Source organism: Corvus hawaiiensis, chromosome Z, assembly GCF_020740725.1.
Source record: "Corvus hawaiiensis isolate bCorHaw1 chromosome Z, bCorHaw1.pri.cur, whole genome shotgun sequence".
In the NCBI taxonomy this organism is placed as follows: Eukaryota; Metazoa; Chordata; class Aves; order Passeriformes; family Corvidae; genus Corvus; species Corvus hawaiiensis.
In genome coordinates this window covers 13,792,422-14,080,779 of record NC_063255.1, presented here as the reverse complement: position 1 = coordinate 14,080,779, position 288,358 = coordinate 13,792,422, and the positions used below count along the sequence as shown (strand labels likewise).

The 288,358-nt window shown below is 41.7% G+C and overlaps 3 protein-coding genes and 1 long non-coding RNA gene across 7 annotated transcripts; 2 read left to right on the top strand and 2 right to left on the bottom strand.

Moving 5' to 3' along the window:
• The first annotated feature begins 63,298 nt into the window (after positions 1-63,298).
• TARS1 (threonyl-tRNA synthetase 1) lies at positions 63,299-91,667 on the top strand. Of its 2 annotated transcripts, none has more exons than XM_048290608.1 (19): positions 63,299-63,845; positions 77,098-77,178; positions 78,031-78,221; positions 79,254-79,377; positions 80,433-80,554; positions 80,768-80,885; positions 81,740-81,804; positions 81,886-81,964; positions 82,513-82,659; positions 83,590-83,688; positions 84,411-84,577; positions 85,078-85,240; positions 85,329-85,466; positions 86,144-86,221; positions 87,904-88,004; positions 88,108-88,212; positions 88,887-88,959; positions 89,678-89,792; positions 90,431-91,667. In XM_048290608.1, the coding sequence occupies exons 1-19, from the start codon at positions 63,390-63,392 to the stop codon at positions 90,577-90,579; spliced, it is 2,571 nt and encodes an 856-aa protein (XP_048146565.1). In that variant the 5' UTR covers positions 63,299-63,389; the 3' UTR covers positions 90,580-91,667. The 2 variants fall into 2 exon arrangements, with proteins under 2 accessions (XP_048146565.1, XP_048146566.1); XM_048290609.1 differs by lacking the exon at positions 63,299-63,845 and adding an exon at positions 76,779-76,837.
• On the bottom strand, positions 90,617-98,868 carry LOC125319439. Its single transcript, XR_007200732.1, has 2 exons — positions 95,823-98,868; positions 90,617-93,609 (listed from the first exon to the last, which is right to left on the bottom strand). It is a non-coding gene; the product is annotated as an uncharacterized LOC125319439 (long non-coding RNA).
• Positions 98,869-109,746: 10,878 nt separating this feature from the next.
• On the bottom strand, positions 109,747-268,796 carry ADAMTS12 (ADAM metallopeptidase with thrombospondin type 1 motif 12). 2 transcript variants are annotated; one of them, XM_048291834.1, is made up of 24 exons: positions 268,567-268,796; positions 263,609-263,970; positions 213,930-214,104; positions 182,699-182,895; positions 180,732-180,815; positions 178,940-179,064; positions 177,605-177,754; positions 175,039-175,182; positions 174,230-174,374; positions 170,728-170,820; positions 170,354-170,499; positions 169,353-169,522; positions 160,171-160,304; positions 152,516-152,636; positions 147,399-147,643; positions 145,982-146,123; positions 138,504-138,630; positions 131,492-131,702; positions 128,296-129,444; positions 122,175-122,327; positions 119,399-119,572; positions 117,650-117,796; positions 115,765-115,918; positions 109,747-111,166 (listed from the first exon to the last, which is right to left on the bottom strand). In XM_048291834.1, the coding sequence occupies exons 1-24, from the start codon at positions 268,694-268,696 to the stop codon at positions 111,117-111,119; spliced, it is 4,728 nt and encodes a 1,575-aa protein (XP_048147791.1). In that variant the 5' UTR covers positions 268,697-268,796; the 3' UTR covers positions 109,747-111,116. The 2 variants fall into 2 exon arrangements, with proteins under 2 accessions (XP_048147791.1, XP_048147790.1); XM_048291833.1 differs by lacking the exon at positions 109,747-111,166 and adding an exon at positions 111,195-114,973 and having other exon boundaries at positions 268,567-268,795.
• Positions 268,797-277,132: 8,336 nt separating this feature from the next.
• RXFP3 (relaxin family peptide receptor 3) lies at positions 277,133-282,496 on the top strand. 2 transcript variants are annotated; one of them, XM_048292714.1, is made up of 2 exons: positions 277,133-278,510; positions 280,414-282,496. In XM_048292714.1, the coding sequence occupies exons 1-2, from the start codon at positions 277,257-277,259 to the stop codon at positions 280,447-280,449; spliced, it is 1,290 nt and encodes a 429-aa protein (XP_048148671.1). In that variant the 5' UTR covers positions 277,133-277,256; the 3' UTR covers positions 280,450-282,496. The 2 variants fall into 2 exon arrangements, with proteins under 2 accessions (XP_048148671.1, XP_048148670.1); XM_048292713.1 differs by having other exon boundaries at positions 277,133-282,496.
• The last annotated feature ends 5,862 nt before the right edge of the window (positions 282,497-288,358 follow it).

Here is a 288,358-nt window from a genome sequence, read left to right as displayed (position 1 = left end):
AAAACAATTCTTAAAAACCACACTTTGCTAGTCAGCAGCTGCCAGCATTTAAAATGGCACCACTCATTGACTTCAGCCAGGCCCCCAACAAACAGAAGTACGCATCAAAAATCACTGCTGATACGCTAGATTAATCTACTTTTAGGGCTTTTCAGTTGAGCTTAAGGGGGATGGTACTTCCAAAGTATCCACTGGCTTCTAAGGTTAAAACCTAGCCTTGAACATGCACCCACATGGCACCTGAAGGGGTGCCCTTCCTCCACACACTGCCAGTCCAGCCCCAGTGTCCCACTCCCTGTCATAACGTCTTCCAGCCCTCACTCTTTGCTGTCTCCTCCCCTGCTCTCCTGTGCTTCACTCCACTTGTTCTTCTCACATGCCATGAGGGGACAGGGCAGTTATTTGTTGTCTCCCAAACCACTGGCAGTAAGGGAAGGTGGCAGACATTTTGTGTATAAGATGATCCATGTGTTGAGAGCCTTCCCCTAGGTCTCCATGAAAATTTTAAAAAATTACTAAATCCACAGAAGAATAGTAAATTGTGCTAACACTGACTGTGTTGTGACTTTTCAGAGAATTTCATTCAGCTGTCAGCTGAGCTAGGTAAGAAACCTGCTCTCAGCAACCTGTGGCCAGCACAGAGCCACCAGACCTGTCACCCAGCCAGTCTGTCCTTGCAAAACCTGCTGAGGATAAGGAGCAGGGATGACAGTGGAATTCCTGTGTTTACATAGGAGCTATTTAATCAAAATAAAGTTTTGCTGTCATACCTTCCTGTTTTCAGAAGTTATCCAGCTGTGAGCTTCCTAATCAAAAGAGATGTGGCAGCATGCCATGGAACAGCCTCCCTTCCAGCATGTAAGCCCAAAGTATTTCCAAATCCCAGACTGTGCCTAGAAACACATGCCTTGGGTGAAAATTTGACTTTTACTCTATGTGCATAAGAACATACATTTATTTAAAAGAAAACACAGAAATAGCAGGCACTGAGACCCACAGGCCACTTTGGAGAAAACCCCAACATGGAGTGAAGCCAACAAAAAATCCAAGGCTTCACTTGTTTATCAACAGATATCTGTCCATGAAGGCCATATCTCACCACATTGCACAGTCAAATCTTCACATATTTAAATTAATGTCTGAATTTGCTTTACAGCACACTAGAAATTCAAAGGCCTCATACATATAGCATTATAAATCTCTGCTTTACTGTATGCAGTAAAAATGAGGTAATAGTCCTCTGAGTCCTTTGGCTGGTGGCATGAGTGTTCCTAGTCCTTTCATGCTTCACCTGAGGGCAACAGGAAGCAAAATTCCAAGTACACTGGAAATCTGACTGCCTGGCATTACTTCCGAAAGGAATTTTTGATCCTATAGACTTTAGTTTGGGATTATTAATAAATAGCAATTAATACAAGGTCCAGGGGTTCCTGTCAGCAATCTAAAGATATGCTTTATTATTTTCAAGGATCTAAGTGTAATATTCCTGACTTGGAGCTAAGTGGAGGTTTCTTAGCAGCATAGTATTGTTTTTTACTGCACAGTAGGTGAGTGGCATGTTCCTGACTTGGATCGAGCTGCTCACACTGTGGAAGAGGAATGGTGAGAGGGAAGAAGGTTTGAGGCTCTTAACATGAAGTGGAGAGGGTACAGGGTAGCTGTCTTTGCTTAGAGGTGCAGAGGTTCACCCAGCCACAGCTGCTGTCCTGTGAGCTCTGGCACTCACCTCTGGCAGCAGAGATGCTTAAAGGTTCCTTCAGCATGAATACATAAACTGTGGGGTCATGGTCATTTGTTCACACCAGCAATCCATTGCCTTGATTAACTCCAGATGATGCTAGGGCTGTCCCTGGCCCAAATTCAGCTAACTATACTTGAAAATCAAGCTCTCTTATCAAGGAGGTGTATTTTCCATGAAAATTTTTCAATAAAAAGCAATAAACTGTAGTTGCTAAAAGTATATCAGCTCACTGAACTCAGTGGTACTTTTGTTTTAATGCTCCTGTAAGTCAGATGATCACAACCTCACTACCCTGTGTTATCCAGGTGTCAGGGTTGAGGCTCACAGGAATCCTTTCCTTGACACCTGTGATTTTACTATACAACTCACCACTTGTTATAATTAAATGCCATGCAGGTGTGGATTTGACTTAATCTCAGATCACACCTCTAGATACTACAGAGATTTGGTGTGTATGTGAGCTCCATTCCCAGACATACCCCAGAAACTGCAGCTGAGCTGAGTCACGGGCACAGTGCTGAGACTGGAAAGCACTTAATCCCTTCTGCCTTGCATTCAGCATGAGTCTTGGATTCCCGTGGTGCACATCCCAAGAGTCAGCTTAACATGATTTCTCTTAAGCAAATTTCACGCTGAAAAATTTCCACTCATGTCAACTACCTACAAGCCTCAATTCAAAACCCTTTTGTGAAATGCTTTATTTAGTATAGATGCAAACTGAAAATAGAAGTGGTCGTGTGAAATCTTTTACCAAATCACCAAGATTTACTTACTCTGAAGTTGAGTTGATCCTTTTTTCAAAAGCCAGCATGACCTTGACATTGAGATCATATCTGGAAATCGTTGCCACCTTATGCATGAAAATGTTTTCCTCGTAGCTAAAGATGAACAACGTGTGCTTTTTCACTTTCTTTCCTGGTGCACATATGGACATTTACATTTGCCAGCCTGGGCAGTGTTGTTTTAATAAAAATATAAGTGTGGTTTCTGGGGCCTTGTCACACTGCCATTGTGTTGTAACAAATCTCCGCTACAGAGGTTGTGGGATATTATTGCAAGAGACGTCATTGATGTGGAATCTGTGTATGAGCTGGCCTAACTCATTTTATCCCTGTATTTGTTTTTGCCCTTGAAGAAAATGACGTCGGCCTATTAACCTAAACATGAATGAACTGCTTCTTGAAAAATTTTGTTAAAAAAATGGACCTCATCTGGACATACCAAAGCTAAGACTACCTGCATTTGCTGTCTGTCACATCTCTCCACAGATAACTTACATTGAACATCAACAACACAACAGTTTTCAAAAATTAAGAGCATATTTGTAAATCTAAAAACAGAGAGAAACAGAATCTTAGATGATGACCTAAACCTTACCTCCTACTCTGACTGTATCAAGATATAGTCTGTGTAATTTATAGGAGTCTTTGAAGTACAAAGACTAAGAAATTTTTCTTCTTTCCATGTTAATGAGCAGTCTGTATCTCCTCTGGGCGCTCAAGTGAAATCAAACAGAAAGGCTGGCCTAGCCAACTGAAAAATCAATTACTTACACAGGGCAATATGGAAATATCTAGAATTGAATTTTTCACACCTGATTGTTTAGCATAATTGCATGCATTTTCAAAAGCCTATGAACCTGAGGTCCAGTTTGTGCAGTGTTTACACACATAAATTGGACAAGTAACTTCATATTAAATGCTAAGAGAAATTTTTGCCTTGTTCACGGAACTTTGACAGTGGGAACTTTCTGTCAGTATCAGTGGGCATGCCTGCATCAGACTATTTGCCACATTACTCTTTCTGCCGTTTTTCTTTGAGAATTTACTTGCCAGTTGGTGTGACCTTTTCTGACTACACTGAGAGAGGTTCCAGTTCCTTGTGTTTCACTGACTATTATTTGCTGACTAATCTTTGCAGTTTGTATCTGTCTTCCAGAACTTTTTCATTCTCCCCTGTCTTCCTGGCTGGTACTCTCTGCATCCCAATGATTCTTCTGCTCTTCTATGCATGGCTGTTCCATCATCCAGGATTGTGGAGGACAACAATAAAGAGACTAATGAGGTATGGTCTAGTTATTACTGATAAGCAGCTCCTCCTTGAAAGCCAGGACATCTTGTTGACACAGTGACTCCCCCAAATGTTTAGGACATCTGTGCAGAAACCTGAGGAGGATGAGTGAATCTTTAGCCTTCTGAAGAACCAGAGGGGTGTTGTCATTCAGTGCACAAGACAGACAGCATGGCAGAGCTATATAGCAATGACATCTAAGCAGGCATTTCCCTTCCAGCAAGATTTTAGAGGAGTTAACTTGGTTCATAATTTTTGCACATCTCTTCAATATTCTCTGTATTGGGAAGAGCCTCTTCTAATAACATTAAATCCAAAAATTAATACCCAACACTGTTAGGGCTGCCTGCAGCCTAATTACTGACCTGTCCCCACCCAATCCACTCTCCCCTTGCCTCACACTCAAGGCCGGTGGCTGCTTCATGGTTTGAGTGCTAAATGTGTCCCATTTCACATTGTAAATCCAGATGCTCTTGCCCATTGGTCCAGACCATTACTTCACACAACCAGTAGCAGTATGTGGTTCATGGTAGGAAGATTCATAATTTGGCCTGGAGAAAATTCAGCCTAAGCAAGGAAACGTTAACACCCGAGACAGGGCCTTTCCTTCTTTTAACCATTTTCTACTACCAATATAAACAAAATGCCAAGACACCGAAGGTGAGGTTTGTTACTATCTGCTAACTACTGGCCTAGTGAGATGGAGAAAAGAAGATAGGCCAGAAATCTATGAAAATTACAGAAGAAAGTGAAAAAAGGTGACATCTTATTCAGGAGGAAAGAAAGAAAGAAAGTTAAGGATCTATGTGACGGCTTTAGGCAGCAGAATTCTGATATGAGAGAGCATTTACCTGCACTACAATAGTACCCACAGGGCAGAGGCAACCAGAGGAAGCTCTTGAAGCTGATGAAGAGGCAAATGATTTTGCACAAGTGCACTTATTACTGCTGGTTTCTCAGAGAAAAATTCTCAGATTGTTTCAGGCAGTGAAACAATCCAGTCATAAACGGGAATTGTTGAGAATGCTGCCTGCTCAGAGGTGAGATTTTCTGTCACACCTTTGTCTGTGTGTCTCCAGCTCCCTTCATGGCAGGCAGAGCTGCTGCGGATGGGACATAACCTGCTTGAAAATGAGGTTTTCATTATGCTGCTGAACTCATCAAGAAACTGATAGAAAATCAGACCCTCTCCAGATCTTTATTCTTTATTTTCAGTGGGTATAGACTTTACATGTCCAATTGATGTTTGATTGGTAACAACGTTGCTGTTAACATCTGATTTGTTTCTTGTAAGGCAAAGCACCTCAGGCTGAATGCACAATGAGGGGCTGATAAAAGCACTGATCCTCACACACATCAGCAAAATACGGTGCATACAGTGGTCTCTACTGCCAAAGCAATATATTTAACACACGCTGTTCTGTGAAAAGTCATTCTATTTTCCCTAAAAGCATAATTCCCATGCATATGATGCATATGAGGAATAAAGTCACTTTATTTTGATGTTCCATCTAGGAACACAAATGCTCTCTGAATTAGTTGTCATTGCCAGTTGCCATCTGGGAACACCTTGTTCTTTGCCTCCATAAAAAACAGTCTTCTTTGTTCTCATCAACTTAGAACAAGCAAGCAGGCATTTACAAGGGAGGTAGTGTTCACAGTCAGCCACTTAAGCACTCTTTTCCTGCTCCAACTCTTAAATACACTCCCCTATCAATCTGTAGTTTCTCACGAAAGACTAATACACCTTTCTGTGCAGGACTCTTGCTTAAGGGCAAGGGGAATGGTAGGTCTTTTTTTCCAAAACAGTAGCAAAAATTTAAACACCGTGAGTATCCCCTGTGAATTTTGGAGCAATGTCTCTCTTTTGTTCAGTGGATACCATGTGGCTCTGGTGTTGGAGAAGCTGCCATACTGAGCAAGCAGGCCATCAAAACCTACAGAGAAACATCTGTTTAACCACATTTCTTTAGAATGTTTCATCTTGGCACAGCAGGCAAAGAACAGGCAGATGGGTGCCATTAAACCATTAAAATCACATGGGAAAAAGCAGTAATACCACCAGGAATCTCCCATGCCTTTTATGTCCATGCTGCTGTGCTGGTGCCCTATCTGTAAGATTGGCATGGCAGAGATCCCAAGAACAGAAATCATCACAGTTCTTGTGTTGTTATTTTCCCCACTAAGCATGACAGATCTGCAGTACAGTGCAGTTCCCCAGCATGTTCAATCGTTTACCTATGCTCAGAAAACAAATTCATTTCAGAAACAGTTTATTCCTGCTTAGTATTCTCATCTTCTTCCTGGTGCCATCACCTTGTGTGAGCTGCTATATGAGCTTGTCAGAATGGTGTGTGTTTTCTGCAGACAAATCCATTCAGTGTGGAGATGTCAACCTCTTTGTTTGAGAGGCTCTTAGGGCCATGGCAGAATGGATGGCCCTTCACGGCCACTGATGGCAACTTGAAAATGCTTTGGTTCACCAAAAGGAGATGAATCAGTGGAAGTGTGTAGTTTGACCATGAGTGCTGCAGTTCTGGCTGATTCCAGCTGGCCCTGCAGTGCAGTCACAACATGTTGCAAGAGAAGATCCAGAACACAAACAGCTAGCTCACCATCTGGAAAAAACACCACAGGACTCCTGCCCAGAAATAGGCCCCTGCTGTCTTTATGCCATTGTTATAGAAATTAAGTAGGAAACAGCTGGCCATGTGGACGCAGCTATTGCAGAATATCACTTCTGCAATAGGGTAGCAAGAAAGGTCACTGAAAATGTCCATGTGAAATGAGATTTCCATATGCACAGGACTTGGTCAGCTTGCAACATCTATTTTGGAAGTGGTGCTTGACTTCTTTTGCTGCTGTCCTTTGCCTTCCTACTAAGTTAAACCTTGGCAGCAATGCCAAGAAAGAATTTTGCAGTCCTTAAAGGGATAATAATAGAAGGTAATGATAATATGTTGAAGTTTTTGATGATTGTGCATTCAAATAGCATTGCAGAGAACTGTTGCTCAGGACAAACTAGTTCTGCATGTCTGAGAGCCTCAAGACAGAAATTAAATACAGTTAGTTATCTTGTCAAGGTAAAGTAAGTCTTAAAAAGCCCCTCTTTTTTTCTAGTGGACATTTTGGGTAAGTTTAGGGAAGGGCTTGTTTCAACTCTGTGCTTTGAAGGAAAAGTCAAAGTACAGTAGGAAGAAGAAAATACTAAACTCCTCAGAAGAATAACTTAACCCCAAAGAATGCTTAAGCATGAGGAAACTGAAACAGGCAAATATATACAGATGGCTTATTGTGTGTCTGGGTTTGGAGATCACTTGTGCTACCAGAAGTAAAGATGAATAGATTTGGATCTTTTTCAAGGCCTGTGTCTGTCTGCTTCCACCATCGTGCATCCGTGAAGACATGACCTCTAAGTCAGATTGCCCATGAAATGAAAGTTATGCAGTGAAGGGTTTTGCTCAGGCACTGGGGAGCCTGTGGCTGCTGTACTAATCACAGTGTCTAAACTCAGGGACCATGGGCTTCCAGCTCTCAGAAATGGGTTATTAAGCACCAAAATCAGAGGGAAGAACAGAATAGCCATTTTACTATTCTCAGCAACCTTAGGAATGTGCAAAAGTGGTGGATTTATGATTTTCTTGAGGACAGACACTTTGCAGAAGTCCCCTTCTGACATAGCATAAACCCCTTCAATTTTTCTCTTCAGATTTTTTAATGAAGTGGAAAGGATGCTTGCAAATATGCAAATGTGTTGTCAGGTTTGCATTGCCTGAGACAGGGAGGTTTTGGCTGCACTATAGGGTAATAGCTTTTAATCAGTACTCTGTAAATTTCTGCGTGAGAAGGAGGTAGGAGTTTTTTTTAACAATTTGATTTAGGGTTGATTTAGATCAGTACCCCTAAAAAAAGACAGGTATGCATAATTGCTGTAGATTGCATTTTAAGTATTCATGAATGAATACACAGCAGGTCTGATAAACAGCTATACACTGAAGTCTGTGTACCATAACTGGTGCCTGGATGATTTGTGTCTAGTTCCACTAAATATGAAAGCAATTAATATGCACTTGATGCATATGACATACACTTAGTATTTATACATGGAGTTAAACTAGCATTAAACTCTGCATAAGTAGGCATTAGAGAAGGTGGGAAAGAGGGAAAATACTGAGGAAAATAAATGGGGTGAGATCAGAATGAATGACAAAATGCTTTTTAAGGTAAATATGAGAGAGCAAAGAGTGATTTTGTGAAAGGGTCAGAGAGTCAGGGTTATTAAAAGGGTAGCATAGCATAATGCCCAGGGCAAGCAGCATGTGTTAGTTTTTCCATGTATGAAACTTCTTCATTTTTAAGCTGAAAGCAACACAGACATGTTTGGATTAACTTCTGAATTTTCTGTTATCTGATAGCAAAGGTTCTGTGTTGCATTTTATACAAAGCTAGCCTTCTAGACAACATAAGCTTTTTCAATTACAGCAATATACCAGCTCTCTATTAGTGCTGTGGGAATACATCCAGCAGACAGGAAATATTTTCTATGAGGAATGATTTGCACTTCAGCTTTATTAAGGACAACACCATCAGGGTCAGCCTTCTGTTGCATGGCTTGCTGTCCTGACTATCATTTTCCTTCTACCTGCATGAAAGTGAGAATCATTTAAAAACTGTCAAATTATGTGAGAAATAATCACCTCAAAAATTCCTCCTGGAATGGCTAGACAGGTTTTTTTTTTACAACACAAGGTGCTGGCAAAAATCAAGATGCATTTCCTCATGTCCATGTACTCTTGTGAAAGCTCTAAATCCGGCTGAAGACCTGCCCTGGGACAGAGTTACTGTTGTGGCTTCATGCTGTGTTTGTTGCAGTGTTCAAGTGCCTCTCTCAGGAAAGCTGTGAACGGTTTGTACAGCCTGCAATTCTCCTTTAGTTACTCTTCATGTTAGGTGTGCACTGTACTATGCAACCTTCACCTAGACCCACTGTGGTGTTTTAGCATAGAAAAAATGTCCAAAGAGCTCATTTTTTAAATTGTGTCACATCTCACTTTCACAGATTCACTATATAATGGGTTTTAATTTGCTTCTCAAAATTACCCAAGGCTCAGGAATATCTGGCAGAAATATTCTGGAAACCCATCATAGAAAATGCTATCTTTTCACAGACAGATAACTGCATTAATTCAAAGAAGGAATTGTTGCTTACATTTATATATGAATCCTTTCCTTCAGGACACAAAATAATCACTAACTTATACAGACTGGGAGAAATTCCTCCTCTGGGAAGGCTTTATGTCATGAGATTTCTTTCAGCTTTCTTTAAACCATCTGACCACTGTAGAACACAGGGTAAATGCAATGAAATTACAAGATCCATCGGAAAATTCAAGTTCTTTCTCATTATTACTTTCTCCTGAGTAATGCATACATTTCTCACTATCAAAAAAGTCATAATGTCCCTCATCAGGAAGCATCAGCCTCCCTGGTTTCTTTTTCCAGCTACAGCAAAAGAACTTTTTCTATATTAACCCATTATCCACATCCAGGCTTAAAAATGAAACCTTGTTTCAAGTCACCTTATCGACTTCACTTAATTACTACAGCCTTTCAAAAGGGAATAACTGAAACCCCAAACAAATTTATGTTCCTTAGTTTTTGTCTTTAATGCTGACTATGAGTGGTCAGAAGTTTTGCTCGCATGTTTTCTTCACCTTTAAAAATGTTAAATATCACCCTCTTTAAAAGTTTTCTTCCTCTCTCCATCTCAAGATTTCCTCAAACTAGCTGGTACAGTGAATTTTCTTCTCACTGCAAAGAAGAACACAGCTAAACAAGGGTCTTTTTGTCCAATGGTCAGAAAGTATTCAACAGAGAAATCCCAAAAGAGACCAGAGTCAACAACTGTCCAGGACAGCTGCAGAAAACTGAGGAAGCAACTGAATTTTGCAGGCCAGGTTATGCTCTCCACATCAGCAGCATAAATCCTAAAAATCATTTCAACTGGTAATACTTAGAGGTATCAAGAGCTCTATCCCTTCCAGAAGTGCTGAGTTCTTTTAGCATGCACTCCATAGGACAGGAAAGCCCATGGGGCACTTGCTTCTCCTGTGGCTGCCGTAGTACTATTTCTGAAACTAAAGATTGGTGACCAAAACCTCTCAAATCTGCAGGTTCCTAGACATGCCTTGATAAGTAAATCAAATTAAAGTGATGATTCCTCTCACGTGCCACGTTGCTTCCACTCAGCTCCATCAACTTCATGGAGAGAATGTGGATAAAAATAACATCCAGCACTGTACAAAAACCAGTTAGTAGTATCTGTAGGGGGTTTTTTCCTTATTTAAAGAAGTTAATGTAGTTAACAAATTCCAAACATTTTGCAGCATTAAATTACTTATTTCAATTCAATTTCAAAAATCTCTATTAGAAATGTCAGCTAGTATTTCTCAGTAAGAGAAGGCTCTAGCTTAACTGCAATTTAACTTGGGTAGGTGTTACTGACTTCCCTTGTGCTTATGTACTCCAGAGTGTAGTCCTGTGAGAAAATTCCCTGTTGGGTACTTTTCAAATCTTCTCTTGCATTGCTGTATCAACCCAGCTACAATGCAAGTGGAGGATTTTATGGTGACTTCCACAGAGGTGCTCCTCTGCTTTTCTTTAACATAGGTTTTGAAACTTTTCAGACCAGAAAAGAAGATCAGAAAATACCTCTTGTAAACAAGAAGTTGTGAAGTATTTTGCTTGGAGACAGAGTTCCTACATCTTTGGGAACAATGATCCTTGAAACATTTGTTATCATTTCCTCTTTTAAACAGTTAAATAAAGAGACCTTAAACCAAGGGTTCACAGCGATATTAGCAAAAGGTTAAGATAATATTTTTAGATTATTTTTTCATCAATTATTTCAAAGGGGAAAAGCAGCATAATTTAATTTTAATTGCTGCTCCTATTTCCACAGAATGGTGCATATTGATAAAACAGATGTAATCACACTGTCTCTGGACACTCTTACTCACTGTGGATGTGGACAGGGTAAATGAACCAGAGCTGAATAGGAGGAAGTATGGGTTACATGAAAACACTATAAACTAGTATGTAAATACTTTATCAGAAATGTGCTTCATACAATGCTGTTTGAATAATTTGGCAGCCAGTCCTCCAGAGGCTGATCCCAGAGTTGCTCATGGTCCCAGTGAGGCAGAGCTCCAGGTATGCTGGAGCTCTGCAGGGCTGCGAAAGCATCAGCTGCATCAGTAAATCACCATCTCCTCTCACCCTGGGCAGGCACAGAGCTGCACTGCAGGGTCTCTGCTTTCTAGTTGCAGTAGCCCAAGGGATTGTCAGAGTACAGCAAAGCTTGTACTCTAACAATGTCCCTAAACTTTTCCAAAATATCCTCTTTCTGTCATGAAATACGTCTACACTGAATGCAAGCCCCATCTCTGTGCAGAAGGATCCTGCTGGAATAGTGGGGGAAATAATTCGCAATTTACTCCTGGTATTCAGGAATCAGTCGAGATTTGATGTGTCTTTTGGAAAAACAATTGGTATCTGTGGCTTTAAGACTACAAAGAAAAGGTCCTACAGAATGGAGAGAGAAAACATGAAAGAGTAAGAGAGGAAAACTGGAAGCCACTGATGTGAAGAACAGATAAAAGATCCAGCCAAGCAAACTAAGCATACAAAGAAGCTATAATCCTGGGACAAAGTGTAAAGTAATTTACTGAGCTAAGTTTTCATACAAATGGGACTTCCTGCACAATCTCTAGTTAAAAAGAAGCTGATTCTTTTTCCCCTGAAAATTTTGGAATATTTTAACATTCAATGAAAGAGTAGGATTAAATGATCTTGTAATATACAGCCCAGTTTGTGCTTTTTCTTCATTAGTAATTAATTAAGTGATAAGAAAATATCTGCAGACAGAGAAACAGATTCAGACCAAAATTAAATGAAACCAGGTTGTTTTTCCAGCAGGGAACAAATAAAAACACCAAAATATTTCAGGTTATTGGAAGTCTACTGCTAAATATAAAATAAAATGTTTCATCTGGTGATTACTTGGTTCACTTTTTTTGCCCTTTACAGTTAGAATTGTTTTGTCCAACTGTACAGCTGATACAAGCATTTGACCTAGAGGGCAAGAAGTGCACTTAGAAATAAATCCAAGTAAAAAGTGAAGAACAAATGCTGCAATACTTTTTGGTTCTGTTTTTCTGCATCCCAGATAATAACCCCGAAGTTTTAGCAATTCCACCTTGAAATCCGGACCTGGTTCAGAAATCTTTTTTCCATGTTTCAAATCACTGTCACTGCAAGAATGACAAAGAAAAACAATCATTTGAAAATCTCTATTAAAACTCTTATAATGAAACTGTTCCCGTAAGTGAATGAATTAGGTTTAGAACTGGCCTGAAAAATTCCTTATGGGTTTACAAGTTGCAACAGGTCTCTGGGGAGTTAGATTCAGAGCTATAAACCTGCCAAAGCACACAGATCTATGCAGTGTAGACAATGTTTGGGAGCTGACAACTTTCCACAACAGAGACGCTCCTGATACTGAAAAACAGACCTCTCTGTTTTTCTGTCTCCTGTGTTAAATCACACTTTGCATAGGCTTAAACGTAAGGTAAAAATGATAAAGTTAGGAAGAAGGAAAATTCCAGATAGTAGTGGAAAAACAAAATAATAGTACTTGTTCCCAATCTAACAAACTTAGGAGGGTTTCTTCCTTGTTTCCTTTGATTTGCAAACCGCTGTAGAAATGATTTAATGCTCATTAGCGTTCTAGAAGTGTTTTGCAAAAATGTTTATCCTTGCCTTTCCTTGTCTTTTTCCTCTGTTTATTTCAATGCCAAATGAAAAATAATGACTCCAACTTACACTACCATTCAAAACTGTTATTGTGAAATCAGCCTGGGATGGCTGCTTGACCACCAGCTCAGTGCTTGGATTTGACCTGGCCAGCACCAGGACAAGAGAGATAATAAATGCTGAACCCAGCTTTGATTCCTTCCATTAATAGAGACCTTTGGCTGTTTCTCTCTGCTTCCCACTCTTACCACCTCCCTGTACTTAGTCACCATTTGCATGAAATCTCTGAATCCCAAGTATCTTTAAGACTCATCCCCTTCTATCAAACACAGTTGAAATTAAACAACTGTTTCAAATGTTCCCACTGATGGACAAACTCCTGGAGTGCATAATCCCATTCCCTTACCACTCCTTTAGTAAACCAGGTACCTGTCCTGTTAACATTAGTCTGCCAAATCAGGTACATCGTGTTCTAGCAGGACACAGCCTCCTAATGATGTTTGTTTGACAAACAATAAACTTTATTTCCAACGGGTGGTCTGTATGATCAAAATCCAATTGCTGCTATATTGCAATTGGATTTTGATCATTCTTACAATCTGATAAATCAGAGCAAAGCCAGTTATATCTAGTAAATAAAAATAAAAATATCCTAAGGAAAGTTGTGTTGTTTTTTATGAGAAAGAAATAAATCATGACACTGTCTGATATCCATGAATGGACAGGTGACAGAAGCAATGTCCCCTGAAGGAATGGAGTTTTTCATAGTTAGTTGTATTTCTGCTGTGAGCCAGAAATAAAATCAGAGCCCCACAGAAGCAGAGAAAGCTACTTTCTCCCTCAGGATCAGTCCCTGCTGCAGTTAAGGGGGTACAGCAACACTCGGAGCAGGCCAGTGACAAAAGAGCAGGATGCAGCACTCCTCAGCACAGCCTGGGGGACACAGTGGAAAGACTCCTGGGACTGAGATTTGTTGTGTCAGGCCTCCAGCTTGGCTGGCGCTTTTCCTCCAGGAGTATACAATCCAGGGGGGCTCTTTAAAGTACGTCAACAACAATTCTAAAAATGGCATTAAAGAAAGAGAAGGAAAGCACTTAGGAAAACCGGCAGGAGAAGGAAGGACATAGGTTAGATGTGGAGTAGAGGAACTGGAGAGGGTGATGGAGGAAACAGAGGGAAAAAATGGCAAAGTGAAAACAAGTAATGAAAGGAGTGGCTATAGAAACAACTGACAATGTAAAGAGGCGAAATAAAACATAATCTCTTATGCAGACATTCATGATTAGGAAAGGTTATTTCTCTTTCATTTTTATTTCCTTGGCAGAGAAGGGGGAGCTGTAGGAGGAGGAAATTAAGTGTTTGGTGCTGGTGTTGATGGAAACTTTTGTTTCAGCTGCAGCTCAAGCAGAGAAAGAATTTCCCCTAGTCAGACCCAGGTGAGGGGTTACAGAGCAGCAGTACCTGTGTCCAAGGCAGAAACCCTTAATATTGGTAATAATTTTTCAGGCCTTGATGAAGGAAAGCAAGCTAATGAGACTTTAACATACTTGCCACTGCCATGTGACATGTGTCTATAAATATTTAAGTAATGATGGGATCACTTAACCACTCTTCCTTCATTTCAGCCTCAGTTCCCATCCCAAACTGAACTGGAAAATTTTTTATGCACTTTGGCTTGTCTCAGTTAAATTAACACCCCCACCCCTCTTTCTATACCTCCTTTCCTGTCTACTTCTTCTGAATCACTCTCTCGAGCTGTGTCCAGGCTGCTTTCAGCTCTGGCATTGAACTGCAGCTTGTCACTAAAGGCACCCTGGCATGTACATAAAAGAGATTTGAAGGTGGAAATGACCACCCATTAAATCACCTCATCCTCCCTCCAGTCAGTGTGGAATTGGTCCTCCCCAGGGCCTGGGGTTTTAATACTTTGAGCAATAGAAATTCCACCTCCACCCCCTTTGGGAGGAGTGCATGAGGGCTAATAGATCACAGTCTTACACAATTTTTCCTGATGCATAGCCTGCATTTTCCTTTGTTTGATGTCTTTACTCCGTTATTCATATTTATAACTGGTGCTGGGTGAATCCCAGGTGGTTCTGAGGTTTATTTCTGTTTAAGAAGGCATGCAAAAAGGCAGAGACTACTCCGCATTCTTTAAACCTTTTGGTGCCTTCCTGACAGGCTCCGTTATTTCTTCCCTGAAACTGCCCAGGACCCAGCAGAAAGCCCCATTTCTCTCTATCCCAGGAGGGTAGGAGGTTGGATACTGGCCAATCCTCCGCTCTGGTAAATCTATCCTGAGAACAGAGACTAAAGCCCTCATCTCAATCTACAATATGCCTTTTTCTAGTCATTACCCAGTAGCCTAAGTCCTCCAGTTTAATTTCCTGTACTCATCAGGCTGTTGCTGTGCTTTTTGTACCCCCTTACTTGAGGGATTTATCAATCTGTTTTTATTGCACTGGTTCCTTTGATGTCTGAGCACAAGAGATACTTCTTTACGTATTTTTTCTTAAGAAAGAAAGGTATTTCTTAAGCTGTTATTTCAACTGATATATCCTATGCAGTAATCAAATGGGAGCAAGTGGGATCCCTTCATTTGTTCTGAAGAAATCTTGCACAGAAGGATTTAGTCAGGGGCTGTGAATTCTTCCATCCTGCACATGGAGCCAAGTACTGCAGGGGAGTCTCGGGGTACTCCACACCTTAACGCTGCCCAAGCAAAGCTCCAGCTTAATGGTTACTGGCGATCCTGTTTAGCAGGGACATATTATACATGTGTGCAAGGTCAGTGACAGACAGTGCTGCGAGGACTTTCTCACTATCTGAAATTCTTCATTATGACAGCAGGGTCCTCCCTCTTCAGGTATCAGAGACATTATTCCAGTCCTTGATTCAGGCATCTAACTTGGCCAGGACACGTTAAGTCGCACTCAGAGGGACTGCTCCTAAAACTGTCATTTTAACAAATACTAGGGCTGTAGCAAATTTTTCTTCTCTAAGGGTTGAAGAGGGATTTAAATCCATGTTGCTGTCAAAATGGCCCATGTGCTACAGTGTAGTCTGTCTTCTCACTCCTCCCCTTTGAAGGTTAAATAATGATAAAAAATTGTTTTGCTGCAGCAAGAGAAATAAAAAGTGAGAAATGTCTGCTGTAGTCTGGTAGTCTAGGTATGTACATTATGGGAAAATTATTTTTAAATGCCTTCACCTGAGGCATTCTCATTTTTTATGCAACAGTAAATTGAGTACACACTGTTCTACAAATAGCATTAATGTTTTTTCTCTTAGGAGGCAGGAAGACTGCAGTTCTACACCTCATCCAAATGCAGGATGCTGGTTTTCCTCCAATCACATCACTACTGCTCTAGGCAAGACAAGAGGAAGAGGCACAAGCACCACTTCTCCTACATGCTTTATATGGTTTAAGTGTGCTTTTAGCCTGCTAGACCCCAAAAGGGGAAGGTTGTTGGCTTACAGGCAGCACAGTAGTGGTTGTTTGTCTTTGGAAGTGTTCATGTTGTGAGCAGCTGGGGACATTGTCTGTTTTCATACTACAGAAATGCAGGTGGGAAAAAAACAGAGCTTACACAGACATGAGCTTCCTATGTCCCCTGTCCTGGACAATTATAAATCCACAGTTACAATTTTTGCCATCAGCTTATTTTTGAACTATATACACAGGTATCAAAAACTTGAAAGCAGGGATTTGTCGTCTGAATTAAATGGCAGCATCAAGAAGTAACAGACACTGATAATAAACTGTCACACTGCCAGAACAACTAACTGGGCAGAGTACTTACTTATAGCAAGGGGAATATGATTATTTTTTTCTGAGGCAGAGGACTAAAGACCATCAAACCAACCCTAAAATGACACAGGAAGACTTACCAAGAGTAGCATATGTATACAGGGAGACCCTTCCTGGCTCATATAGGCTTTACAGACTGTAAATTATGGTATTCCTAAGAGGAAAGAAAAGAGGTTCTGTCAGTTGTACAATTACTTCTTATTGGCAGTGCTCTTTCAACTCAATAAAACATTGGCTGAGGTTCAAGACCAAGATTTGGCTCAAATGCCACCACAATTTTTCAGAAATGTGATGAATGTTCCTCAAGAAATAGTTTCCTAAGGAAGCCACAAAAATGTGTCCAGCTATGTTTCAGGGTATCTAAAATGATATCCAGAAGTTTCTACCACTGAAGATCAACTGCTTTAAGTAATTTTGCCAAATGATATTTTTACCTGTCAGACTGGCTGATGGTCTCTGACAAAGGGATCCCTGACATGTTTGGATGAACAGTTTCATAAACTTTGATGTATGTATACCTGCACAAAATTCATCACACCTGTCTCAAACATTTATTTTGAAGGATAAGCTATTAAAAAAAAATCAACCTAGTGACAGTGGAAGACAGTCCTGTCACTATGAAGGTAATGATAGATTGACTGAGGGTCATACACTGAACATAAATTCAGTCACTGATCTCTCACGCCTGAGTGAAAATATTCCCAAACCTGAGTGAAAACTTCATTTTAGAAAAGCTAACGAGATTTTTTTTCCATTGCTGTCAATGAAGGCAAGATGTCAAAAGTCTGTCTTCCTGCTGTCTACCCCGAAAAGGTATCCCTACGAAGGGGTAAAGCATTAACCATTACTACTCTCAGCTCTAGAAAATTTAGAAAATTAGCAAATATTAGTACACTAATCTTTAGCTTACCCTGACCTGAATCTTAAATTGCTTGAAGAGACCGGAGATTTGTCATGTAAAATGTTCACTTTTGTTCACAAAACATCTTTAATGGTTACTGCAGTTATCTAGAACACAAAAGACTATTTGCACATTTTTTTTTTCTATGATGTTTTATACAGAAATACTGGAAAATTGATAGGTACTTCCGAAGAATTCCTGTCTGTAATGGGATGAAGACAAAAGCATAAGCATCAAGGAAAAGCAGGAGAAATAGTAATTTTTATTTGTACAACATGCATATCAGTGTATCTACGAGGAGGTAGATTTAAAATAAACTTGAGTCTGATCTACAATTCCAGGAGATTAGTATCTTTGGACTTTAATCAGCTGTACAACCTGGTTTTTTGTTTTGTTTTTTTTTTCAGTGTTGAGCTTATTAAATATAGTGAAATATTTAGAGATTTACCAGTGAAAGGCACTGCTACTAGGTATTAGTTTAACCCTCCTCTAACTGAATGGGCCTCTCCAAATCCGTGTTTTTACTCTGCTTTTTTTCTTTCTTGGGCTGTAGAGAGATCCATAGTTAACCCAGAGGATGTTTCTGTCTCTCCATCAACTCTCCAGTGAATTCTCAGTATTTGTAGTTTTGATACAAGTGTGATCAGACACTTCTTCCTCACACTCATTTCCAGTTATTTCAGCTTATAAAGGCCTGGCATACTCTCAAGCACAGATCTTAAATCTGGCAACATTGCTCCAAGAGACACATGCATACAGAAAGCAGAAGGCTAGACAAAACAGGATAATGTGAAGACTGTATTTAATAACACAGGAAAGAAACAGAATCAAATTCCCCAAATTTGATAAGATTGCTGCAAAGAAATGAACTTGTAGCTTTGTGAAATATGTAAGTTTTGCCCCTCTGCAGGCTATAAAAAATAATGCTTACTAGTTAAGGTTCCAATGTATTTAAATAATTTGGTTCATGATTATTTGTATTTCTAGACAACTGGGAATAAATACAAAAGTATTCAAAGTTCATCTGGAGTTCACTGATTAAAACCTTTCCCAGATCTTAAAATGCAACTGAGGAACTTTCTTCCCAAAGAAAGGTTAGACTGATTCCTGATTTAATCAGTTGCTAATTATCATTAAAGTCAATGGTTTATACAGTGTCTTAGATCAAGAATAACCCTCCTGTTATTAACTCCGTACCATCTGACAGTACCCGCCTATGTGAAACAGACCAAGGATGTAGTAAATAGATGACAAAAGAAACCACAGAAACAGGGATAATATATTCCTATGTCTTTAATGGAAACATTTTGTTACAATTTAGATTATGTGATATTCTTGCATTTTTAAAAAGTGTGAAAGAAAATGCACAGAATAAAAAGTCAAAGGACACCAGTGAATGTAGATATTTTAAGTGACCAAGTCATAGAAGAAATAAAATACATTACACAAATAAACAAAGGTTATATCCACAGTCATGAATACGCACTCTCCTCTACACAAAAACAACAATAAATAAAATTACATTATATGCAAATAGTTCTACTTACATCAGTACAATATACTGTGCAGCTTTCAATTTGTTTTCTGCTAGACTGGCACTAGGTTTCTCTGTTGTCCAGTTTTTTTTCCATTAATAGGGAACAGTATCACCATGAAAAAGGGGACAAAGTTCCTGTCCACGGTGTCTCTCCCAAGTCCTGTTAGTTTTTGATTGTTACACCTTATGCACAAGAAACATGGCAAATTCTACCCACTGCCTTCATCCTGCCTCTCCAAGTTTTCTCAGAACTTTCGGACCTGCACAGTAAAGACTCTCCTTTCTGAGAGAAAGAGAAGTCCAGATCATCCCCAAGTAGAAAGCAGCGGAGCTGCGCCCCTTGTGCCTGCTGCTAATGCACAACATCAGCCAAACTTCTGTTTACACTTGGGGGCTGGGGGACAGAATTGCATGCTCCCTGTGCATACCAGTTGAGATTACAAAAGAAACCCCTAAAACAAGATTTTTTTTTTTTTAAATACCCATTTGGTACATTTCTTTTGCTTGCTCAAGTGTCCTCTAAAAACATTCACGTGACAGAAACACCAAAGAACAGTTCACACAGAGTGGGTTTTAACCTTTCAAAGATTTTTCATCTAATGAATCCACCTAAGATTTCTGAATATAGCTTAAGATACAAACTAACAGTGTCAGGTTATTCAGAATAATTTGCTTTTGATGAAGAATATTAACTTAGTGGTTAGTGAGAGATTTTGGGGAACTGTAAGCCTCTCCTTTTTGCTAGTTTTCTACACTGCAAGTTTGTTGTATGTCAGTTAGGACCTTCTAAAAGGTAAATTCTGGAAGAAGTAATGGAATAATAAAAGTCTATATAGTGATACACTGGACACAATTAAACACTAGCCCAAGAAAGCCTCCAAACTGTGGCAGCCTTATCTTCTTGATCAAAACCAGCAGTAACTTCATAAAAAGTCTAACATTAGCCTTCTTCCTTTCTTCCTCTATGCCTGAGATAAAGGGGGAGCTGCATTTATGACAGACTTGAGGCTTCACTGGGGCAAACTACAGTGCTCAGGCTTTCTATTGTTATTCTTAAGAAGAGAACAGATACCATCAGTGTCTGCTGCACAGCTTGCTGACCCTGTAGACAGCCAGGCCTGAGGTCTCTCACAAACAGCTATTTGTTTTAATTTCAGCAATCATTTTTCATCAGTCTCAGAGCTCAGATGTTAAAAGGTATCTGAGAATGGAAAACAATTCAGCCCTCAAGCCATCTGATTCTGCCTCTAAGCAGGGGTATGCACAGTGCAAACTCTTCCATTCTTCCACTTGAAAGGTTTCACACACACACAAATCTTTTTGTGCTTTCAACAGCAAGAAGGAAAGGGGGGGAGGAGAGGTGACACACACACAACATATCTGAAAGCAAAACTCTTCCCAGCATGTCCTTAAAAATACATTTCAAGAAGTAACTCCTGTATTTCTTTGTTTCTAAAAAGAGCTAAAACTGACTCCTTCAAAACACACTCTTTGAAATTTGTCCCTTTATGGCTCACTGCTGTGAGGTGAGTTACTAGGTATGTTGCTAACCAACAGAAAAGGTAACGTACCATTAGAAACTTGTATATCTGTTCGCCTGTGCCATGCTGTGGGGAAGGTGGTTGCTAGATTTGACATCATTTTATAGCAACAACAGGGATAAAAAATCCCCAACAGGCAATTCTAGGTCTAGAACTCTAATAGTGGCTGGCGTGGCCATGGGCCAACATGAGGTGTGTTGACAGCTGAGCAGTGTGGCAGCAATGAACCATGTCTGAAATTACATAAAAGCCAACACCCTCAGTGAAGAAGGAGCATTTCTGACTAAATGATGGAAAATGGCTGTCCTCTTTTCAAAGTACTTCTGAACCTAGACAAAAGACCGTGAAAAAAAATGGGGAATTAAAGACTGTTCACTCTACTCTGGGAGAAAATAGGAAAAACAACCTTTACTGCTTTACTGAAAGAACCAGAATGGCTACATGGCTCCACTCTGAAGCACAGAGGAGGGCAGTGAAGGATGTGGAACTGTCTTCAGGTCCGGAAAAGGTGGACTGAATTGCCAAAGAAATTTATGACCAGGACTATTAGCTTCCTGTCTTTGATGTCTATTCTTGGCTCTCCAGGAGCATTATGGCATTCATGAGGTGAAAACATCGCTGGAGCCAAGGTCAGCTAAGGCTGATGCAGCCTGTTCTAGTGCAAAGCCGAGAAACTCTGAACTGCTTCAAGCCTGAGGACACACCAATGAGGGCCCAAGTTAACTTCCACTGAATCAGTAAGAAGGTTTTTTTGTCAGCTTAATGAGAGTGTGATTGCATTTCTAAGCCAAAAAATGAATCAGAGATCAACCTCCCAGTAAAACATGTTGTCTGGGAGAACACTTTTATTTTGTCCAGCACAAATGTTTTCAAAGCACTGGCTACACCTTTAATAACTCTCCACTAAAAAACCCAACCAAATACTTCCAATAATTCAATGGTGCATTGCTTAAGAACAAATTGAAAATAGATCAACATGATTTATTTTCAGAAATTAATGCAATTCTTTAATAAAGTAAATTCTGGCCACAATCTTCCAAGGTGCAGACCACTCCCAATCACAAGGTTTACCAAAGACGGAATGTTTTCAGAGCTGAGCTGGGTGTGGTCTTCAATGAAGCACACTAGAGCAGGAACTGGTAATTAACTGATGATAGTGGTCGTCTCAGGCAACTCAGGACACACAAAACTTCCAGAACTACCAGTGGCCCAGGACAAAGCACCTAGACATCTGGCTCTGATGGGTTTCAGGGAACTAAATCACAGATACTGTTGAAAGCTCTGCTTCATCTTTGTCACTTGCAGTGGAAACCTAGATGTTGAAGTTATGAGGGCAAAAAGGCAGGAAAATTGTCATAGAACCCTCAGGAAAAGGATTTTGAGGTGAATCAGATATTAAGCTGACCATTATTTAGTAATTTTAATAAATACTAAATTAGCAGAATTTGTCAAACTTTGACAAACAGAGTATGAAGCCACTAGTTCAATTTCAATTTAACAGGCCCAACTGTAAGATGTAGCAATAAATGTGGCCTACAGGGCCAGCCTTTCTTATATTCAAGCACATGGCAAATTTCCCTTTGGTTCAGCCACGGCCAGGATCATACCCTTTGGTCCCAAGTGAGCAAAACACTTAGAAGCTGAAGTTGAGCATATTTTAAGAGTATTCTGAAGTGTTGAGCTGAGTCAAGGGTCTCCTTGTGCTTCTCTGTAATACAGATGAATGTTTGTAATACCGACAATTTGTTGAAGCCAAAAATGTAGGTTTTGAAACCTCTTTCAAAGAGAATCAATTATTATTATTTTGATTAGACATTCCCTTACAGAGTTCAGAGCCTAAACATTGTGGCATTGAGCTAATGCAGATGAACCAGAAAGGAAAAGTGCATTAGCCAGTAAAGAATCTCTCTGCCGAATAATCTAAACTCTAGGCAGCTTCTGATCTATGGTCCATGGAAGACCTGGGAACTATTAGCATTAGGGATGTGAAAGGCAGCTAAGAAGAGCAAGTTTATTTATGCTATGAAGGAATCTACTTATGTGAAATGTCTTAAATGATCTCCACACTTCCATGGGAAAACCGCGTATGTTTGTGTGCAACAATTTGCAAACATTAAAGCCCATTGATCTAAAATGCTCTACGGTGCAAAGAAGGTTCACGTTTCTTGGGAGGTGCTGGGATGTACAGTTTTGGCTAAGCCTCTTGTGAGCATCCCACCAGCAGAGACCTCATAAAAACACTTATTGAGGTCATGATTCAAAACCCTACATAAAACCAAGGATCAGAATTACTACTTTTTAATTAGAAGTGACCTTTCACTATACTTTTTTTTTTTATAGTTATCATAAAACGACACAATAAATAAACTGTCAGAAGAATTTACTGTCCCAGCCAGATCTCCTGTCTTCTGGTGTGACTCAACTGTGCATGGCACAGGAAAAATGCACATCTACACAGCTGCCTTGATGCCAAACTAGTCACTGTTTGAGCACTAGTTCATACTGCAAAGCAAGTCACAACAAAAATAATTTCAAAGAAAGCTTATGCTTCAAATCATACCCTCTTTCGTCTACACATTTAAAAGTTTTCCCTGCCTTTTTTTCTGTGACAGAGTAATCAAGTGGGTAAAAGAAAGTCAAAATACTGAAAGGCCTATTTGCAAAACCAGAAGCAGATCAAAACCACTTTGGAAGTATCTAAAAAAACCCCCAAACCTTAAGCATGCCCAGGGGCTAGACAAACTCAACTGCCTGGGAAAACAAAAAATCCAAAAACTAATCAGGAGGTCTTTTTTCCTCCCCAAGTCCATAGCAGAAGGACTGCTGCTCTAGCCTACTTCTGGTGCCCATGAAATAAAGGGAATACCATTCTTCTCTGGTGCCCATGAAATAAGGAGAGTACTTCAGAAAACTGTCCAGTGATCAGTGCTGCTTTGGCTAAAGCACTTTTGTAGATGTCACACAGGCCCAGACTGGGAAATGGGATGATGGAAATCTACTTCCTGTACTGGAGCTGCCCTGACAGTCAGGAAGCTTTGTCCTCTGTCTGGGACATAGGACAGTATTTCACAAGGGCAGGTGACGAACCCCTCCATATGCTAAGAAAGAAGTGAAATATAAGGAAAAAAACCTGTCCCACAACAAATAAAAGGCATCAGAAAGCAGACGTGAGTTTTGGCTGTTCACTCCCAGGTACCCCAAAGTGGTTCCTCAAAATTGATACTCTGGCTTTTCAGGGCTTTGAAGTTTTGTAGACATCAGGCTTCAGAGCCAGTTTTGAGATTAACTTTCAAGTCCAACTAGAACAGCTAAGACCAGAAAGCTCTGCTTATGAAATCAGAATAGAATAAAGCAAAGTACTTCATGCACTCTTAGAACCACAGTCATAGCTCTGCTTCCCCACCAACAATACTTTCATGGGTCTTCTTCACCACATTTAAAGTAAGTACTGTTCATTTCCATTTGTTGACTAGAAAGTGCAAAGCTCTGCTTTGTCTAGTATAAAATAACCTGTCACTAGCTAATTCATCACAGATTCAGTTTTTTTCCTGGTGAAATAAATGGCAAAAGTTACAGGGATACTGAGGGCATCAGGATTAAAGTAAGCCCCAGAACACTGTTTCAACACACAGTTCCTGAAGGTAGTTCCTTGGGTGTTTTAACATGGATAGTTAAATCTTACCGACTTCTGAAGGACACTTTAACATGTGAAAAATGCATTATTTACAGCATCAGGGTGATCCTCACATAGACAATTCAATAACTGCATTTGTGTTGTTTAAATAACTATTTGAATGTTGCACATGCCTGGAGAAAAAAATGGGGCAAAAAGTCTGTTACGATCCACAAAGTCATTTCTCCTCCCCTAAATACTGGTTTTAAAATGTATTTACAGCTGTTGACTTTCCCTGCATATTACTCCTATCATAAAAAATATGTCATCAAAACATCCTCTTCCTTAATTTTTAATCCTACCAAAGCAAAAATAGATACTTTAATAGAAAAATACAAGATTAAAAATATACTAAAAAATAAAATGGTAGCATGGAATGTCATTTTTACACATACAAAAAAAATCCCCTTTTGAATTGCATCAGCTATACAAACACTTTCATATTTACAGCTACGGATGCAGTCCTGTGCTCACTGAAGTTAATGGGATTTTGCCATTGACTTCACTGGGAACAGGAGCATCCTTGACATGGACTACATCTGCCTCTCTGAAAAGTCGTGGCAGTGGACAGGAAAGAATGTGACAAAACACACATAAGACTGAGGAATTAACCAGTCCTCTGCAGAGACCTGATTGTCTTCTCTGTCACTATTTCTCGCCTGTGAAACTCCTCATCCTTCACTGGAGCTTTTCCTAAATCCCACCACCTAAGAGGGAGAAACAGTGCTTTTGGACTGTGATACCACACCAACAAGGAAAGAATGGTCTGTGCGTTTCCACCTGCCTGACTTTCTCAGTGGAGTTAATTACAACCAAGTGCCAGTTCCCTCCCAGAACTAAGGCCCGTACACCAAATTTCATATCCCCTGTTACGGCAGTGATTCAGTGATGCAGGATCATACCCCAAATGAATCCCTTTTTCCCCTTTTGACAGCAACCTGTGCCTCTGAAACCATATTTGATACCCGTGGGTGAGATGCAAATATGGAAGGAGGTGATAGAAGCTAAACAAACAAAAAAAAAGGAACAGAATGAGGCATTCCCCATCAACTGAACCGAGATCTGCTAGCCTTTATACATGCCTTAGGAAATACTGTCTTTACATATTAAGTACATCCTATAACATCAAACTGCATAATTTTCTTTTGTCATGAGATGAAAGGCCATGCGGCATAATGTGATTAGTAAATCATTCCTGAGCTTTTGAAAGAAATTAAGACAAAATTACTGCTTAAAAGAGTGATTTCCTCAAGAGCCTCTTCTTTTTACACTGATGTCTTTGGTTGTGTCCTTTTCTATGATTCTTTCTTTTCCCTAAGAAGAATGGGATTCTTTTTCATCATCTTCCTTATGCAGCAGAAAAATGAGATCTAATGGAGTCTTCACGTAACTGCCGATGTTTCCCCATGTTGCAGTCCTCCTGTCGAGTTCGTCTCTCAATAGTTATTCTGTACTTCTTTCTGCATGAAAGGAGAGGAACAGAATGAGAAATCCTTCTCCAGCTATAGGCTAACAGACTTCCCTTATAAAGAATGCCTGTAGGGGACAGCTGGGTGCCATTTGAAAAATGAAACGTGGCAGAATGTGAAACCCTGGTCAGAGATTAAAGTAGCTTGCCTCAGAACATTTTACCCAGGCTCAAGAATGCCTGTTAATTTCTACATGGCAGTCTCAAAGCACTAAGGCACGGACATTTGCTTCTTTGAAAACTTCTGATCTAAGTGATTAGGAGTTTTTGTGAAGTGTCATGTGAACTGTGTCACATCACTGCTTTATATTGATCAAAGCCAAATTTCTTTTCACTATGCTGGGTTGGGGGGAGCTTTCTGGAAAGTTCAAACAACAGATCTGACTATTCAGCTGCGTTTCTCACTGAAACTATGTATTAACTAACTAATCTTCCCATTTCCCTCTAAGAAAGCTACTATGTTTGTAATGTCAGAGGAGGTAACACGATGAATTAAGAAGAGGGATGTAGAGGACAGATAAGAAATAAACACAAATGTTCATGCATCAGACACAGCTCTTCCTGTGTGTCTTCCTGTGGGGTCGTTTGAAGAATTCTGCAATGCTACTTTGTATGTCAAACAAACCCTTTCAGCTTCCCCTTTAGCACCCAAATCTCCCCCCAAAAAATCATCAGATGATTCACATTTACATTTTATACATTTATGCTTCTACTCAGTTTCACGACAAATTTTTCACAAGGGCATTAGTCTAGCCCCATGTGCTTGTACTGCTGGTGGAGATGCATGGCAAAAACCTTGTATGCCAAGGAAAGCTCTGCTCCACCACCACGTGTAGCAGGAATCAGAGCTAGGTATGCAGCAGTGGAAGAAAAGATTTTCACAACACCAAGGTTTTGATTCAGGCAACATGCCTGGATAGAAAGTGGAGACCTAAAAGTTCTGAAAATATTCCCTAGATACTTGTATCTGTATCAATAAGCTCTAAAACAACTTGAAAATGCATACTTTCTTTATGCATTTTCAAGTCAGACCCTTCCATGGGTTCAGAGCATGCACAGCAGCAGCTCTTGCACAAAGACAGGTCCAGATTTTAGATATACAGGGGTTTAAGTTAAAATCCTGTCAAAGCTACGTATCAGAACTACTACCCAGATCTTTTACCTGGTTGCAGACACACTCAAAACTGTACTTGCATACTCATTTATGACAATTACAGCTCCAAATGAGACATAATCAGAAGGTACATTTTAAAGTACCTTTTAAGTACAGTTTAAAAGGTACAGAAGCTCCAAGTACAAATTACTTCCAGGCACACAACTGCTGAACCTACATTTTCTGAAAATCTGACTCACACATCCTTATTTGTTAGGTTTCAGATATTTATTCTAATGGTGGAATAAGGAGGTTGTCCCTGCTCCTGCTTTGAGCAACTGCAATCAGATCTCCAGAGTGAAATTCACGCACGTCTTGAGACATCTCCAACGCATAGATCCATCCATCTGACAGCACCTGCAGCTTCCTTCAGTAAACTGAGAAACAGCCACTTCTAAGAGACCTGGTTTAGCTTTTACATGAAGATGACATGAACTGCACAGAAGAAAAGAGCTCATTTCTTCCCTCCGACCATAAATGAAAAGACTGGGTGTTGAGCTCAGGTGTATTACATCTACTTTTACCGACACCCACCTTTGCTCACAGGGATTTCCAATCCAAATCTTTGTGTCAGATGACTAGGAGTTTAAGTTCCGCTGTTACAAAGATACTTTACATAGCTTTATACCAGCCGAGGATATTTGTTGTTTTATTTCTTGTCCTTACATACAAATTCCCTCCCGGTATCAGCAATGCTAAAACCCACACCTAACAACTGTCATCTCTGTTTGAGAATCTGTGTAAGATGCAAGAACCTCTGATGACATAAAAAATAAAGACCGATTTTTATTTTCTTTTTTTTTTTTAAATATACTCTTTATTCAGTCCAAGCCAACTTAATGCTATCTCAAACCCAAACAACATACTATATAAGCACTGAACACATGCAAGAATAAAATCACCCTGCAGAATTTCAGTTGTAAGCACCTGATGAATAAGCCTGGTTCTTTAAACCTGAAAGTGTCCTGGTGAGGTGAAGCAGGCTTTGCTTGTTTTATTTTGTTAACCTTTTTTATAAACAGTTGTTTTTTATTGGATAGAATTATTTGATTCCTTTATGCAGAGGTTAATTCTGTTCTCCTATCTGACTCTTCCATAGCAGGAGGATAAATGACTGTATACATAAGGTGCTGAACATGTATAACTAATTTATTCTGTAAGTGTAGGATCAATTATCAAGCAAATTTACATTTGCTGACTAGCAGTGCAAGAACTATTTTACTTAAACAAGAATAAAAAAATGATCACCCTGTACTGACCTCAGCTTATTAAGTTAAATGCACAGCTTTGGAATCCAAATGCTCTCTTACACCAAAACAGAAATCTCTTTCTGTTCTCCAGTACAATTCCATTCAATACCAGGCAAATGATATAAATCTCTTGCAGATCACAGCCTGCACAACTGTGCTGGCAAGGACCACCAAACAAAGGTGGCTTTCAAGGCCAGGGCATTTTACTAAAGCAACTGTGAATGTCTGGAACTCACTGGAATTACTTTCATGAGTAACATCACTTAGAGATGTAAGCAGTTATAGGATGAAGACCCAAGTCAATAAAATTAGTTGGATAAACACAAAAGGTCAATCAAAGTGTGTTCACTGTCTCTGGTGAAAATGTTACCACACATTATTATGTGCCTCTCTGTCTCCCATCAAGGACGTTCTGCCAGGAGCTGAGAAGTTTGGATGACAAATAAAAAGTTTACAGAACTTTCAATGAATTGGACTAACCTGAAGAAGTAAAAAGCCATTAGCAATCCTGCTCCAAGCAAGGCGCCCACAACTATTCCTGTAACTGCTGATTCTCCTAGACCACCTGCTTGAAAAGAGGAAAAATAAACAGTCAGGGTTTATACTGAGAACTACCTGCATGCATGTACTGGAAAATACACAAAACTAGGAAATTAGTGACCAACATCAGATAATAACTAAAGCCTTTCAGAGCTCAGGACTCCATGGGAACCTGTTCCAGTGTCTGCATGTTTACTTTTTGTCCTTGCTTTTCTTGGGGTTGAAAAAGCCCCAAAATCAGTGTCAGATGAAGGCAGAATTCTGGAGGTGTGATACAAGGGGACGTTATTAGGAAACTGGCCTGGACAGCTTGGTCTGAATCATAACACAGACTAGGGTTACAGTGACGCACATAATGGGAATCAGCACTGAATATGCCTTGAGTCACTGCAACAGAAACAAACTTGTTTTACCTGGTTTAGCATCAGAACCCTCTATCACCCAGGTTTATTTAAATGACTGTAATTATCCAACAGTTCCTCAATTTTTTTCTTATTTCCTGAAGGTATGTTGTTTCAAGTTAAAGCCACATGACTTTCAACTTGCTTCAAATCTCGACAGAGGCAGAACAGAGACACAGTGGCTGAAGGGAAGCCCAAGCAGGGACTGTCTCTGGGAAGTGCAGGGCTCCTGAAGAACAATGGCATTTTCATGTGCACTCAGTCTGCTCCCATTTCTATTTCCACCTGGGCTTGTGGAAAGGAACAGAGAAGGAAATTAAACTGCTCCCTTCTCTTCATTCATCCTTGACCCTTTGAGGGGATTCTGTCTGAACAGAAGGAAGCAGGTGCACAGCTACACCATGCTGACCGCTGATGGTCTGTGTACACACCAGTTTTTCAAGGATTGAAGAATTATCAGGCTGGAGTTACCTTTTCACTGCAGGACTAGCAATTTGTTTCCTGTGAAAAGTTAAGACTACCCTTTGTCACTGAGGCAGCAGCATCCTTGCAATGTCCCACTCACTACAACACGGTATGTGAAGTCAGTGTGCTGGAAAGAACAGACACCTGCCCTTTGGAGGGTAGTCCCAGCCTTCTGAATTCATGGATGTCACCCCATTCAACTTCACTTCTCCTCAGCCTACTGGGCCCCTCACAGTACCTTCTCACAACACTGAAAATCATTCTGCACTGGGAGAACGCTGCTCCCACTGGCACAGCTGCTAATTATCAGTGTGATTATTCTCTGCAGGGGTTTCAGATACATCCCTCTTTCTGGCTAAAAGGCCCCTGGAAAGTCCTAAAGCTTCCAGGGCTCCAGGCTGTGCATGATTACTGTCAAGTTTAAGTTCAGGGAAGTGATTCAGACCATGTACTACCCACAGCTGCCAGACCTTAACCTCCCAAGCAGTCAGGATAGAGAGACAGTCACCATGTCTCCGCTGGACAACTGTGCTAAACAATTTAATATGGCCTGTTATGTTTCATCAACTCAAGGATTCTTCTCTTTGGAGCTGGGACAGGAGCATTAAGTCACTTAACTTACATGATTTACACGGTGTATTGTTTGTGTGCTCTGAAACTCGGCTTTCATCTAGTCGCAGCCTGCCGTGGTTCCATGGGTATTTCACATTTGATCGAATTTCAAATCGCCCCTGCTTTCCATAGTAGTCCCCGATCACCTATGAAAAACAAGAAAAAAATGAAAAGATTTTCCTATCAACTTAAGTAAAACGAACAGGAGAGCAGCATCACTCACTTGACTCCTGTGGCATGATGTTGAATCTCAGAGAAGAGGGCTGAAGGGGTTTGTGGGAGGTTATGTAGTGCATGCCCTGCCCTAGGGCAGAATCAGAAGAACAAAAGCATTCCTGACAGATGTTTATCTAATCTGTTCATAAAAGCCTTCAGAGACAGAGACTTGACAATTTCTGTAGCAATTATTCTGAAGTCAGCTAGCCTGACTGTCAGTTGTTTTCCCTAGCACGTAACCTAAAATTCTTTTTTTGTAATTATCCATCACGTTACCAAATTGCCAGTGGTTATAGAAACCCTTCCTTTCTGAAACATTGCTTTACACAGTCACAGGCTCTTATCTGATTCTGAGCCCAGGCTTCTCTTCTATATAAATCCAGTTTACACAAGCTTTTTACCTTCTGAATATTCCTCCTCCTCTCCCTGGGCTTTTTTTTCAACTGCTCCATAGTGAGTTGAGTGCTCCAGACTGTCACCCAGCTAAGTGTATTAGTAGCTAGACATGAGTCCAGACTGGGGGTGAACAGACTGAGAAGAGCCCTGCCCAGCAGGACTTGGGGGTGCTGTGGGTGAGAGGCTGGACATGCCCCGGCCATGGCACTCACAGCCCAGAGAGCCAAATGTGTCCTGGGCTGCACCCAGAGCCCCGTGGGCAGCAGGGGAGGGAGGGGATTCTGCGCCTCTGCTCCACTCTGCTGAGACTCACCTGGAGCACTGCATCCAGCTTTGGGGTCCCAGTATAGCAGGGACATCAACCTGTTGGAGCCAGTACAGAGGAGGCCACCAAGAAGATGAGAAGGGTGGAGCTCCTCTGCTGTGAGGAAAGGCTGAGAGAGTGGGGTTGTTCAACCTTGGAAAGAGAAGGTTCTGGGGAGACCTCACTGCAGCCTTTCAGTACTTCAAGAGGGTTTACAAAATAGAGGGAGAACAACTTCATCACCGGCAGGCAGTGACAGGACAAGGGAAACAGATTTATACTAAAAGAGGAGAGATTTAGACTAGATGTTAGGCAGAAATTCTTTGCTCTGCAGGTAGTGAGGCACTGGCACAGGTTGCAGAGAGAAGCTGTGGGGGCAGTTTCCACATTCCTGGAAGTGTTCAAGGCCAGGCTGGATGGAGCTCAGAGCAATCTGCGCCAGTGGAAGGTGTCCCTGTCCTTGGCAGGGGAGTTGGAACTGGATGATCTTTAAAGCCTCTCCCAACTTAAGCCCTTCTGTGGTTCCAGGAATTCAAGCACTTTGAATGCTGAGACTCTCAACTACACACTCCAGGCTGGAGTTTTCTGTTTTGGCAGAATTCGGAGGTACTTGATCATGTTCAGTTAAAACCTTCAAATCTTATAATTCTGCAGTTTTTATATTTCTGCTGATATTTACACATGCATTATTCTGGTAGTACAGTGCTATGTTTTCATACCAATTCATAAAGGCAGTTCAGAATTTCAGTCCTGTCTTCAACAGTTTCAGGCTTTATTCAAGATAACCTACATTGAATCTACTGCAACGTTGTGGGACCATATTGTGCTAACAGTAATAGGTCATTCATCTGAGAACAGTTCTAAAAACATCTTTGTACAGCAGCAAGACCATATACTGTGACACTGAAGTAGCCAGAAGCACACCAGTAAACGTATTTGTCCTACCACGGATAAAACCCAGATATTAATACACTAGGTTTAGAATTCAAGGCTTGGGTAGCCTGTTCAAATCTTTCACCGAAATTTCATTTCAAAGCTAATGAGTTTAAAGAATGTTTGCTCTGGTTAGATACACAAAAGTAGATTTTACACTAAATAAAGAAACTTATTGATCTTGCAGTTGCAACTGGGATATAAATCCATTGAAGAACAAATGGGTTTAACATTTGTCCAAAAATCAAGGCAAATTCAGTAAACTGGAAGAAACAGTGATTGTTCACAGGCAGCAGATTATTTATTAAGAGATTGTTTAATTTATCAAACAGGACTGGGTGAGTCCTCTACCAGCAAGACTTACTAAATAAGAAAGTATGCAGAATAGTTTAAGAACAAAGAGCTGTAAGCAGCAAGCAACCAAGCAGATTCAGACCAGAAACAGGATACAGATTTTTGAAGAGCAGGAGTGGTTCATCTGTGGAACAAACAATGAGGGTACCAGCAAGGCAGTCCCTGTTCTTTCAGTGTCTCCAAACCAGAAATGAATGCTTGTTACAGTGTGAGCTTCAGTCATGTGTAAACTACAGGGCTCCTCCATGCAAGGTAAGAAACCTGTCTGTGTCCAGAGGTCAAACTAGGAAATCTAGGTTTTCTTCTAGCTTTAAACTCTGTGAATAGACCTGGGAAAACAGCTCTGCCCAAACACTCATCCATCTGGCATAGTTCAGCTGAGAAACAGTCTCATACTGATACAGAAAAAATTGTCTAGATTAATAAAACGAGTTATCAAAGAAACAATGACTTTAGAGTGAGGCATGAGGGTAGAAATTATGCATGAGGGCAGACAAAAGCAGTAAGTATTAATTGCATGTATATTTATGCATGTATATTAATTGCATGTATATTTATGTACATAATAAAGCAGAGGGAAGTTGCACAATAAGTTAAAAGAATAAATATAACATTAAAAAAAAAGGTAGTTTAAGTTGCAAGTGAAAGAGCAACAGAAGGAAGGGTAAGAGAGGGAGATGAAACTGATAAATGACATAAAAAGCTACTGGGCTGAACAAACAGAAGAAACACATGTTGTTCACACCAAAGTTATCCCAACCATTTTGTACTCCTACTGCCCCTGGGAGTGTCTGCAGTTTACTGCTGTAGTTTTTCAATCAATTTTACACACTAAAACACACTAGACATCCTCATACTTTTAAAAGGGGCCCTGGAATTTGTCTCTGCTGCAGTACCAACAAGAACTATATAACTTCACTGGACTCAAATCCACATGTTGAAATGTCCAGCTCAGATACTGCTGCTTTATGTTTGAGCTTGTTGAAATCAGGAAGACCAGCAAAGATGAGGTTGATGCTGATTTTGCAACTAACAAAAGCATTGCACTGCAGCTGGACTTAGGGTGATGCATGTAGCAGTACACTCAGTCCAGACATGCTATTCTTTATGCGCAGCTGGTGCTGTTTCTCACAGACCTTTTCACAGTCCATCACTTCCACTCCTTCTGCATCCAGTGGAATAACCTATCTGGTGTATATGGAGCCATCTGGTTAAAGTGTTTCTTAAACACTGAAAACAAGGCACTCAGGAATTGCTGCCTGACAAACAAGGCCAGGCAAAGTCTGCACTCCTGCTTGTGGTTGACCACAGTGTAAGATTTAAATACCTGTACCTGCTGTGTTAATACATCAGGATAACTTGTGCATCACTGTAAGACTGCTGTAAGATTAATCTTTCTTCCCACCAATGAATAAAAGGCCTTGCTCATTTGAACAATAATTTCTCGTATTCAAAATTAGCAGTGCTTAGCTAGCCTGTGAGAATTCACCCTTTAGTTAAAGGCTAGCATCATGTGAAGAAAGTTGTACTGTTAAAGAAAAGAAGAAAGTTTAAAAAAACTTAGTGTAACTACTTCAAAATAGCTATTTTACAGAAAGGATTTGGTCTTTAAATTGGTAAGATTAAGCCACCAAGTAAAGAGATTATACCGTTTTACTTTACACTGAATTACTAATTCAGCAGTGGCCAATTGCAATGGTGTTTGTTTCCTTACCTCCTGTGTGCCCGCCTCTGGGTCTGTCATTCCAATCACAGAGAAATCCCCATATCTGTCTCCGTTGGCATCAATGGACACCTGCCCTGCAATGCCTAAAGAATGGCATGTGAGGAATCAGAAAATTAATTAGTTAAAACACTGAGCCTTTCCAAACAAAACATGAAAACAGTGGACAGGTTTTTACAGACTGATATGACAGGAAATCTCATCAGTCTCCCAGCATTTTTGTTGGCATTCCAGAAGAAATTGTAATTTCATCTCGGTGTCTGCATTCCTGAATTCTTAACATTTCTCCTTTTTAAATATCAAATGTGTGAGACTGGAGAATACGTGAGGAAAATCTAATCCAAAAACTAGCATGTAAGAATAAAACACAAATATATTTAATGCGATTTATTTACAGAAGCCTAATCCTGAAATATTTGACAATGCCTGAATAAAGAGAGTCCAGCTCATGTGCTGCAGAGGACACAGGGGCAGAGACCTACACTGCACAGGCTGAAGGGGCTGCTGCACCCATAGAAGCAGACCAATGATGTTTCCATCTAATGGGATACTGGAGATGGCATGAACCAGGGGCACCATGTGCACTACATATGCATTAAGCTCTGCATTCATCTACGTAAGATTAATTACATAACCTGATACAGTTTGGTTTATATTCATAGAGCCCCGTTTTCACTTGTTTTGCAGTTTCTGGAAAACTTCAGGGAAACTGGGACTCATAGATTCATAGGATATGAAGGGACTTTAGGAGATCTTGAGCCCAACCTCCAGCTCAGAGCAGGGTCACCCAGGAGGAGGCTCAAGGTTTTATCTGCTCTCCAAAACCTCCAAGGATGGAAACTGCACAACCCCACTGGGGCAACTTGTTTGATCTGTTATGGGAAATAAATCCATCCTCGGATTCAATCTGAACCTCTTCTTCAAACACATGTCCCTGTGTACAAAAAGCGTGGCTTCAAATTCTCGAGGTGTAAGTCAAGCAGGTTCTTAAAATCCATCAAACAATACCAATTAACTATGGTGAAGACATGTTGAGACTGCCAATACACTTCACCACCTCAGATATTCTCAGATGTGATTCTCCAGTGCCTGACACCAAACACAGCCATTTACACTTGTGCAAGGCAAACAGGCATCACTGTACATACATGTTACACCAACTACATGCCTAGACCAGGCACAAAGCCATTGAGATTCAGGCTCTCAGTGACAGTCAAACAGAGAAGAGAGATCAGATAGTCAGGGTATAAATCTCCCCCAACGTGCCTAATGATAGTGACCGTGCAACAGACTTAACACACCTTCATTTAGTCTGTATCTGTTCAGCTTTAGTGATATCAGAAATATTTCAGCTTGCTGTGGTTTTCAAAATATGTAATGGTAATCAAAGATTATTGTCAAGCATCTGTTTCATTATAACAACACAGTAATCAAGCAGTTGTCAATTCAATTACTGCAAGGAAATAGAATGGGTGTAACAACCACTTGGCTGTGAGACACTGAAAGAAGAGGCCACTACAAGAACTGTCATGTCCCTGCTGACACATCAATTTGGATTCTCAATCTGACAGGAGGTGCTAACTGGAACAGACACTTTTATGACCTAAGAAAATCAAAACTCAGTTTTTGAAGGTAGGTACTGAAATTGAAACTTGGAGGTCCTTTTGGGTTTCTTTTTTACAGTAGGAAAAACTTAATTTTTCAACTTTTCATCTCAATCAAAAACAGGAGTTTGAAAGGCTGACATTTCCTGCAATTTCCTTAAGAAACAGAGAGAGGAAATTTTGGAACAACCTTAATGAAGAATTGCATTTGCATGAAGGTGGGATGATTTTATCTGGACTTACTTTTTGTTCTATTATGTGAGATACCTACATACAAAAAATTTTGTTCGTTTTTCAGAGGAAATGCCAATGAGTAACAAATATTCTCCACAAAATGTGCCCTGCAGTTATACCATGTTGTCTTTAACAACCCAATCAGTAAGAAGTCCTTTGATCACCTCAGCATCCACATTCTGTTGGAAGTCCTGACAGGTCAGAGCAGGCTGTAAAATGAGGCGCCAAGACAATCAGATATCTACATGTCAGCAGTTAAATTGAAGTCATAAATGAAAATGGAGTTGCCATTATCAAGGTCTGCAAAAGTCAAAGGCAATTATAAAGTTTCAGTCCTGCAGCAGAGCCTGATGTGTGGATGCATGAACCATGTATGCTCTGTGATGCTGCATCCACAGCAGAGAGGGCCTCACAGGCAGAGTAACAGGATGTGATCTTCCTTAAGGGACTGGATTGCAAGACATTGAGTTAAAGGCCTCTTTCAAAATCAGTTTTATGTCCAGCAAAGTACTGCCACAGGGAGGAAATGGCATATGACTTACAAGCATTTTGACCTTTTCAACTGCACCCTCACAGCCCAACTCAGCTACATTTTCAGAATAGGTGGAACAGGTCAGCCACCAGCAACAATCTGGTTTTCACAAGTGTGGAAAGAGAACATTTTTTCCTCCTGCCAGGTTTTACAAGCAAGGTGTGAGAATCAATCATGTAGCTCACATAGCACAGGGTACTAATGCATGGGCACACGAGCTGGTGGCTTCCTGGAGCACAGGAATAGGAGCAGAGAAAACACAGGCTGTGGTGGGGTGTCATGCACAGCACAACCAACCAGAGAGGCAAATCCTCAGACACCAGATTCGCTCCCTTAAAACAGTGTTTTGGGAAGCCATGGATGTGAAGAGAGGTAGTGGGATGCCAAGAACAACTCCCAGCTGGTGCAGGGCCGCTTAAGGGATGTCTGCAACCAGCGTAATTTAAAGCAATTCCTGTGTTCCCTTAAGCTGCCCTGAGTATTCTTTTGCCTTGTGTTCACGCCACAATTTGAGAACAAAAAATTGGTTTGCAGCTGCTGCCCTTCTTGCCTTCCTACACTATGTTCAATGTGTTCTTAGAGCTGAGAACCTGGCCACTGAGGTTTTTCTTATACATTCAAATGAATCACTGGCTTTTTATCTAGGGGAAATGTTTCCTTCTCTCAGGCATTTCCACAGGAAATCTTGCCAGTCCTACATCAAATGACTGGACTATTATACAAGATGGATGGGAACATTATAAAGAGATGGATGGAAATATTTTAAGAGATGACAGATTAAACCAATAACCCTCAGTTTCTTTATTATAATTCTTACCTGGCAAAAGCATCTGCATTGCTTTGCAACAGCAAGGTGACACAAAGTGCCAGTTGCACTGCAGAACTGCAGCCTCCAGGACTGGGCACAGAAAGGCAGAGTGCTGTTCAGCTGCTGCCTCTGAGACAACACACACAGCTTCTGAAAGGAGGCTGGGGGAAATCCTTCTAGGACCCAAAGGAATCCCGTTGAGAAACACAAAATAACCCCAACCCTGGCACCTGCTTGCTTCTATCCATTCCCAGGCTTTCAAGATAAAAAAGTGAAATGGAAAAACTGGGCAATCTCAGAGCTAATAGATGAACGTGAGCAAAGAGAGCAGCTGTAATCTTTTCAAAAACAAAGAAGGAGCCTGAGAAAATTATTGATATTTCTTCACAACATCAGCGAGGGTCAGTAAATTGTTAAGTTTTTTTAACTGAGTTAAGACCTCAACAGTTGGTGGAGAAAAAAGTCAGACTGGTGAGGTATGTGAGCCAGCGTTAAAGATGTACGTGGTTTCATACAGTTACTTTCCTCTGTCTTAGAAGTGAAATAGGCATGGGTTCTTACTTTGCACAGAACAGAGACCTGAGGTTTTTTTGACTCTGAAAGCTGCAACTCCATATTAACTCTTACCTTCATATGTTCTGTTCCGTGTTTGTTGAACAATTTTTTCCCCATCTTTCTTACTGAAACCAGTCTTCAGGACTTCCTGTAAAGCTAGAGCATAAAGAAGAATAGCATCATGGAATCCTTCCACAAACATGTTCACCTAAAAAAGAAAGAAGAAAAAAAAACAATGGCAATTGACACGTAACAAAATTTTTCTTTCCTAGGGAATTGATTAATTAGAGAGAACCCACAAATGAACCAAAGTGACTAATTTGGAGAGTTACTTTCTTAGCTGCTGGAACACAAAGGAATGTATCTCAAAAAAACCTCAGGGGGACAATGGCAGCTTCTGACCTGTTTGTAAAAACAGCCACTATCTGCTATTCTGGACACTCAAATCACACTTTAATGTTGTGTCTGAATAGCTCTGCAGATAAGGGAGAAATCTGCAGATCCCAGTTCCCATGCCCAGATGCTCAAATTCTGCACTTGACCATGCGAGGTTCTGTAAGGTGCTGAGCATCCTCATCCCACAGCAGCAAGTATAATCCCTTCCCTCTGCACAGGGGACTTAGCACCTCTCAGGACTGGGAAGTATATTCGGTCATGATTTTTTTTGGAGAGCACATCTGGTGGATTTGCTTGTTTAATGATTACCACTTCCATTTCTGGCTGTTGTTCAGCCAAGCATCTTTCCATGAGCAAATGAGCAATGGAGAAAACTACTTGCCCTCTCCAGTAATGTGTTCTCTAGAACTGCCAGGAGAACCTTTTCCTGTTCTTTATAGTTTTCTCAGTAAGTGACAAGAAATGAATGAAATAACCCTAACTCTGCTTTATAACCCTAATACAAAAGAAGGCTGCTGCCAATGAACCTTTGTAGGCAACCTACAGTTTTTGGTCTGTGAGTTACAACAACAGTTAACAGGTGAGTGCTGTAGAAACCTTACAAGTTTGCTCTCAGGAGCCTGATGTGCTTCAGTGGTGAAGCAATAATTGTTTCAGGAGTGGAGTTCAGATGGAGACCCATTAGCAGAAGCTCATGCATCATGACCTGAGCAGCACAGGTATTCCCCTTCTGTAGGCAGCAACTTACATTTCAGCAGTGCAATGCACTCTCTTGATGCACAGTAATTCAGAATGAATTATCTTTTCAGCTGCATGAAAGATGTTCCCATCCACTCAGAGTTCCACTACAGTAAAAAAACTCCTGACATCCTAGCAAAGGTGTAACCGCATTATGGGGTCTCTTACTGCCACTTCCAGTGAACAACCTCTACAAATACTCTCCTGGACAGAAGCAACATTTAGCTTATCTTCCACTTCAGTGTATCTAAACAATTAAAAATGCTAGTAAATGAAGTGCTACTCTAACTCTCACAGGTTTAGCTGGACATTAAAAATGTTAAAAGACAAAACATATGGCCAGTGAACTAAATAACTGCTCCAAAGATAAAAAGTATTACATAGTTGATTGGCTGACCTGAACTAATCAAACCCTGATAATGTAATTACATCCAAGACATTCCTTCACTATTAAAGCAGTTGCCAACAGTAAGGAGAATTTAGGAATTATTTACTGATAATATAAAAGTTAACATTGCTCTGACATTTAAAACTGGACTTTCAGTAACTCCAACCTATGCTGCAGTTGAATGCATCACATTCACCACGGGAAGACCCCACAGTGGGGAGAGCAGTGCTACAGGAGGCACAGAACAGCTCAGCTCACTCTGACAGCCAAAGACTGAAGGGCAGCTGCCTTTACTCTGAGCTATGAACAAAGCATGAAAGAAGAGGTGAAAGTCAGGCTTTTGGTGGAATAGAAAGAGCTGATGGACAGAGTGCATACTAGGACAGGCTTTGCCAGCAGGGGCTTTAACTTTTCAGAATTGAAAAAACCCAACCAAGAAACCACAAAGCTTGACAACTGCTTCATGTGCCAATGTTAGAGTCCAAGTGGCCTGTGGACGATCAAACTTCAGCTTTCTTTATGTGACACACTTTTTCTCAGGAGAGAAATTAGACTCTCCAGTAGCTTTACCTCCCCGCTGGCTGATTTACAGTTTGTGGCTGGCATTTGTTTCAAGGAAAGCTATTTGTCACTTCTTTTGTCCATGGCAAAGACCTCTCAGTGTAACACAGCAACCCTCAAAATCCCTTCTGTCAGCTAATTTGCTCAACCTGCAATCTACTCATGCCACCAGACTGAAAACCCTTCTGTAGACACTGCAGATTTGCCAGATAAGCCCTGTCAAAACTCACTTGGCAGTTTGGGAGGTTACTGCCACAGCCTCTTGCCAAAGCTCCACTTGGCCAAAATCCCTGACATTACATGTGAAAAATCACATTAGAAAATCGTCAGAATGTCATTTATGCCACTACTCAGTTGCTCACACACAGACCCCAGCATTTTATCTCATGTTGCCAAGGAAGCTGAAACTATGGGTAATTTATGCCATTTAAAATCTTCTAAAAGAGTAGCACTTACTATTTGCAGATGGGATTGCACTCTCCAGCCAAACCATATGCTGGGCACTCCTGAGACTTTTCACATTAATCCAGGAAGATGTTTAAGCAGCAGTTCTTAAAAGGGGATCTAGGATCCCATGAAGGGAATAAAGTTTTCCTGCATATCATCTCATTCAATCATTTTCAAGTTGCCCCAGTTCCACACAGACCGTGGGTTGCACAATGTGTAGGACAGAGGAATATTAAAATGTGAAGTAATGGCTGCAAAACATTTTGAAGGGTTTGATCTTTGCTGCAGGAAAAGCATTAAAAAGAGCTAAAGTTTATGTTCCAGGAATGCTTCAAATAGGAATGAGAGTAAATGTGAAGATGTCTTCACAGCCTGCTTGAAGGTGTCCATGGTAATTAATAATGTGTTAGTTCAACCTTAGATACCCTCAAAATAAAAACTGAACAGAATCTAAAATCTATTAAAGGACCACTAATCTTACAGGTAATTAAAAGTTCTTTTAGTTGAGCTCTAATAAAAGCAGAATTTTTTTATTATAGTGTTTTCCATTTTCAATTATGCTGCTTTTTAATTACAGATGTGAGTAGAGCTCCAAATGCTGTAATCACAATTTGCATGTCAGATCCACTATAATGTTGCTGTCCCTGGCCCATACTGCACAGCAGGGACACCCCTCAACGTGGCAGCAACGCCACTGGCAGCAGAGAAGCTGCCAGGTTTGCTGAAATCTTTGGAGGCTGCAGCACAAATACATGGAAATGCTCTTTCTGAGCTATCTTCTGCACTACTTTCACATTCTATTCTAACCATATACCTAAAAAGCAAGTATGCGAGCTACATAGCTGAATAAGATATATACCCCTTTTATCTTCCTGCCTTTCTACTCTTAATTAATCATCTTCTATCAGAAAAAAGAAAACAAGCAAAATCCAACAAGCCCTCTCAGTGAAAATCACATGCATAAATTTTACACAGTTCAGAGTTATAGTTCCCCAAGCAGCTATACTGTGACCACACTGTTCATATATACCAAGGTGTTAACAGCATACACAGCAACGCAAAATACTACCGATGTGGAAGACAGCCAAGCTACAGCCATGCAGGACCCATAATTTTCCATCTCCTGCCTACTGACTGTAAAATAAGATTATTCTCTTCCATCTGGAACTGCCCAGCTCTGAATCACAGCAATCACAGCAATTCGTACCACTTCCATGCTTAGTGGGGAGCAACATAACTTTTTTTCTATTGAAAAGGCAAACAACTAACATTTCCCAAGCTTGGTCTCTGCATCTACTTTCCAGTACATCCACAGTGATTTTCAAGTCATCAAACTATAGTTCCAGTCCAAATCAGTGAGGACCCTAGGGAACTGCAGAGGACTGTACCCAGACATTTTGCAAAAATCTTACCAATTTACATATTTGACATGATGCTCCTACTATCTCATACTGTTTCAATCTATCTCAATAGAAGTATTTTTCTAAGCAGCTGCAATTTAACTGTCAGTTCTCTCTTTTTAATCCTCCTTCACCAAGCCAGTTATAATTATGGTCCTTCTTTTATGAGCTTTTCTAAGAAGTCCTGACATAACTAAATTTTCTTACATGCATTCTTGACACGTATCTTTGGTTGCCTTCTGCTGACTCACTATCCAGCACTACTCCCTTAACTCTACAGCAGGGATTTCTTTCTTTAATACCATTTGTTCATGTTGCATATTCCCATTCAGGACATTGCCACAGCCCATGCTGTTCTAAGTACTTGTTTATGGTCCTGAGACAGTCAGGGGCCCTCAGCAGTTCCTTGATGAGTTGCTATTACCTTGCTCTGAGCTGCAGAGCAGAAATCTGGAACAAGGTGCTCATGATTCCCATATGGTAGATGACCAACATATAGAAATTATTTGTGTTTAATTTTTTTAAGATAAAGTATCATTATTACAAATTGATTTTGTGTTAAACTTTCAGTTTATGTAATCCCAGTGAGAAACCCTGGGTAGAACTAATATGTAGATCGAGAACATGACGCTGTGGGAGGAATATTCTTACACCGGAGCGTTACCGGAGAATAGGTGAAGTGCATTTCAAACCAGCAATGTCATGTGCAGTTTCAGCTTTGCAGTAATGTCCTACTGCTGTAACACTACCACGTATCATTCTGCATGCTACTCCATAACAGGATTATCAAAGCTTTCACTAACCCACCATCCATCTCCTTAGAACCTCACAGGATTTCTTAATGCCACTGTGCAACAGAAACTCCCAGAGCTCCTGAATATCACCCATGGATAACAGCAACTTCCATGCACTGGGACTGGGATTTCAAGGATTCCCAAGCAGAACAAATGCAAAGCCATGGGATGCACCCACAGTCAGCTGTCATAAACAGCATGTCTTGGGGTGCCTACAGACAGGGATACATCACCCGACCTGTTCCACAGTACTGTGGAACCGAAGCAGGAGCTGGAAAGGAGAATAAAGCTGGAAGACAGTTAATCAAATCTGCATGTTTAGATGCCTAAGACTAAAAGCACAGACTGCTCACTTGGGCAACCATACTGCTCCCCTACTGGACCTTGGCGCTTCAAACAAACAGTAAGAGAAAGGAAAAAATAATGAAAACACATGCTTTCTTCGGAGAAGGCCATTCCCTTAATATTTAATTCAAAACTGAAAAAGAATATATGGCATTATACCAAATTCTGGGCAACACAGCTGTAGCCAAGGACAGCCTCATGCTGTATTCACTGATATCCAGTCTCTATAAATATATAAATGGGCACCTGCTCAAGAACAGATGAGGCCAGGGCTCAAGACGTGGTTTTCTGAAGGACATATAACTATCCAAACTTACTTTATTATTTGGAGCTGGAACTCACATCTCTACCTTGGAAAAGAGGAAGAGCATAACAGTAAAACCTTGGGCGTATCTAAGAGAGATTTATTTAAGTAATGTTGCATCAATTTCATCTGTCACAGGGACTCAGTGTTTACGTGAAAATCCATAAGAGATTTTTCTTGTAGGGGAGCATGTGACTTTATTATTGGGATTCTGCAAACTGATGCTTATCCTCCGTTCTAAAATTACAGCTTAAAAATTCAGCACTGCAGATGAACAAGATGTCACTTCCCTTTAAGGAGGCTTCTTCCAACAAGGCTGCCTGCTTGTGATCATCTCCTTGCCAGTATTTGCTGGAGCAGCAGTGATGCTGGGAATAGAGGAGAAGAGGTGTTTGCTCCACCCAAGCACTCTGGACACCAGACTATGTGTCCCTGGCACAAGGAATCTGCAACTGAAGCCCACTTTTACAGAGCCTCAGGTGCAAGCACTGCTTGCAGCTCATCAGCCACCCATCTCCACCATGAAAGAGCCTGCATGCACCATTTGAGAGACAAGATGTGTAGCAAGATCCCTGCTTTTTTCTGCACTTTCTGTTTGATTTGGACACAAAGATGCTGTGCTGCAATTAAGCTCATTTCTTTGAGGGTGAGACCATGCCTCTGCCTGCCTGAACTATTCAGCTGGTACATGAGCTGATGTGCACCCCAGGCACACCAAACCACTGCTGCCTTTGCTCCACTCAGACAAGAGGACGCTTACTCCAACAGGACTGAAGCAGCACTAGTGACAAACTTCCATCCACTTTTAAGCCAATTGTGCACCAGAAGCCAGCCACTTGTTCCATGAAAAGGTCTGCTGAAATAAAATAAATTAACAAAAAGAAAATAAAAGTAAATCAACAAATTACAGCAATATCTGTGATTTACTTAAAAAATGCAGCCAAATTCAGGGAGTCAAGGGTTTTTGTCAGTGAAAGTTATTTTCTTGCTATGGAAAGAAAACTAACCACAAGGCCAGCCTTCCTCCTTGTTTTTCTTAATACCCCATTCTTGAACAACTAGTAGATTTACTCACAGTCATCTGGCTGGAGCAGCCACAAGTTGCTCCATTGTCTCAATGGTGAACTGAAGCAAAAAGCTATTCAATCCCAGACGACAGGGTAGCTGCACTGTGAAATGTCAGCTAAAACACGCCAGGCTACAGTGACAACTGAGATACAAAGGCATGGAGAAACCCTTCCACCCCACTGCCTGAAAAAGCTGCCTATTCTTTGTCTATTGCTTGCAACACTCTCCTGTGGTTATCTAAAGAAATATCTGTAAACCCCCAGTGCCTGCTGCCAACAGGCTGGGCAGAAATTTCCAGATAGTGCCAAAATGAGCTCCTTCCATTAAACACAGAAAGAAGAACTGTCACCTCGGCAGAGTTAGAAATTTACCCACAGTCAGTTCACATCAGGGGGCTCTGACTGCTGCACTCAACCCATGGCCTGACATCACTGGGTTCTCAGACTCTCCCCAGACCTCCACTGGCATGGCCAAAGCAGGGGCAGGCTGAGCTGAGAACTGCCCTGCTCCAGGAACAGGATGCTCTTCTGGACCAGACTTTTTCCCCTGAAAACCTGTCTGGGATTTATTTCTGGCTCTATCCATCACGTTCACTGATTTGTTTTGTAAGCTGGTACCAGCCACTTTACTCCTCTGTAGTTTTGGTTCCTGCATTACCTTTTAATGTTGCCCTCAAAGGAGCGCAATTGATGTATCTAAGGTACTGTTTTGTACTGGAAGTCAAGTACCTACAGAATAATCATTTAGGGGAATTTCTCCTTTATGTATGCTTTACACACATACTATTCACCTTTATAATTTAGCTCTAAAGGGCTCCAGGTCACCTATCAAGGAAAAGGATAGAATCATAGAATACATTATTGTGCTCCTGCAGTTCAGGTGAAATATCCCATGTTTATAATGCATCTCTAACATCAGACAAACAACTAATGCAAAGGATCTCTAGCACAAAGCACTATACTATGACTGCTTGAATACTGAAGGGATCTTAACCATAAAAGGTAGAGCTGTCATTTATACAATTAACCTTACTACTTTTTTTAGGATTTCTTGCCTTCTAACAAACTACATGGTCATTCATGTGATGAGTTAGAAAACTATGTCCAGAAATCATGTATCTAGTCATAGTGGTAAAACACAAGAAATATTAAAGAAATTATTCTTTTCAGCTGAACACACATACACACACAGAAACTAAATTATGCTTGAATCCCCATTGGTAGTCTGATGATAATCTGTTATACAGTTGCAATGAATGCTTACATTTTAAGTTAGCATTTAAATTGGGATATTTTAATTGCAGATAAACACTTAGAAGGAAAAAAAAACCCACCCCAGTCCTTTCATTAGATATTAAGTTTTTGATGTCAGCAGGCAAGAATATTTTACAAGCAGGAACATATCTCAGTTTTCGGGATGACAGTCACTCATCTGAAAAAATCAGTTCCACTTGCTAAAATAAGTTAAAATGATTTAAATTAATACAGAGCTAAGACAAACAGGAAGGACATTTTTTGTTAAATGTTTATCCTTGTACAATGTGCAATTGTTTTGGGCTCTGGATTTCTAACATTATCACCAAACCACAAAAATCACAGACATATTTTATTTTTTGTATTAAAAACACTCAAGATCACATCAGCTCTCACACAAAACTCAGAAAAATCACTGTATCACTGTGGAGACAACTCGTGTTCAAACTGAATTCACCTGTGCTACACTAGCTAGTGGGCTGGTAGAATCTTGGATAGTGTAAAAACCACATCTGATGAAAAGGACCATTTGATTTCTGCTTTGAAGCAGATTAGCAAAGACTATCCAGCAGAGCATTTGCTTTACAGCCTTAAGTACTTCATAAACACAAATGATTTAGACACAGCCAAAAGTGGTGCTTAGCTCAAAAGTATGCTAGGAGCTGGGATTAGTCATCTAAGATCCTTATTCAGTACCAGGCAAAAATTTAGGCACGCACAACCAGGATTCGTGAGAACCAGCACCCCACTGCACCCTTGCCAGCAGAGGAGGTAGAGAATGAGGGATGATGCGACCCTCTCACTCTCACACAGGCAGGTAACAACGCCCCACTGCATGAACTCACAGTCAAGCCTTTACAAAAACCCCATAGGGCACCAGTCCTTTTAAACTCCCTGCCCCAGGCCTACTACTGCTGTGCTGCATGAGAGACTTCAGGATCCAATCTCTGCTTTCAGAGAATCTGAATTCCACCCTTCCCCTGCCCTGTCTGCAGGGCATGCTGAGGTGGAGGCACTCCTGGAACTGAAATCCAGGTGCTGGGGGACAGGTATGACCTGCCAAGACCTGGGGGACCTCTAGGCTGGGAGCAAATCATTTGCCAGAAGAGCCCACCTGAGGCTGTGGTTGCCATGACAAACGATCCTTTTATTAAATACCAGGGTAAATGGGCATATGAACTTGTAAACTTTAATGGCATGGAACTAACGCAAACCCTCAGGCTGCTATTAAACATGCTTCCATTCCAAATAATTTAAAATTTAACTATTTGGTTTTGTTATTTTCTTTCAGATAGTGGATATCTGATGAAAGGTGTTCAGCTGGCTGATTAACCATACCTTTGCTGGCATACCTGCGATGATCCCAGCAGCACAGGAGAGGTACAGCAGCTATATCAGCAGACATTTGTGTGTACCTGTCAGCAGGCAGTAAGGTTCCAGCTTCACACCTGAAGCACCTCAGCAGCAGCATGGTAGTTAATACCTCTGCATCTGAGGATTTGCAGCCACTCCAAGAAACCAAAACCTCAATCTCGTAGCTGCTTGCATCCTTATTGGCTGTCTGATCCCTGAGATCCTCCTTAGTTTTGCTAAGATATTTTGTAGTCTGCAGGCTGGTGGGCTAACTGGATGCATTGTACACACGCATTTCCCATCAAATGTAAATGTCCTGCCTAGTGAATGTCACCTTGTTCCCAGCCACGGAGCAAAGGGTGTCCTCACCTACCCTCCTCCCATTGTCCCGTGCCCCTTTCTCATGCCCCTCTTATTCATTTGCTCTGGGACAGAGACACTCCTTGTCTTTTCAATACACTTTGATATATTAGTTCTTTTTAGAATGGGCTAGACCTTCTCATTTTTGTCCCAGACTTCTCTGCCTAATGAAAAAATCTACTAAAGGGAGAAGGAAAGTTTTGAGTATTCTCCTGTGGGTTCCTATGCCTCCTTGCATGCACAAGAACACCACTGCCTTTATTCACACAGCCCGTTCCCACAGGCTGACTACATTACCCCCTCTGCATTTGCAAAATTGCTAAATATCCCCTGAAAAAAAAATTAAAAATTGGAGCTGGCAGCATTGTACACTGACCTGCTCTTACAGCACACCCAAGCCCTGCTGCCTGTCCTTGCTCTGCCAACACTCACACACCAAGGTGACCTGACTCACCCATGGGACTGGCCTGCCCTTCTGTTAAAAGATTTGTCCCTCTGGAGAATAAGCCCTTCCCAGAGCTACGTTCACCTTAACCTCTGAGCACTCAGCCATAAGAAATGAATGTGCTGACACAGTGGGAGATCTCAGGCTTGAGGTGTTACTGATTGCCACCTATACTGGTTTTTTAGAAGACTTTTAACTTGACTATCACAAAGTTAGACCTTGCCCTGCTGCCATTCAGAACCACTTTAACCATACCAATACCCCACGAGTTCAAGAAAGCTTCCCTGGACCACCTCAGTGTGGGAGCTGCCAGTGTGGAGGCAACACCTCTTCTGCTCTGGTGCTCTCAAACAAGGAATTCACATTTCTGGCCTTGAAGAACTGTTCTTCCACTATATCCCTAAAGAAAACAAAGCATGGCATCTTCCCCACACCTCCTGCCACCCTCCTAATCAAACTCTCTGATTAAACTGCTTTGCTCAGACAGAATTCAACCAATCTGTGCTACCACAGTGTGAGGGTACCAGCACAGACAGGTGAACTCTCCACAGCACCCAAGGTCTGATGCTGGAGCATCCCATCAGCCATCTGATGCAAGTGTTCAGCAAGTGCAGAACAGCTTCCAGCTGCCTGCAACACCATCCTGACATGGGGCAGACTCACCCAAACCTCCTCTTCATGCCTTGTTGAGCTGAGTATTTTTTCAGTAAATAAGGAAACTTCGAACCCAGTGTTATTTTCACAAGATACCCAGAGAACAAGACCCACAGAAAAAGGTAGCGGCTGCTAAAAAGTCTGTTAAGCAAAGGTATTTCATTTTTCAAGTGCCGTTTTATGCAAAATGAGATACAGAGTTTATCTTTTCCTTCATTCAGACATCTCAGAGCCAAACCTGAGGACCATTCTATACCAGTATCAAAAATCCTATGAATTTACATTAAAACAAAATCTCAATGGGATAAATTAGCTTTTGGATTACTAGCAATGCAAACAGCACGGAGAAGCACTAAAAACAGAAACAGGTTATGAATTTTGCAGGAGGACATATTGTTCACACTTTATTAGTGGAAAATAAGGTGTATTTCTAGCAAGTACTTCAAAGAGTGCCTTACCCATAAATGTCTGAGTGCCTATTTAGGAAAGTGGAATCCGAATATCTGTGAAATCCAAGTAAAAACATGGGGCTATGGAAAATATACAACATATCCATGAAGATCAACTCTAAACTTTTACATTCCCAAAGAGTTCAGATATTACTATTTCCAGATATACATTCAGTTTTATACTATCTCCTCCATGGTTTAAGACAGCTTCAAAAATATGCTTAGATGGGCTAGAAAAACTAAACAAATCCACTGGAAAATAGAAGAATAATTTATTTCTTTTACTGTCTTTCATGACATCTGTTACTGGCAAATAACTTACTATTACACTGTAGTTTTGCCTAAGACCCTGACGTGAATGACACTGGTCTTTCATACCACTGAGAAAGCATTATCTTCAGAAAAAAAAAAGTGTCTGCTGTATTCACCAAATTTAGGAGTCCACAGTTCAATACTTCTCTTACAGAAAATAAAGACACTCTCATTAATTCCAACGGGTGAAGGGTTGGTCGTAAAAATCCTAAATATGTTTTACTAATAGAATTCATCTTGTTAATAAGCTGGCATGTGAAACCGTTTTTTCCGGCTGCTGAAAGCAGCTTGTGGTTTGCTTTTATTCTTTTGAACACAATTAGCAAAGCACTCCAGCAGCTGAATAGACCCATTCATTTGAACAAATTATCCCCTGGCAGGGTTTGGGGGGTTTTTCTTCCACCCCCCCCCCCCCACCCCTTCCTTAAATCCCCTCAAAACTCTCTCCCATCCTTATGCAGTCAGAAGACACAAAAGCCTGCCTGACATTAATCTTGCCCGCCTGTGCCTGAAAAAAGACAAGTGAGAAGGACACTGCTGAGTAAGTTACATTTTCAGCATCTCAGCTACAAGACTGAATTGCTCCCTTCTCCCAACCTTATCTTAGCTGGTGTGCAATCCTAATTAAAAGGCTGACGTTAAGGAATACACACAGGGAAGAGCCTGGCACAGATGTTATGGATGAGATGATAAACTTTATGAGCACAGCTACCTCCCATGTAGCTTTTGTATTTAACTATTGGAGCTAGAAAGGTTGTCTTGAGTGCACTGTTTCTCCTTGCAGAGGGATGAAAATGTTAAATATAACAGTGTTTCCCTTTCTAATAGGGAGTAGCATCTTGCTGATCTAATAAATCTTTGCAGCTCATTCTTTCACTGAGATAATTTTACTGGCAAATCAGGCTCCAGTTCCCTTCTCCTGATGCTCATTTTCAGGGTGAAAAAGGCTGTGCATAGGATAAAACCCATGCATTCACCTCGTGAACAATGCTGTCATGTAGTTAACATAGCAGAAATATTTGTTTAATTAGTTACATTTTCAGCTTTTAAATGAGAAGTAAAAACAAGCCATGGGTGGTCTGTAACCTCAGAAGAGCAAATATTCCTGGCTGTAAAATCATCTGAGCTCAGAATACTGGGTTGGACATAAAAAAAGCATTTACTGAATCCTAGGCCTGAGTCAGGAACAGAAGGTGCTTTAAGAACTTCCAAACTGCATGCTACCGCCAATTCATTAAGTGTTCAGCATTATTTAATAAAAATGGCTTATGCATATACTTTAACTGAAACACTGTTTATTCATAAACATTTTTAACTACAGCATGTGTTGGGAATTATTCACATATCAATTTAGAGACAGTTTTAAATCCTTCCTTCAAGTAATGGCATGCAATTCTCACTGCTGTCTGCCTCACCTAGGCTATAGGTCTGCAAGCAGAGCCTGCCCTGTATTTTGCAATTAAGCCGAGGATCTTAGATGGTTTATAGAGACCAGGACTCCCTGCTTTTAACGCCTTGTTAATTCATTAACATTACAAAAGTAAAAAATCTGCCATCATTTGTATAAAAGCATTAAAACGATTCTACTGCATGCCTGGAACCCCACATTTTAATAGATTTTTGTAAAGAATTCCTCCTTTTTTGCTTATTTTATCAGAGAAGTCAACCTCCACATAGGCACAAAATAAAATGGTCAGGCTTTCTACAAAACTACAGGATGTTTCTTGAAAAAACATGAGACACTGTTGAGTGCTGAAATGATGGCTGAGCAGATTTAATGCTTCAGCCCACAGTTCTTGGGGTTACATTAACATGACAGTACTGCTTTCACATTCAGAGTGGTGAACAAACAAACTAACAATATTTGCTAGTGGACTCAGGCAGCTGATGGATTCAGACAGGGAACATCATCACTGCCCCATCCTGTGCAACCCAAATATTTCTAAGATGCTTTCTCAGAACCTCTCTGCCACTCTTATTTTCAATGCTGTAGAGTTAAATGGTGCTTAAGGAAGTTTTTTACTTCACAAGAGAGATTCCTGAAGAAACTGTCTTTTCCACACTTTCCTGCTCACTAATAAGGCACAGGTTGCTCCACCTTCCCCATTTCCACAGCGTAACACCCATGCAGAAACAACAGAAACTTGTGACCTGGGAAAGACGTACCCAAAACACGTTTTTCTCTTTTCTGTGTGATTTCACAGCTGGAGATGAAGACAGCCAACAATCTTTGACCTGTTACTCCTCCAAGGGCTGTATGAGTTCTGCATCTGGCAGTGGGACAGCTGCGGCTTTAGGACTTTGCCCTTTCTGTCTCCCTTATCTTTCCTTCTGTCATCTGCTTATTTTCCATTTTTATGATATTCTTTTTTGGTAGATAATAATGCCTTTAGGATTAGTACTGGCAAGAGGCCAGGATAAAATGGCAGCACTAATGACTTTTGTTGGAGTTGGGGTCAGTGTGAGATAATATAGACCATGGGCCTGGGGCCCCATTTTCCCATGACATTGGAAAAATCCACACAGAAAAGCAGACACACTGAATGCCTCAAATCCAGACCTCCCTAAGCACCTCCTCTTGGGACACAGCTTGCAGAAAAGAATGAGGACTGTATTTCAATGCCTGTGGATAGGACTTGAGATGGGCTGTGCTATTGATTATCTTTCCACATATTTTTTGTTTTCAGAAGCAGAATCCAGCAGACCAAAATCCATCTCTGTCACTTCCCACCCACTCAGCTCAAGGACTTTTCCCTCCCAATCTTCCCTTGGAGGACACAGCCTTGCTTACTGCACACCCAGGCCACTTTTTCCCCATGTTGCCAAAAAAAGCACTCTTAATGGGTGCCCACTACCCACAAATTTTTCAAAGGGCAAGGAACTGGCCTTTAGTTTAGCTTTTTGTTTTTCCCCATTAGTTTTCAGAATGTTTTTTTTTTTCTTAATCCTGAAGGCTGCCCCAAAATGTTTCTCCTCCGAACAGGGCAGCAGGACAATCAGTTAAGGGAATATGATGCATCTCTTTCCCACTGTCCAAAGTGGAGAAATATATAATCCATCATAAACGATGCAAAGAAAACTAGAAAGTTAAGTTCACACACTGTTAAGGAAGAAACACAGCTACGGAGTTTTTTTGCTATACTCAGCCAGAGACTAACTCTCTTAGAGATATTTTACTTTACCATTGTTAGAAGGCTGTGAAAAAGCAGGTAGGGGAGGCTCTGCTGAGATCTATGTAAGTTAAGGATCCATCCAATACCAGGGTACTCTACACTTGAAACCAAACCTCCTTCCCCCATAGCCATGACCTGTTATCTCCCCTACAGAGAGCTCCAGATCTCAAAGGCTTTCACCCCGAGGCTGCCTGCGAGCCAAGGGTTCATGTTTCAGACGGCAGGAAGCTGTGGTAGGTGTACATAGATCACAAGATGATCTCTGTGACCCAGCAAGAACAGACTGGGAAGTGAGAAGAAAGCCAGCTGGAAAGGAAGAATAGGAAGAGGAGTAGGACAGGCAGGAGCAGGAGAGGGCCCATGCAACTGCCTGGCCCTAGCAAAGGCTCACAGCTTTGTGTGAAGGAGTGCCTGGCACAAGGCAAAGGACTCTGGATCACAGGTGGAAGTGGGACACAGGGGGAGGCAGCCCTCAGAGCCAGGCAGAAGAAGGTCAAGGATGAGACGGCCGGGAGCCAGCCCCCACTGCTGTCAGGAGCAGTGACAGCACACACAGCAGCCACAGGATGAGGAATGACAACAGAGGACTTCTGGCCGTGAGTGTGCAGCTGTGAGGGAGTCTCCCCAGCAAACACATTAGCCTGCAAAATCTCCCCCATGCTGGTACAGGGGAATTTGCTCTCCCCTAGATCCAGTTCTGTTTGACCAGAACAGGGCTTGTATCTGCGTAGCCCAAATCAACACTGCACAGGGTTTGCAGTGAGTCCCCATCCTAAAGAAGAGAAAAGTATCCTCTTGCCCACCTCAGAACTGCCCACAGACAGCATCCTCAGCTCTCAGCAGTATAAGACTTTTCCTATCTGGGAAGATGTCACACTGCCCAGACTAAAAAAGAAGCCACAACACCGCAGATGAATGGATCTTAAGTATTTTAAAATCACATTTCTCACCAACCACAACCAAAGGCACATAGCAGGTTTTCAAAGGACACAGCTTGCTACGTGACATCTGCTAAAGGACACATAAGAGAGAAAAGGGAGGAACAGCACAAATTAAAGTCCCATGCCTTCTTCAGAACTCATTTAGCAGGTTCTTCAGAGAGCAGCACCTTGAAACTATGAGCTGGGGTTTCTCAACTAAACCAAGACAAAACATGCCAACAAAAGACTATGACTAGATTTTGAAAGTATCACAGGACAAATATAAACCACTCTTGCGACTCAAATTTAACATTTTAGGTAAAATATTTCAATATAATAAATTCACATTCTAAGAAGCACAAGTATTCTAAAGATAGCTAAAGTTATACAATAAACTGTAGGAAGAGTTAATCATTCTTTAACACAACATTCAAGCACAAGCTGATGAACTAAAGATGGACACAATGCTTAAAGCAAAGAGATGAGATGGGAGCCTAAGTGGAACCTGGAAATGAAAGGTTTGGGTTGCTCTCTTGAGTTTCAGGCTCTCATTTCCTATAGCTAAGGACCGACCAAACCCTCTTCAAGCCTCTTTTCTTTATAAATATATTTGGAAAGTTGACACTGCACCATGGAGAAGGCTAACTGTCTGGGCAGGACTTGTTATCAGCATGCAGAAATCACTGCAGGTATGTGTTGCACATTCTTGCTTCCACAGATGACTTTTTTATGAAAATGCCAAATGAACTACCTTAGCAGTACCTCAAAAGCAATTTTCAAAGGCATTTTCCTCCTTTTGAGAGGTTAAAAAAAAGGCATACTTTCCCACATCCACCTCTGGAAGATAGTGGCATTCCCCAAGGCTTAAAGCAACTTGCAAGGACTCTGTTGATATTTTTGACAGTTCAAAATAAAAAACCAGCAACTACTTAAATATGCTTTGTTGGGAAGTAAGACCACTTTTCTCATCCACATCAGGAATGACTTCATCAGATGCAATATAGACAGTGTAACTTTCTGAGATTAGATTCTTAAAAAAAGAAAATTAATTATTGAGAGAAAACAAAAAAGAAGGCTATATTTATTTGCCCATTAAAAAAAGGGAAGCGATTAGTGGTAGGTAGAGTGAAAGAGACCTGCCCTTTCCCAACCTTTCTGCTGATGAACTAGTAGATGAGCACAGGACAACTGCATGGATGGTGGTGCACAAATACAGACCACCTCGAACAAGTCTATTCTTGTAATTTGCATTATCCACAAAAACCAACCAACCAACAACAACAAAAAAAAACCACCCAAACCCTCCCCCCCCCAACAACAAAAAAACTTTATGTGCAACAGCATGATTTTGCAACAGGTGACTCTGTCCTGATAAGGTCTCACTGCCACTTCTGCTTTAATTAGGAGCATATTTTTGAAGATGCTATGACCTGAAGACTGTCATCAAGTACTTACGTAGTCATCCTCATGAAGACCTTGCTTCTGAACAGAACTTTTCACCTCCAGGGAAAACTTCTCAAACTCAGGCTTCACAGTCCTCAGCAGAGTGACAGTTTGGAGATATGAGTATGCTTTCTTGGCTTCAAGGTCATGTTTGTCTCCTCTTCTCCAAGAGCCATTTCCTAAAGGGGGAAACAAGTGTATTTTGAAACTATTTGAATTAGGTACCGTTATGGGACTCATTTTTCCACCCAAAAGTCCCCTTTTCTGATCGCTGGGGAGATGGTAAAGTACAAAGGAGAACTGACCCTTCTTCAAGGCATGCCAGAAACTGGGCAGTGAGGAATAGCTGCTAAGAAGCAAATGTGCAAACCAAAGGACAATTTTACTCCCATGATGTGTTTGCTTATCCTACAAGGGTGGGATAAATCCTAAGCGTAAGGTGGCATCTTGGAGCAAAACACATATGCCAGATCTCAAACACAGAGATATTTAAGTTAGAAGAAGTAAGGGAGCATTCAAGCACAAAGTGTTTGTTACACATCACTCCCCTTGGACAGTCAGAAAGGCACCAGTAAAGTCAAGAGCATGAATGGGAGGCAGATGGTGCCGCTCTCCCACTGCGGTCAAGGACAAAACCATGCATGCCATGGCTGCCAGACCAGCCCTGCTTTTAATGGAAAAGGAATACACAGAAATAAAATGGAACCCTGAGCCTACGCTGCCTACACATGTTTTGTGTCACAGCAAGGGAACAATTTAACTCAGACCACCAGTAAAGAAACCACATTTTTAAGAGGCAGGATAGCTGACTGGTTGTTTATTAGCAGAGAAGTCCTTCTGACAAACAGATCCTGGCCTTAGCAGGCCCTGAGATCCTGATCCAAAGCTACAGGAGGTCAGTGGAAAGGTTCATGTTGTTATGGAGCAGGTAACAGCTATTCAATGTAAATGATAACTAAAAAGCCTAGAGGGAACAGTGGTAGCCCTAAGCAGTGACCCTTTAAATGCTTACAAGTAATTAAAAGCTAGACAGTAATTTTATTTTTTGAACAACAGCAACAAACCCCATTATGGCTAAATGAGCCAAGACAAAAACTAATGCTAAATTCCCAAGGTGACCTGGAGGTGCATAGGAACCTGAAATCAGAGAGGATGTCGGTATTTTGCTTGGGTTGAGGACAGTGGTGCCATTTAGACCAAGAGAAGCAAGTTGTTTGGGAGTAGAGATGTTAAGGGAAACAGAGTCCAGGTATCAAACCCATGGTGCTCCTTGCACAGTGCTTCCCAGCTGCATCACGTGGCTGCAAGAGCAAATTCTTGGGACCTGAGGCAGGTAAAAAGAGCTTGCATTTTGTCCTCCCAGCACCCCAGCACTGCTGCTGCGACTTAACTGAAGATTTGCTCTGCTTCCTTGGAGAGCACAAAGGAAGGAGTAAAGGCCCTGCATTTCTCTGGGGATAAGTCCTTTCTCCTGCAGTTTTTGGGTCCAGGGCAGCTCCTGTCAGTCCCAGCACACAGCAGGAGACGCAGGAGCACCGAAGCATTTTCACCTCTCTTTTCCACCCCAGGAAAGCCTCATTTACCACAGCTTAGCACCACCTAGGACCTAGGATATGTCTAATCTTTAGACATACCACAAACTTTACTTGCTTTTTTTTTAAAGTGATTTAATTTTTTTAGGAAGAAGCTGTAGATACATATGCCTTGGTTTAGGAATTTATTTCCCAATACAAGGTCAGAATCACAGGACCCTACTCATCACACCCAATGGAGACACTGGAGAGCAGCTAACATCCCACTGTCTGGTTGTGCCACCCTTCCCTTCAGTGCCTGCACCCGTCCTCTTTACTGCTTTCAAAGAGAAAGAAATGCACGTCTGGCAGTTGTAAGTAAGTATGTCTTGCTATCTTCCCCAAAAGAGAGTACAAGCCCTGCAGGAGCCTCAAAGCTGAACAGCTTCTGCCCCAGCTGGACACCTGCATTTTAGAGGTGCAGGATTCAAGAAGAACAGCAGAGACTACAGCATGGAGGGCTTTGCTATAGCTTTGCATTTGCAAATGGAAATAGCTGAAAAGCATGAGATTATAGACACAAAAAAAGAAATTAAAAAAAGAAGGCGGCAGTGCTGGTAGCAGGTAACTTTCTGTCCTGGACACTATACATGTCTCTTCTTTAAATCCTGACACTGGGACTGGCAGACTGCAACTATCACTTGCACAACAGCGTTCCTAGAATAATTTACATATTTAAATTCCTTCATGGATTGTTTTGTGGGAGGTCATCTTGTTACAATACTTGTGTACAATTATTGCAGTCTTGGCATTTAATAAGCCTGTTCTTCTGAAAAATTAGAAATATTCAGACCAGAGGGCAACAACAAACTGCAATAAAGTCATCTGAATACAAAAACAGTGCCAATTGCCCAATCACACCCACTCTTAGGTTTTATGAAGTACAAAACCTAATATCTCCAGGCACTGGGAACAAGGATTTTTGGGAGAATTTCTCTACACTTCTCTTGTGTTTGCTTTTCACATGCAATGACCATCTGCACAAAAGTCAACTTCTGATGCACAGTCATTTCACTCTATATGGGAAACACATCCACAACCAGAAAAATTGGTTTAAAAGAAATGTCAGGAAATGCCAGATTCTAACTACACTACATCAGAAGTTAGACAGTTTTCATTAATCCCTCACAAAAGCTACAAAAGGAAGATTGGACTACCTGTGATGCAAAGGAGGGTGGTGATGAGGCTCCCACATTGGTTTTGATCTTGTTCCACAACTTTATCTTTAAGATATTTGAGTGATTTCCTTCTTACCTGGCAAAACTTGGCATCCTTTAGCTAATCTTGATGATACATGTAGCAGTATCTGTACTTCTGTACATATCTTGCTCTCTGAATTTATAGTTATATACCTTCATTATTCAGTGTGTCACAGCACTGTTTACTGTGAAATAATCTCAGAGGTAGTAGATGGGTAACAGAAAGTTTATGCAAAGGAAGTTCTGATTAACAGATTAATTAAAAAAAAAATTATTGTTTTTTGAATTCAGTTGTTTCTGATGGTCAGCCTTTGCAACTTAAAGAAACTAAACCCTCAAATCTTCCCTTTTTCTCAACTTCCACTTGGTTTTTAACTTGAAATGATTTGTTATTGTAGCGGATTAGTTAAAGTAGTCTGCAGGGAGGAAATTATTTTCTCCTACATCTGCAAAAGAAGCTGCTCCTTTCAAGAGCCATGTTACACTTCAACAAAACTTGCCCCAGCTTTAGCCATCTGATGTTTGATCTCAGCAAACACATTGCTCCAATATTACTTTGAATTTAAGTGAGACAGCTGCACCAGATGAGAGCAGGTATAGTCCCTACCACGCACTGATGTAACATGCAGTTACAATTATATTTTGGCATATAGGTATATTTCAAAAAGAAAATGCATTTAATTTACATTTTGAGTCACGTTTTAGTTTGACAAAAATGACCCCTTTTACTTAGGGGTGTAAACAGCCACTTTTATTCACTCTGCTCTAGAAAATTTGGACTGCCTGTGTCCCATCCAGTGTCCTCCCTTTAACACAGCATGGCTGAATATTTTTGCAGACAGAGTCTGCGATCAAAAGATAAATAAATTAGATGTGTGGATACCCCAGCACAGAGATGATTTCTGGAAACCCAAACCTTGCAGCTGCCCATGCTGCTGGCTGTTGCTAATCACTCCTTTCAGCCATCTGCTCAGACCACAGGTCACCAGGCTGCCAGAAATGCCCCTGCCCGGAGAGCTGGCAGTCGCATGGCTGGGGATGGTGTAAGTCACCTAGACCTGAGCACAGACACTGCAGAATGGGGTACCCACACCACAACCAATGTCTCCGTCTGGTGCTACTTCCTTGAAAAGTAATTAAATAACTTATTGCTGTAGCATACGTGGCATCTTGTGACCCACCCCGTAGCAGCTATTGCCACAAGGTCTGTTTTATTTCCTGCAACACCACAGCCCAAATGGAAGATAACTGCAACAACAGGGAGATATAGTGGTGTTTTCTGGGACTCAGGGCTGCATGTTTTGAGGCTAACAAATCTAAAAATACTACCAAGCTTACAAAAGACTTTGCAACACACTTAGGCAAGAAAAACATTACCGTATGATGAGCTGTTGAAGAGTTCAATATTGAAGAAAGCATAGTCCCCATTGGTCATTCCTTGCCGATGAGCAGCCAACATGATGTTCCTGATAGTGTCACCGCTGGCACACATGATTACAACTGGAAGAAAATGAGAAACATAGATAAGAAGCAGCTCAAGAACTTCAGAGAACAGCCTATGAAGCAATAATGCTGCCAGAAACAGTGACCCTAGCTGTCCTCCCAGTTTTGCAACAAACATGAAAGCACAGATTGCAAACAGAGCTGATTTCCTAAAGAGCTGACAAGACAGGTAGTGAAAACAGAGAGGCTTCCTCTTCCCTCTTAAGATAATTAAATAGAGCCTCCATGTGATCTGTTTTTTTACCCCTGCAAATGTAAGGTCTGGTTTCAAACTTCTTTAGCTGCACGTGTTTGTAGACTAGACCACAATCATAAGCCTCTGTTGCTATTTCTAACTGGACATAAGACAAAGATGGAGATACCATGACTTTGCCATTTCAATTTCCATTCCATTGAGCAGTTTGATGTAGACTGAACTTGCCTACACCTCACCCACCTACTATTTAGGCATCTGGCCTAGATTTTGTTGCCTCTGTGCACTTAACGGAGAGCAGCATCTGTGCAGCAGGGATAGTGGTATGAATCTTTCCAAAACATGACTTCCTCTCCAGAGGAAGCCTAGGTACCAATCATTGATGGGATACTTAATGCTAATAAATGGAAAAACCAAGCACCCTTCTATGAGCATGAAGATCAAATAAAGACCAAAGGTGGGTACAAACACCACAGAGCCCCATTTACCATGGGCCAGTAGCTAAGCAGAGGCTCTGCTGCTACGATGAGACCTACAAGTCAACAGGTGTGCTCTATATGGGCACCGTGATCCACAGTGGGATGATTGTGGTTGAGAGGTCTCTTCCCAGAGCTGCTCGGCAGGGGGACTACTTCCCTTGCTATTGCTTCCTTCTACAAAAGGAAAGCAGAAGCTTGGGTGAAGTCTTCAACAATGGGGAGAGAACTCCCACACAGATCAAGTTATACTACAAGCTTTTATACAGGTTCACAAGACTACAGGTATGAAGCTACTGATATCGGAGGGCGCAGCAAAGTATTTTATCAGTGTGTGCTTCAGGACTGTATGCTACAGCAGGGGCATAAGAGATCCTGTTAGGATGATGATTCAAAACCAACTGCACGCACATTTCCAAGAACGCCGTCATGCATGGCAGGACTCAAAAGCTACAATAATGTACGCAAATATTTTCAACCCAACAATAAAAATGAATCAAAACCGCATTCGGCTCTTCTGGGTGGAAGTGTTTTCTATTATAAGAAATGAAAATGCCAAACAGGCCAAATCTTTTTGCACAGAATGAATCTTCTCCCATCGCCTTTCTGGTTGGATGCCATCACAGGCATAAACCTCCAGATGTGTCGCTGGGGTGAGTCATGTTCAGTACAACCCCATGCTTCAGGAGAGTTATACCATTCATAGCTCTGTCCTACTGATTATGGCAGAGTAATATAATAATTTCCAGAGCAACAGAGCAAGACATATTTCATGACCATTGTGGAGTATATTAGCATGAAGGAAAAGAAGAAGAAAAAAATTTTCTTACAATAAAATTTGGACCAAATCTTTTCCAGATGCACATCAGGAATGAATTTGTCTCACTGTTCTTAATTTCAGTATAGGTGAGAGATTTCCTTTTGAAATGTTTCCTTGCTGCCCTCCCAATTCTTCCTTGACTTTGCCTTTTTAATTCACTTCTACCATAAAACTGTAATCTGTAGATGGAATCAAACAGATTCCCACAACACCAGTAAAAGACGTTGAGCAAAAGGAATAAAGGAAAGAGTGTGTGTGAGGAACTACTTTAACATACATTAAATCATATTTTGTAAGCCTCTAAAGGAATGTAAGGGAAGTAATATTAACTGTTTGGAAGGGGTTTCTAACCCAGCAGGAAAGCAAAGATTACATATTTCAAGATTCTGAAGCAAATAAGCCATGGATTTGTTTCTCCAAAACAAATTTTCTTCCAAAAATGTAAATTATGTATTTAATCTGCATCTGTACCTTACTATTGTATACATACAAATGGATACGTGCAAACCCATACAAAATGTTCTCCCTCTGCCATAATACACACAGTAATTCTAATACTAATATGCTGAATTTATTGACTAGGATTGACTCATCCTGCAAATACTTCAGAGTTTAATTCCAGTTAAAGGAGTAAGTGTTCCCTTTGCTACACACATCCCTTGGACTACATGCTTATACATTTAAGCACAGGTCTGCATTTGTGAACCTTGCAGTAAACCTGAGCCTACAGCATGAAGTCTGCAGCAGGCAGACCTGAGCCTGTAAGGGAGCTTGAACTACTAATGAAATTAATTGTAGACAGGCACTTAACTTTTATTATCATATTTTTCATCATTATTTTTTTGTGGTTCCAAAACTTCAGTCATTTCACATGGCTCCAGGGACTGCACATACAGTCTCTGGTACACAGGCGTGCATGGCTGAGTGTGCCTCTTCCTCCCAGGCATCTGAGAGCTCAGTGCAGACCCTCAGCCAGCAGCAACCTAGCCCCTGGAGACAGCCTGTGTCCTGGCTCCCACAGTACAGCTGGTGGGGCAGTTTCTGTCCCGGCCCTGGGAGAGTTTCAAGCAATAATCCTGTATCTGCTTGAAAGCCCATTCCCGGTCAGGGAGTTCAGTGAAGCCTGACCAGTCAGGTGGGACCCCAAAGAGCAGCAGTCTTTGAAAACTAGAGAAGGTGAAGGCTTAGTGCCAAGGATAGTGTCACAACAGGTGTGACACAGGAGTCGTTAAAAACTGGAAACTAACCAAGCAAAAACATTTCTTGACAGTGCTCTGGACAGTGTGCTGCTGCCCACAAGCCCTGCTGTCTTGCTGGGGGGATCTCCAGTGAGCCCCTCCAAGAAGTAAAGACCTTGACTGCTCTTCAGACCTCATCTGGTGAACCCTCCACATGACTTATAGTTCTTAAAATACTGAAAGATGCCATGAGCAGCAGGGCGAAAGGAATGTGCCAGGTGAGTCCTGCAGTCAGTCTTTAAGGTCAGAAAGCAACAAGTAGAAGCTGGAGGGCCCCACTTGAGTGGCAGGAGTCAGAGGGCAAATGAGGAGGTAAGATGGAAGGAAGGATCCCACTGGGCACCATGGGGAGAAAGAAGAGGGCTGCTTTTGTTCAGTCATTTGCAAGTTACAGAATTGTGAAAGATCAAATGTCTCAGCTTAGCAAAGCATTTCAGACCAGGCTGAAAGCAACCTCACCTTCCTAACTGTCAGCATGGTGTGAAGAGTGGGGCTGGGGTGAACACTTGTCTTTTCCTGCTGCAAGCATGCTGTTATGCTCTCAGCATCAGGAAAGCCACACACACAGACACTTGACAAGGATCTTTCCCCACACTGTGGTTTCCTCCAGCACTGACACGTTTATTTCTCTCCATTCATTATATTTCCCCAAATGGTACTTACAAGGAAAGCTCTATTTTAAGCACCTGCTCCAGTGAATAAGGAATTAAAGAGCCCTATACTGTTAGACCTCAGTTATCTCACACACTCCTGCACGTGTTAATGATTTCATAGCAGCGTAACGACATCAGCAGTGCAAGGCTGCTCCACCCACAGCCTTCAGCACCATAATACCAGTTCTGCCAGCCACACACAGCATGATCTTTATTTGTCCAGTTCTGATGCTATTTTAACACTCTACAACAAGATATGTAAAAACTGTATAAAGAGCTTTGTACATCTATGGTTTTCTTGGAAAATACCTAAGGACTTCAACTTCACCCTGCATTTCACTCTTGGAATACATCTTTTCTTTTTGCATTAATTTTCTGGAGAAGCCTGTGCCTGGTAAAACCCTCGAACACCAGAAGTCTTTCTGATGCCCATATATCCACACATTGCTAGGCAAGATCTCACTTTAAAGCACATCTAACTACAACACTGCACGTTCCAAAGCACTTTGCTTTGCTGCTCCCTGATGCAAAGTCAGTTCATTCAGCCCAGAGATGACTGTCCCAGATGTTTTACAAGCCATTCATCTCCACGGTGTCTTGCTAACTGTTGGTGACAATGTCACAGCACGCACTCAGGTGCTTCTCATGCACATATCCCCTGAAATTGCCATTTCTCCTAAATGCATTTGTTATTTTTATTTACGAGGTACTCGGCGGGGCTTCCAAAGGCAGAAGTGGGGAAAAGACACAGCGGGGTGAGAGGAAACATCTTTGCAGTGTCAACTTACAGTGTCACTGCAAAAATTTCAGAGAGTAAGCAACAGATTTGCTGCCCTGCAGACGTGGATAATTTTGGGTAAACCAGACGGCCAGCAGAAAGCTGATTTCTTACCATGCCACAAAGCCCTCCTACAGCGGTCCCCGAGGGCAAGCCGCCCTCTCCGCCGTCGGGAGGCAAAACTCGACTGAACGTCTGTAGGCAGAGCCTTCACTCCGGACTACTGTTCCCGTCTGTCGGGGGATGCCTGGCCCGGGGCTGCCGTCGCAGCACCGCAGCGGGTTTCCCACGGGCGGGGACGAGCCCTGACTCTTCCCCTCCCGGAGGTCTTCCCTCCCCGGCATTCCCATCGCCTCAGCCGCCACTAAACACCATGGAGGAGCCCGGCCGGGCACTCCGCCGCCACTCACCCCTCTCGCCCGTCTGGAGGGCGCGGACGACGTCGTCGATGTCGAGGTGCCGGCTGGTCTCGTCGAAGCTGTGTACGGCCATGTGGAAGGCCTCCTCCTGGAAGACCACATGGACGCCCTCCATGGCGAAGTAGCAGCTGCGCTCGGGGTTGCTGTCGCTGTAGAGCAGCGTGGCCCGGTTCCACTGGTGGTGGCGAAAGAGGGCCAGCAGCATCTCGCCCATCTTGGCGTAGGCGGGCGCGACGCGGGTGAGGTGCGAGTACTCGCCGCCCTTGGCGCCGAAGCCGGCGGCCAGCGCGCCCGCCGACAGCATCGGCACGTCCCAGTGCGCGGCCAGCCGCGCCACCGGCGCCGCCGCGTACTCGCACACGGGCCCGAGCAGCAGGTCGGGGCGGCGGCGCTTCAGGGCCACCATGTCCACCAGGCTGAACAGGGCGCGGTTGCCGCACGCCGAGTCCTCGTAGGTGAGCTGGAAGGCGTAGCCGGGCGGCAGACCCGCGCCGCTCTCCCGCAGGCTCCGCACCGCGTACTCGATGGCCGGCCGCACCCGCCCCAGCGAGAAAAGGTAGGCGTCGTCCTGCGGCAGCAGCACCAGCACCCGGATCAGCTTCTCCTCCTCCTCCTCCGCGCCCGCGGGGCCGCCGCCCAGCGCCGCCCGCGCCGCCAGCACGCAGCAGAGGCTGCCGAGCAGCCAGGGCGGCATCGCGCCCGCCCCCCAGGAGACGCCCGAGCTCCGGCAAACTTTTCGCCCCCCCTTCCCCGCCCGCCTCGAAATTGTTCGGTCGTGCTTTATTTCTCAGGTGCTTGGCGGATTCACAACCTGCCTCTCCCCACCCCGCCTGCGGGTCACGGACGGAGCATCTCGGCTCTGCTTTTCTCGTTCTCTTATAGATAGACGACTATTACTATGGTCACTTGCCCCCCCGCGCCGGATCCCCCCGCGGGGCTGCCGGGCTGCGCCCTCCCCGCTTAAGTAGCGCGGGAGCGGCGGCGGCGTCTCCGCACGCCCGCGCGACGCGGCCGGGTTTGTGCGCAGGGAGGAGCCGGCCCGGGCGCTCCCTCCCGCCCGCCCCCTCCCTGCGGCCCCCCGCCCCGCACACCTCCGCGGGCGGGCGGGGGGTGTCCTTATCGCATACATCACACACTGATGTGTGTGTAATTCCTGTGCCTTCCTGCTCGGCTGCTGCCCTCCTTTGCCAAGCGAGTCCTCGCAGTAGGGGCCAGGGAGTAAAGAATCACATTGCACTTTCATTTTTTTCTCAAATATTTTTTGGGGGTTCCTCCGGCTTAAGCTGTCCTTTATTGCATAAGGAAGGCTTTTGAGGCACCCCGAGGGCTCAAGGGTCGGCGCTCGGCACGGCTGTGGGATTTGGGGAAGGAGGGGTTGCAGCACCAGCACCAGGGGATGCAGGCGGCAGCCTGAAGGGCGCTGCGGCAGGGCACAAGCAGGGCTGCCCTGCTCCCGTTTCCTCACCTGGAAAGGTGCCCGTGCACAGCATAAGCCTACGGGGAAGTTGACGCTGGATCTGTGACCCCTGCCTATGTCTCTCTGGGGTCTTTCTGAGTCCCCCGTGCCAAGAAAGTCTAGATGCCGGGTTTTGTCATTTCCCACTGTGTTGAAAGACACAATTTCGTGCCCCAAGCAACGGAGGTTAACCCCAGTGAAGAAGAGTTATGAGATTATTTTATTAGGAAAAAAACTTTTGGAATTTCTGTGACAACACTGCCTAGTCATAAGAGCATCCTTGTTCAGTTCTACTCACTGGCCTAAAGCTGCTATGCTTCAGATTTTGTTAGCCTTTTCTGGAATAAAGGAATGTGAAATGTGCAAGATGTTTTGTGAAAGAGGCTTTGCAACACCTGATGCTTTTTGACAGCAATATCCTAAAGGATGGCGCTCTGTGGAGCTTTGTGTGCCCTATAGCAGCATGCATCCTGAGAGCAGGGCTGCACGGTTTGATGTTTTATAGTTGTTAAAGAGTGCCAGGTTTGCATTCGAAAGGTGAGTGAACTGCTCCTGGCTTTACAGAAGGGGTTTGTTTAGTTCAGCACAGAGGTCGTTGTCAGGGCAGTATGTGTAAACTTAATTTTTGTTGCTGCCTTTGCTGTGCAGGCTATGAATGGGAAACCTGCACTCCTGTGGTGACCATCTGCTCACCTTTAAGATGCCTCAATTAAATAAAGAAAGCTCAAAGCGCTCGTGCAATTACAACCGAGAAGTGGAATGAAAACAGCAGATAACACGATGTACAGAAATAATCATCAACATTTATCTAACAAGGCCTGGTAAAATAAAGAAGCTCAGAAATTCAAAGATGGGTAGTGTCTCTGAGAAATGTGCCTCTCGAGGTTTTATTTGATTACTGAATCAAACTTCAGAGTGTTCTTGAAGATTACATAAACATCCACCCTGGTGAAGCTGGTTTTGTGTGTTCCTGTGCTGTAAGTTATGTCAGGCATTTTTTGTTGTAAATGACTCCATATAGCATAGAGGAGATTAAGCAGAATGTTACAATATACAACACGCTAGCCATCTTCACCACAAAGCTTGCAAAAACATTTTCTTAAGACACATTTTGAAATGCTGACCTTTGTAGTCATTGCTTTATGGTGACCCTACAGATGTGTTTACAGCACCAAAATATGGTTGGATCTCTCTTGATTTCCTTTTTCCCCCAGCAGAATATCTTTTTCATTTTACATGTGAGCTCCATACTCTCCTAGCTGTCTTATTTGAGCGTAAGCTGTGTAAACACAACAGAAGAGATAGTAAGCCCATAAATCACAGGGACGCTGCCCCTTTACATGGGCTGCTCCTTGTGAGGTAAAGTACTGCTGGGAATGAGTAAGAGTGGGAGAAGCAGGGCCAGCATGAGGCAAAACAAGAAACAAAAGGCATCTAGCCAGAACTGTATAGCAGTAGTAGTGTCAAAGTCCAATTTCAGTGTTTTCATGAAAATGTATGTAGTTCTTGCCCACCTGAGGAGTTGCATCCAGCGTTATGGGAGTCAGTGTCTCTGTGGGCCTAGAGTGCTATAAACATTTCTGGTGTTCCCCTTTGCCCTAAGTGTTTTTCTAAAGAAGAACCCCAGCCTGTGATTGACTTAGTTTTCTGAGCCAGGAAGTTATGCATGAGAATTTAATTGTTAATCCCAATTCAAAATGTCACTTAATACACCATCATCAGTTCACTTACAGTATTTTCCATAGGTCTAAATTCAGCATTTCTCCACAGACATTATTCTTTTCAGCTACATAAATGCTTTTTAATAGGAACAAATCCTGCAGTTGCGGATTTGTAGCAGGCAGAATGCCCGCAGACTGCAGTGAGAACAGAGATTTCAGGCTGGACGGTTAGGACTAAAGTAATTTCGGACACAGGCTATTTTCCCCCCAGTTTGAAATAACTCAAACACAAGTCAAGAATCACTTGACTCGCTCCAGCTAGTGTTAGCAGCAGCCTGAGCTGCCTGATGCCGATTCAGAATTTTTTTCACAGATGGGTTCGCTGAAAACACAGTCCCACCTACAGGCTGAAAAGATGAAATACTGTAACACCGCCTGTACTGCAAACATACCCTGCCACTCAGACTTGCAAACTCTTCCCCTGTTTTTCAAGAAATCTATTATCTTTTTATTTTAAGGAATCTATACTCTTTTGGAACACACCTAAAGGATTTCTAAATGCATCATGATGTATCTTATGTCTCTTTTTGTGTTTTGTGACCTTACCTTCATATACTTCTGTTATGTAAAAAATCAACACAGTTTTCAAGTGAAAACACTGCAGCATGAAAACCCAAGATGAGCCAATCTGATGCTAAAAAAATAAATGGAAAGGGGACATATTTATTTGTTGTCCTTTTAAGTGGCACCAACTTCTGTGGAGATACGTGTGTAAGAACCACAAGATCACAAAACTGCACACAAAACATAGGTGTACATACATACAGATGTATATATACACACATGCATAGTAAAAACACTTTGCTACTCTTGCTACCTTAACAACTTTCACTTCACAACAGAAAGTATGGTAAAGGCAGACAGGTGGACGTCATTTTTCTTTTACAAATGAAATGCTAGGATGAAAAACCGGCCCCCAGTCTTTTCTTTTCCATAAATAATAAAGGTTAAACTTCTTGTCATGAATGTTTAAGGAGGAACAATACTTCTGTCTGCTGCTTGCCACTCCAGACAACATGCAATATAGGCAAAACGCAGCTTTATACACAGCAAATGCTAGTTCCATTAGTCATTAATGTTTTACGGAATACTTTTCGTTCCACTGAAGGCTTTGAAAGAACATAATGATTAGAAGTTGACATCACAACCTTCCAGATAACTTTTATTTACAAGAGAGATGTTTTTGCAATTATTTTCACTTAAACAAGTATCCTTACATTTCCTCTTTTCCAAGTAGTTTTAGTTAGGAAAGTAATATTAAGAATACAACTATTGTATTTTTTTAACAGTGTAACCCCTTATGCATTACCTTGAGTCATATTGCCTGTCTGCTAAACTCACTTTCCTCTTCTGACTGGACTATGTTAGAAAATATTCATTTTGTTTAGGCAACCAATTTCTGTATTTATAGACAATATCTGGATATAGATAAGGTCTGAGTACAGAACAGACTTTTATGTTAACTAAACTAAATTAAGAGGATAAATCATCTTGGCTTGGATCCAAGTTGTTGCTGTGATTTTCACTTCTGCTTTCATTTCCCTGTCTTAGACAGATCAGCACTGGATGGTCACTGGAGTGCACAAGATGATTGCCACCTTGTTCCTCATGTGCACCTGCCTCCATCAAACAACCACACCATAGTTTGAGATAAAGAGTGAGTGGTGAAAAACAAACGTCATCTGTGCCTTACCAACATCATGGCATTTCTGTCCAAAGGATTTAAAAGGCTTTGGAGGGCAAAGATCATTTCTGCTTGAGATTTAGTAACTCTACAATAGGTACCCATATTGCATATAAAAGAAAAGTTAGAAATACTGTCACATGTCCCTCAGAAACAGAGCTGGCATCAGATATCTCACACCACTAACAACCAAAGAGCTGGATTGCTGTTATGTGTCGTCTCATGACAGGGACTATTCCAGAGTCTACTTTCACATGTATTACCATACAAGAGGAACAGAATTCTCGCAACATAAAGAAACCAGATATCTATGCTTTCTCTGGATATTCAGCTCTGCAGGCAGTGTCAGTTTACATAGTACTATCATCCCAGCAACTGATTGATCTTTAAGAATATTCTGAGGGAAAATGTGGATTATTTTTTAAACCAAATCTGTTCATTGATATGGTTTGTGGTTGTGTTGGCACGGCAGAGCAAGAGATCTGAAACAACAGCAACAAGACGCCAGAGATGAGAGGCAGGAACTCCTTAGTGGAAATTAGTACTGAGAGCTCTGTATATCTTTTCTCTTGCATGTTAGTTAATGATTAAATTATGGGGAATGCATAGAAAAAACCATTTTTAATACTATTGACAGATCTTATTCCAATGAGCTGATACAAAAAACAGTTTAAATATGTCATTAAATAAAAATATGTGCTTCAGGAGTTCTGTAATTTCCAGTTTATTAAATCACTAATGTGGTTAAAAAAAAAAAGAATGTAGGGACTTGGTGGAATACACAGTTGCCATTTGTCATCACATCACAGGAATGGGAACAAATGAGATTACTGAGTGAGGACAAAAGCTCCAGGAACAGATGAGTGGATGGAGGAAAGCAAAGTACAGATCAAAGAGTGGGGTGCCAGTAGTCAATAAAGAGATACTGCAAAGCAAGTCAAAAAAGGAGATCTTACAATTCAAGAAATCCTGCAAACTGGCAAACTGGCCATTTCACACATCAGTTAATGTAATTTAAATCGACCAAGATGGATAAGGGCTCAAAAAAATAAAGTGAACAGAGCTTCACAGATTCTAGTTCCTGCTAAAAGGCAGGAACTCAGCAGCAATCACTTCTTCAGGCTGCCAGAAGGAGAGGGGGAGGAAATGGAGGTGTCCTCACGCTCTATGCAAAAACAGAAAGGCCTTTCGGAAGTGTGGCTTGTATTTGCACACTGAAAACAGAGACCTCTGGAAAGTGATACATTCTTTACATGCAGTTTATAATTTATTTCTTAAGAGTCTGCTTGTTCTTTCCATTAGTTTATGTTTTGCTCTTGCTGACAGCATAAGTGCTTTTATCACACACACAGAGATAAAAAATCTGCTTGAAAATATTTAACTCATTCTCCTGTACGTGTACTTGTAGACTAAGGCCAAAAGGACATAAGTATTCCTTATATTTGTAAAAAAAAATACTTCTTCATGTCTTTTGCTGCCAAAGCCGACAGAAAGAGCAAACATACACAGTGGTGGAAATGCTAGCAAGAATTAGACATCTTTCTGAAGAAGTAAGCAAGAAGTTCACTTCACTTAAATGTGAAGTTTTCACATTAAAAAAACAAGGGCAGAAAATATTGGTGTTTAATTCTTTTTGTCTTCAACCTTAATTGTTATACTGTTCTTCTTTTAACACCGGACAGATCTTTTTAGGCAGATGAATTTGGCCAATTTAATTTTCTCAGAGGCAGCTGGGAGCTGGTCCAACATAGGACAGAGAAGAGCAAGACCCCAATGTAATTTGTAGCTGAAGTGGGACTATTGGATTACTGTGCAGAACTGCAAAAATCAATTGAACTGCCATGAGTAAAAAAAAAAGGCAAAAAAAAGACTTCAGGTCATGCCCATTCTGGCAGTACCTGATGTGAAAGACGGGGCTTTCTGGCTGGGTTCTGCTGCCAGACTTTACTGCCCTTCCAGATATGTCAGAGCAACTGCGTGTGTAATTGCTATTTACCCTCATTCTGTCAGCCCAATTTGAGAGTAAAAGGTGTTTCTGCTAAACTAGGTCATTAAAACCGGGCTAGGGAGCAGATCCACAGGAAGAAATGCCAAGAGGCTGGAGGGGGTGATAATCTCTGGTGGAGAAAACAGGTCCAGGTGAGCTGCAGTAACATTTCTTATCCCAAGGCAGCTGCACCGGAGATGGCATATTGGGCTTAGGTGATCTAGATGATAAAATACATAAATATATGTAGAAAATATGTAAATTTTACTCTATTTCCTTTTCTTGTGGTTAATCCTTGGTGCCAACATTGAACAGTGCGATTGTTTAAAGGGGTGATTTACCCTATGATGTTTGTGAAAGGAGAGCTTTATGTAGCAGCACAGGCTGTGTATGATGAATGATGCAGTGCTTTTCATTAAAGGGAGAATCACAAGAAGACAGAGCCAGAATCATGACAAACAAAATGGGGAGACATCAGGGAGACAGGAGAGCAACCAGAAGTGCAGCTAGTTGTGATAATAATCAATTTATTGAAACAAAAAACTTTGTATTAATATAGGCTGCATTTATTACTGATCACTTCCACGATTAAATGAAACTGTGTAAAACTAGAAGGATATTTCAAGCTGGTTCTACCTTGTTTTTACCCTGTGTTTGGTTCTTGCCCAAAAAGTCATTAGCTGTTAACAAGGGAGAAAAGAGTACATGTTAAAAATCTATGACCAACAAACTAGAGCGGTTGTTTGAAGCAAAAGAAACAATGTGCTCCTGCCCAGTGCTTTTCCCTTCAGGGAAGTGTACAGAAAAGCAGGACACAGCACAGAATGGAGCTGCTGATCCTAACAAGCCACCAACTGAAGGTGAATGAGCGATACAATGCTGTTATATCAGCTGAACTGCTCTATGTGAGATGTGAGCAATAGTTCTCTCTGCTCTGCAGGAATACTGTGCTTGTTTGAAGCATCATTGTTTTGAGAAAATCACAGACTGGACAATTCAGAAGGCAAGAACCAGTGTCAGGAAGCATGTTCCCTGAAACAGATTAAAATAATAAGTTTGCTTAGTCTATGAAAGAAAAGAGTGAAAAGATATGTTGTGGTCCTTCCATATGGAGCAGATGTTTCAAAGTTAGTGATTCTGTTCCATGATATTGCCAAGACATCCCATCCCATTCTCCTAGGTAAACTGTGAATAAATTTAAATTTGTCCTCTTGGAATATCATTTTCCTCTGATCAGCACCTAACAATGGAGTCCCTTAGGAATCCACCTTGTGGCAGCTACTGCTAACTAAGGAGTTTTCTGTTCTCTATCCCTGTTGTTATAAAATCTTGAAATAATTTACCAGTTTAGTATTATTTCTAGTAGTATTCCAAATACTTCGAAGTGAAAAGGACACAAAGAAAAAAGCTTTTATATGACTTGTCACAAGAGGTTTGACAAAATTCACAGTTATTGTGTACCTCTTTTCATCAGCTTTCATGTGTTCCTTTATTTGAAGCAATGATATTGGATTGTGTCCATGAAACATCACTAGAAAGGGATGTTAATTAGAACATCACCAGAACATTTGAGTCATAGCTAAAAAGAGAAACCAGGAACAGACTTCTCAAATAAAATAAGTTTCACTGGAAATGTGTGAAATTAGGTCACTACTGCAAGGAAAAATATGGTCAAAGAGAACAAAATCCTAGAATGCAATATCTGACTTCCCTGTATTGTCTGCAATTTCCTCCCAAAATTGTCAGATGGAGCATTAGCAGGAGAAGATAATGCAAGCATTTTTCATCCCTTGGTATCTGGAGATAGTTTCCAGTGCTACAGAGTATGATGGAGATTGCTTGGAATAAGAAATTGAATCTGGAAAATCAAAGGTTATGGACTGTACCAAGGAAATTACTGGAAAATGCATTTCTTGCTTGTAACTGGATTATGTAGAAAATTCCTCCATGTGCCATGTCATGCCATGGCATGGAGGACTTGGCTCACAAAGAAGATGGAGGAACAGTTCAATCTCAGTAATATTATAGAAACAGAAAATGCTATTCTGAGGGGAAAAATACCAGTAATGCCTATAAGAAAAAAAGGGAATTCCATGATCACAAACATATCTGACAAAACCCACATTCTCAGACTTTGAATTCTGAAATACACACAAAAATGAAACATAATTGTTTTTTGTTTGAAAAAAAAAAAGGTTAACAAAAACGTAGTTTGTATTCTGGAAAATTCCACATATGAGCAAAGAAGTTTTATATAGCGCAATAACTTGGTGATGCTTAATTATACTAAAAGCTAGTTTTAATTTGGTTACAAAAACCAAGGATGTGTCCAAGATTGTTTGGCAAAAATGTATCACTGTGATTTTTAACATTGTGTTTAAGGACAGTCAAGGACATGTGATTTTAATTTTTTTTCTTAGTTTATCACCCTCCTCTTCAGTATATGAAATAGCTAACATTTTATTTTCCTTGTAAAATGACTGGTGCCTTACTGTTTGATCTTCACCTATGAACAGGAAATGGAAGGCAGGAGCTCTGGATCCACATCTCACAGCCCAGTCACAAGACTGAGAGTGGAGACCAGAGTGAGAGTCACGACTGCCGACAGCACATTTTTTCTGAGACCAATATCCAAAATAAAAGCTTTAAATAAAAAATAACAATAGTTTAAAGTGCAAATCTTACTGGAAAATAGAATTACAGACTCGGAGGAATCTGCTATTATACTGTGAAGCAGGGGCAGTTTCTCCTAAAAGTAGGAGTCTGGAAAAGTATCTTAACCCTAGATACATCAATTAATAATGGATTAATAACATGCCCCCCAAAATGACATGTCTGAGCTCTATGAAAAGAATACAGGAAAGAGCTGAGTTTATTTGAATGCATGCACACCTACTACTTTTTATGATGTGAGACAAAATATTGTTGGGTCAGCTATACGTATGCTAAAACATTTTAACCAAGTGAACTAGGGGTAAAATTGAGATGCAGGGGAAATGAGACATGAGTTATAATTGGTGTGTTTGTTATAAAGAATCAGAAAGCCAAATCTTGTCTTTATTGAACGGAGAAAAAGCGGGGGGAGGGAGGCAAGGGAAATCACCCAGCATCTCTTCTTTAAAAGGCCCAAGGATTCCTAGTAAAAATCTGATGCACATCTGATGTCAAGGAGTAAACCTTGGTTTAAAGTTTCACCTGGAATTTGTAACCTCTGATCTCAGCACCTATAACTATAAGCAATGAAACTGGTTGTCTCCTACATTTGACCAAATACACCTCATTGTGTTTTACTCGAAAAACCTGCCTGGCCATAGAGAACAAACTGACCCTGAGCAATTTGAATGTATTATCTGCACTGCTGCAGGTATGAAGGGGGTAAAAGGGGCAAGTGGAGAGGACCTGCATCCCGGGGAACACAGGTGGGACGAGGCTGTCTCTGTGAAGTGTGCTTTCAATCTACAAAACGTCTGGGACTTCTTCTGTTAGTGAGGATTTTCTCCCTAGCATGCATGAGTATTTATCTCTCCTGGAAAAAGCAGAAACAAGGCCGGCATTTGGGCAAACTTCTTGGTGCATGAAGATGACCAGACTATATATGATAGTGGCTGTACACAAAGCCCTCATGGATATAGAAACAAACCCAAATTGTCTCCTTTTTTTGTGTGTGAAAAAAGTTATTTTTCTTGTCCTTCTAAAAATATAAGTATTTTAATAATAAGGCACCAAAAGCTGAAATAATATCAAATGTCAAGGCTTAGATTAGTTTTCCCAGCATGTTCCAGTTTGAATCAGGACTTCAGTCATTTTCACAATATTTAAATGTAATGTCAAATTTATTTTTTTATTTACCTTCACACATTTTTCAATTTCTAAGTATACATTTCTAAGAGAGTTATACTGGACTTCTAAGAGAAGTCTACTGCTTTGTTGCATTAGCCCAAGTGAAATTAATACAACAGAAAACTGCACAAAAATATTTCAATTCTCAAACATGAAATTCTCATATTTGTAAGATTTTTTAATTTTGAGATGACAACTCTTAGCTTGAAGTGAGTTTATGGAAATCCACTGGACCTGGAATTCAAATTATGTATTTTGAACTCTCAATGTAAATGGGTGGCGTTCATACAATTTGATTTTCAAATTAATGCAGAGTTTGTGAAATCAGTAAATACTCTACAGTGAATAGAGTTGATTTAATGTACACAAATATAAACAAACACAGACATTTTACAGAAAGCCTAGTGCTGTATTACAAGTCAGACTGTTTCCCTAGAACAGATGGTGCAAGTAAATGGTGTAAACGTGTTACATTCATTGCTCTAAAGTTTTATTTGCATTTTGATTTGATTTTGATTTTTAGTTTTCCTAAATGAAATATAAGCCAAGTAACACTGCAATTCCAGTAGAAGCTTCTGACCACATTTTTCCCAACAAACTTCACGTGAACTAGAAACATCTATTCATTGCTGATAATCATTAAAGCACACTGAAATCAATTTACACTATTAGAGCATGGTTGAATTTAGCCGCACAACATTAATTACACTGCTTAAGAGCGAAGTCAGTAAAACAGTAATTTAATTTTGTGCTTTCTGTCATAAATTCTATTTCCTAAAGCCAAGAGCTGTGAGCTGAATTTGAGCTTCTCATCAGATCAGCATGTTTCGCTGCTGCCATCTTGTGGCAAAAGGGACAGTTTCCCAATTGCTTTTGAGATGCTTAATAGCTTTTTCTCTTGATCAGCATCACTATACATTTTTGTTCATTTTGGCGTTACATAATTTGTCTATAAGTTTTGCGATGTTCTGTCTGTTAGACACTTGTAATTTGTCCGCCTGAAAAAGATTGTAGGAGATACTGCAAATATAGAAGTTAGTATTATGAAATATCATTTGTTAATAAACACTGTATTGCTACGAAAGATCACACATATATTATTAAATGTAGCTCTTTAATAAATGTTTTTGCCCATATTTATGCTACTCATACATTACTTTCAGACAACAAATGAACTATCCAGATCTAGGCCTGATTCTGTCTTTAGGTTCCTATTTACTACACCTTTCCATTTTCATATTTCAACAAATAGATTAAAATATTTGCATTATTTTTCAAGCTCCTGCATTTGTGGTCAAATAGCCCAATGACATTCTCTTGACCATCCTTCACCACTACATAACCAGTGCTTGAAAGCTATACAAAACTTCCCTTTTTTTCCTGAACCTTTGGCTCATAGCACTTAAGTCCATGGAGCCTGAGGTGCCCCGATATCCATCTGAGCACATTTTAGACACTCTAAACTCCCCAATCACTGCTGCAGATGAACAGAAGGCAGTTGTTGCAGGGAGTGGAAGTTGGGTGCTCTGCAAGCAGCAGAGGCCCAAGGCAAGGCCTGCCCCGTGATTTACTCTCTTCAAAGTAAGGATGCTATGCCAGGATTTCTTGAAAACATGAAATCTGGTAATGAACATCTTGCTTAAACTAAATTACTAGGTGAGTAAGGTTACCAAAACACACCTAAGGCCTTGGGACTGGCCACTCTGGTAGTCCATAGCCACCTGAGATTGTGCTGCAAGATAGTAACCTTCCTAAATGAAAACATTATTATTAGCTGAGAACAACAGCAGGGAGAGGAGGGAAAGAAGGTTACAGAGCAAAACCCGTAACTGCTATCACATCCTTTCCTTAGAGGTGTCTGTAGCTTCCAAGCTACTGAGCTGAGGCTTCCCTTGGGACAGCTGCAGGCACTCCTGCAGTTCAGGTCTGACACAACCACCTCAGAATCTCTTACGCATCTTTTTTTTTTTCCCTCCCCTGGGAAATCAGACACTGATCAATCCTATTTTTTAAAATTTGTTTTAATTTCAGTCTCTTTTGCAAAGAGTACTCCCATTCACTGCTCCATCCCTGACTGAACGTCTGCATCAGGGGGAATCGTAGCTAGGTATACCTGGGTGCTGCAGTCAGTCCAGAGAAGGGCGACGGAGCTGGGGAAGGGTCTGGGGCATAACTCTGATAAGGAGCAGCTGAGAGAGCTGGGGGTGTTTGGAGAAAAGGAGGCTCAGGGGGAACCTTATCAGTCTCTACAGCTCCCCGACAGAAGGCTGTAGCCAGGTGGGAATCCGCCTCTTCTCCCAGGGAACAAGGTACGGGACAAGAGGACACAGTCTTCAGCTGCGTCATGGGAGAATTAAGCTGGGTATTAGGAGGAACTTCTCCATAGAAAGGGTAATTAGACACTGGAATGGGCTGCTCAGGGGGGTGGTGGAGTCACCGTCCCTGGAGGTGTTCAAGCAAAGTCTGGACATAGCACTCAGCGCCGTGGTCTACTTGACAAGGTGGCGTTCGGTCACAGGTCGGACTCGCTGATCTCGGGAATCTTTCCCAGTTTAATTGATTCTGTGATTCTTCCCGCGACAGCGAGCAGAGCGCGGTTGTAGGAGCGCCGGGCCCCACTCGCCGCCCTCAGGGGCGCGGACAGAGCCTGGGCCGTGTCCAGCCGCCGCAGCCCGTCACGGGCCGCCTTCAGCCGCACCACCGCAGGACAGCGCCACCGGCCCGCTCGGCTCCATCATCCCCGCGGGGGCCGGGCCGGGCCGGGGTTGCATCAGCCACGGGGCCGAGCGGCGCCTGCGCCGGGCCGCGCCCGCCCCTTCCCGGGCGGCTCCGCGCGGCCATGGCGGGCGCTGAGGGCCAGGTGCGCCCCGCGGCTCGGCAGCGGGGGCTGCGCTGTCAGGAGGCTGGGGGCGGGCGGCAGACGGAGCTGGGCCTCTTCCCGAGGATTTCCCCAGCTCCGGAGGGCGGTGGGATGTGCCCCAAGGAAAAGGAGCAGGGAGCTGGGCTTTGCGGGACGAGGATGTCGGGTCTTTTCCGTGGTGTATGGGGCAGGGGGGAGTTAAAGCGCCTTAGGTGTGAGCGACTGCCGGGGCATGACTGAACAGTGCTCGCCTTCCGCAGGTGGACGCTGGGCGAGAGAATAAAGCAGACTGTGGTAAGAAGAAGATGAAGGAAGGGGCTGGCGATGGAGGGCGGTCGGAGGTGAGCAGCCCCTCGGCCGCGGGGGTGGGAGGATGCGGAGTCCTCGTTGCTTCTCTGTGCGCTGCTGGCTTTGCTACTGTTTGTCCTTCTGAAGTATTTTATCAGGCATTACAGTTACATCTCCCACAGATTGCCATGAAGTGGCACTGTTCTGTTTTACACTAAGTTGCATTGGTGTAATAGGAGAGCAGCTCAGATTCCCATAGCTGGGCTAGGTTATGCTTTTCCCTCTGCCCCTTTGCAGCCAGAGGCAGGCAGCAGATCTCGGAGGTGAAGAACGCCTGCGTGAGGTGCTCTTGTCTATTTCGTCTTCGTGGTGGCCCCTCGTGGCCCTCTGACTCCACGGAGGGCCAGCGGCTAGTCAGCAGCAGTCCTGAGCCAAGTTCGTGGCTGTGCCCAGGCGGATAGTCCTGACATCATTACACGTGTTTAAACTAGAGTCAGTTCCTGTCTGGGTGGCTCAGACTAGAGTGTTCCCTCAGTTTTTCGACCTAATAAGAAAAACCTGTTTTTACATTGAACTTCTACACTCTTTTCTAGTTGATTTTTTTCTTCACATAGTTTGTTAAACAGGTGTTTAATGATGTAGTTGTTTGGTAACATATGTGGTTTATTGAACAGGTGTACAGTGGTACAGATTTCATTAAGCTGAGGCCTTACTCAGCTTACTGAGGTAACCTCAGGTTACTATGTAACCTGAAATAATGGTGATTATTTGCTAGTTATAGCACCTATAGATAGCATCACATAGCTGCTTATGAAAAGTGTGTCTGTTGTGTTGGCATTCTTGACATGATGTGCTATCAGATTAATGATCTATTAATCATTTTCCTTTGTCTTTATCACGTACAGCTGAATCCCTGGCCTGCATTTATCAATGAGCGTTTAGAGATGTACAATAAACTTAAGGCTGAACATGATGCACTCCTTGCAGAAAGAGCTGCAAATGACAGTAAACCCATCAAAGTTACATTACCTGATGGCAAGCAGGTTGATGCTGAATCCTGGAAGACTACTCCGTATCAAATTGCTTGTGGAATTAGGTATGTTTCTATTCTGTGATACTACACAATCATTTTCAGACAGTGGGCTTAAGGGGATATAGTTTTTTTTGTCATTTATCTCACGTCTTCTCAAAGCATCTTGTATGCAATAAACTGAACGTAACTAGTAGGGTTTTAGCTTTGGAGTGCAATTTTCTTTTGCCTTATAAAGATACAGTTTCTAAAATTAAATAAGAATAAAACTGAGATCTTTTAGACACATCCTAATAGCATATTTTTCCATGCAAGTACTGGTGTTGCATTAAGAACTGATTTGCTAGTAAATTATCAGATGCATTTTCCAGCACTGCAAACCAGTTTGCATTGACCTGAGGAAGATGGCTGCTGGGTTATGTTTCAATTGATTACAGAGAAAATTAACAGTATGAGTATTCTTCACTATTATTTGCATGGGAGATACCTGTTAAAAAGAGCATTGCACATCTCCAGGTTACTTATACCTGCTGTGGAGTATTTTTGAGTGATACATCCTGACATTTAAATTGCAAAGATTGGGTGATTCCTAAAGGTGAAAGGCCCCTTTTTTTTCTTTCCTTCCATAATAATGGAATTGGAACCTTTTTTTCACCTCCTTGTAATTGGAACCTTCTTTGGTTTTGTGATTTGGGATCAAGAAAAGGGTATTTTGCCTAGTGGCTACAAGTAGTAAAGCTACTGTGTCAAAAATGGTGTTTGATAACTTTAAAGAGAGAAGTTCTGTCTTACACTGCAGTAGGGTTGTGAAGTCAGGTTTGTACTTTGAGGTTTCTGCCTCTAAGTCAAATATGTGTGAAGATTAAGTATATAGTGCAGTTTTCTTTCCATATCCCTAAAATATAAGTAGGATTTTTCATGAATGTTCAGGACTGGCTAAACTGCTCATTTATTTGAAATTTATTTATGACCTTATATCTATTCTGAGCACTCCTGAATTCTTACTCAAATTGGAGGGCAAATTTGGGGAACTTCTGCTTGCTGATTTCAAAATATAATATACTTACTTATAACTGTATTTCTGTACTTGTTCTGTAGTCAGGGATTAGCTGACAACACGGTTATTGCTAAAGTGAACAAGGTGGTTTGGGATCTAGACCGTCCTTTGGAGGAGGATTGTTCCTTGGAGCTGCTTAAGTTTGAAGATGAAGAGGCTCAAGCAGTGAGTATCTTTTACCAAAACATTTTTCCTTTCAGGTTTACATTTAACTCAGCCTCTTCCAGTTATTTGAATATTTACTGTGTTAAGAAGATGAAGAAAACAGGTTTATGGTTTAGGTACATCTGCATTTCCTCATAGTTCCTTACCAGAGGGGTTGTGGTACCACAGATAATGTACATTCTGCTGTGTACTTGTAGCCAGGTCTGCTTGCAGTTGTTGTAGTTCTTGTTAAAACTTTGTATTTTCACATTAATGTAAAGTAGGTCTTTTGAACTGATGTCTTCAGTACTGGTTGTGGTAACAAAACTGAGTACAAAAATACTTTCTTGTAGAATCATAAAAGTATTGAGTAGGGTGCTCTTTTTCTTTGTGTATGCAATTTGTGTATGCAAAAGTATCTACTTTTTTATTTTGGCTACTCAAGCAGATAAATGTGTACAGCCAGTAAATTTGTGAATACTGTCTTCAGAAAAAAGTTGGTACAAGAAGCTCTCAGTCAAACTCATCACAGTAGTCTTGCATTCAAACCAAGGGTTTTCATATTGGCTAAATAACTGTTCCCAGTTTGTGATTTCAATCTGTTCTAACCAAGAAAGACTAAGTCTTAAGAGATTTGTTTTTTGTCAAAACCTCAGGTATTCTATGAGATGGAGTGTCCCATGCATAGGATCTCTGGATTAGAACCACAGCCTTATGTTGAAATCACATCTTTTGGTCTTTATTCAGATCTGATTGATTGATTAAAGTTCATAGAAAAAAAGGTTTCTGAATTAGTCTCCTGACAATAATTGCATAAATCAGCAATAGTTTAAAATATGAATTGTTTGCTACCAGAATGTAAATAGTTTTCCAGTGGTTGTGCTGCTTTTTGGAAACACTGGTTCTGAGGATGAGAGTGCTGCTGGGCAGGTCACTTCTGTTCTGCACAGTGCTCTAATGTGGGATCTGCATCAAGTGTCCTTAAAAGCAAGTGTTTCAGAAAAGGTTTTAAATAAAAAAATTGGAAATGCGTTGTGTGTATTCAGACTGATCCCTTGTTTTTTTACTCCTGTCAGGTCTACTGGCACTCAAGTGCTCACATAATGGGTGAAGCTATGGAACGAATCTATGGTGGCTGTTTGTGCTATGGACCACCAATAGAAAATGGATTTTATTATGACATGTTTCTTGAGGAAGGGTAGGTTTTGTATTTTTTTTTTTAGGTGCTGGGGGTGGCAGTCACAGCAAAATTTCTGCTGTGTGCTTGTTACTAGAACAAAGTCACATGTACTGCCTCACATGGCTTTGTTTTTTGCAGGGCGTTCCAACTGCAAGTTAGTGGATTGCACCTGGATCACAAATTGCAATTGGAAGCGAGAATTACTCACTTCTCTGTGTGTGTTTATTTTAGGGGTGTATCAAGTAATGACTTCTCTGCTTTGGAAACATTATGCAAAAAGATAATGAAGGAAAAACAAGCCTTTGAAAGACTGGAAGTTAAGAAGGAAACACTGCTTGAAATGTTTAAGGTAGGCTGTTTTAGAAGGTTGCTTTTAGCCTCGTGCAATTAGTCTTAAGTATTTGTAACTTCAGTGCATGTTTTATTAGTGGTAGAAGAAAGTATATCAAATTAACTTTTTAAGGTGATGTGTTCTTAGAAGCTCATTTGTGATATTTAACAGGAAAAAAAAGAGGAAGTAATTCTTAGGTTCTTGGAAATACGCATTCTGATTTTCTAAAACTGAGAATTCTCATTCTTCCCCGGAGTGAACTGACTAAATTCTGTGAAGCCACATTCTTCATTTACTTCTCAGGAATGTAAATTTGCAATATAGTATGTGTGCAGTTACGTTGTATTATCTTGTCTTTGGTGATACTGTAACTGCGTATGTTGCTGCTCCATTCAGAAAGCTTCATAAAACATTTTTTACAATGAGGACTTCTAAAAAAGTCCAAGCAACACTAAAAGCTGACCCTTTCTCTCTAGTATATAGCTGCACATAGTTTTTCTGGCATTCCTGAGGTAGACATTAATGAGTTTTCACTGTTAGGACATAAGGAGAATCATAGCATCATTCTGGTTGGAAGGTGCCTCTCTAGGTCTGCAGTCCAGTCTCATGCACAGGACATGGGATCAACACTGAAGTCAGACCAGGTTTCTTGGGGCTTGTCCATTTGGGCCTTCAAAACCTCCAAGGACAGAGACTGCACACAGTCTGCTCTCTGGGCAGCTTGCTCCACTACTGGCCTGTCCTCCTGTCTGTCTCTTTTCCAGGCCTGTTTTGATGCAACATAGCATCAGGTTTGCAAATAATTTAAATTGTTGGCCACTTCTCTTTCTTAACAGGGAATTAACAAGTATGTGTGTTGCTTTTCTTCTCAGTATAATAAATTCAAATGTCGCATCCTGAATGAGAAGGTCAATACCCCAACTACTACAGTATACAGGTAATTATGCATGGATCATAATATTACTGGATTTATGGTTCTAGGATTAAATATACCAAATAAATGCTTTCCTTTTCTTAGGTGTGGTCCCCTGATAGATTTATGCAGAGGGCCTCATGTCAGACATACTGGCAAGATAAAGACCATAAAAATTCATAAGGTAAGTGCTAGAACTGCCTTAGATAAATGTTTTCAGTGCAACACTTCAAATGTTTTGCTGTCTTTGGGCTTAGCCAGGAATGTACTCTGAAATGGGTAACCTAGCCAAAAACTCAGTGTTAAAAATTGTGAAAGGGTTGTGTGCTAGAATGATGTTCACATGGTGTGAAGCCCAGCTAGGTGTCCAGGGCCTGTACTTCCAGCACAGGAGTGTGAGTTTGGCTTAAGGTTTGGCTGAACTGTATCAATTAGAGTTCATAGTTTTTGCTTAGCTGATGATTTATGAATAAACAGTTGGAATAGGATTGCTACAAAGCAGATAGGCTTTTAAAAAAGACAACAGCCTGAAACCATTTCTACTTACTGTATTTACCTTTCAGGATTTTTTCTAATTGGTGCACTGAATTTCACATTAAAATTCTCCTTGTGCCTTAGTTGTTCCACATTAATGATTTGTTAATAATTGCATGCCCTTTTATAGCAGGCAGTAGTAGTAAAATGTGGAGGCTTCTCCCTTTCTTCAATGTTTAATTTCTTTTTTGCATGCAGAATTCTTCTACCTATTGGGAAGGCAAGGCTGATATGGAATCCCTCCAGCGGATCTACGGAATTTCATTTCCAGATACAAAAATGCTGAAGGAGTGGGAAAAATTCCAGGAGGAGGCTAAAAGCAGAGATCACAGAAAAATTGGGCGGGTGAGACAGCTTTTGTAGTACTGTATTTCAAAAGTATTATGTGGATATAACCCCTTAATTGAAAGCATCTTGAAGTCAGCTTATATTTGCTGCCACAACCAAGACGTGAATTTTATTTTATTTTCAGTGAGTAGTGAAGTCACCTACTTTTCTCTTGAGCATCCAAGTCCTAAAATAAATAACTTTTTTATATTTTAAACACCATGTTATCCTTATTCCACACATTGATCTGAATAGAATATAAACATTTCAGTCTCCAACCCATGAATGCTCCAGTCCTCTGGCAATGCTCATTCCTACACAGTTTGCTGCAGTCTGTTCACACAGTTCTTTTCTTCTGCATGATTTCAGAGTCTGCAATATATAGCTGTGTTTTTTGGTTGGCTGGTTTTTGGGTTTGTTTTTTTAGATGGACAGCCCTCTCAGATAACTGATAGTCCTGAATAGGGTTAAAATGTCTGCTGCTAGTACATCATGACAAAATACTGAAGAATTCCACATATGCAGACACCAGGAGTGTGCACAGTTTGTAACATTAACCAGCTATAGTTGACACATTCAGTTCAGGTGCAGAGAGCTGCAGTTAGTTAGAGTTAGTTAGTTAATTAGAGAGGTGCAGAAGCAGAACTAAACATTTACTTGTCAATGTGCAGAGGGAGCTGTGGGGGTACAGTTGGGAGTTAAGTGTAAAGTTTTGGAGCATCAGTAATGAGTGAAACAGAAACTGAACAATTGCCTTCCCTGTAACTGCTAACAGCCATAAAAATACTAGTGAAATGCATCTAATGTATTGGATATTGCTTTTTTCCCATGTTTTTCTTTTTGAAACTCTTGATTAGTGATGCCCAGTCAGTAGCAATTCATTTGTGAATGTTAAGTCAGAAAGGTAGGGTGCAAATACTAAGTTTTTCAAGTATTATTTTCCTGCAGGACCAAGAACTGTTTTTCTTCCATGAGCTCAGCCCTGGTAGCTGTTTTTTCTTGCCAAAAGGAGCTTACATTTATAACACGTTAATTGAGTTCATAAGGGTAAGTAATATCTTTTGGAAATCTTGTAGGAGAAATTGCGTAATTTAAAAAAAAAATACATAACAGCCTGCTTACGTTTAACAGTATTAATAGCCCTTCACTTCAAGTTACCTTTTAGTTGTGTAAGCCATGGAACTAAAGAAACCTGGTTTCTTTGAATTGTTCTTGTCCCAATCTCTGCAAAGTTATGTTTTATCAGTAGTTTATACCTGCAGTTAAAGCTGTGATAAAGGTGCTTTGTAATAGGAATTCTTTGACATCTAATAGTAGAGCTAAGCTCATACTACTGCTGTTCTATTGATGCATATTGATTTGGTTTAATAAACTTACTTAATTTGGTCTTGTAGACCTGTTTGTTTTGAAAATATATGTAGGAAAAAATTCTCATCTTCCTGCTGTAATATTTAAAGTCTGTGTTATTATTGTATATTTGGGCTGAAATGTAATATATAAAGAGTCATTGAGTAATTAGAGACTGCTGCATTGCTTGCAGGGAGGAAACTTGTTCTTGCTTACTACAGAGAAATTGTTTGGAGGAAGGGTGGTGGAAGGGATGTGTCCTGGCATGCCCAACTTGAAGTTTTGTCTTCTTTTCCCCCTTCCCTTCCTAAGTCGTGGGACTTCCGTATGGCAGCATTTTTATATTTTTATGGCTGCAGATGGAAGTCTGTGATTACTTTTGCTTTCTTTATTACTAATTTTATGTACTGTGTCTGTTCTAGAGTGAGTATCGAAAACGTGGATTCCAGGAGGTTGTCACTCCAAATGTTTTCAATAGCAAAGTGTGGATGACTTCAGGGCACTGGCAGCATTACAGTGAGAACATGTTTTCCTTTGAAGTGGAGAAAGAAATCTTTGCTCTGAAGCCTATGAACTGTCCAGGACACTGGTAAATACATAGCAAATTCAGTTTACCAGAGGTTGTGCTGATTGAAAAAAAAAAAAACCAAACCCACTCTGCTTCCTTTGCCTGTGTAATTGTAAAGATGGTTACCTTCAGTTATTCATTCTCTCAGGAATGATGTAATTATATGTCTTGGTGTCTACATGCTCTCTTCACTTGAGACACTGAGAAATGTCATGTCATTTTACCATCATTAGAGTGACCCCATCATTACTGGGGCATTGTCAATTTTGTGGCAGTTCAGGCATTCAGCTTTTAATGCTCAGTTTTAGGAGCTGTTTCGTCTCCTCTCTGTGAGGAGGGGAAAGCCTACCAGCTATAAAAGGAGATTGTTTTCCTGACAAAACTAGTTAAGACTGATGGCTCTATCCAGATTACCCCAATGGCCTCATGGGCATGTGCTTCATCACTGGCTGCTTCTCCCTAGCTGTTCTTTGCAGAATTTTGGTTCTCAACGAGCTGAAAGTAATAAACTTTTCCTTCAGCCTTATGTTTGACCATCGCCCGAGGTCGTGGCGTGAGCTGCCCCTGCGGTTGGCGGATTTTGGTGTCCTGCATCGCAACGAGCTGTCGGGAGCTCTCACAGGACTCACCCGAGTGCGCCGGTTCCAGCAGGACGATGCTCACATCTTCTGTGCTATGGAGCAGGTAGGGGCTGCTGCTTTATGAAACTGGGTGTTACAATCAGGTTAACTGAAATTTCCATATTTGAGACATTATTTCTATCATCATCAAGATTGAAGAGGAGATAAAGAGCTGTCTGGAGTTCTTGCGTACCGTGTATGATGTCTTTGGATTTTCGTTTAAACTGAATCTCTCTACTCGTCCTGAAAAGTACCTGGGAGATATTGAAGTGTGGAATCAAGCTGAAAAGGTAAAACGGTAGTTTTATGAACCTTTCAATCAATGTAAGGCTGCATATTCTCTAAGAACGTACTGCCTTCTGGTAGGTACAGTGAAGCTGGGCTGGGCATGAGCAATATAACTTCGATAACTGCCTTCAGTTCAGTCTGGCTGCTGTAAATAGTTTGCTCTCAGTATAGAGGCAGTCTCCATGTCAGAATCGAATTAACTCTCTCTCCTTGTCTTTTTCGATAATTAGAAAGGAGGAAGAGAATCAATTCTGGCAGCCCCTGTAATAAGACTTAAAGCCATCTCCCAGAAGTGAGGCTGAAAGGGATGGGGTTGGCCCCTGCAGGTGCAGTGCTGGCGAGAAGATAAGGCAGGAATAGACATTTGGTGTACCAGGGCAGATTACATCTCAACATTAACTAGAAACTTTGAATCTAGTATAGAAAGTTCTTGCATCTTAGCTAATTTGGCCTCTTCCAAAATGAGTGCATTAATTTAGTGTGTTTACATTTGGACAAAATTAATATATTTTTTTAGCTGGTGCTTTTCCAAAACTTCCCCTTTTCAAAAAATAAATGTGTTTCAACAGTAACTGAGAAGTAGTGAGAATTTGATGGTGTCACCTATTTGTAGTAGCAGTCTGACCTGATAGTGTAACATGAAAAGAAACACTTGAGTCTATGTGTCCTCTATCTCCAGCAACTCGAAAACAGCCTCAATGCCTTTGGTGAGAAGTGGGAGTTAAACCCTGGTGATGGAGCTTTCTATGGACCTAAGGTTAGTGTGTTGCTAACCCCTAGCTGGATTTGTCTTTTAATTCTGTTTGGATAAGGTAAAAGGCTGGGATGAGGAAGAAGGGATTTTTTTTGTTTTCCCATTTTAAGACGCTCTCTGACTGGAATTTTCTGTTTTTCCGGATACATAAACTCTAACATACTTGAGAGAAAAATAATCATCTGTGATCCTGGTTTTCACATAGTTTTAACTGCTTTAACACTAAGTTAAACATGAATAAACTATTCGTCTACTGCTTAAACAGCTGACTGGTTTGGTGAGTGACATAAACACAAGGTGGCAGTGTAAGATCTGTTTTAGCAGAGCAACTTCTGCATTAGAAATAATCCTTTCAGCAATAAGTGAATCCTAAGTCAAGAGAAAATCAAAAGTAAACTTCCTGGTTAAATTTTTATTCCTTTAACTGCACAGTTTTGAAGCTGCATTGAGTTACTGGGGGGTTTTGGTATTTTAAAAATCCCCACACACTGATCATGTGAAGTTGTTGGGTTTCTTAAGGACAGTCTCCTCAGTTTGGACAGATTAAGTAGGGCTTTTTAGAAATTTCATTAATATCTTTGCACATAAGGGCACAGAGCATGATGAAATTGGTTTTAAATCTTTCCTTAATATGCCTACACTACATCTGTGTTTGTGTTCTCATCTAGTAAGCTGGCTCTGATTTCTCTATTTGTATGCAAATTGAATCAGTTTCTGTTTATGTCTTGTAGGTAAAATGTGTTATAGCAGCTAAGATTTAATAATTTCCTCATTTGATTGAAAGAAGACAAACACACAGGAACCTTTGTTAACATTAATTAACCTTACACTTGCTCCTCATAGTCTGGATTTGAAATTAAATTAGGTTGTAAAATTTCTTTTATTATTAGAAGCTCTTTGGTGACTAGCTGAATTCTGATAAACTGAATTCTGGATGCAAAGTGAAAGACATTTAGATCTTGAGTTGTTAAAACACTGATCTATTTGTTTAATACATAAATTAAAATAAGACATATAGCCTGGTATATACTGGTAAAATGATGAGTAAGTGAGCAATGTGATAGATAAGTAAGGTCAGGACACTAGAAGACTACTGTTTTCAATAAGTCTTTTCAAAGTTGTATCATAAGTGTACTCAGGATTTAAGTGTTAGATGCAAAAGAAAGAACAGGCTTGACTCGTAGGTCAGAACAAGAGTTACTAATTATTATGAGTTCCTGCTGGTAAGTGGACTGTTTAACAGGTTATAGTCTCGTATTCATGCCCTGTATTTGTAACATAAGGTTCAAGTACTCTATAATAAAGAATGCCAGTTTGAGGCTGAAGAAGTCTCATTTGTGGAGAGGTGTGTTCAGCTCTGCATTTATGTATTCACTCAGTGAAAAGGCCCATGAAAGTCCCAGACTGAAACTCACAAATTACAGTCAGACATTAAATGTAGTTCTCCCCAATATATTATCTCTCTAGTTACTCACCCTGTTTTAGCTCTAACAGTTTTTGCATCAGAACCTGCAAATCACTTAAAGCCTGATGAAGGCTGAAGTAAAACTATGCTGTTTAAGACTACATATTGTTCCTCTGCATTTCATGAGTGAAACCTTCCATCTTAAAACAACGAATTTGCTTTTAGAAGGGAATGCTTGTCTCTTAACTGTTGTAGAAGTTCATGTCTTTTTGTTTTTCAGATTGACATTCAGATTAAGGATGCCATTGGCCGCTACCACCAATGTGCTACGATTCAGCTTGACTTCCAGTTGCCAGTCAGATTTAACCTCACCTTTGTCAGGTAAGCACAAGGCTGGTGATTTTAATTTCTGTGTAGTCTAACTTTAGTGACACTTACAGGCATAAGATTGCATCAAAAACCTTACAAAAGCGTTTCTTTACAGCCATGATGGCAATGACAAGACAAGACCAGTTATCATTCACCGGGCTATCTTGGGATCTGTGGAGAGAATGATTGCCATTCTAACTGAGAACTATGGAGGCAAATGGTAATGTTGAAAAGTTATTATTCCAGTTTGAGCAAACTCTTTATGTAGGAGAGAAATTAGCCCCAAGTACTGGAGAGTCAGGAGGGTCTGTTTGTTCCACTTGCTAGGGTGACATGCCTGGGAATACCACAGGGCAATTTCTTCTGAACCACCTTCCTTAGATATGAAATGATTCAAGATTTCGTAGATTCTACATGATACTGCTCATGCAGGGGCAGCATACAGCTAATCTGCCCAAGGCATGTGCATCCCAACTGCTTTTGCAGCAGGACTGTCTTGTAAAGAGTCATTTTTGTAGCTGATCTGCTTTACCTGTGTTAATACCCAGTGGGAGTGACCCCTCTTATTATGACAAGACTGAAAAGGAAATGTTTTCCTGTGCTTAGTTAGTAATGAGCTCAATCAGTTAGGCTTTGTTGTCTGTTGTAAAACACAACATCAATCTTCAGTTAGCAAGTGCTCCAGCTCATGCTGCAGTCTTTTTAGACACTCAGTTCTTTTGGGGAAATAATTGTTAATTATTGTAATTGTAAGGCTCTCATCACCTCTGAACCCAATCTATGCAGCTGGCTTTAAGAGTCTCTTGTGTGGCTTTTATTCCTCTCTATAAATAGTATTTTTCATACTGAAAAATACTGGAAACTATATAAATTTGTTTTGTTTGTTTATTGAAGGCCACTCTGGCTGTCCCCACAGCAAGTAATGGTGGTACCAGTGGGACCAGCGTGTGATGAGTATGCCCAAAAGGTGATGTATATGGTTTCAGGGCTTCATTTTCAGTATATTGTATTGATCTGAAATACTTGGTTATTAATGATTAATAGTATTTATCTCAGAGAAGTATTCCAAGTCTTTGCATATGACATTGTGTTATTTTTATATCACAGCAACAATTAGCTGCTGAAGTTGTAGATCTATCTTAAAAATAACCTGAGTTAGATTTTGGATATGTGAATAATGAACATTGATCTTTGTGAGACTTTTGTTTTTGGAAAACTTAGTTTTTCTCTGGCTCAAATCTGTCTTACCCTTCAGCTTCTAGTCTCCCATGACCGTGTGCATCTTGCAGAGCAGTAAGAGAGATGAAAATGAGTCTTTACGTATTTAGCATCCAGAACACCTTTATCTGTAGTTGTTTCAAGCACATTCTATATAAATAAAATAGTCTGCAAAATTAATTAAAAAATCTCTTTTAATCAGTAAGGTCCACCATCCTGTTGCCTTTTACAATATTAAACTAAAATCACTACTCAGGCCAAACATTAGATGTTCATATCACTGCTTACTTACTTAGTGTTTATATAGTTGCATGATAACTGACGTATTTTAATTCCTTGAACTGGGCTCATCTCCAAAGTCTGAACCCGTGACAGTGCCTTTGTTCTAGGGTTCAGATAATCTGAAATGGTTTAAATCTACAACTCGTGCATAGTTCATGATCATGAATAAATACTTTTTTCCTTAGGTCAGGCAGCACTTTCATGATGCTGGATTTATGGCAGATGTTGATGTAGATCCTGGGTGCACGCTGAACAAGAAGATCAGAAATGCTCAGCTTGCGCAGTATAACTTTATTCTGGGTAATGTATTTGTTACCTTGTACTGGCTGATCCTTTTTTTACAGGATTTGATCATTCTGTGAGTGAGGCAGAGAGTTGTAATCAGTGTTTTAGATCAATTTGTTCCTAGGAGTCTCCACTGCAGAGAACCTCTCCTGCTGACATCATAGGCATTCCTGTCTTGTATAGCTGTCCCTGAAAGGAGACACTGTGACCCTAGGCATTACTGATACTTTTGAAAAAGGTTTTTGCTGTCTTCTGGTCAGCAGTGTGGGGATAGATATGAAGTTTCTTGTCCTTTATCAGTCAGATTTTTAAGTGATTTTCCATCCTCCCCATAATTTATGCTCTTGCTTCTACTTCAGTAAAAGAAACATGTTTTCACTGCATTCAGCTGTGGTATACTTCTGAACTAGGCATGCATGCATAAGAGAAGCCTCTTTCAGAGAGAGTGAAGCCTCTTTCAGAGAGAGTGATATAGAGAAAAATTAGAAACTCATCCTGAAGTACATGATTTGAAGCAGCACATTAGTCCTGTCGTGAGTTGGTGGTCTAGCATTGACCTTAAAACCATCTGGGATCCATTAGAGTACAAGGAGCCTTTGACAGAGAAACTCTGCCCTCCACTATTAATTCCTTTGCCTCTTGGTTGTTTCTAGTTGTTGGTGAAAAGGAGAAGGCAAGTGGAACAGTGAACATCCGCACCCGAGACAATAAGGTGCATGGGGAAAGAACCGTTGCAGACACTGTGGAGAGGCTGCTGCAGCTGAAAGGCTCTCGTTCCAGACAAGCTGAAGAAGAATTTTAACACCATCTGCTCTACCTGGCATATAAAGAATTTGTAGTTTTCCTCATTTAGTTAACCACAGAGTTTTTGTTCTGAGCCAGATTTGAAGTATATTTCACATTTGGACCTCTTGCTCATTTTAATGGGGATCTTTCTTTAGTCAGAAATGCCTCTTTGTATAAAAAAATCAAATTTTTCAAAAATGTTTAAGTAAAGTTTTCTGGCTTCTAACCAATGACAGATGAAGCAAGATGAAATGACTTCCTGTGACTGCAAGGGAAGATTGAAACATTAATCAGGGATATCTGTGGCATTCCAGCTGCCCTGTTAAGAATAACATACATTTTGATAACAGATGTTTTTCATGCAAGTTTAACAATAGACCTCAGGCTTAAGAACCCACATAGTAACCATGTGTTGCAGCAGCAGCTTCTGGAGCATCTCCAAGAGCAAAGAAAATTATACCTTGCCATCCTGTCTCATGGTCTCACACCAATTGAATATATTGACTCTCCAGAGCTCCCAGTCACCTGAACAGTGGCCTCCTGCTTCCGTACTGGTTGGTTACTCTGGCAGCATCTCAGCTCCCATGGTGTGGCACTCCTGGCTCCTGTGGGCCCATCGCCACGGAGCACCGGGTTGCTAACCAAAGCCTACTGTACCCTCCTCCAAAGGCAGTCTCTGAAATGTGCTGGCTCTGCAGGTAAGGTCCTTGGAGCTGTAAAAAGGGGATAACGCTGTCTGGAAAAAGCAGGACATAGTAGGGCCAAAGAAGCAGCTAAGAAAACCAGTAGTATTAGGAACAAAGGGTGTTTCTGTTCATGTCTCTGAGGTGTCATTACAGTAAGGGCATCTGTCACAGCAGAAAGAAGAATGTACTGAACAAAAAAAAGTAGTGATTATTTCTTTAAGACAAATGCTACTTTCCAGTTTAATAGGTACTGTCCCATCCATGGAACACTTCCTTCACATAATTAGCAGCCCTTCCTATCTTACTGCTGAGGGATCATATAAATTGATTTTGGGTTTGGTTTGGGGTTTTTCTCTGCATTTGGCTAACAAGAGGCAAATGTCTGTTACTGACAAAAAATAAAATCTTGGTGCGAGGATTTTTTGTATTTCTTTTATTTTATTCATCTTAACTAACCTGAACAGCTTGAAAAGGTGCTTGATAACAGTTCATTTTAAAAGAAAGTTATTGCTACAGCCTAAGCAAAGATCAGACGAGTCTGAGGACAGGTTTGAACTATCTCACCTTTTGAAAACCTCCATGTCTTGCCATTTCCATTATTGTCTGGGCAGAAGCATTTCATCCTGCCTTTTATCACCTATTTTACTCAGGGGTGGTGGTCACATTTTATCAGCATTTGAACCCTTAGTGAATTCAGACTCAGCAGACTGTAACCCCAGCAATTTTCAGCAAAATCTATTTCATCCTCCTTTTGTTCATGGAGATTAAAGGTTCCATCTAACGGCTGTGGGGGGAAAAGGGGGAAATTGATTTTTCACTGCCTTGCTGCTTTCAGGCTTACTTTCGTGAGGGTTGCTATTTTCTGTATTTTGTAGTTGCTCTGCTGAGGAGTGACTGTTACCCATGCAGTCGCTGCAGTGGAAGCAGACATCAGTTACACCTGGGACTTCATCACCTGGTGAAGCAAACCCAGTGTAGATACCAGTTCCGCAGGGTAAAGGAGCCGCTGCTCTGTTTCTCTCTAGAAATTGTGCTTCATACTGCCTCTCCACTGATGTATTTGTTGGTTTTCAGAGAGCTCTCCTTTCCTTTTGTGGGGTTCCTGGGCACACCAGCATTAAACTGCCCAGGTTGAGTAATGAGAAACCAGTGCTGCAAAGCAGCAGCTACTGCTGTTTATGGCACAGCAGGTATCAGTCTTGGAGAGGCTGTCCTTCTACAGCAACCTCATTTACTGAGACTGCTCTTGAATACCAATGGATATAACATATATCCATGTGGATATAACCAATGGATATATCCATTGTTATACCAATGTTATAACAATGGATATGTACTATATGCATACATGACTAGAAACACCCGGAACATGATCCAACAGAGTGCAGAGCTCCTGCAGGGTGGTGACAGAACTGAGTGGTCTGCCTCCAAATCACTTGAGTGCCACCTATGCACGTGCTCTGCTGTTTTCAGTTCTCCAGCTGCCAGCAGCTGAGGATGTGCACAGAAGCAAAACTGGCTCTGAGGCTGTGCTCCCCCAGCCCTTTCCCTGCTCAAGCAGCAGCCTTCAGCAGTGTTCCTGATGGCTGCATCTGGCTTACAGACAACGCCACAGGAGTTCAGGGCCATAAATCTTCCTCAGCAGCTGAAGGCTAGTTGAGCAAGTGCCAAGATACATCTGGTATGCAAATACTACTGTAAGTCAATTGTCTTATTCCATAAATAGTTGACAGCTGAGGCCCTATTGGGCTCTCCTTTATGGCATTGGGCTGCATGCCAGGATGTCCCCCTGAGTAAGGACCCTGCTCAAGGTTAATCCTTGAGGTTGGAAGAATCCTTGCCACAACAGCAAGTGATTAATGGCATGCTAAACTTTGAAACATTTGCTAAGTAATACAAAGGATGGACTGTGCGCATGTAATCCTTTAGACAGAAGCCATTGAGTGAGTCTGGGACTAAGCCTGGATCCAGCTGCACCTAGACTCCCCTCAGAAAGGAGTTTTGAATGCAAGAGGGTCCTTCCTGAACTGCATGACTCAGTGGCAAGCAGGGTCTCCCTACAACAATTTTGCTTGACCCTGTTTTCTATGCAGTGAAAATCAAGTGTACCTTGTCACTGAATCTTGTTAAAACATTGTTGCATTTATGATCGAACTTTGTTAAATCACTATTTTACATTGATAAACGTACCTCTATTTCTTGGTTATACGTGAAGTGCAGTACTTCATCCATAGCACTGGCTTGGCCTAAGCAGCACATCCTCTCTCTTGGTTCAACCAGACGTCCTCTGAACAGTGGTTTTGGTCACTGCTTATCATCTTTGGTAGGATAAACTCCCAGCAAAGTAATGTGTGTGTTTCCTAAGACAGGAGGATGCAGCTTTGGTGTCATAGATTGATGATGGGACTGTGGTGTTGTATTTCCCACTGATTAGTTTATTAAATGCCTTTTACATTGTTCCTCCCCCACGTTCCCCTGCCCCTAGCCTTGGCCACTCCCTCGGGTCCTCCCTGTTGGTTCCTGTACCCCAACTCTGCCCATGTACCGTCCCTGAGCCCTTAGGAAAACCCTCCTGTTCAGGGATCAGGTCTCTCTGCCTCTGGGAGTCGCCAGGACAAGATGTAACAATTAAAAGATCTTCTTAAGCCCTCATGGGGGGACCCTTCTCGCCTCCTTCACCATCACTGGTTGTAAGGCTGATGGCTAGCCAGAGCAAAACCATGGAGCCGTCTGAAATGGACTACGGGAGGGCAACCGTGGTTGCACTGCCCTAAGCAGCTCTGCTGAGCTCTCAGGGAAAGCTGCAGCTTGATGAGGTAAATGTAGCATTACAGCATGGGACCACTTGTCAAGCAGGAAAGAAGCTTTTATACAATTCATTCCAGGGTTTGAGAAGGCTGAAAGCCACCTCTCCAGTTTGGCAGAGCCTGCTCTGAATGCCAGCATTAGGTAAGAGAAATACAAGTCATTTGCAATTTGCTTTTCAGTCTGTGTATGCCTAGGGAAGTTTTCATGGGCATTTCCTGTGGAGTATCTGGTAAGGTACGTCTCCAACTCAGCTTTGCTTCACAGCAAATTTAGTTTCACAGAATCACTGAATATGCTGAGTTCAAAGGGACCCACAAGGATCATTGAGTCCAGCTCCTGGCCCTGCAGAGGACCATCCCCAAAAATCACACCTTGAGCATTGCCAAATGCTTCTTGAGCTCTGGAAGGCTACTACTGTGACCACTTCCCTTGGCAGCTCATTCCAGTGCCCAACCACCCTTTGGGAGAAGAGCCCTTCCCTGACATTCAGCCTAAAACTCCCCTGACACAGCTTCAGGCCATTCCCTCAGGTTCTATCACTGGTCACCAGAGAGAAGAGATCAGTGCCTGCCCCTTTGCTTTCCCTTGTGAGGGAGCTGTAACTGCAATGAGGTCTCCCCTCAGTCTCCTGTTGTCCAGCCTGAACAAAGCAAGTGACCTCAGCCACTCCTCATATGGCTTTCTGTCCAGACCCTTCACCGTCCTCCTGGCCATCATTTGGTTACTCTCTAATGGTTTAATGCCTTTCTTACACTGTGGCACCCAAAACTGCCCCAGCACTCGAGGTGAGGCTGCCCCAGCTCAGAGCAGAGCAGGACAATCCCCTCCCTTGCCCGGCTGGCGATGCTGTGCCTGATGCCCCCAGGACAGGGTTGGCCCTCCTGGCTGCCAAGGCACTGCTGACTCGTGTTCAACTTGCCATCGACCCAGAGCCCCAGATCACTTTCCGTGGAGCTGCTCTCCAGCCTCTCATTCCTCAGTCTGTCTGTGTATCCTGGATTACCCTGTCCCAGGTGCAGAATCCACTTTCCCTTGTTGAACTTCATGGGTGATTACCCATCTCTCTGATTTGTCATGGTCTCTCTCCAGGGCCTCTCTGCCTTCAAGGGAGTCAACAGCTTGTCCCAATTTTGTATCATTGACAAACATGCTCAGTATCCCTTCCAGTCTTGCGTTCAAGTTTGTGAAGATATTGAAGAGCACAGGGCTAAGGATGTGTAACCCGACTAGTGACAGGTCGCCAGTCTGATGTCACCCCATTCACTGTAACCCTTTGTGCCCCACCTGTGAGCCAGCTGCTCACCCATCACATGGTGTGTTTATCCAGCTGTGAGCTGGGCATTTTGTCCAGAAGGATCCTGTGAGAGACAGTATCAAAAGCTTTGCTGAAATGTAAAAAGATAAAAATAACATCCACTGGCTTCCCTTGATCACCTGGGTGGGCTGCCTTGTCATGAAAGGAAATCAGGCTTGACAAGTAGGGCTTTCCCCTCTCAACTGTGCCATTGCCACCTGTGAGGAGGCACATGGAATGACAGGGAAGGAAGATACCTTACTGATCCAACCATATACAAATAATGTATGGCAGTAATTTCTGTATCAGTCAGGAGTCACTATGCCAGGATTCAGCCTTCTGTGAAGTTCCTTAGTTCTGCAAACTTCCCTGGAAGAGTTTCCCCTGGACCAGAGCCACCTGGATGCTGCTACTACCAAGGGTAATTCCACTAAGGTGCTTCCTGTCATATCTTGGGATGGTAATACTTACTCCATTACACCACTGGTTCAGCCTGATGCAGTTTCAGTATTTAGATTCAGTCATGTATCAATTTGTCTAGAAGCAGTGCAGCATCACCTTTGATTCTTTGGGGAGAACCCAGCTGTGAGATAAACTGTTAGTTGCTGTAGGCGCCTTTAGTCAGTCAGTCTTGCCTGACTACATTTTTCCCATTGCACCCAAACCCAGTCCATACATGCTCCTTGATAAAGGGGAATTGTTTTCAGAAAGTCTGACTTTTCCCTTGTGATACTAGGCCAAGATTAAATGGTCTTTGAAAACTCATTTGAGATCTTCAGCTCATGCCCTGTGTAATTTCATGATTGCTTTCTCCATCATTTCTGAATTACATGGTCATCTCTGGCAAAAATCGAAGCAATTGGCCCTCAAATCTGACAATGAAAAATTGATGTGATGAAATCAAGAATTGCTAAAGGCTACGCTTATTAAAAAAAAGACAGAATTTAATGATTGGTGCTTAAAGAGCATTTCCAAAACCATTCAGCCTTTCTATAAAAGTGTTTTCCATCTGCCTTGGACAGGAATATTCTTTCACAGTTGTCTGGATGTGGCTGATGCCTTGTTAGCCACTGTGACTGAGCACCCTCACACAGAATGAGATATGTTTGGACTTGCACCAAAAGTTTTTTGTTTAATTTTTTTCATGTAGGACAGCTTCTTAAGCAAGACATGTATTAACAGCTTCTGATAAATCACTACAAGAACATATGTTCAGATAAACTGGGGCAGACAGGGACATTTTGCAGTGTTCGCAGACATTGAGGGTAAATCATTTGGGCTACATTTGGTTTCAGTACATCAGATATCTGTATCCCTCTGAAAACTACAGCCTTCAAACTGGATCACAAAGCTCTTCTGCAAACAAAAAATGCTCTGAGGCTAGCTGTGAAAACTGGGAAAAATACCAGCCAAACCCAAAGTGTTCAGCACCCCAAAAAGGGAAAAAAAAAAATCTATCCATCAATATCTATGTGCCAGTTAACCATCACCGAGATGCATCGTGAGACAGCCTTGTCTTCCCCAGAGTCTTTAGAATTGCCTCTCTGAGATCCCCACAGAGACAAGGAGAAACTGGAAAGAAGCAGAGATGAGACAAGAAAGTATGGAACAAAATCATGCAGTGCTCTCCCTGTTGACGTCCAGATGCAAAGTACAATTAAGCTCCTTGTAGCCAGAACATCCCACACTGTGAAAGGTTTATCTCACTAGATTAGAAGAGAGTATGTTCACTGCATGCCAGTTTGGGGATGACACTTAGAACACCTTTTGCTATCCATCACAAGAAGAAGCAGGCTTACAAACCAGACTTATATCGATTTTACTGCATTCCTGAAACATGACTCTTCATTTTTGGAATAGTCAAAACTTACCCTATGGCAACATCACCACAGGTTAACTTAATACTCTGCAGGAGCTTAGATGCAGAATGAAAATCTAATCATGTTTGATGTGTGGTTTTTCAATTACATGCTTCAGGGACAGTCTGTAACCTGTCTAAAGCACACTGGCAATAAAAGAAAAAATTCTCTGTGTTTTTCCTTTAATGTGATACAGGCACATAAGGATGTGAAATCTCTATCCATGAGTATCTGCAAGGATGTCAGGCTGCACACTGGAACAGCTTTGAATAAATACAATTTTTTGGAAAGGCAACTTTTTTTGGTGCACTCACTGAAATGTCAAAATGGGTTGAATTATTAAGAACACCTTTCCAAGAAGTCATTGCCAGCTGGGAGTTAATGATGACACTTCTTCATAAACACTCCTTTTAGCTATGGGAAATCAGACCACACATAAGATTCTGAGTTCTGTTCCTCACATCGGGACAGGTGGTGTCAAAAGAGGGATCAGGTGGAGTCTGAACATCTTCAGATCATACTAATAGCACAAAGAGATCAAATAGAAGTTTATTTAGGAGAAATATTTCTTTCTTAAGGATTTTTAAGCCATTTTATGTCTTTGAACAGATAATCCCTGAACTGACTGTACATCCACTTTATCAAGTTTCTCCTTTCTGACTCCTCAGCATCAGCAGGCCAAGTTATTTGTACCTTTTCCTGCCAGAGATTTTTCTGAGATTGTTCACAGGGTGGAAATAAAAATAATTTCAGATTTTTTGGGCTTTACTTTCCAATGGCAAGTTTGGTTGCTTTCAGTATCAGACTTTTTCTAGAGAATATGGCTTTCAAGCTCTGACTAGAAACAGCCATCAAACAACAAATCTCCATTTCCTCATACGATGCATTAACCTGTATCATTCAGGATTTACAGGTGGGAATTCTGCAGCCAGCTGCAGCCTAGCCCTGAAGTACCTAAACTGTGGAGGTACAGTCCTATTCATTTTGAAGCTTGCTACTTGCCACACACTGAGTCCCTGTCCCCAGTGTGCCATTCCTTCATTCAGTTCCCTTCTCTGTCTGAAGAGGTTGAAACCCAAATCCCCAACATCCAAAGAAGAGCATACTAAGAGTTTGAGTTATCTCCTATTCAGAAAAAGATATGAGAAAAGTGAAGACAGTAAGGAAACAGATAAAACAAGGCCTGTGCTGCCTAACAGATCTGGGACTCCTTTTGGGGATTTCAAACACATTTATATTTTATAGGAAGGACCAGCATATAAAGCTAGAATTTTTCTATTTCTGTTTTCATGAATCTTGAATTCTCAGCAACTAACTCCTGGGTTTTCAAGATATAGCATGTAGATCTGGCAAAGCACACAGTGCAGTACTTCAGTGTATGGCTTTTTGTTTCCAACAACACGCTTTGCAAAGCGATACTCTGTTTACAGGATAGTCTGTTATCTTGCAATTAACAAACTCATCAGAACCAGTATCATAAATCACTGATAAAATCTGAAAATCTTAATTCACTGACAGCTGACCTATGCAAGACAAATGTTTATGCCAGCTGAAGGAATAAATGTCCAACTCAAAATTATAACAGAAAACCAGATTAAAGTTTCAATTTCCCATCCTCAGCTCTGTCCCTTCATCACAGGGTCAGCTTTCTTAAAAACTGTCCTGGTGATGTGGCAATAAATCTTATAATATGTTTAATGAAATAGTATTAATGTGGTGCCAAGGGACCCCAATAAGATCAAAACCTCATTGTCCAAAGCTGTACAGAAGCAGGCTCTGCTCTGAAGTGATGGTGATCTAATTATGTGGGGGCACCAGGAGTGCACAGCATGCCACTGACATAATCCCTGTCACCCTGCACAGCCCTGGAAGAACTGGACCTTCAGGTTTGGAAACCAGGGCTCTGCTCCCTACACTGCACCTCCTCTTCTGTTTGCTCTGCCAAGCAGCATTTTTTATGGGGTCACATCTCTTAGAAGAACAAGCAGCCATGACTCTGTGTGTATGCAGGGGTGCAGAGTCTGTCTGCAACCCTGCAAACAGCCACAGCACACCGGGATTGCTGTTTCTTGCACCACACACTCTTAGCAGCTGCCAGTATGCCCTGACGTGGCTTTTCATATCAGAGGAGCAAGTGGATCCCACTATCAGCCACAGAAAGAGAAGAGAGATGTGGTCAACACTTTTTTTCATTTTGAAAATGATGGAGCTTCTCTGCTGTTTAAATTGCAGTCAGAACAGCTCTTCTCTAAGTCACTGCATCGTTTTATTTACATCTTGAGACAGTGACTCCCTCTTTTCAGTGGCACCACCGGCACCTCAGCTCTTTAACACCTTTTTTATCCCCATACTTCAAGAGCTGCTTTGGCCCAGCAGCTCCCCACCATTTGTAGTGAGGAGCCCTGGGAGCCCAGAGGAGTGCTGCTTCAAAAGTTGCAAAGGGAAAAAATCAGTCAATCAATCTGTCCTTCTCTCATCTACTCTCACTTATGGTATGTCAGGCACATTATTGATTCAGTGCTCAAAATGTCACTGGTGCCCTTAAACAGATTTGATCAATAAAAGGTGTTCAGTTCTTCAGAAGACAACTGTCTTCAGAAACTATAACAGATAATAAAGTCCGGAACAAACAAAATCTAGCTCACTGATTACTTTTGCCCTACTGTTCATCAGCAGGGCCTTCAGCCCTGGCAGGCAGTTTTCATCACACTTCATGACCAAGCAAAATTCTAGAGGGACATGAATGTGTGCTGAGGTTGCTCAAATGCTTAATGCCAGGTTGCTCAAAGCCCTTAATGCCAGGTTGCTCAAAGCCCCGTCCCACCTGGCATTAAGGGTTGGAGAATCCACAGTTTCCCTGAACAACCTGTTCCAGTGCCTCACCACCCTCACAGTAAAGATTTTCTTCCTTATATCCAATCTAAACTTACCCTCTATCAGTTTGAAGCCATTCTGCCTTGTCCTGTCCCTCCAGGCCCTTGTAAAGAGTCCCTTTCCATTGTTCTTGTGGCTACCTTTTCAGCTACTGGAATAACACAATTGGGTCACCCCAAAGCCTTTTCTTTTCCAGGCTGAACAATCCCAATTCTCAGCCTGCTACCCACAGTGCTTTGGGTGCAGCATCACTTTTTCTCCTTTCTTTTCTGTTCTGTTCTGTTCCATAAGAGCAACTTCAGAAGTTGGGTGAGCAATGAAGATGCTGCTACACAGCTCCGGAGTGTGCAGAAAGATCCATATAAACCTCTTGAAAAGGAAAAAAAAAACCAAAATCCTGATAGCTAGCAATTTACTTTTTCCCTTCCTCAAATGGTTTTCAGTCTTTATATGGAGGTGGAGCGATTTTTCTCTCCACAGATCTTTGTTATTGTTGGAATTCTGCAGCACCATAAAAAGAAGCATTTTTACTTGACAAGAAGCATTGCTTCTCAAGACAGGGAAGAGCTGGTGGAGGAGAGGTGCTGGGAAGGAAGGGCAGCATCACCACCCTCAACCAGGATTACTGGAAATTCTGCAGCACACAAGAATATAATAAAAATAAATCTCATTAAAGAACTGCAGCCCAATAGTTTTCATCCTCAGATAGAACTCAGTGCAAGACAGGATGATTTTCTTTTCTCCGTCTCAGTTGCAAAAAAACATTCGGCTCTCAGTTATCCTTCAGTAAATGCAGAATGAGAAGACTGAGAACTGAATTATGACATGACATTATTTGTTTCAGTTGCCTACACTCTGAAAAGGGCTGAACTTGCTGGGTATGTTTCTAGTCCATTCTTGCTTTTGACAAACTTTTGCTTTTGAGTTACAACTGTGGGGACTGTCAGCAGAGAGGTTTTTGGGAATACATCTTTAACTATTTCAGGCTGTCTGAGGGGCTACCATCAGTCAAGCAAACCAGTGTTTTGAATTCACCTACCTGAATACCCACCTGCTGTCTGTCTCAGCTTTAGTAGGGCTTTTGCTACTGTCTTCTGTAACACCCTTGTTGACAAATTGGTGAAGCATGGACTAGGTAAGTGGGTGTGAGAGGTGTCTGAACTGTCAGGCTAAAAGGGCTGTGATTAACAGCAAAGTCTGTCTGAAGGACAGTGGCTGGTGATGTGGCCTGAGGCTAATACTGGGGCCAGTGCTGTTCAATATCTTCATCAGTGATGTGGATGATGGGACAGGGCACTCTCAGCACATTCACACTGGAAAGAGTGGCTCGACACCAGGGGGTTGTGCCACCATTCAAAGGGTCCTTAGTGGGCTGGAAAAATGGGGTGACAGAAACCCAGCAGGTCAAGGGAGGGGATCCTTCCCCTCTGCTTAGCCTGGGGAGGCACAGCTGGAGTGCTGCACAATGTGGTGGGCTCCCCAGTAGAAATAACATGGACGTACTGAAGGGAGCACCATCAAGGGTCACAAAGATGATGAAGGAAGTCTATTAGGAAGAAAGCACACATGCTGTTTCAGATGTGATGGAAATAGAATCAGCAGCAGGTGGCTAGAAGAGCTGAGCTGGAGACTGGAAAGGATACACATGTAGACACTTGTTCAGTAAAAACCCCTGCACTGTTACCAGAACAGTTTTCAACTTGGGAACTTACAGTCACGCAAATTTCATCCAAGGTACATTTAGCTCAACAGCTGAAGCTTCATTCAAACTTACCCAAAGCTTTGCAAAGCAGGGGTTTTTTTTGTGTGAACATAGACTGCATTTCAAGAAAAGAAATGTTGTAAAACAATTATAAATTCATTTCTCATTTAAGAAAGGGAAAGGGCAAGCACCTGGCTGATGAAAATCTTATGAATTGCTGTTCAGTTTTATTCCGCTTCTTCAAATGTGCATGACTTAGTACTTGAAGTAGAAATCATGTTCAATACATCATTTGAGGACAGTCTTCAGATGTCACAGATAGCAATTTCATACGAATGATGGTTTGAATTGCATGTGTTAATAAATAACATCCAGTGCCATGTACCACAAAGCATATAAAAGCTGTTTAACAGTGAAGAGCAATAGTGAATGATAGCACAGCTCATCAGTTACCACGCAGTATCCCTCCAGTATTTATGGAAGGGAAATGTACGCACAGAAAGGAAATTAGACAGGATATCAGAGTTAACACCATAATTCCAGAAACATGTTAAGTGCTATTTCTCAGTAGTTGCTAAGACTGCACACAGAGCCAAAAAAATAGACACAGGTCAAGGTTTTAACTGCTTGTGAACTTTCCAGTAAGAACTACAACTTTGGTCCATCTTTTCTTTGAAAGGAAAATGGTAACTATGGTATTATTATTTTTTATCTAATAAGATGTCACTCATTCTATAATACATGTTTTTAAAATGAATTCTGAGCTTATCACAGTTGAGCAAAATATCTTCAGTGAAGTATCTCTTTACTCATTAAAAAGCTCCTGAACAGCTACAGCTTTGAACTGCCTAGACATTCCGAGTTCAGCTGTTATTTTATAAACTAGCAACCATTGATATTTGAAATAATACATTGTTTTGTATAGGAAGAGGTATTTTCAGTCATAAAATGGCTCAGAGCCTAGATCATCAAAGCTAGATGTTCCCAAAGTTGTCAGTTTAGAGGCAAATTATTCTTTATTCACAAGCTGATACAGTGGTGGCACAAGGAGAAAGTGGCAAGTCCTTCACTGAGACTGTGAAATTCCTTCTCTTATGGAAACTGCACACATTTTGACTTCCTTTTATCAGTCAACAGTGACTGCCAGTGCTTTGGAGCTTTCCATGGACATTTTGCCTGACCATAAGCCTATGGCACTTTTGGGATCCACCTGGAGGGATCACAGCTCAGCACTACAGAGGCAAGCAGATCCAAACACCACCTGGATTTGTAACAACATCACTGTCACCTGGAACCTCTCATTATTTTCCAGAACTACAAGCTTCCTTCTTTTTGCTCCAAACTAGCTGCAAATAAAACAAAATACTTCCCCTTCTAAGCTGTTTCTGAGCTAGACTAGTGTCCCTAAATCAAAAGCAGCTCTGTTCCTGGCGTCAGCTATACAGGTATTTGGGATTATTTGCTCAATTACAGCAGTGATAAGGACAGTCAGCTCCCTTGTCAGTTCCCCTTCCTTCCTCAATTTGGTTTTACTTTGTAGGAGCCATGGCCAACTAATGGTCCCTTGTGGAAGAGCAAGAGGCTCTGGATTAATGCTTGTGTGCACCAAGGTAGCACAGTGGGGTTGGGATGCACCTTTCCAACATGAGCCTGGAGCACCCCATCTTCTATTGCATTTTTCCCTGCTGATCAAATCTTCAGGCACATAGAAGTATTGGCTCAGGAAGACTTTCAAAACCAGGAACCATCACATCATAAGCCCCTTTTTTCATAGCCAGGCTTCATCCAACTGTAAATACTGGACTTGCAAGTTCCTGGCAAGCAGCTTAGGGGATGTCTGAGGAACATTTATAGGCTGAAGCTTTGCAGTCAGTGTATCAGCCATTATTGTGAAAAGAAGCCAGATGTTTTCTCTGCTGTAGGAAATTCCTGGAGTCTTGCTTTTCTGATCCACTCTGTAGCTGGATGGAACAGCAGCTGCTTAAGTTTTCCTTGATTCAAATGCATTTGAATTTCCTATGATGATTCCTATTTCCAAATGCATCAATTTCCTATGATTTCAAATGCATAGTTAGGGGTGTCAAAAGGCAACAGAGAATCATGACCTGCAATAGATCTCTGCAAGTCTTTTATTTTGTTTCCTTCCAATTTGGGTATTTAAGATGGCAACCATCCATCTGATCCAAAGATGTCTCAGTGGTTATGCTAACAGAAATCTGACATCAAAGGCATTTCAAAGCTGTTGCTGAGCATGTATTGAGTGTGCCTTGAGGTTGAAATTTCAGTAAGACAAAGGTTAAGACTGTGGCTTATGCTAGCTTGATTCTCCAACCTAATACAACCACAATCCTAACACAGCTTCCCTCCAGCAGACAAGCTGGGTTAGATAAGGCAAAAACATCTGTGAAAAATTTTGATTTGCCCTGGGCGATATTTTGATCACAAAACCAACATCTATGGTAAACACAAACTCATTCAGAATTCATCATAAAAATAAAATACAAGGGAAATGTCAACCAAAAACTTTCACTCCTGTAGAAAGATATTCCTGCCATTAAATATCTTTATTGGTGATGTGGAAGAAAACAGAAAATCAGTGCAGAGAATATTTTCAGATGAGATGAAAATTGTCAAGACAGTAAATGACGAAGATTGGTTAGATAGGGTGAACTGGGTCACTTGCTAAAGTCGGTGGAATTTAAAAATCAACTTTCATAAAAGAAGGAAAAGGAAAAGCAAAGATGAGAGGCCATATATGAGGGGGGGTTGTATCCTGAAGTTCATGACATTGGGAAACAGCATCACAGTAGTGGCAACCTACCATCTGACTTCTGTAACGTAATGGAAGAGGTCCAATAACTAATATTTGACCCTGAAAATGTAAGAGAATACCAATGTTGTAGGCAGTGACAAATCCAGATTCGCAAATTTGTGCATCCGCACTTCAAAGTTATAATTTAAAGCATTCAGCAAGAGCAGAAAAAATTGAAGTCCATGGAATAAGCCTGAAGAAACTTGGTGTATTTATCTCATTTAAAGGAAGAAAGAGGTGATTTGACCAAAGTTTGCAAGCACCCCTCTGTGAAATAGATTTCTAATGGAGGCTGCACCTATTTGTGGCATGGAAAGAAAGAGCACAGTCCTGAGTTTGGAAGAAGCAGCAGCAAAAATGGCAGCTAGCAAAACGCAGAAAGCTTGAAAAATCAGTCACAGAATCACAGTCCTTCTGGGCAGGGCTGCTCTGGGTCTGTTCATGCCCAGCCTGTGCTGATACTGGGGGTTGCCCTGACCCAGGTGCAGCACCAGCACTTGGTCTTGTTAAACCTCATGATGTTCCCATGGACCACTCCTCAAGCTTGTCCAGGTCCTTCTGCATGGCATCCTGTCCTTCAGGTGTGTTAAACACACCTCACAGCTTGGTGTCACATGCAAACTTGCTGAGGGTGCACCTGATCCCTTTTTCTATGTCATTAATGAAGATATAACACTGATCCCAGTAAGGACCCCTGGGTGTCCCACTTGTCACTGATGTCCTTTGGTGCTCAAAGCTGTTGACCACGACCCTCTGGATGTTACTATCCAACCACTTTCTTATCCATCTGACCATTCATCAAATGAAACATGTAATCTGAGCAGCCCAGCTCGTGAGCACACAAAATGTGTTGATTTCACCAGGACACAACCTCCACCTAGCTCAAACTAAGGCATAGTTTTCCTTTGATCAGAACAAATACTGTTAAGGATGCAACCATCCTCTTACCAGCAACCTTAATTCACTAATCTAAGGCTAAATATTTACAGTCATTCTCTAAATAAATAATGATAATGAAAGAGAAGAAAGAAACCTGTCGCCCTTGTAGCTCTAATCTACAGTGAGTTTTGCACTCCATATACTGCATATCTTCATCTCAGCAGGCAGCCCTCATTCGAGAGGAACAGGTGTCATGGGCTGTTGCAGAGGACACAAAATGTTCTTTCTTCAGAGATTTATTTTATTGCTTTCGCTATAAAAAGTCTTCAGGCTCAAGCACATGAGAGCCCCATGTGTGTGCACAAACAGTGGGAGTCAGTCAGACACACACTTTAAATCGGTTTGGGGACTCCCAGTAATTGCAAAGCCAATTCAGCACCAGCTTCCCACAGCCACTGGCCAGTGAAATACGTCCAGGGAAACAGACAGCTTTCAGTTCTGAGTGGAGCAGATTTCCTGTATGAAACCAGCACAACATATCTGGCCACCAGAAAATAAATAGCTTTTCTGGGTAACTCTTTCTTCCTTAGTGGATTGATTATTTATTGAAACAAAAACCCCAAGCAGATCATCTATGTTCAGGACATTATGCTCTTTGTGCTGTCATAATTGTCACTGTATGCTGGAAAAATCTGTCAAGAGGAAAGACAGGAAGGGGACCCCTCCAGCATCCTGCACAAAACTGCACTGAAGGCACTCACTCACTCAAATGTGAACTCCAAGCAAGTGGCAGCTGGTAGACAGAGCCACCCAACAGATTTTCTGTCCTGTGAAGAGCACTGACCAACATCCCTCAAAAGGAATTTTCATTCCAGAAACACTGAAATTATCAGTTTTGACATTGCTCATGATTACTCATGGAATCTGAGATAATGCAAAAATGGTTTCAAACACTCCAATACTCTACTTTTCAGAAACTAAGCTTTCTAGCATAGTTTGCTCCCAATGCTGCTTCAAATTTACACAGACAAACTCAATTCTTCACCTAAGGTAGGGGGGACTGTCTGTACTGGATGGAAGATTTCAACTCCAGTTTTGATTACCTTTCTACAGTTTCAGATGACCCAGTAAGGGTCATGGCCACAGCAGTCACAGCACCAGAATAGAAGCTACCTGAACAAAGTTTCCAGTGTATTAGTGGCACATTTTACCTCCTCACATGCTCATAACAATGGCTCAGTGAACCCTGAGACTTGGATTGCTCAAAGGATTTGTTGAGCTCAGCAGAGAATGTTCCTGTGTTCCCCATCTCAACTACTCTTTGGGATACCATGAATCCAGCAAGGCCTGACAGACACATTTCCCATCTGGAGGGTGACTGCAGGTCAGGCGGACTGATGCTGAGTCTGAGTGGGTGTTGAAAAGGCGAAGGAGCAGCAGATCCAAATCCCCAGCACCCTCACAGAGGCCAGCACTGCCTGCTCCCAGCAGGGTCCTCACGTAAACAGGGGTACCCTTGTCAATCAGACCACTCCTGTGGGACGGCAGACGGTGCCAGCAGGAAGCTTCAGCCAAAATCTGAAGTTTGCTGATCGTGTAACCTACAATAATTACCAAGACATGTATTTGCTCCCATTAACTACAGCAGGATCTGGCAGCTGCGACATCCCTTCTGCCTCCTTGCCTAAACACAAACTTGGAAGAGAGGCATGAACAGAAATGAAGTGACCCGGGATCGTCAGGGAACTGTCAGCTTCCAGGTGACATGCAGGGAGCACTTGCTGTAAGAGGGACATCTGCTGTAAGCAAACTCCTGCCTCTTGCTGGATCCTGGGGGTGCTCATGGCCTCCCCTCAGTTCAGATGTAAAGCAAAACTTCAACTTTATGTGGCTGCAAAGCCGAGACCAGCTGGGCTCAACATTGCATCAGATGGGCAGGAGGGTGAAGTCAGTCACTTCTATGTTCACAGCTGCTAGGAGCAAAAATCTCACTGGTCTTCCAGTGTGTCTGTTACTCCAGTGATTTGCAATGACCACCAGGGCCAGGGTGTGTCCCATGAAGGCTGGGACTAGGGATGGAGACACATGGAAAAGAATTTGCAGAAAACCACCATTCCTTATCTTTCAGATAGGCACTGCAGCACAGGACAGTAATTTTATCACCCAGCACTGTTTGTTATGAGTCTGATTCATGCTCCCATATGTTATAACATGACAATATTTTTACTTCCAGAGCCGAACAACAAGGAAACATACTTCCAAGTGAACACACTGGGAATTTAATGTCAAGCTTCTTTAGTTCAGATATCGTATGAAACAGATAGCAGATATAGGGGAATAAACAGGAAACATAGTATCTCCATGACTGCCATCTGTATAAATAAGCATGGGGGGAGCTTGAAGGTTCACTGCACTTCTGTTCACGAGTCCTGATGGGCTTGCAATAAAACATTTCCTCTCTGATAGTTCATTGATCAGCTTCCCTCAGCCTGGAGTTTTCCTTATGGCAGCTCCCTATTAATGCCACATTTGCCATCACTCCAGTATGCCAGTGTTGCAATGGGAGCTTTCCTTAACACCAGCACCACAGTAACCTGCACTGCCCTTTGCCCAGACTGGTGGGTGAGAGGCTGGACATGCCCCAGCCATGCCACTCACAGCCCAGAGAGCCAAACGTGTCCTGGGCTGCACCCAGAGCCCCATGGGCAGCAGGGGAGGGAGGGGATTGTGCCCCTCTGCTCCGCTCTGCTGAGACCCACCTGGAGCACTGCATCCAGCTCTGGGGTCCCAGCACAGGAGGGACAGGGACCTGCTGGAGCCAGTCCAGAGGAGGCCACCAAGATGATCAGAGGGCTGGAGCACCTCTGCTGTGAGGAAAGGCTGAGAGAAGTGGGATTGTTCAGCCTGGAAAACAGAAGGCTTTGGGGTGACCTAATTGTGACCTTCCAGTACCTGAAGAAAGCTGACAAGAAAGATGAAGAAAGATTATTTGCAAAAGCATCTAGTGACAGGACAAGGGGGAGTGGCTTCAAACTGGAAGAGAGTAGGCTGAGATTAGATACTAGGAAAAAATTCTTTACTATGAGGGTGGTGAGGCACTGGCACAGGTTGCCCACAGAAGCTGTGGATGCCCCATCACTGGCAGTGTTCAAGGCCAGGCTGAATGGGGCTTTGAGCAACCTGGTCTAGTGGAAGGTGTCCCTGCCCACAGCAGGGGGCTGGAACTAGACCATCTTTAAGGTTTCTTCCAACACAAACCATTCTGTGATTCTATGATTCATTCTCTGATGCCTCAGATCCCAGTTGAAGCCACTGAATCACTGAATCCAGACCATCTTCTCACCCGCTTGTAACACGACAGAGCTAGAGGTAACTCCAGAGATCTAGCAAAAGACTGCCTTCCAAAACATCCAATCCCTCCTGGAAACTATTTTCCTCTGTCCCAAATCCTTAACTTTGATCTAGCAAAAGCTAACTTGATGACTCATAAGGGTAACAGTGAATTAGGAGAAGCCTTCAAGAATATTGAAAAATTTTCTTTTTTATTAGTTTGTGATATCAAGTAGGCATTGACTGAAACACAGATATTTAGCAACTTCTTGGTTTTCATCAAAGGTTCCTTTAAAATCCTGGACACGTCAGCTTACAGACGGTGGCTGGCCACTCTGAAGGTCCTTTGCTTATGTCTTGGGGTGACTTTATGATGTGTATCCCATATTGCTGCCCTATGCCCAGAAATTAATTTGTGTACCTTTCTATGCCTTTAAACTGAGCCTGAGAGGGGGAAGGAAAAACCGAGCAGAACTTCTTCAAAGCAGTTTGCAGCTTGTTCAAGGTCACACAGAGATAGAGGCGGCTCTCTGCGTTCAGCTGCAGCAGGAGATCGACAGGGAAGGGAAGCACCCGGCTTGCTTTTCTTTCCAGCCAGCTTTCGGCAGTTTTTTTTTTCCTCAGCTCTTTTTCCTTTGGAGAGTTGAACTTCCATTTTCCTGGGACTTCGTTTTTTTTTCCTTTTCTCTCTACTGGACAGTTTCAACATCGGAATACACTGGGAGGACTTTCCACCAAGCTCTTGGCCCTGGAGGTGGGCCCACCACCTTGTCCCAGCTCCAGGGAGGGGGAAAGAGATCTACGGAAGAACTCTGAAATTTTCCCAGGTTTCTCTCAGCAGAGCGAGAGGTTTTATTATTTAGCATTATTATCCTTTTCCTGTGTGCTCGTCAAATAGTTTTTGTCTCTTTCACTTTCCTTCAAGGAAAATTTATTTTTCCTGAACCTGGTGGGGGAGGGGTGGTTGTGCCTTCTCTCAGAGGATGCATTTCTAAATTTGACCAAACCAGCACAGGTTATTTCTCATTTCCTGGGTCTTACTGCTGTAACCACTGCATCTGTAGGCAAACTCATCCCAGGTTTTGTTCCTGTGAGTGTTCTGGAGCTACCTGCACTTCTTCATTAGGAGAAAAGAGGAGGCTGGGATCAATTAGTGACAGAAATAAGCAATATCCTCATGTGAACTCCCCATATTCTACTGCAGGGAATAAGGGCTGGGGAGGCTGCAGTGCTGGGCAGCAGCAATAAACCATGTTTCTTACTAATCACCATTCTGAAACACAGTCAGATAAACCAATCCCAGGAAGAGAGGTGTCTGGTACCAACTCCTGTTCTCCAGGGAACATGATAACCCTCTGAAAACAAAGATAGGACATTCAACAGTGCTGAAGTTTCTCCCTCTTAACTCTGCAACGTACTGTTTCTATATCCACAGAATTAAACTATCAGTTGTGCTGCATCAAGTGCCTCTGTCTGGAACACCCCACCTGAAATCCCTTTCTTTTGCCTCATCCTGTCGCCACGTTGGTTTAATTTTGAGCTGATGTTGGCAGCCAACAGGCAGTTCCTTTGGTGGGTGCTGCATGCTTGGCTGAGCCAAGGGAGTGCTGCAAGCTGTGCCACACAGTGCAGCAACCACAGGAACTGCTCGTCAGGCTGTGTTGAGCAGTGGGACATCCAAGAATGCCTAATGGCACTTTGCAAAGCAGAGGGAGCTTCCACTCACTTCTCAGATCAGTTCAATCCTCTCCCTGGGAGCACCTGTGCAGAGTGCTGCCCCTGTGGGCTGGAGATGCACACTTACTTTCTAAAGTAAGAAGGAGCAACTTCCTGCAAATTCCATAGGGTGTTGTGAGGCTGAGCCCATGGATGGATGCATGGGTGGAGTTTGGTGACTGAGTGAGAACTGCTGGTGTTCTCTGCCCAAGCTGTGCTCCTGGGCAGCATGTCAAGGATCAGGGTTGGTCTGATCAAGTTCCTGGGGATAAGCTCCAGCAGGACTTGCAAAACCTGAGTGTTGAGAAGATTCGGGGCGGGGGACAAATAGGCATGGTAATATTATATACAATTCTTCAAGAGACACACATTTGCTGCCAAGAAATTACAGACATAAATGCTTAGACTAGATGTGCTAGGATTTCATCTATTTCATAGGAAATAATGAAGCCTTTTAGTGTGCATTTATACTTAGCACCATGCTGCATTCTTCTGCTTTTTCTCCTCACCTTTTTTAATGATTTCTTTTATGCTGAAGTATCAAGCACCAAAATAACTCAGTGATGGGGATCCTTGGCATATAAAATATATTTTTAAGGCTTTTGTTTTTTCCTGGAAATTCCATTGTACAAATCTTCTTGCACTGGAAACAGAAAATATCAGAGCCATCAAACATATGCAATGCCATTTATTGAAGCTTGAAACAAATATGTCATCATAGTTTGCTTTTTAAACCTTGAAATGTTAGAACAAGCTGTGAATGTGAAAAATACACATTTTTTCCTGAGCAATCTGTTGAAGCTGATGTGTCTTGGGCTAATATGATAATATAATAATAATAATACACCTCTGCACTTAGTATTCAATTCAGTTTTGAGACTAATGACCATCTGGGTTCAGATCATAAATCCACCTTTACTTAAGAACAGCTGTGTCATAATAGCAGTGGCACTGCTCTGTTAAAACAGTTCATGTTGTCACAGTATTTTCCCTAAAGTTTTAAGCTGAGCAACAGTAATGACTGCACTTCCCTGGGTAGAAAGACCATTTTGACTAATGTCTGTAATATAATTTATTCACTTTTCATTAATTTCAAATGAAATTAATAAATTTCAGCTCCCTGAAGAAAAAATGAAGGCAGAGATGGTTTAACTCCATACTAGCCCTAAGGAGCACTGGAAAGGACAACAACTCCTGCAGGCATTTTCCTCCCATCTGCACCATATCCACTCGGTCAGCTCCTTTCTCATTAGCCCACATACCTGGCAGTCTCCTTCTGCTGACCTCTGTGGATAAAATGTTATGCAGGTACCTCTATGCACAGAATAATCTGACCCGGAATGTTGTCCCGCCCAAATCCTATAGGATGCTTCTGGGAATGTAAGGCACATCTGCACTGCCCACCAGTCCAGGTTGTTTGGCTATTGGGAAACTGCTCTACACAATGCAGCCCAAGCCGAAGCCCTGCCCAAATCCTTCCTGAATCAGGCGAGACACCTCTACTCCTGCACGATTCAATACTTCTGTGTCCAGTGGAGTAAGACCTGCCCAGATTTCTATTGCTCAAAGGGTCCCCAGAAGGAGAGAAGCACACTGTGAAACTTTAAAAAGCATCATGTCTGGCGCTGGCCGGCAACACCACAGACATCTATTATTGTAAGAGCGTGTGCATGCATGCACGTGCACCACTGCAAGTCATCCCCATGTCTATTAATCTAGCACCACATTTTTAACAGTGGATTTTGTTTTATCAGCACCTAAACCTGGGGTTATATTGCCATCACAGAGGTTAATAAATCTAACCTCACCATGCTGCATATTTCAAACTCCCAGAGATTTCAAGTGAAGAAGTAAGTCCTCATTCAAAGGTCACAAACCTTTGAAAAATTACAATTTGACTCGTGGTCATCATTACGTTAATACATTATAGCCAGGCTAAAATACTTCTATTAACTTCATAAAGGTCTGTCTAGAAAAAAAGCTACTGCTAGTCATAGTTCTGTAACCATAGTGACACTTGGATTCATGACCACAAGTCTCGCTGTATACTGCATAAAATGTGACATTTCCCTGCACTACAATCTGAAATTGTAAGGTAAGTAGGGTGCAAATCTGAGATTTTCAAAAAAGCATGAAGAACCAAGGTGTCCAAATCCTACTGAATTCCAAAGGAATCTAAATGTCTGCTCTTGTTCAGCTCTTTACAAAATGCCCGGTTTTGTTCAAAGGGTCCAGTCTTGGTTCCCTGAAGTTTGTTTTGGCATTTTCTTCACTAGCAAAACAGATAGGCTGTTTGGCTAGTGGTGCCCTCATGCCTGAGGCCCGAGCTATGCAGATACTATTCTGGGCCTCAGATTCCTGTTCCAGGAGCCCTCAGCTCCACTATGATCAAGGATTTACAATGGGGGAAAAGTCTGCTGTGAGTGAATGGTAGTGCTCTTGTGGATGTGGGCTTATGCTCTGCTGGGAGATACTGGATGAAATGATAGCTCTATCACTGAATATTTGCGTGAATTACAAAGTTTCCAGTTGTTAGTTGGCCTTTATGCTGATGGTGTAAAATTGGTTTCAAAATGTAGTATGGGAAATTTCCAGCTGAAATGCTTGCATGCCACATGTGAAGCTGCAAGAAAGGTTTAAATCTGTAAAGTTGAAATCTGTCATAAAAGTTAACATGAAAATAGAAAACCTGTTTAGCTGGGTTGTCTCATTGCTCCTTCCTTCGTCATTTGTCAAAGAACAGAAGGATTTCAGTTTTCAAATGCAAAAGACTCAACATCAAATTGTCCTTACCTACATCTGCTTAGAAGTCTTTCGCTTTCTCGCTACGTGACTCCTTTACTCTTTGTGCTGTAAACTGTGGAACCCATTACAGTGCCTGGTTCCTCTGCCCAGCAGCTGTAATATTCTTGAACCAAATGGAGCTGACCACAACATAAAACTGGTGGAAGTGAGAAGTCAATAGAGAGAGAATACCACCCTTTCCAAAGGGTAAGTGTTGAGGTTAAATTTTTGCTGCAGAACAAGCTGGTGCAACCTCTGTGCTCCATCAGATTCCTGACAGCTTTTTATGTTCTGCTAACTTGTATCATTCGTGTCTGAATACCTGCAGCTATGGAGACTGGCCATAGTTTTGACTTGGTTGCTTTACCTGATTTCAAGTGGCCTCAGATGGTTAATTTTAAATGGAGAGGAACTACAGATGATACTTCAGAATGTTGTTGCCTGTCTAGCAAAAAATATGCAAACCCAAATTTTTCTTTACACTGAAATTATTCTATCAGATGGAATGTATAAAACTGTCTAAGAGATATTGCTGGTTTCTCCCCTAAATGTGTAAAAAAGACACATAGATGTGGCACTTAGGGATGTGCGTGGTTTAGTGGTGGACTTGGCAGCACTGAGTTAGAGATTGGACTTGATCTGAAAGGTCTTTTCCAACCTAAATGATTCCCTGACTCTATTAAGGTGGTAGATGCAAATGGTTTTGCTTTTGTGCTACCAAGAAAACTTGCTTAGAACATAACTGGGAACTTAACATCCCATATTGATGGGGTTTTCAGGTTACAGCAAGACATTTGTAGCAGAAGAACACTGTCAAGAACACGTTATGGATGAGGTATCCTTCAGAGGTTCAGTCAAGTACTAAGAGAAGATTTTTCCTCCTGAAAAAAACCAATGTTTCAATTCATCCTGCCTATCATAAACAGATATTATAAAACTCTTCTTTTAAATTTATGAAGTGAGCAATGAATTCAGAGAAACACTGCCCCTTCACCTTGGTTCTTAAAAAAGGAAGGCAAATGGGCATAAAGAGAACTGGCCCACGGCAGGTAAGTGTCTGTTGCCCCAAGGGCCACCTTCACTAAGCACTCTCGAGTAAGCAGTGCTGGTGTTTCAAGCGGATTTCAGAAAAGAGATGGAAGAACAAGTTAAACATTCATTACAAAAAATCAGAAAATTCTTGCAAGCCTGTTTCTAGCATCTACACATGCCTAAGAAGTACTAGCTGCTGGTACATTGTAAATTATGTTACAAATTTTGGACTACTACAGAAAAAAAAATGAAGCAGTAAATTATGACTGATAACCCTAGGTGATGTGTTTTCCTAGTTTTGATCACAGATTTCCATTTATGTTGGATGGTTCAGAAAAAAATAAGGAACGTAAAACCTGTAAACAAAAGCTCTATTCAAGGAAACAAGATAAAAACAGCTAGTGCCAAGCTGCTTGGTTGTTGTTTTCTGGGTTTTGAGGTGGTTTTCTCCTAGATTTAATGTAATTTTGTTGTTTGAAGCCTTGCAGATCCCCATGTCTTGCTTTGTTACGAATCTGGGGCTGACTACATGTGAAGCAGCACTGAGTCTGTATTGATGGCAGCAAGCACTTGCCAATGCCTTTCAGCCTCTGGCAGAAGTGAACCGACAGCTGGTCTTTGCTGCAGGGCAGCCCTGTAGTGAAGAAGATGAGAACACTTAGCTGTATTTTGCTGATATACTCTCTGTATAGGCAAGATCACCCTCTAAAAGGCTTTTGAAGACTTTACTAGAAGGGCTCTGAGCTGCTGCTGTTCTTACCTGAGGGTACCTGCTGGATACAGCAGTACACAGACTACACATAAAGATCTGTATCCTTCTGTAAGCTTTCTGCCTCCCCTGATGCCTCTTTTTCTGGGCTATTAACCATCTACACAACTGGGTCCCTGGGCCTTTGAAGGACAGAGGTACAGGACACTCTGACTCACAAAAGTACTTCTCTCCACCTCTTGATTTTGGACAGTCTCACCCTACAGGACACTGATTTTTTTACAGTGTTTGTCTGTAAGAATTTTTTTACTTGCACTTCCAGTCCAGAATTTGCAGTTTCCATAGAGGGATCTATCTTAAGAAATGGCATCCTTTTGGACTCACTATGTGTCCTTCCACAGACCCCAACGCAGCCTGAGTTACCTAAAACAGGCCAATACAAGCAGACTTAGTAATTTAGTTGTGGCATCATAAATTAGGGATGCATGCTCAGAGACTGCACTCCCCATCATGGCAACATGAGGCCAAAAGAGCTGGAAGACCCAACAGCATGGTTCTGCCAACAGAGCAGCCAAGCAGTAGCAGGCCAGGCTGACCTGTAATTACTGAGCCCACAGTACTCAAAACAAGTTGACAGACTGAGTCAGTCCCCAGTTTTTGCAGAACCTCAGCACAACGCCTTCTGAAAACTGTTTCATGCAGGTATATTACTGTACCTGTATTTTTCCTGCACTCTTGCAGATTGCACTTCTGATATTTCGTGGGCTTGGCTTTATCCACACACATACTGTCATCTTCAGTTTCATTAGTTCCTGTATTCATGCATTTCACAGTTCTTTGCTGAATGCCCCCTCCACAAGAAACAGTGCACTGAAAAGAAGTAATTTTAACATATATGAAACTTTTTTTTACATGGAAATTTTGTAATATGCCAGCTGTGGTGTAATAGGAAGCTAAAACTGCCATGTGATCCAGAAGCAATGGCATTACAGTACTTTGTCTGCTGCATCCAGACACCTCCATGGCGCATTTTGGCCAGATTTGGCAGGATGCAGTAGAGGGTAAATAGTATAAATACAGCATCTTGGAATGTGTAAATAGAGGGAGAGGACTGTTTTCTACAGGGAGGAAAAGGAAGATTTGCAATGCCAGTTCTACAATATAAGAGAGTAGTAAACCAAATTAGTACAAATTAGGACATTTTTTGCTTCCTGTGTTTTCTGACTATCTAAGTTAAACATGAATAACTGATTGCAATGTTAGGTCTAAAAAAGACCAAACTAAGATTTTAATAAAAGCCCAAGAAAGGTTTTGCTTCTTTCCTGGCATTTAAACAGTGGTTACCCTTTCTTTATGACCACAAAAGAACTGCCAGCTCCTTGTTCTGGCTGCACACAGAAGGCCATAAAACCCAAACACTTCTAAAATATCGTCCTGTACCATTCTGTAAATGTACTTAATTCTTCTGACTTCCCAGAGTGTCTCAGAATTCCAATTAGTTTTAAATTCTTTTTCTCTACAGATAAATAGTGCCAGCAGATAAATGAGATAAATAATTCAGCAGAAAGAGAATGTCAGCTAATGAAGCACAAGAGACGAAGGCAGAAGCGGAACCTCTGTCATTTTTCTGCAAGTTGTCCTCTCTGTAATGCATATCTCTGTGCATGAAACACAACAGTACTGGTGTGAGGTACACTGAAAGATCTTAGGTATTCTTGCAACAACTTTATATTTATGCTTAAAATATTTTTATAAAGTAAAATTATTAATGAATACATCAATATGGGATTAATAAATCAATAAAATAGTTGCTATAACATTTGGTATTCGATTGCCTATTTTATGCAGTTCACTTCCATATTTAAGTGTTACACTAACTCTACATTACATTGTAGTCATGTCTCATCTAATGGCTTTGTGTCAAAACCAACTCATTACATTTTCTGTGTTAAATGAGACTCCATCATTTCATTATTTGTGGCTCCTGCTTTTAGCATTCCTTCAATATTCCATTCTCCTGGGAGGAGTATTTGTAATGTACGCAATGTTGATTAAGGAAACTGGAGGGAAAGGTTTATCATATATACCAATTTCTCTATAGATAAATATGTATAGCAGATACTGGAAGGTTCCCCAAAAATATGCCTCATATTTGTCAGTAAGATTTCCAAGTACTAAGTAGGAGGCTATTGGTCAAAATTCAGAATTTCTCTTTGTGTGGGCAAGCACAATATTCCCCAAAGTTGTTTTGAGAATAACCCAATCCCCTCCAATAGCCCCAAACAGTGGAAAATTTCAAATGAGCAATGGAGGAATGTTAATGTTAAAACTCCTTTTTTCTTAGACAAGATAAAAATTGCAGCCCTCCAGCAACATATAATGCAGCAACAAGAAGTAGAAGCTACAATATCTGTCAACTGAAGGAATGGACACAGGCTGGCTATTAAATGCTCAGTACTGTTTTCAAAAGTTCTTCTCTTGCACAAGAAACTGTACTTGCAGTACAGGTACAGGTACTGCAGTTCAGATACATGTGCACAACACGACCACATATGGCCAACAATATGACAAGAAACAAGACAGAAATAAAGTGAATCCTACCGGGCTCCAAGCCTGGTGAATCCACTGTGTGCAAGGCTGCCTGTTACACGATGCAACGGCATCAGGTCTTTTGGTCCAGTCACAGAGCCCTTCCCGGGGGCAGTAGATGCGCCGCTTCTGCTGGCCACCACCACACGTCCTCGAACACTGACAAAACAGGGGCCCAGTCAGAGGTGGGAAAGGATGAGAAACCAGAAACAGGCCACAGAGACAGCTAGACATGTTCATGCAGAAATGTGGGGCCACACGTAACAAGAACCCCGTGTCACTGGCCCATGGGTTTAGAAAGATATATGAGCTAGCTTGCACATCAAATGAAGAAGACACGAAGAAAAGGTCTGCACTGAGGCACTTATTCCATGTGCTTGGAAGGAGACAGGGAAGAAGCTGTTACTTGGAGAAAAGCTGCTCCTGGCACATCCTACTGCAAGGACTAAAGGACAGCATAGAAGAGGCTACACGGAACAGGCAACATAGAACTGCTCATCAGCATCACCAACACCAGTAGCTTCTCTAACAAGAACGAGATTAGAAGTCATGTGTCTGCAAGATTAATCTATAACACTAACTGAAGACAGAACAAGTTCATAAGATGCAGCATTTCATTTTTATGAGGTGGTTGGGGAAATTAAAATTCAATCCATACAAAAATTGAACTGTTTGGCAGTAAAAGTTTCATACAAAGATAGTGACCCAGGTTATTTTTTAAACATTCTTCTGTCCATATTCTAGAATTACTTATGCACTGATATTTTACTATTTTTTCACTAAGTCTGTAGTACAGTCTACTTGAAATACACTCTGGCATGAAACAAAGTACCAAATATACTTTGAATAATGCATTGTTCCTCCTACAAGGAATTGCATCCCTATGGACAGAGCAATGTATCTGACATCTGATAAATTAACCTTCTCAATCCATTTCTATCCAGTGTCCTTAGCATGAGGACAACTGTCAGGGTTGGACTGGTGTTTTTATAAAGTAGTTTAAGTGGCAAACAAGTGTAATCATTCGGCTATTTTTATTTTTCCAACCCCTGCTGATTGCTCTGACAGCATACCCTGGTCTCCTCCAGGTGTGATTTGTTAGTGCCCTGCAAAGAAAATGTGATCACTTCCCTTAAAATCCTGAAGCATCAGGTCCACAAGGCAAATATCATGACGCTTTCTCCAGAGCTGCTTTCAGTGGGGTTAAATTTTAAAATATAACCAGACCATGTGCTTTAGCTGACATAAATATGTGCCTGGCTGCCTCCGAGTTTGTTGGCACAGATGTATACTACAAAGGGACCCAAAAGTCAGATTTATCTTGTCTGATCTAAGCCTCTGGCCCCATAAAATTTCAGTCCAAAAGTGTAAATGAAAATCCTAAATTCACCATAATGAGAAAGCAACATTAAAATGGCAGCAAAAAGGGTTCATCTAAATGAACCACATTTACTGATCCAATAGGATAGCTAAAAAAAATTTTCTTCCAGGTCATCTGCTTCTCTCTTTCAAGATACAGTAATTTACAACTCCAGCTGTAAATCACGTGCAATTCTAAGAATGATTCTGTGAAGCCTTATGAACACCTGTATTTTATGAACAGCTATTTTTTGCTGTAGCCATACACAAGAACTGCAGAGTGGCACTCACCAGCTGCGTGTTCCTTGGAGCAGAAGTTTACCTGACAGCATGGGATCTAACAGCTGCTTGTTACCTGAAAGGAAATTGCTGGTTCCCAAAGTTTCTTTTAAAGAGCAGTACCTCACTCCAGGGCTCCACACGCCATTGCAAGCAAGGCTCTGTGTTACAGCTAGTGTTGAATTGTGGTTTATAGCTGAGTAACTGGCAGTGGAAAGGCCTGAGAAGCCGCTTTTCCCGAACATCAATGCAGTGAACGTCTCGGGTCTTGAAGCCTCTGCTGCAGTTCACAGAGCACTGTACACAAAACAGAGAGAGGCACATCTCCACATGATGCTCCACTGAGGGGCTGTACCTGCCCCAGTCACAGAGGAGGAGGACAGCCTGAGCTTTGAGCATCCTGAACAGAGGGAATTTCCAGTTTACCATAACAGCAATCTGTTGTGAGGCTTAAACACTGTGGTTTTCCTTACAGCAGCCCAGAACATGCTGTGTAAGTACTTCCCCTCCTACACTGCTATGGCTGTTAATAATATGGATACATATTTAATTGGGAAATCTTGCCAGCTATTTCCAAAAATGTCATAGTGAAAGAGTCATAATGCAATAAATACAAAAAAACCGGGTTCTGTATGCAGGGATATTGTCAGTTCCTTAGTTGCTTCGGAGGGAGGAAGGGAATGAGTAGCAGTTCCCACCCTCGCCTTCCTTGCACCTCCATGGCACCAGGAGGATCCACACCCCAAGAGCAGCCTGAGTTTGAGAGAATGGGAGGGAGGAGAGAGGCACCCTAAGCCTCACTCACAGCCTGTGAAGTCACTGCTCAGCTTGGGGCTCTGCTGAGGAGCTAAGTGAGCCCTTCCAGTCTCCAATTTCTAGCCAGAGCTTCTTCCAAGGCCTCATGCAGCATCACCAGGTCCTGTCCCCAGGCACCAAGGCTCAGGACCTTTCCTGCTCTGGAAGAACTGAATTTGCTATCTCAGGGATAAGGAAAAATACGTATTTTGTCTTCACTTAGAATTAAAGCCAGTTCCAACTGCACCAGTTGAATGATCTCAGATTAGCTTTCCTCTTTTACCACTATGATGCAATAGCAACTGATTCTGTTCTCCTTTGCACAAATAAGCATCCTTAGTTGAGCAAGGAACCTGAATACAATACTTCTCCTAGGAGATGAAGAATGGATGGAAAGGGAATCCTTACTCTTGTCCACAGGACAGGTTTCTGTCTGTCTGGATAGAAACAGTGGACGGAAGTGACTGTGTAAGAAACTGAGAACAACAGCCTCAAAATATATACAAATTATATCTGTCATTAAACTCAGATGCTAAGACTTAGTCTGAGGCACCTTTCTTTTAGGAGAGGGGAAAAATTAGGTAAAAGTAAAGGAGCAGAAAAAGCTCTACTACACAAGCAGGGAACCCAGCCATCTTGCCGTGATAAGGTCCCTTAAAAATATTTGAAATGAGTAACAAAATACAATTGCCACTTGTAAAGCAAGCAGAATTTAGTCAATTTTATAGGAAATTGTAATTAGGTTTGTATAGTTCACTTGATGGAAAATAAGGAGGGTAACACAAATCTGATAGGAGAAGCCTCTTGCCTCAAACTTGTTTCATAACTGGACCGACATTTTTTAAAATTTGCTTCTGTAATATTTTGTCACTAAACCTGATTGCTAGCTATTTTTTGTGACATGAACATCATTCACTTGTTGCTAGAGCAATGACATCTATGAAGAAAAAGTGAAGGTGAAATTGCCCTACTGCAGCTGCGAGGGCAGGATGTCTATGCATCTTTTAAAATTAATTTCGAAGGCTTAAATGTAGTTATATAAAGCCTTGGCCTTTCCTGAACTTTCTAAACAGGCATGTAATTCCTGTACAAATCAATTTTACATCAAAGAGCTCAATAATACCACAGGTTTTGTAACTATAACCTTTTATTTCTATCAATCTGCCCTCTAGCCCAATGGCAACAACATTGTCCACAGAAATGATCTGTACTGAGAAAGTTTGACACACCTATCTTTTTCCTTATTAAATCAACAATATTTAAACCAGAATTTTTTAGTTTATCTCTTTGTAGTCTTGAAAAGTAACCTGTGGTTTGAAACTCTATTTTTAGACTGCATGAAGACAAAATGTAATAAGCTTCAAGAAGTCACCAAAGTCCTTCCAGGTGCTCTTCACACAGCTTAAAATACCAAGATGGAACTCAAGCACAATTCTTTGGGTTCCACTTAGCCGCCTGGACACTCTTCTGTCCCTTGACCAGGCCATGGGTACAAAACTAGGACCAAACAGAACCCTGTACATAGCAGGCATTCTCCCCAGTACAATTTGCTTTTAGTTTTTTTGGCTTTTTTCTTTGGTTGTTGTTTGGTTTTTTGTTTGTTGTTTTGTTTCATTGTTGTTGTTTTTTGGTTTTTTTATTTAATGTAAAACTTAGAGGTTACGTGGATGGGAAACAGACCATATGGTATAAGAGATAGTACATGGTGACAAGGGTGAATAGGAACACGACAACTCCCTCTTCCAAATTCCCACTGCTTCTTAAAATTAGGCTATGCCCCTAGAGGCAGAGATTAAAAAGATGCCACAAGCAACTATGTACAGCTTTGCCCTCTCCATAGAGCATGAACAGTGAGTCCTGCTTTGGCTCTTGCTTTGGCAAGAGTTAATGAGCACAACCCACCACAGGAAGAACAAAATTCACAGCAGATGTATTTCCAGATATAACTTGGTCAGGAAATAGGCAAATTAGTGCTGAATAGTCAACTGGGAATCATGTATGCATTCACTGAGTAAATAATTGTTTTAAAAATGAAGTATGTGGAATTTCACACTCACTGAAATTTGCAAGCTTACTGTTCACACACAGCTCTGAATGAAGTTACCTTGCTCCAATTTCCTGTTTTCCAGCTAGCACATGGGCGGAGATAACATCTCCTTGCAGGATCAGGCTTTTTCATGTCCTGACAGTGAGATGTATTCCTGCTGCTGCACTCCACGTGTCTCCAGAAAGCCCCCATTCCACAGGTTGTAGAGCACTGCACAAGGGCAAGAGAAAAGCCCAGGGGCAAACTCAAAATTAGTACATCATTCTGGGAACAATCCTGGAACTTATATATATCTAGAGCCATTTTAGATGACATATGTTATCTGAGATACTCAAAAGAAGACTTCAGATTCACCTAAATTTTACTTAGTATTCTGAAGAAGGGCTTTCTTTTGGTTTCTTAAGACAATATCGATCCTGATTTATACTACACACTTCTTTTCTTTGGCAAACTCCTGCTTACTGAGACATTCTAAATCTGTACCAGCTGTCCCACTGTTTTCTTCTTTTATCTTTGGGGATCCCATATAAAATGTAATTGCATCCAATTTTCAGCATTGTGCCCTCTCTACCCCTCATACTACCTCATACTGCTGATGAGATGGTCAGTTAATTGAGTGCATGATGCTGAAAATCTTAAATAAATGCATGAGAATCTTGGGAAAACTACACAGGAAAATGTTTCTCTAAATTATTAATTCAGAAAGTGGCTGAGTGTTTTCAACATTTGGGAGGATTTTAGTGTCTGAGGAAAGAGAATATTGATTATTCCAGTCCATATCCCAAGAGTGCACACTCCTCACAAAAAAACCCGAACACTGTCATTGTATTCTGAAGCAGGAAGGGGTGGAAAGTGGTTGGAGACGCCCATTTACCTTTTTCTGCCTCAGAAAGGGTGGGACAGCGAACTACACCCATAGAGCCAAACCCAACACACACTAAGCAGTCTTTAGCTGGCACGGGAAACAGCATAAATAATCTTGGATTAAGTCAACATAACAATGAAGAATGCAAATGCTATTGTGGGGTTTGAACTCCCTGTGAGGAAGTGGGAAAGTTAAATATGGAAAGCTGAGTAAGTGTCCTTGGAAAAATAAGGAAACTTAAGCTGAAGCTAATACAGGAAAAAAAAAAAATCAACACTGAAGACATGGAGAGTCCTGAGACACGTATCCAAGAGGCCACAAAGGTCCTGTTAAAGGAAACTGCATGCCTAGTGACACACCTTTCCAAAACAATTTTTCTGACTGAGAGGATGGACTACCCTTGTCCTGCTTTCTGATGGGTTGATGCCTTCCCCAGCACCAGTCAGACAACACCAAGACTTTACTGAAAGGTTGCTTAGTCTTTGACCAACGCCACATTCTGAGCACATGTGAGAAGACCAAAGACAGCTCCACGGATGATGCTGGGCAGATCACACTGAGAAAGCTTTATGTTCTTGTCTGAGGAAGGTGGAACAGCAGGACTCTTTCAAACCCTGCTGTGTGCAAACACAGGGTCAAGAGAGAAAGGCAGGATACTGCAAACGGTTTGAGGATAAAGCCTTAGCTTTCTTGACTCTCGTTTGATGCTAAGTAAGTTTCTGAAGACATACTGCTTTTCCCTTTTGTCATTTGGGAACCAAGATTTCCTCTTGGCACAGCAGATGTCGATCCCAGAAGAGGGAAAGTGCAGGTGACTTTACATGACCAATAGCAGAGGTGCTAATAGAATGAGCTGATCTGGTGGTAATGAAGTATCTCTGGTATCCAGAAAGCTCTTAGAAAGGGAAAAGTGAAAGCCCAGAATGGCCCGGGAAACTAGTAGGAAAGGAAGTAAAAGTTATAGACAGGCACTGGTGTAACTGGGCACTGTTTTGCCCTACTGAAATTAGTGGTCTTCCTTGAGGGGGCACTTGCCAGCCCTGTTATGGGACAGGTCACACCTTTCCATCCAGTGACGATCACTGTTCTTGGAACTATTTATTTACTAGTATGGACATCTCCTACAGAGCAAAGCAATGTCAGAATATTGGCAGCTACTAAAAGAGAAAGAGTGTAGCAATACCAAGTGGTGGTACCCAGGTAGATGCAGTGGTCTTGAAATGGAGAGATGTCTTCTAAAAACAAGCTCAAAGTTTTACTGAGGACGAGTACACAGAAAGAACAAAAACAAGTCACAAAACTGTACATTGAAAAGTAAGTAAAAGTAGTGAACAAAAAGAAAAGGTTCTGTGAATGTTAGACTCAAGGTGTGTGTGTGAAATAGGTAACTTTTATTTAATGAGAAAGAGAATAGCTGACCTTACTAATAGAACCACAGAATGGTTGGAACTGGAAAGGACTTTTCCTGAAGCAGGGCCACCTAGAGGCAGTTGCCCAGAACCATGTCCAGATGGCTTCAGAATATCTCCAAGGACTGAGGCTCCACAAATTCTCTTTTTCATCACTTCTTCAAATTGGAAAAAATAAGTTAAATGTGCCACACTTCCCATAAAGTTTATTTTAACAAGTAACAATATCTTGAATGAGAATAGCAAAAGATGACTAAATCATTAAAGGACAACAAAGTTAGATTTATTAAGTATCATCAAATTGACTTCATCAGTTCTGTGAAATCAAATGTATTAACCTTATCTCTACATTCATTCAAGTGTTCTTCAATAATCTTTTAACAGTTGAGAATTAATTTTTATAATAAATTGGAGAAGTCCCAGCAGACTCGATAAGAAAATCTTTCTGTTTATCTCCAGGAAAATAAAAAGTCCTATCTATGGTCTAATGGAATGCTTCACCAAGCTGACTTCACAGGAAGATAAAAACCAAATTATTAAACAATCAAGATCAAAATGGCAAATACTGACAAAGATGATAAAGCAACAGAAAAGCCCACATGGACCTATCTAGAAGAAATAACTCAATTGAGTCTAATCCTTCTCTGACAGGGGGACATGGCTTAATGAAAATAAGGAGCTGGCTGGTATGATGCATTTTTACATGATTGCACAAAGCATTATTTTAGCAAATGGTGGAAATACAGTCTAGGTGAAATAATTACAATATTGGTGTTCAACTAACTGAAAAACTGTGATAAAGTGGTTCTCAGTGGTTCAGTGTCAAAATGAACAGACATTTCAAACATGATTCTGCAGGGCTCTGTCCAAAACCAGGCTCTCTTCAGCATTTTCATCAACTAACTGAATGAGGAAAGACAGTATGCACTTAAGACATTTGAAGATGATGACAAGTAAGGAGAGTTGGAAGGAATGTTGAAATCTGATTTGATGACATCTCCTCACAATAAAAACTGTAAGAAAGTGGTAGCCTGAAATACAAAAATAGATACAAAATGCTACATTCAGGGAAAACTTTTTATGCACTCATGCATGTGTGTGTACATATAAATATAAATATAAATATAAGTAATATAAATACAAACACACACATATACACACACACACACACACACGTAGCTCCCAAATGTAACTGAGAACTTCTGCTGATCTAGAAATACTGTAGAAGGGATCCAGGGTTTACAATGGACCACAAATTGAATAAATCAAAGCATGAAGGTTGCAAAACAAGACAAATCTCATTTCTGCATTTACAAAGAGGATATTAAATAAAACTATAGTAACTACTCCATTTTATATGCCACGTGTCCGCTGGGGCCACAATGAACATCACTGATAAAGAAATATATGATGATACTGAAGCAAGACCAGACAAGAACAACAAAGTCCCCAGATATTTAGAGAACCCAAGGAAAATCTGAAAAGAATTTAGAAGTCAGACCCCAAAAGAGTTATTAAGAAGATAATTGTCCTCCACAGCCTGCATATGAAAAAGAGAATCTTCATTTTCAGTATGGAAGATGCTGGCTATGTAAAAGGAAAATATTTCAAGGTGGATAACAAATGACTAGGACAGAAGGTAACATCTCTGCATTGCAGGCCTTTGCTCAGGCTGTGGTGGGCTTGGGGCCACAACCTTTCCTTGATGTTCTCTTGTAGGCTCTTCCACCCAAGCAGATCTAAACACAGGTCTTCTCTTACAGGGCGATATGTGCAGGAGGGAATGCTTTATGTGCCACTAGAACATGGGAAGCTAAGGCCATTCTCACCTGGCCACAGGAAGGCACAACATGACATTTCAAACTGCCATCAGCAGTGTATGTCCTGAACAAGTGCTGATGCAATGGTGACAGAGCAGGGGTCTTACCCACTGTCTGCATCCAACATGATCTCGGGGGTCTAGATGTGCCTCCACTGACATGGGATACACTTAGTCATCCCATGCTGTCCTTTTTGGCCCTGCATTTCTGCATTTCTGTGATTTTGAATCATTCCCAGCAGACCCAAGAGTAAACAGGTACACAGAAACAGACCTTAGATACCCTTCTTCATCAATACTGAGACACAGAGGCAGATCAGGGCTAGGCGGTTTTTAGATTTGACCTTGTTTAGCTTGGTAAAAAAGGTGATCAAAAAATGAGGTGATTAGTTCAGATACCAACATCTCTCACTTTAGGTATCATGATTTCAGGAATATAAAATCCATTAGCATAAAAAGAACCATTTTTACATAAAAATAAAACTTTACAGTGGAAATTTGTAAAATGTGACCAGGCCCCATGTCATGGTTTAGTAGAGTTTGGGTTTTTTGTTAGAGGGCTCCATCAGCCACAGAAATGATTCTCTTGCAAAGAGGTGCTTACAGCTTCCTCTATGACCTAACAGAACCTATCAACTGGCTAGTTTGAATATTGGCAACTTTTTAAGCCACTTAAGAAGCTTGACACACCTCTGTGACCCACATTTAAGAACGAACAGAACCCGGGAAAGCTTCTCTTGTCTTCCAGCTTTTGGACAGGTAGCGGGGGGGGGGCCTGCAGGTGGCCCAGCAGGGCCGGGCCGGGCCTTGCTCAGCCCAGCTGGGTCAGCCGTGGCATGGCCCTCGTCCATCCGTGGCTCCCCCCAGCCCTGCTCTGTGCAGGCAGCCCCTGGTTCGGCTGGGGCTCGTCTGAGGCCGCTGCCCCACTGCGCGGCAAAGATCATGTGGCCGACAGCAATAAGCGAACTCCAGCTGCAAGGCCCGGGTGAGATTAACCCTTTTAGTGCTGTCAGTTTCCTCCAGAACAGATGAAGACTGCAGCCATGAATCCTCTCCCGAGTCAATGCCATAAAGACACCAAAGTCAGTGAAGAAGGAAGAGCTGAAACCCTGAGGGAGGAGAAAGAGGAGATGCTTCCAGCTCAGAAGTTGAAATTTTGTTGTAAAGCTATGGTGGTGATGGACTGTGATACATCAGAGTACCCACTGTAATTCCATGAAAGCATGGGGGGTTGAAGCATTCAAACTGTAATTGTGAGCAGAAGTACTTGTGCTGAAATAAGCAAATGACAGTAGCTGTAATTTGATGAGGACCCTTTGCTCCCAGGGAAGGGGGAGAGCCTCTATTCCTAGAGATGAAGATGCTTCCAGAGATGGGTGAAGAGAACCTTTGTTTCTGAACAGCTCAACCTTAAAATGGTACCCCATTAGCTCAAGATTGGACCCTTGAAAACAGTTGTGGGGAAAGCTGTAAGTTGGGGAAAGGGACTTCCACATGTGAGCAGAGAACCAACCCGGGCGGCTGTCTCGCTGTGACATTGAAGCCATGAGAGAACTGTTTCTTGTGGAGATGCCTCCATAGCATGAGTAAGAGGGACTCCTCTCCCTAAGTGAACTGAACAAGGTTATTATAGAAGTGGTAAACAGACTGAACATCTCAAGGGTTGTCTTTTTACATTGTCAGTGCTCGGAGAAGGGAGAAAGGTGGGGGGAGGAGAAGTGTTCTGAAGGTTTAGTCTGATTTTTTTTCCCCCCTTTCTTTTAGGTCTGTTAATAAACTTCTTTATATTCTTTTAAGTTTTGTACCTGCTTTGCTTTCTCCTAATTCCTCTCTCACAGAAAGAAAATAAGTAAGTAATAGATGGATATTTTGGACCAAACCACTACACCCCATGATGACTATATTAATTCTCTGTAAGCAACCTAATCTTAGATATCCCAAGTTACCACTTTTTTTGTGATAAGTATTTCATATGTATGATACTGATTTCAGATAATTGTGACAAACTAAGAAGCTTCGCTTCTTGAGCAGTGTTTCAGACAGCTGTTCACACACTCCACTTCTTACGACCAAAAAATAACCTACCTCACTCCAGTTGCCTACTATCCAGTAGGCATCACTGGACAAACTGCTGGATGTTATTACACGGTTGTTTTCTGTGACATTCATTAAAACACCCTCAGCTGCTGCACTTTGGTTCTTCAGAGCATGCTTGGGAGCTGTGGATTGTGTGCTGGTAGTTATGGTGTCAGGCAGCTTTATTTCTTCTCTGCTGTCAGTCTGGTCTCTGGGTGCATGACCAAGCTCTGAGGGCATTTCTGTAACCACTGCTTGTGGGGTAGTTACCTCTAGAGCAGGCATATCAACTTGCAGACTGACATAGTTTGCTGCTGTTGGAAGTGCCAGCCCTTGTGCTGCTCTGCTAACAGGATTGAGCACAGAAGGGTCTTGGTGATGAGATGCTGGTGGGGACTGAGAAGTCACACTCTCATTTTGAATGACAGGAGAGGCAGTGTCCAAGGTTGTGCTTCTGGTTCCAATTTCAGGACTGAGTTCTGTGCTGTAAAAGAGATCAACTGGTTTCTTGCCAACTCCAAGTGGCCCATCAGTGTTGTCAGATTCTTCAGCTAAGTAATCATAGCTGGAAGTTATTCCTGGACTACTGGTAAAAGAGGAAACAGGAGTGTCCTCACTTCTTTGCATCTCACTCTCTACAGTAGAAACTGGCTCACTTTTAGAGGTGCTCTCAGCATGCCTTATAATTTCAGTATTTAAGCTGTTACGAAAAGGCCATGAAGTAGTATTTAGATATGAGCTATTTTCAGTAGAAACAATTGGGTAGTTGTAAACATCAGTTGATCCAGCAAAATTATTTTGTAATGTCCTGTTGGCTGCTCCCTCTTTTCCTGACACATTACCCAAACCAGAGGACGTAGGCAAACAGGAAGTTACACCTTCATGCTTGGGTATTCTTGTTGTTGTATGGAACCTGGGGTTTGGTCTGGGTATTCTGCGAGGAAGACTCCTTTCAGGATCAGCAGTTGTTTTTCTGATTATGATCTTGCCTCTTCTGGGTGCCTGTGGGGGCATCAGAAATCTCCCAGCAGAAGGGCATTGCTGAAGACCACACAGGGCTTTAGAGTTTGGTCTCTTGGAACTATCACATGGCTCATCATTATTTTTGGCACAAGTGACATTACGAGTCCTTATTCCACCTCCACAGGTGACAGTGCACTGCAAATGAAATAGAATTAATGTATCTCCCCTCTTCATTCTGCTGCACAGAAGTATCAGATGGCACTTGTTCATAATAAAGAAGCATCATGACAAATAATCAATTACAAAGCTTTTCCTGAAGAACAAGCCCTTTATTCTAGTGATGTTCTGCTATCATGGAGTTTTTTCCAAATTCTTCAAAGTAAACGTCACCTTAGGGAAATAGTAGTGAAAAAAGACTACATGATAAAGACAAAATATCAAAATAGTATGATAGGATTTTATTTCTTCATTGACTCACAAAGTCATCTAGCCAGTACCTTTTCCACCAGATTTATGAAAAACAGACTAAAAACCTGGAATCAAACCCTGAGCATTGACGGCCAGTGCTGCTCACAGTGCCACAAACCTGCTGTGATGATCCATGCAGCTCACAGACCCTTGCTGACTTTATGAAACCGATTTTTCATTCAGTCTTAGTACTACCAGAGCTACTAGCATGTCTTTCCTCAACTAAAGATTACCGAAAGTAATCAGCCAACCTGGCTTCTATTTAAATGACAGCACTGCTGTGTATAAAAGGTGCTGGAAGGAGACCCAGCTTTTCTGTGATGTTTTTCATCCTCAGGTCCACAGGCACAGCCATGCCTTCAGCAGCTGTCACTCCATTAAGGATTTTGTAAAATCACACTTCTGTGGTTTGAGATACTAAGGCTGGATGACTGGTGAGTAGGAATGGAGACGTTACAAACAACCTACTGGAGGAATTCTTCCTCGAATGCAAGGGAGCCTAACCAGGTGCTCAACATGAAGTGATGAACACTCCTTTTGCCAGGACTTTAATGCCCCATGCATATCTAACTCATTTTAGAGCTAGTCTGGGTCATGGGGCAGTAGAAACACCAGTGACCTTGTGTTGCTGGGGCACTCTGTTGTTCACAGCTGTAAAATAACATCAGCTCCACAGCAACAGGAGCAGGGAAGCAAGCAGAGTAGCCTCACAGTAGGTAAGTTTATCAGCTCCTGACCATCCTGTCATTTGTGCAGGTGAAATAGCCCATCCTATGCTCTCTCCCTCCACTTCCTCCAGGTATAAAATGTATTTTTGTCAGTAAGTTGTAAATATAATCCAAGGGCACATGAGCACCAGCAGTGTGCCATTCCTATATAATTGCACTGCTAGTCATGTAAGCTCATTCTGTTCTTTCACAGGCGTTTAAAACAGGGGGGTTAATCAATTAAAAAAACAATCAACATTCTGTAATGATGGTGTGTGAGCAGCATAAACCAATCCAATACAGTCACAAGATTTTATTATTTCACTATGTGACTCTGTTCTCACGGCAGTGAGTCTAAGTGAAAAAAAAAAGACTTAGGAGAAAGATGAGAGAGGAGTTTTCAAAAAAGATAGGAATACAGTATTTTCAGCTGGAAGGACTGTCAATGATCACCTACTCCAACTGCCTGAGCACTTCACGGCTGACAAAAAGTCAAAGCATGCTTCTAAGGGCATTGTAGAAATGCCCTCTTACACACTGACAGGCTGAGGGCATCAAACACCTCTCCAGGAAGCCTGTTCGAGTGCTTGACCACCCTCCCAGTAGAGAAATGCTTCCCAACGTCCAGCCTGAACCTCTCCTGGTGCAGATCTGAACAATTCCCATATGGTCCCAAAGCTATGGGGAAAAAGCCAGAGTCCCGAATGCAAGAAATATGAATAAAAAGAGTGTAAAAACACTTCTTTGTTGACTGACAGATGTGACATAGAACCTCCCCCCAGTCTGGCCCACAGCAGCCTGGCTCTCACACAGACTCTTTAGCACTAAGCACACTACATTCTGCAGTCCCAAAAGCTCAGCAAGTTAACATGCAATACTTGCTGAAGTCTTTTGAAAGCAGGCCTGCTCTTTTTTCTTCTGCACAAAGGATGCGTGAACACATCAAACAAACAAAAAACATTTAAAAAAAAGTTAAGAAGGCAAAACACCAGGTCATTTGTCCTCTCTACTGGCTATAATAGGTTATTTTCACAGAAAGTTCAGTGTTTCAGCTGACATGAATTTACCTCAGTCCAGTTGCTCACTGTCCAGTCAGATGGGCACAAAATATCTCTGTTGCATGACAGATGGGTCTTTGGTTTAAGCAGGTGCTGGCATTCCATGACATCCAGTGCCTGCTCATCAGATCCCACTGTCTGGATGCAAAGTACAGTTCTCTTCTTCTGGCCTGTTGGGCCACATGTGGTTGAACATTTCTGCCATTCCCCTGCCCACCACCTGAAAACCAGCAGGGTGAGAAACATCAGAAAACAACCCACCATAAGCATATTACGGAAAAGGTCAGAGACTGCAAGAAAAAAAGCCAGTAATTTAAAATCTGGGCCCAGATATATGTTCTTCACATTAAGTTCAGATCACTCAAGCTCTCCCATCCATCCTGTGCTCTAGTACCAGCCAGTCAGTGAAAGAGAGAAGACAGAAGTAGGCAGGGTTTCCAGACAGAAGTAGACACTGAGCTTTATGTTTCAATTAAGTGTAAGAATCCACTGAGTAGGTAGTCCTTCAAATCCAGATCAGAGGAACTTCTAGCAAATCTACTTAAGCAAGTAATCTATTTACTCTATCTCACTGTTCTTCTGTTTACGGCTACCTCAGTGCAGAAGAGTTAACAAATGAGAATCAGTGGGGAGTCTGTAATGACAGCATGGAGGTGGAAAACATCCCTTTGCCCATGTCTATGCAGCCAGTACTGCACAAGTGCTCAAACTGGCTCTCCATGAGGGTTACCTCCACAAGGCCAGTTCCCATTAGGGGAAGCAGTGAGGCACAGAACCCCAAACCCAGATTACCCAGAGCTATGCTCTGTGTGAGCAGTGTGGGAACAGTGTGCTGCAGTGCTGTCCCTCTGGGCGTGGTGTCCAGATCTGCACTAGGCTGGACTTTTCTGTTCTTCATTCCTTCACAAAGTAGAAATGAGCCCCTTATGTGTCTCTGCCATGATTAAAGTCATTCTTCCACAGTGTGAAATGCAATGTTCCACCAAATTAAGGGTAACTGTTTCCTCCAGAGCAGTATTTTCCAGTGCAAAACACCTTACCAACAAGAGCTCTTCTCTTTACATTTGGTTCACCTTAGCCTTTCCCCAGCATCATCCAACTACTTTTTCTCATGATGACCATGAGCAGATTGTGCACCTGCATATCTGCCCTCCATTATAAGAAAGGGGAGCAAAAATTTCTGGTTTTCTACAGTTTGAGAAGTATTGGCATCAACTGTGACACTTGCCTAAAAATTTATCTTTATAGTTGAAAAAAAGGGGGAAAGAATCAAAGAAAAGCCTTTTTCCTTCAGTTAAGAGTGCCCTAAGTAAGAATACAACTTCAAGCTGCTGCATACAAAACCTGGCCCAGCTCTAAACTCTAAGCCACAAAAGCTCCTAGACTTTACTTGTTCATGAGTTTTCAAGGAGGTCACAACAAAGCCTTATAATGAAAACAAAGCAGGAATATATTTAGAAAACACCTTTCTAGAAAAAAAGGCAGAAAAAATTTATTTTGGCTTACAACCAAAGCCATTCTATTGGTTTTTTTTCCTTTTAAGGTCCATGAATTTAGAGACAAAATAATCCTAATCTGATCAATACCTCAAAGTTCAACATCCAGATTTATAAATTCTTACTCCTTTCTTTGTCTTTTTTGACAATCCCTCTCCCATTCTCACTGTAGTTTCCATGTTCCTTAATTCATTTTTACTTCCATTGCAAATGAGCTGCTGCTGATATGGAGGGCATTGGTACCTATTCCTAACAATTAAAAAATAACCCACCAAACAACCAAGACTCAGAGCAATCAAGCTATGATACAGTTTATTTATGCAACCATCTGATCTTCTTTGTGGTACCTAATCCTATCTTCTTTTGTTTAGTTATCTATACAAACACTATTTCATTTTAAGTTACCCCAGAAGCCCTTTGTGGCACTGACTGCTTTGCTCTAGAATGCAGTCCATGCCATCACAACCCAATGGCAAGGTCTCTGAACCAATTAAATAAAAAAAAGCATCCAAAATATTTTTCTTCTCCTCCTGGCCTTCCTTCAGATTGTTTCTTGTTCTTCCAGGCTTCTGCAAACAACAGAGGAAAACTAACAAGTAAGTACACCTCAGCAGAACAGAGGAATTTTAAAAAAAAATAATAAAAAAAAAATTATCACAACCTGAATCAAGCCATTTTAGGATTGTTGTCATCTCTTGCATCTTCTTTACAATTTTATCTCTTCTATAATCCTGTAAACTGCTGACATTTCGGCACAAATGGAATTTTAATGGGACCAGATTACATATTTCAAGGTACAGATATGCTAAATTGACACCTCTTCCCCTTCGGTATTTTCAAATGGCTCTGACTGAGGGTTTAGCAATTGGCAGGTTGAAATACCAAACTCCAAGTAATAAATTATCAGACCTTACTACAGAACCTACCTTGAGCAGCAGTAATGGTGTGTGATTAACTATTGCACACAAAACACTTTTTAAAAGCTGTTGAAGTAGTCAAAAACTCAGGTGCTCCACAGTTAGAAAATCCCAGAACTAAGATTTTATCCTATTCCATCTTTATGATCAAAATAAAATTACAGTCAGCCAGTCTGTAGACTTCTTCCTCACTCAGTGCAGGTAACTTCAAAAAAACTTGCTCTAACTGGAAGTTTATTCTTATCAGTAACTGGAATTTTTGATGTTGTGTTTTCCTATTTTCATCCTAGGGTACATGCATATGCCCTAAACATCCAAGAGTCGGAAGCCTGACATGGAGTCACCTGCGCTCTTGTCTCTCCATGTTTTCTGCTGAGGACCTGAACTGTGGCATCTCGGCCAAAGGGTAACAAAGGCAAAGCAAGGATGGCAAAACAGCCAACATCCACTTCTCTGTTCAGGTACAGGATGCCCCAGAGCAGGTTCTGGACCACAGAGAAGAGAGCCGCACCTGAGTGACTGCCTTGCCAAACTCTGCTTATCTTGGAGCTTTTGCTGTCTCCTCACACTGCAGAGGCATGACCAAAACTGGAGGTGACTGCTGAGAACACATCCAGAATTGACACAGTAATCTGAGCTCTAAATATGCAACTTCTAAGCTGAAATGACCAAGCTGTTGGACCTCCCAGACAAGCTAAAGACTGTGGTGAGAGACTGGGACAAGCTGGTGGAAACTAAAGCCTGATGGTGAGTCGCCATCCAATACTTATTTCTACCTCCGGTTTCTGATTCTACTTCTGGCATTTACTGCTACAGCAACTGAGTGGTTCTTAAGTATTACTGCATCATCTGATCCCTTCAAAGTGAAATGGCTGTCTTATCTCCACAGGCAGGCAGGCATGCCACTGAAAGATTGTAGTAGCAAACAAACAAACAAACAAAGAAGCAAAATGCATGATTTGGGTAATTAATTTGCATGAGCACTAATTTTCCTCAGGCTGTCAAAACAGAGAGCAGCCTCTCTGGTGAAAACATAACCTCAGGTAGTTTTCAGCTTAAGGTGTGAGTACTCAGCTCTTCTGCAAGAAGTCTGGGACAGAGACAGGAAGAAAATCTCATTCGTTCAGCTGGCATTCAGCTACCTTAAATGAGACTTATCTTTTTGCTCCCGCACTGTTTCTAAAGCTTGTAACAAATTAGGCAGAGCCCAACAGCGTGTCCATGACATCATCTATACAGAGATGATGTGTGGTGAATGATGTGTGAATACTGTTGAAAAAGCAGCAGCATGGGATTTTGGAACTGTAATTTGCTAGTCATGCCTATGGGGTTTAATGTTCCTTCCCTCCCACCATGCCATGTCACACCTACAGAGAGACGGTTGGCTTTCATTACGTATTTGTATAGAATCAGGCAAAGCAAATATCAACAGGGCACTGATTCTCACTCTGTGCATTATAATAGAAACCAGATTTCCTATTCTTATTATGCTGTTGGAAGTCTGGAAGCAGGACAACACAATAACAGCAGATAAAAAGCAGGAGATTACAAGTAGCTGTAAAATAATCTGCTTATGGTTACTGTTCAAGTGGGTAGTCGAGTTAAAAAGGCTCTGGACAATTTTCTTTGCAGGGGAAAGCAAAACTTTATTCACAATGCTGTGAGTAGTTAAAATCTCACTCTTTTTCAGGTGGTATCTATTGATTTTAACATTGACATCTATGGGACTAAATACCTGCCTACCAAAGAAATATGTAACTAGAAACCATACTCCACAGAATAATGTGGAAAAAAGCATGCATTTATGCTACAGTCTCAATGCACTGCAGCTAAGCAATATCACTCAAGTTGTACATGAGTGGTTGCAGGACATTTTAACTCTCAGCTGTCCAGCCACTTTTATTTTGTTCTGAATCAAAACATGGCACACGTGTATTGTGATATTTTTAATATTTTTTTCATTTTCCTCTGAATTGTTTTAGGAGAAAGTATAATAGTAAGTGTAATACTAAGCATAAAACAAATACAAAGCAATCAGCTAACAAACAAGAATGTTAAGGCTTAGACTGTAATTTAAACCATTTACAACTGACTTCCTGAAATGGATTAATGAGATAAGACCTGGTTTGTGAGAGCCACAAACATTTTATTCTTTGTCTGTAGCTTCTGTTTGATAAATTATCTATTTCTTATTTAGTGGTGCAGTAGCATGTTTAATGGTAGCACGTTTTTCATCACTGGGATTTAGTAGGGAACAACCATCTTTTTTTTTTGATAGAATGTTACTATAAAGCACCTGGTTCACTGCTGAGAAGTGCAAGGTCATCCAATGATTTGAGTTCTGTGGCTGCAGCACTAAACAAAGGTCTCCTGCAGTGTTGTGTTTAACAGCACTGTCCTCACCTCTAGCACAGAATTTAGCCATCTCTCTACGGAACACTTTGTCCTCAGCAGCTTCACGTGGACTCTCAGTTATCCCATAAAATGCTATATGGTTCAGTCATGTCTGCCTCCAGTTTTCAGACTTTCTTTAGAACTAGCAAACTACACTAAGGTGTCTTGGGTTCCAGATGAAGATTATTAACCACCTGTCTGGATTAGATGTGCCACACATGCCACGGAAAGCGAACATCAACTCAATCCCATGCTGGGACTACAGCCTGGAACAGAGAGCAGATTTACAAAAGGATGGGCTTGGGAAGAGTGACTAACAATTCATTCTTTGCTGCCATCTCTTCCGACACAAGAACTCAGGGCCACCAACAGAAGTTAGTGAGATTCAGGTTCAAAATAGTTAAAATGTGGTGGCGCTTCACTGAGGCACTAGAGCTGTGGAACTTCCTGCAGAGTTTGTAGTAATGGAAGTTTTACAAGGTTGCAGAGGAAGGCTGCATGAGTGAGGTTCATTGGAGGTTACTGATTAGACAAGCCATAAAATGGAAATGCCTTGATTAAAACCAGCTGGAAGCTGGAAGAGCATCAGAAAGAAATCTGATTTATGTTTGCCTTGCCCTTATTCCTCCTTAGGCATGTAGACCCTGCTGAGAGCCAGAACAGGGACTGAGACCTTTGGTCAAGCTATTACAGTCGCTTTTATGTTACTAAGAGAAAAATACACAACATGACTCTAGAATTAAATACATACGGTTTTCCTGCACCGCACTTTGTCATGACTTTGGTATCCTCAGAAGCATGACTTGTGATTGCCCCTGCAGCACAGAATGAGCTCAAGAAGCATCACTCAGGCTGTCAGCACAAGAGAGCTTTTCTGCCTGGTCTGCAGAAGAGTTTCGTTCATGTATGACATTCTGCAATCTGCTCAACAAGGGGAAAATTGCCCTCCCTCGCTTACAGAGCAGGTCTAAATAATGTTGTCACTTAGAACAAATGGCATAAATTGAGTTAATTTGGAATTTTTGAATTGATAGTACAGTTTATATGTGCCATAAAAAACACCTCAATGTGTATGGGTAGCCTCAGCTCTTAACAAGTCAAGTAATTAAAAAGTTGGGTCTACTGTCAATTGATTTCCTGACAATCTACAAAGAATTATGAAACTGTGGTAGTCTACGATGCAAGCACAAAGATGTAACTCCCAAAGGAGCCATCATCTACTGTTGTGAAGATACTTGGAAACAACTAATAAAACCAACAACCATGCAGAACTTTTCACATCAAAGTTTCACTAAATTCACTGCTGGCAAATGCAACACAATGAACTCCACAGACTCATTGCTTTGATTTGATCCTGATGGAACTAGAATTACTAGGGAAAGACTGGTGAACCTTTGTGAACAGCACAACAAACAACTTTCAAAGACAATAGAAGACAAAACCAAGATGTTCTAGTACCTAAAGCATGAAACAAAAACCAGTATTGATCTCTTCCAGCAAATCTGTGCCTGTTGTACAAGCCCGCAGTTCTGCAGGAACTTGGAATGTTTGTTGTGATTAGTCTTCCTTACCCTACTCCCTGAAATGGTAGCACAGAAAAAACAGAGATGAATATAAATTAAGAGAATGTTATGAGAAAGGAAAAAATTATTCCCATGTGATCACAGAATGAAGAAAGCTGCACTTCACTCAAAAATAAGAAGGAACATAATAAAAAAAAGCCAAATACTGCGTTATAAAGAAAGTATAAAAATTAGTTTTAGAAGCAGGCATTTTCACTCATCACCTCTCATAAAAAGGACAAAGGCATATAAAAAAATACTGAGAAACAACATCAAAAGGCTCTGCTAGTTTGTTTTTGGAACACACAGTGATGCATTATCACTTGAGCTAAGCCAAGAATACAATTTTTAAGTAAGAACTTATATGGTCTTTAGGCACACCTGAACCCTTTTGTTCAAAACAGTATCTACATACATGAGAAAACAATCTCTGCCACTTCCAGCACAGACTGCTCAGTAACTTGCCTTAGAAACCTCTGAGGGTGGCTCACTTCTAATTTGTTTAGAGGGGGTTTCTCGCACCTTGCTCTGTAGCGCGTGGCAGCCCTCACCATGGTAGGCTGTGGATGCCACGCCAATGTGGCATCAGAAACACCTTCCTTTGAGTAAGGCTGCTAGTGAACACCCCCAGAGCCCCTCCAGAACCCATTACCTGGGTGGGCAGTCCTGCTCATAGCACTTCTTCTGCCGCCCGTTCGGCTGCGTTGCTGGGTCACAGAAGGAGTTTTTGATCGCTCCACTTCCCTTCCACACGCAGTGGGCGATCTGCCGCTGCACTCCTTCCAGAGAAAGACACACAAAAAAAAAGGAAGAGTAATCCCTGTAGGCTGGGGATGAACTGCAGAAATCCTCAGGAATGAGCATCCTTCAGTCAAGCTGAAAAGGTTAAGCAGAGCTTTTTTGGATCAGATCAGAGTTTAAGCAACATATTAGAAAGCACTTTTCTTAATGGAATTGTTAGCCTCATAAAGGGCTCTTGCAGGCCCTGAAGTAGGTTTAAATAGCTATGAAAGGTTCTTGAGTCACTCACAGACAAGAGGAAACACAGCAGCATCAGGCTATTCATAGCAATCCTGGTTTTGCTGACCTTTTCTTTTTTCTTTCAGAAGGCTGTTTAAGAACACAAACCAGAGTCACAGAATAACCCTGTGACTCTTAATGTGAACTCAAATTTAAGAATTTTTGGTACACATTTTGACTGAAATAGATGATGAAAAAAGTCTTCTATTTTCTAAGTAAGTAATACACAACACTTAGCACAAGAGGCAAAGCACCGTGATGAAGAGACACACAGAAACAATCCATACAAACAATGTGGATTATTTCCCAACATTTCCATTTATACAAAACCCCCCTCATTTAACAGAAAGAAACATGAACCAAAATACTACATTACCCTAGTGTGAATCTAAAGAAAGTCAGTTTCAAGGGGCCTGCTTCCCATATAGTTCTGCAAAAATTTGAGGGAGATCTCTTGCTGCAACCCAATGAAAAAAAAAGTATTGCAATATTACAGTTATAAGGGTTGTAGTGAGACTGATACAGAGGCATTAAAATAGTTCAAACAAATCTTAAGGACTAGAAAGACTGAAAAAAAATTCACTAACTCTCATTAAATTAACTGTGCTATTAATTCGCAACAATTAATACACACACGGTAGATTACTGCATCTCTCTAGAACTTTTATCCTTCTAGGATGCACAGGGTCTAACAGCACTGTTATCATGGTATCAAGGATAAGTATTAGGCTATTTTGCAGTATGTTTAGGAAACAAGCTTTTCCTTTCCTCAGGCCTCCTAATAACTAGTGTGGGAAACTATGTGGAAGATAAGAACAGAAATCCATAGAAAATAATTGGGAAATAGGAATATATTCCTCTGAGACATATAGACTCAGAGAATCATAGAAATGTTAAGGTTGGAAAAGACCTGTAAGATCAGCAAATCCAGTCATTAACCCTGCACTGCCTCAACAACACAGAAGGGAGTTTTCCACGCATATTTGGGTCATTTCACAGAAACCAACAGAAATCTATATCCCTTTCTTTACCCCCTTAGAACATCAGGTATGTGAGGAAATGCTTTTGCTTTTTGATTACTTTCAGACTTCTGACTCAGACATACGAAACAATTACTGACTACAGCACAAGATTTGATGACTGACTGCTCCAGTCAGACATGAAGGCTGATCTTCTAGAACAGCAATTAGTGTCACCTGTAAGGAAAGATTAAGGGACTGAGGCATTCAAGCTCCAGGGTACATGGTGTGGAAGCAGCCGCAAGACTGCGGTAAGTCTGGACATGGTGATGTCTTATTCGTAGGTGACTTCAAACAGGAGAAAGCTTTTTGCCTCAGCTCCCAGGGAGCAGTGCTCTCTTTTATGCTCTGGTATAAATGTAACTGGAATATTTAGCAACCTTTCTGCTAGCTGTAAACAAAGCAGTTCACAGAAATGTTTCTGTCTCTTTCAAAATCATGATATGTTGCTGTTCCAAATACAAAAAACAAGGAATCTTTTGCTTTGATAAATTTTTAGTGTCATTTCAGCTGCCACAATTCACTTTAAAACCACTATAAACATTTGCAGAAGTTTTGCTTTGAAGCTGTACATTCTCATAAAACGATCAGCTGACATCAATGAATTAATTTATTCTAACAAACAACTTTTATTATGAAAGTTATGTGAACTCCCACTGTAGCTTCAAATCTCTAGCAGTTCAGCTCCAAAGTTGGAAGGAATCCTATATGCATATACCAACACACACAAATAAATGTAGGTTTATATGTTATGACATAATGAAACAGTTGGTTTTATCAGCCTGAGCAAGCTGAACTAGAAAACACTGCTAAAGCAGAAAACTTGTCACCCCATGCTGACCCTGCCCTAGCAAGTATTTACACAGTTATATGTAACTTAAGTGGGTCATTTCCTATTTAAGTCCTATTAAGATTAATAATTCTAAATACACTGAAACCTTAGAAATATTTGAAACCTAAACATTATTTCTAAAGGACTTTGAGAGGTAGCTGTTTTCCTTCACCATTTTTATTCTCTCTGACCTCAATGCTAATTAGTTCAACTGATGTGTACCATCTGTGAAAAAAAACCCTACAAGTATTTCTGGGAAAGACAGGAGAAACCAAGAAAGATAATTGCCAGATCAAAGAATAATCTTCACTTCACTAAATCTGCTCAGAGATTCCTTCTACTTCTCTGTGACACTTCACCGCTAATGCAGAGCTCTTTAGACGTGAGGCTGACCCACGCAGATCCTGATTTCTCACTTGGTTTGCAAAGAAAAGTGCCAGCTCAAAGTCATCTGGGTGTGGAAGGCTTTTGAAAGAGAGATTAGAAATCTTTTGGCTGCAGAGCCCTCAGTTTGGGCTGAAAACAACAGAAATTAAGGACCATAAGCAAGTGTATAAAAGGTGTATGAGAAAGATACACACTTGATTTTAGAGCTCATTTGAACAAGTAGTTGTCTGGGTTCTGAACTTAGATACTCTGAAAGGAGTTCACTTTGTATTTATATTTATATTTATATTATTTTATATTATATTTACATTATTTTATATTATATTCTGTGCACGCACAAGTTATGGGTAGAATACAAGTGCCAATCTTTACATTCTCAGCATTATAAAACTCAGACCCACAAGAGTGAATGGAAACGGCGTGACCTTTGTTTTCTAGAATCAACACTGCATTTCTAGGAACAATTGGAGATAACTTTGCAAAGCCTTTATAAAAGTTATGAAGGATTTAGAGGGCACATAACAGTTAACCCCCAAACAAATTTTAGAGTTAAATCCTTGTGCAGAGCTTTGAAAAACTGCCAATTACTGATGCTGTCTATGGAGAAACAAATTTTTTATATTGGCTAATATTCTCCCTTAGTTGCCGCTGTGCTGTGCTACGCTTTTTCTTAAATTTAATGCCACTCAAAGTTGGTTCTGAGAAACAAGATTAAAGCCTTTAGACAAGTAGGAAGGATTTATACTTGTAATTCCAACATTACCCATTCTGTGATTATTTAAAGAAGGAATAATAGGTAGTTGGTCTAGAAAAAAACCTCAGTGATACATTTAAATTAATATGGATTTTAAAAAGCTTACAGGCTCTATTTGCTGTCTTGAGAGCAGGCTCTGGAGGGACAGCTCTTGTCCAGAGGGTGCAGCAGTGTGCAGGACACTGGTGTGCACACATTCTGCGCTGCAAGCAATTCTTTTCTGCATAGAGCATATGGCAGGAAGAGATTCAACCTGTCGTGCACTGAGGGCAGAGAAAGGCTTGTGGTTTTTTACTACAAATTATCCCCTCTGGTGCTTGTTTGCCATGAACTGGATTGCAATGTAATTACCTACCTATTTTCGACACTGCAAATAAATATCAGGTACTGCAATGTGTTCTCCTTTTCCCTGCATGCAGTATTAGGTATGTTTGCCAGAGAAAACATGGATTTTTCAGAGTATTTTGTCCCTGTTAAATGCCAGAGCCATCTTTGACACCACCATAGATGGGAGCACTTGAAGGAAATTAAGGAAGCCATGAGAAAATTTGGATCTTCTGTTTCTCCACTGCAGTGGAGCTGGAGACGGGTATGTGTCAGGGCACGGCATGGTGCTACCTTGAGGCCAAGAATCTTGGGGAAAGTATGTCAAGGGAGCTGCCCTGGGTTCATTCTGGGAAGAGACAGCTTCAGTCTACAAAGATTTTATTCATCACTGGAACGTTTTCCAGGTACACTTCCCACAGATAACAAGCTGTACCACACAGCTAAAACAGTATTTTTTCTCTTACAACTGATGAAACTTTCCTGCATCAGCCCATTGCCCTGCCTGTAGCCCAGTTTGTCATTCCTTAATGCAGCTTTTCTTTCTTGGCTCAAGAAAGCACTTGTTTGCATTGTCCTGATCTGTGTGGCTACAAAAGGCCGAAGTGCCCTTAGATTTACTGTTGTGTTTTTGACCAGTGGTGATGAAAGGACCTATGCTGGATCTTTGGCAGGTCCAGGTTTGCCAAGGGAACAGAAGTCTAGGTGAGGATCAGTTTCTTGCACTGGCTGCAGCTGTCAAAATTAGTTGAACAGTTCACCTTTCTTGGTCCTCCTTTTTATCCTAAAGTTATTGGTTTATTGTTTACCAAATGATAATTGCAATAATACTTGAAAGCTATTTACTACTAACCTTAGGCTAAATAAATACAGCTTTTCTTACTGATCTATCTCTAGGCTTGTCTTCAATAAGATTTGTTGTGCAGCACACTCATAGCAGAATATGACCTTCAGTCTACTTCAGTAGACTTTTATAAACTTTTCAGAACACTTCAAATGCCAGTGATTTGGTACAATGAGCATGTTACTGCCAACAGCAATAAGTTCTGAATCCAAACAGAGTGAACATTCACATAAAATCAATTGCGTCCTTCACAGCCAGAAGGAAGTTCTGTGGAAGCCACTTGGACATCATGGAGAATTACTTCACTGAAAGGGTTGTCAAGCATTGGAACAGGGTGCCCAGGAAGTGGTGGAGCCACCATCCCTGGGAGTGTTCAGGAAACAACTGGATGTGGCACTTGGTGTCATGGTTTAGTTGACAAGGTGGTGTTTGGCAAAGCTTGGACTCCATGATCTTGCAGGTATTTTCCAGCCTTTATGGTGCTTTGAACAGCAATGCTGGTCCACGTCCCAATGGCCCAGAGCACAACCAAACTGAATGTGTACCTGCAGAGAACTGCAGGCGTACTGTAGTATTGGGTTCCCCTGCTCCAAGTGATGCACTGAAGCTCTGTGTCAGGATTTCTCTTTTTTAATGGGCAAGGAGTAAGAGACAATACCCTGACTGTATCACATTTACATCCTTCTTTAGACCTGTCCAGTTACTTTTCTAAACATATGTATCTCAGAGGAAAGAGGGCTACGGGTTTATTAATTTCTTGTCTTCTGTCCATGAAGAACAGAAATTCAGCAGAGAACTGGTGAGGTTTCTGTGCCCTTCATGAACTGGGATGCACCTCCTGGTTCCCCTTCAAACTGATGTCACCAAGTCCATCTTGTCTGAAACACATGATTTCTATGTATACAAAGGCAATAAGCTAAAAAAACATTTATTAGGAGCACAAATGCAGCAAACAGAGGAAGTCAATTAGTAAATAAAACGTGAAAAAACCTCACATACCACAGTTCTCTGTTTAAGTAACCCCTGTGGCAGTTAGAAATCAAAGCCACGTCACACAGTTTGTTAGCCAGAAGAGAGTACACAGGGCTACAATTTACCTAGTGAGAAACAGTTCTGGGAATACTGCAGCTGATGTAAAAAGAACCTCAAAACAGCATAATAAACAGTGTACCAACACATTCCGCCTCTCTCCCTTTATTTTATGATAACAATTTTTACATTAAACACAACTCACAACTAGGTAGGTATCAGAACTAAAACTTACAGCGCACAATTAAGCAAAACACTTGTTTTGTGCACCTATTGAAAGAAAATGGTGGGTGTTCTTCTGCTAACCAGAAGGCACACAGTGTTTTGTGCTGAGAGACTCTTCTCAAAAAAAATCCAGAAAAAGAAATCATATCATCTATCTACTGAAGCATACATATATATGAATGAACACACTCTCTATAATATGTTGATTTTATGTATATAAAGATATTTTTCAAATAAGATGCGAATGTTATTGGGATGGGATATTTTACACGACACTTCTAAAAGTTCTTTTAATCTTCTAAACTTTAGGTCATACAATGCCCTTTGTCCAAACCACTGAAGATGTATTATTTTAGTGTCTTCCTTGACAGGAGAGGTTTAAAAGCTGTTACTCCCACAATCACCATTACTTCTAGAATCACAAGTGGATTTGTTACAACACTTGTTTTTCCTTTTTCTTTCCTTCTGCAAAGCAGTTAAAAATGCAGTAATTATCAAAACCCACTAACAAAACTCTAGCATTAGAAAAGGCCTTTCTCGTATTACTGGTCTGGTTGTAACAGTGATCTTCTACTCTTCCGTACAGTTTTCATATGGATGGTCAAAGAATAAGGTTATGGTCATATCTCCAGAATTCTTTTACTGTCTGTGAAACTCAAGAGCTAATTCAGACAGAAGGCTACAGTTCCTTTCCCCCAAGTTCAGAATTGCCTTCATATACAACCTTTTCCTCACAGTTTCAAAATTATTCCCACAATAGATGGATGAAAAGAAAAATTACTATTGTAAAGAAACCTTCAGACTCTTTATTCTTATTATTGGTTTACGACAAATATTAACTTTATCTCATTGATGTTCGCTACTTCAGAGGAAGTTCTCCAGCTGGCATTTTGTGTGAGTTACCAGAAGCAAGCTTCTAGACCTGTTGTTAAAGCCTACCTCATCGTCATCATTCTGCTTGTCTGTTTTAATGTGTGGCACAGAACTACAATATAACTGCAGTGGTAGCCAAGCCATTGCCAAACTGGTAAAGACATGGAAGTTCTCAAGACTAATTTAAATAAAATAATTATTGAGCAATGCACAAAAAGAGTTGTTACTTGTCAAGGCAAGACAGAAATGAAGGATATTTTTTGTAGTTAATATATTGAAAAGACTTAATAGGGAACCAATAGTAGGTCATAAATTTGTATTGCTGGAAAGTAAGGCTATGTTGAACAGTATTGACAACAAATTATGAAGGAAAGAACACCGTACCTTCTTATTTTGGTTCACAGAAGCTGAGAATTTGAGGGCAGGTGTTTTAGAAACCTATTTGACTTAAACAATTTTAAACCATTTTATTTTGAAGTCAAAATACATTATTCACAGAATCACAGAATGGCTGGAGTTGGAAGGCACCTCTGGAGATCATCTAGTCCAACCCCCCTGCTAAAGCAGGGTCATCTGGTGCAAGCTGCACAGGATCATAACCAGGCAGATTTTGAATGTCTGCAGAGAAGGAGACTCCACAGCCTCTCTGGGAAACCTGTTCCAGTGCCCTGTCACCCTCAAAGTAAACAAGTTATTTCTCACATTATTTTTGAAACCATGTGATCCAATTTCCCACCAAATGCAGATTAAAGAACATTACCTCTTTGAGGACTATGTCTGTAATGAAGACAAACAGTAAGAGAAAAAGGAAGTGAGGAATTACCTCTTCCACAGGTGACACTGCAGGCTGTCCACTCTCCATACTGCCAGAAATACTCTGGCTCTCCAATCTCATTCTCATTGCTTTCTTCTTTACGTACAGTGTATTCATACTCAATTCCAGGGTTAGTTTCTTGAAAAAGTAGCTGGAAAGAATGGGGTTTATTACTTGTTTGATTAATAATCTACTGGCCAAAAGCTTTCGAAGTGTGAAACTGGAAGAATTAAACCTGCCCATTTTGGAGTCTGGTACCAGTTCAGAGTAGCAGACTTGCAGAATTTCCACTTGTATGTTGACAGTGGCATACATGAATCTTTCAAAGACACAGTTGTTTACCATGCACTTCCGCAAACGCAGGGGGGAATAAATGGGTCACCATAATTGGTATCCTATTGACTATAAAAGATAATCCAAAGTCCAGCCAAAGCATCCCTGTGCTGCTGATTAAGAGTTATTGCCTATCCCCATTACAAATTATAATTTTCCTACCTTCTGAAATAGCTGTTACAAAACAACCATTAAGTCAGAAAATTACAGATGCTATTCAGACACTGCTTTGATATTATTTTTCAGTGTTTCTGAATTAAGAAGAAAAATTCCAACCGAGAAGAGGCACTCAAGAAATTTACCTCAGAGGAAGAAAGTAAACATCATCAAGGGATAAAAGACTTCAGCAATTAACTTTTCTTCTCAATTGTACTAAAAGTGAAGACTGAGCACTCATTAGTTTTGTCTTCTCATGAGACATTCAAAGTGTGAAAGTGGTCTCCCATCACACCCCTAATACTTCTTTTAATTGCATGGTGGATATACAGGCAAACAAGCCATGAGAGATACTTTCAAAGACCAAAGGGCCAATTCCTACTTATTTTTTCAAGACTGACAGAAGCTGGTTATGTTTAAGTTAGAATCTATAAAGAAACAAAAGAAAACAGCCTCTGCAGACATTATATGGATCAGTTTCACTTACCATAAGCTATTCTTGCTCCATGCAAGCTGTCACTGCGGTCAGCTTTCCCTAGCTCTCACTGTTCACAGCCTGACATCAGCTCCCCTTTTGTGACAACTTATTTTTCATCTGGATCCGGGTCACATCACAGCCATGTGATGGTCAAATTTGGTACAAGAGACAAGAAAGTTTGGGCAGAGGACTGACCAACTATAGGTGACAGGATCTCTGTCCTAGTGGCACTCTTTAAAAAATATGAGTATGATACAGGATGTATTTTTAGGCAGGATGAACAACCCTCAAGCAAGGTGCTTAATTCTCTCCAAAACAGCTCAACTATTTTTTTCAAGACAGCACATTAATAGTGGTTTGTACACCAACATTATATATTTTCCCAGCCTCAGTTTCAGAACCCCAGCACATTCTGCTGCCATCCAAATGAGCAGGTTCTTCTTGTGATCTTCTGCTTACCTGAATCCATATTGATTCATTGGTGGGTCCTGGAGCAGTCAAATTTTCTAGATCCCCTATTCTGTCGTACTGAAATATTGTGCCTGCCACTTTGTATTCGCCATTCCACTGGATGATGAAGCCTCCATTCAGGTAGTACTTTTCTGGGTCTTTGCTTCGCACAGCAAGGAAATTTCCTGATTCTGCAACTTCCATGACTTTGATTCCCCTCGCACCTTTTGGAATTAGCCCAATATCAACATATCCTAAGAGACACGAAAAATTCATGGAGGTGAACAACAGAAATGTCACTGCATTCTACTTATTTCTAAGATGATTAAAACATCAATCAGCTATGCTTGAAAATATATACAAATGTGCTATCTCAAAGCTTGTATTTCAGTTTGCTAGTAGTGTGACTTTCCACGTCAGGGTTTCTACTGTCAGCTGGGGAATAGTGTTTAGGCAATGCCAGCATTTAGGCATTGAGAAGGGATGCAGAGGTGAATGACTTTCAGAGCTGTACCAGGAGAAATCCACTGCACAGATGAGAATCAACATTCCCATAACCATACCCAAGGCTCTGGAATGCTGCAATCTGGAGAAATGCCAGGGAGTTCCAGCAAGTTAGCAGTCTGTTGTGGGAAAGGTTTTTTTGATTTGCAAAGAATGTTTTCATCTGTAAATGTACAGGTATGCACAGAATTCCACGTACCTTCTCTTAAGGCATTTAACTTCTCTGTGACTGCTTGCCTTACAAAAAAATAAATGAATGTTATTCAAATGCCTCAAATTAGTACTATAAATTGAACACATTTTCATAAACTACTGATTTTGATAACAAAGTTCAAGAGCTCTTCACCTGTTAAGAGATGTATGGTCTGTGTGTTAAGAATTAATCTAGAGCACCTATTACAGAAATTTGTTCACATAACAGGCAATATGTGACATCAGGCTCTGTGCTTCTCACCTTACAGGAAACTGCTATTGTTGTTGCTACTGGACTGTAAAAACAGGAAGTTCACATAGATCCTTGAACAGAAACTCAGTTAGCTTTCTTGTTATTGCCCCTAGCTGAGCCCTAGAAATTAGATGGGTGACATTTCTATATGCTGGTACACTGGGAGTGTGAGCTGCATTTTGTGCTGGTTTATTTCAGGACTGGAATATGAGTTCCTCAGTTCTCATCACACACTACCGAGGTCATGAATTAAATTCTGAGACTCACATCCTGTTCACCTTTCTTGTGAAATGAGCTTATCACCTTTGGTTACTCACTCACATGAGTGAGATAAACCACACTGGGCATGCTAAGCAATCTTCAGTATCAATGTTCTTCACCTACCAGAAATATTTATGTGCTGTACAACAACCTGCTGTTCTAAATAAGTGCCCGAGAGTCTTTAACATCTGAATTTTATTTGCAGCTCTCTTGTGGTGTAATAAATACTGGTTAAAATGTCATATGCTGCTTAGAGTACAAAACAGAATCTGTCTGCTTCAGGTCTTTCCTAATTACACTGATAATATATAATTACATATATGAATTTCCAGTGATCGATGTTTAAGAAGGAGTGTTTTCTGAATGTTACCTTTCTCAAGTCTCACAGACTGACTGTGGAAATTCAAACATTTCAGTTTTTTCTAAGTGAATGAAGTAACAAAATCTGGAAGCTCACTGAATGACTTCTATTATTCAGGAAATCAGTGGTCTAGGTCTATTGTAAGTAACCAAGTCTAATGATTCTACCAAATGCTCTATTCATTCAGTGCAGAGAAGACATATTATGAACACAGTGTGTGATTATGTAACTAAAGTCTTGATTAGAAGGCATACTTACAACCAGGACAAATTAACACGGCATGGAAAATCTTAATTATGTCACATCCTGACAGCTTGGCTTTGCGATGCTTATGTCCTTTTACAGTAGGGTTGGGTTGGGGTTTTTTTCTGATGTAATTAGAATAACATTTATTCAAAACACAAAGCATAAGAACAATAAAACAATTTTTGTTTTGTTGCAACACAAAAATCTATATATCCCTTCAAGATTTTGCATAGTTATTTTTGTCTGAATCACCTGCTGCTGCTCATAAACCTTATTTTAAATGTATTGCAACTGTCTGGTAAGGGATGTTACCATTTGCTCTGTGTATCACATTGCCTTCTCCCTGGCCCTCCTCACCAGCTAAATTACTTCCTGATTTCCCAGAGCCTCTTGCTGATTCCCAATAAACATTATCTGATTTTGAAAGGAAAGCAAATGACCAGCAAGCTTTTGAGTTTGTCCCTCAACATAATACATTTTTGTTTAAAAATCCAGTGAGTGGTGTTTATGTAATTGTTCCTGGTTATGGGGTTTCATTTGATAAGGATCTAGAGATCCCAGATTCAGTAACAGTCAAAATGTCAGCTGTCTTACCTACACACTGGGCTCATTAAATCCTGAAGCAACCCTATTGTGGGTGCTTCTGCACACCTGTGAATTGGCAACTCTCAGATGCTATTAATCCTTCCCTTTTGAATTAAAATTAAATCTATATGCTCCCAACACGAAACCCTTGTTGTATGCACAGCTCTACAAGGACTAAAGAACTTGTTTCTCTTTTCCCACTTCTGTGAGAAAAGAGTAATTTTACTCAGGCCATTAGCACAGCACTGCAGATCAAATGATGACCAGATCTCCTTGTCACAACAGTTCACTTTCCTACTCTCCAGCCTGTTTTATCTGAAAGCCTCTCTTAAAAATACACATTCCTGAGGCACAACTTTCCTCTATGCCAGGTTCCAGACACTACCATGACTTCTTCGCCCAGGCTTGACCTTCTTGCTTTTCCATGCCCTGCTCATGCAGCAACCTTTCTGCCACCAAAGTTCAGCTGAAGCAACTTCAATGATTTTCAAACAAACCCCTTGAAAACAAGGGGGGTAATAATAGTGTCAACAGCTGAGACAATGTGTTCCCATGAGACCTCTGGTTTGTTTTCCACCATGAAACTCCAAGAGCAGCCATTACAAAGATGATGCTGTCATTTCTGTGACTCTCTTGGATGCCCCTGAATCACTATTCCTATTTTGCATCCATGAAAAAAACAAAGAATTTTAAGGGAAATGCAAGTAATAATACAGATTTCAAAACTTTTCCTTCTGATCATGAGGCAGTAAGATTTCTAAGACTTCTACAAAGACATCTTCTTCAGGTAAAACTGATCACCCTGCCCTGCAGTGAAAGGCTGAATTATTAAAACTATTTCCTAGCATTTCATTAGTTAGACATGGCAACTGAGTCAACTTGCACAGACAATACACAGTGCTGCAGCACTTGACCAAGAAGGGCCTTGCTGGACTGAGGTTCTGAACAAAGATTTAAATCAGAATATATTAGCTTTGGCTTTGTATTTTTTCTATGACACTGAACATAGAAAAACGTTTCAAATCTTCTTTGCTGGTGACTGGCAGCATGCTTTGATACAGTTTTGTTACCTATGCTGAATTTATATCCTGAGTCTGAAGTCTTTATGTTTACATAAACTGTTCAGCAGCCACTCTGCTATAAAATCTGACAAACCACTGACAACACATCTGTCAGACACAAAAAGAAGACAGATATTCTGAACAAAGCCTTTTGCCTATTCCCAGTTGAACACCTGTGCACATCGGTGAAATCCACACATTGTCACGAAGAGACCACCAATCTCTGCCCTTCCTTACATTTTTCCTTCTTTTTGTCTGCAATGGAGTCAATGTCTATAGAAGGGAGAGAATCTCCAGAATCAATACATTTTTTAATGAATCTAAAGAAAACATTGAAATAATTTTACTTAACACTCAGTATCCCTCAGCAGTATCTGTCAGTAAGACTGACTGAATCTTGTGGCAAGGAAAACCTAAGTAAATATAAAGCACAAAATGAATTTAAATAAAAGGTACTTATCCTCCCATAAGTTACAATACTGGACTTTTTATGTAAAATTGTTATTCAAAAATAAAGTTCACATCTTTAGCCTTGGAAAGCTCACACACAGTCAAAGGCAGAGTGAATTTTAGATTTGCAGAAGCAAAAGATCAGAGGCTGAAGGATTACTGTTGTATTGGAAGAGAGGGAGCTCCAGATTTTCTTTTGAAAGTCTCACATACATATGAAACCTGCAGTGCTGCAGGATTGCAGTCGTCTTCACAGTTCACCTTTGGGACACAGAGAGAAGGAAAGCAAACTCAAGTACAGAAAAAAACCCTGAAATATTAAAGAAGCTTTTACCCCAAACTTTGGAAAATCTGGTCAAACTAGCCCTAAGTTAGTAGCACAAATCATACTTGTGCAAGGCAGAACTATTTTATTTGAAAAACCCCACAAATCCAGAAGTCAGTCAAAGGCACTCACTGCAGTTTCCCGCTCTTCACTACAATGGTACCAGTTACTGATCTTGAGACTTCTCATCTCTGCATCAGCCTCTTTCTTTAGCTGCAGACCGTACTCCAAGCATACTCTCCAGTGCCTCATCTTCTCACCTCTCCCCCTCCTGCCCTGGTTTTCCATTGAAAGCTGTTCATCCTAGCTGCCTCTTCACCTCCAGCTCACCACCATATTTCTTACTCAGTTTTAGTCTCCCACTCCTGCTTCCAGACTCTCTAGCTCCCATTCATCCCACACAAGTCAACTTAAAGCCTGAATGTCTCGCTACCATCAGTGAAGACAGGCTCAGTCCTCCAATCGCTTATTCAGACCACTTCAGCCCTGCAGGGACTCTTCTCCTCTTTATGACGCTTAGAAATGAATCCCCAAGATGCTCACTCCAGCACTTTCTTGGTGCTTTCTACTTTACAGAGATTAGGTCCAGATTTTTCAAGATGGCAAATTACATTCACTTTGTAAATGCATTTGCTATTTTGGATTTTATTGTTAACTGCATAACTTGCACAGGACCTGTTGGGTCTCTAACAATTTTTATAAGACAAGGTGTACTTAAAAAGCACAGAGCAGGCATTTCTTTCTGGCAGAAGCATGATTCACTGAAACACCCGTTTACAACTTCCCACGCAGATGATCACTCAGTTTTCAACGAGAAACACTTTAGTCACTTTTACATAGAGAAATGACTTCATCAACGGAAGAATTTAAAAGAAGAACCTGTATTACCAAATCCTTCACTTTGATTAAACATCATCTTCACTGTACGACAAGCAGAGCCGTCTCCCAGGCAAACTCCACACTGGTCTTCTGTTGCATTGGAATTTATCTCATAATCACAGCCAACAGCCTAGAAGGAAAAACAGTGTTGGAGTAAATGTGGTGTCCACAACAAATTCTTGCACTTCTAAGAAGGGGAGGAGTGTAGCTCCTGTATAGTGTATTACACCAAGGTGAAAAACAAACTAACAAGCAATAACCATTACCATGTCACAAAAAACACAGTAGTGACCAGTCACTTGAGATGGAAATGTGCCACCCAAATGGCCTCAGTATCTGGGACTGGCCCCAACATCCAGGATTTGTGTCTGCTTTCTTACGTCACAGAGCTATCCACAGGTTCCCAGGAACACAATGCAGTAACAGAACTGAAATCTCTGCCAGCTTTTTGTGGCCATCTGACAACACAGAACCTCTACTACAGTCAAACCCCCCTAGCAAAGAAAAACTCTTCAGCAGGCATGAAGTTTTATATCAATGGTTCTTCAGCTTGCCAGCACAGGAGCATGGATCAGGATAAAGTGAGTCAAGTGGATCAAGTTCTAGTAAAGACCGATTTTCCAGTTCATGCTTGCTACAGGGAGAGAGAAAAGTTTATTCATACTGAGTCAGGAAAAAACTTCATCCTTTCCCAACCCAAAAATTCTGTGCTCTAATGTCATTAAATTTCAACACAATTTTCATTTGGTTTTGGGATTTCTTTCCTGCCTCTCCTCAAAAACAAGCAAGGTTGCAGAACACAACCTAACATCCAGCATTCAGTGGCTGTTAACAGTATCTAAGACACCTGGAGGTCTGTGATGTAGATGAATAGCCAGAAGTCTGGTAGCATGTAAAGGTTTTCTCAGCTGATTTTTCTCAAAATAAGCTTTCAGGTGCTATACCTGCCAACTTCTCTGACACCCTCTTGATGTATGAAAATCTGGGTATTACCTCTTTTGATGTTGACCTTATTTTACCTTCAATACATCAGCTACTGTAATCTTCTGCAAGCTTCTGACAGGAAAATCCATCTATGAGACTAACCTAGGTATACAGGCTCCTGCATTCTTCAGTATTTTTCTATCATTTTCAGCTTAAGAAACACTTTTTGTCTAAGTGTCAGTGATTTAATGAACAATTAGAAAAACCATGAAAAACAGAAGCAAGGAAAGGCCTCAAGCTACAGATGGTGGCAAACTGCATCACTGTAAAGAAGATTCAAAAAAAAGACTCATCCATCACTTAATGCCAATACACACCTAGCACCTTTCATACCAGCCCTGAAAAGTCATAGCCATGTCAAAAGGTTCTGCAGCAGTCTTAGCTTCCCCCTCCTTTCAGTGAAGGCCACTTTCAAAAAATGAAAAGTTTCGTAATGTCTTGCACAAAGACAGATCCTGGCACCAAGGACCAAATTTATGAGCAGTACAGAATGTTACAGAGATAAGGATATATTAGGAAGGTGAGTAACTTTTTGCCCCCAAGTATGCAGCTATTTGACCAAGGATGGATTTAATCAACTATTCAGAATACACAGATGCCACTGCTACATGAACAGGATGCTTCTTTATCTTGCCAGGAGTCCAGCTCTGTCTCTTCACCTGTTGTCTACAGATGCACTGGAGTTTATGTTTAACACTTCCTAATAATTTAAAGAGGCTGGAGTGTTGCTGTTTTCTCAAAGTGATGCATTCTGCAGTACATCTACTGTACTATTACTACATCTGTTAATCATCTGCAAACAGTGAAGTCATAGTTATCTGGTTTATTATTAGACCAGAGAAATAATCAGACAATCTGGAGAGTCGTGGAAGTTTATTTTCTATACTATGAACATGAACAGAAAGGTGGGGAAAGTCTGAAGAAGGAACCCTTGTGCTTCATGCTTTGCTATTAGACAATATCATTAATGACTACAGAACACTCGTGGTTTTGAAAAGGTTTCTGTCCATCTTTATTTGCTGTGCATTCTTGTTTGAGAAGCTGCACACAGAATTAATTTATCTAGTTCACACAGTCAGATACTTTGACATTAACATCACTGAGCATACTTCCCTTCCAAGTACTGCGTAGTGTGAAAATTCCCGAAGGTTTAACTAATTAGTTCCGAACTGCTGCAGCCCTGATTCTTACTGAGATGGAAGCACCACAGTATCATCACTTCCCTGCCTTTGGGGTGCCAGTCCATGCTTCTGCATGGGCTCTACTTCATCAGCTCGGTCACAATCAGCTCAGATCTCTCCCACTTGACCATGCATTTCCTTTAGCAACAGGTCTGTGGCATCAAAATATAACATCTCTGTGATATGAAGGGAATCCCTTTGTCCCTTCCAACAATAACAGCAGTGTATTTCAGTGTTCTTCTGATATTTGAAACAGTTTGTATCTGATCAGACATCAGCCTTACCTATACATGCAGTATTTCTATTCATCCTTGGGGTTCTGGAATACCCAAGAATGAGGCAAACAATTTACTGTGCAACAGTAAATAAAGCCTTTGTTTTATTCCCCAGCTCCGGGCTGTTGGTGGTGCTGTCATGACCTTCATATCTAACAGCAGGGCCTCATCTTACAGAGCCATTAAAAACCATCACAAAGTAATATTCTCATGTGTCAGAATAAACAGCATTCATTTACTCTAAATATATTTCCATGAACTTTAATTTCCAGACCATATTTTCCTTTATCACTCCAGTGAATAGCATATTATTTTTGGAATAATTTCAAGATGCTTCATTCCTCTTTCTACTTGCTTTCCTTTTTTATTTTTATTCTTGTGGACACTCTTGCCGTATTTTCTAAACATGCCTCAAACTCTCCAGAAGGTCAACACGACACATCAGTGTGCACTTGCAGTCCAGAACTAGATGATATTTAAGGTCCATTCCAACCTGAACCATGCTATGACTCTATGATGAGTTTCTGACAAAGAGCTGTTAAAGAGGATCTGGAGGTTAATGCAGGTTATAAAACAGGAAAGAATATCAGCAGTAATTAGGCTCTGATTTTTTTACACAGACACGTCCTTGTGCACTCTCTGCCAGGGAACCATGCTGTGTTATAGGAACTGCTGTGTGCAACAGCATGGGCAACACAAGTTAGCATCCCTCCCTGCAGCTTTTTGCTATTGCCCCACTCACCAACAGCCTTTTTCTGACACAGCTGAGACCAGCTTTGTTTCTGGTCACAGCACACACTGCAGAGGCAGATGTAATGACCTGAACTGCCTCGCTGCATTAAAGGAAGGAGAAACAATTTATTTCCTGCTGCTCAGTGCCTAAAGGGAAAACAGCCAGAGATATTGACCTTTTTCCATTTCCAGAGGGAGAGGCTTTTCTGTCAGATTGGCAGTGGGGGGCAGATACAAAAAGTTCTTGCTGTCACTGAAGGGTATGGCCTGGATGTACTGCCTGAATATCCATTATGTGAATGCTACATAGAACTTTAAGGTCTTCCTCCCATTTGTCTCCCCCACTTAGTCTTCAGATAAAGAAATCATGTTCACTTCTTGTTGGCCATGACATTGACTTGAATGGAGAGAAATGTGTCCTGATGTCAGTAATTTATCTTGTAATTTATCTTGTAATGAGTCTGAATCAATGTCCTGTTGCAGTAGCAGCGGGAGGAGGAAGCTGAACCATAGTGAGAAGCCGTAAAGCTAAAAATCCATACACAGAAATACATAAAAATCCAAGCTGCATAATCTGCTTTTCAGCAAGGGAAGAAAATGGTTCCCTACCTAGAACTACACAGCTGTGTAATTTTCCAGTGCAATGTTAGTCTCTCAGCATAACAACTGTGAATTACCACAGAGAGCAGGCCACAACTCTGCATGACTGAAGGTCGGTTAAGCGTATCAAAATTCTTTACAGGAGACAAAAGGTTGCTAGAAACATCAGAGATGCCAGATCCATCCTCAGCATCTGCACACTCCAGCGCAAAGAACATGTAAGGCTTCTGTTGGTGTGACCCAGCCCACTGCGGGGCTGGGGCAGCGTGATGCCAATCAATCCCAGCCCATCCCCTGGATCAAGTTTCCCAAAGAGGCAGACTCAGAGGGTGGGTCATGGGGCGGCTCAGAAGCCTAAGCTGCACCCCCCCTCTGGGTCCAAGCCGCCTCCCCCTGTTTGGGAAAATTCTCGGTTACTTGGTTGTTCACTGGTTCTTTGTTATAACTCCCGCCTCTCAGTTTCCCCCAGTGGTTCTTGTTATATTGTATCCTCCCCCTGGCTTGTAACTCATTGGTTGTTTTCCCCTTTCCCCGAGGTTTTCAAATTCCCTGTAAAACTGAGGACAAGCCTGGGGGAGGGGTCCCATTGCATTCCATCCCTTTCCGAGCTTGTTCGGGTTGCGAAACTTCTCACAATAAACCTGTTAGAAGCCAGACCAGAACAGCCTCTCTCTTCCTTTGTCTCCGAGCTAATGTGAGCCAATACCATCAGCTCCTGCCGTGTTTCCCTCTGCAAAGAAGCCAGCTAGCCAGCTCAGCCAGCAGCTCTTTTCCTGATGCCGAAGTCGCTTCTGCAACGCACAGAAGTAACGCAGCTGGGCTGTCTCTGACCTGGGGCACGCCAGAGTTGGTGCCTCAAGCACCACACCCTGCATTAGGCTTCACTTTTAGATGATGTGATGGCTTGTACATATCAAAAATGTATGTTATGTACGTATCAGTGCTAAACATACTCTGGTGGCAGTATCTTCACTCATTAACACTGGGGGAACAGCTGACTCACCTAATAAGAATTAAGAATGCATTTGTGATGTATAATTTAAGCTCAGAAAGACATGCTATGTGCTTTAAAGATTTTCTAAATAAAAGGGGAAAAGTGACAATTGAAAAATGAGTGCTGAGGAATACAATTAAAAAACAAACTAGTCATAGTACAGCTTGTTGATTTGAGATTAAGTTACTGATAGGTCTTTTCAGATCTCCAGACAGAACTCTTCTTCTGTGTAAGGTCAACTTTGAGAGAGGACTCAGCTATTTTATAGGCCAGGCCTTCAAATGAGTTAACAATTTTAGCTTGTCTTTGAATTAACAAGTTCTAAAGGAATACCATGCTAACAACACCACACTGTAAGCCTTCCTTCAGCACGAAGGCAAAGGCAGCACTTCTAAAAAAGTAGAAGATATTGGATAAATTAAAAGGATCAAATGAATCAACGGTCTGTCTTGTGCTTACTCCTCACATGAAGATGCACACTGTGGCTTTGTCAGGCCAGCTAGGAAAGTATCCAGTACACCTCAGGTAGCTAAAATGAAGCATCTCAAACCACATTTAGCCATCAAAGTAAGACCAATTTCTCTGATTGCTCTGAACAAATTCATGACCAACTGCAAAATCAGACTGAAATCAGATTAATTTAGAAGATGAAGTTCTTTATTGGATCTATCTATCTTGTTTTGACATACCCAGTAGGAAAACTCTGAACTCGCTTGATAAAAAATAGCTACTCTACACACCAATCACGTGAGCAATATAGACAGTGGATCTAATACTTTACTAATTTAATTTTTTTCTCAGTTTCAGACCAAAGTGAAGTGTTATTTTAGTACTCAGGACAAATGTGCTCTTGTGAGATACAGTTCTGAAAACCAGAACAGTTTAATAGATTAACATTCGTGAATGCCTTTTCCATATCATTAGCAACATGTTGCAATCAAACTATGACAATAATGGACCAGACTAATTATATTAAACACATTTCCAGATTTATTCTCCATGACCTGTAATGTACCTATTGTGTTTAGCTAGCTGGACTCAAATACTAATGAGTTAGATGACGATATATGAAAAAGCTTCTCCTCAGGTGTTATTCTGGGTACCTACTTCAGCTAAAAGCATGCTATCTTTCAATACTGTGAGCTATTAGGGTTACCTATCCATCATTTGGTCTCATTTTGCATGGCTGTATTGTTCATTCCGTCATCCTGACTCCAACTGAATCTGTTTGTCAGGAGATGCGAAGCAGCAGCCACCATGTCAAACACTGACAAAACCAGCATCTTGAAGGGAATTTCTCAGAAATGCTCTGAGTCCACAGAATTGTTAATGCTGAAGTATATCCAGGCTCTACAAACTGCAATTAGATTAGCTTCCCTTCCCCCTCTGATCTCTCAATTCATATTGAGTTTTGCTATCTCTAGCAATCTAATCTGAACTGTCACAGGCAAGGTTTCAATACAGTAAGCATACGGAAACTAAAATTAATCATAGTGATCCCAATCCAGTTGGGCTGGAAATCAGAAAATGAACATTTCACAAGGACAGCCATTCTGAGCTTAGTAATTGGTCTCTTCTAAGTGGAGGTCAAAAGCACTGCTACGTTGTGCAATATCTACTATATCTTTCAATATGCTAAAAATATGATTCATTCTGGCTTGAACTGTTCAAAGCCAAATCAGGTCTTCCACCATCATAGTTCAAAGGTCCATCCTGGTTCTCAGCAAAGTTAAGCAGGATCTCTTCACTGAGAACTTGAACAGGGTCTTGGTAACTCCCTTTCATAAAGGCAAGTCTTGCAAGGAAAGCTTAAAACACATCTTTTATTACTGCTCTATGAGGCACTGTCATTCTACTAAAATAAAAAGTTTAAGAAGAGGGTGTGCCTATCACTTATTAAAAGTGTGAAGTTTCCATCACTGGAAGTCTTTAAGAGAAGAATATGAAAAATGACAAAAAAGAATATAATTTGTAAAGGGATGAAACAGACAACTTCTTGAAATCCCTTCTAGTTGTATTTATATGATTAAAAGGCTTGGGACATACAACCCCTAATTGGATAAGCTAATGTAGTTTCTACAAGTCACCAAGTCCTGTTTTTGTTTCCAAAGATGCTAAAAGCAAAAAAGCTATCAGGCTTCAAGGGGGTACAGGACACAAAGCCTCAATTTGAAGAAATAAACCACAGATGTAAATATATACCCTACAAGGAAAGTATTAATTTTATTTACAAGAAATTGACTAAAAGCAATGCTAAGACTGTGAAGGTCACAGCATTTACAGAACACTCCTTCAAATGCCATAAAGACACTCACATCATCCTGGAAACCTGCTACCAACACACAGAATATGCAGAAACCATAATATTTACTCTTCAACACACAGAACATCATTGAGCCATATATGCTGTGTTTGCCCATTACCTCATTGTACAAGATTATTCAATTCAATGTTGTAAACTAAAATAATTTTTACTGCCCTCAGCTGCAAAGTCTGATCCTATTACAAGACAGCTCAGAACTGATACATGTGTATTGTTGAACTGCCTTTTCATAAAAAACCCCACAGACAGTGGCGACACCAATTAAAACCCTAAAGCTACAGTCCTTCGTGAAAATATCTCATCAGAAACAGACTTTCTTGAGCTGATATTTTAAAATAATGGGGAAAATCCAGAGGACTTAAGAGGTATCAAAAGTAATCAGCAGACAACTAGATTCATTAAAAAGAGTGGAAATTACTCTTATGTTTATGGAAAGCTTTTGCTATAAACTTGCTATAAAAATGTGGTAAAATTGAGTATTTTGCCTTGATACTACATAAAAAAAGGTTAAGCACTTTCTCATAACTTTTTAAAAATAAATTGTAGAGAAAGAAACATGCAAACATACCCAATACCTTACACATGCCATTAATACAGATATCTCGGCTGTGCCTTCCTTCAAAGCAAGGAGTACCATCAGTGACTGCATCAAGCATCTTCTCTGAAAAATGGCCATCTATTGGGCGACAGTGGAGCTCACAGGGGCTTGCTGAAAGGAAAACAAGGACACTCACTCAGACAATACTCCAGCAGTACACTGAAGTGCAATGCACAGGGTCTTTACTGAACCATTTGCTCACTTTCCTTAGCATTTGACAGAACTGGCAGAATTAGAGGAATTGAGCAGAGCCAGGGTGAGACAGGCATGATAAGTAGCATTTGTGGATTTGTAGGAAGCAGCTGGATGCTGGTCCCCTCACACCTGCGTGCTCTCTGTTACAGCTACATCAGCATCCACTGCTGAGTGAGGGAGTAAGGAGGCCATCGGCTGTGACAGAAAAAGGGATGGGAAACCAGCAAATCCAGCTGTCATTAGTGAAGGGCTAGGATTGCCAAGGATGCTGACAAGAAAGTTTTCCATCAGCTAGTGACTGAGTAATTTCAGAGATAATTTAAACTTTTCATTACTCCTGTCAGCCTCTCTCAGAGAGCAGTCAGCTCTTCCGTATAGTTAATCATTTTCATCTACCTGTTGGCACTTAATAAATAATTTCAAACATTCTTTTTTTCCCTGCTTGACAACTTATGAAATAGGGATAATATTGCGAGTCTGACAGACTCAGGCTATTCACAGACAGATGTCCCACAAAAGCAACAGGGAAAAGCTGGAGCAAGAGCAACCAGTGGCCTCTAAAACAAGATTTTCTTTGATGGATTAGGGCCTAAGTCTATTCCATCTATGGAGTACAAAGAGCCAAACACATACGTCCCTGTCTCACAGACACTGGCCTTTGGGAATGGGAAATTTTGAAACTGAGACATCAGAGAGACAAAGGACACAAGTCTGATAAATAAACTGTGTGCATGGAAGTGAGTGAGAACTGCAATGAGGGTCAAAGCAAAGACAGATATAATCCCTGCCTTTTTATCACACTCTAGAAATTCTCCAGCAGAACCAGAAATATCTGACTGAATTAAAAATCATCCACTATCATATTGATGAAGAACAGCAACAGAGGACCTGTCTTTAGGTTTTGATCTATTCAAAGACCCCAATCTCACCCAGCACTAAAACAACTTGTTCATGCTCAGCAACCTGAAAAGCTTTGCTGAGAAAAGCAGTGGGCCTTAAACCCACCAGTCAGTAGGGACTTCAAGGCACCATTACTGAATAATTTTAAAACTATCTCCCTTTGTGCTGTGGAGGTGCTGATGCTGAGTGAAAGTTTTATCCTGTGCCTGAAAGCACTGACAGAAGCCACTCCCTTGGTCTCAGAGGGATGCAGGGTAACTATAAGCCATCCACATCCTGGTTGATGAATTTATCTTCTCTTCCTCCTTTGTTGGCTTTGTTTGTGTCATAGAAAGAACTGTGTTTAAAGAAATTTTTGGTAACAAGAGAAATACAAACTTCTGGTAATGCAAATAAACTAATTAATTTCTGACTAAAGGATTTATCCCTTTGAAGAAGGAAAATTTGCTCTCATTACTCTGGTTTGTACACAACAACACACAAGGCACAGAGGTGATTGCAGCTCCTCCCCTCAAAGTTCTTTTTTTTCCCTCTTGTCAGTAGAGGTAAAACGGCATCCTAGGTCTGTCACCAATGTTTTGCTTCTGGCTTCTCAAACAAAAATACCTTCATAAAGTGGAACAGTGATGAGACCCAGAGGACACGTGGACCATGGTTATACAACTGGTGGAATTCAAGGTGATGTGAGTTGTGCTCAAGAATATCAATGGAGATGAAGCTACAAAAGATTTTCAGGCAAGAACATAAAGTTTCTAATCCTCACCAGCCCTCAGTCCCTCTGTGGAAGCTGGCAGCCATAATATCCATCAGTTGTTTTGATAAGAGCTGTCATGATAAGTGATATAAGTGATTTTACTTCTGTCTGCAGAACTCTTTTTCTAGCCATGTGATTAAATGGATTACTTTAGTGCTCTAAATTTTGCTTCACCTTGCCTACTTTCTCAATGCAGCATTTTTATATACAAAGCACAATACCTTTATGACAAGGAGAATCCTACAATTCCATGTACTCTGTTACCTGCTCAGAATTGCCCCGATAGACACAGATTCTCCAGAAAGCCATTTCAGCTTTTGCACTGTTTCTAATGAAATACGTAGCACTGAAGTTTGATATCTGTACCCCCTCCTAGTTGTGTGTTGACATAACAAGCAATTTCATTTCAGAAATAACTGAACAAGAAGAAGCAGACAATGCTGACATACTTCTGGCATAACTATGATGCTGTAAACATGTAACTAAGAATCAGTTTGTAAAGAAAAATAACTCCCTTGCTAAGTCAAAATTAAAAAAAAATCCAAAAACCACATGAACTTTTAGACTTGTTAATGCTTTCTATGTATGAAAGCTTTCCTGTTTTTCCTGATTGTGTTAACTGATCTAAAATTAGATCCTACCTACAAAATTTTACTGCTTCTCTTTCTACATTTTTTCTATGGAGCCCCTCTGGAAATGATAGGGTACTTTATTTCTTCACCCAAGATACAATCCTATCTGATGTTTATTTGATTTTTCATCTGCAGAAAGGTTAGGCCACCACTGAGGAAATTATACTAGCACTGTATTTGGCATCCACTATCTAAAATTATTTATTTATCCATCTATCATTATTATTTACTATGGTTGAGCTCAGGGATCTTGGCTCTCTTTTTCTAGGACTGTAAATAAACTGTATCAGAATCAACCAATGTCCTCCAGAAGTCTAATATTTTAAACACAGAACAGATAGCAAACTCACACCCAAGGAAAACAAATACATTTCCTAAAATGGTGGAAGACTGGCATTGAGTTCAGCCTTTTTTCTTATTTCAGACCTGAAAATCTAAAAAGACTTAACTCAGATGAATAGGAGCACTCGGGTTGCTCAGAAGGAGCTCATTAAAGGAGCTTGTTCAGTTTCAGTTACTTCAGTAAATTTGACTAATTCATGATGAGGCTTCAACAAAAAGGCTGTCATCTTTTTAACTTTTAAGCCAAAATATACACAAATTCCTGCAATCCAGCATATGCATGAAATACTAGATCCAATCTGTGAGGACTCAGTAATAACTCTGTATCTCTACCAGCTCAGGGGTACATGTGCTAAACACTCCTTTAAATGCTCCCTTCAGTAGCTGGCATTTAACTCACTCCTTTCCTTCTGCTCTAGAGCCAAACCTGCTTTTCTCAACCTGTGTTTTTCTAATCACAGAATCATGTTTTGGATTGGGAGAAATCTTAAGGATTATCCAACCCCCCTGCCATCTTCCATTAGACCACAGTGCTCAAAGCCCCATCCAACCTGGTCTTGAGCACTTCCAGGGATGGGGCTGCCACAGCCTCTCTGGGCAACCAGGCCTCACCACTCTCACAGTGAAGGTTTTCTTCCTTTTATCTAATCTAAACCTGCCCTATGTCAGTTTAAAGCCATTCCCTCTGTCCTATCTCTACTAGCCCTTTTAGAAAGTCCCTCTCAGTGACATTTTGACTTCCTCCTGTAAACCTCCTTCAGTTTGGCTGCATCCTTCTGCCAGTGCCTTGCTCCTAGCTGGACATAAGATTTTAGCTAGGTGCCACCAACACTCAGCTGCCTAGAAAAATTACAATCTGTTTTTTTACATGGTGTCCACATCTTACACCTGCTGCTGATTTGACCAGAGACATGATCAATCCCCTAATATATTGAAGAAACACAGATGTAGTGGAATTTCAAGCCACAGAGCTCCCATAATGGCCCAGTGACTTATCTGTAATCAAAATGGGAGTGAGAAAGCAAACCAGCAAAGCTGACTAAAAATCCTAACATTTGGGCAGCATGTGATTCTTTTCCCCTGTCTATATTATTAAAAAGTTCAGATTCACCAAGTGTAAACAGAACAACATGAAGATAAGTAGAAAGGAACATATTTCCTTCCCAATTTAAATTTGTTTATCTCACAGTGGACTCCCATGAGTTCACATGCAGGAAGGATCCAGCTTAACCTGACTAAGAAGGATGTGATTAACGTGTCTGTCAGAAGAAGATAAGGCTTCAGTATCTTTCCTAACTTCACAAGGAAGAAAAGAGGTGGGCCCCTTCTCTTCAAACCCTCTGTGAGAACTCAAAATTGGCTGAGGAAATCCCAAACAAAGAAAATTAGGAAAGACAATTACCAAACAGGCAAAACAGGAAAAAAAGCTGAGTTGAAGCTACTTATCCGTTTAACCAAGTCTGGAGCTCCAAAACAAAGTTTAATTTTGAAAGATGGGCAGCAGAAACATTATTTCATGCTGTTTGCTCAGCCCCTGTGACTGTACCAGAACATATTTGATGCAGAGAAATATTTTGGAAGAAAGATGAAATTTAGAACATTTTTAACAACACAACCTCTTATCTGGCAGTACTCTAAATAATCCTGGCACTGACACAGAAAATAAAGGTAATGATATTATTTAATGTAGGACTTATAGATGGAAGTTAAGCCCTGAGAAGCTATCAGATTCATACAAATGGAATTTGTCAAATGGTATGAAATAAATAAACATGGAGTCAGTCTGATGGAATGAGAAGTGGATGAGTACTGAAGTTGGACCAAACTGTCAAAATAGGGGCCTGGGTCATGAGAAAAACTCAGAAAATATCCTGCTCAGGCTGCTGGATGGTTTATCACCCTTGAACTTGGAAGTCTCCATCATTTTAAGATTCCCTGGGGTACTCTGATGCTCCAGCTTGAGCACATTGGTGTCTGAGGTCCAGAGCAATTCCATAACAGGACTATGCAAGTTTCCCAACAGGCACAAAGTCATTTAAACAAGAAAATTCTCAACTGAAACCTCAAACATAGGTAGGCTAGGTAACAGCAAGATGTCACTTACTGCTTTTCTGTGAAACTGCTTGTTAAAAATGCTTGTTGCATTAAATCATAAGCTATTCACAAAAGTCTTTGTTCTCTTGTGAAGTTACAATTTACACAACAGAAAAGACTTTTTAGTTATGTGACATTTACTATAACTGCTTTATGTAAGCGATGAAATTTAAGTTAGAGGAGAGAATTGTGACCATCCAGATAATCTACCAGTTTTTTTAGTGGGATGAAGGAACACAGAATGTCTAAAATACCATAAAATGTCTAGCTCAGGAATTCATCTCCTCAGCTAGACACTTCCACACAAAGACTTTATGTGCACTCAGGGTTTGGGAAAGCTTCACTATGTTTTCTTTTCCCTTTACATCCCAAGCACAGCATGAGAGGATGAAAAATGCCTGATACTAAAACAAGAGATGTACTGGTTTTTGCGTGGCCTGGTTTTGGTAGCAGGGGGCTACAGCTCTGTGAGGAGCTGCCAGAAGCCTCCCCCATGACTGACAGAGCCAATGCCAGAAGGATCCAAGAAGGACCTGCTGCTCGTGAAGACCAAACCACCAATGATAGTGGCAGCACCTCTGGGATAATGTATTTAAGAAAGGAAAAAAACTGCACAACTGCAACTGGAAGAGAGGAGTGAGAATGTGTGAGAGGAACAGCTCTGCAGACACAAGGTCAGTGAAGGAGGGGCAGGAGCTCTCCAGGTGCAGGAGCAGAGATTGCCCTGCAGCCCCTGCTGCAGCCCATGGTGCAGCCCATGGTGAGGCAGCTGTGCCCCTGCAGCCCTTGGAGATCCATGGGGGACCAGAGATCCACCTGCAGCCCGGGAAGGACCCCACACTGGAGCAAGGGCATGCCATCAAAGGAGGCTGTGACCCCATGGGAAGCCTGTGCTGGAGCAGGCTCCTGACAGGACCCATGGATCAGGGATCCATGCTGGAGCAGCCTGTTCCTGAAGGATTGCAGCCTGTGGGAAGGATCCACACTGGAGCAGTTCAGGAAGAATTGCAGCCCATGGGAAGGACGCATGTTGGAGAGGTCCAAGGAATACTGTCTCCTGTGACTCCTCCGCTCTGATTTAATTTCTAATAAATGAAATTCATTTCCCCAAGTCCAGTCTGTCTTGCCCATGATGGTAATCAGTGAGTGATCTCTCCCTGCCCTTATGCCCTTGACCCACGAGCCTTTTGTTACACTCCCTCTCCCTTATCCAGCTGAGGAAGGGAGGAACAGGGCAGCTTTGGTGGGCACCTGGTACCCAGGCAGGATTAACCCACTACAAATGCCAAAGCCTTCTTGGCAGCAAGACAACGTAGTAACAGAATGCTGCGAAAAGCCCTTGAAATTGAGTTGCACAAGTTAAGAGAGAAAGTAAGGGAATACACTGACAAAAGTTGGTGTACATATGGAGGACACTGTGAGTAAGTCTCCAGAGCCCTGAAACACCGGCTCATTTTTGTGGGGGGATTACAAGAGGCTGTTGGTTTGTTTTTGTTTAAAGTCTTGGTTTGTTTGGACAAACACATACAAGGAAGGCTCAAACTGCTGTATCTCTCAAAGACAGCTCTGTTTCATGGCCTTATTTGCAGGTATTTTGCCCAGGACACCTTTAACCACTGATAGAAGGTGAAAGAATATTTGAAACTGAGATGGGAGGAAAACTCAGATGTATTTCAGGTAATGAGGGCTGGACAAAACTGGAATAAGTGTGCCTGTGAGAGCCACCCACCCTCAGTCATACAATGATGTCACATGAAGAATCAGCACAGGATTTGGCCAACTCCCTGCTTATTTCAGTGTTACCAGGAGAGCCCGTCTATCTGAGGAAGGCAGTTTAAGTTAAGAGTTTGGCAGCAAGAAAACACTTCAAATGCTGTTAGTGGAATGTAAGGATGAAAGTGAAAATGTTAAGGGCCTCCAAGGTCATGGGGAAGACATGGAAATCAATGCTGAAATTCTGCTGAGAAAATGGGTGAAAACAGTCAAAAAGTTTTCAAGCCACAGAAAAAAAAGATTTCCTTGGTATTTGAAGGATTTTGCAAATTATCTCCCAGATGAAATATATCAGGCTCAGCAGCACAGTGTTATAAATAGAAGTGGTTTGTCTGTACAGTTCCAAACAGTTCTATTTGAAATACAGCATGGACAGAGCACAGCCCTGCCTTCCAGTGTGCAGGAAGCATTTGACTCACGATTCTCAATGTCCTTTGAAAACAGACCTTCTGTAACAAATGCACATGCAGAACTACCTGTTCTGTTACAGTGTCACAGAGAGGACATGAACAGAACGAACACTGTACCCTGCAGTAGTACACCCTGAGTAACAGAGGTCTGGAATCTTCATTTCAATGACAGATGACTGCAGAAAATGTTTCATGAGTTTGGTTTTGGCCTAAGTGTTAGGCTGTTAGCATTTGTCATGGCTTTACTGGGATTTCTTCCAAAAAAATCCCTATCAACCATATTTTGTTTCATCAGAAATTTTACTGGAAGTCTGCCTGCTCTAGGTTCATCTTCAATGGTGTATTTGTTAGATGAAATGGAAACACTAGCTGAAATATAGGAAACCAATTCAGAACTGCCAGTAACTGAAAAAGCAATTAACATGCTGAAAAATACTGTTGGCAAATAAAAGTTTAATCCTGATCTTCCCTACTTTAGCTGTCTTATTTTTTCATTAAAAAATACATTGCTAGCAAGTTTGCTGATGTTACAGAACTGTGATGGGGGGTGGCTGATCAACCTAAAGGCTGTGCTGCCATTCAATGGGACCTTGATAGGGGGGAGAGTTGGGCAGGGAGCAACTCAATGGGGTTCAAAAAGGGCAAGTGTAGGGTCCTGTACCTGGGGAGGAATAACCCCAAGCACCAGCACAGGCTGGGGTCTGACCTGCTGCAGAGCAATTCTGCTGAGAAGGACCTGGGAGTTTTGGTGGATGACAGGTTGCCCAAGACCCGGCAGTGTTCCCTGGCAGCCAGGAGGGCCAATGGACTCCTGGGGTGCATCAGGAAGAGTTTGGCCAGCAGGCTGAGGGAGGTGATCCTTCTACCTGTCCTCAGCCCTGGTGAGGCCACACCTGGAGTGCTGTGTTCAGTTCTGGGTTCCTCAGTATAAGAAAAGGAAGGAGCTACTGGAGAGGGTCCATCAATGGCCACAAAGATGACTAAGGGTCTAGAGTATCTCTGTTAGGAGAAAAGACTGTGGGCGCTGGGCCTGTTTAGTCTGGAGAAGAGCAGATTGAGAATGGGTCTCATCAATGCATATAAATATCTCAAAGTCAGTGCCAAGGAGATAGTACCAGACTTTTTTCAGTGGTGCCCAGCAACAGAACAAGGAGCAATGGCCATAAACCAAAACACAGAAAGTCCCACCTCAACAGGTGGAAGAACTTTTTTATGTAGAGGGTGGCAGAGCGCTGGAACAGCTGCCCAGGGAGTCTCTCTCTCTGGAGACATTCAAACTGCACCTGGACATATTCCTGTGCCCCCCATGCTCCAGGTGCCCTTGCCTTGGCCAGGGGGGTTGGACTGGATGATCTCCAGAGATCCCTTCCGACCCTAACAATTCTGTGATTCTACTGGATAATCTACACCTTACATTTATGCACAAACCAGGAATCAAACTGCACAGTAATAACGATTACCCTTGTATTTACTAACTAGCTCTTCCAAAGCAAGTTATAAAGCAGAGTCATTGACTGTGCCTCTACAATACAGGGCAGCATGATACTGAACCTGTTGAGATGTTACTTCTTCACTGTAAGGCCAAGCACACCTACCATGCAGATCTGAGCTTGGAAGTAGCAAAGCCATATTTGTGCAGTGGAACAGCTCTGCTTACTGGATGCGGTGATGCTTGCAGGCCCAAAGACACAGCTCTACACCACACTACTCTACTACTTGTTCTGTGGTTGACTTTGGAAAAGATGGTTTAGATCTATCCCGAACAATTAGTACAGACAGGACCTCAACATGCTTTTCTTAGTGCAATATCTTTTCAGGAACTAGTTACGATCACAGCCATTATCACCAGAGCTCTGAAAAAATATCTACCTGTAGAGAAGAAGCACTGCCTTTTTGTACACACAAAAGGCACACCAGCTTACAAAGACACACCAGATTTTTCTCTCTAACTCATTAGAAAACTTTCAATTCAGTGACTTCTTGCCCTCACAGAGGTTTCTCATAGGCATATAACTTTGACTTTTTATACAGGATACTAAAAAATTTTGTAGCTTCATACCTGTGTTATAAACAGGAACCCAGTGGTAGAACTCATTCTGGTAGGGAACTGTATCAAACTCACTGCACTGCATCTGACGGAAGGTTGGCAAGTCTTTGCGACAGGGGCTGATGTTACACATGCGATAGCGTTTCCTTTCTCCAGTGCAGTAGTCTCCTCCAAACTGGGGTCTAGAAAAGGAACATTGACACTTGGACATGAGTCTGTGGGTAGTTTTAAAAGAACAACGTATTTCAGGTCCCAGTGGCATAACAAGGTGACTCTGAATCCTTGACAGGGTAAAGATATTGTTCCCATGTTTAAGTACTCAAACATGTCAGTATGAAGTACAGAAATCTAGACAACTCCTGTATCCCAAAGAAGTGCCTGGCACTACCTGGCTGAGCTCACAACAAATTAACCTATCAAATGGACTGCTCTGAAATCCCATACTTTCCAGGGCACTTGACAGTTCTCTCTGAAAAGACAGATGATTCCTGCTGTTAGGCACCCTCTTAGTGATTTGTGAAAATGACATGTAGAGTCTTCATGAACTCAGATATATACTAGGGAATTCTGCCTTTCATGTTCTGTACCTGACAACTCATGCGCCTCAAGCTGATGACTAGAACAAAACATGACAGGTGAGTCCTCAGGATCAGATTGCTAGAAACTGTTCTCACCTGCTTTTTGAGGACATTTATTTAATCAGTGCAGTATCAATAAAGCAATATTTATACAACTTCTGCAAAACTTACACATTAAGTATGGGGTTTTTTTTTCTTTTATGTTGAAATAAGCTCTGTGGACGGTAAGGAATAAAGAACAAGATGACTACTTTAAAAGATGATCCAGCTGAATTTCACACAGGTATGCCTAACTGGGAACAGAGGTGTCAGTATCTGTGACATGTGTTGATGTGGCACTTGCTGGTAACAGTCTCATACATGAGAGCTTCCAATGTCCTAAGAACCTCAAAAATCTTTAACAAAAGGTAGGGAAAGACATTGCACTCAGCTTACTCTGGACTATCACACGGCCTCTCTGCGCTTTGAACTCCTGCCCCACATGTCCTTGTGCAATGGGACCAGGATGACCAAACGCCCCATTCGCCATGGATTGCTTCGGGAGTCTTCCCTACTGTAATGCACTCACCAGAGAAGCACCACTGAGGAGACAAGAGAAAGCAGAAAGAGCTTCAGATCATTATCGCAGGGAAAATGTTCCTGTGAATTATTTGTTATTTTAGCTCATGAGGGTTGAACACTAAAGTGGAAATGCAAATGGAGATGTCACAGGATGACCCTCTCTCACACTGAACAATGGCAGAGCTACTCATGGTTCCTCTCTGCCCTTTGGCAGGCAGCACAGCATGCAAACAGCATGGCTCAGTCACCTTGTTTTCTCCACACCGAGTGCCATCCGCAGCTGCATCCAGTTTGGAGCGGCAGGAGCCTTTCACCGAGCACCAGAGTGTCTGGCAAAGGTTCTGGAAAAGAAAGAAACTGCAGCAATCTGAGGCAGAGCTGAACTCCTATGGCTAAGGTTTTCAAAAGACTCCCACAGTTTTGTACAGCCACTTAAAGATCCTTGTAAGGGCTGTATTTCCAGAGGGATCAGGGTTTCTCACAAGATAGGAACCACCAAGGGTCCAAATTTAGGTACTCATCATTACTGTGCAAAAAGATATCTGACAAATAAAAAATGGTAAATACTATCAAGTGAATTCCCTGTATTTTGCAAGTTCAAATATTCTCTTAATTGGCTGCTCGGCTCCCAGAGAAACACAAGAAAAATGACTTAACAAACTTTGGTCACTACTGCTTGTAGGTAAGGTGAGCAGAAAACTGCAAAATTTTCATTTGAAGAGTACTAACCAATACAATGTTCAATTTTGCGCTGCAGTTTGCCTGAAAACATACAATCAACAGCAAAAGCCCAGGTCTTCACTCAGGTTGTTTGGATGGCATAGTCCAGCACTGGAAAAAGGAACAGATCTGGCAGTATCAACCTGTGAAGTAGGGATGGCTCTAAGTATCATCAGAGAAAGGAGTTGATAAGAGGATCCCACCAGCAGCTCCCACTGGGATTCTCAAAGCAAGCCACGTGCCAGATTTGGAAGCCAACATATAAACTGTGCACTTCCAAAAATGCAGCCCGAAAGAGGTAGCAGCAATGTTCATCCAAGTGAAAAATCCACAGTTTAGCTGCTCATTTATGACCTGCTTCTGTTTAAAATGGCTAAGCTTGGGCACAAGCTCTGAGAGAGTTCCCTTTTATTTGCTTTCTCCATTGTGTGTTTACCTTGGTTTGTCAACAAGGGCACCAGAAAAAAAGCTGATGGCATGGAACATCTCAAAGCACTCCAAACCTCCAGCTGGAATACAATGTCTGACCCACTGCATCTCAGCTCACTGTTTTTGGGCAATGCACACAAAACATACTTTGTTTTGCAGTTCTCTGTTTATAATTCAACAGTAGCTTTCTTTATGAAGGCCTTGCGAAGCCATCACTGCCAGGTTCTCAAGGCAGAGCTACCGAAGTGTCCTGGCTGATGAATTTTCTCTCGTTATGAAAGTCATCCTTTATTTAACTCTTGTAGCTAATATGTTTTATGTTTCTAATGTATGAAGTGTACTCTCGCAGTGTGCCTCAGATATCAGAGAATCTGGCACAGAAAATGAACACAGCTTTTCAGTGGCAGTTACTTTTTTTTTTATTAGGTGCACCCACAGATTTCAAAGTCAAGAATTCACAGAGGGAATTCTTTAGCTCTGCAAGGATTTTTCCATATTGATCTCCATGCACCAGAACTGTTTTTCATCTCTAAGAATACTGAAACAACAACAGTATGAGATAATGCACTATGTACTCTGTGCCTTTGGAGGTAGCAGCAGAAATTAATGATTCTGCCATGGACTCATTGCAAAGCAAGTGGGTTTTCTTTTCATCAGCAGTATGATATACACTTTCCACCCAATCTATGAGAATAGGATCTGTGCCTTGAAGAAAGTTAAATCCAAAAAAACTCAGTTTCACTGAAGCCAGTGGAAATTTTGAAGAAAAGGGCAATAAGATGAGGGTTCTGAGCTCCTACAGCCTGTTCTGTAGGAAGCTATGGATCTAGCTATGATTTGGAAAATTCCTCCACCTAATACATATTTTGCTTTTCTTTACCTTATTGAGGGACAATATTTATATACTTCACAGTACACTTTGCTACCTAAGTGCTTCATGGAAACCACTGTCTGAATTATAAATATCAGCTGTTGCTAAGTGTAATCACTGAACCCTAGGGCATCTTCAGCTAAATGCAGATTTTTCTCTCAAAAAGGATCTGTGGATCAAATTCAGTCAGACATTAAAATGTACAGAACAAAAGCAGCTTGTCAGTGAGCAAAGTTAAGTAAACAGAGGAAAGGCAAAGAAGAGTCAGACCTCTTAGACAAAATGACAAAAAGACTGATGATTCAACATTCCAGGTGAACTGTACTGTTCACAATACCATCTCTTGCCAGTGCAGCTACCAGCAAAATACAGGCCTTTCAGTAAAATGCAAAATGAGATGATACCAATTAATTTTCTGACATATGTCTAGCTGTAGAATTGGTTAATAAGGAGATGCGAATGTAAAGGCCTATTAGGTTCAAACTCAAGAAGAGACAGACTGAACCAATACTGCAAAATTACATCCTAATTTTCTATCTGTACCAGCAGACAAATTACAGTAACTAAGGAAACAGTATCAGCAGGTAGTGAAAGCAATCTTTCAACACCTTCTTCAGATTCAGCAGTTGTAGTTCAACACTGGTAATCATGTTATCTATTAAGGTTGAAAAGATTAATCAGAAATAATTTCCGTAATATTAGGGTAGATGGAGATACACGTAATTATCTGAATGGAATAAATAGTCAACACCAGCAGTGCCCAGTCCATAGCTGTGCTCATACCAGCACTGCCAACAGCCAAAACACATCTGTGTTTGACAGGGCCAGCAGGTTGGTTGCTGTCTCCAGTATTTGCTGTACACTGCTGCCCAAAACACAGCAAAAATGAGTGATCACTTAGCTAGGCTAGCACTTAAAAACACTGTTTCCAAGCTGTTCTGTGTATAAAAATGCTGTACAGACCCAAAGAGCTCTGAACATGCTAGGTACAGACAGAATACCATACCACTGCACTTACGCTAACACAACCTGTAACTCTGCAGGGCTCCAAGAGCCTGTGAGGGTTGCTGTGACTACACTTCTCCCTTGCATCTCCACACAACACTGTTTTGCAATGCTGTGAGACAGATTCCAGGGTACTCTGTGAATTAAGCACTTCTGCATAAAAATCTAATGTTTGATGGAAAAATATTGGTTTTTCAAAATAAATATTTTTTACAGGGACTGGAATATTCTTTTGCTAGCTAGATTATCAACAGTGTGAAAAATTGGGATGTATGGGAAGAGAACACAACCCTAATTTCTTCAGAAACCTCTTCCTGGAACTGAAAATTTGTTCCCAGAATTTGATCAATTGAAAGCCACATGGTGGCTTTCATGGAAGAATATTTTAAAATGGGATTTAAGTTGCATTAATGATTTACCTAAGAATCAGTATTATGAGTTTAAAACCAAAATGACTCCACTGCTGAAGAACAGGCGCTTAACCACAGATATGGTTAAGATCCAGCAAAGATCTTGTGAAATACAAGGCAAACAGTGCAATGACTCACTTCCAGAATATTCAGAATTAAGGGTGTTAGGCAATGCCTGCACTGCACATCTAGGCAATGAGACTCTAAACATGCTGCATTTGTAGTTAGCAAATGAGGTGCACTGAATACACTTCCATGCTGCTCAAGAAGTTTGAATTCTTACTAGGAGAATAAAGAAAAACATTCAGCACTTACATCCACATCTTCACAGAATGTAGCATTGGAACCATACTGAAGCTGGCATTGGTGGTGCACATCATAAATCACTCCAGGAGCGATGATTGGAGACTTTAGAACTTCTTTTTGGGGGATGTCATCCAGACAGAATCCCCACCCGCGACTAAAAGACAAAAATTCCGTATTAAAAAATCCCTACCGCCACAGTTTTTTGATGCTTCTGTACAGACCTTTAGTATCTAATTCTTACAGGTAATTTTGATTATGGCCCATGGAAATACCTCCAGCTTCCAGCTAAGTTATGCTGAAGTACTGCAAACAAAGTAGTTACTCTGTCTAAAAAGAGATGGTTTAAAATGGCAAAACACAGCTTGTCAAAGGGGAAATACCATGAGCTCATTATGGTTTGCAGGGTGGCTTCAGAGAACACCATAGCCTCTGGTTAAAGTTATACTACCTTGCTGCTCTTAGAAACAATGGAACAGATTTGAGCAAGTCACTGAAGCCAAGCACATATGGCCAGTAAGTCTGTAAATTTCTGTCAGTCTCCCTGACGGAAGCTTCTTTCTTCCTGGTAACTGCAAAAAGCTGCAGAGTTTACCAAACCTGAGCCAATATGACAAGACTTGAGTTCACTTCCAGACAACAAGACTATAACAGAGCTTTTCCCAAATAAGTAAGCAACAGGACAGCGGTATGTACCCCATGAAAATTAACTCAAGCACACTAAAACCCTCTACAATTACCACTACAATAATACAAAATTTACTTTAAACTCCAGCACAGCTGTGCTCAATTTAGGCAAATGCTACAACCTGATCACTCACTCTAGGAATCGTGTGATGTACTCCTTGCTGCACTGTGACCAGGTGAGTGGAGTAGGATCATACTGTAACTGTCGGGACATAATATATGGGCGCTTTCCAAGAGGCTCGCAGTCGTTCTCCTTCCCATCGTGCTGGATTCCAAAACTGGAGACAAAAAACAACATCTAATAACTCCAGCTGATTGGCTGTACCACAACATCTACCTGCAGTTCCACTCTGTACTTAAAAAGACACTTGCATTGCTTCCTCCCTGGCAGAGCTGTAGTTACCTGTTACCTAAAGGAAATGCACATATAGAACATATGAACCAAAACCTATGAAGAATCTACACTCCCACAGGCTTTCAAACATGTCTGTTATGCACAGCAATACTGCCCTGCACAAAATAAAGAACAGGCTCTCACAGACTAAACCACTTTAAAGAAGATCAGGCTTTGTTACATTCTGTCTTACACTCTCTAATAATCATGTCTCTACTTCTTGTTTCATTTTAAAACTCTTTTGGTAGACTGCAACAGAGATACTGTTTACAAAGTTATTGAATGTTCAGTGAATTTGCCTCCAACCTCTATTCCTTCATCCTATTTAATTTTCTCAATCTGTGCCTTAGAAACAGATCTCTGTAACAGGTTCTCTCCAGCTTCTCTGACTTGCTGAGAAATTTCTTTATTCAACAGCTTGCAGAAGTCATCAACACAAAAGTTTGGATGGGATTCAACTGAGTAAATATACACACCTCTTCATCACCTCAGTGTGAGGATTATCTGAAATAATAACATGCAAAGATACTGATCTATGAAGATGTTGACACCTCCTACATTGTTAACATTTGGAGGTGTGTAAGTCCTAAGAGCAGTGAGAGCTTACTCAGGTCATGATTCAGTCAAAAATCAGATAAAGTGCATTCAAAACACTTAAAACTACGTTTCTCAAAAATGTAATCATACCGTGACTCCAAAGTTCCAAAAGCAGAGCTAATTTCAGTCAGAATCAACTCCAGCAATGACTCAGAGGTTTAAAAGCAAGGATCTCCCATTTCTGATGGGCTTTTTTCCACAAACAGGGTCTGTTGAATCTTAAGGCTGCAAACATCTAGAGGGACGGTGTGGTGAAGAGCTGATTTTTGGCATTCATCTAAGGCATGGGTGCATGTCTGTATTCTCATTTTTCGTTCATCTGTTCTTACAAACTTGTCCATACCTGAACTTCTCAGCATGTGTACACTAACCGGTCTTGAGGTTAACAGGGTGACAACAAACCCTACGGTACTCAATGTTCCTTAACAGAGACAACCCTTACAGGAAAGGCCCTGCACCACTCCTGCAAGGGCAAGTACAGCTGTACTGAGTCTCACAGCATCCAAAGGAGACAGAGCTACCAGCCAGCCAGGCTAAACCAGGAGAAGGCCACACACGGATCAATCCACAGGGAAGAAGTCTCTTCAGATCATCAGTGTGAATGGAAACAGCTCCCTGTCAGCAACAGGCTATGGGGGCCAAGTAAGTAAACGCACAGCACCCAGATCCGATTGTAGTGATTTCAGTGTTATCTATTTATACTATTTCCTGTCTGGCAATGGAGAGGTTGAATAAAGAATGGCCAACTAATGGGTGACAGGGTCATTACCATCATCATCATCATCACTGTTCTATCAGGAAATAGAGACTCCATCCTGATTGGTGGCTGGGCTCACAGTGAAATTAATGTGATTGTAGATAGAGCAATGAACATGTGACTTAGCGAAGCAACACAGTTCAGTTGAAAAGTGCAGGCATTACAGTCAAGCCAGAGTCTCCATGAGATAACGCTCTACCCTGAAGAAAACAGCTGTGTCAAAACAGATTCAAAAATCGAATTTTTTTCAGGGAAGTTCATAAACCATCTAACCAACAAAAACACCCCCCAAAATTTAAAATTCTGAGAAATTTAGTTCAAGCAAAAATACCCAATCATAAAAATAAATTAACCATGTCTGAAACTAAATATCCAGGAACTTTAGTTATCTTGACCTAAGTGTACCCAAAATAGCATTATTATACAGAAGATACCACTTATTAAGACATGCCCTAAAGTGACTTTATCGGTTCATCAGAAAGGAGAATAAATAATAAATATAATATATTATAAGATTAAAATATGAAGTTTGACTATATGACTTAAAAATGTTTTCTAGCTAATCTGCAATATTGAAATGCCTTGACGTAATGAAGCAGGTTTATTTTCCGTAAATGTCTTGGATTGATCTGGAAATCATCTAAAGTAATTGCATAGAAATCTAGCACATGTATGTTAAAATTAGCATGATTGAGTCATGTTTCTTTGTGGCTTAATTATTTCATCCTGATGTAATGTCCCAGCACAGACTGAACAGCTGTATATGTAAAACACAGGTCAAAGGCTTAAAAATATGTTACTTATTCCTTTGCTTTGAAATAGAAAACAGTTTTGATTTCAATAATAGAGACATTAACTCACTTCTTGAATTGTTTCTGTCTTGCAATTTGAGTATTAACATGCAAACAATAAATTTGACACAGACAGGTTCCCCCTTCCCTGACAACTGTACCTGTGTCCCAGTTCATGAGCAATAGTGAAAGCCAAGGGAAGGCCAGAGTCCTCATTGATGTTGCAGCTTCTGTGAGGCTGACACATGCCTGACAGATGAGACAAGCCTAAGGTTTCACAGGGACGGTTCATGCCAGCACAAATGTCCTTCCTAGAATCACAAAAGAGAGGTGTGCCATTTAACACAACTGTGGAGTGTCACTGACACTGGGTGGCAATCTTCCGTCTTATTATGTGCTAATCTACATTTTAAGTAATTCGTAGTGGTAAGACTTTGACAAACATGTATGCAACAACGTGCACTTGTTCTACTACTATCATTACACTGCTATAATATTTAGCCAATATTTATGGGGCTGTAGTACCTAGATACATACATTTATTGTCAACTCACGTAAGTCAAAGTTTTAGAACCTCCACGTCTGGCAGCATTTTGAAGCATGGTTTACTACAGTCACCATACCTCAGCTTCGTTCAAGTGAACTGTCGGAGCACTTTTTATTTGGAGAGGTAAATCTCACGTCATTTGTGAGACTTTATTTCACATTCTTATTTTAAGATTTTTGACTGAAAAAAGGTTGATAAGGTGGGGATTGGTCAAAGAGTGGACTTGGTGATCTTGGAGGTCTTTTCCAACCTAAATAATTCTGTGACTGTTCTTTACTGAGCTGCTTGAGGGGTGTTTTAGGTTGGGGTTTTTTTTCCTGACAGACTTTAGCTGAGGACTGTTTTTTTCAGACCACAGACCCAATCTTTTCTGCCACCTGTGTGCAGACTGAATCCATTTTTACAGACCTGCAGAAGTCCCATTTCATGCCATGACATGAACTCCCTGAAGAACCTCAGACAACCTCATTTTTAAGTTTTGTGTTCCTCCCTTGCTCAGACATTAAAAAAAAAAAGTGTCTCCTTAAATATGGAGATATTTAAAAATCGTATGCTTTAAAGCCTAAAAATGAATGGCACCATGTTTGCAGAATACTCTTCCTTTCTGAGCTGCACCCACACTTTTCTTCAGGAGTTTTTCATCTACATGCAGCTTTGTTTTTGTATATTGTCTCAAAGAAGAATAGAGCAGTCACTGAGGACAAAATGAGATAGGATCAAGTGGGGAAAATGACCTGAGCTACAGAAATTGCTCACCTCTCGGGACCCACAGATCTCAATATTGTGACTAAGATGCATCTCTAACTCCTATGCACACATCGTGTTGTAAGTATTTTGACCACGTTACTGGGCTCTGTGCGGGATGAACTAAATGATGGCATGAACCTATAAAATAAATATCATCACCAAAGGAATGCAACTGAACAGCAGTCAGTCACTGCTGTCATACCTGGTAAGAAGAACAGCCACATCATGGTGCGTGGGGTTGACATCACTCTTGGGATTGACACTCTTCTGCCACTTGCAGAAGCTGGCTAATGTCTTATCAGCATGGTGCACTATCTTCAAGCCTTGCTAATGGGAAATGAAGGAATATATTACTGTGAAGACCACACTGCATTGCAATAACCCTTCAGTGAAGTCAGCTGTGAGAATGGGTAATCTAAATGCAATTGATTATGGTTTTGCCTAAAGTTAGAGCCATCATTAGGAGCAATGACTCCTATTTATCTAACATTGAATATTAAGTTAAAATGCTGACATTTCTGTAATTGGTGCAGCTAAAGGAAAAATTACAGAATGCAGAACTCTACATACATTTTGATAAATGAGTTTCATAAGATCCAACACTGAACTGAAACTTTCAAACATTTTATATTCTCTTGAAATCAAATTTTCCTCTGAAGAGAAGGTGAAGAGTACTTATTGGGGGACTTTGTGATCAAATTTGTCCCTCAATGTTACGTGAACACTGTCATATTCAGAGAACAATTATGCTTCTAACAGAGTATTTATTTCACAATATTTTTCAATTTCAAAGAGAAACAATGCAATCATAAATGTTTCTTCCTCAACTTCTTATTATACAGTTTACATGCAAATTAATGAAAACTCTGAAATAAAAAGTATGTAAAATAAATTAATCCAAAATTGAATTTTCTAATTTCTGGTCTCGGACACTCACTTTATCTTGCCTCAGTTTGCTCTTTTATTAACAACCATCTAAGTATGGGGTTAACTGTTACCAGACATTAATTTCTGGGGAACTTAAAAACAAATTTTGAAAGATATTTAAAACGGTTACTTCCAACATTGCCATTCCTCAGTTGATCAGGAATCCACCTTTTTTTATTCAAACAGCCACAGAAATTTAGCAAATACAGTTAATTGGAGGCCATAATGGATCTCAGGTCGTAATTATTCTCTTTAGACGCAAACTCAAGTTTTTATCCCACTTGTACTTACACTGACAGCTATAAGGACAGACTCTATCCCAATAAATATTTCTGAAGACATAGCCTTGAGGTTTGGTTTACTGTCTTCAATAGCACTGGGACCATCTGGCTTGTGGTTATAAATCTTAAGCCACCGGGAAAATCCCTTTAAGGTATTCCTGTGGTCAGAGCTAGCTATATCATGCACAGCATTTTGAAAATAACCATAACACCATGACAGTCAACATGTATTCAAGCACATAGTAACATATTTGTGAAACAGAGACATTGGAAACTATCAATATATAGCTAGTTTATAGCAATTAACATCTACTTTGTCCTAACTTTATTTTGTTTCAAAAGAGATTTAAAAAGAAAAACATGTATTTGAACTGCACATTAAGAGATTTACTTCTTCAGAGACCTGCAAATACCATAGCACTACAGTTCATAATACATTCCAGGTAATGCTTGGTAATTAGATTCTGAGTGTTAATACGTAATTTCTGTTTCTCATCTACTCTTCCTTGGCATCCCATGTTCTTCTGACACTAGGCAGATTCTATTTCCCCATTCTTAACCTCCCTGTTTTAATTACATTTTCCTATGTAATTTTATGCAGAAATACCTGAAGTCATCAGCTAAAATACTTTGCTATCGAGGGCAGCATTTATTCTAAAACCAGACATGCTGAAGATCAATAACAGAGTAAATTTAAAACATTACTTTAAGCAAATATGATTACAGCTCAATGCATTGAACCCAGAAGTTTTCTAAGGGATATTTTGAGGTATATAAAAACCTTACCTCCACCTCCTCAAAGAGGATGAGCCGGACGAGCACAATGTGAATTGCATTGCCAATGCTTGGATCATGGAACAACCCTGTGACCTGTGCCAGAGCCAGGAGATATGAGATTAACTGATTCCTCTACAGCAGAACACAACTTCAGAGAGAAAATACATTTACTTCTAGCATATTGTGGCTCTGGTGATTGTTTTGCTTTTTAAATTCTCAAATCATTCAAAGTTTACTGAAATGCAATAAATATTACAATTACTGCAAAGGCTTGCTCTGCCAAATGAGCGATGACATAGCACTTGGCAAAAGTTACTAAGCTAAAGAGCAAAAGCCCAGACAAGATCATATTATGTCCATTTCCCTTTCAAAAATTTCAGAGTTCATAAAAAAACACTAGCAAAAAGGAACACAACATCTACAGTCATACAACACTAATGGAGAGGTCCACTCAGGGTGCAAATAAACCAGCATATCAAATCATTCTGTTTGAAATGAACAGGATTCTGTCACAAAAAAGCAAAATTTAGTCAGTACTAGGCAAAGAGAAATTAGGTGAATGATGGCTACTCTTGTGTTTTCAGAGTACAGGAGAGGATGATAAGAACAAAAGCAAAGATAATGACTCCATTCAAAAAAGACTCCACATAAAAAAGAACAAGAACTGATCTCTGCAAAAATGTAACCCAATTGTCATAAACATCATCACAATATTGAATTAGGCAGGAGGAAAAGGAATCAGAGCAGAAGATATTCACAACCTATCTATATATCTGACCCATGCCATCTATCACAGGAAATATGAGTGAACAAAATGGATTGCCTTTGGGTCAAAATTGTTATGGAGAAAACCACTAAAGGAGAAAATACCAAAATGAAGTGGAAATTGTGTTTATAGAGGTCTGATTTGGGTATGGATCTTTTTCAAAGTACTCTACTGAAAATTGAAACATTTTAAGTAACCCTAATATCTAAGGTCAGACTGCAGAGAAAATGTTGAGTCTTGTTTGTTCCTGCACCTGATAATGACTGGGTTTTATTCCAAGCATTTTTCCATATCTGGACAAAACCTCACGTGCTCGAACAACCTTTGCACCTGTTTACTCAGGCTCACTGCCTCAGCAGCAAGTCAGACTGCTTAGGGCACAGCTGGGAACATACCATATAACACGGGAAAGATCAGTCACCACGGCTAGAATCACACTCTGATTAACTCCACATATATTGCACATGTCCATGATAACCACACAGAACACATCCTCAATACACTCTCAAGCTCAATATCTGCCATGATACACGTAATATTGATACAGGTATTAATAATATCTGTAAGCAGATGCTATGGCTTTTCCCAGAACAACTTATATTTTGGAACCTGCCACACAGGAAAGCACTTGAAGATCAACTTTTCTTTATTCCAATGTGAACTTTGTACTCCAGGAAGAATACTTATCTGGAAAAACAGTTGTATTGGCTTCAACTGGGACAGTGAACTTGCTTCATAATAGGTCATATATTTCTGTTTTGATTTGTGACCAAAACAGTAACAAGGTGGTATTTTGGCTTTTGCAAAGTTACTACAATTTCCAGCAGTCTCCTGTGTGCCTTTCTCACCCACAAATACATGAAAGAATTCATATGCTAAAAACCCGTAGAATTTCTCTGCCATAGCCAACAATCTGAAATCACCACTGAGCAACAGATTCCAAGGGAGTCAGAGAATTTCAGTGGAAAGAAAGCTAGTGCTAGCATTTATAGCTATGAGACCTCTCTCGCATAAACACAGAGAAAAATTGTGCCTATACAAAATATAAGGTAAAAGTACTTTAAAATACAGAGTTTTAATTAATATATATGAATAATACTACATTTTTGTCCGTGAACATTGTTGAAGATGTCTTAGAAGATCAGCAGCATAATCAAATTCAGGTTTCCTTTGTTTGTCTATCTAAAAACCCCAAAAATATTGTACATACCATATTCATTATAGTGAGGATATATGACTCCACATGGTCACTTCCATGATATTCAACCATTTTACTGTCTGCAACCACAAGTGTCTCCACCCATCGCTCCTTGCTGACAGAGCGCCGAGAAACCCTCCTGACAGCTGCATGATTTTGTTCCCATCTCTCCCTCCGATGCTGCTGCTGTTTGAAAAAGCTGTGGGTATCTGGAAGAGTAAAAAGCAATGCTGTCTTGAACATATTTTCAAGCTTGAACTGTATGGCTGTAACACTTACAGGATGATATTAGCTGGGAGTGACTCTTCTGGCTGCCACCCACCTGCCCCACTGCAGGGCCAACTCCAAAGTGACACCAGACTGCTAAGGGCCCTGCCCAGTGAAGTTCTGAATCTCCCAAGATGGATTGAACATGCATTAAAAAGTTACCCCACTCAAACACCAGGTATTACGTTGCGAGACAGAGCCAAGCTAAAAAAAATTGAACTGGCGATGCCATTTTCAAGGGGTTTCTCTCCTGTGGTTTGGCTCTAACCTCTCTAATAATACCAGTAGATAGTGTAAGATGGGATATCCTTTCTTCACAGGCAGCTCATTTTCTCATCAGGATGGCACACTAAGCCCAGTGCTGTGGCACATCCAAAAATGCCTTGTTCTGTGCATGGAGAATATCCTTGACAAGTGGGGACACTTGACCAGCAGGTGTCATCTAAATACCAGCAGGGTAGCCACGGGATCCTCACCTGCTGTCACCCTTCTAATGACAGGCCAGACACTTACTGCTTACACTGTAATTTTGAGATCTGTGCATCTAAAGCTTTTCAGACAGAAGTCTTTGCTCTGCAGGGTTGCTAGCAACCCTGCACTGTGCTCTGTGGGGCTAATTCCTCTCCACTCACTCTAGCTTTGAATGCCAGCTGTCCACGCTACCAAGGAAATACCAACGATGCAAATACTGCTAGACCTGAAAAGCAACTGAGATGCCAGTTTGACAGCAACTGCTGGCCTTTTTCCAACCCATAACCCTGAGAAAGGCTTCTACGGTGCTGGGATTTCCCAAATCCTACAAAGGATCAGGAACACTTGTTTCTGTTACATATACTGCAATAGTCCCTTGGTATCTCACTCATGGAAGAGGATGTCCTAATTCCAGATGGGACACATCCACAGGCCAGACAGACAGCTCCAAGTGCTTACAGCCTTTCCAGCATCACCTCCACGGCTGTGGCAGGGGACAGTTATCCAGCATTACCTCCGTGTCCAGCAGGACCCAGTGCTGAGGAACAGTTGCCCAGACACTCTGCTCTAGAAGAATGGATGACATGGCAGCTGGGTCCCAAACCTTGTGTTCATGCCAGCTACACCTTTGTCATGAATGAGCTGTTTGCCCTTTAGACCCAAGCCCAGACAGAATAATCACAGCACCTTGTGTACCTAACAAAATGAGGCACCACTAGATGTGTATATCTCTCAGTGTAAAAGATGGTATCTTGGTTTACAGGTTCAGGTTTTCAGAAATGGGTTCTCTGAGGTCAGCCTGAAAGATGCCTGGATCCTGATAACACATAATGTGTACAATTGAAATATGCCACATTAATAAATGAAATAATACCAGCCACATTTAGAACTGAGCCACCATGCACAAGTGTGCTGTACACAGCAGCAATGAGCTATCACTGCTATAACCTCCACCCTAACCCCACTAACCCACGCTGCAGCACCACTCCAGCTGTCTCCCCCAATCTTTGTTCAGTTACAGCAATCATCTCCTCAATGAGGGGCTATTTATGAGCTGTATTCTTTAACCTCCCTTGTACATTTGCAGTTTTCAGCATACTTATTTCTATGAAGCCCAGTTCTCATTATCTACATTTTTAAGGGTTTTGTGCTGAGAAAAACCTTCCCCACAGCTATCTGAACAAAAAACTCTGTTCAGACTGCTGGTTAAGTGTTTTGTTTATGGCCAAATAAAATCTCAGGCCAGCTGTCAGGTTTTCTGTTTACAGCTAGCAAAAAGTATTGCTAATTGTCTGGGCAGCTGATAGCACTGGAGGCAAAAATGTTTAAAAACATGGAGACTGCCGTGGTGAACAACCATCAGGGGAAAGTTTGGAGTCCTGGTTAAGCATGAAGCTCTGTAATGTAGGAAAATCTCAGAAGAGGTGAAAATTAATGCCAGATAGCCAGAGGATTTTGCAGAAAAACTCTCTCCCTGGTGATGGACAACCTCCTGTGCATGGTACGTCACCTGGACAGGTGACATCTAAGGACTGGATCCCCACTGTGTCAAGTCTCCGGGCAGCTTTTTTAGTTTGATGAAGTGGAGAGGGATAACTTCTTGGAGCCACACTAAAATACAGGCAGCTACAAAGTACAGTTCTACTTCTGCTTTTATGTCTCTCCAAATTTTGACTGTCTCTTCTAACCATCTGATTCTGAAGTGAAATAACCTTACCTTGCTTTACCTTCAATGAGTAAAGTGTTACAAGTGATTTCAGATTTACTGAGAAATCCCAGGCACCTTGTTGTCCAGGCAGGGAAGTCTTGACTGGGAGCCCACCAGTTTAGGACTATTCAAGAAGTGAGGAATGGGTTGAGAATAGGAACCGTGCTGCCTGAGGAAAGCCTCCCTTTCATCGTAACTGCTGAGCACAGCACATTCCACGAGAAACAGAAGAGAGAAAGGGGGTACTCCTGAGGGTTTCCATGGATTTTTGAGGAAGAGGTATAACACAGGGATGTACAGTGCTGGAGTCCTTAGGAATAGAAAAGGGATGCAGTGCTGAGAGTGTACCCAGGACAGTCTAAGACTAAACAAGAAGAAGGTTGGTAAGAGATTCAAGTAAGAAACTGAATGAAATTAAAGCAGCAATACTTGGAAGTTTCTAGCTGTTGTGGGAGATAATTTTGCAGATGTGAGGCTTTTATTAGAAAAACTGATTCATCCCAACAAGTTACATAACATGTCCCAACATGGATATGTGATATCCAGACATTTGACTGCATAAACAGAAGAAATGCTGAGATGTTAACATTTCATCAGCTTCTAGACAGAAATGGCTGAAAAACTTCAGTAAAATGGTTGGTTTTTAAGACCAAATTCCAAATTGTTTTTAGTAAAAATAAAAACGTCCCCTAAAACTACCCTACAAATCCTACTTGCCTAACAACAACATAAAAGACCCTTAACTTTCAGCTACAAGGAAATATTTTAAGTTATCTGTAAGACTCAACTATATATGAAAAAAGCAGTATTGTACAAACTTCCTCAGGACAGTTTAAATCTACATGGTTCCTGCATATGAAAGAAAAGCTATACTCTCTAACAAATCAATTTCATTTTTCATCAGGTGACAATATTCTTTGCCAGTCCTTTGTAAGAAAGAGCTTTCTAATCTTTAACTATCAATGGTCTCACTTATTAAAAAAACCCCATGTAAGTTCTTCTTCACTTTGAACAACTCATCCATTCAAAATGAGCTTGATTATGCTTGATTGTTAAGCAGTTAATTTCTGCTTGCCTTCCACCACTCCAAACTCCCTTAAAGAGCAAACATGACTCACCTCAGTTAAAGGTGTTATCTGAGATTTCCACAAAGATGGCTTTTTCCCACTTTTGTTTCCCGCTGGTGCTGGTAGAGTGCAGTGTACAGTGCAACATGAGGGGACCTCCAGGTGCTAACTACACATAGCCAGCTTTTTACACCTTTGGAGTTACACAGGACTTTGCAGATGCAGGGTGAAAATGTCTGGAAATTCCCAGAAGAGGAGAATGCACACTACAAATGAAGACTGTCACACAAAATATGGAAGCATTGATTTGTGTCTTCACTTGCTATTCTCAGCTGCCTTCTCTTTGTGCAAGAGCTCTGTCATTTTTGCCACTCTACACTGTTCACAGTCAAAATACTATAACCCCAGATAGGAGGTGTGAATGACGCTAGGGATGCTAGATGAATAAATTCCACACGGTTCATAACTTGCTACATTATGATTTTTCCAAAAACCTTCACTTTGTTCTAAGACATGCCTTTAGTTTAAGTATTAACAAAAAGATACAGTTAAGGGGTTAGTTTTTCAAGAGGTCAATAAACTGTGTTGAAACAGTCACTGTACAAGCAATATTCTCCTCTTTCACTCATATGAAAGTGAGCAACTTTCATAGCTGATCTACTGTGAGAACTTACTAATTATTTATGAAACAAATGCAGTAAGCAGTTCCTTTCCCCTGTTCCAACTACCCCTCCTGAAATAAACAAGGTAGTTTTGTATACACAGGATCTGCTTATGAACAAAACTATGTCTCGATGATGACAATGTGATAGTGAGGGCTCCCATGCTATAATGGGAAAATTGTTGTAAAAAAAGAAAGTGAGTGTGTGAATTTAAAACTGAACAGACAACCAAACAGCTCTTTTTACAAGCATTCCTAAAACAGGCCAAGCTAAGTCACACAAATGCTTTCTGAGTGTGAAGAAGTGTTCACGCAGGAAACCATTACAACTACTTAATCACGTACAAGCCCATGCTGACAACCCCCAAGTCCCAGCAAAAACAAGCACAGAGAAAGAAAGCTTACAACTCAGCAAGGTTTGTTTAACTTTGACATTCCTGCTGTCAAAAACATGGCATATCAAACAGTGAAGTCACACCACTCTGAAGCAGAGGGAAGCTAAAATCGGACCTGTCTTGACTGATGCACTTAATCAGATACTGCTGCTGAGTGTCTGTGCTGCTCATTACCTCTCAGGCTGTAAAGATGCAATGACAGACGTGCTGGGCATCAGAAGGTACACAGAGAACAATGTCGTGGGAGACATATGCCTGAAGTTGCCAATGTTGTGCATCAATGACTGTCTTTCTGCCTGAATGTTCTTATTTTTTTACCCAGGAATTAAACCCAAGTCAATAAGGGACAATTAAAAATTACAGCTGCGTCAGATGTTTTCCTAGGAGTACATTACTCAATGTAATTTGAACTTTCTATGCTCATTCACTTGGCAACTTTAGTGTCTGGTGCCTCTTATTTTGGTGAAAACATTAATGAAATGGATTAGAAGAATAAGGTGAAATTTCTATTAATTAATCTAGCTCTTGGTAAAATGCCATCTGAATACAATTTAACTTGCAGTACAATTCTATTAAAATTTAATGAAAAACAAGTATCTTCTAAAACAGAATATACAAACTGTGAAACAAATTTGCAGATTACAAATTTCCAATAAATTATATTTATGTAATAAGTCTCTTACCAAATCATTTAAGAACTGCTAATCTAAAAATAACAGAGAAATGCAGTTTTGGGGTACCACTAAGACAAAAAAAGATAATTAAAATATATGGACATTATTAAGAATCTTTCTCTTTTTATGTCTCTCTGAAAATTCATTCACACAAAATATGCAAAAAACCCTAGAGTGACATCTTGAAGTAGTTGTCTCTGCATTGTCATGGTTGATCTGATTTTCAGTTTGGTTTTCCAAACAGTATCCAGAAGGTCTTGAACCAGACTCCAGAAATTCCTGTTCCAAATTTTTGTTCCAAAAATTTATATTCCATAAATTTAAATCACATAATAATGAAGAAAACTCAAACTGATTACATGCTGGCAATCAGAGGTCACCAACCTGCTGCAGTCAGGACCAAGAACAAGGCTAAAAGGCTACAATGTCTTACTCATTACAACAAAGACCTTGAGGTGCTGAAGAATGTCCAGAGAAGGCAATGGAGCTGGGGAGGGGTCTCAAGCACAAGTCCTGTGAGAAGCAGCTGAGGGAGTTGGGGGTGTTTCTCCTGAAGAAAAGGGACACCTTATCTCTCTTTACAACTCCTGACAGGAGGGTGTAGCCAGGTGGGGGTCGGCCTCTTCTCCCAGGGAACAGGTGACAGGATGAGAGGCAGTGGCCTCAAGTTCAGTATTAGTGACAAGTTCTCCAAAATGGGTGCCAAGCACTGGAAGAGTCTGCCCAGGGCAGCGGTGGAGTCAGCATCCCTAGAGGTATTTAAAAGATATGTAGATGTGGCACTTAGGGACATGATTTACTGGTGGACTTGGCAGTGTTTGGGATAACAGTTGGACTCAGTGATCTTAGAGGTCTGTTCCAACATAAATGATTCTGTGACTCTATTCCCTAAGCTTGCATGCTGCAGGTAAGCTTGTGCTAGCACTCCAGAACCCAGAAGTGAAAGAAAGTGCTGAAATGTTCAAAGTGTACATGTTTTATGGAGCTTCTTGGACAGGTAGAGACTTATGAACCAGCAGGACTCAGGAACTGGCAGCACAGGTCTCTGCAGTGCCCATTAGCTCTTTAAAGTCACCTAAGTGATTTTTGCAAAGGCACTCACTGCAGGCTGCCCTAATGACAAGCTGTAAGAGCTGGCAAGACTTCAGGAATGGTGGACGGAGTATCAATGCAAGGAAAGGTGCCAGGAAAAAAAAACCCCAACTATGCTGGAAGAAGCAAAGGACAGGAAAGGACTACTAAGGGTTTTAATTCCAAGGATTTCAGCACTGTGAATGCTTTACATGGAAGGCCTGCTCTTTGCAGGTGGCTCAGACGAGAGAATGCGGTTTTCAAGCTGTGAAGATTACAACCAGCCTCTAAAGGGACTAGAGGCAGATCAAAGGGGCCTCCATCTCCTGGCTTTATTAAGTTTGTGCATGCAGCAGCAGGCTGGGTGCTGTGCCACGAGGACTGGGGAGAGTAATTCCTCTTGCACAAAAGCAACTTGGTCATCTTTTGCGTTCATGCTTACATAGGAAAGTTCACAAGACCAACTGAATCTAAGCCTAGTAAACATTAGCAGTCCTTTCCTCATGAAAGAATACCTGAGAATAACCACATTTGATTCACAGATTCTAAGTAAACTCCTGCACTTCCTTGTGAAAATATTTTACTTCAGGAATCGGCAGCTCCGCTTTTATCAGACACCGAAGTCTGTATGGTACCGATATCTATCAAACCCTAATATGAAGAACCATTTTCTTCTGTTCCCAACAGAACCAGAAGTCAAAGTACAGCAGAGGAGGCAGGTATCTCAGCATAATGCTCCTCCAGACTGCAAAGTGCTTTCTTCCACACTAGTCCATCCTCAGCCAGGGTTCCTGCGATGTGACCAGGGATAAACTGCTGCAGGGCTGAAGTGGAGCATTTGTGTTTTCCCATGCAGAAAAACAAGAGGCTTCTGTTCCCACTTGGTTTCTTGTTTAGCTCATAGAATCACAGAATAGCCCTCTGCAAACACCTCAATATGTCAGAGCACCTCCCTGGAGAGGACAGACTGCTGCTCCATACAACCAAGGGGCTGGCTTTTTCAGCCTTGCAACAACCGAGGAAGGTCTCCCTCCACACAGATACCCTTTGCAAAATGCTCCCTGTAATATCCTCATCATGACAAAACCAGTACGTTTTAAGGGCTTAAGGAGTACAGGTGCCTGTCTCAAACACTGTCAAGGCCACAGATGGAACTTGCTGTAAGATAAACCACCACAGTGTGAACTTGAGTTAAGCACAGAAGGGAGGAATGTGCAACAGGAAGGAGCTATTCCATGCCTGACGGCAGGATCTGGTAGGCACATCCTTGTTAACACATCCGGACAAAAATTTCTACTCTGGAAAACTGCGCAAAAGGAAGCACCTGCTCATACATGTATCGCCCCAAGTTATGGGAACACCATCTGTGACCATCCTGTGGCTCTCTGGAACTTGGGCTGTATGAAGGTGGTACTCCAAGATGCTGAGAGTGAAGAAGGACCAACGGGATGGTGCTTGATTCATAGCTGGTGACTACTTCCTGCTTGATCTCACCCCTCCCCCTGCTCTCCCTTCTCTCTATACTCTACCTTGCATTCATTGTTAACTAAAATCCGTATTGTTAACTTCAGCAAATGATCTTGTTTGCACCTTAACTGCGGCAGAGGCATCTCTCACAAATCAGATCATAACATATGCCCAGCTCTGTTTTGCCTGCTTATGCTCCCCCATGCAGAATCGCAAATGTCAAGTGGGCTTAAGGGCCTCCTCTAGGTCCCCAAGACCCAACCTCTGCACCACAGGAACTCCTCACTGGCTCATCATTTCTCTTCAACTTAATAAAGCAAAATCAGCCACTTGCATCTCTGTGTGCTTGCAAATGATCAGTACAGAGCCAGCTGGGACCAGCTGCTCCTGCCTCCTCTCCAGGAGGGATAGGAAGGAAGTCAGAGGCAAACACACACAGGCAGCACAGCACAGCTGGGAGATGCTACCACTCCTGTGATCACCCAGGCTGCTGAGTGGTCCCAGAAGAGGATGCAGCCTCCCTGCAGGCTGAGACTCTGCTCCAGCTCATAGCTTCACCCTCACAAAAACTGAATCTCACCAGTTTGGTTTGAAACTACCTGTGAAAGGCACGGCTGATGAACTAAAGCTATTTCACATCATCCCACCCCTGTTCTGCTCCTTGTCCTGATCTTACAGCACTCTTCTGCACCTCTTTCACTAACTGCACCTCTTCCCTTCCCAAAACACCAAACAACTCCCCTCAGTGAATACTCGGCAAGGTTCCAGCTCAGCTGTGACTCCCAGGAGTGAGCCCAGGCATCTGAACCCCTCACACCATTTTCAGGCCAACTCTTTCAGATCTCAGCACTCTCTGCCCTGATGCCTCCGTTGTGCTCAGACTCATTCTGGGTCAGAGACGGCTCAGAAAGTGCTGTTCAGCTCACCCCCCCGGAATCTCCAAACAGCTCTAAGAGTCACAACCAGCAAGCGAACAGTTATGCCTGTCAGACCTGCTGTGACAGTGTGAATGTTCATGGCACAGGAGTGGGCACAGCCATTTCTCTCAGCACTCATGATCCGACCACTCTGAGCAAGAGACAGAAAATGTAATGTATGCACGAAGAGCGCTGTGTGCTACTTGGCAGCCATGCTAAGAATACTGGAGCATTTCACTGATTAGCACAAACATAATCTCATTGTGTGGAATAGTGGCAAACATGAATATCTACAGTGCTACACCATGAGAATAAATGACAGCTCAGCACTTACCTTACATATAAAAAGTTCTATGGTGAACCAGAGTATATATTGTAGAGAATACCACAGGCATCTTCTAAATAAAATTTCTCAGGCAAAGCTGTTAAAGATGATCTCTTCATGCTCACCATATAAACTGCCTGATTTTGCAGCTATTCTGTATGTTTAAAATGTCAGGTTTCTGCTACACAGTCTGGCATTGGATTAGTATTTTCTGGGTATTTTATCATTCAGCTACTCAAATATGCTCACATTTATAAGAAATAATAGTTTCTATTTCAGCCTTCAAAAAGTACTGCTTTGACTGTGACATATTTCAAACAATCTCTTTGAAGATGTCAACAGAGAGGTTATTGAACATGCAAAGGAATTGGGAAGCCTAGTTGAAAATACCCCCACTGTTATCCCCTTATTTTTTGGAACTGCCATCACAGAAACAATAGGCAGATTTCAAGAAGACAGATTTGTCTACTGTAACTCCCTCAGATGTGAAAGTAAGTCAAGAATTCAGTTTAAAACACATGGATTTGAGGGAGTTCTCCAGTTGTAACATGGTAGTCCAGTTATAAAGCACTAGATAGAAATGGATCATTTAAAGTCTAAGCATCAAGCAGATAAAACTGTTTTTTTAAAAAAATGGTTCCAGATAGAAGTTTCTCGCTGTACTTCCAGAATTGACTCTTTAAGAAATAATCTGACCTCAGCTCTTAAATATTTCCGTAAAAATGTATGAGGATGTATTTTCTTATATAAATTAACAAAGCATCCAGTAAAATATACACGGGATTATTTCACTGAGCACTGGCAATGAGAAATTCCTGGTCTTATAATCAACAGTTTAAAAATTGTCTCTTTGCTGCCTTGAAATTCTGACCTATAATACAAAAGGGAAGGAGAATGTTAAGAAAATAATCTAGATTAAACTTTCCCCATTTTTCTACACCTAATCTAAAGTCTATTAACACAGAAGACAGATTCCTGCTTTTTTCAGAACTTACCAGAACCTATGGTACACCAAAGAAAATGTATCATTCAATTTATTAGCAAAGCACACTGAGGGACAAGGAGGTGGAAAAAACATACTCTAAAACCAAATATTAATCATTTGCAGTACTCCCCATCACTTCTAAACAAAACTTTTTCTGTCATCCAGGTAACTGAACAGAAGGTCCATTTGCGTTCCCTGTACCAACTGCCAGATTCTATTTCAGGGCTGCATTTCAATATTTTATTTAGCTTATGGGTATAAACACAGTCCTTTTCACAGTTGTTTTCTCAAAAATATTTTCTCAGAGTTAATAGGTAGTGTGTGTACTTAAAGGACTTGAGAGGGATTTTGAAAGCTAGAAAGCATGACAATAGTCAGTGCTTTCCAGATGCTCTGAAACTTGTGGAAAAACAAGTGTCCTTGGCTTTTAGTGAAGTGAAGATGAGATTTGGTACTTACATTAGCTATTTTATGTGTTATTGACATTCTAAGGATTTCTCCAGTGCTCTCATTCTATAAACTGTACCTGCCCATGAATTCAGCTAAAGCTAAGTTTATACAGAACAAACAAGAATTTCTTGCAGCACACTGGACATGGCACAGCAGGCAGGCTGAAACACAACAGAATTCAGGTCATGGTGCCAAATCTGGGTGAGAATCAAGTAAAAATAGCCTTTTCTGAGACTCCCATATTGTCAGAGCCATTTTAGCTGTACTCCCCGCAGCCTTCATCCCCAGCAGCTTTCACACTCCCACTGCAACCCCCTCTACATGCAGGATGCTCAGCTCTCCCCTCTGTTTTCTGCAAGCCAAGCAGCAGGCCAGTAGGTAACTGCAAGCTCAGAAAGGTCTGCAGATCTAGAAGAAACAGCAACCTCCACGCCTTTCCTTGTGAGGGGGTATAAAACATGCTGTGCTGGACCACAGAGTGTGATTAGAGAGCAAATAAAGCAGACCTGAGCTTCCAATGTGAAGGGTAATCCAACACTGTCTGGCAAACACATTTTATCTGACAGCTATGTCTGCTTCACGCCTTCCAGTCTGTCACTGTCCTGCTCTCACCTCAGGATCTTCGAAATAGGGCACTACCAAAGCAGTTTCTGTAGCGAGACCCAACCCTACAAGAAAAGCAACTCTAACCATTTCACCTGCTACCACTGAGTTTTACTATGTAAAAACTTAGAAGATGACAAATCAGTCTGAAGACGCCAATAGAGAGTAATATTCAGAAATTATTTACCTGAACTAACACAGCAAACAAATAGGTAATGTCATTTGTTTTGTAACAGACCTAATTAGCTATTCTAATGGACTGCACAAGCCCTTATGTTTGACTTCTAATGTTAAATTTACAGGACTTAAATTTCAACTGCTTTTTTTCCCATGCTTCTTCTGAAATGATGAAGAAAATGGCACTTATTCCAGACACCACTCAAAGCTATCATAGTTTATTTTCATTATGAAAAGACTGTGAGGAGCAAGATGAGCATGAGTCATTATGTATAAATAAGGGTGAAGGCTGGAGAGAATGGCTGGATCCTATTCCCTGCCTCATCAGCCATCCTTAGAAACACCCAAAATAAATACAAATTTCCATAAAATACTGTAGGTCGTTCAGTCTTTTTGGCACCATTGTGTGAGATGAAATTTGAAAGGAAGATGGGGAAGAGGATAGCACTGGCAAGTGTCAAGTTAGTGAAATTCTATGCTTCATTTTCTCCATCTCTCAACCCTCCTGCACCTGTCTGAAGACCTTCATGCCTGAGGTATGCTGCAGACACAGAGGCCACGTTCTCATGCAAGGACATCAAGTAAACATTCCATGCACTGAAGTTTGTTATACATGAGAAATAGCAAGTAGAGTTTACCCATAATTCCTGAAACCTGACATTTCAGTTTTAAATGTTCAAAACACAATTTAAGAAGTGTAAAATACCCCAACTAAATTAATGGATAATGTCTATGATGTGAAAGAGAAACAGCTACTAACAGAATAGTCTGAAATGGTAGTTAAACAATGACTTTTAATTAGTTTGGTTTCGGTTTAGATTACTAAGGAAAAGAAGAGAAAGGCAGTCTGGAATTAATCTTGAAACAAAATGCTATTCTTTCAAAGTTGGATATGATATCATTAACACTGCATATGCTATAACCTTCTTATCTCTGGGCTTACACAACAGAGTTTATTTGGCCTTTCCCTGGACCAGCTGTTGTTTTTAACATTCCATTTTTCCACTGTATTTAGAATACACCAATCACACTAGTGTGCTGAAAGAAAAAGCACATCCTAGTCTTTTGAGGGGCCTCCTTGTCCCTGGCTGAGGCCAAATGTCTTGTATGTCAGATGATGTTACTAAGCAATACAGCCTTCAAAGGCTCAGCCCCAACCCTGCTGTGCTTCTGCTGCAAACATCAGCACAGCTCTTACAGATGAGAACTTCCCCCCTGAGAAAGGAAATGGATTGGTCAGTCACCAAAATGAATTATGCTAATATGATGTCTTGAAAATCTTAAGACACATACTGCCTTTAACATTTTCTATCCTTAGATGCAAGTCCTGATAACAACATTTTCCAGATGCATGACATTTTGAGAGGTGTCTGTTGAGGTTCTCCTACTCCAACTCGGCCCAAAAGATTTCATTTTGCCTGACTGAGCCACTGAAGAGGCACCTATACACAGACAACAGACATTGAAGCAGCAGAGCTGGGACAGACTGGGGAGAGCTGACAGAGGCATCTGTAAACCACTAGAAGGAGCAAGGGGAGGAACAGCATAAATCACATCATCTCAGGGGAGGCAACCAACAGTGTCTCTGAGGTGAGAGGTTAAAAACTCCTGCCACCAGGAAATCTTGCATGAACAATCCTATTGTGATAACACCAGCTTTGGGTGGCCTGTCACACTCAGCTCCTCAATAGCACTGTAGGGCTAAAGGATGTTTCTGGTTTTAGCCAGAGTTTTGAGAGTGACTTTTTCTTTTGATTCCAGTTTCCTATTAAAAAATGATTGTCAGAGGCACTATAACCTGTTGGATGTCACAAGTTAATTTATTTCCATTTCTGTCATGCATGGAGTGGAGGTTCACCTGTAACACTCGCTTTAATTGACTGAACTCCCTGTGCTCACTGCCTACAGAAAATTGTGCCAGACTCCTTCACAGACAGGAGCTCCCACACTAAAATGCCAAGGAGTTTGAAAGTATTTGCTTAGAACTGCGTTTGAACTTTGAAATTTCTACTTCCATGGAAAGAGAATCAAACAAAGCCCTGCCAACAGACTGAGCCTCTGTTTTTTTCCAAATGACGATTTCAGTTTTCATTTTCAAAAAGTGCCTGGCTCCTATTCTTTCCAGGAAGCCTTAAGATGATAAAGGTATGTAAATGCATTGGGCCAGAAAAAGGAAAAATGCAGGTTTGCCTGAAGAAACATCCAGATCACATTCATTATAAAACAGTATGATTAATTATAGCTTAAGGAGAGAAAAATATCCAAAAAATGGATAATGATGGATTGTGATATGATGCACCGCTCAGCTGAGAAAGAGGTTTTTTAGTAATCCATTCCCCAACATAAAGTTTATCTCTGCTTGGACAACTTTCATCTGCCTGTCAGTGTTACCAGTCCAGGCTTTGCAGGAAACTCCTTTCTTTTACTGCCCTTCCTTCCTGTGACCTCCCTGACAAGATGAAATTTCAAATATCTCATCATCTTCCATTTACTCTGAGGAAGACCTGACTGGCAGAAGCACCTCACCATGGGCAATGGATGCAACTGGGATGCTGAAAAGAAAATGCCATAAAGCAGAGAGTGGTTCAGTGAATATTTTATCTGGAGAATATCAGGCAAATAATGTCAGGCAAATAATACAGAAAATGACAGGAATGGTCGCTCGTTAAAACCACAGTATTTGAAAAAAGAATTTGATTCAAATCCAAACCTCCACAGAGCTGACAGGAAGCCATACTGGGGGCTCAACTGACAACAGTGCAGATCAAAGAGGAAGGAACCTGATTCAGCTTGTTTTAAAGTTTGGGCAGGCAAGAAACTTGCTGCTAATTTCAGCTTTGGCAGAATGGGAGACAGGCTGACACTGTGTTTTAACTGTGTTTAAAAAGTATTTAAAATACAAAAATCTCTCTCTGCAGATAAATGCAAAGCCTGTTCTGCAGCTGAGCAAAATATTAGACCATGACATTTTTTACAAGAAAGATTAATAAAGAACATAAAAGCTTTGGACTTTTTATTTTGCACAAACATTATTTTTGGGACAGTGTTTCTTGACACTGATTAGAACAGCTTAGAAGAGACTTTCTGCAGTCTAATTTATGTGTACAAAGACCTCATCACTGCTGTTTAAAAAGCACAGGAATACCTTTTCTTTTAGCTAAGACACTTGATTACATGTTGTTTGCTGAAGTAGGTTTAGGTTGAGTATTTGCAAGAGATGAAAAATGGCAACTCTAAATGAGATCATGGGAAAAAAAAAAAAATCAATATTCTCTCCTATGCTCTTTCATAGAGAAATCTGGATATGTAAGAAAATAGTTCCACAAAATCTTCAAACAAGTGCAGTATTTAGGGGCAGCAACTAAAAACATTTGCTATACCTTTTAGCATAGCAATTGTCTGGCCACCTTTTTACCTTTTTTTTTTTTTTAATAGACAGATGCCTATTTCTTTGGGATAATTCCACTTTTTGGAAAAAGAAATTGTCTAATCTATATGATCTTTCAGTGAACAGTGTCTCTCCAGTCTGTTATTTACATACAGTTTTTTTCAGGACAGTACAGGAATAGCACGGGGTGCAGAACATCTGTGCAGCCCAAGCAATTCTGCGTGGTGTGGGATAAATGCAAATGTGGCCCCATGTCTCCCTAAAAAGGAGGGAGCTTACAAGTTAACCAATGTAGTGGTGGGTAGCAGTTGATCCAAAGGTGTCTCTCCAAGTACACAAAATGGATCCAAGTCCAAGCAGCTGCTGGGACACAAAGAGTGGAGAACACAACCACAAGCAAGGAGTGGACAAGCTTCAACAACACAGTGTTTCATGCAGAAAAACTGAGCTCAGACACCTGTTTAAAGTGGGTCATGTATGACAGGAGGCTCATCGAGGACATGCAATTCCGGAGAAACTAATTTTGAACACTGAGCCCATGCCAGTTCATCAGCCCCACTGAATGAGTCCAGCACTTCTGAGAAGAAATGGAAATCTGCGATCTGCCCTGAAATAATAACGTAATTGTAGTTTCTTATTAGAAGGTTCACAGAGAGTTCAGTATGACTGAGAAATCTGGCCCTAACCAGACTGAAGGCTGAACATCTCTGCCAATATTACTTTGTTAATGGATCAACTATTCTGAGCAAATTTTCAGACTCCTGCATCAAAAGTGTTTTACCAAATGCAGGTTAGCTTTCTGGGTTTTCTATTTCACCTGTGAAAATACGGTTTCCAATTATTCAAGGCTATTGTTATTCTACAAAAGAGAAAGGGATGGATGTGATATGAAACAGTTTAATTTTAAAGCATACTATTGCTCTACAAATCACTACTGCAGCAATTTAACATTTACATTACCAAGGCATTTGTTTACCTCATTAACTGCTAGAATCAAGATGTGCAACAGCATCACACACAATTTGATAAGGAAAGCTGTAGGTACAAAGCAAGATCACAATATATTCCTCTAAAACAATGCTCAGTTAGAAATGCTGAACTAAGACAGCCTGAATGCAGACTGAGACCCTTCAGTCTGATGAGTAGTTAGCAAACTTTCAATGAAGACATGGAAGAAATCACAGACTACCCTTAAAACTACAGGAAAGCAAGTAGAGTAAGCAAGCACGGTGTAGCAAACACTACTTCTTTCCAATGGCACAGTGACTAAACAGAAAGACTGCTGAATCACAATGAAGAAAATTTTACCCTCCTTATAGTTTTGATTCATATTATTTGGAAAATGGCTTGTTGGGGCCCTCCCCCTGCCATGTGGTCCTGGGAGAGGGGCCCTGAGGGGAGGCACGGTGTTTCCCTGCCCCTGCTCAGCCTTGTTCCCATTGGTTGTTTTGTGTTCCCCTGCGCGGGCAAGGACCCTCGGGTCCTGTGATTGCAACAGTTCCTCAGCAGATCCTCAGCCATGTGGCTGGGAAAATAAACATCTCTCTGAAACATCTATCAAGAATCGGTCCATATATATTTCTTTTCCATGGGCCTCATTGTTTGATACACGTTGCAGCTTCCCCACTGTAACAAATGGTGGTTACTGCGAGCACAGCGATCCCTGATCCCTAAGGACAGCGACTGATTTGTGAGTAAACTCTGGATTTCTCTTCCTGTTTTTGTTTTGCTGTTCCATCTCTAAATCATGGAGGAACCGTGGACTCTTTGCTCTCAGAGCCGCATATGGACATTTATCTTAAACTTGAAAAGATTTTTGAACAACAATTTGTAAATTTTAGCTTAATTCAAGCTCAAAAGGAACTGAAACACTTCCTGGCATGGTGTTTAAGAACTTTTTCTACGTTTCTCGGGATTTAATTCTTACCAAAGACTTTTGGAAGACCGTTTGGACACAGTTAATTTCTGAGTCAAAATATATGCCAATGGAAGAATATTTTTGTGAATATTATTTAATTACCGAGACTGTTGAACAATGTCAGCTGTGTCCTTGCGAAGTTAAAACTGCTTCAGGGACTGTGCGACCCAGGCCATGCGGACCAAGAACTCTGCGAGCAGCAGCGAGGCAATTCCTATGCGCAGGCGGAGCGATGTGAGCTGCAGTGTCTGCAGCAGAGCGAGGTGCAGCGGGAGCAGCGCGACACAGCGGTGCCCACCTGGCCCTGCGCAGCGTGTGGTGGAGCGAGCCCCGTGAACGCCTGACCGAGAGGAGAAGTGCACGGGCAGCGGCTGGCGGTAGAGTGGAGCCGTGCCTAGCCGAAACGCTCGCTGGAGCAGGGCGCGGGGGGAGCCGCTGCTTGGGGGCCCAGCCAAGATGTGGGTGCAGCCCCAGGCAGCGGCAGCACAGCTGAGAGCAGAGGAGACGGTGCGCAGGGAGCTGAGCGGCGCAGCCCGGCCCAGCCTACGCGGCCCCGAATGCGACCCCGGGAAAAGCGCGCAGGCATGAGCAACCCCGACGGCCCCGGCAGCACTGACAACCCTGGCAGTTCCAACACAGAAGTGAACGAAAGTGAAAGAGAAAGCAAAAACGCAGCGAGACAGAAAACAGCAGCCACTTGAAAAAAGGAAAAAATCACCGTAGCTAAGGTTTTAGGAATAGTAAAATGGTAAAATGTTAAACAAAATGATGATTTTATAACGAGATGTGACAACCAAGAAGACATATTCGTTCATAGAACTGCTATTAAAAAGAATAACCCTAAAAATTACCTGCAAAGTGTAGGAGATGGGGAAGTTGTACAATTTGATGTAGTGCAAGGAAAGAAGGGTTTACAAGCAGCAAATGTTACTGGGCCTGGGGGTACTCCAGTCAAAGGCAGCCGTTACGCACAAAATTATAAACAATATCCATCCCAGCAACTTCCCTACCCACAACCTACTTTCCCGTTTTACCCTATAACCAATATGAACCCTTTCCTAAGTTTACCCCATCCCCAGTTTATTCCCAATCCGTTTTTCACCCCATGGCTTCCCTATACAATTCCCTTTCCCTGCAACTCCTCTCCAATGCTGAGGGCAGTATGAAGAGGGGAAGGGAAGAAATTAACTACTGTTGTTTAGAGTTCCAACAGGTACAAAGGGAAGAAACCCTCTCCTGCTTCGGTTTCCCCACAAAGCAAGAGAGAGTCCTGTCTCCCTTCTGTCAGCTTTAAGATGTTCCAGAGAATCTGTTTGGACATTTAAAGACTCAGGAGGGTGGCTTGTTTTGTTTTGAAGCTGTTCTTGCTATGCTTATCCAGTTGTTTTCAATGTTAAGTTTTAAATCTCTTCTTGTTAAAAAAAAATGGGTGAAATGTTGGGGTCTCTCCCCCCCCTGCCATGTAGTCCTGGGAGAGGAGCCCTGGGGGGAGGCACGGGGTTTCCCTGCCCCTGGTCAGCCTCGTTCCCCATTGGTTGGTTTGTGTTCCCTGCGCGGGGAAGGACCCTCGGGTCCCATGAGTGCAGCAGTTCCTCGGCAGAGCCCCGGCCATGCAGCTGGAGAAATAAACATCTCTCTGAAACATCTATCAAGAATTGGTCCATATATATATTCTTTTCCACTGGCCTTGTTATTTGATACATGTGTTGCAGTATCCACACTGTAACAATGGCTTGTCACAGAACTTTAAAAATTTTTTCAGTCATTGAGTGGGGTAGTGTATCTAATGCCTCTTGGTGGCAACAAGTGACAATTATGACCTTATAAAAACAATCCTGTGCTGCCACATTTTTCTCCCTCACCTCCTGCATAACACAAGCATTTGGGGAATTCACCTTGCCTCAGTTAATAGAAGCAAGTGAAATACCGAAAGTAAAATCTCATCAGCGAAGAGAAGAACATGAGAAAACAATCAAGGACTGGGAAAGCAGGTGCCACCACTCTGCCAGCATTGACCCATCTCAGGTCCTTGTTCAGCACAAATTTAGGATCCACTTGGGTAAACCTCTAGTTTTGACTCCTCACTCATTGAACTGGAGATGAAGAATTGCAGAAAATACTGTGTTTTATTCCTTTCTCCTCTACCTGAACTGAGAGCAACTAAAAAAACCTCCAGTGTTTTCTTGAAAACTGAAAGAAAGTTAGAATCTTTTGGTTTCACTCCATGAGGTTGACTGGGAAAGGGTGAAATGTTTTGACAGCAGTTAGCAGCAATTGTCTCACTGACTGCTATGATACACCAATTACCAAATCTTTATTTCCCAGGTACCCCACCTCTGAAATGCTAAATATTGCTGTCTGCACAAGCAGGCACTCAATTTTTTCAGTTCAATGCAAACTGTTTCAGAGACGAGAAATACTCCGTGTTCTTCTGCAAGCTGTTTGCCTCGCTGCTCCTGCTTTAAAATAGAGGTCATTCTGACCGAATGTCCCTATTTGCTCTTTTATTCAAGGCAAGCATCTCATAAACAGCTTAGAAGAGCCAGTTGTAGGAAGAGGTAAGCAGGGAGAAAGGTGCTCTTCCCTCAGCTGAGATTGAATTAACTTCAGTTACTAAATTTCAGTGTGTGAACTTACCATCCTACGAATAATAGCCTCTGTGTCCTGGAGAAACCAAGCAAATTAAGCTGAATTATAACTGATGTAGTTAAACACAGGATAAACAAATAATGGAAAAATATCAGCAGCTTTCGTTAAAAGAGAGAGAAGCTAAAGAGCCTGTACCAGGAGTTCAAGCAAAGCTGCTTCCATTGGCCAAAATGTCCTTCTAAAAAAGAAAAGAAGACAGGTTATTACTTGAGATTAAAACATTGTCCTGGGCTTTTTTTCCCCTTCTTTTTTCAAGTGATTAAACTAAGGCTTTCAGGGTGTCTCGGTTTTTGAGGCAAAACTTCAGGGCCAAACACTCCGGAATGACTGTTCCTCCCCTTTTCCTCCATCAGTGAGACAAATGGGTCACAAGGAGTGAAAGTGGGAAAAAGAAAACAAACTGTTTATTAACACATAAACAAAACAGGGTAGAACAGGATAAAAAAACCCACCCCTCAAAACACAACTAATTCCTGGAGACGGAACAGACACGTGGACTCGGACCAGCCAGGGCCACCCCGCAGGCCCACCAGGGCTGCCCCCACAGGCTCCCTGGACCAGCAAGGAGGGAAGGGAGGCAGTGAGGCAAGGGGAAGGAAAGGGAAAAAGAACAAGAAAAAAAAACCAACAGAACCTTTTCCCAGCTAGCTGGAACACAAAGGAAACCAAAAAGCAGCACAGTGCTCCCGGTGCACTCCCTCCCGAACCCTGCCAGGACCCTGGAGCCCTTGGGCCGAACCGTTCAACGCCCCCTCGGGTCCTGGCTCCAGCCCCGCCCCCCGGGTCCATCCTAAAGGCACAGAGTCCTCAGGCATTGAGTGGACGGTTAAGGAATAAAGCGGCTTCATAACGTCACCCCAGGACATTCCACCCCTTATTCCATTATCGTCTGCTCAATGCCCAAATTAATACATTTCAGCTTTAAGCACACACGTTTATACATATATACATAGCTATATTCAAACAGTGGCAGCGACATTTGACAAACATATATATAGACATTCCAACATTACAAACAGCTCTCACCCACCATCAAATCTCCCTGTGGTACACGTGTCTCTCCATCCTTCTGCATTATTCACCATTCTGCAACCTGGCCCCTGAGCAAAGACAACTCCATGGATGGGTTTGTCTTTACTCGATGCAGAAGTAATCCAAACAGATTTTCCCAAGAGTCCCCTGATATGTACTGCTGGGACTTTGTCTCCATCTACTGTATGCAGGGGTTCAGATTGGGCAGGCCCTGCTCAGTTAGTGGAGCCTCGGGTGTTCACCAACCATGTGGCCTTAGCTAAATGCACCTCCCAGTTTTCAAAAGTTCCCCCACCCAGTGCCTTCAAGGTGGATTTGAGCAGGCCATTGCACCATTCCACTTTCCCAGCCGCTGGTGCATGATAAGGGATGTGGTACACCCACTCAATGCCATGTTCTCTAGCCCAGGTGTCTATAAGGCTGTTCTTGAAATGAGTCCCATTGTCAGACTTGATTCTCTCAGCAGTACCATGCCTACAAAGGATCTGCTTTTCAAGGCCCAGGATGGTGTTCCGGGCAGTAGCATAAAGCACAGGATAGGTCTCCAGCTGTCCAGTAGCAGCCTCTACCAATCTGAGCACTTAGCGCTTGCCTTGGCGGGTTTGAGGCAGTGTGGTGTAGTCAATCTGCCAGGCCTCCCCATACTTGTATTTGGACCATCGCCCACCATACCACAGGGGCTTCACCCGCTTGGCCTGTTTGACTGCAGCACACGTCTCACGGTCATGGATAACCTGGGAGATACTGTCCATGGTTAGATCCACCCCTCGGTCTCATGCCCACTTATAGGTGGCATCTCTGCCTTGATGGCCTGAGGCATCATGGGCCCATCGAGCTAGGAACAACTCTCCCTTGTGCTGCCAATCCAAATCTATCTCTGACACCTCTATCTTCGCAGCCTGATCTACCTGTTTGTTGTTTCGGTGTTCCTCATCAGCCCGACTCTTGGGAGACATGGGCATCTACATGGCAAATTCTCATGGGTAGCTTCTCTACCCGAGTGGCAATATCTTTCCACTCCTCAGCAGCCCAGATTGGTTTTCCCCTACGCTGCCAATTGGCCTTTTTCCACCTTTCCAGCCACCCCCACAGAGCACTGGCTACCATCCATGAATCGGTGTAAAGGTAGAGCTTTGGCCACTTCTCTCTTTCAGCAATGTCCAGAGCCAACTGGATGGCTCTGAGTTCAGCAAGTTGGCTTGATCTACCTTCTCCCTCAGTGGCTTCTACAGCCTGTCGTGTGGAGCTCCATACAGCTGCTTTCCAGTTCCGGTTCATCCCTACGATGCAACAGGAACCATCAGTGAAAAGAGTGTAGCGCGTTTCTTCTGCTGGCAGTTGGTTGCATGGTGGAGCTTCCTCAGCACGTCACTTGTTCTTGTTCCTCTTTATCAGTGAGACCAAAGCTTTCACCTTCAGGCCAATTTGTGATTATTTCTAAGATCCCAGGGCAATTCGGGTTTCCAATATGGGCGCGTTGTGTTATGAGGGCAATCCGCTTGCTCCATGTGGCATCGGTGCCATGGTGGGTAGAGGGAACCTTTCCTTTAAACATCCACCCCAGCACCGGTAGTCGGGGTGCCAGGAGGAGCTGTGCCTCAGTGCCGATGACCTCTGAGGCGGCTTGGATTCCTTCACAGGATTTCTTTCTCTGTTGGAGTGCAGTTGTCTTTGGACCCCCTGTAGGCTTCTGCTCCAGAATCCCAGTGGCAGACCCTGAGTCTCACCAGGCACCTTCTGCCAAAGGCTCCAGGACAGACTCCTGTTCCCGGCTGCAGAGTAGAGCACATTTTTCACCTCTGGTTCTGTCCTGACTGGGCCAAGGGCTACTGCATGAGCCATTTCCTGTTTGATCTGGGTGAAGGCCTACTGCTGTTCAGGGCCCCAATGGAAATTGTTCTTCTTACGGGTAACCAGATAGAGAGCGCTCACAATTTGAGTGTATTCAGGAATGTGCATCCTCCAAAAGCCTATGGCGCCTAGCAAAGCTTGTGTTTCTTTTTTGTTGGGTCACTGGAGACATCGTGGTGATTTTATTGATGACCTCAGTGGGGATCTGACATCGTCTGTCTTGCCACTTCACTCCCAGGAACTGAATCTCTCAGGCAGGTCCCTTGACTTTGTTCTTTTTGATGGCAAAGCTGGCTCCCAGGAGAATCTGGATGATCTTCTCTCCTTTCCCAAATACCTCCAATGCTGTGTTCCCCCACACAGTGATATCATCAATGTACTGTAAAAGTTCTGGAGCCTCACCCTTTTCCAGTGCATGTGGTGGCCGGTGAACATACATTACAAGGGACAGAGAGTTTTCAGTAAGACAAGTGCCTAGCACCACAAGAACCACTTCATGTAAGGGTGACCAGAAAGGCTTCTCCCAGGATGCTTGCTCTGTTATGCTAATCTACCCCAGTTTGAATTCCCTGGTTGGCTGTCAGCCTCTACCCCTCATCACTCCCCCAGAGCTTCTCCATTGGTCCCCATTCCCTGGTCCTGCCTTTTCCCCACCCCCAGATAAAACTGTGAGCTTCGGAATCATGTTCGTATTTGCTTCTGCAACCTTCGACAGTGTAGAAGCAATAAATGCTCCTGCTGGAACGCACGCAAATGCCCTTCTCGACTCTTTGCTACTGACTATAATACTGAACCCATCCGTGCTTCTGTGGGTGCACGTGGGACCCCATGGAGCCGGACAGGGACAGTATTAAGTGCAGTCTGGATCAGTCCATGACAGATGGTGGGACTGTGCTTCCACCCCTGGGGCAGTCGGTTCCAGGTGTACTGCACACCCCTCCAGGTGAAACCAAACTGAGGCCTGCACTCTGCTGCCAGAGGAATGGAGAAAAATGCATTGGCAATGTCAATAGTGGCGTACCACTTCACTGCTTTGGACTCCAGCTCATACTGGAGCTCCAACATGTCCAGCACAGCAGCACTCAATGGTGGAGTCACTTCCTTCAAGCCACAATAGTCCACAGTCAATCTCCATTCCCCTTCTGACTTGGTACAGGCCAAATGGGGCTGTTGAAGGGTGAGTGGGCCTTGCTGACCACCCCCTGGCTCTCTAGCTCACAAATCATTGTGTGGATGGGAATCACAGCATCTCTATTTGTCTGGTACTGCCGGCGATGCACTGTTGAGGTGGCAATTAGCACTCGCTGCTCTCCTACCTTCAGGAGCCCAATTGCAGAAGGATTTTTGGTCAGCCCAGGCAAGGTGTTCAATTGCCAAATGCCCTCTGCCTCCACAGCAGCTATTCCAAAGGCCCACCTGAGTCCCTTTGGGTCTTTGAAATACCCACTCTGGAGAAAGTCTATGCCCAGAATACTGGCCCCTGGGCCAGTCACAATAGGATGTTTCTTCCACTCTTGTCCAGTTAGGCTCACGTCGGCTTCAAGCAGGGTCAACTGCTGCGATCCCCAGCACTCCAGAAGTAGAAACCAGTTCTGCCCCCACGTGTCTTGATGGAATCCAAGTGCACTGTGCACCCGTGTCAACCAAGGCTTCATATTCCTGTGCTTCTGATGTGCCAGGCCATCGGACCCACACTGTCCAAAAGACATGATTTTCCCTGGCCTCTACCTGGCTAGAGGCAGGGCCCCTCTGGTCCTGGTTATCATTCGAAACTCAAGCTACTTCCCTTCTGGTGGAACTCCCTCTCTCAGCATTACCATCCTTTAATTCATGCACCCATGCCGCCAGGACAGAAGCTGGTTTTCCATCTCTCATTCCATGTCTTCCGCACTGTCACACAGGAAGAACCACAGTTCAGCTTTTGGGGTGTACCCTCTCTCCCTAGCTGTGGGATGTCTGTTTCTAGTAACAGGGCCTCTGGTCTGCACTGATGCGATTTGGAGAAGGCCCTCTTTCAGCTCCTTCCTGAGTTTCTGATTAGTCTTGTCCATCCTATCTTCCACCTTCTGTATGGTCTCTGACAGACTCCTTTCCACAGCTGCAATTCTTGCTTGTGTTGGGCCGTGCACAGCGTCTGCATACGCCCGGAGCCTCCTCACCATAGAACTCACTGTCTCATCCCTGTCATTCTATGTCATCATTGCCAAAGCAGGGGCGTATTCTGGTGGTGTGTGTTGTGCAAGTTTCAGCCACATCACCAGTGTACATTTTACCATGTCAGGGCTCCTAATTGCTTGGTCACCTGAGAATATGATCTCTATCACTGCCAGTTCTCTCAGGCATTGAATCCCTTGTTCCATGGTTTTCCAGGGGTTTAGCTGCAGCTGGAGATCTTCTCAGCACAGGGGTCTTTCCTTCACACTTCTTAAGAGCCGTGTGTCCAGAGACTGAGAGCTTCAGGCCCCCTTGTCATCCCTTGGTCAAGACTTAAATCACGTGACACAGATCCCAAATGCCTCGCTTCAGTGCCATCCAGAATTGTACCATTGCCTGCAGCATCCCAGATTCGGACCATCCAACTTAATATAGTCTCATCAGGCCGTCGGGTGTAATCCTTCCTCAGGGTACGAAGGCTCTCTATGGACAGGGACTCAGTGATGATTTCAGGTTCCAATTCCTCTGCTGGCTGTGAAGGTCCTGGATGCCCATCATCATCCACTGGGCAAATGGATTTGGCTTTGTGTTTCTTTCTCTGGACAGGGGCAATTGCTATTGGTTTAGGCTCCCCATCTGCTTTAGCTGCACCTGGAGTAACTGGGGTGTCTGCTGGCTTTTTTTCCTGCTCCTCTGGCTGTATCTTCTGCCCTACATTATCTAGCAGCGTGTGGTAAGCGTTAGCCAGGACCCAGCACATGGCAATGAGCTTTTTCTTTTCATCCACGTTGTTATAGCAGTTTTCCTTCAGATACTTCTCCACCTCAGCTGGATTCTGAATTTTTTCAGGGGGGAAGTTCCAGGCTACCGGGTCAGAAAACTGCTTCAGGGTCCGGCCTATGTCCTCCCATACCCCACATCACTTAGGATTTTCCACAGCTGGGGCAGGTGTCTGGAAATCTCAGCCCTTATTTTAGACAAGCTGGAGACCACATAGAGAAACCCTACTAGATAACATAATAAGAAAATGGTATCTTTAACATCAGGAGAAACTGGACGCTTTCAAAAGGTGATGGTGCCAGATCTGAAGGGGAAGAAGGAGATGAAGGGCTGGGAATTATCATCCCCTGCTTTTTCCCCTAACAAACTGGGTGTAATTGCTAATACATTCCAAAAGGGAACTACCAAGGCCAGAATGGAAAAACAACGACATACAGATTCTCAACGGTTTCCATTACATCAGCCAAACTTCGAGAAATCACTAGCACCAGGCATATCAAAATGGCAGTCCTGATTCTTATTCCTGACTTATAAAAGGTAGTAAGCCAAGGACTCGACTGCCCATAGCTGTGGACATGTACTGATGGTTAGGTTCCACAGAAAAATTCTTAGATCAAACAGCGTGGTCTTACTGCTGTACCTCAATACAAAATGCTTCAAACCAAAATGTTGTGGGGTTTTTTTTTCCACTTTCACGTGCCCCTTTAATTGGGCACCAAATTTATGTCCCAGTTTTTGAGACAAAACCTCAGGAGGGAACACTCCAGAATGGAATGAGTGTTCCTCCCCTTTTCCTCCGTCAATGAGATAAATGGGTCACAAGGAGTCGAAGTGGGAAAAAGAAAACAAACTGTTTATTAACACACAAACAAAACAGGGTAGAACAGGATAAAAAAAAACCCCTTCAAAATATAACAAATGCCCAGAGAAGGAACAGACACGTGGACTCGGACCAGCCAGGGCCACCCTGTGGGCCTGCCGGGGCCACCCCCACAGGCTCCCTGGACCAGCAAGGAGGGAAGAGAGGCAGTGAGGCAAGGGGAAGGAAAGGGGAAAAAGAACAAGAAAAAAAACCAACAGAACCTTTTCCCAGCTAGCTGGAACACAAAGGAAACCAAAAAGCAGCACAGTGCTCCCAGTGCACTCCCTCCCGAACCCTGCCAGGACCCTGGAGCCCTTGGGCCGAACCGTTCAACGCCCCCTCGGGTCCTGGCTCCAGCCCCGCCCCCCGGGTCCATCCTAAAGGCACAGAGTCCTCGGGCATTGAGTGGACGGTTAAGGAATAAAGCAGCTTCATAACGTCACCCCAGGAGATTCTGTCAAAAGCCAGTACTGCTAGTTCATGCTGTGTACTTGCAGACATAAAAACTGAAGAGAAGCCTTTGACAGTATCAAGTTAATAATCTAAAAGCAAGATCACGATTTAATAAAGTCCTGCAGTTAGACATAACCCTTAGGAAGTAAAACAGGTAGTTATTGCCTGAAACAGCTTAATGGCATTCCAGACTTCTGTTAAACGAACTATGCTACCATCATTCAAAATACTTAAAATACAGTTTTGCACAGACAACGTTGCTCTGCTCCTTTAACTCCGCCTACCCTCCTCATCATTTCACACAGCAGCCAGCCTCTTGTTTCCTTTCTTCCACGCCACTCTTATCCCATCACAGTTCCAATTTTGGAGCAACATTGCTCCAAATGCAAAAAAATCAGTTTTAAGATTTGTAATTTCTTTGCAGACAAGGAGTTGAAGGCCCATGTCAAACCCAAACTAATCCTAACTTCTGATCTATCAAATCCTTCAATGCCAAAATGAGGGTAAAATATGTGACAACTTCTGTACATCTAAAGCTCCAATTAAATATTCTCAGAGATCTATTTTAACACCCCAAACCTTTCATTCCCTGGTTATATATCACGGCCTACTGCAGCAATCACTGGGTTGCAATCTGAAGAAACTCAACTGTCCTCTCTCTCTGAACAACAGCGACCTGTCCTTCTCACCAGCCCAAGAAAAAGAAGTCTATCTGTCTGTATCAGTCCCCTCTTAGTAGCATTTAGTCAGGAAGAGCTTTATTATATCACAGCATTTTCACTCACAAACGTCACAAAATTTCTCTTATTTTGAAGCTCACAATCAAACCAATGCCTTGTGGCAGACTGCATAAAAACAAGCAGAAGAAATGGGAGAACTTCTCCTGTAGAAGGGAGGATAATTTCTCTTCTCTGGCATTTTATCTCAGAGCACTGTCAAATTTTTAAGATAACCTATTTAGAAGAACGAAACAAATTCCCATATCCTTTGTTTCCTCTCATGTGGGCACAAAGGATTAGGGAGGTTCTTTATAAGGCACAGGGCCACTTTTCATGTATCTTTTCTGCTACTTCTCACACGTATTTCAAATGGTACAGCAAGACAGGTGGTAGCAATGTGCAGTATTGTTATGCTACTTTCAAGATTAGCATGCAGCTAATGACTGAGTCAGCTGGTAGTTAGTTGCCTGAGCAGGAATGGAAGTGTACAGCACAAACCTAAGTTTTAATTTATGTAATTTTCTGCCATGATTTTTCTCCAAGTATCTGAATCTGTTAAAGATAATACCAATTTTAAAGTAATTAATGTAATCACTGCAAGAGCACAGGAAAGTCACTGATTCTAAAGTATTACTGCATGTAGGCGAGACAGGTAACAAGCAGGTTGGACCCTGGATATTCATGCAGTCGCCACAGTAAAAGTTGTTGCACAAAGCTTCTTCCAAGAGACACAGAAAGTGCATTAAAAAAAACAAAAACAACTGGAAAAAGACTGCACAGGAGATCAACATCCTCTATCCATTCCCTCCTGTAATAATTTCTTTACTTTGACGTTTTCTATACAACTAGTCTTTCTATTCCTTGCCTGGCAGATAGGTTAGTTTCTGACTGGAAGATTTCTATTATCACCACTCAACTTTGTGCACTGACTCATAAGCATCCAGGTGATTCAACTTCTTCAAGCAAAAATCAGCACTACACTTAAACCTGAACACACACCAAGCATAAGTCACAAAAATACCTCAAAACCTTAGCTTAATTTTAAAAAGCCAAACAACTCAGAGCTCAAATAAACAAACACAGATAGTCTGTATGATCAATCTCAGTCCACGAGGTTAAAATATCTCAACACCAGTTCCTAGAAGACCTACAGTGGGCAACTCTTCATCAGCTAAGCCCCAGCTCAGTGGGGACAATGCTAGGGTCAAAAACACAAAATGAGGTTTAATCTATGAAATAGAATTAGTTTTTACAATTAAATGTGAACTGTAAATTGAAAATGTTTTGCTTTGAAGTGATCCCAAAAGGCATTATTGTAAGCTATCTGTGATGTCATGTGGTTGTACAAGCTTTCTGGCGTCAACCTCAAAAGCATGAAGTATGTGAAATCCTGAAAAGGTGGCAGAGTCAACTTACTACCTTTACAATTTATTTATGCACAAAGTACTTACCAAAGCCTGAGTACTGAATACATTTGGCATAGAAAGCAAGAATTGTATCACTTTCCCTTTTTGTTCTGTATTTCACTTCTAACAAGAGCAACTTACTCTGACAATACACAGTATAAATAGAAGATGACAATGAATTCTTTCTTCTATCCCTATTGAAAAGCTGGCTACTCAGAAATGAGACAACAAAACACAGAATGGCTTGGTTTGGAAGGGACCTGAAATACTACCTAGTTTCAGTCCCCTGCCATGGTCAGGGACATCTTCCACTGAACCAGGTTGCTGAGAGCTCCATCCAGCCTGGCCTTGAACACTTCCAGGGATGGGACATCCACAGCGTCTTTGGGTAACTTGTTCCAGAGCTTCATCACCCTCAAGATAAAGAATTTTTTCCTAATATCTAATCTAAATCTACTTTCTTTCAGTTTGAAGTCATTTCCTCTTGTCCCATCACTCCAATCCCTTGTAAAAAGTCTCTCTCCATCTTTCTTGTAGGCTCCCTTCAGGTACTGGAAGGACACAATTAGGTCACCCCAAAGCCTTTTTCCCTCCAGGCTGAAAAGATGCTCCAGCCCTCTGATCATCTTGGTGGCCTCCTCTGGACTGGCTCCAGCAGGTCCCTGTCCCTCCTGTGCTGGGACCCCAGAGCTGGATGCAGTGCTCCAGGTGGGTCTCAGCAGAGCGGAGCAGAGGGGCACAATCCCCTCCCTCCCCTGCTGCCCATGGGGCTCTGGATGCAGCCCAGGACACATAACACCCAACATAAAAGTTAAGGGCTTTTGAGGAATCAGATTGTTAGATCCTGTCACACAGAGGGGAAAAATATAACGAAGGAAACGGTTTTATCCCCATGCACTTTTTCACACTTATTATTTAACTTTTATGACAGCCAAGATTACTGCTTGTTCCAAAGCAGATATTACTTCTAAAGACTGACTCAGTTAAAAACAGAAACATAAATTACAGTATATTATTTTGTTAGTTCCTAAGACGCTACCTTTGTTTGGCTGCAATATCATGAAAATACTACCACCAGAAATAATTCTGTCATGTTGGAATGATTAACATCAGACAGGAAGTTTAAATTGAAAAGCCCATTAGAGCAGTGATGAAACTGCAGGGAAGTTAATGCTCTTTTTTTCCAGTGTCCAAGTACAGCCAGTCTTTTTCTGTCTCATTCTGCATGATTTTGAAGAAAGACACAAGAGGCTAAAAGTGAGAGGTAGAAAGAAAATAAGCAGACCACACAATGCAAATATACAGCATGTTCCCTAGATCTCTTATCTTCTCTCCACACTTAAAATGACTGCATACAGATGTTATTTCATCCATAAAAGAAACCTGGAAGACAGTAGGCAAGAACAACTTCCTCATTTTTCACAGGCAAATCTAAACTAATTTCTTTTGTTTATCCCAGCAGCCATCAGAAGGAATGAAAATTCAGAGAGCTATTTGAAATTCTCACCAAGATAAACATCACCTTTAGACACTCCTGGTTTTTCAAATCCAGGATTATTTTCTAATAAGTAGACTTTTACTTGATGAAAAATAAAATGGAACAGCATTCATATTAATTCTTACGGCTTCCTCTTCACCTTCCTAGTATTGTAGGAGATTGAGTAACTTCCCCCATCAGCTTTCTCAGGTTTTTACCCTGTTATCATTTTGGGCCAGCAAGCAAGAAGTGCAATGCAGGTCTACAACCAGAAATACAGAGGGGTCAAGTTGTTCTTTGCTTCTTTAATTTACCAATTCATATTACACAGCAGTAAAACTTCAGCAGCAGTCATGATGGGGGATTAGAAATTCCTACATTCCTCCTTTCATTTCCCATTCCTGGAAAGGAACCAACTTCTTTTAAACCACTGACCTGTGAAAGACAGAAACACATTCCTGTGTATTCTGCAGCTGTATTTGTACATAACTCAGGCCTTAGGTCATGCAGGTAATTACTGATTCATCCCTACGCAATACTATACCTGTCTAAAGTTTGGTGCAGACTCAGATTCAAGGCCTCAAACATCAGAGAATCAATACAGAATCTGAACATTTTTGGTATAAAATAAATCAAGGAAATTATTTTACTAAATAAAGAAACTAATTTTGCAATTATGAGATACCAACTACCCTCTAGATACGCTCTTTCTTTCCAGCATAGTGTATTAGTTTGTTTTCCCAAAAGACATGATCCTGAGTATTACTGCACCAATATTTAAGCTATTTTTACTTACACTTCTACAAAAAATGTTACTGTTGATGTCCTGTACTTCACTTTCTGAATAACTAAATAAAACTCTTTCAATAACCTGCTAACAATCACAGAAAATCTAGAAATCCTAAATTTAAACCATGGATTAGAGGTGAGTTATTTTATGTTGAGGACAGAACTTGCATGAAGTGAGAACATTTTATTAAAAATAATCCTGACTGCAAATCTTGTCATCCCAGAACTCCTCAAGAATTCAAGTTTCAATCTCACTGAACAGTTCTGGTTGGAGAAAATTTGAGGGTTAGAAAGGATCAATGGTGTGAAAAACATATCCCAGTAGTCATAAGAAGGATTTAACTTTACAGAAAGAAACCCAGATGGGGTGGCTCCTCTGGTGTTTCAATTGAGATGCTCTCATTTTGCATAACCTTTTCTTACAGAATTTTAAAAAGCCTGGCAGAAGGAAAGGCACACACCACTGAAAAATAACAGCTTAAAAAGATTCAGAAAGCGAGTAGGCAGAAATCCAGCAAAATTAGTACCATTCAGTCCACATGCTCGTTCCTTTTCCATCGGGATGGCCCGTCTTCTCCTTAAAGCATTGTGAAGGTTATTTGCACCATAAATTATATGGGGATGGGGTGTTCCCTTCTTCTGTGGATGCTTTCTAATAGGCTCAATGAAGTAATCCCCATGGGGCAGATGGAAATATCCAGTCTGAAAATAAGCACAAAAGAGTTAATCGCTCCTGTTCTGTTACTAGAAGTCAAAAATAAATATACTGTTCCTACCACCATCCCCAAGCTTTCCTCATAAGCCAGTCATTACACTGCAGAAAAAAGAACACAACCGGTTTTCAGTTTTTTTGCTGCTTACAATAAGACTGTTTCATACCTCACAGACATAACAGTCCAAAGGGAAACAGAAAAAAATCTCCTTCCTAATAATCTGAAACTGAGGCTAAGACTCTCATATTCTTGCAAAGCCACTAAAAGGTCAAAAGTTTATTTGCCAAACATGATGCACGAGGAAGAGTTGCATCTTGTACTTCTGGTGTTTTGCATCCATTCCCCGGAGATCAAGACTGGAATAGAAGCTGTTTCGTAAGTGCAAATCAAAATTCTGTTCCCAGCTGCAGTTCCACAATCAATTACCCAACCCATCAGATGGGCTGGACCGTGTGGTTCATGCTTGACTGAGACTAGAAACCCTAACTGGCACCCAGGCCAACACTACAATGGAAGAAATAAAAAGTTTTTCATGAATTAGCAAGCCATTGAGAACGTCCCATAGATCAGCTAACAAAATCTGCAGTATTTCACATGCTGTAACTTTGGTATCAGCCTCCTGGCTTTGTCTGATATATATGGCCTTTGATACCCATCTGGACTACACAGGATCATCATACACATCCCTCTGCCATGATCCAGGAGACACTTCCAATCAGACATGGCTTTGGTCCATTGTGTCCCAACATTTTGGCAGGAACTGTAAACATTCCAAAACCGTTGTAATGCCCTCCCACTTCAAGATATACGGAGCAGTATTAAATCTAAAAGCAAAGGATCTACTGACAACACAGATCACACTGTGGATGTGACAAGAGGCTGGAGTATTCCAGCTTTGTTTTATTATGACTTTGTTTCTTCTTCACTTTCTTGCTGTGGTCAGTGCAGCCCTCTTAGCCTGTTCTGGAGCAGGGAAGAAATGCAGTAACACTCAGAATGACAGACAAATTAAAAAATCTTCTGTAGCACTCCAAAGCCTTACAGTTGCTCTGGACTGTTGGGAAAGCCAGTATGAGGGCAAGGATATGAAAGAAATCACATGAATGGAAGAAAAGCATTCTTATAAAACTATAAAATAACCATGGGCTCTATGGACAAGGAGACAAAAGGCAGCTCAGTGAGATACTCCACTGATTGCCACGGGCCCAATACATCCTACAGCTAACTGGTACAAATAAATAACTGTGACTGTCATTTCACAGTTTACCCAACAGTTCTGAAGATCAGAAACTTTCTTTCCAATGAAAGTTAAAACCAGAGTCTGGCATTGGTTTGAAGCCTGGTTTACTCCCATAAAGCACCAAAGGTTCAGGACTCATAGTCCATGTGTTTGTTCATCTGGGATTACAGCTATTGCCTGTATAGGTTTTGATTCATTTTTAGGAAAAAATACATTGACACTTCTGATTCTTAAACAACATACAAAAAATGCTCGTGTTTCTTTTTAAATCATAAATCAAGGCATAGCACCAGAGTCACACTACAGAAGCAGTAAATCCCACGTTCACATTGGATAAAGCTGTCAGGCAAGAGTGAATCTATACAGCAAGAATGCCTCTACAGTGGTCAGACCAGGAAATCTGTGACATGGCTTTCCCCATGTGGCTCAGGGAATCAATGCACCTTCGAAAATCTTTGTCCACTCCTTTTCATTTCACAGGGTTCAGTCTTTCCTGGATACTTGTAAAGACTGGATTATTTGATTATATTGTGGGTTTTTAAGCCAGTTGGAACCAGGAGGAACTAGACATCTTCACTTGCAGATCCTGGTATTTTACAGCAAGTGGCAATAGTCACCAGATTATTTTGTCAAGGTGCATTTGTAACAAGAAAGCCAGGCAATCATATAAAAGGTGAAGCAAGTCTATCAGTGGTAACCTCAAGCTCCCTCCTCAATGCTTGCATGTTAAAATTCAGCTGTCTATCCAAGCTGTATGGAGCAGGAAAAAAAGCAAAACTTCATTATATGAATATGACTGTCCAAGTCAATTTCCAGCATGTAGGGGCCTTCCAAAAGCTTCCAGAGACTTCCAGCACTTACTGAACTCTTGCTTTGCATTTTCACTTTCACCCTGCACAGGGTGTCCACCAAGAAATTACATGCTGAGACCAACTGAGACCAAAGAAAAAAAGGGAAATCTTCACATTAAACTTACTTCAAAGCACTGAGGACTGGCAAAATTCCCTTTGCTGCTTAAATATGTCTTCAATTTTGCTCTTCATAGCTGTTCTTTTCTGATTCACAATATAATAGCAAGAATTTTTCATTTAAAGTCCATCAGATTTCAAGCTATGTAAATACAATAGATGCTTCTTCTGCGGCGTTTGTAGCATCACCTACTTTTGAGTGCATTCACACAGCCTCAGAATACACAAAGGAGGGCAGTTATGAAAGCCTCATCAGAAGAAAGCCATTCCTATTTACATTTATGAAACGGTTCAGTTATCACCACGGAAAAAAATAACTGCAGAGAAGTTTTCCTCATTCAAACTTCCTTATGAAAAGCTACCATGTAATACAGCCATTAAAATGGTCAGAAAATAGGGACGGGGTGTGTTTGTTTGTTTTGGGGGGTATTTGTTTCCCTCAAAGCCTACAGGGGAAAACCTGCAAATCTACCACGGAAATTTTTTTTAATTGTTTTTCTCCCCTCTTTCAAATCTCACTCTTTGCCCTCAGATTCTGACATACTGTGACTGCAAATGCTTAGCATACTGTGTTTGGGAGTGCTGCTGTATCACTTAATGGGATTTTTAATCCATGTGCCCCAGCATTTTGATGCAAACAGCTCCCTGAACACATCTCATCTCCTACAATTCACATCACTTGCCAGGAGGACAATGGTGATCCTGGGACACTTCTGACTTAAAGTTTTCAATCAAGTGTTTGGTTTTCAGTAGAATCTGCATTTTCCAGTGGAAAGCAGGTATTTTTCACATATATATTTCAGTCAAAAGCTTGGGGGCTTGTCAAAATACAATTTCTGGCATGTTTTTTTCTATCAGTTTCACATAGGAAGTTGAAACGGAGTCCTGTGGGAATGGAAAAAGCAGCTTTACCCTTGGCTATGGTTTTGGAATTGCAATACTACCCCAGACAGGAGGGGCTGGGGTTAGTGGATGTTTTGCAGGAGAAAAAGGGAGGGAAAAAACTACAATCTGTAGTCTAAAATTACAATAACTGAGTATGTTGACAATAATGCCAAAAAAAATAACACCTGTAGTGAGAACAGTGTGTAACTCCCCGAAACCAAACAATATTTCTGACAACAAATTTCAGACAATATTTTTGACAACAGGGCAGTGACAGAATCTGAAAATACAGTGACTTTTAGAAGCAACACAAAACAAAAATAAGAGGGCAAGATCCTGGTTTTACCTTTAGGTACTTTGCTCCACGTGTTTATTATAACTGTAATACATGGTAAGAGAAATTAAGTTTGAATAAAAGAATTAAAGAAAAGAATGTGACATATGGAACAAGAATTACCAGAGACCTGCAGCTGCAAATAATCTAAACTGCGCTGGTGAAGTAAATTATCTGTTAACATTACACACGCTAAATTTATTTTAGGTAAACACTTAGTTCCTTTCTGTATGTCCCTTTTTTTTTTCCAGGGATCTTTCTTTTTGAATTTCTCTGTTCCTATTTCAGCCAAAACAAAAACCTAGCATCCAGATGAGACTTTTCACTACATCCTCAGACAGAGCTAGAAAAAAACAGACCTGTCATGATGTTGCTCAGACAGAAAGAGGTTGGGGCTTTTAGGTACTGAGTAATTTGATGAAAGACTTTTATGAACATCACCCACAGAAAAGGAGAGCATTCTAGTTCTTACACACTTCTACAGAATAAAACCATGCTTTTAGCACAGCTTAGTGAAGAAGGTGCTGTGATACTGAAACACAGACTTGTAGTTTAGCATACCTTTGGTCTGAAATGAAAATAGCTTATTTTTAAGACAAAGTAAGTAAAAGAACAGAATACTATCATTCTGTAAGATTTTAAGTTCTTTTGTCACACTTGCTATAATATTTTAGGCGCTTCCAGAAAACTGGGCAGAAAGTTCAGGTACAGAGGATCGGGAAAAAAAAATAGCCATATTTACAGCAAGACAGACTTTTGTGGAAGAAAACAAGGTATCTGGAGAGGAGGGAGTATCTGACATCTTCCAGTTCCCAAGGGAGAGACATCAGTTCTGGATACTTCAGAGAGATGGGTCTTTCTGGCTGGGGGCATATGCTCAGCCAAAGAGAGAAGTCAAGTCTCTAGGGCCATGTCTATCAGCTACCATACAACCCCTTAAGATACACAGTCACTCAGCTGAGAGACTTGGCAGAGAACCAATACTCTGGGTTATAGCCCCAGCTTGCTGGTGACCACTCTCGACTGTGTTTCTTCTTTTCACTCTTCCTGGATGAAGGTTAGCTAAGCTAAGTCTTAAGAAGCTAAGGCATTAAAAACCCCCAGCTTTTATAAAAACATGTCCAAAATACGCCTTCATTTGCCCTTCTGCTGTGCCGCAGATACAGTTCATTAAATAATTCTGAATCAGGAGCCACATCTATGGACTCACTGCAAGCTTTGCATCTCACACAGAAACTGAAACAGCCTAGGTACACTCATTTCTACTTGAGGAAAATCTCTGGAAATTAATGTTGTATAGAGACTGCAGCAGGCTTGTTGGGGTCCCTCCCCTGCCATGTAGCCCTGGGAGAGGGGCCCTGAGGGCACAGACACGGGGTTTCCCTGCCCCTGCTCAGCCTCGTTCCCATTGGTTGGTTTGTGTTCCCTGCGCGGGCAGAAGGACCCTTGGTCCCGTGACTGGAACAGTTCCTGGGCAGAGCTCCGGCCATGCGGCTGGAGAAATAAACATCTCTGAAACATCTAGCAAGAATCTGTCTGTCCATATATATTTCCTTTCCACGGGACTCCTGGTTTGATATATGCATGTTGCAGGATCCCCACTGCAACATAATGGTGGAGAATTGTGAGCAGAACGATCCCCGATCCCTAAGCGACTGATTTGTGTGAGTAAACCCTGGAAACTTTGGATTCCTCTTCTTGGTTTTGCTTTGCTATTCCATATCTAAACTATGGAGGAACCGTGGAAAGACTCTTGGCTCTCAGAGCCGCATATGGACATTTATCTTAAACTTAAAATGATTCTTGAACAACGATTCGTAAATTTTAGCTTGATTCAAGCTCAAAAAGAACTGAAACACTTCCTGGCATGGTTGTTTAAGAACTTTTTCTATGTTTCTTGGGATTTAATTCTTACCAAGGGCTTTTGGAAAACCGTTTGGACACAGTTAATACTGGAGTCAAAATATATGCCGATGGAAGAATATTTTCATGAATATTATTTAATTACTGAGACTGTTGAGCAATGTCAGCTGTGTCTTGGCGAAGGGAAGCCTGGCGCAGGGACCGTGCAGCCCAGGCCACGTGCACCGAGCGCTCTGCGAGCAGCAGTGAGGCAGTTCCCGCGCGCGGGCGGAGCCACGCGAGCCGCAGTGTCGGTGGCGGAGCGAGGAGCGGCAGGAGCGGCGGGACCCGACGGTGTCCGCCCGGCCCCGCGCAGCGCATGGTGGAGCGAGTCCCGTGAACGCCCGACCGAGAGGGGCGGCGTGTGGGCAGCGGCTGGCGGCAGTGGCGGTGGAACGGAGCCGTGCCCAGCCAAAACGCACGCTGGAGCAGGGCGCGGGGGGGTCATCGCTCGGGGGCCCGGCCGAGACGTGGGTGCAGCGCCTGGCAGCGGCAGCGAAGCTGCGACCAGAGGAGGCGACGCACGGAGAACTGAGCGGCGCGGCCCGGCCCGCGCAGCCCCGAACGCGACCCCGGGAAGAGCGCGCAGGCACCAGCAGCTCCGACAATTCCAACACGGGAGCGACCGAAAGAGAGAACAAAGACGCAGCAAGACAGAAAACAGCAGCCACTCGGAAAAAGGAAAAGATCATAGTAACTAAGACCTTAGGGATAGTAAAATGGTATAATGTTAAGCAAAATTATGGTTTTATAACAAGGTGTGACAACCAGCAAGACATATTCGTGCACAGAACTGCTATTAAAAAGAATAACCCTGAAAAATGCATCCCAAGCTTGGGAGATGGAGAGGTAGTGGAATTCAAAATTATACGAGGTAGAAAAGGGTTATAAGCATTGCAGGTCACTGGGCCTGATGGTGTTTCTGTGAAAGGCAGTATATATGCTAAAAATCGTAGTCATGTTAGACAATATCTCCATTATAAGCTCCCCTACAGTCTCCCTTTCCTAATCCCACCTTTCCCTTTTACCCTATGTCCTATTACCCCCAGTGTATTCCCAATCTGGTTTTTTATCCATGGTTTCCCTCACAAAACCATGCTTTTGCCAATTGTTTCCCCAAAAATCCCTTTCCAATGCCGAGTGGGGGATGAAAAGGGGGAGGGAAGAAGTTAAACCCTCTCCTGCCTCAGTTTCCCCACAAAGCATGCTCAGAGAGTTCTGTCTCCCTTCTGTCAGCCCTAAGATGTTCCACAGAATCTGATTGGACATTTAAAGACTCAGGAAGGTGGCTTGTTTTGTCTTGAAATTGTTATGTTTATCCAGTTGTTTTCATTCTCCTTTTATTAAAATAAAACGGGTGAGGTGTTGGGGTCCCTCCCCTGCCATGGAGCCCTGGGAGAGGGGCCCTGAGGGCACAGACACGGGGTTTCCCTGCCCCTGCTCAGCCTCGTTCCCATTGGTTGGTTTGTGTTCCCTGCGCGGGCAGAAGGACCCTTGGTCCTGTGACTGGAACAGTTCCTGGGCAGAGCTCCGGCCATGCGGCTGGAGAAATAAACATCTCTGAAACATCTAGCAAGAATCTGTCTGTCCATATATATTTCCTTTCCACAGGGCTCCTGGTTTGGTATATGCATGTTGCAGGATCCCCACTGCAACTCAGGCTCACTTGAAAATGTATGACTTGGAACACATAATTTTAAAAGACATCTTTGTTCACGCTTCATTCAGGTCATGGTATCCTCAATTATCATCTTCATTGTCCATCCTAAAAACATTTATTACTTCTTCTATTTTGTGATTTTTCTTAAGAATAAACAGTCCGGGTATCTTATTCCTACCTTCACTTGTGAGTGCCCTGTTGCTGCACTGCATTGTAGAAATATCCCATCTTGTTTTCTCATTACAGAAGATCTACAAATGATTATAATTGCATGGCCATGAAGTTTCTTTGAGCCTCATTAGGTAGTATCTCTGCAGCCTTCTGCTTTGAAATCCCCAGTAGTTCATGAGGCACATGAAGCTCCTACATCTCTAACTGTGCCCAGCAGCAGTCACTTCATGTTGTCCAGGTCCTTTCACATTCTCACATTCTATTGTTTGAAATATATACCACTGGATCCAAGCCAAAACTGTCCTTCTTTGCTGTATCTAAATCTCAGACACACCATTAAATTCCAACAGGGTAAAACTTTATTGCCCACTAGAGTACTAGTAACTGGACATTTTTATGGTCTTGAAACTGAGCAAAGATAGTATTTCATAAATTTTACAGAACTTTCAGTGCTGATTATAGTAAGCTGAAACAAGGTGTGTTTGCCACATGCTGAGCATCCAGCAGGTAGATGGCATGGCACAGTTGAATAATAATTCTTCAACTCAAACTCAGTTTGAACCCTTCTTCTATTTACCACTGTGATTTCCACAGTGCAGATGAGACAGACCACCAAGGACTGCCTGAAGTCCAGAGCACTCCAATGATCTGAAGCTCCTTCTGTCAGTATTCCCTTGTTGCTCCGTTGCTGGTGAGTCCCCTGGGTCTTGAGGAAGACAAGGTCGCAGTTCTTTGGGCTGCCCAGTCTGTCCACAGGCAGTGAGGTGACACCCCACCAGGACAGGCTGGGGGCATGGTACCCAGCCAGTGCTCTGAGCCTCACAATAAGTTACATCACTTGAAGATGTTACCTTGAGAATTAAATATACCCGGATAAGTTTCCTGCTGCAAAAGTCATCTAGGTCACACCGGCACTGCATCAAGCAAGGACTATAAAAAGTAGTAAGGTCTCAAGCTCTACCTCAGGGTGAATATAACAGCAAGCTTAATATAAATTTGAAAATCAATCAGCTTTGCTATCCAGCTTGAAGGACACTCTTTGGTAAACAGTAACATATTTTTTATGAGTTTTTTACTATTCCTCATATTTATGCTCTCCCCTTTCCCCTTCTCCCCTGTTTTTATATTGGAAATTTTAATGGCAACTAGTGGGGAAAAAAGTACTAAAAAACTCTGCTGCTTTTCCAAGAGCAAGAGGTTTACTTTGATTGTAATCACAACAGGGTAAGACTATCAAGTTTTTACTTCATTTGAAATTGAAAAACAACTCAGGCAAGTGTTACTGTTCTGAGACAAAACAAAGAGTTTGCCCAATTCCTCCAAAGACAGTTTGGGAGAGTAAGAAAGAGCAACAGCTGTTTTCTTCCCAGAAAATACTCTTGGAATATCTCACTCATATTTTCCTAATTGAACTTGTTCAGAATGCACTGTTTTCCGGGGGCTTATGTTGTACAAACTGGGGGGAGAGGGGGGTATCTCATTAATATTAGAACTGCCTTTCATGAAAATGCAAATTAACTACGTAAAAATAGTTTGTACTTCTCAGCATTTGAAATCCCCTCTGACACTTCCAATGAGAAGTTTTGAAGCTTTGATTTGGAAGCCAGTACATTTTTACAGTTTGCAAAGCTGGTTACCTTTGATGATTTAAAGCCTATCTAATGCTGAAGCGTAAAGATTTAACACCAGATTGTTAAGAGGTTCTGTGCATAAACAGTGCTGTCTATTAAGAATGAAAAGACAGGCAAGAGGATCCACAAAGCAAACATGATCTGTAATCACAGAGACAGAAAGCACCATGGCTGTTTTGGCTTCCTGCTCACTTATATTCTAAAACTAATTTCAAGCTAGTGAGCATGACAGTGTTAATACTGCAGAGTTCAAACTTTATTAGAGAATAACTAAAGGCAAACATTTGATCAAATGACAAGTGGCTTTGTTTCTATTGACCAGTACTGTTTGTATTACTGTGACCTACAGGAACCCCAGTCAACAGGCAGAAAGCAGAGATACAAATGATGACAGCTGCCACAACGTGTGCAGATAGATGGAAGAAAGCACAATTACCCATTTTCCAGTGGATGAAAGTCTGTCAGGAACTTTACTCCTCTCAACAGCAGAGCAAGGGACGGTCACAGCCAAACCTCTTCCTCTCCATAGAAATTACTTTGCTTGATGAAACAGAAGTCTGTGTGGAAGAGCAATATCAAACTGACCCACCTGCTGATGCTGTTCTCCTCTCTTCACTCTGTTCAGCCCAAAACCAAGAAGTGGTGTCAGGAGCAGACAGCATATTTTAGGTCTGCATTTGTCATCATTGGTGTGTTGGGAGAGGAGGCTTCTGCCTCTCTTTTCTCCATGAAACTGCACAGCCCAGACAGGACTTAAGAATGAATTTCAGCATGCCATGGAAGGGTCATGCCATCACTTATCAGTGTCATTTCAAGGTGACCTTAAAGACAGCTCATCCTGATGCCCTCAGCCTCTTCTTTACTTACCACCTGTATTTCCAGTGCCTTTCCAAAAGGTGAATTTCTGGTACCAAAGGAGCAGCACTGTGACATAGGAGAATCTTTTCATGAATACATGAGGAGTCATGGATTCTGCTCAAAAACTGCAGCTTGAAACACACTGCCCTTGTTTCCAGGGTGGTGTGTGCAAGCAGCTGCTCCATTTGCTCTGCACAGTCTTGTGACAGCCTGCGAGCCATGCTCAAGCTGCAGCTTGCTGTGCTGTCCCTGGGGAGGAATGAAGACGGAGGGAGCTTATCAAAACCAAACACCTTACAAAACAGGAAAATTCAGTCCTGGTTGAGGGCAGCTGTGGCAAGTGAGTGACACACTACACCAAAAAGGTTATTCTGCACCACAAACCAGTCTCTGTTTAGAAAAGGACTGGAAGTAAGCACTGGGATGTGGAAGGAGAGGGGAGAAGAAACTAAATGAAACTATAAAAACAAACTGAGATCCAGAACGTGCAGGACGAAGCGCAGTCTCTAGCATGCAGCCATGCTCAGCACGTGCCACTTTGGGAACCAGCATGATGGTAACTGGCAATCATCACAGAAGTGCTGAACTCCTTCTGGCCTGGAGCAAAGCACATGCCGCTCACTTGACTTTCCTGGTTATTTCTGTCAGCCTGAGAAGGGAGAATGATGTGCTTTCATGACTGCATCTGGCACCCACGAATGCTTTTACAAATCTAGTACAAGTCCCAGCTCCCTCCAACACTTACCAAAGCTGGAGGCTGATCTGAGTCAGCGTGGGATTCAGGTCAGTTTAAAAGCACAAAGCATTTGAGCTAGCTCTGAATGTGATGTAAATCCCTCCTTGAAGCTTGAATTCTGACTGAAACCCATTTCCACTAACATGAGAGGCACAGTGCACACACTGATATATCACCAAATTTACCTATGCATGCTAGACACTTCAGCTCACAGGCAGAAAATTAACTTCTCTCTCAGAGCTGCAGAGAGATGACCTATACTCCGAAATACAAGTCATGCAAAAAGCCCACTCCAGTGAAAGCAAAAGCCTGCAAGACAAACAAATGCTCCTCAATCTACTAACAATCAAGTTTCTGCTCAAAACTTGGCAGGACATACTCAATGAAAGTATTTACCTGCAAAAGAACAAGAAAATACTTTTTGTACAGACAAGAGAGATGCTGTCTGCAAATGACATGTTCCTGAACACATGCTCATGGTTCTGTACAGTAAAATGTTTTACTGAAAAAAGTTTGCTTAAACCCAAAATATACCAAATCAAATTTGGTACAAAACTAGTAACCCAGTAAACTACTTAGACTAAGACTAGCATAAAAACTCCGGTAATTTCCAGGCTCCTTCTTCTGGGCGTGTGATCTGATGAAATCTCAAGGGTGTCTGAGGTGATGAATACTTTAAAGTGCTTCTGAAGCTGGAGGGAAATCAACAAGTCCAACACTTTTCAGAGCAAGGCTGTGTGTAATAAGGACCAAAAAGGCTGGAAAATGGACAACATGGGGAAACAGCAAGTGGCACAGACAATCTGGTGAGTTCCTGCCTGTTTGCCCTAGTGAAAAAGATAGATCATTTCAAAACATGCTGGCAGCAACAAAACATTTTTTCACCCAAGACAGGAGGTTCACATCCCTCTTATGCTGAGGACCCCAGAGCTGGATGCAGTGCTCCAGGTGGGTCTCACCAGAGCAGAGCAGAGGGGCAGAATTCCCTCCCTCCCCTGCTGCCTAGAATGCCCTGGGTGAAGCCCTGGAAACAGTTGGCTTCTGGGCCAAACATGTCTCTCCAGAGTAGAAACAAGTATGTCATGTGGCACAGTGTCAAAGGATTAGGTTTTAGTCTAAATATTATTAATTTAAGATTTCCATTGCACACTGTTTTGATATGTGTGGTTTTTTTCTTTTTGAACTATTTCTGTAAAAAACCAGGTTTTGACTGTTGAAAAAATTACTGGTTTTATTTCAAACTGACAAGAATTAGACCTTCCATCAAACTCATTCATTGTCTGCAAAGAGATTGCTTTTGCTGTTTTGGAAACGCAATACTTTTTGCAATAAAAGCATTGAGTTTTGCAATAAAAGCAGCAGTCAGACTTTTAGGTTTGAATGCAGTATACTGTAGCACAAAAAAAAAAAGGCCAAAATAGAGAAAAATTAAGCTATTTATCTGGTGAAAAAAATTGCAGTAAAACATTCTTTGGAACCAAGCAAGTGAGGAAAAGTATTTTGCTACAATAAAAGGACTCACTTTCTTTCTGTTAAAGTTTCGTTGTCTTTTTTTGCTCACAGGATGTTTAAGTTTTGTCTCTAAAACTGGCATGTTTTAAAATCCTCATGATGTACCTCCCAGGAATTCAGAAACCATGAACATCCCTTTAAACTTAAAAAAAAGGCACAGATGTTCAGCTTTTCCAAGAATTCAGCTGTTTGTTCCCTTAGGACTTCCAATACTTTTACGAGACACTGGTACAGTGACATGTAAGAAAATCTGCAAAAGAATAAGAAAATACTTTTTGTACAGATAAGAGAGACGTTGTCTGCAAATGAGACAGGTTCCTGAGCACATGCTCATGGTTCTGCACAATAAAATAGTTTACTGAAAAGGTTTACTTAAACCCAAAGTATACCAAGTATCTTCAGCTACTACTAAGGATGATTCTTACTAATCTAGGAATACTAAAAATTCAAAAACTTGGTAACAATGGAAAGAAATAGAAGATACTAAATATTAGTTCATAAGCAGTCCTGACAGAACCCCAATGGACTTGAGAGTTCTTCAAAAGAGGGGTGTATTTGACTCATAAACCTTTAACAAGCTTTTGTTTGTTCAGAGAACTGTTTACAAACAAATTTATAAAGGAATTCTGGACTGAATCATCAATATTTCACAATTAACCTCTCTCAAAGTTGAACTTTAAAATACAGTACATAGAAAAAGAAATTCATTCTGCTCTCACTATTGGTCAGAACTGCACAGGTAAATACCAGAATTTTACTGCAGAAATCTTTTCAACTGAGACATGAGACTGTGACTTTTTGAAAGACACTTTCTCAAATGAGTTTTTTTTCTACAGGATGATGCCAGATCATGAAAATTCCACTGAAGCATCAGTAATGGAAATATTATCATTGACAATGTTTTTGCACAAGGGAAATAAATGCTTTTTTTATGTGTGTGTGTGCATGTATGTTCCTCTCCAAAACATTTCAGGCAAGATTTTCCCAAGTTGATGTGTTTCTTTGTCAACCTTTTTTATTTCTCCTCTATGACAATGAAAACCAGAAAATAAACAAATACATCCCTGGCTCTCAACCCCATTGATTTATTTGCAGCAGGAATGGACCTGACAGCCTACATCACACAACTAACTACATGTGGATTCCAAAGGCAATGAATAATCCCCTCTAGGCTCAGATGAAAACACATGCATTGTTCCCATCCCTTCTATTGTCACTTTAAAATATTCTTGACCATACTCTATGCTCAGTACTCAAAACGTAGCAGCACTTAGAGATCTCAAACCCAAGTTTTGTATGAGAAGACTTTTGAGACAGATTCTGCTAGAGCACAGCCAGAGTCACAGAGGTGGTTTAGTGCAACTGGCAGTTAAAAATCACTTTGAGGAGGCTTCTTTCCCCAGGGCTGCTAGCTGTTTTTCAACAGCTACACCACCTAATCCTAGCCCAGGATACACTTTCTCCTTCCCTTCCACAGCCAAAAATGGTAGGAGACCTCTGGATTGTGCCTGATTTTCTTCAAAACATCAAGACTCATACATCTCTTTTTGCAGTTTCAACAGGTCTGGACAGTGCTGCTGAGAGGACAACAGCCACCCTCCAGCTGTGCCTGCCCAGACACTGCTCAGATCCCTTCTCCTTTGGTTCTAGACTTCCCTGTGCAGTTAGTGCCCAAACTGTCCAAAAACCTGTGTTTGGCTTCCTCACATAATGTGACCCCATTAATTCGGCATAGTCTTTGATTACCTTTCACTGAGAAGCTCAAGAAAATATATAAAGATAAGATGCTTTTATCTTTGGTCTCTGTAGTTTTCACAGTTTTTTCTGATGGTTTTTTCCATAGTTCAAGTCTTAGCCATTATCTTCTGAGGCTCCAAGGAGGTGGCTGGGATTTGATTGCTTGATGTCCTTAAACAATAACCCTGCTAATTCAGGAAGACTGTAACACAGCTGCAGAAGTGAAAGGTTCTAGGTCCAGCAAGTGAAACCATGTTCAGCTCTGAGCCACAGCAATGCGTAGTGGAGAAAGCAAGCAAATGAGGGATAAGCAAAAGATACAGTTACACACACACACGGATTAAAATCAAGCACACATGAAACACCAGAAATACAACAGGCATCTCAGTTGGATCCCTACAACTGCAGAAGATTTGAGCAACTGTGCAGTACAGCTACACTAGAACTGAGAAAAGAACTCTTAGCACAATTAATCCTCGACTTGCAACAAACCTTCTGACCCTTGTCTCATTCCACTGGTAATGCATAAACACAAGTAAATCAGTTGAACTGAATTTTCAGCCCATCAGATGGAACACTTGTTAGGAAAAAAAAAAAAAAAAAAAAAAACCACGCACACACACTAGCCCTTTTCAAACTGCAAATAAATTGTTTTCCTCTACTGCCATAGATCTTTTAGAAATATCATACCTGCTGGCATGTGTGCCTGTATATGAAAAAGAAACAGACACAGAGTGTATCAGCCAATATTGCCGGTCCACTGATAACAGTTCTTCACACATAAAGAATCCACATGGATTTTTTGGACAACAGAGTGAGAGCCACAATTCCAAATTATCTGTAGGACTAAAGGCCAACAAACAAAAGGTTGTAACACTAATATCAGTGACACTAATACCTAGTAGCAAACACTGTCTCCTTGGTGACACACACCATCGGTATTTTTTAGGGACACTCATAGAACTGCCAGGATTTACAAGCTGGGTTTCTGAACTGAAAGGCTCAACAAACTCTCAGAATCAAACATAAAACTTAATTCCTTTTGCTGAGAGGAAAAGTTAGAGCAGCAAAACCTGTACCTAATATAACATTTTCTGAAGAAAAACATCTCTTTCCAGCTTGCACTCATCCTGTTGCCTTTTTTTCTACACTCACAGTCTCATAGCAATTTTTGGTGATATCTATGCAGAACCTACCACAATGCCTGTGACTCAGACACACAGCACTACTGCCACATGAATTAGTACTCTTTATAAAAACAACAGTAAAAATGAGTAATACCCCACATGAGAAAAGTTTATTTTATCATTTGGGCTCCCTGTAGAGATATGGCTTGAAAAACAATCCAACAAACAATACCATGTACACTCATTTGCCACAATGGGATGCATATGTGGCTTTACAGACCTGCCTGTGAGTCTCAGAAACAAAAAAATCCATGTTACAGCCTAAGCTAGAAGATGTTACGGGCCACACTTTACCTCTTGAGGTACTCAGCAAACTCTTTGTGTGGTAGCAAGGCACAGCTCATTATAAAAATATGCCTCCTATGGATCTCTCTGACTGGCCACCAATTAAGGTTTTTTTTTTTACTGTCTGACAGGATCTGTTAAACATGCACAATATACAGAGGAATCAGAAGCACATCAAAAAGCCAGTCTATAATGGAGACAATTGTTTGTGTATTAAAGTTTGTCTGCTTGTACTTCCGCAGATGCACTGATCCAGGCCACTTCTGGCCCTCCAAGAACACCAATCCATTAATCTCCTCCCAAACTGTAACAAAGTCTGGGGCAAACTTTTTCATTCTTTGTCGAATTTCCTGCGTGTTCGCTCATCAGAGGAAGTAACTTTAAGGGATGGGACTATGCAATTACACGAATTTATTGTTTAAAATAACAAACGCATCAGTCGAGGCGTGAGATTTTACAACACCTCCGAGTAATGGCGACTAGTCACAAGATTTAGGGTTACGTCGTAATTTATAACTTTCTAATCCAATAGACACTTAAAACGACGCTTTGTTTTGGATTTATGACCTATCACCTGTGGCACTTCTCACTGCAATGCAGCTGTGTCTTGACCAATAACTTCTCATGTCACGTACACATAGATGTCTCTCTTATACCATCTACATTCTTAACTTAAACTATATAAAATCACACTATTATATTTAAAACCCTCCACCAGAACACCCAGTGTACATTTTTACTAATAACTATAGGAACACAGGCTTGTAATCCTTTTGCTTAAGATCTACAAATCTCTGTCAATGAAGCCAGACCTAGTCTTTTCCATGGTTGTAAATCAAAGCCTCCTTTAATTGCAGGAGTTTCTACTCCTCTGTCTCCCACAATTCTTATTTTGCAATATTTACTACTTTTCAAACACAGTATCATATTCCCAGAAAAATTTCACAATCCCTATGCTGCAAATTAAACACAATCTTTTCCTGGATAATTAACACCAGGCATCTCTGCAAAGAGTGAAAGAATAAGGGTTTCATCAGTCCCCTGCTTCCAAGGGGACTTCCAAGGGGACTTCTAATAGGAAAGCCTGTGATTGATTTCTAATAGGAAAGGCCAAACAAAAAAAGAATCTGCAAGCAAAATAGTGAAATGCACATGAGAAGTACATTTGGATTAATTTCTATTAGATCTCTATCCAAGTTCAGACCTATCCCCTTAGACCACAGCATCCTTCTACCAACATCTGGAATTTCAAAACCACACCCATTTAATAAACGGAACTTTTTGTAATTCACCATCAAAGAATATAATTTTACAACATATGGAGGAGCACACAGAAAACTTTATTAGGTTCAAAGATCCTGTTAAAAAATACCCCACAGTATTTTCATTCCACTGTTGAGATGAGTACTCTTTTGACTGCCTCCTCATGGTATAATCATCCTTCTGCCAGCCCTTCCATCTGCACTGGGTGTCTCAGTTGTCCGTTTGGACATGACTAACCAAGTGAAAAGGTTGGGGCAATCAGTGGTATTGCCATCACATTTTGTTTTCACAGGCTATAGGCAGGAATCAAGGAACAAAGTTTGTGCTTCTGCTCAACTCACTTTGAAGATTGCTATAGCAGAATTCTACCTCTCTGAGTCTGCCATCCAAGAACCACCTAAAACCATCTGCTGAGCTAAATCTCAGTCATGTATTTTGGAAGGATAAGGACTGATTCTGAGGGCTGATAGCCTGATGTCATGAAGTCGTGAAAGCCTCCACAGAAGAAGAGTTGTAGGCATCAGGGTGATTTAAGGTATCAGGCAGGTCATCTCATGACAGGTATCTAATGGTGGAGATCTGGACTCTGATGGAACAGACTCCATGACAGAGGCTCTGCTGTTCTGTTCAAGCAGATATTCTGAGCATCCTTGTATCTCTGGTGTATTTCCCAAACGCTTCTGGGGTCAGTGCTCTGTGTGGGATTCCAGACTGAATTGCTGTGGGGTGCTAAACAGTGAGGCAAGCTGGAGATAAGCCAGAAACGAACTTTCTGAAAAGACAATATCTAAGCCATGCTGGTGCAAGAAATAACCTTAAAGTCTTCCTTCCTTCCTTCATGCTCACCTTGCTCCTTCTAACACTGATTGTTGCTAAATGATTTGGCAGCCTAAGTAGAACTCAGCCCTTTCCTCATCCAGACACCAAAGCATCTTTGAAAATTCAGAGATTGGAAGGGATGTGAATGGTCAAGCCCACAGAGAGGGCTGGGAAGCAGAAAAGGCTGCTACACAAAGTCCTTGAGCTCATGTGAAGGTCTGCTGCTGGTTCCCAGAAGAAAACCCAGTGAGGGCATTGCAAGCTGCAGTGAACAGAAAAGCCCATGGTTTCCATACCATTGCATGGCACTGGGAGCAGCAGGATCTTTTGTCAGGAATGTCTTTTGAAAAAAGGTCTTCTTCTGATCTTTTGAGAAACTACTCAGCCTCACAAGCGGAATGTTCTCAAACTTCCAAAGTTTGAGAGCGTGATTTAAGAGACAGACTAAGACGCAATGATGACTCCAGACAGAACAATTTAGTTTGATAGAAAAAGTTCCCTCAAAATGACTTTTTCTTGTTTTTAATAATGGATTCAGTCAATAGCCAGGAGGAAAAATAGTTTCAAAACCTTTCATGCTAGTTCAATGCACCAAAACCCACTTGCTTGCACCTATGGGGAGTGCTAAATCATGAAGGTTCAAGAAATGGACTACCTTTTTCTTCTTGAACTAGAAAGAAACAGCTTTCCTCCCCAGACAATGACTGCCTGTGGGCAGTTCAAGCTCTCTAATTCCCTGGCATTGACCAGCCATGTTTCCCCATCCCTATTCTTCACTGATAAATCCTTTGTTACCATCATGATCAGAAGCACCTGCGCTCTGTCTGAGGTAAAGACACTATTCTGTTTTAATCTGCAATACACAGAATGCAACACTGGAAGCGCCTTCTTTTATTCTGACTTATGCAAGTTGGTCTGACTTGCATTCTGATGCAACACATGCAGTAATGAATGACAGAGTTAAAATAAACCAATTGCTCATATGCCACATTACTAAGCTTCCAGCAGTGACATGAAACAAAAGGGAGTTCAAGAACAGCATGAGGAGTCACTATGTGCAGCACTACAGCTGCAGAAGAAAATATATTCCCTGGCTACAGCCAGCCACCAGTTCAAATTCTGACCAAACACACTTAAGCAGTTATTGCACAATAAGGACCTTGTTTATACTCTGCTTCTTTCCTAAGCTATGCTATACAGTAAATTGAGGGAGTTCACTGTAAATCTTCTTGAGTGAATTCCCATCAGTGGGAACTGGACTATGGTGAATGGACCCATGACTACACTCTGAGGGTCAGTGATCCCAAGCTGAGACACAAGTCAGAAGCGTAAGTTTGAAAGGGAAGAGAGATTACTGGTTGTGAAAGGAAAGGAAATCATGCCACCATCAGCCCACATTATGCAGCAAGGTGACTGCAGAGTCTTCAGCAGCACCTCTTATGAAACTCAGAAGATCCTCTTCAGCAGATTTTGTGGCTATGTGCTAGCTGATTACAGAATAACTATCATGGAAACAATTACTTTAATCATGTAAACCAATGTCCTGCACTAGAAAAGAGGCCACATATTGACTACTTTTAGAGAGACTTTTCATTGTTGGTTTTATCCCTTTGGATTCCCTCCCTGTCCCTGCAGTGTCTGGTCTCTGGCAAAGCTGGTAAAAATGAATCCCAGATGTTAAATGCATTCTTACAAGATGAAACACACAAAAAAATAATTACCCTCCTAGCACTGGGCAGATTGGGCCCATTCAGCTCCACCCATAATTTAGTCTTTTTCAAGGCCAATGTAAACTCCAGACGTGGCACTCATCAGACTAGACATAGATATAAACCCTTAATATTGTGCCCTCAGAATCTCTTTCACCATCACTGAAGAACTAGTAAGTTCATCTGGGATGAGTTAAACTGCACACAAGGAAGTGCCCTACAAGTGTCCTCCTCACTGATCCTGTAGGTCTGGACAAGCTGAGAAGGGGACAGAATCATATTCCATCCAATACATCTCATTTACAGTGACCTGGGATACCATTACAGTATTTTGTGTTCCACTTCAGCCTTCTCTCTGCCGCACTGGTGAACACCACCTCTACTCAGCTGCAAAAAACTGAGTGTTGCCACGTCTGTATTGCTGTGTGAAGTTCAGACACCTGGGGCACAGCATCTTCATTTAACTTACGTAAAATTTGGCAGGTATACATAACACTGCAGCCCTACAATCAGTACTGAGGATATTCTCCACTGTACAGATATTCTAATCACCACATGAGGAATGGATGGAGATTCTGGAATAAGTTTAATTTCTAAATGATGATCATTTGCAGTAACTCCTCATTCATCAAACTAATGAAACATTTAAAACAATAAAGAACTGGAAGCAAAATATAGAAATTGAGAAATTGAAAAATTGAGAATTAATTGAGAAACACATACCTAAATATCCTAATTTATGTAATCGAACACCTTTGTGGAATTTTTCCTCCCACAGCTTTCTGATCTTTTCTGCTTTTAATCTAGGTTTTTATGAATTTATTGATGACCATTTCATAATATTGAAGTTACAGTGGCAATACCAGTGAATAAAATACTGGAGCAGACAGTTGACCCTCTGTGTGGTTCTTATGCCTCTGTGTAAATTTTTGCTGCTGTGAATAACACTACCCAAAGAATACTACCTCCCTGTACTGTGTTTATTCCTACACCTCACAAAGCACTCCTGTAAGGCATTTAATTCTTCCATCCCATTCCAATACAGCTGAATTATAGTGCTCATACTCATTAGTAGCCATAATGAAATAAAAATGTAACAAAGCAGTTTGTAAAATAACACTCCATAAACAGTAAAATATGTTAACCCTGAAACAATGTCATTTAATCTGTATTAGTTTTACTAATTAATATATATGATGCTTATTATACATGCCCTCTTGGCACAGTTTAGAGCACAGAGTGCTACATATACTACGTCAATTCTCAAAGCATAAGGTACAGGACCCCATAAAGCAGATAAAGTCAAGAAACACTAGCACTTCAGACCATTCCATTTCTTAAATCTGTATCCTTAACATCAGAGATGTAAAAGACTGTGAAAGCACAGCCAGCCTCTGCATGAACCTTTCATTCAACTGAGATTGCTGGAAGACTGAAACATGAAATCTGAGATTTGCTTTTGTTTTCCAACACTGTTATCTCCGATGCCAAGAAGAATACAATACCTTTATGAAAACTGACCTTCTTCAAAGAGTGCATGGATGAAGGGGAATTCAGTCACAGAGAACTGTGCCAGTGCTTTCCAGAGCAAGCATAGCCTATGCTGGAGCAAGGTTTAAAGAGTACGATCTTCTCAACTGGGTGCAGGATAATTGCATTAGAAAAGGGGGGCAATCCTTAGTTTCATGTGAGTGGAAAAGACAAACACATTCTTCCCCCAAAGTATAATGTCAATAAAGCTGTTAAGTACTGTGTGGTACGGCAGATAAAAACAACTCTGCTCTCATGTACTGGCTTCTGCAGTCCCTTAAAAATACTTTGGAGCTGAGCAGTATTTCCTCACAGCCTTCCTTGCAGGTCCTTACTGTCCTGCAGAGTCCTTTCCTAGACAGTTTCAACAGCACCCAGACCCTAATGTTTATTTATCCCTTTCAAACCCTCTTCCCTCACTCCTTGCTAAGGCTCTGTACCAACCTCCCAGTAATTGCAACCTGGATTCAGCAAACAGGACCTAAACTGGGATTAATGCAGTGTCACACACAGCCCTCGTTCGCCTTGAATTTCTGGCTGCTCCTGGAGCAGAGGTGCTGATTAGACAAATGGGACTTTTCCGGGCTATTTAGAAATTCCAACTGGTTTTAAAACAGCAGTATGGGTAAAACTGCACACAGGCTTATGACCAGGTCTTCACTGCCAGTTGCATGCAACAGACTTTTCAGAATACTTCTTAAATTCCTCCCTTTAATTCCACTAATTCTGTTAGTCAAAATTAAGAGTTTTCACCTTAGAACAGCATTATTTTTTTAGTCCAAATTATGTCAGCTTTGCTTTGCCAGTGCAACAACTTCATAGGCTGGTGATGAAAGATAGAAGAGTGTTAGAAACTCCATTAATATGAAGTGTAGTTTGTTCAAACAATTAAGTGCTAAATAACCATCAGAATGGCATTTTTGTGCTAATAACCATGTTCACATTCCAAATTCCAGTCCCCATGTGTAATCATTCCAACAAAGCTGCAGTTTATTGCAGCTATACCTAATATGGCATTGAGTTCAAGATTTTGGACCATTGCACTGTGCTTATAAGCTATTTCTGAATAAAATCTGCCTCGTCAGCCAAGTTATAAAATGAACAGAAAAAGCAGGGCACATTCCACTTCAGTTTTTTGCAGTAACTCAATTTTTCCCCCAATACAATCAACAGTTTCTCAAGCCCTGTGCAAGTATTTAACTAACATTTCCTTAAACATCAACATACAATTCATGGGCACATCCTTAACATACAACCTCATAATCAGGACCTGATAACATAGTAGTTTTTTGCTTGTTTGCTTTTATATCCAAACCACAATGGAAGGTGGGAGGAACTGAACATCCAAAAACCTGTGATTTTATGTTGTCAGAGAAAGAATAAATGAACTCTCTGATACTTTATAATAAATATTTTAAAGCAGTGAGCACATCTGATTTTCATCTCTCTGTATTCAGTTAATATATGTAAAATGGGACAATAACACCAGGTTAGTCAATTTAGCGTTGTGAAAAATCAGTAATTTTTGTGTGTCACACTAATGAGCGCAAAAAAACTCTCAAGAATCACCTAAGTCTGTTCACAAAAATAAAAATACCAAACATGTTCTCATCAAACAAAACACAGCAAGCAATGAGAAACTGTTGAATTGGCAGCAATTAAGTGTCACTAGGAACACTTGAAAGAAACCAATACAGAAAGCATATATGACCAAGTATTTGAAAGATCTCATATGACATGCACCCTTGATTCAACACTTTCTGTAACAAAGCACTGGAGCAGGCCCTTATCAACCTTAATGCTGTTAAGGTGGATTTCTTCAATAAAACCTTTTGGTTTTGTTTTTTTTTTTAATTTGCTGTGTATTCTTCCCACACATTGCCATCTTTTGCAGGAGTGATGTATTTGACAAGTACAGTATGCCTACTGCTCCAAAGCATCTTCCACCAATAATAAAGAGCATACAGCAGAATGGAAATTGCCAGGTGGCATGGAGTGGCAAGTGTTAATAAAAACAAAAGCAAAACCAGAAAGAAAAAGCACACACAACCAACCAAGAGCAGCGCTTTAACACAACTGCTCTAATTCTCAGTAATAATAGAATTACTGGACTGTAAAAAAGATCATACATACAGCTTTCCAGTATCTGCTACTCACACACACATGAAATCAGCAAAATCTTATTTCTAAAAGCTCAAAAGGATGCAGGACACTGAGTCTGCTTCCTAGAGACTGAGCTTTTTACTTTGAATAAACATCCAGACAGAAATAGGCATTCATCATTTCAAACAAACTTCTGGATACAATAATCCTTTTCTGTTGCCATTTTGGATCTGTTTTTCTCTTAATTTATTTTAAATGCAATCAGCAACCTGTTCCTGGAACCTGAGGGGAGTTTTCTAGGGCACTTAACAGATTTCAATAAAATTTCTCCTAAAGAAAATGAGGCAGTTCTTCTCAACAGATTCACCTACAGTTCTTCAACTCAGTTTACTTCAACACAATCAGAACCAGGGAAGTCCTAAATAAGAGTTTCCAGCAAGCAAAAGCTGATCAAAAAGAAACAAATTCACCCACTGTTGTATTGTTCATATAATTTCCCACATTTTTGCTTTGTGCACACTTTTTTCAGTGCTCAGACTGTACCAACCAACTACACACAGCATCTACACCTTGGTCCTAGAAACCTTTCTTCTCTCCCAGTAACTCTAATAATTGCCTGTGAGACTCAGGCAAGACAAATAAATTAATCACCTGTGAGAAGGACAGCGCTTCTCAACCTCACCAAAGAAAAATTATAAAGAGCAAACAGCACTGATGGATAAGGTGTCCTTAGTGACAGAAAGAGGATATCTGAACATCTTCAGATCTCAGATGCAATTCTCAACTCAAACCAGTTCCCTCTAACTGCTGACATTTGGGATGAGTCAGATGCAAAGGCATCCCAGCTAAAGGACTGGAAAAAACACTTGTGGTAATACCCTTCAGAAACAGCCTAATCAAATTTTCAGCTGCACATCATTGTGGAAAAAGCCTAGAGAAACTGCCTTCGATGAAAATTTGCCTTTGGCAAAGAAACACACAAACTCAGAAAGATAAAACACATGTGGTTCACTCATTTAAACACTGTGGAAGCAGCAGGAATACCTGCACAGAACTGCCACCTTGCACCTACAGCAACAATGAAGTTGCAAAGGCCACTGAAAATAACAGACATTACCCATTTCTAATGGTCTTTCTAAAGAAGAAATTGTTACATTTTGCATCAGTGGAGATTTCTTATCAATCTTAACCAGGGGAAAGGAACGGATAAGTTTCAGCAAGTAACACAGTCATCCAAGAGATGATTATAACCACCTACCACACACACACAGAAACCCCACATCTGCCAGTGAAATGACACAGCTTTGGTCTCTCCTGTTGTATGGCAAACGTATTTGGGATTGTAATTGAATATCTGTGTAGAAAAAAACAGAACTCTGAAGAAAGAATGAAAGAACATGAATACAATTTGTGCCAGTAAACATTATCTTTAGATAGTCCAACTGAAGCAGTGAAGATGAAATTAATCCCCATCTGTGGGATTAGGACAGATCCTCCTCACATCAAACTGTCAAAGAATATCTGAAAGGAACCAACAATTTCTGCAACACCGTAAACTTACTTACAGGAATCATCTGGATATACCAAACAATCCCTGCACTTACGGGACTCCAGACACTTAAGGTGCCCTTGGTCTCCCTTCTGCATCAGCAGCACATGGAAGTTTAGCTTCCTAATGTTAAACACTGTCAAAACATGTCTAAATGGGTGAAATCTAAGGTAAGAGTCTGATATCTCAATTCAAGTAGATATGTTGTATTATCTTTTCAAGCCCCATGAATTAATTTGTACCCCTTTGAGCCAAAAAAAAAAATCTCCACCACCACAGTTTCCTTAGCATTTCAGTAAGTAATTTCACAGCATGTTGCACGCATGGGTTTGAAAACAGTAATTCTGAAATTGCTAAACCTGAAGTAGTAAATTGGATTCACCCATTTAGGACCTAAACTCAGTGTTCATACAGTGTTTGTTTTCAAACAGTATTTTGACCCATCTCTGCCATTTATGAATGTCAAAAATCTTCTTTGGGTCTAGCACACTGGGTGATTAAAGCATCAAGAAAAAATACAAGAAGCTGCACATCATCCATTTTGGTTTTATTACTGTACTGTCTCACATGGTTTCTCCTCAGCATGCACAGCACCAGCTACTTTTGGTCAGGGATTTTTATTGTGAATTTTGGTTTGGTTTTCCTTGTAGGGGTTCAGGCTGGGTTTTTTAAAATGGCTATGCCTCCCTCTTCATTTCCATAGAGAGAATGGGTACCTTCCCCCAAAAAGAACAGGAACTGAACTCTGTATTGTCTACACTGAGTGAAGATAAAAGAAAGAGACAAACCTTCCTGATCACTCCCCTGCTCCGGTTCCCCAACAACTGCATATTTAAGGGTTGGGCACCACATAGTCCAAAGGAATCTACAGTCAAAACCAGAAAAACAGTCTCATTTCCCAAACTGATTACATCTGTAGAGCTGCTGATGTTGGAGGTTCAGATAAAAACTGGAGTTGAAGGCTCAAAAATAAAGTTCTCTATCTCTGGGATGTTTACATTCTGAAAGCTTGGAGATCTTCCTTTGAAAAGCATATGAAAAAAGCTAACAACATTAAGATCCATGTGGTCCATGTCAGGAAAGGGCTATACAATGAAGTCCTTTCTCTCAGCTCTGTGGCTTTGACTACTTCAGATGGAATCAATTTAGTCACCTACTTAGGCAGATACACCACAGATACAAGCATTTAGTTACAGACAGTAGAGATATCCAAGACTAAAGTAAGTCCTGCATTTTCTGGATGTGCCAGGGAGAAATTAAAACCTCTTGAGTTGAGCCTTGACATGGCTCACCTCCTTATTGAGCACAATATTCTCTCAAGTAGGTTGTAACAGAAAAGGTGTTATTTCCCAAAATCATCGCCATTACTACAATTAACCTCGCACTGCCTTCACTAGAATCTATGTCTGCAGCCAAGCTGCAGGTGAGGTGCTAGTGTGTGCAGGAGCTGTCAGGGAAGACAGATCCATGAAGTGAGCAGACTAAATCCTTTTTTGAGACTGTGGTATTTTACACAGCTGTCTTAATAAATGAATTGGATTCAGATAGGATCTTCATATATCTGGTCTCCCTCTTTTCTCTTCAGCAGGACTGAATGAAAATACATATTGTAGTTGGTTTTGTCAGAATACAGTATGTTTTTCGGCAAACACTACTTTGAAAAGTAAGTAATGTCTTGAACCCACCAAACTACTAATATCCATTTCACTGAGCATTACACACACCTTTGAAATGAAATTCCTTACCTCTGCCTGTCACTAATGAGGCATTATCACTGCAACGGAAGTGAGTACTGCCCAAAATTCTTTATTAGTCACTTGTATCAAGCTCGCCATACAACAGAATTATACAGGTATTATACAGAATAAGAGTGTATCAAACACAGGGGGGCTGTGCACCACCAAACATATGTGTTTTTCAGATGCCTACACAGGAGAAAGGAGGAGTGACTGAGGTTGGAGCTGCCACACCAAAGGAAGGGAAATGCAATCACTGACAACTGCTGGGACAGTCTACACTCCTGCAACTCCACAAGGAGAATGTATTTGAAAACTCAGAGCTGACAGGCTTTAAAAAAAAAAAAGAAAAAAAGAAGCCTGTAATGAATTTCAAGCAAGCTTCAGCTGGAAAATCCACTCTTCTCATACATACCCTCTCCATGCAAGCTAAAGAGCATTCACCAGTTTTCCTAAGTTCAGCACATATGCTAAGGGGACTGTGACTGGGGAAAAAACCCAAACCAACAACTATGAGATGTAGTCTGTAAAAATACTTGGGAGATTAGGGTTTCTCTGGATTAATTTTTACTTCTTCTTTGACCACAAGAAAAAAAATAAAGTAGAGCTTCTTTGAAGATGATATAAAGGAAGGCCATCTGTGTCAGTCATGCACATCCCTCACTTTCTCTAAAAAGATGACTTATTATTTCAAAGACATTCCTATATACCACCAGGTGTGAAAAGTCTTATAGCCCAGAGCCACACTGAAAAAGCCATTTCAATTTCATTTATTACTTTCACACACCAGAGCTGCAAAGCAGGCAAAAACACAGAGGGAAAACTGCACTTTATTAAGTTTTTGAACAGAAATGTTTATTCAAGTCAGAACTAAAGTTCCACACCACCTTTAAAGTTCAACTAACTGATAGGACTCAAGGAACCAGAGTAATCAGATGGTAACTTAGCAGCTGTTGGTAACAAGAATAAACCCTGACACCTGGATATTTAATATATTTTTCGATTTCAATAAACTGCCTCTAATTTAAGACATGTAACAGGGCCCGCATTTATTCACAGCACAGCACAAGCAATGGGATAAAACACAACAGCTGGTGTTGAATTCACCTTGTCCAGGATGTGAGAGTTGGGCCTGGGCCGCTGTCAGGAGGTAGAGCTTGCTGGAGCTGGACCTTCCTGGCACCTGAGGTTGTCCAATCCTTGCTCATGCATCTTCATATTCACATTACAAAATGCAGATGAGGTGAGTTGCTACACAGTCTCTCTGATACTCTCCTTCAATTACCTCACACTTCACAGAAGGCCACTAAGCCCTCTTGTCCATCTGAGCAGCCCTACTGCCTCTCACCCCGGTCCAGCTCTTCACTCTTGGAATATCATTACAGAGTATGTTCCCTTCATTACAGCTACCTGAGAAGAAATAATCCTTGAACCTAGCTGACTTACATCTGTTATAGCAAGCAACAACTGGCCCTCAACTACGAAACCCAGTGTTTTCTATTACGTGTTTAGAGACAGTTCACTCTCTATTTAAAAAAAAATCATACATAAAAGCAGTTTTTTAAATATAAAAGCATTTATAAACAGAGAAGGAAGTCACATTTCTATTTATTTGATACCCTTTTCTTGCATCTGTGGATATCTCCACAATGTACATATTAAACACCTGTAGGAGGCATTGCTGGAAAGATCAACCCCCTCCCCCCCCCCCCAAAAAAAATATCCAACAAAAAACCACAGTGCCTACTCCTAATAATTTAAGATAAAGAATAACAGGTTCATTTAGCATTTTACAGGATAACAGAAGGGAGTGAGAGACAAGAGTATTCCAAAATTAGCTCTCATTTTTGTTGTTAGATATTGATGACTATGATTGCCACACATCGTTAACCAGTTCCTCAACCAAATCAAAAGCAGTCAGAAATAAAATGAGGAAAAACAATCCTGGGGCTATACTTGAAATGATAAAATGCACATATTTTTAACCAGATGGCTTTCCCTCTGAGTTACAAGTTTATAGTATGAAATCATTACTCCACCATATTAAGTATTGCTACTGTCTAGCTTGCACATGTATTTAAATTCTAAGAAATCCTAACTGCTGCATCACCTGCAGCAGAGACTTTCAGGGAATGTTAAGAACCAGGACATTAATCTCTCCAGTGTGAATCTGTTTATTGCACCCCAGAGTCGAAAATCCCATCAACTTTGCTAGGGTCTCAAGCATACTCAGTGAGGTCAAATATTCGTCAGGATAATTTGTTTTGGCTGGAATGGAGAAAGTAAAGGAAAACAGACAGAGAAAGGGAAAAATACACCATTTTGTTGAGAGATGACGTTAAGTTATGGAGCCTTGCCTAGACAAAATATCTCATTGAATCAGTCAGTAGGTAAGGATTCAGAGCACACTTTTAGGAGCCTCTAGGTATGGCATAAACCTGGAGTAAGACCAATTAGCCAAAGCAAAAATCCTGGCTGTAGTAACTTCATTCCCTTCTGAATGTGCAGACTTAACCCCTACTTAAGTCAGAGGTAACATCATAGATTCCCTCCACGTAACTTTATGGGCTTGAAATACCTATGGAAGATATTAATGAAAAATAAACACGACCTGTGATAGATAAGGCCTTTTCAAAGCTGTGAAGCACCAATAACAGTTCAGAGCTCAGCTGCTGAAGGACACTTTTCGAGGCCTTCATAAGGATGACTCTGACCTTTAGCAGGCTAGACCCCCACCCCATGCAAACATATTCCCACCTCAAGATCCTCTGATAAGCATCTAAAATAAACCCATAAAAGTGTCTGAAATAAACCCTTATGAATCCAGTTCTAAGAGCACTGGTTTAAAGCATCAAAACCCCCTAAAACTGGTCCATACATCTCTCTGAATGTACATGGTTTTGTTCAGCCTCTCTTAAAAACACTGCAACCAAACCAGCAATATAATAACAAGCAGAGAGTTGCCCGTCCTATTCAGCAGTCCTCAGGAAACCATAGCTAACATCTGTGACTCGATTTCTTTCAAAACAGAGACAGGACATCAGGCCTCATTAAAACACCATATCATGGTGTCAGCCTATGTTTCATGTCCTTCTGAGAACCCGTTTCTCAGAAACAGGGGAGCACAAATGTTTGGCCTTCTAATTCACAGCAAAGAATTATTTTACAAGACATTTCAGTAAATGAGGATAGCATATCAAATACCATTTCTAAAAAGAACAAGAGCAAGTTGCTATGTATTTTTCAGCAATAATTAACTGACCATCAACCCTGCAATGCCACTTACTTCCTCTCCTGTGACAACTGTTTTACCTCTCATTTCAATATGCAACAGCCTGACAGATAAAACGGCAAACAGCTTTCCGGATCATTGTCCCCAGACTCAAATACAAGCTGTATTAATGTTCTTTTCCCCAGTGTTAAATGTTTTTGATAGCTAAGAGAAAGGCTCCATAGTGTAAGAGTTAGTTGCTGGATGAGGGCATCCCACTGTGGGCTGTATTTGGCATTTCTTTCCTATAATGTGAAAGCATGACACCCATTAGTATAATTGAGATTTACAAGCCTGCACAATGAAGCAAAACTTATAAAAGACCCAAGAGAAGGAACATAAGCTATCATCAACAGGGGAGAATTTGACACATAAGCCGTAACGCTGTTACTAGAGTGTTTCTGGCTTTCATGAAAAACAAAATTTTTGGTAATGTTTGGTATTCATATAGTTCATCTATTTTGTATTTTTATCTCACACTAGTTTTTGAAACCAAAAGTGAAAAGCCAAAGCAAAGCAAAGTCATCCTAAAACATGATACAAGCACACAGTAATAAAATAAAAAAATCTTTGGAAGGGAGAAATTGATGTAATAAAACCTTCAGGGAGACAGATGTGCAGGTCTTCATTTTTTCAGCTTTTTTATTAGATATTTTAAAGGATCAAACTTATGCAGATGGCACAATCTGACTAACTTCATTTGCTCTGAACTATACTTGTGAAAGTACTATTTTTAAAAGAGTCTATTTCTTTCAGTGCAGCTCAAATTGCTATCAAAACCTGGTAAATCTAAGCTATGGTTCTGCATTTGTCCACTAGAACTTTGCTTTTTTCAAGTCCAAAGGGAGTTCAAACACAATGACTTATCTGCCTGAAAAGCTGCCCACATGCTGCTGTGTTATTTTAACTGATACTGTCTTCGCAATCTCGCCTTAATAAACTACCAACATCCATTTTACATCAGGAACAAGTCATGCTACCTGGCTCAAAAGCAAGGACTGGTATTTATAAATCTCCCCAGATTTTGTCCCCAGGCAAAATGAACAGATGCCCACATCAGCAGAGAGGCAGAATTAAAAAACTCAACTGTCGTAGACATCTAACTTGTCTAACCCTTTCTATCCCTCAAACACTGAGGGCACTACACAAGCAGTGAAACAAAAATACAAAATACCTGTTGGGAGTGAAACTACAAATATAACCTCTGATACTAAACCAAAATGACTGAAATGTTGACACACAGAAGAAAGCAAAACAAAATAAACCAGAATTTTTAACCTAAGTGTTCTTGTTTTGCAGATGGGAAAATGTAGTCCTGCAATGTAATCATACTATTCCTACTTTGAAAATAATTAATGAAAGTGTTAAAGAGCAAAGCTTGATCCCTAAATCTTGACACTTTTAGGGCCAGCAAATTTTGGTAACTTCTATCCAAGAGTTGTAAAAGGAAAGGTCAAGAACACCTGGTAACTTAATGTGGTGTTCAATGAATTTTGAAACAAGAAATATTTCCAAGAACTCAGAAAATTCAGTGCTGGCAGACTTTGTATTGGAAGCTCACAGAACATCACAGTCATGTCAGCTTGACATGATTCAGGGTGGGCAGGAAGGGAAGCAAGGAAGGACAGCTGATATTAACCAGGCTGGTAAAAAATTAACAGCAGGAAGTATGGCCAAAGACAACAGATCCTATCTAACGAGATTACATTTTTCACATTTTCTAATCACATTTCCTAATTAGATTGCAAGTTTGACCAGAAAACATATGGTATATTTATGACACATTTAGGTTTTCTAAGGCATGTATCTTGGCACATTTTTATGAAGGATGATTTTTCTAAAAAATCAAAGCTATGCTCATTCCTCTGATTCAAAACCTGGTAACTGAGAGAGCTGAAGTTACAATTATAAATGAAGAGCCATTAGCAAGCAGGTACACTTCTACCAAAACTCTCTGGAGGTATCAGTTTTGTCCCTTTGGCACTGAACATTCTTACAAAGATTTGAAAGAAAACATGAAAATGCTCCTGGTCCCATCTGTAGACAGTACAAACACTGCAGAAATACACCTTTCTCAGGAAGTCAAGTGATAAGACACAAACCACCACAACCGTTTGTTATCTGAGCTCCAGTAAACAGCACAAATTTCTGTACGTCCCCACAAAAATCCACACAACAGAGAAATTAAGCTTCTGGAAATAGGGTGAAGTCTGCAAAGCAGCAACTCCGAGAGTCTTGGTGTCACCTTAGGATGACTGAAAACTGCCCTTTATGTCTGCAGTCAAAAGGGTTAACACAATCCCGGGAGATACACAACAGACCTGGGAATCTCTCCTGGCACTGCCACGTCTTGTTGCAAGTGCTGCTTGACATCTTCTGATGGCAAAGCCACTTCTGCTTTGTCTAAGCAATACATTTACTCCATTTTCACCAACATCTGGGCTTTTCCCAGCACGGAAAAGCTTTGCTGGAAACCAGGTACCAGACTAGACTTGACTTCTTTCTTCAGAGCTGCCACACCTAATTACAAGACAAAGTATACACTTCAAAATTGCACATTGCTACCCACCTACCACACAGTATTTCATAATTTTCTCCATGGTCTTCTTGTCTGTACAGCTAGAGCTTAACTTACTCAAGATATACTTCTGCCACCCTGTTATTTCATCTGTCAGTGTTGATTTGCTCACATGAGCAGGCTCACTTAGGTTTTCTCAGAAACAAGGGAAAATACACCTTTCTCTCTGGCACAGTGACTGCCACTGCTTTACGCTTCTCTCCAATCTTTCTATTTTGGCAAATCCAATGCAGCACTTAACTTTCTTTGCAAAGGCACACACAGCTCCTGAAAATCAATGATCTGAACTGTCTAAACCCGTCCCCATTATCAGCCCTTCAATTACAACTCTCTGATGTGTGTTTCTGCAGTGACACACACGTGTTTTTAGGACAGAGTATAAAGTAGAAGGAAGGGATGTGTGTCAGCAAAGAATATCCTAGGAGTTTTAAACCAGGCTCAAGTCAGTCCTGTCCTAAGGACACAAACTTTCTATTTTTCCCACTAAGCTTGAAAGCATTACCATTGCAAGCAGGAACAACACAAAAAAATACAACTGCTTCAAAATTAACTTTGACTATATTCCCAGGGGATTCTTCCCAATGCCTCCTCTCTTTCTTATGAGCTTGTTATTTCAATACGTATCATCTGTAGCCTGCTGTAGTTTTCTGAATGAAATGAGATTGTTTTCTACTTTAAAATTAAAATAGATTAATTAAAAAAAACCAAAACCAACCAGCCAAACAAAAAAAACCACAAAACCCCCAAGCAAACACACAAACAAACAATAAAAAAAACCCCAACCACTGTGGATGTGTGCAAGCTGTTCTGATAACAGAAGTACAGAAATTGGGAGTGTGCTGGTCTTGCATTCTCATGTCAGACATCCAATTTCCACAGCTGCTTACACCTCATGAGACACAGCAATACAGAACAGTCTGAACTGCAGCAGGCAGACTTCAGCTGTCACAGGCACCACCTTCATCTGTAACCTTCACCCTTCACTACTGCCCAAAGATGAAGTTGCTATTCCCAAATGTCCCACTGTCTGCTCCTTTCCATCCCTTGCCTCTCATGCCTGTCTCTTCTCGTTCCTTACAGAGTTTATCAGATATGATTCCAGATTTCTCTGATAGGTTTGAAAACTTGCCTGTACTCTTATTTCTACTACTAGTAGTTACAGAGACAAGTAGTTCATGTCAAATCTTCTACTAAGCAACAACTTCAGTTTCAAATGGTACTGAACTGTATTCAATAAAGGCCCCTAGATAGCGACAGTACTTCTGCACACAGTTCTTGACCACACAAGTCACCTGAGCTACACTGAAAATGCTGACATTATAGGCTTCAGTAAACCAGATTATAGATCCCACCCTTGTGTGACAGTCATGTTGTCTAACAATCCTGCAGAAATCGAATTATTTAAAAGCACTGCATTCTTGCTTCATTATATGCAAGGAAATCTGTATTAACATACTCAAAGATCTAAAATTCTCTGAGCATACAAAAACATTCAACATCACACTCTGGTGTTTACCCTTTTCTTGGCTATGCAACAAGAGCAGAACTTGGCCCTTAGCTGTGACCAACTTTTGCAAATAATCTTATCATTTTCTATGGCTCAAAAAATGTTTTGCTTTTAACAAAAATCCCCGCTCTTCTCAAACTCCAAAAGCCCCATGAGATACTATGCCAAACTACTGCTGTTCTATTAGAGCTTTTACAGTAAATTCATGTGCAAAACCAAATCCTCTGCATTTAAATACTGTCTTTAATTTGTGTATCACAACTGGGTTGGGCAAGCAGCCACTCAGCTGGCTGGGCAGAGGAGCCAGCTGGCCAGCTCATGGAAGGAACCTGTCAGAGACGGCCCACAGAGGTAGCCAAAAAAACACAGCAGGGTCTCCAGTAGCACCCACTGGTCCCTCATGGGCACCCACCCCACTGAATCACTGCTGCCCAGCTCCAACTATCACTCCTCCAATCCCAGTCCTGTCCCCACATCTCATCTCTAGTGGGAGCAGTTTTACCCACTCCCCAGAGTTAAAAAATCTGGCACAGCTAATGAGTAAAAACCAACACATTTTATAACCTGGGACTACTTTCTTTTTTCCTGCTGTATCCACAGAATAGAACTGCCCTTCTGGGTAACCTTTGCTCTGGTAACACATAGTGCAACACACAGAGTTGCGTCACAAGTCAGCCATTAAGTTCACACTGCTGCAGAAGACAGCACATTTCATTCTTCAGCATTAGAGTAAAACAGAAAACCAGAGCTGGTCTCCGCCTTAGCCTATGTACAAGACAGATTTGGAAGCTCTAAGGGGGTATTTTCTGTGATGTCTTCCAACACCTATGCAGAGTCAAGTAATTAGAATTTCTTGTCATTCACATCAGGTTCACCTCTCTGTTTTTAATTCAGTTGCTGGAGCACAAGATAGCCTTTCAGAGGTTTAAAAAAAGCAGAGACTACAGAGTAAGCACCATGTCTGCTGTCTGACTAAAACCAGTGCAAGTCTATGCAGAAAAGAATCCAAGCCAGAAAGTAAATAGCTTGCTGCCTCACATACTTGCTCACTAACTTCTTAAAGTGAAAGATGACCCCCAAAAGCCTTTCCAGCCCTGGCAAACTCCTCAGAAAATAATTCTCTAAAGAGTTAATCTGGCTCTTACATTGCAGAATTTAGCATGCAAGTACAGAATGCCCAGGCTTCTCTCTCTGCAACTCCGGTGCACTGCGATCATGTAACAAACCAATGTTAAGATACATTATCTTACTTCAGCAACAGAAAGCAATGAATTTGAATCCTTCATGAAACCAACACCAAAAAAGATACATGATAGTCCTGCAAACTGTAGTACTATTAAGCCTTTTGGACAAAGGGTTAGTGAGCTCCAGGGCACTCTGGGCAGCATCTACAGTCACTCCCAGGTTTCCCCACTCTTGCTGACAGGCAAGGATATGGCCCGGGGAGACACTAACAAAAGATGCTAAGCAGTAATTGGAGCCTATCTAATTACAAAAGTCAGAGGCTGTATTTCGACTAACTTGTACCCCCATCACCCCTACACTCCCTCAGTGTATGAGACCTCTACTCTCAACCAGCCTTCTCCTGCAATCAAATATTTCTGATACTGCCCAAAGGCACAACAGCGCTTTGCTGAAGAGAATAAAACGATGCCACTGGGGGGAAAGGTATGCCCAGACTACCTCCAAATCCAATGCCCTCCTTGTTTTGGACTGGAGAGGTCATGCAAGCAGTTGGCCGTAGCAGCAAGAAGAGGTCAAAGGCAGCAAAAAAAGCCAGAGCAAGGGAAGAAGAGAAGAGGCCTGACCCACACCACACAGAGCAGAGTGAGAAGTCACAGCTAAAAGCTGATACTACTCTAAAGAGTTGCACTTAAAAAGTAACACAGCATCAGTGTGTCACTCATGAAGGGACAAAAGGGGTCTTAAGACAAGGTTTTGTGAAGACAGAGATGTTAACTTTCTTCAGGCATTATACACTCTAAGGTACAACTAATGGATACAAAATATTCCAGCAACTACAGTAGGACCAAAGCAAAAAGAAAATTTTGAACGAAATTCTTTTCCTGTTTCATATTGGTAAAAACAATTGTGATGGACTCATGTTCTTTAGTGCATCCTGCCTGAATGATGCAGCAACCCTCAATGCTCTGCTCAGAAGTTCTTTTAAAATGAAGACTGGCCAAGAAGACATGATACAATCACTGCTCCCCAAGGTTCACTGTTTAGAGTGGACAAGTATGAAATGTATTTGCACCAGGTTCATCTCAGAATGGGACAAAGAAAGATGTTAGAAAAACATCCCAAGCCCTGCTTGGACCTCATGCTTGTCTCCTTCCTTTCACTGCAACAAATGCCAAAGTGCTTGCTGTTGTGGGCACTGCACATTTCTCATACCAATGTACTGAGATGCTCTCGCCTCCTTTCTGAGCTAAACCACCCAGTAACCCATCCTTAGTTCCCTTGAAGGAATGAGGTTAGGCAAAAGTCTGATGAGGAAAGGATGATATTGGATCTGGTTCAGAATACAGTCCTCATGCAAACCCTGTTTTCAGGATCCACTTCATTTTGTCTTGCTGTAGTGTGGTGATCAGTACAGAAACACTTAATACTAAGGAATAGAAATGCTTCAGATAGGAAGGCAGATGGGACACCCTGAAATAAACCCTTTGTAAATCCTTGAAATAAACCCTTTGCTTTTTGCCCAGAACAGCGTTTTCTGCCACAAACAGCATGTGCCAGATTCCCCAGCTGCGAAGCTGAGTTACACCACTGCAGAACACCCCTTGATGCAAGCCCTACAGGAATACTGCTGTGCTCACTCTCCCTTGGATGTACACACACTGTGCTGCCTCAGTTTCCGTGCGTAACAGCTCCCAGACAACTGAACTTTATGCCTGCCAAGATCTTTCCTCTGCAGTCAATTGCATGAACAATACCCTGTCCTTCTTTTTTTTCCCCTTTGTCTTAGAGTTCTATTTCTCCTTTACTGCTTGTCTCTCCTCCCTTCCTGTATCACTCACAAGTGTGTTAATTTAGCTCAAGTTCAGTATCTCACTTGGTTAAGAAGCCTTTGGGTAATTGTGGGGCTATATCTGGGAAAGGTGTTGGTTTTATTTATTTATATCAATCACGTTATGTAGACCTATACAAATACCTATACAAATTTTACTCTTCATATCCTTAAAAGAAAGGTAAGGTTGAAGTGAACAAAGGCCACTTGCAAGGGACACAAGATGTTTATCAATCAGATTTCAGAGTAGTGTTAAAAGTGGATGTCTTGACTTCTTGAAATCTCACCTTCATATAGGGCCGAATACATCTAAATCATGTCCCACAGTTACCTTATCTCTTTATCCTCCAATTTAAAACTTTATTTATGTTTTCTTAGTTTTTCAGGTCTTTCCAAGAACATCAGCCTGCTTGTTTCAAGAAAGACTGTGAATCCTCACAAATCACTGTGGTCTCAGCACTCAAAACAGAATTCAGGTAGCTAGAAACAAGAAAAAAAAGGAAACCCTAAATCCACAAATCCTGTTGCCAGTTCTACCTTAAAAAACTAAATCTCACATAAGAAGGAAAGGACTGTCTCAGACCAACATCTCTTAACCGTATCCTATTTCTCAAAACTGCTGAAAGCAAACACCTGGAGAACAGTAAAATAAGATGTGATACTTCCCACAAGTTCTTACCCTGTCTTTTTCAAATGGAGTGATGAAAAATACCTGTTGTATGCTGAGTGAACCTTCAGTCACATTCTCCCATATTTTTCTAATCTCTGCTCAAATACTGGGATCTTTTTTCTTCCCCCCTCCCCCCAACCCCGCCAAGGTAGGGGGAAAAAATTACAAAAAATCTCCACGAAGTATAAAGCAAATATATTCAAGTCTTAACCTCACACTTCTAACAGATGAGCTTTTAAAGTAGAAATTTCTATTATTTGCTAAGTCTGTGACCCTAGAATCCATACTATGACACTTGAATTTTCTCCTCTTCAACACCACACCTACCATTTCCTGGTTAAGGATACAACAACCCAATCCTTCCCTGTACTGATAACACGTTCTAGATCTGGATCCTGAGCGAAGTTCATTACACATTATTGATTCTTGTCCCATGAATACCAAGAAAAATTTTAAATAAAAGCAGCCCCAGAACAGAGACTTAAGGGACCACACGAGAAGTCTTTTTCTCCCAATAATACCACGGAACTGCGATGTGTAATGCCAAGTGACACAGTGCTCTGAAACACAGAGCTATCAGCACCCTTGATTCGTCCCAAATACGCAAGAGAAAATGCTACACACAAATAAATACATACTCACCTTGCCAGATATGTGTCATTAGCCCAGTTACTGGGATGTAGCCAGGTGCACAGGGAGGATGATGGCCAATTCCCAAATGCCTAGCATGACTCCGGTTAGCAATGTCACAGTGGCACTTCACCAATGGGAGATGTACCATGCAAGTACAAATTAGTGACCTGATTTAATTCTGCATTGGAATGACAAATGACAGTGAAGGATACTACTCTGTTCCCTGTGGCACTGCTGCAGATCTAATACAGATAAACAGCTCTATCTACTGCCATGCTCAGGTTAAACACCTAAAGAGACCTTGTCTTGTAATCAGGTTAAAAAAATTAAAAAGAAAGGCCCTAAGAACACTGGTTGAAGTGTAAGGGTTTGGGGGGAGGTGAATGGGTTAGCGAAGGCTTTCTGCTTTGATTTGACTTGTACAAAAATAGCCTGTGTAAGGGCTAAGAATGCCAGTGGCAGATGGACAATTCACAAATTCCTATACTTCACAGAAATCCATTCACTGTGAGAATCTGAGCTATTACGCCTAATGTGTTTTTCTGATTTGGGCTTCTAACTCTCACAACATTTATCCACTTACAGACTTTGTACAACACTTCATCTCTGTGTTCTGCATCTTGAGTCTTCACACTGGACTGTCTGGATGAATTATGGCTTTCAATTCAATTGTTACATAGGACTTTACAGTTCAAAGAACAGAAGTTCTTAGTAATGGGGAAACACGGAACATTTGTCAAAGGATGAAAAAATGCAGCTCAGTTCAGCTAGCTCCAGTCTCCATAAAGAAGCTTGACATAAACAAACTTGGCTTGCTTGTATTTTAAAGTATCTAATTGTCATTCAGTCCTTTACAGAACACATTTCTTGAGAAAGGTTATGATAATCAACTTAACTAGAAATAGTACCATATAAAGCAACATTCAGAGCCATAACATGAAAAGATTATGCCAAAAGCTGCTCTGCTGCCTTGCCAGACGATGACGTATCCTAATTACGAGAAAATGGCCAGAAAGATAACACAACTGGGTTGGAGATAATACTCCCTTCTAATGACCAAAGCAATTCAGAGCACTGCTGCAAAATAAATTCAATAGCCTAAAACCTCACTTGGGTAAATAACTGTAGCTGATGATCTGGCATGACATTTAGTGAATTTAATGTTTATTACTTCTATTTGATCTTAATAAAATATTAATATGTAATTTTATATTCTTTGAATATACATTTACCACTTTTTCTGTCAGACAGTGATTACTACTGCAGGCAGGGGCTTTGTGGTTAGTCGCAGCTAATTTACGCTCTCCAGTTTCATTCCCTCCTTAGGTTTGGATTGCTTTCACAGGTGCAGTAATGGTCATTTAGCTTCCTAACTCTTCCTTGGCATTTCTCTCCTGAACTGCTACTACTCTCAGACTTTTGATCTCTTTTCCAAAGCCAAGTGAAATCTGTTTCCTGATTTGAAAGAGAACACTTAATTGGATAAACAAGTGGCATGTTGTCTCTGTAGCTTAGCTAGCAATAAAGTAAGAAACATGCAGTTCTCCACGTAAGAAGAAACCTATACTTTTCTAATTTATCCCTTTTTTTCTGACAGCTGTGGCTGGGGTTCTACCTCCAAGAAGCAGCAGTAGCTTGTGCTGTGCATTTCAATGAAAAAAGGATTATAACACACCTGTTGTTTTTTGACAAGCATCTGCCACCAGCTGTGATTTAACTACATTATATAAAGATACAGCAAAAAATCTCAGCAAGTACTCAGCCACTCCGAACTGACATGATGTAAAAACCTGTTCAGAGAAAAAATACAGTTTCTCCTTTTGATTATAAGTTATTTAGAAAAAGACAACAGCTGTTGTAAAATATGCAGGCAATGAAGTTCAAACACTTTGGTGTTGTCTATAGACACAGCAAAACCAGTTTAATGAACATTAAGATCTACTGAGGCTCTTCGAGCACAAAGATGAACAAAGAACTTCCAGACTCCATAAAGAAAATAAAGCCAGAAAGAAACTGGTTTTAAAAGAATTACTCACACCTCATGGCAGCAACAACAACCAATTTTTGCTTTCCACTCCATGCACAACTTTCAAGAGAAGGCACCTATATTAAAAAACAGATACAGAAAAAATACTCCGGGTTGGTGAAAACCTGTTATATACCCTGTGCCATAAGAACACAGCAATGGCCAGACTGGATTAAAATAAAGATACTTTCAACTCAGTAGTTTTCATGAGCAGACAGGAGCAGGTTTTTATGGAAAGGCTGCAAGAAGGCAGCAAAGATAAAAGGACACAATCCCTGACCTCCAGATGTTCTGGAAACCTTCCAGTTTGGGATGTCTTGAGTTAAAGATTACTTTCTCATCTCTTTGCTGGAGTTCTTCTCCACCACTTGCTCATTTTCTCCATTTACTTCCCTGCCATTCAAGACACCTCATTGTCTACAAATTTACCCATCTTATAGGTTCAGTTGAAATGATAGTTTAGACCTCACAGTTAGAAATTCAGCAATTTTATATTAATTAATTTGCAAAAGCAACTCAATGTTTATTGTGGTTTTTTTATTAATAATGAAGCTTCTCTGCTTCAGCTTTTCTCCTTCAACCAATTTCCTTGTCTTTATATCTGGATTAAAAATTAGTTTACAATCTGTTATAAAGGATGATAGAAAACTCTAAGAAGCTATTCAATAGAGTAAGGACAAAGGACAACCCATAAACGTCAGAAAGCTCCTGAGACTGAACAGCTGGACAAGAAAGAAAAAAAATGTAATTAATAGATTAGTGAAACTTGATACAGCATTGCACAGTGAGGGGGCAAAGGCAGCACATGGACTCTGATCTACCTGCTACTGTGCAGAAAGAAACAGAGCTGCTGTTTTCATGGGGAAAAAAATTGGAACAATATAACAAACTAATCTCAACAGCTGTCCAACAAAGCTGTCAAGTGTTTGGAACTACCAAGAAACACAAAAATAATTAGGAATATACTGTGTCACTGAGTAAACCATCTCAAACACTATGCTCAGTGTTTGATTGTTCACTGTGTCCTCCAAGAAGCATCAAATGAAACTGATAGAAAGCTAGCGAAAAACAAATGAAGAAACATCTAAATCAATTTTTAACTGTTGTAATTCATATGTAAAGTTACATATTTCTAACACTGAGTCAAGGGATGCCCAGAAAATATGTGACATACTAATTCATCCATAGGTTTTCCTCCAAAAATTTGACCTGAGTTGAAAACAGAAGCAAGGATGACCGAACAGGAGATGTCCAACTGCCATGTTCTTACTCATATCTGGATATTTACTTAGTCATTGCTGGGCAGAGGATGCTGGATAAAACAGCCACTCACCCTATCCACAGTCTCCATTTTTATGATTTTGACCAGATTTGGTCCATGACTGTTCTAGATAAGGAAATAGATAGAGTTAACACTGCGTACAAATCAGCAGATATTCAAGTCTGGACTGATCATTTAGAATTGTCTTTGTTTCAAATATATACATTTAAAAATGGGGTGGGAGGGAAGAGTGAAATTTGACAAAAGAAACCTTCAAACAAAAAGCTGTGTCGGTGTGTGAGTAAGGTTGTGGTTGGAATTTACAGTAACTTACAGAACAAATTTAGATTTACTCTTGGGCTTTCCATGTATCAACAAGCACTTTATTAGGGTTTTGCTGTTTGCCATGAGAACTGGAACACACAGTGAATGTGTTTAAACACAGCCACTGTTTAACCAAGACCACCAGTTTTTCATGACTACTTACCTGTTTTTAATGCTTGTCCTTTTCCAGAGACAGTGTGTATATAAAACACCTAAATATCCCAGACTAAATCACTAAATACATACATTCTGTTGCAATTTGCAATTGAGTTGGGTAAGTCCATTGTTAAGCACAAGATTCTTGAAAAAAAACCACCAAACACAATTATTTTGGCCACAGCTTGGTAATAACCACACCATACAACAGGGCAGGAGCCTTCTCAGCACACCAAATAGACTGAGCCCAAGAGCTTTAGCTGCAGTGCAACCGTTCTGCAGTGACAGAGCTACAGGTATGTATGTGGATTTGTGTGTGTGTGTGTGTGTCTGATGCATGTGTAAATATAACCAAGTTCTGATGCTGACACTGTGCAGAAACTGCAGCTGCTCCTCTCAGGCAGAAAGAGAACTGAAGAGGCAAGGCCTGATCTTCAGGCTGCTGGTTTTCAGCTGGTATCAGAAGGCAGGCTCACACAGCTGCTGTAAAAGTACCACTACCCATCTATCCTCTTAGTGCAAGCAGCAGACAGAGGTATTTGGGTCTGTTGTTTGTATCACCCACTGCTGTTCACCACCAAGCATCCAGCTAGCATCTGTCTGCTCAGAACCAAAGCAAAACAGGCTTTTCTTGGTAATTTTCTCTTCTCTGAAGAACTAGAAAGTAAGGCACGCAATTGGCAAGATTTGTCCCTATTGATGTCACATTACATGCATCACTGGCCAGGTATGTAGAAAAGCTTCAGTGCTTCCCTTCTCTTCTGCTCATTATTAATGATTACATACAAAGCATGTGCTGTGATGGGCAGCAGGTACAGCATGTTACTAATATGGCAACCAGTGCAAACAATTCTATTTACCTCCAAGCCAGACCACTCCTTTCAGCATCATGAAAATAAAGAAAAAAAAAAATTCTATGAACAGCTTTGCTCCCCTACAGATTTGCTTATTACACGTATTCCATTTTCCCAGTTAAAGCAATTTCTTCCAATCTCTCCTGAACTCCCAGCACTCCTCACCATCAGCAGGGACATGTTACCTCGCTCAGGAACAACTTACAGCTGTGCTGAGCCATTTGCCAAGCTGAACGTGTACATCCATCATGTCACTGATCAAAAGTTCCCACCTTTACCTGCAAAATTCTCAAGAATTTAATGGCTTTGATACCTCCACTTCTCTTTCAGAGAAAGAGCCAAAAACTTTCAAAGATACTAGAAGATATGAGAAGAAATAAAGAACAGACCATTTTACAAACTCTACATTATTAAAAATCAAAGCAAAATAGATGTTATGAATATTTTTTACTTCTGCATCCTGAACCTGAAGTAACAATCTCACGGATTTCCCTCAGTAAACATAAACTTTTTTATAAAAAAACACCAAAGTAATGAAATCTTGACATAGCAGATTGATTACAAAGACTCATGGAAACTGGAAATATGACTGACAGCTCTGTACACCAACACTATTCCTAAATATTTAGCAAATATGTATGTAGATACATATTTAAACAAGAGATTAAGATTCCTTAAAACTACATAAAAAGAGTCACTCTTTCATATTCTCAAAAAATCACTCCCTTAAAGGAGCATTCTAAATATGGGTACTCCATCCAAACCAGCTCATAAAGACCAATACTTTTTTTAACCTACCCCATCAATGACCCTTCCAGTAAAATGTAACCACGTTGTTTTAAAAGCTCCAGTCAGACCCAGCTTCTGGTTTAACAACTTCACATTGGTTAAAGGTGACAAGGCCAAAAGCAGGAGCCACAGACACAGCCAGATTCTCATGTATTGAGATCACTGATGAGATTCATTTGACCTGTCAGTTAGAGTATTTTTGCAGACAAAAGACTGGAGGAAGGGAGCTGGCAGATGGATAGTTGAAGTTCAAACACAAAGAAAAGGGATGGATGTTAAAAGTACTGCAGCATATACTAATGAAAGTTTGAAGGATGAATCTGTTGGGGGATGGGGGTAAAAAAGCCCCACAGACCACCTTGTCTTTGGATCATCTTCAAAATAGACAAACAAAACTGTGCAACACAACCACAGTGCAACCACAGCACTAGTCAGTCAAGGAGAATATCCAGATACTTATTACTGCTGTGGAGAAACAAGGCAAACCAAGCATTACAAAGAACAGATGCAGAGAAAAAACTGCATTTACTTTTAGTGTATGTTTTTCTGCTTGCAGTATTTTCCATACTACTGCATGTGAGAAGAGGTGTACAGCAGCCACACAACCAAGTTACTTGGCAGGTCTTTCCTTCTTTAGGATTGCCAGAACAACCCAAATTGTAACAATCAGAATGTGGAAGCTCCATTGTAGCCAGCCAAGGAGCAATTCCCACCCCGAGGAAAAGGCTGGCAGCTTGACTTCATTCCTGCCACTCTCCAAACACCGTATTCCTACACTTTTGGTTCCATCAGATTATCCCTAGCCAGATAACCAAAAGAGGCCGTGGTGGAGATGTCACTGACACCTAAGCAAAAGACACAGCTGGCAGGTAGAGCCATCCGACATACTGCCGAATAGAAGCAGGACCCAGCCAGTACTGTCCCTCAGGGGAAAGACAAAGAAAGAAGCAAGAGACTGTCCTAGAGGAAGAAAGGAGACGAGTAAAAAGCAGGAGACCCCTGAAGAACTTTTGTTTTTGTCTCCCAGAAGCCTTGTTCACAGAATGGAATTCATGTATTTATTTGAGGAAGCACTACAGGAATACATTCCAATTCAACTCTTAAAATAACAGCCACCTGAACAGCACGTGTCCCCACATGTGTTCTGCGGGTGTCCAGTCACAGGTCAGGGATCAGTGCTGAATCCAGTTTCCGGTGGTCAAAAATTCAAGTGAGAAAAATGTTACATATCCTCTGTCCTTAACTGTCTTTCTCACTGCCATGTATTTTGCCACTTTTAATAATCAAAAGACACTTCCATTTGAAGAGAAACAATTCTGCTAGATGCAGGTATACCACAAGGGAATAAAAAGATACAGTTATTCTTCTGGGCTTTTGGAGTGATTTGCGTAGTGCTTTAGCTTTGCTAAACTCCGGTAACCACCTTTAACAACAGATTAACAAACAAATGGTCAGTAATCAAACAGGCTCACATGCTGGGAGAAACAGAAGCAGATAAATACATGTATTATAAGCTTAGCAAGAAATTTTATTCTTTCATTACTTTAGAACAAATATTATAAAACTGTTTTAAAAATTCATTTATTCTTAAACCTCATCTAAGGAAAACACCAAGTCCAACATGTTGAAGTATGTTTCCTGTATCCATAGGAGAGGAAAGTCTAAACAGCAGTATTAGACCACTGTCATAGGGCCCAATATCACTGAAATACTGTTATGATACCTGCACAGAACTGTACAACTTGGGACAGATCATAAGACAGTAACATGTGGGTCAACATGAAAAAAGCATCTCACACTAACTAGAAAAGCCTATTGGCATGTAGCAGGAGAACAGAGGTCATGCTGAACTCCCCCAAACTGATGCAAATCTGCAAAAGATAAAATGCTGCCGGTAGATTTTATGCTACACTGAGGAGACCAGATTAAGGACATGGGTGGAACTGTGTGAGTACCAGAGCTCATTCTGGGGCTTCATACAATGGTGATATCCAGCAATAAACAGTTACATTCAAGCAGAATTCAGTCACCATTCCACTCTGGTGACAAGCTTTTCACACATGTCAGGATAGATACAGATGTGCCCAGAGAGGTCCCACTTAGAGTATCTTCTACCACCTGCTACACAAACATACAGCCACCAATTACAGGTCCACAAAGAGCTGCCCTGCCTGTGACTCAGCACAGAGGGAAGAATGGAGGTGGGGGAAACCTTTCAAAAATCTTTTCAAAGGCATCCAGCACTTATTAAAAACAGTGATGCCCATTAGGACAGAGGCAACCTTCTGACCAGCTGGAGACAGCCAAAGCAGGATCTGCCCACAGGCCCTGTATGTCCCGGAGCTTACCAGGAGCTACCAGCTTATACGCGCAGATCATGCTCAATTTCCGTACTAATGTCCTTTCAGTCCTCTGCCTTTTCCCTGCTAATGCTTGCATTGCCTTTGAAGATAAATGTATCCCCTCCCCCCCCAAGCAAATGTTGATTGACAGCTCTGCACTGTAAACAAGTGTCAAGGAAACAAAGCCTTAACAATGCTCTGTCATCTAAAAATACTATAAACAACATCTGTGTTATTGACGGATAAAAGAGGGCCTTGTTCCTAATGAAGAGGGTAGACTATGGGAGGAAATCTCAATTCCCAGCTCTGTAAGATTCAGTGCATATAAACCTACCATATTCATTCAACTTCACTGCTCCCTCCCAGCCCTACCGAGGGGACAACCTGACACCACTGCTCCAACACAAGGGATTCTCAGGACTAGCACAAAACTGACAATTAAGGCATTAGTACTGGAAAAGTTCATTGTAGCTTTCTGTGGAAAGGCACCGGGAAAACTCAAAAGCATGATTAGAACAGTGCCCTAAATAGTCTGCCAAGACAGCCAATCCAAACATCATTTTCACTCAAAGACACAAAAATGAATCATTTTCTCCCCCTACTTCATCTTGGAAGTTTTCCTGTATCTAAGTGATTTAATGTCTGCTGCCCTTCCAAGTGCCACAATCTGATGTTTCTTATGTTCTAGTAGTGACTTCCTCTCCGGGCTTCCCTCCTCCAAGTGTGACCCAAAACAAACAGCAAGGTCTGTCCCACTCTTCCCATGTCAACACATGCATTATTCAAAAAGGCTCAGAAGTGCAAAAGACTTTACTAAACAACTGACCCAGAGAGGAAGAGACAGAGCTTACAGCATCATATTCTTCAACCTGTTAAGAAGGGCATGATCTATTTATCATGAAAGGGAAACTAAGATTTCACAAGGTGTAAGAAAAAAATGGATTTGGAAATTACAACTTATTTCCTCCAGATCTCTGATATAAATCTATCCTCTGTATTCTCTTGTCCAACTCTGACCAAATCCCTTTAAGAATCTTTTTTTTCCATGTATACTTCTGAAAACAGAGACACAGTTACCTTTTTTTTAAAAAGAACAATGTCACACAATGACCATGCCACCCATTCTTATACCTCACAGCTATCACTCTGTTATTTCCCTTGCAGGCCATTTTGGGAACATAAAAAAACCATCAGCAATGCCTGTGTAATGCCAAGGGAAGTAGGAGTACATTTCAAAGTGAAAATGCAAGGGAGATGAAAATCCATTTCTATATTTTCTATGGGAACATGTGAGTGATTTTTATGATAAACACAAACCTACACCACACATCTTTCTTTGGTTCTTACACACCACTATTGTCCTGGAAATTAAGAAACTGTCAAATACAAACCAAACAGAGTTGACATGAGAAAAAGTCATTCCAGCAAGAGGACTAAAACTAGGATTCCCCTCCCACAGGCATTTTTAGTATTTTATTTTGCTCCAATTCAGGCCACCACTTGTAAAACAGGGCTGAAAAAGATGACATATTCTTAAGCAATTCACTTGGACAAAATTACAAAATAATAATGCAACCATTCCACGCTAAAAATTACAACCGAAGGGATATTCCACAAAACATATTTATTTAATCAAATCAGTATTTTCCAGCATTATATATTTTTTAGCAGCTCATGACTAAGAAAGTAAAAAATTAGAAATTTAGGGATCACAGAGTTTCCTGTCATTCATTACCATGGTAAATTGGTGCTTCACTGAGCTTATTAAAAAATGCTTCAGCAATGAAAGTACAGTAGGCTTTCATTTTATGATGTACCTAAAGTGTCAAGACAAAACAGCATCAGGGAAGGAGCATCACTAACATTCCTGTTCCCAGTATTTGAAAGCTAAGACATTGGTTTTCACCAGCTCTTAGGTTATGAGGCTTGAGAGTATCAGCACAGTTTTACTACAGTAAACAAGCTATCAATGTCTCCTCATGCCATAGGTTTAATATCTAAAGTAAGTTTCTCTAATTCCATGGTGTTTACTTACTCTCAGTTCTCCTTCATCCTCCTTCCCTCCTTCACAGGAACAAATAGAAAAAAAAATCTTTTCAACAGAAAACACAACTCACCTCAGAAAGAAAAAAAAGACAGAAACAGACTTGATGCTGACGAGCACAAAATTGCCGTTCACCAGGATGGAAATAAATCAACACTAGAGCTCAAAAATGTGGAGACCACCACAAACAAGAAAAGTTTCAGAAATGTTAGGTTTTTATTATGAAAACCAGATTGCATTTCTCATAGCTGGCAAACTTATTAATCAATAGATGTTTTCAAATAACACTGGATCTTCTGGAAAATTTTCAGGGTAAAAGCAAGAGAAATCACCTTTCCCCAGCTTGTGTCATTCAGAGGAATCAAGATACAGACCCAACTCTTATTGCAACCTCTTCAGAGTAGCAACTTCTGGACTTCAAAAATCATCACATCAAAACTATCATGTTTTTACCCAGAGGCAAAGCTCATTTATTCAACCTGAATCAATTTATGATAATATATTTTCGAAGTTTCATTTTGTGGCAGGATGGGAACACAAAATCACAACAGCATTTTTCTGATACAAGTGTTTTATCAAAACCTTCAAGTGAAAATAAAAGTCAAAAAGTTTGTAATACAAATGAAAGGATAACTTTAAAGGATACTACCAAGATGAATTTAAAATGCAAATTGAGTTTTGTTTTTTTTAGTTCTTGTTGCAGACTAAATACTTCCAAAGACATAATGAAGATCTAGCACCTCATTTTTCAAGCTCTCATCCTAATGAAAAATAGCAAAGACATTATGGTAATGCACAAGAGAAAACAACCAAAGGAACTACTCATAGTTATGATTAGAGATAATCATATCTCCTTTTACTTACTGACCCTGTATGATCAAAACATGTTTCAGGGGAATTTTGGTAAATTGGTCCCCACTGGAAGTGCTACTTAGAAAATCCCTGATCTTCATGCCTGTGGGACTGAAACTTCTGGCCTCAAGCAATGGTTTGTTTCTCCAGGAAACATGCCAAAAGTGTTATCAGCACTTGTGTAAGACTCCAAAGTTTCCCGATTCAAGTAGACCAGGGCTGTCTGCATGTCATTTCTCACACACTGCCAGAAGACCGACTTTCCATAGTTTCTGAAAGCTTCATACAGTTCAACAGCAAGGAACATGCTTGATACTGACAGGTTGGCAGGGGAAGGTTACACTTTACACATATTCATCTTGGTGTTCAGGCTCAAAAATCAAACATCAGTCACCAGCCTGCTGCAGACTTGAGATGTGTTGGCCAAAAAGCATCAGTCCCTGCTTCACGCGCTTTCCAACACCGCCATTCGCCACTCCAGGATCAAGGCATGAGAGCACATGCACGCTGCATGCATTTCATCATCACCTCTTCCTGTACACTCCACAAACCCTTTGGATTTTGCCTCTCACAGATCACATGTGCCATCTTACACACCTCCCTACATCCCCTTCACACTCAGGCACCTTGTTTCTTCTTCCCCTCCTGACAAGGCAGGCTCAGCCTCATGCTCTAGCACAAACAGAAACCTAAGCTATGGCTGTGATTAAAAAAAACAAAGCATGGGGAAAAAAAGGGTTTCCATCTCCTTGTCTCAGTGTGAACCACCGGATACTGAGAAATGTTCGACTTCAAGCTCCAGCCTTAGAAGTGCTCTTTGACATGAGAAATGCCTAGCAGTGGTTAATTAATGGCTTCAATTCAAAGCTCTGACTAATGCTGCATCTAACCTATCATTTATATCTGAAGCAATTCATAAGGAAATGATTGCGTTTTCCCAACCTACCACCCGTGGGTTTGATTCACAGAGCAGTTTCAGTGCACTTGAGTTACATTCCTTTTAGAGGAAAACAGAACAGAAGCTCACATCCAGATGCATTTGAAAGGCAATCCAACTACTAACAATGACTCGATACTTGGATGGCTTCAAGCTGTATGACTGATAGAAACCTTTAGTCCAGATCACCAAAAAAAAAATAAACCTATCTTAAAAGTAAATGCTAAGGGGCCTCAGCATCACCTTTTGAGTTTCTGATTCTTCCAAAAATCCAAACAACATCCATAGAATTAAACCTTCTTTCCAAGTTAGTAGGGTATCAGACTGGCTCATCCAGTTCCTTCACAGACATATTCATACCAGCTCAGCTCTAGTGACACCAGAAATAGCCCAGAACCCCAGCGAAGGTCACACCACTTACCAGGCCACTGCAAGTGCTGATCGCTGCTGTCCCACTGCTGGAGCCGGGCTGCCACGCCGTGCCAAGGAAGTGGCAAGGGACTCCCGAGTGAGTTGAAATCTTCGCACTGGTGTGGTTGCCACGTCTCCTTTCTACTACGTAGTTATGGGAAAGAAAACCCATGTGGACAGTTAAGTTAAAAAACAGATCCTTCTCCTCATGATTAATTTTGTAATATACCACATTTTCACTTTTTCCGAGATCTCTCTTGTTCCTTGGGCTTGAGATGTGGTGGTGTAGATTAAAAGAAAGAAAATGCCCACTTGCATCTACCCTTGCTGGATGAACCACGTGGTATTCTGGCACTGTCTTCACAAATTGCTCTGAGAGAAAGGGAAAAAAAAAAAGGAAACAAAACTAAGGTGAGTGCTAGCCTGTTAAAGGGAAACTCAAGAGCGCAATTCACCACAACATCCTACTGACACAAAGGAAGGCAGTGCACAGATGACCATGGAATACATTCCTCATTTGGGCTTTCTATTCTCCCATTGTAACATTCAGTTTAGAAGCTAAACATTATTCTTTTCAAATATTTCATCACCATTCATATAAAAGACTGACTGTCACACACAGCCCCCTTCCCAATCCCACAAGGGCGGGAAACCCTCCATGTCCTAGGTCTTCAGGACATGGCACTCTGATCAAGGAGATCACCTTCACACATCCAAAAATCTGACCACAGAGCCTTGCAAATACACAAATGTGAAGAGAACACCAATTGACTTGATTATTTGTACTAACAGCACCTCAGTTGCATCAGCTTTAGCAGCTGCCGCAGCTGCAGATTTAGAATTTCAAAGAAGGGTTTGAAGAGAATGAAGTAATCATGCTCTTTTTTATAAGGAGTTCCAAGCAGGGTAGGATTGGAAATCTTATCACTCATCAGGATCTAGGAGGGGAAGAGAGATTATTGACATTGCTGTCCCCTGCTACAACAGGGGAAGCATACATAAGAAGATACAGAAGAAACATCACATGTACCCAATTTTATTTTTTTAAATTTCTGTGAAATGCAAAAACCTCATGCAAATAACACAAATCCATGTAAAACACAATCCATATGAACTCATACCCTAAGGGCCAGATCTGCTGGCATACTTGAATTCTACCCAAGAAATGACAATCTGAACACATTTAATTAAAAAGAAGTTATGATGACATACATTAATCCAGTTCTTCTTTACCCAGAGTTGTTCCTCATTCCCAAAGTCCCAGCCACTTACACATGAAGTGACTACACCTCATTCATTAACTAAGCTGCTTAACAAAGCAATTAGCCTGTTCCAGCTACTTCCAGACTAGGTCTGGTTAGGCAATCCTTTTAGAGGCACTTCTCCCTCCACTGCCTGCACCGTCAAAGCCACAGAGGAGAAACCCTGCCTAAGCAGACAGCTGTCTGGATTCATCCCCTTCAGGAAGCAACACATCTCATTTGTCCTCATTAGCTGCAGTTTAAGACATGGCAGCTTGCATTTCCTCAGGCCATGGACCCCTGAGACACGTGCACTGAAACATTTCCAACAGAAAAGAAAGCAAGACAAAATACACAAAACCCCTGCTTCCCAGCACATATACAACTACATCAGAAATCTGGCATTGTCTCAGTGGCATCTTTACTTCAGAAGCAAGCTTATTCTCTCACACAACAGATTTCTTTGTACACAAGCCTTCCCACCAGCCTACTTGGACTACCTACCAGTGACTTGGAGCCTTTGCAGGACAAGCCACAGCAGTGGGGTTTTGGGCCTTCACAGTGGCAGGTCTTGACAACATGGACACTAATGCCTACCCCAAGTTCTGAGAGACATCTGGCCTTGTCCACATAAGGGGACTGAGACACTGGAAACTCAGAGCACATCTTCATGCCTGCAGTTGGCATGAAGTAAATAGCACAAAAGGTGCCAGATGCCTGGTAAACCAGAGCTCCAGAGTGAAGCAAAAAAAAGGCAGGTAGAAGAGATAAGGAACACTGAAAAATACAACTTATCTGCAGATGTTAAATTGTAAGACTTTGGGGAAGTCCCACATCCCATACTGTGCTAGCAAAGACAGGCTAACAGAGAATGCTGCAAGACCAGGCCCCCATTTCTATGGTTTTCAGCACAACTCATTAAATAATCAAATTAAATGCCTGAAGGAAAACTTACTCACTTGCTGTCACTGTGCGATTTTCCTCTGCCTGATGTCTTGAACTTAATTTGTTGTGGCTTAACTGCTAAACTCCATGCAACACCAAGGACTTGTGGTTTTGGATTTAAAACTATTCAAGGAAGTTTTTTACTTCATCACTACAGCAATTAGTGTGTAGAAGTTAAAGAAAAGTAGACCATCAACATAGATGGAAAATAATACTGAACCATTGGATTGTCAAAGCAGAGAAGTCAAACTCCTTCCACCCACTCGTTAAATACTTGTTTAGTCACTGGAAAGGGGAATTATGCTGCAATAATAATGTACTGTAATATAACTGAAGAAATTAATTATTAAAAAGCCTCCAAAAGACCAGAGGGGATAAGACTACAACACAAAATTCTAACAGAATGAGGCTAACAATATTTCTGCAAGCAATCATGGTAAGTACATTTTTGTCTAGACTGCTGGGTAAAAGTTAGCAAAGGCAATCCTACCTGTAACAGAAAAATTTACTGAGCTCCACACTAAGTCTAAGATAGCATATTTTCTGCCTGGAAGAGAGTGTAAAACAAAGACAGGAGGTACAATTTTGATGATTCCTTTCTTCCCTTCTAGGAAAGAAGAACTAAATACATGCAACCCAGACTGCTCAAAATTAAGGGCTGCATCCTTCAACACTGAATGCCTCTATATAGTAACATGAATTCCTATTAAAACACCACAAGTTCCCATAAAACTTTGCAGTAGCAAACATAAACGGAAGGAATAAATGCCAGTGCCACTGACAAGCCATGGCGGTGGCATGTCACAGCACCCCCCTCGGACACCCAGCATACTCTCCACTCCAGGGAAGTCCTGCCTGTCGAGTGGGCACTGCTCAGGATTTACAGGCCAGGAAAGGTGGCTGTGTAGCTCCAGAGAATGTTTTGTCTTTCCAGAACTACAGCCCCGGCACGTTGGCTTGTGTTGGTGCTGCGAACAAGACTGAAGCAGGGCAATGAGCAGCAGACATTCGAGTCAGGACTTTGCTCTGCAATCACAGTGTCTGCTCAGGCCCTCTGAGAACACAGGACAGGCAACATTCAGGCCCTTCATAATTGTTTGAGGAGCCCAAGTATTGTTTAAGTTGTCAGAGAAATCTTCCCTGCAGACCTTCCTAATTCTGCATCATTGAAAACATCTGATAATATTCAAAACCACTCCTGCCTGTTCTGCTCCTCTGTGGATTCTAATTCGCCACACGTGGCAGAGAATTGCCTTATTAAGAAGGGCTGTACACAAAGTGAATAAACTAGGATAAAGAGAAAAAAATACATGGTCTGTCACACATGACAGGAAAACCACAATTTACTTTAGATACCTAACATGTTCCCTGACAAAATTCCTTTAAAATGTGACACATCATCATTTACCATTGTTTCATCTCCATCTTTGTAGTTTGTGTACATCTGCCCCTCAGACCCTCTGGCTTCTTTTCAAACCACTCCCTGGGATAGGAAGTAGTGTGGCTCATCTTGTGAGGAAGCATCATGCCCAGGAAACACACCAAGCTCCAAAGCCCCATGGAAGAGAGAAGGCCTTATCACTCAGCAAGGGCATCCCTAACTGTCCCATCTATCACACTTATGGATGTGGAGGAAGCAGAATACTTCAGTGGTACCAGATACAAACTTCAGTCCACACTTCACACTGCAAGAAACCTTCCTTTGCAAAAAATTAGCCACATTTTTAACTGCCCCACTACTTAATGCTATTTGCAAACTCTTGGAAAATACTGTTTTAATGCCTAGAAAGTTAAATTAATTCTATATTCATTTCCAAATGCCTGACAATTAAATTGCTACTACATGCTAACACAACCATCCCTGTTCTGTCCCACGTAGAGTCACAGCGATGTAATTGCTGCTAGCATGCACCTTCAATGAATCCAACAGGAACCAGCTTCAGGATAATTGAGAAGTTCACTTTTCAGGGCACCTTATTTAAACACTTTTCATTTTCACGATCTCTGAGGGGTACAGAAGATTTTCTCTTCTGTGTTCAAGCTCTCCTGCCAGCACCACAGCTGTTGATTGCATCAGGAAGCAAAATTTTCTCATACACTTTTGGGTCTTCTACCACCAGGCAGAGTCTTCCAACTACTCATAATTTTACTCCCTTGGGAGCCACTTCTCCTGTTTTCCTTAAACAGGCAAAAACTAAAATAAAAAATAAAATTCCTGTCTTACACTCCCCACAGCAAAAGAAGGAGAAAACCCAACTCTGAGGGCAGCCTCAAAGACACCCCTCCCGCGCATGAAGTCTGACTTGCAATCTACCATCCTCACTGAATGTGAGAAACTCACAGCGGATGTTGAACCCCGGTAACACCAATCCTTCTGGAGCGCCTGCTGCTTTGGTACAGAAGCGATCACTTGTTTAGAAATAAGTAAACAATCAGGACAGTAAACTTCTTCAATTTAGTAGCACAAAACGATTCTGGGATTTAGAGAGCTGCCTCTAAACGAGGAAGATCAGCAAAAAGCAGGGTTTAGCAATTAATACCTTCATCTACACAGCCAAACTCGATGACCGCCCAGGAGCCGCAGGAAGGCGCAGCCAGAGCGCGATGCCCCGCCGAGGGCAGCGCTGGGAGGGCGCCCGGGCAGCACCGGGAGCCGACACGGCCCGGCTCGCCGCCCCTCCCGCCCGAGCAGCGGCACGGAGCCGCGGCCGCTCCGGCTGGAAGCGCACCCTCGGCGGGACCCGCGCCCCGCCGCGCTCCCGTCCCGCCCGCCGCCACTGACCTTGCCCGCCGTCGGGGAACGGGGCGCTGCCGGCCGGCGGGGCCCTGCCCAGGCAGGGCGCTTGGGCGTGGAGGACGAGGAGCCAGAGGGAGACCATGCATGCCGCCCGGCTCCGCGGGACACATGGCATGGTGCGGGCGGGGAGCTGCGAGCGGGGCGCCTATCGGGGCCCCGGCATGGCCGGGCGGCTCCCGGCGCTGCCGCTCCGCGCAAAGGCTGCGCGGGGCCGTCCCGGTGTCTGGTTTCTGACGGCGGAGGGAGGAGGGCTGTGGGGAGGGAGCAGCTCCCGGGATCCCCCGCCTCGGAGCCGCCGGGGTTAACGCGGCGGGACGAACCGGGCCGGGCTGGCGGGGAGGGAGGAGAGGAGAGGCCGCCAGCAGGGGCTGCCTGCCCCCCCTCCGCCCTCCAGCGCGGCCGAAACGGGGCGTTCTCCCCGGCAGCCCTCGGGGAGGGCCGCCCGCGCACGGCAGCGTCTCCTCGCTGGTCTCACGCCCGTGGTCTCTGCTGAGGGGCCGGGGCAAGGCGCCTCGCAGCCCCGCACACGGCCTGGCAGAGGTTCGCCAGCCGCTGGGGAAATGTTCGAGGCACGCGGGAGTTTGACGCGTTTTCCACCACTTTCTGATGCGGTGGGAAAGGATGGCGGGGGTTTCGCCCCACCTGAAGCACCCGTAGCCCATGGCCCCTCGGGGTCAGCAGCCATAGCCCAGTTTCCAGGCTGCCTCATAGAATCACAACGTCAGTTAGGTTGGAAAAGACCTCTGCGATCACCAGCCTGTGACTGAACATCAAAATGTCGGCTAAACCATGGTACCAAGAGCCACATCCAGTGTTTTCTTAAACACCTCCAGGGATGCTGACTCCACCACCTCCCTGGGCATCTAATCATCCTTCCTTGTGAAAAAATTCTTCCTGATGTCCAACCTAAGCATTCCTTGATGCCTAAGACTCCTCAGAGTGCCGATACCATTCTGTGTTTTAGCAGTGTGCTGGCACATTGGGGTTACTTCTGAATGTCGTCCCTTTGTATGGAAAGTTCTTAAATAGCCTTGGCATCTCCATTCTTAAGTGCATGCTACGTGCTTTCTGCCAAGAGTCTCCTCAGGTGGCCTCTGCTATGGTTGCTGCTGAGCCAAGACTCCACAGATGGGTGCCCACTTTGGTGCTGTCTCATGCTTGAGACCTGGGCTGGGTTCCTCATCTGCTTTGATAGCCTCCTGCTTAAAGTTGACTCTGCCATGGACTTATTATATACTTTCATGGCAACTTGTGCTTAATTGTGCTCATTCCCCTGCTCAGTTTTGCCAAGATGAATGGCTGTCACAGTTCAGCTGTGAGAACTGTGAACTCCAGACTCCAGAGCACAAAAATGCAAAAAAAGAGTTAAAGCTCCAAGGTATTCTAAACCAGCTAGAAATGTGGCTTCCCCCAGACAGATAACTCTGGAAACAGACCATATTTATAAAAGAGTCGTAATTGATTTAGGAGTCATCATGTACTCTCTTTTAGATAATGGAAGGACACAGACTGTGCAAAAGATATGGAATATTTGATATCCAACAGCACTTGCCAAGAGAAGATTTGTTAATTGCTAGGTATTTATTTCAATATAGCTGTCTAGGTATTCTGCATATGAAATAGTAGTATTTCATCTGTTACAGTGACAAGTTTCCTGGTGCTCTTGCCATTAGGATTCTTAGTCTACTCACACAGTGGGCACTAGGCTGTTTTGTGAGACTGGGTATTGTAGCCTGATAAGCTCTTTATCAGCACTTCCCTGAAATTAATTTAAAGCTAAGTATGACTGAAATTAATATAACATTTATAGTATTTAGCATCTAAAAAACACTTGACAATTTTTGCATATAAAATGCCACACAATTTGACTTTAATATTTTGAAATAAGTCAGTCAGTGAATAAGAAAGAATCTACACTAAATGAAATGAAAAGGAAAAAGATTGTAAAGTGAGGAGAACAGGCCAGGAGCATTGGAAAGAAGGTATGACAGTTCAAGGGCATATGTTTACAGAGTACTGGTTTAACATAATTGTTGAAGGCCATCAGAAAAATAGCCCTTCTGTGAGAGACATTTAACTATTTGCTTCCATTTTCAGTCATCTCTTTAGGTAGGTGTTCACTGGTAGGTGAATCTGATGAGAGGCAACTAGTATTTCATGCAGGATTCCATCTTGGCTTCTCCCTCAGCAGGAAAACTTAATTCCTGTTGCCCATAATTCTCTCAAGCCCTGGAAGTGAAGGAGAACTAAAAGCTTTAGGAACTCAAGAGAGTTTGTGGGAATGCATTTTACTTTGATTTTTTTTTTTTGTTTTTTAAAATTTTTTTTAATGACAAAAATTTGTAGATCCAAAAGTTGTACAGAGTGGAGAAAGAGAGCTGTGGGAATGTGGTCTGAGACATCTATAACTCTCTGGGCTTTGTGCCAGCATGCACATACAGAGACGAAATGATTCACTGGGTGTAGTGTCAGAAAATACCCGGGGGGACGGTAGGGTTCCTGCTTCAGGGATGGTGTGGCTGTAGCTGACACAGTCACAGTGTCCAAAACACAGCACTGTACCAGCTACTAAGTAGAAAACTACGTCTATCCCAGCTGAAAACAGGACACACACACAGAGTGTGTGCCATGTGAAAATGTGAAGCCATGGCACAAGTCAAAAGCACTCTCCTGCTGTGAGTACATACCGAGGCCAGCTATTTTAAGTGAACAGAATTTATGGCACTGCATCTTGCCAGTGGTTTCCTGTTCCAAAGAGGCATAACCTGAGGTTTTGGAGTATTTTTTGAAAGTCAGTGCATTTTGGTTTTTTTGCTAACTCAACCTCAATCATAAAGAGAAAAAGAATACAGCACCACATCAGCTGTGTTCTTTTGGCAACAAAGTTATTGCAGTTCAGTGGGTGCAGCTCTGCACAGAACAGCCTGTACATTTATTGAAAGGTCACAGTCAAGAGACACAATCAAGCCTGGACTGACAAACCAGAAACAATATCCGGACTCTTTTAAATGTAAGTAGACTTCCAGGACAGCCATAAAAGAAATGCATGTATTGCAATTTATATGTATGTAGAAATGTTTACAGAGAGACAGAAAAGCAGAGGTTCTGAGCAGCAGGGAACTAAAATACAAATTATATGATTTGACATAGAGGAGTTGCTTCAAAATGAAGTCCGTGTGAAGACAGTCAGGAAATTTTGCTTTGCCAGGAATGAGAGTCTCCTGCCCAAAATTTAAAGATATAAAATTATATAATACACACTGCTCTGCTCTTCTAGTCAGCAGGGAGAGAAGATACTTCTGGAGGATAACACATCCCTTTCTGTCACATCCAAGGTGAAACACTATTCAGACCTGACTGTTAATAATCCAGGCACCTTAACAGTTTGCTTGGACTAGAAATGGCAAGAAGGTGGATCACACCTAGTGTGGTGGGCTTAGACTATGCTGTGATTCTGTGAAATTGTGACTATTGGCAGGGATATGAACTGAAAGAGAATGACTTTGAATCCCAAGGACCCCGTGGAGTTTGCTGGGTAATTGCAATTGTTGATTTACAGCAGATTTATACAGGGGTTTGTGAGTACATTTTTTAAATTTTTCTTTTTTAAATCTTTAATCTCATTCCCTGTTTCTCATCAGGGATGCAGCCTCTTAACACAGCTAACTATTGGTAATTGAGCCAGAGACATCGTTGGATCTCTCGACTTACATTTCATTATAGTCTTTACAGATTTTTGGGACTTCATAAGTTACTCTTGCAAAAAATATATATATATATTTGCTGACATTCCACTTCTGGTTTGTCTGTGGGCAGACTCAGGTAACAGAATGAAGCAAACTCTAGTCAGTGATTCTTTGACATGAAGTTTTTTTGTATGCTCACACTAAGATTCCTCGTGAGTCTTCAAACATGGATTGTTATTTATAATTGGTAAATTAATTCACAAAATTATAATTTTGTGCTTGAACTATGTGAGTTTAAAAGCTCGTTGGTCATACTCTCCATATTAACCAAATAAAAGCATGTTTCTGGTGCAACAGGTCACTTTGAATTAACTTTTTATGAAAGTTCGTGCCAGAAAAATATGTTCTCAGTGGTCTGCCAGACCAGAATTTCTAGAATTCAATCTAGAAAGCAAATTATGAGAGGATGATGACCATGATTAAAGTTGGGTTGTTTTGGTTTTTTGTTTTGAGGGTAGGGGGGGAAGTGGTGTTGTTTGCTTGGGTTTTTTTAAATTAAAACCTATCTCTATGTCCAAATAATACTTTCTGGAGGATATGTCTCGGTCCATGAATCATGGTATGACCATTGTGTTACCTGAGACTTTGTAATGAAAGCCTGTATACATTTCCTACTACACTCTTAAGAAAAGAATTGCCATGAAAATCTTCCCATGGTGGACACACACCAAGTCACACCAAGTTCACTCTCAGGATGGAAAAGGTAAGAGTTGTAAAATCCAGTTGAAAATGTGCTGTTAACAGTTACTGTCTGAATTTAGTCAAAAGAATGAGACTGTAGCCCTGAGCTCATAAAAAACCAAAGGGAGACCATAGCGGTTTCAGAAATTAGAACTGAGAAACTAAACTAATATGAAATATCCCTTTCCTGTTTTCTAGTTTCCTTCTGCTGATTCTCCAGAATTTTGTTTGAGAGAAGATGCCATAAAAATAATTATTTGTAAAACAGAATTCAATTGCAAGAATGCAACATTTAAAAAATAATATAAAGTATACACATACTAGTAAATCTTTTTAATAAAGTTTGTTCTAGAGCTTTACTATTACTGCTTTTTGCTTCAGTGTGTCAAATTTAAAAAAAAAAACCCTCTTACTACTACAAAAATATCCTGAGAAATAGTCCCCTGTTTCTGTATTTAGTGATACATTCAATATTTTAAAAATCTGCTTTAAGCTACAAAAATGCCTTTCATATTGAAAACAGAACACCATCTCCCTTGCCAAAACATTTCAAAGGAGCATACAGCTGGTTCAGTCACTGTTGTAATTATAATAAATCTTTTGTTTGTGTATGAGGTCTGTAAAGGGAGTGAAAAATTATAGGAATTTTTTGGAGTAAATTGTAGGAAAATTACCATTTTCAGCAAATGTTTATTTGGCATATTTATCTGAAACATTTTTTTAATGCTATTTGAGAAACACCTGCAGGACACTGACACAATATAGTCAAAACCAATGGGGACTTTCTGTTGGTGGTCTGAACTGGTGCTTTTTTAAGTTTACTGTACTGATTGATGCTGCCTGCAGGCAAACTAGCAATCTCAGCCCCATGGATTATTTTAGCATGGTACTATATATACACAAAAAAAGCCTCTGCCTGATTTGTTCGGGATTAACAGAATACACAAAGCAGCCATTTTTTCACCGTTATCACTAGAATTATGTCATGGAAGCCTCTGCCTGTCAAGTTTGCTACAGTTTTCAGAAAGTTTGAGTAAGTAACACCAATTGCACTGACACTTGGATAAAAAGACTCCGGGAAGTTACATGTTAGCAACAAGTCTTTGGCCTCATGGATGGAATGAATAGAGAAAAAACAGAAGACAGTATCTTCCAGAACAATAACCCTTGTTACTGTATCTGATGTATTTTGCAATCCTTTTTGAAAGCTGATGGAAGTGTTTGTTCTGACAGTGTGTTAATAAATCATTATTTCTTTTATTATTTATCTAGGTGTTACAAGTTCCCTTACCTGCCTCTGAAACTTCTCTGAGATGGAGAATGACAAAAGAAAAACCACCCAAGACTAAAAAGGAGTTTTTCTGGGAGTCAAAACATGAGCAAAAACCTTGGAGTATCATTTCACACCTGCAGCCCTGAGTTCAAAATCCACTACCAGTGTTCCCAGGAGGTACCTGAGTTCACACTCCATTGCTTTTTCTGGGTGGCTAACAGAAAAAGCAACATAACATTGGACATTATTTCCCTCCTCTTACCCTTTCTGAATCATTATTACTGTTCAGTCTCAGCAATGTATCATCAAGATGTGCAAAGCAGAAAAAATGGTAGAAGAAATTATTCTATGCAAGACATGTTTGATGCAATTTTTCCAGTGACGTATTTAAAATTGGATGTGAAGATAGCAATGTGATGAGAATAGGTCAGAATTCAATCTAGAAAAATCCACTTCTGCCCTATCAATCTTACTAATAATTTACCAAGTGAACCTGTCATAGTCTCTGCATGGCTCAAGTACAGCTTATTTTTTCCTTGTGGGCAAATACTAGCAGGACTAAGAGAAGAGGGAAAATTGAACAAGAGCTTGCTTATTTCAAATATTTTACTAACCTTGGTTTTGGGTAAGTGCTGATTCTAGTGCTAAGGCAGCCATTGCTGCTGTGGGCTGGGGTGCACCTCACCCTGTTCACTCTTTACAAAACCTCTGCAAGTCTGTTTGAAACTCAGTATTTTCTCATTGCTCGTTTATATGATGGTTCTGCTGCTGGTGTTAGGTATCAGTGGCTTTCTCTTCTGCATGTACTGTTTTACAGTTGACCATGCAACACTGATGGGACTAATGGGGTTGTTATATTTCACCACAAGGATGATTTCCTCTGGTTGAGAGAATTTGAAAAACTGTTGCTATTCAGCAGGCTAAGAGATGCAGCTTAATGTCATATATTGAAAATGCCACCCCAATGCAGCCATAGTCGGTGATTAAGAGGTATGGAAGCCTAGGAAAAAAATCCATAATTTGGAAAAAGTGTGAAAATATGCTGGATTTGGTTGGGGTGAAGTTATTTTTCTTCAAAGTGGCTGGTATGGAGATGTTTTGGATTTGTCCTGAGCAGCGATGATAACACAGAGATGTTTTAGTTACTGCTGAGCAGAGCTTACACAGAGCCAAGGTCGTTTCTGCTTCTCACACTGCCACACTGGCAGGGAAGCTGGGGGTGCTTGTGGGATTGGGAGGAGGCACAGCTGGGAGAGGTGACCCCAACTGACCAAAGGGATGTTCCAGACCGTATGATACCGTGTTCAGTCTACAAAGTGGAGGGAAGAAGAGGAAAGGGGGCATGTTTGGCATGATGACATTTGTCTTATCAAGTCACTGTTACACGTGATGGGCCCTGCTCTCCTGGAGATGGCTGAACTCCTGCCTGCCCATGGGAAATGGGGAATTAACTCCTTGTTTTGCTTTGCTTGCATGTGCAGCTCTTGCTTTCCCTAATAAACTGCCTTTATCTCAACCCTTGAGTTTTCCAGCTTTTACCCTTCCAATTTTCTGCCCAATTATGCTGGCGGGGCAGTGAATGAGTGCTGGCTGGTTCTACAGGGTCCCTGCAGATACAAATCAAAGTGATGAGTGGACTGGTGATAACAAATGGCAGACACGACTGTCTTTGCAGGAAGTTCAGTGAGATAAATCAATGGAGAAATAATATACTTGTTAAATGTTCCGTAAATCTCCCCCAGATGGCTGATTCACAGTGCTTTACTTAGGTATATTCAGAATCTATTTGGTTTTCAAAATGCGCAGTTACCTTGATTTATTTAAAGGCAGAATACAAGAAGGAAAGCCTCGGTTCCTATTCCCATCGATTGCTCTCTGTTTCTGCTGCCAGCTTGGTAGGGAAGCGATTTTTGGGCCCCGCGCAAGACAGGGGGGCCCCCTGCGGGCGGGATCCCTCTGCCTCCGGGGAAGCGGCTGCTGCTGCTCTTGCCTTCGCCCACGCGCTGCACCGATAGCCGGGCTTTACAGCTCCCCTTGTCCGTGCAGTTCGCTTTAAAATTAGGGAGAGACACCGTCTCCCGGCGTCCCAAAAGCAGGAGAGGCGTTCGTGGCTCGTGGGGGTTCGTGGGGAGTGCGGTCTTTCAGGGCACGGCGAAGCGCGGTCCGGCTCGGTACCGGGGTTTCTCCGGCGCGAAAGCGCAGGTGGTTTCGGGCTCACCCTGCGGGTCAGCGGACGTGCGACATCCCCAAAACTTGTCCCCACGCAGGAGGGGACAGGTTCTGTGGGAGCTGATCCGCGGGGTGCACATCGGGGAGAGGGGATCACATCGGGGAGAGGGGATTACATCGGGGGAGTGAGGATCACATCGGGAGAGGGGGGATCATATCGGGGGAGGGGGCACGACACCGGGGGAGAGGGCACGACACCGGGGGAGAGGGCATCACGTAGGGAGGAGGGCATCACACCGGGGGAGAGGACATCGTCTCTGGCTGGGCGCTTGCCGCACTGAGCCCTCGGGAACGCCCGGCTGGTCCACACGCGCGGTTCCCCGCCAGGTGTGCGGGACGGGACGGGACGAGACGAGACGGGATGGATCGAGACGGGATGGATCGAGACGGGACGCGGCGGGACGGGCCGAGCCAGGCCGGGACAAGATGGAACGGAACGCGGCGGGAAGGAACGGGACGGGACGCGGCGGAACGGGGGCGGTGCGCGGGGAGCAGCCGCGGGGGCAGCGGGGCGCGGCGGCCGCGCTCAGCACCGGGGAGAGCTCCGCGCCCACCGCGCATGCCCCGCCCCGCCGGCGCGGATAAAAGCGCGGCGCGGAGCCGAGCGGCGCCAGCGGTGGCACCTGCACAGCCGGCAACGCGCGGTCCCCGGACCCTGCCGCCGCTCCAGCAGCCCGCCCGCCGCTGCCGCTGGTCAGCGTCTGGGGAAAAAGCTCCCGCGGACCCGTCTCCCACCCTAGCATGGGATGGGCGAGCCCTGCGAGCGCGGTGCCTGCTCGCCAGCCGCTGGCATAAAGGAAGGAGCGCACCGGGAGTCCTGGGACACGCCGCTGGGCTTTCTGGAAGGCGCTCAGATGGACAACGGGAGCAACGTGTCCTTCTTGCAGCTCTTGAAGAATATCAACCTGGAGCGAGCTGACGGGATGCAGGGGGACAGCTCTGATGTCGTGAGGATTGTCATCTCGCTGGTGTATTCCGTGGTGTGCGCCCTGGGACTGGTGGGCAACCTGCTGGTGCTCTACCTGATGAAAAGCAAGCAAGGCTGGAGGAAATCCTCCATCAACCTCTTTGTGACCAGCCTGGCAGTGACTGACTTCCAGTTTGTGCTGACCTTGCCATTCTGGGCAGTGGAGAACGCGCTGGACTTCAACTGGCTCTTCGGCAAGGCAATGTGTAAGATCGTCTCCTATGTGACAGCAATGAATATGTATGCCAGTGTATTCTTTCTCACTGCCATGAGTGTGGCTCGATACCGCTCTGTGGCTTCAGCCTTGAAGAATCAGCGTCGAGGTGACCCACTGGGTGGCTGCTGCTCTGCCAAGTGGCTTTGTGCACTCATCTGGCTGTCGGCTGTCCTGGCTTCCCTGCCCCATGCAATTTTTTCCACCACTGCCACTGTCTTTGATGATGTTCTCTGCCTTGTCAAGTTCCCAGAGGGCCAAGGCAACAATGCCCAGTTCTGGCTTGGTCTGTACCACATCCAGAAGGTGCTGCTGGGCTTCGTGGTACCGCTGGTCATCATTAGTCTCTGCTACTTGCGCCTGGTACGCTTCATCAGTGACAAGCACGTGGGCAGCACCTGCAGTGGCCCCAGCATCAGGCGCCGCTCCAAAGTGACTAGGTCAGTGTCCATCGTGGTGCTGTCCTTCTTCTTGTGCTGGCTGCCTAACCAAGCACTTACAACGTGGGGGATACTCATCAAACTCAACGTGGTGCACTTCAGTAATGAATACTTTCTCTCCCAAGTGTACCTCTTCCCCATCAGCGTGTGCCTGGCACATTCCAACAGCTGCCTCAATCCCATCCTCTACTGCCTCATGCGCAGGGAGTTCCGCAAGGCACTGAAGAGCCTCCTCTGGAGGATCACCTCACCTTCCCTCACCACTATGCGCCCTTTCACTGACACCACCAAGCCTGAGAAGGAGGAGCAGGCCCTGCATGCCGTGATGCCTGTCCACCCTGTCCCTGCTGCTCCCCGTGCTGCAGCCATCCAAGCAGAGGTGGCCTATTACCCTCCAGGGGTGGTGATGTACAACAGCCGCTACGACCTGCTGCCTGCCAGCTCCATGGAGCAGCACTGCTGAGATGGCAGGGGGCTCTGGGGGTGGGACAGTGCCAGATGTGGCCTGGGGATATTGAATGCCTGGTCAGGACAAGGGGAGGAGGGATGAGTAAAGGAGGACTTCTGTGTGAGAGATGCTCTTTTGTGGTTTTGTCTGCCCTCGGAGACCCTTGATGGACATTGTTGTCTGGAGAATGCACCCTGAGCTGGAGAGCAGGGCTAGGAGGAGGTAGTGGTGGGGTGTCTCTATGAAATGCCTTTTAGTGCTTGTACCTCTTCTGGGGAACAAGAACTGGTGAGGCTGATGGGACTCCAGCCAGGGAGGATGCAGGATGTGCAAAGCACCACAGGAAGGAGAGGGGCTGGTTGGGGTGGGCTGGGGCTGGAAGGTGTCAAACGTGTCCCTTCAAGCTGGAGCTGCAAGCAGCAAGAGGCCAGCAGCCCTTGCACCCTTTGTGTTTGTCTGTGCCAGGGAGAGGAGCTGAGCTGCTTTCTCACTGCTGCAGGACCCTGTAAACAGTGCAGGCCTGACGGGTCACTGCTCCCCAGGTTCCACTGAAGGCACGGGGAGCCTCTCTTCTATTTCAAACCTGCCCTGAGGGGAACTGTCAGGACAAGTTCAGGCTTGGTCCCTTTCTTCTCTTCCAGGGGCTTAGGAAAGAGAGGGGACAAGACTGTGCTCCCCTCCACATCAGTGCAGGATCTGCTTTTCCAGCTACCCCCTCCCCCTCAGCTGCTGCCAGGGTATAGAGCAACCTAGACAGTCAAGGAGAAATCCAAGGACAGAATTTGCAGCTTCACAAGGAGGTGTTGCTTTGCCTGGGTTTGGACGGAGGGTGTAAGCCCCCTAACATTGTTCCTCAGCCTCTCTCCAGGCCCCTGAGGGGAAAGGAAACCTCACAGCCCCAGACCATGTGTAGCAAGACAGCATCTCCCCCAGGGCACTGAGGTTGCAGGCTTAATTTTTGCTGCACTTCAGACTGTTCATATTTCACTACAGGAAATCAGCACAATTGTAAATAAAATTAAAACAAGCAAACAAAAAACCAAGGGGGAAAAGAAACAATCCTAGTCACTTCAAATCACTTGCTCTGGGATACTTCAGGTTCACTTAAAACCAAACACAAAGGCTTTAGTTCTGCTGAGTGTTTTCACTGTCACTTGCCAGAGTTTCCGTGAAGTTCAGTTCCTCTGGTCTGAGCAGCCCTAGGGCCTACAGTGCTTATGTAGCCTAGAGAATGTAAGGGATTGGCCTGTCCCAGTCTCCGTTCTAGAGAAATGACTAGCAAATAATTTGAGGCTGATCTGAATCAAACTTCTAGGGGGATGAAAAAAGTGTATTTTTAAGCTGTGAAAGTTTTTATGATAAAATTATATATCTACTTCTTAAAATATTTTTTTTAATTATGGGGAAAAGAATTTGAAATCAAATTATCAAAATATTTGTTTTAAAAGATAGGAAAATGCAACAGTTCTGGTTTTGTTTTCAGAATACAAGTTCATTAATCCCTAATATTGCATATAAGATGATTATTTAAATATAATTTTCAAAACTCTTTTCTATTTCCAACCCCTTTCCATGCAGTCTAACTCCAGCATCTGCCTAACTCTGCTAAAAAGGCATTTATGCAGAGGGTTGTTTGTCACCTCTAAGTATTGACATGAAGCAAACTTGCTATTTCTCTCCAGAGAAAACTGCAACGCCATAGTGGCAATTACTCTTTTCAGACTCTGTAAGGTTTACTCTATATGTTGATAACTCCTGTTGTAAAACTCATGTTTGATCTGAAAGCAGCTTATTCTGCTATTTGTAAGGAGAAGTTGTTCTCTTTTTTTTCAAGGCAGAACAGACTTCTCCAGCCTTGAGCACTTGCTAGGGGGGAAGATACTGATTTACAAGTTGTCTGAAGAAAAGCAGAAGTGAGCTGGTGGCTGCTGGGCGTATTTACACAGATGCAAAGACTCCGAAGAAATCAGACATATCCACAGAAGAACTTAAGCATCTAAGTACTGTACAACTGCCTCTCTAACCTCCTAAATCCTGACTTGGTTGACAGGTGAAGTCTATAGGTACTTAAAGTTTTTTCTAGTAAAATTTTTGTGCCTAGAAATCTGTTCCTGAGCATGCCTAAATCTGCTTGATTCTGTAGCACTTATTTCTGTGCTTTATGGGGATATCTCTGTTGGGACTGGCCACAGTGTGTATCCTGTGAGGGAGGTAACTTTGCATCCCAACACAGAAGACCCTGTGCCAGGCCACACTAAGCCAGGAGCGGCTGTGAACTTAACTCATTCCCCCCATCCCTCCCTTTGAATCTGTGCCTGGATGTGCTGCTTCTGTCCCAGCTTCAATGTATGTGCAGATTATGCTCCTTCCCCTTCCCTTGTGAAATGCTAAATTAGTGGGCACAGCTATCCTCCACGGCTTGAGAGATTCAGCTCCCCCTTTCCCACATCCCAGGGAAATGGTTGAATCTCTGGGCCCCTTTGTGAATGTGCTCATGTTCTCTGGCTTGAAACAGTTCCCTGTTGCATGAATTGCTGGCTGTTGCTGGAGCATAAGGTCAGTGAAAGCCCTCAAACACTGCTTGGCAGTGGTTAGGGTGCAATCTCCAAAGAGGAACTGTGAAGAGATTTTTTCACTTCAACTGCAGAATAGAAATTGGATCCAGATCTGGGTTCTAGGTCTCCCCTTCCCAAGAACAGTGGTTAACTCACTCACAGGTCCTGGCTCAATTAAGTTCCAGTATGCTCTTCAGGAGCCTGAGGTTTTTCTAGACCTGCAGGTAAAGCAGCTTAATGTGCTAAAGGATTTGCAAAAAACTGCATTCTTCTTCTGTGAGAAAGCCCTAATATCTGTGTTCCGGGGTAAGAAAGCTGCACTGTTGTATGAGAAAAGGACACCATGAACTCTTAAGTCCAGAGTTCAGAGAGATATAATTGCATTTCTATAGGCCAGGAGAAAGTATCTAAATTAAGGACATGGGAGGAATCTCACAGCCAGATGCTCTTCTTGCTGTTTGCTTTTGAACAACAAAATTTCTTGCTTAACTTGTTGGAAATGTATTCCCTATCTGATGTTTAACTGTTTTTGTGCATTAAATAAACAGCTGTCCAAGTGTCTAAAGTGTAACTGTGAATTTCAGTAGATAGCAAGCTGCCTGAAAGAGAGCCTCTGTGGTGCTCAGCATGGCAAAACCCATGTACTTTTGTGGATGTCAATGCAGACATAATTTTGTGCCAGGAAAACAACACAGTAAAACAGGTGGTGTTCAGAACAATGCATAGTTAGCCCAGAATGCTGGCAATGTACCACTCTCAGAGGAAACCCCAGGTGCCTGATCACTAGAGACATAAAAATGTCACATTTGGCCAATCACCCAAACATGAAAATACCTTGAGTGTGTAGGGACTATGAAATTAGAAGGCAACTCTTTTTCAAGTCACTGATCCACCAGGTGTAGGTCATGGATCTGCTGTTTGAATGAGGCACAACCCATCCACACTTGGCCAAATGCTGGTTCAGGCCACACCAGCAGCCCAGGCTGTGCAGGTCAGTGTGTGTCCAGCACAGCCAAAGAGCACACCTCTAGCAACATGTGCGCAGAGAGAAATTTTGCTTCACCTGTGCCGTGAGTCTTAGATAACAGCAAGAAATCCGTGCTCTGTGTTGCACAGGCAGGGGCACCAGCCTGGGTCTTGGCAGAAGGTGCAGTTTCTCCGTGTGCATAGGGTGTGTGGCCTCAGCAGAGGGTTTTTCCAGCTCAACAACAACAAATCCTACCAAGTATCTGGGGGTTCATAAGTAAAGAGTAAAACACACTTCAAAACCACTCCTGTTTCCTGCAAATGTTTGTGTCTTCATTTGTAACAATCACCTTTTCGTGGACTAAAATAAACATTGCTGAAGGCTACAAAACAATACTTACAGAGTTCTTGACAAGATTTTTATTCTTGTTCTCCTCCTGTTACGAATTCCTGATAGGGTGCTGGTGGAGAGGTGCACATGGTCATAGCAGGGTAGGGACCTGAAGGTGCAGGCTGACATCTAGTGACAAACTGAGAGAACCTTTAAAGACCGGATATTTTCATCAGGCAAAGACTTTGATTGCTTAGGGACGTTTAAATATCTCAGCCCCTTAAATAACTAACCAAGGTCTTAATGTAATAACAACCTCCAATTGCATTTCCAAATTTCCCTTTGAAATGCCTCTTCAGTGGAAATACTGTTTCGCTTTCTCAGTGAGTTATTCTGGCACTCACTTTAGCAGTAAAAAAAATCCAGTCCCCTTCATTCTCATTCATGACTGTCTACTCTAAAACTTGATTATTCAATTGAGTCCCTGCACAGAAACTCTGATCTAATTCATATCCCTGAGCTGGAGCAGGAATAGATATGGGTGTGGTGCAGCTCAAGGACATTAGATTGAGAGCTTGGATCTCCTTTTTTTAGTGAGGGTCATTTCTCAAATGAAAATTCTTATTTTTCCATTTAAAGGGGGTCGCTGAAAATACCTTGTTATCATGAGGAGAGCAGTTAAAAGAATCTCCTCTAGATACAATCTCAGTATCAGTCACTGACATGGGTAGCCAGTTAACTTGCTCCTATGCTAAAATGTAGCTGATAATACACATAAGCAGGTTTCTCTGCCTGTGTCTCTGCGTAGCTTCAGAGTCCTTCCCAAAATCTTAATTGTAAGTTATAGACTCACAGGATGGCCAAGAAAATTGGGCCAAAAGATCAGCTGGACACAGAAGCAGTTTATTTAGTTAACAAGTTTTTGGAAACATTGACTACCAGGTTGGAAAGGACTGGTTACTATTCAGTGTGTGAAATGACAAAATAAAGATATGTCACTCAGATATCAGCTCTCTCCCTTACTCACCCATTCCTTGGGACAATGAGATACTGTTTCTCCAAGCACTTGTGATTTTCCTTCAGATCAGCTGAATGAGTATGGTCAGTTGTACAGTGATCAAACTAACTATTCAACACTGACTTCTAAAATCATTGTTCAATGAACCTTTCCACTTTCACTCAGCTGAACCTCACACTGGATAAAACTGGAATCTTGTGGAAAATGACTGGTTTCTGTATTTGTGAAGAAGCCTGATCAGCACATTCACACTGGGAGAGGTGGATTCTACACCAGGGGGTTGTGCCACCATTCAAAGGGTCCTCAGTGGGCTGGAGAAATGGGCTGACAGGAGCCCAAGGCAGCTGGGCAAAGGGAGGTGGAAATTCCTATGCTCTCTGCACCTGCACAGGCTGGAGTGCAGTCGATCGGAAAGCAGAGAAGGAGCTGGGGACAAGGTGAACACAAGACATCAATGGGCCTGTGCAGCAAAGGCCAGCAGCATCCTGCCCTCCACAGGGCAGGGTGCTGCCAGCTGGTCAGGGAAGGGGATCCTTCCCCTCTGCTGAGCTTGGTGAGACACATTTTCTGCTGTGTCCAGTCCTGGGCAGGTTACCCAGTTCTGCATTATTTACCAGAGAGGCTCTGATATGACGGAGGGTTTTGAGCATTTGCCACGTGACGGGAGGCTGACAGAGCTGGAGGTGTTCAGCCTGGACCTGAGAAGGCTTGAGGACTTCATCAGTGTATGCAAATAGCTAATGTGGGCGGGGATTAAAGAAGATTAAATCAGAGTCTTCTCAGTGTTTTTCAGGGAATAGACAAGAGGCAATAGGCACAAAATGAAATTCCATCATTTAAATGTAAGAAGGAAAACAAAACCTTTCAAAGGGTGTGGTCAAGCACTGGAACAGGTTGCCTGGAGAGACTGTGGAGTCTCCAGCTTCAGAGATGCTCAGAATGACTAAACACTGATTGTACTGCTTGAGCAACCCTGTGCTGAGCAGGGGACTTGGACTGGGTCATCTCCAGAGGCAACCCCAACTATTCTGTGCTTTTGTGTGATTCTTTGATAGCAAATAGGTTGCTCTGGATATGTCTTTCTTCCAATACAGTAGAATTAGCATTCATAGCTGTCTTGCTTGATGTTTATTCTGAAGAAACTCTAAAAATGTTATGCCCTCAAATCATCTACTACTATGTATTTCAAAACACCTATTAAATGATCTTTCAAAATGTTTTAATTGCTTTTAATTTCTGATGAAGTGGTGGAGGGGGCTCTGAGGAAATATAGTCTTCCTTCTGCCCATCAAAAGTCACTTCCTGCTGAACTCCAGTCACTTGTTCACAGGCAAATACAGATGGATACAGAGTTACAGAGAGTGAACTATGAGCTCCTGAACTGAAGGTAACGATCCTGCAGCAGGAGTAAATAACTGCTCAGTGTGTACAGGCGATCATAAATAGGGAAAAGAAGAATCTGGTTTAAATTTCAGATCTGGGATTACATTTTCAGAGATGTAAACTGAAATCTTGAATTTTGAGCCCACTTGAGTCATTCCAAGGAAAATATTCCAAAATGCAAAATCCCTGTTCAGAAAAGAGCACCTTTTAATAAGGTACCAGCTTTCTCTCTGAGAGAATCGTAGTTCCAAAAGCAGTTTTATTGCCGTGTTTTGCAATGTTACGACAATCTAACAATGTTTGGGATTTATTTTTTCTACTTATTGGGATTGAGTGTTTTTCAGCACTTTGAGTTCACTTTGAGTGAACTTCAGCACTTATTAAAGAGAGAAGTACCTCAGCCTTCGAAATCTCTGGAAACTGAGTAACTTGCAAATTACATTGCAAGCTAACTTTTTTTTTTTTTTTTTTAAATCGGGTATGAATGTTGAAAAAAACCCCAAATCATCTGAGATACATTTGCATTTACATGGTGATCTGCCAGCCGTGCAACCCCAGTGTAGACTTCAGCAAAATGCATCTCTGTCAGAAACTTTTTTTTTCCCTCTTATCACCTGTTAGACTCCACAATTCTGCCATTTGTCACATCTCCTCCTCAGCATCTAACGAGCAGAGGGGCCTGGAAAACAGAGGTATCCAAGACTCTGATGCTGCCTCTCTCTGTGCTGCGACCAATGTCCCCCCACCTCCTGATTTACTTTACCTGCTGTGAGCCAATGCAACAAAAACTCATCTGCCAAACAAGTGGGGAACGGCTGTACTACAGGATCGACTCTTGGCATCAGCACTGAAGGTTTCAAAGGCCGGATTCTGCCAGGAGTTTGATGCTAAACGTCTCCATGGGGGGCTCTTACCACCGCATGTCCATAGGGCAGTGTCTGCAATGCATTAGGCAGCCGCGCTGCAGCTGGCAATAGGCAGCTTTCCTTGGTTGTCTATGCACAAAAAAAGAGAGAACTGGACTGCAGCAGTGCATCGCGGTAAGGAAATTCCGGAGTGAGATGGCAAAGGGAGGGTCAGGGCTGGGGTTGGGGCGGTGCAAGGCAGCGCAGCTCCGGGGGTGCGGTGCTGTCCCTGAACACGAGGGGACAGCCGAGCATCCGCCGAGGGACCGCGGCGCCGGCCCCGGCCCGGCTCCCCTTGGAGCAGGCAGAGCCTTTGGAAATGACCCTCGCGAAAAGCACGCCGTGGTCCGGAAAACGTCACACCACACAGCTCTCGCCCTGGAAATACACGACATGGTTTGTTTATCTCAGTTTCCTGCGTAGTCCAGGTTAGAAAGCACTGATTTTGTTTTCCTGCTGCTGCAAGTGCTTACCCACAGGAACAGCCTCCACTCTGATGGTTCTGCGTGATGTGAAGTCACTATCCTTAATACACAGGTAAAATATTAATACGTGGGAGGTAAAATGTTCATTTCAAAAAAAAAAAATTTAGGAGATGAAACTGTTTAACACATCTTGCATATCTAAAGGAGCAATGCATGAAACTGAACACCATGGAAGGCGACAGAATTCACAGAAGCACAGAATGGGTCAGGCAGGAAGGGACCACAGTGTTCATCTGTTCCAGCCTTCCTGCTCAAGCAGAGTTATCCTAGAACACAAGGCACAGGCTGGTAGGTTCCAGAAGGTCCTAGAATAACTCCAGTGCGGGAGACTGCACAGCATCTCTGGGAAAGAGACAAAAGGAAGACTATATTTCCTCTGAGCTCCCTCACTCACTGTTCCAGTGCTCCATCACCCACGAAGTAAAGAAATTCTTCACATATTCAGGTGGAACTTCCTGTGCATCAGTTTCTGCACATTGTCTCCTGTCCTATTGCTGGGCACCACTGAGTAGAGCCTGCTCCATCCTCTGACCCCTCTCTGCAGACACTGACAGACACTGATGAGGTCCCCTCTCAGTCACCTCTTCTTTGGGCTAAGGAAGCCCAGCCCCCTCAGCTGTTCCTCATAAGAGAGGTGCTCCAGTCCCTTCATCACCTTTGTCGTCCTCCACTGGACCTGCTCCAGGATCTCCACGTCTCTCTTGTGCTGGATACAGCACTCCACGTGTCTCACCAGGGCTGAGCAGAGGGGCAGGATCACCTCCCTTGACCAGCTGGCAATGCTCTTCCTAATGCATCCTAGGATTCTGTTGGCCTTCTTGGCCACAAGGGCACTGCTGGCTCATGGACAGTTTGTGGTCCACCAGGACCCGCAGGTCCTTGTCCTTCTGCTCTCCAGCAGGTTGGCCCCCAGCCTGTACAGGGGGTTATTCCTCCCCAGGTGCAGGATGCTGCACTTGCCTTTGCTGAGCTTCAGACAATTCTTCTCTGCCCATCTCTCCAGCCTGTCGAGGTCCCTCTGAAGGGCTGCAGAGCCCTCTTGGATATCAACCACTCCTCCCAGCTTTGTGTCATCAGTGACACTGCTGAGGAGGCATCTGCTCCTTCCAAGGATTGAGGTGAGACTCACTGGCTCCAGTTCCCTGGGTCCTCCTTCTTGCCTGTTTTAAAGAATGGGTGATATTTTCTTTCTTCCAGTCCTCAAGCACCTCTCCTGATCTCCATGACCTTTCAAAGATGATCATGAGCCCCCTGGCTATGGTGTCTGCTAGCTTCCTCAGCACTCGTGGATGCATCATGTCAGGGCCCATAAAAATTGTAAGTCACTTTTCACAATTTAGTCTTGAACAAGTGACCCCAAACACTTGCCTCTTAAATAAACAAGACAGAGCAGCTAGAGAATAAGAAATGAATGCTGGAAACTTAGAGGGGAAAATTTTGGTTTATAGCTCATTTTTTATAGCTCTATCATGCCAAAAATAATTTAAAGACATTTTGCAGCAGATACTCCACCCAATCCTTTACAGTTCAAAAATATTAAATGTCATGATTGCCACATTCACTTACACCATCTTTTGACATGCTGCAGGGACTGCTAGTGATTCATAGGCACCCATGTGAAAGCTGTGCGTTCTCTCAAGGCAAAGACATTTATGATTCATCCTGACTTGTGTAGCCTTTCTGGAAAAAAAGTTCATGTGCCACAAGTCACCTGAGTTGCTTGTTTTCAAGCAAGTCAAAGAAACTTAATGAGAACACTATGAAACACAGAATGAGCACTGGAAAAAAAATCAGAACACTTGTGACATTACTAACACTTCAAGTCCTCTAAACAAGCGAACCAGAATTTCCTGAAAGGGTTCGCTTGCATCACATACATGCCTGCTTGTTAAAGGGGAATAAGTGGCAGATGTTCGTAAGAGAAAGAAAAAGGGAAGTGCCATCAAGATAAGATGACAGACTTGTCTCCTGCCTTGTTTTGTTCATCCATGACTATTTTTGTGTGAGTGAGAGGGAGGAGGGTTGGTTGTCGCAAGACATCTCATCTTTGAGAGGGTTCAGAGGAGGGATACAAGGATGCTTAATGGACTGGAGCATCTCTCTGATGAGGAAAAGCTGAGGGAGCTGGGCTTGCTC

Bases quoted from the DNA above. Each gene is read 5' to 3' on its own strand.
- TARS1 (XM_048290608.1), top strand. From the start codon at position 63,390: ATGGACGCCCTCCATGGCGAAGTAGCAGCTGCGCTCGGGGTTGCTGTC. The intron at 78,222-79,253 runs GTATGTTTCTAT...CTTGTTCTGTAG, and splicing joins CAAATTGCTTGTGGAATTAG to TCAGGGATTAGCTGACAACA. The intron at 81,805-81,885 runs GTAATTATGCAT...TCCTTTTCTTAG, and splicing joins CCAACTACTACAGTATACAG to GTGTGGTCCCCTGATAGATT.
- ADAMTS12 (XM_048291833.1), bottom strand. From the start codon at position 268,696: ATGCCATGTGTCCCGCGGAGCCGGGCGGCATGCATGGTCTCCCTCTGG. The intron at 182,896-213,929 runs GTACTAATTTTG...TTACTCTTCCAG, and splicing joins ACGAGCATGTGGACTGAATG to ATACCCACAGCTTTTTCAAA. The intron at 170,821-174,229 runs GTAAGTGCTGAA...TTTCTTTTCCAG, and splicing joins CATTCTGTGAAGATGTGGAT to AACCTTTGCCAGACACTCTG.
- RXFP3 (XM_048292713.1), top strand. From the start codon at position 277,257: ATGGGCGAGCCCTGCGAGCGCGGTGCCTGCTCGCCAGCCGCTGGCATA.